The 266,461-nt window shown below is 40.2% G+C and overlaps 1 protein-coding gene across 1 annotated transcript; it reads right to left on the reverse strand.

The window, feature by feature from the left end:
• Positions 1-23,598: 23,598 nt before the first annotated feature.
• Positions 23,599-237,427, reverse strand: LOC149173684 (transcription factor GTE1-like). The gene is made up of 6 exons (XM_089427973.1): positions 237,353-237,427; positions 121,374-121,601; positions 63,641-63,733; positions 63,234-63,292; positions 23,969-24,119; positions 23,599-23,695 (listed from the first exon to the last, which is right to left on the reverse strand). The coding sequence occupies exons 2-6, from the start codon at positions 121,584-121,586 to the stop codon at positions 23,618-23,620; spliced, it is 594 nt and encodes a 197-aa protein (XP_089284099.1). The 5' UTR covers positions 121,587-121,601; positions 237,353-237,427; the 3' UTR covers positions 23,599-23,617.
• Between the last annotated feature and the right edge of the window lie 29,034 nt (positions 237,428-266,461).

The raw sequence follows: 266,461 nt of genomic DNA on the forward strand, positions 1-266,461 counted from the left end.
GATGAAGATGAGAAATAGCCAGGTCTAAAGAGGAGTCATTGTCCAGCAAATGAAGTAGTGGTGGAGTTGCTATAATCAGTCTCCAAGTGGGAGATTGTTGGGTGTGGAGCCTCATTATCTTCTGTATTCAAAGGTATCGCCACATTGGACCCCAGTTCGAAATGGGGCAGTAACGCCGCCCGTAAAATATTCGTTGCAGGGGGGGTCCAAGGGGGCAACTGCGAATTTTGGGGAGCCCCCCCCCTGGCGAGGGGTTTCAGGGGCAACGCTCCTAAAGCTAAAAATAGATGTAAAATTCCCTTGTAAAAGTATAATAATTTCTAGTCAATCTGGGCCGTTCATTAGGCGGATGATTTGACGGTAGAACTTATGTTTAGTTTAGGGTTTTTTGCCCTAGAAGGCAACCCCTCTCTTTGTATGAGGGCATTTTATTGAGTCTGCGTAATATATGTGTATTCTTCGAGCGAGAAGCAAAGAGGTGAGACTATGAGAGAAAACGGAGGATATTACAACGGATCTGCTATAGGTTGTCTCTTCATTTTGCTGGATAATAGAAAGGAAGGATTGACTATTCGGGGTGGACGTAGCCCAAACTGGGTGAACCACGTATATCTATGTCTCTCTTGTTTTATGCATTTTTTGTGTTTATATTTCTGCAATATTTTATGTGTTCCATTGCTCCGTAATATATAATTTTCTAACAATTTCTAAACAGGATAATAGAAGAAGTATACATTAAACAACCAAAGGGCTTCGAAACTCATGAGAAGAAGTATCATGTATATAGACTGAAGAAAGCCTTGTATGGGCTGAAGCAGGCACCAAGAGTATGGTATGGTCGAATAGATGGCTACTTGTAGAAGATGGGGTTTGTCAAGAGTGACGCGGATCTGAATCTCTACTATCTAGTCATAGAGAGCGAGCCACTTATCTTAGTATTATATGTGGATGATCTCTTCCTAACAGGATCATCCAGACTCATTGAAGACTGCAACAAGAATCTAGCCACAGATTTCGATATGAAGGATCTAGGACGAATGCACTATTTTCTAGGGTTGGAAGTTTGGCAATAGAAAAGAGAAATCTTCCTTGAGCAAGGAAGGTATGCTACAAAAATTCTGAAAAGGTTCAGGATGGGAGACTATAGACCTATGGCTATGCCAATGATCACCAACTAGAAGAAGATTGATGCATCAGAAGACAAGGATGTCGATCCCACCCTATACCGACAACTCATAAGGTCCCTGATGTATCTAGTCAATACCATGCCAGATATTTGCTACAGTGTCAACACCCTCAGTGAGTTCATGGTGGAACCAAAGAGGGCTCACTGGGCCGCAGCCAAGCACGTTCTCAGCTATTTACAAGGAACAATTGATTATGGGCTCTTGTACAACAAGGGGAAGGATATCAGATTGAGTGGATTTACTGATGCAGATTGGGCAGGAAGTTCAGTGGATCGGAAAAGTACCTCTGGGTACTGTTTCAACATTGGATCAGGAATAACCTCCTGGTGTAGTAGGAAACAAAAGTCCATGGCTCTGAGCTCGTTTGAGGCAAAATATATGGCAGTAAGCACAACTTCGTGTGAGGTCACATGGATTAGAAAACTACTGGTAAACCTATTTAGAAGAAATATGGAGGTGACCAGGATCATGTGTGATGATCAGAGTTACATCAAACTCTCTGAGAATCCAGTATTTCATGATAGGTCAAAGCATATTGATATCCGGTGTCACTTTGTCAGAGATTATGTCCAACGTGGAGCTGTACAGTTGAGCTACACTCCTACAGGGGAACAAGTGGCAGATATCCTCACCAAGGCCCTTGGAAAGTCAAAATTTGACTACTTCAGGTAAAAGATGGGGATGGTAAAGAACCCCTTTCAGAGGTAGTGTGTTAACAACACGAGTGAAGAGGGAGTTGCAGTGTAGATGCAGTGTTGGGAGAAAGGACCAACAAAAGCATAGATGCAGAGGGAGTTGCAGTTCCAATGCAATGTTGGGAGAAAGGATCAACAGTAGCACAGATGCAGAGGAAGGTGTAGTGCGGATGCAGTGCTAGGAGAAAGGACCAGCAACAACACGGATGCAGACGGAGTTGTTGTACAGATGCAATAGTGGCAGTGGCAGAACCATGGGCAGCAGTACACGATGCAGCAGTGTAGAGGATGTTGGGTAGGGAGGCCTAGCATCAGCACAGGTACCGATGCTGGATGATCAGAGTAATACTCAGTGAGGAGTATTGCTAGAGCACAGTCCTTGCTAAGAGGGAGTGTTGATTTGGGGTAGCATTGGATGTGCTCTAGCCATGAAATTTGGTGGAGAGGTTGGGGCACATGAGATTTCCAATACCCAAAAAGGGTTTGGGCGGATTTTAAAGAGACCAGGAGATATTAAAATAATTAATATTTTTAATGGAGTCCCTAAGTCTAAATTTAGGGAAAATAAAATATTAATGTGTATTGATATGAATCTGTGTTAGAATGGTCCAAAAAGACATGGATCAAGCCAGATCTAATCTTAGTCATTGATTAGGGACTTAATCTCGGCTGTTGAAATGTCAACGTAAAAGGTATAAGAGGAGGCTTGAGGGGCACTTGGAGAACATACTGAGGGAGACCAGTCAGTTCAATTTCTGGAGTGGGGTTTCGCTGAGAAATTGAACCAGTGGTTTGGAGAGTAGTCAGAAGCAGCAAGTACAGAACAAAGATACGGGAGATTAGCGCAGAAGAGGCAGACGCAAAGCCAGAGGAAGCCACGCAGAGGCAGCAGAGACTGCACAAAGCCAGAAGGGCCTGCGTCATCCACGCAGAGGCTGCAGGAGTGATGCAGAAGCCTAGAGAGGATGTGTAGAGCCTCAGTAGGCTGACATAGAGGGTTTCAGGTTGACACAGAGGGTTTCAGGTTGTAGCAGAGATCAGTAGGGCCTATGCTGGGTTTAGGAAAGTGCCGGAAGTTTGTCTATCTATGGGTAAGCCAGTTTGGCACCTTGTTGTACAAGAAAATCGCTGAATAATAAAATCCTCCCTTGCTGCACCGGTTTTCCCACATTGGGTTTTTTCGGGGACATTAGTCCAAAATGACTGTGTCAATATGTGCATATTTTTGTTTCTGTATTACGATGTGATATCTGCAGCAATATTTATTTTAATGTTTGTTGAAGTAATTTCATGAATAACTTATGATGAAATAAGTAGGCAAAGTAAATCAATTGCTGCAGTGATATAATTTTCACATATCCTTCTCCTACCACAATTTTACCCATTGAACAACATATCATTGTGTTATTTAAATATGTAAGAACACATCTTTGATTCCTTTTGTTTTTTAAGTTATGAGCTTGCTAACACAATAAAATGCTCTTAAAATAAATAGAAAATAACTCTTGCAGGCTAGGGCTTGTGGCCCAAAATGTAAAATGATCACATTTTCTGTTGTACTTCTTGGATTGACTATTATGACCCCAATTATGAAATGGCATAGCTTCTCTAGATCTATTCGCATTCGTTTAATTGAAATATGTGCATTCTATCAATAGATATCCAATCTACGAAACTCATGACCTTCTTGAAAAACCTTAAAAACACTTTATTTTAAATTTAATGACATCTCCAATTCCCAAACTTTGTTTTGGATGATTTTGTTTTTGAAATTGGGTATTATTTCGAGAGGAATCCAATCTCAAGTTAGATTCTCCAAATTTTGCACAGAAAGTTTCAAAAATTGATTTGAATATTGACATCCTATTTTTTTCATCCCAAAATCAGCAAAAAAGAAAAAAAAAATCCTACTTTGTTCCAAGAGCTCTAATTGTTAATTTTTCACATGTTCTATGCTGATATAATCATTTAAAATAACGTAGCATTCAATTTCATTCACCCCAATAACAATTAAGCAATTATAGATAGAACAGTAAACAATAATGCACAATAGAAGACGCCCATGCACAATGTGTGCAAATTTCATCTATTGCAGCGACTGGAAATTATTCTTCTAATTGTTAATTTAATTTAACAATCTATATGCCCATACAAACATCGAATAATTCTCTACTGCAGTTTTCACAAATAAACTGTGGAAGCAAATAGCGCTGGAAACTGAGAAAATTCTAGCACACACACATAAAAATAAGACAATTATTTTTGGACAGTTGTCCGTGGGAAAAACCCAACTTGGAAAAACCGGTGCAGCATTGAGGGTTTTAATTATTATGCAACAGTGAAATATGAGTACAATTTATGGATTCCCAACTGGCAATCCAAACAACAAGAAAATCTGCCCAAAATTATGTAAGGGAATTACCCTTCTTCCACAAGCAACCTTGGCACAACTTTCCTTCAAAAAACTCATCCTCTTGAACCTCTGCGCAATGCTTGCGCAAACCCTATGATGTCTAGCCTCTAAACTACCTTTGATGAAGTCGTTCTGCCTGTCTCCGCTGAGGAGATCACTTCTCTGTCACTCTGGAAGCTCTGTCCGGCCTCTAGAATTGAAAACAAATTTTCCTCTAGCTAAATCGCAATGTTCCACCAAGACTCTGGTGCAAGGAGATGCATAGGGGAGACGTGTGGGAGTAACCCCAAATTTTAGGGAAATTTTGGGGGTGTGGGGGGACATCGGGTAATATATATACCCCGACGTTCCCCCGTATATATATAATTCAAGTTCATATTCATTGTTCAATAATGAAAGCATAAATATTAAATAGACTAATAGTAATATGGATACCAATACATTGAAAATTGAAGTTTGATCCACACAATTTAAATTCATAATTGAATTAAATAATGACATACATTGATCCATCCTCATCATTTATTTTGATACATACATCATTCATATGACATACTCATTCATCCATACCATAAGATTCAATTAAAAAAATCAATAATGAAATATTCAAATACATTGATCCATATCATTCATCATTCATCATTCTAGAATCTAATTGAAAGCAACCATATACTATATATTAGATACTGAAGTTTTGAGGGGGGATGCCCAAACGCACCCCCTTTGGGGAGTCTCATCCCCCACACTGGGGAAACATACCCCCTTGCGTCTCCACAAGACTCCCCAAAAAGGGTGTGTGGAGAAACGCACCCCCAGTAGACTCCCTATCCTGAGTGCGTGGGGTGCAAGGGGTGCATGCACCCAACCCTGGGGGACGTGTCCCCGTGGAACACTGCAAAATTGAGTTGCTCTTCTAAAGCGACTGCATAGTCATTTGTGCTGCCTCATTGGGAATAACTTGACCTCCTTGCTGCTGCCTCTCCAGATCTAGAAAATTTCCTCCGGATCACTATCTCTGCCCCTAATTGTCTTTGCTTCGATCTCTGGCTCTCGAGCAACTGTTGCTGCTCTCTGGAAATCAATCTACCAAGGAAATAGAACCGCTCAATTCTATTTTCCATCACCAAATCGATCCCTTCTTATATCTTCTTGTTGGGACTCCAACGACCAAGATTAAATCTTAATCAATGGCTCAAATCATTTCTGGATTGTCCAATGTGAGTTTCTAGAGAATTATCTCCTTGACTTAATTAATTCTAATTAATTAACCATATTCCCTAAGTTTAGACTTAGGAAATATTTAAAAAACAACTAATAATCTCTAGGTGAAATTTCTAGAATTTTTTTTGAGTTTTGGAGATCTCATGCATTCTAGCCTCTCCACCAAATTATATGGCTAGAACACATCTGATGATACAAAAACTAACATTCATTCTTTGCGAGGATTGTGTTCTCTCTAGTGCTACACATCCCGCCACAACACCCTCTCTCTGTATCACCTCCTGTCATGCTACTAATATCTAGCCATACTGCCCACCAACCACTATGTAACTCTGATGATGCATCTGTGCTGCTACTGACACTGCCATACTGTTAGCAACCCTGCATATGCAACTGCAACTACCTCTCATCTATTGTTGCTGCAACTACAACTACTGCAATTGAGAAGCATCCAAAATATTGAATCATCTGTGTTCAATATGATGCATCTGTCTCCTAAGTCTTTGATTGCTACTAGCATTTGCATTGTCACTGAAGACTCTACGTTGCTGCTAACTCTGCATTGAGCCACCTTCTTTGTTGTTAACAATGCACTGCACTCCTCAACATCTAAGTGCTACTAGTCTGCAAGTGCCACTCCTGTACCGACTGCATCAACTGTCACTGACCCATCCTGCCACTGAATATTGTGGGCCCCCCGTAGACAGGTAATGATCCATGAGGTGTACTTCTCAAGGACCCTGCCCATCTTTGTAGCTCTCTGGGTCTATAACATAAAGTCACCCCACCTCACTCCTGGAGGTAAATATGCAAACATCGCAAAATCTTCCTCCAACCTGGAGGACAACCTATCTATCTTAGCATGTGCTGCAACCTAGTCCTGCTTGTCCTTCTTCCTAAGAGGACGTTGGGTACTGTAGTGGCCAAAGTCGCCACACTTGAAGCACTTGACCTTAGATAGGTCCTTCTTCTTCTTATGTTCCCCTTGCCCTTGACTCAGACACTTCGATGCAAGGGCCAAATTCTCCTCCTTCTTCACACTCTTTGATTTGCTGCTGCTGCTAACATTGATGGAGCTTTTTAACAAAGCTCACCTCAACTCTTCCTGCTGCAAATCAGCCCACATCCTGACCCATCTTAGGAAAGTGTCTCTGCCCAATATACTTTGGAAAAACACTTGCCAATCCTCCGAGACACTGTTTAGCACCAATCACACTAGCTATGATGGTTGAGGTATTGCCCCAACAGATGCAAGCTAATCTCGGACCTAGTGAATCCTGGTGAGGAAGGGATCTATGCCTTCTCCCTTTTGCATCCTTATGCATCTCATCTTTTCTTCGAGGAACATATTTCGATGCTCAGAAGTACCTTGATATATCGTGCAGACATCTACCCACATCTCTCTGGTTGTACCATTATTTGCCAGATGTGAGACTATATGGTCTCGGGTTCCATGCAAGATCAACTGCTTCACCCTTTCCATCTCCTTCTTGTATTATTTGAGCCAATCTACATCCTGGGGAACTGCCACCACACTATCTCTGTAGGCTTTCATGCCATATTCATCTAAAAGGAAGGGCATCCTAGCCTTCCAAATGACATAGTTGGAAGCTCCATCCAACCTATCATGATCTCTAAGCCTTGCTATGGCCATCTCTGAATCTGTGGAAAACTCCCTCTTTCCCTTTGCTTGGTTGTTTCTCTGCTACTTGCACTCCCTTGTGGAATGCACAAATCTGCTAGCTGCTACTGCCAATTTGCCTGGAAAAAATCGAAATTTTGAGATTCGAGGCTTCCTGAGAGAAATTTTCCCTGTGTGCTTTTCTCTTCCACCTAACGTTGATTCTGCTGCTGCAAAACCCTCTACGTCAAACCAAAGAATATGCTCAGCGAAAATCTGAACTATTGCTGCTCCCTTTGACTGTTGGAATCACTAACCCGGGCAACTCGACGTTTCTGCAACCCTGCAATTGAAAATCGAATCCCTGCCCCATCAATTCGGCCTGCATGTCTGAGCATTGTGCTGCTTCTAAGAATTTCGGCATGTTGCTCCCTCTAAGCAGCGAAATTCTTTCCTTCACTTTTGAACTTCTTGGCTAATCACTCATGCTTTGATACCATGCGAAAATTTCATCTATTGCAGCAACTGAAAATTATTATTCTAATTGTTAATTTAATTTAACAATTTATTTTCCCATACAAACATCTCATAATTCTCTACTGCAATTTTCACAAATAAACTGTGGAAGATAATAGTGCTGGAAACTGAGAAAATTCTAGCGCACACAAAAATATGGCAATTATTTTTGGACAATTGTCCCCGGAAAAATCCAACTTGGGAAACTTGGTGCAGTAGTGAGGGTTTTAGTTATTATGCAACAATGAAATCCGAGTACAATCTATGGATGCCCAACTGGCAATCCAAACAATAAGAAAATCTAGCCAAAATTATATAAGGGAATTATCTTTCTTCCACAAGGAATCCCGTCACAACTTTCCTTAAGAAAACTCATCCTCCTGGACCCTCTGCGTAGTGCTTGCACAAGCCCTATGACAGGTAACCTTTGAACTGCCTCTGATGAAATCGTTCTTCCTGTCTCTGTTGAGGAAATATTCCTTGTCTTTGTTGAGGAAATTGCTTCTCCAACACTCTGGAACCTCTGTTCGGCCTCTGGAACTGACAACGATTTTTTCTCCAGATAAATTGAGTTGTTCTTCTGAAGCAACTACAGTGCTCTGCGCTGCCTCACTGGGAAAAGCTCAACTTCCTTACTGTTGCCTCTCCAGATTTGGAAAACTTCCTCGAGATCACTGCCTCCGCCCCTCACTGTCTCTGCTTCGATCTCTGGCTCTTCGACAACTGTTGTTGCTCTCTAGAAATTGATCTTGCAAGGAAATCGAACTGCTCAAGTGTATTCTCCATCACCACATCAATCCCTTCTTATATCTTCTCGTTGGGACTCCAACGACCAAGATTAAATCTTAATCGATGGCTTAGATATTTTTGGATCAATCTGTGAGAGTTTCCAGAGAATTCTCTCCTTGACTTAATTAATTTTGATTAATTAACCACATTCCCTAAGTTTCGACTTAAGAAATATTTAAATCGACTAAAAATCTAAGTAAGCCATCTCTAGGTGGAATTTCCAGAAACTATTTATGGGTTTTTGAGATCTTATGCATTCTAGCCTTTCCACCAAATTTTGTGGCTAAAACACATCCGATGCTACAAAAACTAACACAATGAGACAGAGATTTTGGTCAAAGACCATGGCAAACCCAACAAGGGGGAAAACACATAATCAATTCTTCTTCTTCTTATATATTGATCAAATGTTCAGTTGAGATACAATCCAATAGTACATCCATAAATAGTCAAAGTCCACCCTTTGACTTTCCAATACAACCAAGTCAAAACAAGTCAAAAGAGAGAGAAAGAGAGTCAAATCTGGTCAACACATATGCCTGCAAAAATAGGGCAGAATTTTGGTCCGTGGAAAATCTGAAATAGGAAGGCCAAAATTCAGTCAACCTCAATTAACACAATCCTACAATTCTCGTTCAAATATGCTAGTCAAGTCCTACGGTCAACAAAAGTCAACGAACTAGAAATAGGACAAAAGTTCAGTCAAACAAGTCAGTGAGCATCTGTAACTTTTCAGCCTCCTTCAATAGTCAAGAACTCGACCAAAACACCACAATCAACAGTTCTGCAATTCTTAGTCAAAGGAGGGAGACTTGACCTGTTGTCAACCTTAGTCATTATGCTCGGAACAGAGACGATAAAGCAGTCAAACAGAGTCACAGATTCAGTCAATGCATCAAAATATTCCCAATCAAAGATTTGTTCTTCCAAGATAGTCAAACCCTCGGTCAAAGCTTTAGTCAATGCATGTAGTCAACTGTAGTCAAGAAGCTCAAAACATGGACAAAACCTCAGTCAAAGATGGCCAACATATCTTGTAATTTTTTGCCTCCTTCCATAGTGAAGATTTCAGTCAAATAGATCCATAGTAGCCCAAGTCAACGATAGTCAAAATGGAGAAGAATTTTTTATCAACGGTAGTCAAAACAGAGAAGAATTGCTAGTCAACATAGATAAGAAAAAGGTGCTTTGACTCCACAAACGTGAGAAGACTCATGCGAATTTTAGATCAGATGAGTGATGTGCCAAAATGAGGGTCAACGATGGTCGATTTATATGCATCTTAGGAGGTGACTTTTCACTTGTGGGGTTGACATGAATTTCCTTAGGCTGACTTGGTCAAGGGCCATGTTAGCACTCAGTAATTTTCCAAGGTTGCAGAAGAAAAGTAACCACAAACCAACTTTGGAAGCTGGGATCTAGCCCTGCCAGCTTCAGAGAGGGTTCTCTCTATAAGATTTAACTTTGTTTGATTGAATATTAGGCTAGTTATGAAGTTTGGGGTTTGATTTATATTTGAATGGTTGGTTGATAACTAGATTTCCATAGGGCGATGGAGTCTATTACATAAAATACAGATTAACTACAGTATATACAGATATATCTTACAGAGCAAGGTAGCTAAACTGACTGGATTCTTTAAGGTCTGTGAAATGGAAAAGAGGAACGGATTTAAGGTTCACTTTGAATATAGAGTATTGTTACCTGAATTCTATATTTAAAGATCAAAAGAACACATAAATTATTCGTAGCCGAGTGCAGAGTGTAGATTTAAACAAATTCTGCCCTTTATTTATCTATTGAATAATTCAGATCTAGAAAACAAATATGTGCTATAAAAAGAGAAATATAAACACATAAGACAGATAGATGCACTTCACCAACAACTTGACACAAGAATCCTATGAAAGAGCTTCTGTATTACTGGTAATCTGCTGATGCTTCAGAAAAATATACAATAGTGTTCTTCGTACAAAAGCAAACCCTTGATACTTTTGCATATGAAGTATTTATAACTAATTTACAAAAAATATCTTGTCATAATGACTAGGATGTATCTAAATATAATAAAGCTGAATCAATCTAACTTATTACAATAATATCAGGGAAATTTGAACTGTCTGAAGTGGTGGCACTGAAATGGTGGAATAGCTGGCTGTTAGGCACTCAAATTCTGCATGTGTTGTAATGTTGAGCTGTGCCACAGAAACTACCTGTTACTCTAGTAACTCACAGAGTTTATCCCGACGTTGTTCACTTGGGATATTCTTCTTCATTAACTTTTTGTACACTTCATCGACTTCAATATATTTGGCAAATGTCGGCCAGGTGATGAATAGATTTGGAATTACATACTGAATGTGGAGATCGTATGACAATGCTTCCAGAAAAGCCTTTCCTGTCATATTGAGTCTTCCGAATGTAACCTTTGAATTGTCTCTTGCCTTGGTCATAATCTGCTCACTATAATCTGACCACGTGCTGAGCTTGTCATTAATCACTAACAAGTTTGGAAGTCCTTTCTTGTAGAGAGGCTCCAGCTTGGCAAAGAATTTATGTATACATGTGTTCATAATTTGACCCTTCTCTTCAAGTTGTCTCATAAGATTTCTTTTAGTCAGCACTTTCCTGACTTCCAAAATTGTTTCAGTCCTGTCTTCAATTTCCAACTCTTCCAATTCCTCACTGTTCTTGGAGTTGAGAAATTTGATGAGCTCAGTGGCCTCATTGGGTTTATCTCCCAATTGCTTTCTGACCTGCTCGATGGCTTCATTTGATCGTTCAATCAGTTCCTGTTGTTCAAAAATAATTTGGATTGAAGGCCAAATATCTTCCATGTCTTCATTGATCCTCTTCCAAATATTTTCCTTTACTTGTGCCAATGTATTGCCCATGGCACAATCTTTTTCCATCTTCTACAATCTCTGGGACAATGTTTGAGACTTCTGTGTATCTGTCATGTAGGCATTTTCAAACCTTGTATTATGTCCTTGTACAATCTTTACCTCCATCTTCAGTTTCTTTAGCTCTTCTTCTTGTATAGACATGTTTTCCATAGATTGAGCTAACTTAATTGAGTCATCAACAACTGATGTGGGAAGTACGGTAGAAAATGATGTTCCTGCTGCCATGGTTGTTGTAGGGACACCTATTTGTAGTAGAGATGCAATGGGAACTGCATCAAGAGGAACAACTGCAAGTTGTGAACTCTGTTCCTTTTCTTTCATTAGTTTGTCCATTTCTGCTTCCATTGCTTTAATCTGGGTACCTTGTTCCACTAAAAGCTTCAACATCTCTTCCTTTTGTAGCTCTATCTCTCCAAGCTCCTTGGCCTGGGGGTCTTCTGTTGTTGGCAGCTTCAATTGCTTCTTTAAGGTTTCTATGTCAACATTTTTCTTTTTGATTATCTCCTCCATGGATTTCGAATTACCTGGATCAAAGCCTGCTTTGATCACCATTTCTTCCAAGTATTTGATTCTAGTATCTTTGGCAAGTGAGGACACTTTTTCCAATTTGAGCTGCGACTACACATTATTTAAAGTAAGTTGTAGTTTATAAGCAATAATGGCAGTCTGTGTAAAAGTAGAGTATACCGTCTCTCCTGCCTGCCTGTGCATATCTATTTGATCTAAAGGATGGACATTCTTTGCCCCAAATTCAAAAGTGGTTTGTTTAAAATCTACTGCTAACTCTGGTTGAGGGACCTGGGCCTGCAAGAATGCCATATGCATCCTTCCCTTCTCTGTATCATATGTTGAGATGAGTCTGTGCTGGATGGAGGAAGATTGCTTCCTGAATTGAGCGGATATACTATGATGAATGGCTTCATTTCTCTACTTAATCTCCTTGTATCTCTGAAAAATGTCCAGCTGCCTCTACTCTGTGGATGATTTTGGAGTCTGAGGTATGGTCGTTGTAATCTCTTTAGTAACCGAGGAAGATGGGGACTCTGTGGTACCACTTTCCAACTTAAAAGTCTTCAAAACTGAAAGAACAATAGTGCTTTGTGTGTCGTCCAATGATGGGAAGTCTATTTTAGAGCCCGTCTTAATCTTCTTAGTGTATATTTTGAATTCTTTGGTTGAGACTTCTGTGACTGATGGAGAATCATCCTCTCTTGGTCTCTTATCTGTCTTCTCTCTGGGTATGGGAGTCTTTGAAGCTGTCCTGGAAAGTACCTGCTCCTCGGCCTCCTGCAATGTATTTTCTACCCAAGTGTGTTGGTTCATATATTTCTCTATTTCTGGCCTCTGAGTATGCACATAGGGTGTGGCTTTTTGTTCCACTCTTAACTTGGAAATTACCCCAAAGGGGTCATAAGACCAAGTGAAACTGAGAGGGAAGTTCATTTGTTTCAGCAGGAGGTATGCTTCCTCTCCTGTTGCTCTACTGTTGTAGATGAAGGGTCCTATCTGTGTTTTGATCCAAAACTGAGATTTCTTCTTGGCTGCCACAAAATGGATGTTATCAGAATGAATTATTTGCCTGATGTACTCCAAGGCAAATATTCTCATTGGAAAATACTTAGGCAGTTTGTATGGTGGCAACTCTGAACCATATACTCTTATTTCTATGAATGACTGGTAAAGGTACCAGTCCCCTGTTTTGACATGTTCACTGAGTTGTAAAACCTTCTGAATGTCTTCACTAATCCTTGGAACCTACTGGCCACTCAACAAACAAGTTGTTGGATACACAAACTGGTCTATGAACTCTGAGAAGCTGAATTCTTGTGATTGTTTTCTGATTAAGGAAGTTTAGAAGACAAATGACTGAGGCTCTCCTTGTTGATCAAGCTTCTGCACTGCGAATGTAAACTTATCTATTTGAAAGAACATAAACATATACATGAGAATTGAAGAATATCTGAACATTCCTTCAGTTAAAAACTGAAGGAATTGTTCATGAATTACATTTGCTAAGAAGGGACCATAGTCAAAGGTGACTAACGGTCCTTCTTCTGAAGAAAGGGTAGATAAAAAGCCTAGAATAGGTTCATCTACCCAGTCATCTGAATAGTAACCAAGAATGGATGACAAGATAGAGATAATCTGTCTTGTCCTTTGAGGGAACATAGAAGATGGGTATGGAGGATTTTTCTTCGGGAGTTTTCTGGGGGTATACAGTGTTTTTGCAGTTTACTGTTATTTTCTCTCTGCTTATTTCGGTTTCGGTTTATTTAGCCCTTTTTTTTTACCGGATCTATACCTTTCATTTCTGCGTATGCTCTTTGCCCTGCGACTCTGTGTGATCTGGGCAAATCAGAAACAGAAAGGAAGGATTTTTCTCATGCGTATGCTGTTTTCCCTGCACCTTAGTGTGATCTCAGAAAATTAGAAACATTGAGAAAAATATTTAGTTTTTCGGCTAAAGCTAACTTTGAGATTTTTTTTTTTTAAATATCTAGTTTTTTGGCTAAAGCTAACTTCGAGCCGCAAGGTTCGTTTTTCTTTGCATATTCGTGTTGGGTTTTGTGTTTTGTGTTTTGTAGGGAAAAAGAGCTTTCTCAAGGCAAGCACGCAAACCAAGCCCCCCCCCTCTCTCTCTCTCAAATTTTTTGTATAGATCAATTGGTTAAAAGCTATTTTAAGAGGGTAGAGGTCTTGGGTTCAAGTCTCCATTTTGTGGGGGCGGATTTTTTCATTCCCGCACATTCGCGCACTTTGCGGGCAATTTCAACAAATTTTTTTCAAAAAGCCATAACGTCTTCATCCGGAAGCCTTTTTCAGAGCCGTTTTTTTTTAAAACAGCCTAATTTTTCGAGATCTATCCATTGGAACACTTACTTTCAGCATCTTCAGTTTCAGTTTTTTTTAAAAAATGGAAAGTCCATGCCAAGTCATTCTTGACAGCACTAACTACTTCCAATGGATAACCTACATGGAAGATTTACTTAGAAGTAAAGGTCTCTACAGAAAATCAGGATATTCCGACACATAGGATATAGTTAAATACAACTTGGTCTAGTTTAGAGTTAGGTATAGAGTTAGGTAAAGTGTGTTTCTTTACCGTTGTACATTTTGTAACTTACAATCCGACGATCACAATATGTAGTGATCCGACGGTTCATTCTCTCCTCGGTATTACCGACACTTGATCCGTGGCTTGACACCCAATTGGTCCATGAGTTCTATTTAAAGCGCATGGAGGGTCATTGTTCGAGTAATCCGTGCATGAGAGAAGCTTATGTAAATTTTCATTCTTTGATTAATAAATTGCCTGTAGTAGCCACGTTGGCGCAGGCCGTGGACTGTTTCCCTCTTTGAGGGTTTTAACCACGTCAAAAATACTGGTGTATTGATCTGTGATCTGGTTGTGAGCGGTGTCCTTTTGGTGTTCTTTCTGAGGAACTTACCCTGTAAATTCCTACATGGTATCAGAGCTATTTGAGGGCCGCGTCCGTTGGTGATCCAAATCTGAAGCTGGTAGAACTGCATGCGGCTGTCGTTTCCTAGATCTGCTGTTTCTGACTGCTTTCGGGCCGAGAGGACTGCTCTGTTGCGTTCGGAGCATCTGTTCCAGTGAGGAACCCCTTTCGTTTCACGCGAAAAGGTTTCCGGTAGCCCTAGCTGCGTCATTTTTCAGATCGGGGGTATACAGTGTTTTTGCAGTTTACTGTTATTTTCTCTCTGCTTATTTCGGTTTCGGTTTATTTAGCCCTTTTTTTTACCGGATCTATACCTTTCATTTCTGCGTATGCTCTTTGCCCTGCGACTCTGTGCGATCTGGGCAAATCAGAAACAGAAAGGAAGGATTTTTCTCATGCGTATGCTCTTTTCCCTGCACCTTAGTGTGATCTCGGAAAATCAAAAACATTGAGAAAAATATTTAGTTTTTCGGCTAAAGCTAACTTTGAGATTTTTTTTTTTTAAATATCTAGTTTTTTGGCTAAAGCTAACTTCGAGCCGCAAGGTTCGTTTTTCTTTGCATATTCGTGTTGGGTTTTGTGTTTTGTGTTTTGTAGGGAAAAGGAGTTTTCTCAAGGCAAGCACGCAAACCAAGCCCCCCCCCCTCTCTCTCTCTCTCAAATTTTTTGTATAGATCAATTGGTTCAAAGCTATTTTAAGAGAGTAGAGGTCTTGGGTTCAAGTCTCCATTTTGTGGGGGCGGATTTTTTCATTCCCGCACTTTGCCGGCAACTTCAACAAATTTTTTTCAAAAAGCCATAACTTCTTCATCCGGAAGCCTTTTTCAGAGCCGTTTTTTTTAAAACAGCCTAATTTTTCGAGATCTATCCATTGGAACACTTACTTTCAGCATCTTCAGCTTCAGTTTTTAAAAAAAAATGGAAAGTCCATGCCAAGTCATTCTTGACAGCACTAACTACTTCCAATGGATAGCCTACATGGAAGATTTACTTAGAAGTAAAGGTCTCTACAGAATAGCCACAGACCAAGAGAAGAAACCAAAAGATGAAGACAAGGCTGCAAAATGGGAAAATAGACAAGATCAAGCACGTGGTTTGATAGGGATGTCTATTTCTCCTGATCTTAGATTCCATATTGCAGAACTTGAGACTCCTCATGAAGCATTGGAAAAAATCGCTAAAGTTTTTGGGATTAAAAATGAAATTAGAGCCCATCAACTTGAAAATGAGTTGCTTACTTTGGATCCTAATAATTTTTCTTGCATTGAAGATTTCTTGTCCAAATTCAAGACCCTTAGATATCTCTTGGAAGGTGTTAAGGTTAAGAAAGAAGATGGTAACCTTATTTATTCCATCCTTACTAAGTTGGGACCAGCCTACTCTGTATTTGTTTCCACCTTCCATTCTACAAGGGAAGCTTTCATTTGTCAAGGGAAAGACTACAAGGCCCCTTCCTTTGACTCTTTTTGTGATTTTTTAATAAGAGAACAAGAAAAACTCTTACACCTTGGTCTTCTTAATCTTGGAAACTCTTCCACGAAAGCGTTAGCCGCCCAGCAGCAACCAAATTCAAAGAATCCTAAGAAGTCATATCCTCAAAAGAATGGTCCTAAACCAACTCAGCCTCAAAATGAAAGATCATTTCAGCAAAATGATAAGACCAATAAAAACAAATGGAAGAAGACTGATAGACATTGTAACTTTTGTAATCGAGATGGCCACTTAGAATCTAAATGCTTTAAGAAGATGGAAGCCTTGGAAGCCGCAATGAAGAAACATAACATCCATGTGGAGCATACTTCAACTTCAACTTCCGGAATGGCACTTTCTGCATGTCGTTGTCAATCATCTCAGTCTGGTTATGCATTAAATGTATCTTCTTCTTCTCCTTCTCATGAGTGGCTCATTGATTCTGGAGCCTCTTATCACATGGCCAAAAACCAAGCCATGTTTTCTTCTTTAAATGATTGTAACACCAAAAATATATATGTTGGTGATGATAGATCTCTTAATGTTGTAGGGACTGGAACTGTTCATCTAGACAATGGTCAGTTTAATGATGTATTATGTGTTCCAACCTTATCCTGCAACCTTCTATCTGCATATCAGATAACTCATTCAGGTGAAGGTAAAATTGTTGAATTTTCACCTCATGATGTTGTAATCAAGGATCTAAGAGATCCTAAACAGATTCTAGCTACTGGTATTGCTGATGATTCCACAAGGTTGTATAAGTTTCACAACTTTGGGTCATCAAATCTTCCCTCAGTATTTGTTGCTCATAATGATGAAGTGAGCAAACTTTGGCATGAGCGATTTGGTCACTTAAACTATCGCTCCCTTCAGCATCTATGTAAAGAAAATATGGTGACAGGTCTTCCTATGGTATCTTGCAGAGATGGTGTTTGTTCCGGATGTGTACTCGGAAAACATCATCGGGACAGTTTTGACAAACGTGCCTCTTGGCACGCCTCAGCCCCTTTACAGCTTGTGCACAGTGATTTATGTGGTCCTCTTCCTGTTGCTTCATTCTCTGGCTGCAAGTATTTCTTAACTTTCATTGATGATTTCTCCAGACGCACTTGGGTATACTTCTTAAAACTCAAGAGCGAAGTATTTAACACATTTTTGGCCTTCAAAGCCTTTGTTGAAAAACAATCTGGACATCAAATTCTTAAGCTAAGAACTGATAATGGTGGAGAATATGTTAAAAACACATTCATCAACTTTTGCACCGAAAATGGAATTCAAATGCAACATACTGTTCCATACACTCCACAACAAAATGGTGTAGCTGAAAGGAAAAATCGCACCTTAAAGGAAATGGCTAATTGTATGCTGCAATCTAAAGGACTCAGTCTTAGTTTTTGGGCCGAAGCAATTAATTGTGCAAATTATATAATCAATCGCACTCCTACTAAGGTTCTAGAGAATATCACTCCAGAAGAAGCTTGGAGTTCCATTAAACCAGATGTAAGTCACTTTCGTGTTTTTGGAAGTGAAGCATGGGCCCATATTCCAGATGAAAAGCATAAAGCTTTAGAACCTAAGAGTGAGAAATGTACTTTTGTTGGATATTCTGAAGATGTAAAAGGTTATAGACTTATTCCATTTAAGTCCAAAAATGTTATCATTAGAAGAGATGTAAAATTTGATGAAAATAAATCGGCCTGCGAGCCTAGTCCGGCGGATGTGCCACCTCTTCCTATCTTTTCTACTTTTGAAAACATTTCTTCTTCAGATGATGAAAGTGAGGATGATAATCCTCCCCCACCTTCTCAGGATCCTCAACTTCCAAGATGGGTCCGTGCTACTCGGGATGCAGCAGGTGATCTTGCTGGTGATCCTACAGATCAGCGACGTACACGTTCTCAGTTTGAAAGAGCCTCTTCTTTACTGGCTCAAGCTCCAGTAAATCATGATCCTGACACTTTTGCAGAAGCTTCAGGCCATCCACATTGGGAAGCAGCTATGAATGAAGAATATCATTCATTGTTAACAAATGATACATGGGATCTTGTTCCTCTACCAAAGGGACGCAAACTTGTTAGATGTAAATGGGTTTACAGAACCAAGTATGGACCAGATGGGAAAGTTGATAAACATAAAGCTCGTCTTGTTGCTAAGGGCTTTTCACAGGTTGAAGGCATTGACTACACTGAAACCTTCTCGCCTGTTGCCAAAATGAACTCTATCCGCCTTGTTCTTTCCCTTGCTGCCTCTTTAAAATGGGAAGTCCATCAGATGGATGTTAAATCTGCCTTCTTGCATGGGGACTTGCATGAAGAAATCTATATGGAACAACCCATTGGCTTCATCCAAACAGACTCCAGCCTTGTATGTCGACTTAAGAAATCTCTTTATGGTCTCAAGCAAGCTCCTCGGGCTTGGTATGCCAAAATGGATAGCTTTCTTTTAGAATCTGGCTTTTCTAGGTGTCATTCTGACAATACTGTCTACACCAAGAAAGTGGGCAACTCCCTTATCATCCTTGTTCTTTATGTTGATGATCTTATTCTTACTGGTAGTGATCCCAACCTTATAAACCATGTGAAGTCCAGCCTTAAAAAGAAATTTGAAATGACAGACTTAGGACACTTACACTATTTTCTCGGTCTTCAAGTCTTGCAATCCAAGGAGGGTATTTTCCTTTCCCAGTCCAAGTATGCTTGTGATATTCTTCGTCATTTTCACATGGAAGACTGTAAGCCAGCCCCTTCTCCCTTTCAGTCTGGGGTCAAACTTTCAGTCTCTTGTACTTCTCCTGAAGTTGATGCTACCTTATATCGTCAACTTGTAGGAAAACTCTTGTATTTAACCCATACTCGTCATGACCTTTCCTTTGCTATTGGCCTTGTTGCTCGTTTTATGCAAAACCCCCATGAAAGTCATTGGAAAGCAGCTAAAAGAATACTTCGTTATGTTCGAGGTACAGTACAGTTTGGGATTCATTACAGTGCCAAAGCAGCTCCTCTATTAGTTGGTTTCACTGATTCTGATTGGGCTGGTGACCCTGATGATCGGAAGTCTACTGCCGGTTATGTCTTCACTCTTGGTTCAGGACCTATTACATGGGCTTGTAAGAAACAGGCTGCCATTTCTCTTTCGTCAACAGAAGCAGAGTATCGTGGTGCCGTGGAAGCTAGTAAGGAGGCCTTGTGGCTTCGTCAGATCCTATCAGAGTTTGGCTTTGAGCAGCAGCATCCAACCACACTTTGGTGTGATAATCAAAGTGCCATTCAGCTATGCAAAGATCCAGTCCAGCATCAGCGCAGCAAACACATTGAACTACACATGCACTTCATCAGAAAGCTCATTCATGACCATGTTCTTGAAGTGCAATATTGTTCAACAGATGATCAGGTTGCAGACATCTTCACAAAGGCTCTCACAGAGGCGAAGTTCACTAAACTTCGATATATGCTTGGAGTTCAGGAAGTTGTCACTAAGGGGGGATAGGTTCTAGTGCCTCCTTCCTTCTCCTATTGTGTCATATTTGTAAATCCTTCAATCCTATCCCAAGTTGTTCTTAAGGGGGGATGTTAGGATATTCCGACACATAGGATATAGTTAAGTACAACTTGGTCTAGTTTAGAGTTAGGTAAAGTGTGTTTCTTTACCGTTGTACATTTTGTAACTTACAATCCGACGGTCACAATATGTAGTGATTCGATGGTTCATTCTCTCCTCGGTATTACCGACACTTGATCCGTGGCTTGACACCCGATTGGTCCATGAGTTCTATTTAAAGCGCATGGAGGGTCATTGTTCGGGTAATCCATGCATGAGAGAAGCTTATGTAAATTTTCATTCTTTGATTAATAAATTGCCTGTAGTAGCCACGTTGGCGCAGGCCGTGGACTGTTTCCCTCTTTGAGGGTTTTAACCACGTCAAAAATACTGGTGTATTGATCTGTGATCTGGTTGTGAGCGATGTCCTTTTGGTGTTCTTTCTGAGGAACTTACCCTGTAAATTCCTACAAAAAGCCTAGAATAGGTTCATCTACCCAATCATCTGAATAGTAACCAAGAATGGATGACAAGATAGAGATAATTTGTCTTGTCCTTTGAGGGAACATAGAAGATGGGTATGGGGGATTTTTCTTCGGGAGTTAAGAGTAGAGTCTTCAAGGAGGAAAATTTCAAAAATGGCAACTCTCTAGGGGGAGGTTAATTTATGTTAAATTTCTCTGAGACCTTCAAGGGAGAAAGGGGAGAGGGGATCACAGTGGGGAATCTACATCATTTGAATTATGCTGTCAGCTGTGATGGTGAAGAGAATTTCACCATTTGGGGAAATAATTTCCCTCTTGCTTGAAAGGTAAGAGGCTTGGCATCTTAGAAATAATTCTGGAAAATGATAGGATTGGGGGACAACAAACAAAGGAACTCTGGATTTCCAGAGGTGTATCTCATGGGATTGATCAAGAAATTTATCTTGAAACCAGCAACGTAATTCGAAGAGGTCGAATTCACACTGTGTTTTAATAATCTTGTAGTCTTTGTCGACAAGGGGAGTGAGCATAATATTTACTACAGGGGCAACTTTGGGTGCCATTGCAGTTGTAGAATGAACAGAGAAAGGGTGTACAGAAGGAATTGGCGATGTGTTCGATAGTTGGAGGGAATTGAGAGTGGCAAACCTTTGTAAATTTACCAAAGACAAGCAACAAAAATGCTGTTGTAAGATACAAACAAAACAAAGGTAAGAACAATGTTCATGAGCCAAAAAGAGAAAAGGTGCGATTGTAGGTGAGAGTTTGATTTTTATTAGCTACAAACCAGCCTTAACCATTGGATTAACAGTCTTATTAAGGCATTAATTTCTATAATGGATGCGACAAATGGAAAGAAAATTTATGGAGGGTGCAACAGTCACGGACGTGGCAGTTAAGGATTGGTGGGTGAGTGGCGCAAGACCATTGATGGGAGTGATGGGAGTAAGGGCACGTGGTGAGATGGGAGTGGGAGCTGCGACGAGATGTGGAGGCAACACATGGCGGGAACTAAGTGTTGAGGCAGGATGGCGAAATCGCTTTCGGAGGGGGGGGGGAAGGCAGTATCCAGTAAGTGGAGGGGGGGTTTGAAATCCCATGGTGGCAACACGTAAGGGGGCAGTAAACTACTTTTCAAACCCCCTTGCCATTAAATGTTATCACTTCAGGGGAGAGGGTCCGAAATCTACCGTGTGTCGTTGGATCAATGCAATGGGTGATCGGGGGGTCGTGAAAAAGGCGGGGTTTAACACCGGTTGGTCCCACCACATATTTGTGCATATATATTATAACCCAAAGTCCAATAATTTGGTGAATGAACCAATTTAGACTTATTACATCGAAACCTTTAATTTCCTATTCTAATGCATTTTTAAAGCAAACGAGGGTGCATTTAAGCGTGCAAACCCTTTCAATTTTTTCATTCTAAGAGACAAAGAATATTTATTCCAAACACTAAACTAATCTACTCAACTACAGCGATCCAGATTATGCAGTTGAATTAACTTTATTCACCTATTCTACCTATCTAATCTTAGCCAAGATTAAACTGTTTGGCTAAGTTATTCACTCTAACCTAATTAACATAAATTGAAATCAACTTGAACATGACTAAACTGCGTTTCAAGCAGAAAAAGATTGTAGCATTTTCAACACGCTGCACACAATTTCATAAATTTATTCTTTACAAATCCAGAAGGCTAGTAGTGACACTTAAGCTAGCATCACTTTCACATTTATTCATTTTTTTGTGGGGTTCATTTATCATTTCTTTTCTTTTTCATTTTTTTTTTCTATTTTTTGTATTTATACCCTCTTTTCATTTTTTATTTCCATTTTTATATTTTTTTGGAAATCATTTGCAGAAAGCAATATTATTTACAATCTGAACTACTAAAAGCAATTATTCAATGATCATTTGATCCTATAAATTATAGGACCATAACAAGTCAAAATTTGAATTTTCTCCATCATTTGTTAATGAAGAATTCTGACTTTAGCTGCCAATTTTCAACACTAATACCACTTAATTCCAAAACTTCAAAGCAATCATATATAATATAGTGCAAAACACAAGAAAAAACAAAAGAGAGATAAATCCTAACAGAGATCTCTTTGATAATATAAAATAGAGACCTATGGTCACTTGTCTCTTCGAGGGGGTGACCTCCAAGAGCAGTGCTCAAATACAATAACAATTCTTGACAAAACATTACATAGCCTTCTACTCAATATATAGATATCTATAAAGAAACTTAACTCTTTATGGATCCATTATAATGAGGGCCAACAATCCAATTTGGACTCTATTAAGAAAAATGACCCTTTTTACAATGAATGACTATTAACCAATTATATAATTGGCTTTTTTCAAGGAAGATGACCACATACATCATAAAGTATATAAGGGAGTTAGGGTAGGACCCTAACACATACATTTTTGTCCACTTTAATCCAAAACTTTATCAAATTTAATAAGAAAGCAGGTCATGTCTATGCAACTTCTGCAATGCAACTTCTGCAATTTTTTTGGCAAAGGGTAAACAGCTAGCTCAATCTGCGGGGAACTATGAACCCCAACTCTACTTTATTGTGGTTAAGTCCACTTTCACATGTGGGTTGTCAAAATTTGCATTCTCATACCGATGATAAGTGCTCTATGCTCACTAAGATTCAAAGATGGGTCACTGGCATGGCAACACCTTGTCTCGACCACTAGACCACAGCCTAACATACTAAGTACTTTTTCGTCTCACTCAGCAATTTTTACATCTTTAAAATAAATTCATAAATAAATAAATCGAGGAGATAATCTTAGGTTATAGAACCAAAACATGCCATCTACTTCCTTCTTGTTAAGCAAACACACTCACATTTATCATAAAAATATGAGTAAAAACAGCCAACTTGAAATGAATAATTCTACAAATCTGCTGTCCACTTGGAATATCAAAAAAGTTGTAATGTACTTCCCAAATTATTCTTGAAAAACACAAATATATGCAATTTAAGAGTGAAGACTCTTGAGCCAGCTTTGTACAGATGATTAAAAACACTGAGAGCTTATCTCAAACACACACCTAAATCTACAAAAGTTGGCTAAACTCCTGAACCAGTCACTAAGCCTCTTTGAACAAGAAACTATATTTGGAAATTAGATGGTTACTTTGCCAAAGCTTCAATGAGTCTCCAATGCATCCAGAAATCTTCATTACTAGAATGGTTAGCATGTCATAATTGCCGCATCAAAATGAGTAAATATATAGAGAGCTCTCCCATAACTTCACCAGAACCTTATCAAGTAATTGACATTCTAACTGTTGTCAACAGAATCGCTTGCATTTGTAACTGTCTGCAAATAGATGTACAATCTCCACAATGTTGAAGGATCCTGCAATGCTCTCAAAGCTCAATATTTGATAGCTGTCTAATTTAATTCAACTCAAATATGAAAAGATAATGACATCTACCGTATTTTTTGGCCATTATACTAACAAATATTAATACAACTTATCAGACTAATGACTTTGACAGAATCTACCCCTTGTCATACCATATAAAACAGACTTTGAAAGTTTTCTTTCCTGTGATATATTTTGGTAAGTTTTATGTTTTCTGATTAGATGAATATATTTCATTTTCATGTTTAAAGGTGGGCATTTACCTCATTGTCCAAATCAATCCTAATCTCCTCAGCCGAAACATTATATGAATGATTCCTCTGTGCAATAATCTCTACAATACGATTAAGGCCGGTAGATGGAAGGTGCTGAATTCTGTTGACCAGTTCTTTCTTTTCTGTTACTGACAATGGCCTGAAAAGTGGAAAGCAAATAGTTAATAAGCCAACAAATCTCGTGATCCATATCTGTGCACTGCTGGGATAAAAAGTGTACTGTATTCATTAAGTCAATATGAACTTGGGATTAATCTTTTGAAAAGACGAAGAGTGTTGTTAAAGGCAAACTTATGTAACCATTGAATGAATAAGTAGCCATTGGGATGAGAGGATATTTGAAGACTTTTGACATTCGTTGAGTCGTCTGTTTGAGGAGATGAGTATGGCTACCAGCACTAGAGTATAGGGATGGTTCGTTTCTATTATTGAGAATTGTTCAGCCAAAATTTTAGTCCAGTGCTTCTGATCACATGGTGAATGATTCTTTGGTTTACTTATTTTCTGTGTATTCTGCATTTTATTAGTGATATTGTCGATTGAAGCTGTGCGTAATTGTTCTCTCATATTTTAGCTTTCTGCCTTTCAAAATTGATTTGAGCCATTTCCTGAGGTAAAGTTATTGTATACGGGTCTATTGAAACCATGTTTTCTTTGTTGAGATATCTTGTTGAAGCTCTTTGGTTTAGTTCTATGATAACAGTTCGACTGTAGAATCAGGGATCCGTAGAACTAGATCCGACTCTCTTGGAAAAACGAGAGAATGTTTAAATAAAAAATTTGGTACAAGAGCTGCAAGTGAAGATGGAGACTTTGAATGTCTCATGCATTCTTGGGGCATGCCAATAGAGCATTTTCAAGGTCTCCTTTCTGTGAATGATATTGCAAACTCACTGGGTCTTGGCTTCTACGAAGGGGCCATTAAATGGAATGGAGTCTTGAAGCTTATATATCACTAATTTCTTCAGTATTTGCCACAAGGTTTGAACAGTACATAGATCCATGTGAACTCTGACTATCAAAAACTGAGAGGGATCAATGGAATATCTCGAATACAAATTTCACGGAATATTGCTTCAGAAATTTATGCTGTCAACTCAATAAACAATTTGCATAGATTGAACCATAAAATTAACGGCGAAAACTGGAAATATAATCTGCAATTGAAGAATAAACAAGATAAACATGCAGAAGAACTCAGCCTTATTTTACTAATATAAAACAACATCTACAATACTGGAAATGGCTGAGAGGATGGCCTCCCAAAAATATTTGCTACAAACTATATCAGGCCTCCAAAATAACTGAATTGATGAGTACAACTTCTGAATTTTGAATGAATTCACCAAGGGAAGAGATAGGTTCACACCCACTCTCACTGAAGCACCTAAGGGTTTTCGCCCTGAGGCTACAAAAGCAGAGAACTAGGTTTTCCAAACCACACCAAAGACATGCTCCAATCCAAGATGTCCCAAATGATATCCTCCTTCTCCTTTTAAAGACCCAATAGATAAATCTCCAATCTTCTAGAAGTAATTTATTTTATTATTTTATTATTTTATTATTATTCTAGAAGCTCCTCCTTGACTTCATCTTAAGTGACTTTTAATTTATTTAAGTCACTTTTGACTTTTTTCCCCTTAATTAATCTTTTCCCCTTTTTAATTAAGTGACTAATTAAAGTCACTTTTACCATGGGAAAATGGTAAATCGCTCACCATATTTTCTCTAGCCACTGGAAGTCACTTCTCAGCGTCTCATCATGTAAATCTTCTCATTCTGGTTCCAACAAGCTATTACACTAAGGTGTTCCATCAAATATTCCTCCCAAAATGCCACCTTAAGCGTATTAATTACGTTATGCTCAATAATAACCTTGTTTTATAGGGATTATAAAAGAGCAACGGAACCAAAAACAAGCTGTGTGGAACTGCTCTTGATGAAGAATATGCCAAGCGAATGTTGTTGGATCACATAAAAATCCCTCAAAACCCCTTTGGACTCTTGATGATGTAACCCTGCTCCTATGGCCTGGCCATCACATACCTTGAAAATCCATCCTAGCTGTACTATAGACGAAACTGAAAATGGGGACATTACAATCAAATCTATGGAAATGCAAACTGTTTTAAGGGAGTTAAACTTGAGGAAATTTTGCACCTTAATAAATTTGATCCCTCTCAGAATTTTATAGAGCCAGAGTTAAGATGGATTTATGCTAGTTAGTAATTAATTAATTCATTAGTGTATTTCCACATTATGAGATTCTTCCACTATGAATGTGATTTAAATTTAAATATAAAAAAACAAACTTATTTATCCCCGTAAATAATAGATATAGCTGAAAACTTTTAAATAGCGATAATGCTGAAGATAGACAAATTTTATACTTGTTGATGCCCTTGACACTTAGTAATCCACTTTATGTAATGTTCGATCTCAAGCTACCCAATAACTTTCACTAACTCTTCCCTTAAAATGTGAGCTTTAGAGAGGAGAGATATTTTAACTTTTGATAGATTTTCTTACTGCCAGTTAATTTTAATATATGCACATATAATTTTTTATTTAAGAGAGACATTGAAATATATTTTGTTATTAGTACTCACACACACACACACATAAAATGCCATATATTAGCTCAATGTTGAGCATGAAATTACACATCTCCCTCATATTGGGTTGTATAAAGCTCCTCTTTGCACAATGAGCATGGAATTATGCATATTTTTATGTTGAGTTGTATAAAGCAATGTTATCAAAACTGAATTGGTCGCCCCAAAACTGGGAACCAAACCATAATGGAAAAAAATAAGTTGATAAAAAAATACATAAATATTCAAATTTCAAAATTCATGTGCATCCATATGTATCCAAACCACTATACAAAAATTTGCAAAGTTTCTCATATATATAACAAGGGTACGTATAACCAAAATAGCACTGAATTCAATGCATCTCTGAACTAAAACTACATCAATAAAGAGACTCTAGATGGCCTCTAGCATCCAAACAAAATCATGCTACAACAAATACCTACATACATGAAAATCATTGTTTATTGGGATCCTCATCATCAATATCACCTTTTAAGCATTAAAATAACATAGGAAAAGCTTAACATGTAAAATGGAGATTTTATTTGAGTGATGGGTACACTATATTACTAAGGTCACGACAGAGAAGTTCAACAATCAATGCCACTAAGATCAAGGTACATTGAGGGTTTGGTGCTCTTGATTAACTGCTAGTTCCATACCCTCATACATGATAGAATCAATTTAATGGAAGCATTGCAATCCTTACAACCCTGAAATCCTAGAAATGTTAAGTTTGCTAAATTTTGAGTGGGATTCAAAATTCTATTTCCTCCATATGAAATCCAATGAGGTTGGAACCACTCTCAAACATCCTGAAACAATTAACGGTAATGTTAAAAATTTAAGTAAAAGTATAATTTTATTTCAAGAATTTAACATTACCACTAATTACATTTCAATAATAGGGCCCTAGGGTTGAATATAAAACTTCCCCACTCATATTATTGTTATATATATGTTGTGTTTGGAGGATCCTTGGTTGCATTGTACAGAACTGGCCAGTTTGGTAACAAATTTTCTACCGGCCTTTTCCGGTTTTCTGCCACTAGGCGGGCCAATTTAGGTGTCAAAATTGTCAAATCAACCAGTTCCAATATCATTGGTATAAAGAAAACCTTGATGCACTAAACATCGTTGATTATATTAATGATTATACAAGAGCACTGGGTTGTTTAAGCATGGCATGTCGCAAAAATATAGAGCCTTATGTCAGATGGGGTGATGTTAGTGTTGGAAATACTAAGAGGAGGGTGAATTCATATTTCTCTTCAATTACTAACTTTTTATTTTTTAGAGCATTAATTAGCATCAGATCAAAACATAAATCAACAACACCATTCAACTGTTGAAGTTTCTAAGTTTACTTAGTTAGAAACCCACCATGCACTTTATCTGATTTATTCCTACCTACTTGTTATTTTCCTTAACAAGTTATTTACAATGTAAATACTGAAAATAAACACTAGTGCATGCTCAACATATTAGAGATTAAAAACTAAAAGAAAAAGAAACAAACACACCATATGACACCATTATTTTTGGACTAATGTCCCTGGAAAAACCCAATGTGCGAAAACCGGTGCAGCTATCTAAGGGTTTTCTTATTAAGCAATATCAAAGTACAATCTGGGTGCTGAAACTAGCCTACCCAACAGAGAATTTCCTTGGCAGTAATACCTCTCAGTTTCTGACAAATCTCCTGCTGAAACCCCGAATAATCCTTCCAGTAGCTACTCAGCACAAATCTGCCCCAGAAACCCCAACGTCAGCCTCTCTCTAGACTGCGTCAGCCCCTCTCTGTCCCACGCTGGCCCTGCGTCACCCCGGATGGGTCTACGTCAGCCTTCTGGCCCCCTGCGTCAGTAACGCTGGCCTCTCTGAGGCTCTCTGCAGCTCCCGACTACCTCTCTGTGGCCCTGCGTGAGCCCTAGCTGGCTCTGTGTCACTCTCCTTGGCTACTGCACTGCTCTCCCGACACGATCTCTGTTTCTCTGTACTCAAATGCCCTCAGCTGCATCTCCCGATCACTAATTCTATCTCTCTTAGCAAACCCCGCTCTAGAGAATAGAATGATTGATCACTCTGGTGTATTCTCCAAGTGACCCTCAAGCCTCCTCTTATACTTTTCTCGTTGACATATCAACGACCGAGATTAAGTCTCTAATCAATGACTAAGATTAGATCTGGCTTGGTCCATGTCTTTTGGACCATTCTAACACAGATTCATATTAATACACATTAATATTTTATTTTCCCTAAGCTTAGACTTAGGGACTCCTTTAAAAATATTAATTATTTTAATATCTCCTGATCTGTTTAGAATCTGCCCAAACCCTTTTTGGGCATTGGAGATCTCATGTGCCCCAGCCTCTCCACCAAATTTCATGGCTAGAGCACATCTGATGCTACCCCAAATCAACACTCCCTCTTAGCGAGGACTATGCTCTAGCAATACTCCTCATTGAGTATTACTCTGATCATCCGGCATCGGTACCTGTGCTGATGTTAGGCCTTCCTGCCCAACATCCTCTGCACTGCTGCACCCTGTACTGTTGCCCATGGTTCTGCCACTACCACTGCTGCATCTGTAGGATAGCTCGCTCTGCATCCGAGTTGTTGCTGGTCCTTTCTCCCAGCACTGCATCCACACTGCACCTCCTCTCATCATGCTACATCGTGTTTCCACTACTGCACTGCAACTTAGTTACTTAGAAGTAAGTAACTAATCTCTCAACTGACCTCCCTGTTGGGCTAGAGACACCCACTGATGCTGAAGCTCCCTCTGCCACTGACAAGTGCTCCTTCTCTGACCTTTGCGCTGCTGCAACAACTCCTTGCATCTCGCACTGTTGCACACCTCTCTGTGTCATTCTGCACTGGTGCAACACTCCTGTGCCTCTCGCACTGTTGCAACCTGCTAGCCTTGCGCTGTCTTGGGACTCCTGCACTGTAGCTCTCTCTGCCGCTCCATCTGCATCCATCTCTACCCGACTCAGCCAGTCCTGCTACTCCTCTTCGGGGCTCCCGTAGCAAGGTCTAATCCAAGAGGCTGGGTACCTCGAGGATCTTGCCCCTCATCACCTGTAGTCCGCCTGACTATAGCTCGATGTCTCCCCACTTCTTCTCAAGTGGCACATTTGCACCATGGCACAGTCATCCTTTGTCAAAACTTCCTTCTCTACCCATGTTGGCGCGGCCTTAGTCTCGGAAGACTCTCCCTTACTCTTCTTCCTTGGACACTGGGTCGCATAATGACCCAGCTCCCATAATGGAAGCACTTGATCTTGGAGAGATCTTTCTTCTTCCGCTTCTCCGGCTTTCCCTCAGATGCTAGGGCCACATCTTCCTCCTCTTGCTTGACTTTGATCCCCTTGCTGCTGCTACCCATCTTCGACTGTCGTCTGATCTCTTCCTGGCAAAGCGCTGCCCACATCTCGTCCCAAGGTGGGAGAGTCCCTCTGCCCAGTATACTCTGGACAAATACCTCCCAGTCTTCTGAGACAACATTCAAGGCTATCCTCACCATTAGCGCCTGATCTAGTGTCGCCCCTATAGCAGTCAACTGGTCTCGGATCTCATACGACCTCATCTGATTCTCAAGTAGCATTCTTCTCTGCAAAGAAGTATGCTGGTATAGCTTCTTGAGAGCCTCCCACATCTCAAATGCCGTTTCCTTGTCGGCTATGTGTGGTACCACATGATCCTTGACCCTATCAAGGATAATTCACTTGGCCCTCGCCATCAATTCCCCATACCTGTCATCATCACTGGGGTCGACTGGGACAACTATTACCTTTAAGGTGAAGTTCTTGACATGATTCCTGTCAAGCACGAATAAGATTCTGGCCTTCCAGACTGCGAAGTTCGATGCTCCGTCCAGTCTATCCTTGTCTCTTGCCCCATGTAGTGCCATGATGCTCCTCTACTTCCCTCCTGGAAGTTCTCTGTTCGACTCCTCTGAGTCTCTACTTCCCGTCTGGAAGTTCTCTTTTGGAATCCCTCTGAGTCCTGATTTCCCTCCTGGAAATCCTTTTGCTGCTTGTTGAGATGCCCCCTACTCTGATCGTCTTGTGCAAATGTACTGTTGATTCGAGTTCCTCGACTAGAAACCCTGGGTAAAAACTCCTCTGGCCCTGCTCTGTCAAGTACTGTTCTGACTACAATACCTCACCAGCTCCAATCTGCAATATTCTTGCAGCCTTCTAGACCCCAACAACTGCCTATCTATGAACTGTGTCAGCCCCTCTCTGCCTCACGCTGGCTATGTGTCACCCTAGATGGGTCTGCTTCAGCCCTGCGATGCCCTGCGTCAGCCTTGGGATGCCCTGCGTCAGCCCTCTGGCCCTTTGCATCAACAATGTTGGCCTCTCTGAGGCTTGGCGTAGTTCCCAGCTTCCTCTGCGTGGCCTTGGCTGGCTCTACATCACACTCCTTGGCTTCTACGCTGCTAAAAACAACTTCTGTCACCTCAGGACAGATGTTTTCTGCTGCTATTGCTCCGCTCAGTTGATGTCTTTTAGTTCTCCTGTGATCTGCAATCACCCTTTGATACCATGTTGAAGTTTCTAAGTTTACTTAGTTAGAAACCCTCCATGCACTTTATCTGATTTATTCCTACCTACTTGTTATTTTCCTTAACAAGTTATTTACAATGTAGATACTGAAAATATACACTAGTGCATGCTCAACATATTACAGATCAGCAACTAAAAGAAACAAAAACAAATACACCATATGACACCATTATTTTTGGACTAATGTCCTCGGAAAAACCCAATGTGGGAAAACTGGTGCAACTATCTGAGGGTTTTCTTATTAAGCAATATCAAAGTACAATTTGGGTGCCAAAACTGGCCTACCCAATAGAGAATTTCCATGGCAGTAATACCTCTCAATTTCTGACAAATCTCCTAGCTGAAACCTCGGATAATCCTTCCTATAGCTACTTAGCACAAATCTACCCCAGAAACCCCAGTGTCAGCCTCTCTCTGGACTGTGTCAGCCCCTCTTTGTCCCATGTTGGCCCTGCATCACCCTGGATGGGTCTGTGTCAGTCCTCTGGCCCTCTGCGCCAGCAACGCTGGCCTCTCTGAGGCTCTGCGCCGCTCCCGACTGCCTCTGCGTGGCCTTGCATGAGCCCTGGCTACCTCTGCGTCACTCTCCTTGGCTACTACGCTGCTCTCCCGACACTATCTCTGCCTCTCTGTACTCAAATGCCCCTCAGCTACATCTCCCGATCACTAATTCTATCTCTCTTAGCAAACCCCTCTCTAGAGAATAGAATGACTGATCACTCGTGTATTCTCCAAGTGACCCTCAAGCCTCTTGTTTACTTTTCTCTTTGACATATCAATGGTTGAGATTAAGTCCCTAATCAACGGCTAAGATTAGATCTGGCTTGATCCATGTCTTTTGGACCATTCTAACACAGATTCATATTAATACACATTAATATTTTATTTTCCCTAAGTTTAGACTTAGGGACTCCATTAAAAATATTAATTATTTTGATATCTCCTGATCTGTTTAGAATATGCCCAAATCCTTTCTGGGCATTGGAGATCTCATGTGCCCCAGCCTCTCCACCAAATTTCGTGGCTAGAGCACATCCGATGCTACCCCAAATCAACATCAACAATGCACAATATCGGAGACAATAGACACGAGATTTTTAGGTGGAAACCCTTTCGAGAGAAAAACCACCAAACACTTCTTAATATAAGTCTTTTTAAAGATTACATCAATAGGAAGTTCCAACTCCTAAGATTCTTTAGCTACAGTTGGCAGGAGGTTCTGACCCCCTGATTTATCAGCTCCCACTGAAAGGGAACTCTAACCCCCTGGTTTACCAGCTCCAACTGGAAGGACGCTCCAACGCCCTAGTTTACCAACTCCAACTTGAAGGATGCTCCAATTGTTAAATTTCACACTGCTCTATGTTGTTTCAATTACTTTAGCCCAATTCAATTCTTCAATTAGCAATCTTTTCAATAACAATTAGTATTTCCAATCATCAACAGTGATTGAAGATAGAACAGTAAATGAAATGATAAGGGAGACAATCAACACATCAACAAGACACACTAGATTTGGTCATAGACTAGGGAAAAACCCCATAAGGAGGAAAACCCTTTGAAAACTCTTCTTCTATTAGATTGTCATAAAATGTTTAGCAGAGAGTACAATGAGCCCAATACAAAATCATCCAGCAAAGATAACCCAATAACATTTAGAAATGTGTTCCCAACAACGATCTAGATTAGAGTCAACTTGTTCTGTCTTCAATCAACTGTGGTCAACTGCCAAATTTCTGCCCTAGAGCTCAACCGCATGAAGGAAGAAGGATGCGTGCGGCTGAGAGCTTCCAACCGCACCCTTGTGCTTGCAAGCCTACTGTTACAACCAAAAATTGCCTTTGACGAGCCTACGGTTGTGACCCAGAAACCCTAGAACACGTGTGAGCTTCAGACCCTATATTTTCGGACCTATTTGAACCACTTTCCTCGACCTAGCCTCAAACTTGTGCAAACCAATCAATGAAGAAAAGAAGATGATGCTTGGTGATGTCCAAATGAGTTTGAGGTCACTTGTATCTATAGGCTTCCAAGGGTGACCAATCTCCTGTTAGGGCCAACCTGTCCAAATGTACATATGTGGGCTTTTCTTCACAAGTACACTTTCCCTTGTCCAAATTGAGCGCTTCAATAATCAAAATTGGTTCTCTTGAAAAAAGGAATCTAGTCCCATGGTTGGAATTTGTCACCGAGCTGTCAAATTAACAGTCCCTCTTAGCTAGGGAGAAATTCCAACTGCATCATGTAATAATCATGTATATCCTGTCATCATATCATGTCCCATCTCTGCTCAACTCTATCTGCTGAAACATTCTTGAATCTAAAGAAGAAGAATCATCGGGGAGCATTAGCTACCACCCTCTATAACATCGAAGAGCACATCTCAATCCGAAACAATATCAGGGAGCACATCTCAACCTGAAACTACATCGAGGAGGACATCTCAACCCAAAATCTCATGGGGGAGCTAAACATCTTCAACCACATATCGAGCAATAGGTGATATAGGGGAGAAAATCTCAACCCATCTTATTTCCCATTGATCTTCCCAACAATGACCCTCAAGAGTCGTGGTAGAACCCCTGCATCATAATCAGCTTGAGTTGTACACCCTCAAGTACACTCTCAACCCATTGGCCAAACGGAGAGTGGTAATCCCAACAAGCCTAGCTTGTGGGTATGATGCCAACTAGGGTATGCTTTGCAAAGACCAAGATAGGGGAGCAATATCTCCAACCCTATGGGTAATAGATAGGGGAGCAACATCTATGACCCTATTATCTAGAGATCCCTTAACCCCAAGAGCCCTCCTCAATTCCTCACCCTGGGATCTTAGACAGGGAGGAAGAGCTGGCTCAGTGTTCTTGATCAATGATGCCCCTTATCAGGAGGGGTCACATCCATCAGTCCAAGCTGCTCTCTGAAGACCAAGAACTTCCCTTTTGACAAAGTCTTGGTGAGAATATTTGCAGTCTACTCATCTATCGATATGTGATGGAGTCTAACGGATCCTCTCTGCACCATGTCTTGAATGAAATGATATTGAATCTCTATGGGCTTGGACTTGTCATGAAATACGAGATTCTCTGGCAAACATATCCCCCTTTTGTTGTCACAATATATCACTATAATATTTAGGACCTGCTCGAATAACTCTCCAAAGAGCCTCCTTAACCAAATTGCTTTGCAGCTAGCCATGCTAGCAACAATGTACTATGCCTTGACAATACTCAATGCTACGAACTTATGCTTCGTGCTCATCCAAGATATCATGGCAGATCCAAGGCTAAAACAACATCTAGACGTACTTTTTTCTGTCGACAACATTTCCTACCCAGACAGCATCGGTGTATCCATGAAGTCGAACATCTCCGACAGAATATCTCAGACCAAGTGTGATCTTCCCATGCAAATATCTCAAAATGTGTTTGGCAGTGATCCAATTTGCATGGAGAGGCTCGATCATGAATCGACTCAACGTGGTCACTCCATAGCATATGTCCAAACAGGGGTTCACTAAGAACATCAAAGCCCCAATCAACTATCTCTACTTGGATGGATTTGCAAAATCGGGTCTTGCAGCTTCTCCACATAACTTGTTGAAATTCATTTCCATCGGTGCAAGCAAGGACTTGCATTCTGCCATTCTGAATCTCTCCAACAACTTCACGACATATTTTCCTTGTGAAAGGAAAATCTCACCAGGCCTTTGCCACACCTCAAGGCCTAGAAAGTAATGCATGAGTCCAAGGTCCTTCATCTCGAATTCAGAGGCTAACTCACTCTTACATTCAATCATTAGGGGCTCACTACTTGTCAAAAATAGATCGTCAACATATAAAACCAATCAACGACATACCTTGGACTACCTTAAAGTAGAGGTTGGGATCAACATTACTTCTTGTGAATGCTAGCTTCACCAAATAACTATCTATGCAGGCATAACATGCTCTAGGGGCTTGCTTCAAACCAAGGTCACTTGGGAGCGGGAGCAAAAACAGGGAGCGGGAGTGGGAGCGACATTTTCAAAAGCTCCCGGTTTGGGAACGATTCCAAGAGCGTTTTTCATATAATATACATATTTTTATTTTTTTATATTTTGATGCATATATGTCAACAAAAGCATGTAGAATGATGAATTAGATATAAAAAACATAAAAAACATAAATTGAACCATATAACAACAATCATCTAGAAGTTATAATCTTCATCAACCACGCCCACAAGTTAGTAACATAATAACATTCAACCTATTGAGTCTCATGATTCATCAATATTAAAGTTTCAAGCTTTCAAAATTCAATATATAACATTTATCGTCATTGATCACCAAAGTTGTACTTGTAAGCTAAGTGTAACCATTACAACAAATAATATCTAACATGAAATGAAATGTTATAAGATGAAATGAAATGAAACAACTTTCAACTTTCATGAAGCGTCATATTCATAATTCATTATTAATGAGTTATAATTGCCAACTTCAAACTTAAAATTTATATTGTCTATATTGTTTACAAAAAATATCATAATAAATATGAAAGAGTCAATAGTTATAAAAACTACTAGAAACTAGAAAAGACAAGTAAATCTATTATCTATTGCTAATGCTTGGGCCCCTTGCCGCCACAAGAAATGTCTAATTTTTTAGTCTTGTTGGAAAATCAGGATCTTTGTCATTAATATCACCCTCTAAGCATTAATGTCCAAAGGCATCTTTGTCATTACCTCTGGATCTATATAGGGATCTTCATCATTAATATCACCCTCTAAGCATTAACATAAGATAGAAAAAGCATAGCATGTTAAGTCAAGATTTTGTTTGAGTGATGCGTACATTTTTAGGAGGGTCATGATAGAGGAGTTCGACAACCAATGTCACTAACATCAACGTACATAGAGGGATTGGTTCTCTTGATTAAATAGGAGTTCCATACCCTAATACATGACAAAATCCAACGGAAACATTGCAATCCCCCCAATCCTAAATCCTGAAAAACTGATAAGTCTGTTGGATTTTGAATGAGATCTCAAATTCTACTTTCTCCATATGAAATCCAATGAGGTCGGAACCACTCTCAAGCATCCTGAGTCATTTCATGGTAATGTTAAAAATTTAAGTCCATTCTCCTTAATCTTCATTTTCATCCTTTTATTTTAAGAATTTAAGATTACCATGAATCGCATATCAATACTAGGGCCATAGGCTTGATCATTAGGTTGCCCCACTCAAAACTTATTTGTTTCTTTGAAAAAAAATTGCATTTGGAATCTTACTGCAAATTCTTTTTTGCAAAAAAGACTAAACGCTCCCGAAAAACCAGGGAGAATTTTTTCTTGCCGGAGCATGCTCCCGAGTCGCTCCCGCCTGGAGTGCCAATTGGGAGCAGGGGCATGACGGGGGGGCGGGGGGGGGGAGGGGGGTGCGCTCCCCGGAAACCCTGCTTCAAACCATACAATGCCTTCTTTAACCTGCGAACACGTGTCTTTCAATCCTCTACTTCAAATCCCTGTGGCTGCTCAACGTACACTTCTTCCTGTAACATGCCATGAAGAAATGTAGTTTTCACGTCCATCTGATGAAGAGTCCATCCTTGACTTGTAACAAGAGAAACTATGGAACAATGGTTGTATATCGAGCCATAGATACAAATATATCGTCATAATCCTCTATGAAAATTTATGAATCTAACACATCAGAAACTCCTACTGCAACATCTGGTTTATTATCTCCTACTTGTTATTTACATTAACAAGTTATTTAATAATATAAACATCGAAATAAACACCACTGTAGCCTTCACAAACATACAAATCAATAACTGAAATAAATTGAGACAACACAAGGGGCATTGTTATTTTTGGACAGTCGTCCTCGGAAAAACGCAATGTGTGAAAACCAATTCAACAGATAGAGGGTTTTATTATTATGAAAATTTCTGAATACAACTAGGGTGCCAAAAATAGCTCACCCTTCATAGATTATCCTCGACAAAAGTACCTTTCTTCCAAAGACAGATATTCCGGCTAATCAGCAAGAAGATGATTGGCCCCACAGTAACCTCGACTGGTCCTCAGCTGGACAGCGAAAGCTGCTCCAAGCTATCTTCTGGAATTACGCCACCCTCTAGGGACTACGTCAACCTCCTACGGATCTGCGTCAGCTGATCAGCTCTCAGTCTGGCCCACGAAATCACCTCAGCGTAGCCTCTTCAGCCCAGCATCAGCTCTGTAGTCTTCTGCGTTGCCTGCATCAACCTCTGTGGTTTCTGTGTCAGCCTCTTGGCCCTCTGCGTCCTCTGCGCTGGCCTCCTCAGCCTATGCGTCAACCCTTGATGCCTCTGCGTAAACGTTCCTAGGCTCTGCACTATATCTCTAGCACTTTCTCTGCCTCTCTGATATGTATTCTCGGCCTCCTGCCGAACTGCCCCTCGCTGCAATAGATCACTAACTCGATTTCTCAGCAAACCCTGCCCCAGAAAATCGAATTGACTAATCAACTTGGTGTATCTCCAACTGACCCTCAAGCCTCCTCTTATACTTTTCCTGTTGACGATTCAACGGTCGAGATTAAGTCCCTAATCAACGACTAAGATTAGATCTGGCTTGATCCTCATTATTTAGAACTTTCTCACCCATATTATATTAATACACATTAATATTTTAATTTTCCTAAGTTTAGACTTAGGAACCACATTAAAAATATTAATTATTTTAATATCTCTCCATTCGGTTGGAATTTCCCCAAATGATTTCTAGGTCTTGGAGATCTCATGTGCCTTAGCCTCTCCACCAATTTTCATGGCTAGAGCACATCCTATGCTACAAAAAATCAACACTCCCTCTTGGCGAGGATGTGCTCTAATAATGCTTCACCATGGAAACATCACACTGATCCTCCGCATCGGTACCTGTGTTGATGCTAGGCCTACTGCCCCACATCCCTTGCACTACTGCTTCCTGTACTATTGCCCATGACACTACCACTACCACTGCTACATCTGTATTGTAGCTCCCTCTCAACATGCTGCCTATGCTACCCCTAGCACTGCCACTGCTAACTGCTGCACTGCAACTCTGTTACCAAGAAGTAAGTAACTGTCTTCTCCCAAATACTGACATCCCGATCAGTTTGGACGCCTCATGATTCTGAAGCTGCTTCTGCTACTAACCTGTGGTCCTTCTGTTGCCATTGCGCTGCTGCAACCTCTTCTGTGCCTCTCGCACTGCTGAAATCTCTATTGCGCTGCTACAGAGTTCTGCACTCTAGCTTTGCCTTGCCGCTCCACCACACTTTGCTCCATCCGACACCTGTCATCATGCTATTGTCGTTTAGGGCTCCCGTAGCCGGATGTGATCCAATAGTTTGGGTACCTCAAGGATCTTGCCCCTAGTATGTAGTCCTCCTGACTACAACTCGATGTCTCCCCACCTCTTCTCTAGAGGTGCATGAACACTTGTGGCACAATCATCTTCCGTCTCGACCTCTTTCTCCGCCTTAGCTGGAGCTACCTTTGAATCAGAAGCTTCTCCCTTACCTTTCTTCCTGGGGCACTGACATGCATAATGTCCCAGCTCCCCACAATTGAAGCACTTGACCTTGGAGATGTCCTTGTTCTTCCTCTTCCCTTGTTGTCCTGCAGATGCTAGAGCCGCATCCTCCTTCTCCTCTTTCTTGACTCGAACTCCATTACCACTACTCCCCGCCTTGGTCATCCTCCTAATCTCTTCCTGTCGAAGAGCTTCCCACATCTCCTCCCAACTGGGGAGAGTTGCTCTACCCAAGATGCTTTGGACAAATGTCTCCTAGTCCTCGAACACTACATTCAGAGGAATCCTGATCATAAACTCTCGATCTGGTGTAGACCCCACAGAAGTTAGCTGGTCCTGAATTTCTGCAACCTGAGGAGGAATGGATCTATCTTGTCTCCCTTTTGCATCTTATATGACCTCAGTTGATTCTCCAATAACATCTTTCGTTGCACTAAAGAGCCCTGGTATAAGGTGGTCAGGGTGTCCCACATCTCCTTTGCTGTATTCTTTTCAACAATATGTGCTATAACATTATCTTTGACCCTGTCTAGGATCATGCACTTTTCCCTCGCTTGAGCCTCCTCATACTTCTCATTCTCAGCTGGGTCAACTAGGATAACTACTACTTTCAAGGCATAGTCCTTGATGCGATGTCTATCCAGGACTGCCAGGATCCTAGCCTTCCAGATAACAAAATTGGAAGCTTCGTCTAATCTGTCTTGATCCCTCAATCCATTGACTGCCATCTTTGCTCCTCTTCAAGACTTCCTCTGAGTCCTGATTTCCCTCCTGGAAATCCTCTGGCTAACTGTCAAACCGCTCCTTCCCAATCCTCTTTGTGACTGCAACTCGGATTTGGATTCCTTGGACAGAAATTCATCTAGGTAGTTGTTGTCGCATAGATTGTCACGACAACGCTCAGACCGGGGGTTGTCACCCTAATCCCCGATCTCTCCGTTTAAGCCGTCTCCCGAGGCTAAGGGGGGTAGACCCTATGGGACAATGGACGACCAACTGTGGACCAGTTGGGTTGGGAGACACGGGGGCAAACAAGCACTTAATTGATTTTATTAAGTTAATAGACCAATGCCTTATGGAGTTAATGACTGAATGATTATCTATCAAATGCTTGCAGAAATATGAACTCATTAACAATCATTTACCATCAAATAACTCAAACAAAGATTAACTTTTACCAAATGCGAGATAATTGATAAATGCTCAATGGCTTAACGTGATTAAATGCTTTAAATAACCACGTAATTTTAAATGCTAACCAGTTATCACTTTCCTATAGCTAATTTTCAAATGATCATTTAAACATGTTTAACCACATAAAGAATGATAAATATTTATCCCACATCAAAATTTTAGCCTCAGCAGAAAAGATATATCGCAAACATGACAGATCCTTGAGTCAAGACTGAATCTGGCAAAATATTTTTATATTTTCAAATAAAACAAGACCAAGCTAACTAAAGTCTAAATAATTGATACTTAAATCTAAATTAAATTCTAAACTATAGAACAAAATAAAAAGGCTTAAAGATTAATTTTTATGTTTTTTGGGATTTTTTTTTTTAATTTTTATAAAGTGAAACAAAACTAACAGCGAAAAAAATGAAACTCAATTTTTTTATTTTCAAAATTTTTTATGATTTTTTATATTTTATGGTTTTTTATAAAATTTTAAGTCTAAAAACAAAACTAAGATCCTAAATAAAATCTAATCTAAACTAAAGTCTAAAAAATAAAAGAAAAACTTTTTAATCTTTTACGAATTTATATTTTTTATTTGATTTTTTTTATTTATAAAATAAAACTAAACTGAAAAAAAAAATAAAAATAAAAATAAAAAATAAAAATAAAAATAAAAAATAAAATTAAAAATAAAAAAAAATAAAAATAAAAATAAAAATAAAAATTCTAAATGTCAAAACTAAAGCTTGAATAAACAAAATTTAAATCTAAACTAAATATAACCAAACCCAAAGCTAACACCTGAAAATAAAACTAAAACTTAAGCTAAATAAATCAAAAGCTAAAACTAAAATTTAAAATCTAAACTAAAAGAAACTCTTTTCGCTTTTTTACGATTTTCTAATTTTTATGATTTAATTTTATTTTTTTTTTAACAAAATTAACTAAATTAAAAATAAAGATTAAACTAAGCTAAAAGATAAAGTAAAAACAAGGCTTAATTCTAATTCTAAATCTAATTCTAACTTTATGAAATTTAAAACTAAACAACAGAAGGGGAAATCGATTTTTTTTTTTTTGTGTATATTCAAAAAAGCATACTTCATAAAAAAAATAAAAAAGAAATACGCTATTAAAAAAAAAATCAGATGCATTCTATCTATACTAAATTAACAAAAAAAAAAAAAAAAACTAACAGTTGCTATATAATAACAATTTAAATCTAAATCTAAATAAAACTCAGACCGAGATCTATATTTACCAAAATATTTACCATACGCATCACCCTAACTTATCATAAAAAATTTCGAATCTGTTCTGTTTGCTGTTGGTGCAGGTTGACGGCAGAAGAGAAACACACAGCCGGAGAAAGACGTGAGGAGCTATGTGTTTGTCTGCAGGTGCGTGGAGTGACTGCGCGCGGATGGCAGCTTGCTGACGAATGATGCAGGTTAGAGCGTGAAAAGGAGAGGTCGATAATGGCTGAGAGATCCGCTGGTTTAATAACAATGCGTGAGCAGGGAAGTGTGGGCAGGAGTATGGTTGCATGGAAGAGCAAGGGCGTGCAGATTTCTGTGATGAGGGAAAGCCAAAACAGAGATGAGGTGGGGGCTGCGTAAGGAAAATCACAGAGGGTAAAACGACAGCAGTGAAATGCGATGTGAGGGAGCTGCTACACGCGGCTGGATGGCAGCAAGAGAAGCTGGAATAAACAGTGCGCAGGAAAGAGGGAATAAGCCTAATGAGGCTTGCGTGCAGATTTAGCAGCAAATGAAAGGATTTAAATTTTGTTTTTGCAGGCTCTGGAGCAGCGTGGAAAAAAATTGGAGCAGGCAATAGGGCTGGGGCCCTAAACAAAATTTCAAAATGCATGGCGAAATCCCACCAAGCAACCAACAATTTAAAAAAAATACTTTCCAGAGACCCTGATAAAATTATTTGAGCCACTTATCTTCAGCTTTGATGAAACCTTCTCGAAAGACTTCCAGATCTGAAAGTAACATAAGTTGAAACCCTTGGACAGCCAAACAGTGCTTCTGTAAAAACTAGTTGTGAGGCCAGATTTTACCCTCCAGGACCTAGATATGGCTTCCAATAAGAAACTCTTCTTGAAACCTGCAAAAAACAGAAAATCCAGAGGCAAAATATGCAAGGAAATAACCCAAAACTTAACTAAATAATTACAGTATTCATAGATTTTCGACTCTTAAATAGTCAAATTTGTCAATAATTCACAGTAATATTTTCAGAATTTCAGATTTACTATGAGATACTTTAGAAAACTCTCATGCATTCACAAGATAAACTTAAATGATAAACCTAGGATCGAAACTGGCTGGGCTCTACAAGAGAATGCTTTTTGGGAGTTGGCTAGTTCAGCCGAGAACTTCCCCAAATGCCCGCTAATCCTTATAATCTAGATTTTCCTGCACAGCTCACTTCAACTATCAATACAGAGGGAAAAACAGTAGTAATCCAAATTTAATGGAGATACCTGCCATTATTTTCAGAAAGTTTATTACCATTCAAACTCTAGTGAGTAAACAAGATACCTGTGTTCAACATCACTCTTCACCAAGCTATTGCTGATGGCTGAAAATAAATTTATGCAGAAAGTAAAGCAGCTTACAACATTTCAGGAGAGTAACACCAGCAAGATTTCAACCCCAAAGTCTTTTTTTATTGCACAAGAAAAAGTTTACAAGAGAGCTTTCTTCAGCACAGGACTCACAGATCGAATGATCTCAAATGACCCCTAGCACCCTATTTAAAGGAAAAAATCCCAACAGCTAGTTCGAGTGATCCATGTCAAACTAATCTTGACCGTTATTGAGGATCAAGATTTCTTTTAATCTCATCCGTCGAATTTTTAAATGCATTTTAATATATTAAAAAATTAAAATTCTACATTTATTTATTCAAAAATTTGACTTATTATTATTATTATTTTTAATTTTTATTGTTCATTTTTATTTTTTTATTTTTAATTTTTATTTATTTATTATTTTTTTAATTTTTTTAATTTTATTATTATTTTTATCTATTTTTTTTATTTTTTAATTTTTAATTTTTATTTTTGGATCCTCGAACTTAGCCTTTGGAAAAAACACCTAGGACTTAGGACTTATGAGGGGATTAAAACATTTTCTAACCCTCAAGACACTTTACATCATGACTTTTACAATTTTACATCTCAAGGGGGAAAACCCATTTGACATAGACCCTCATAGACCACCCAGTTCTGCGACCAAACATAATCTAGCAGACCAACACACTAGGATTCCCCTAAGATTCTAATGACAAAATTCATTCCGGCTTTGGGGTTAGGCTGAAGGAAAACTCTGCCAATCATGGTTCATTGAGACAAAAAACCTTCTGAAACATAGATTATCACTAGAAAATTAGGTCCAACTAGGCAATTTACATACATGACTCATAACTGCTAAAATTATTTACAATTTACACATGCAGACTGGGTTTACAACATAACACGATCAGGTTGATGATGGAAGTCGAATGGCACAGACACATCGATCAAGCGCTATCCTTTTTGCAAAAAAAAGGGGGTGTACTGTTATGGGTAGTTGACCCGTAGTGGTCAACAATAGTGATTCCCTCTACCTTGGTTCTGTCTCCTTAGACACTATTTTGCACAGACAGAAACAATGTCCCACCAGCTCCTCAAATCACAATCAGCACTACTCCCTTAGCCCCGACAATTGAAGAATCTGAGCCCTTCAGTGTTTGTGCAATCACAATGAGAGCTGGATCAGCTCCTCCTGGCCTCAGCGTCAATCCTTCCTCGTTGAGAATGATGACCAGGCACTGCGTAGGCCTGATCTGCCTCCTTCTGTCTCTGTGCTGGCCCTTCCCTAGGTTTGAAATGCTGACGCAGGCTCTGCATGAGCCTTTGCGTCACCCTCTAAGCACTATGTCACTTCTCTTGTCGCTTCAGCTCTAGAACAACGCTGTCTCTTGGGACAACTGCTTCTCTGCAGCAAATCTTCAGATTTTCCTCTACTAGTGTCTTTCATCCTCCTATGATCTGCAATTGCTCTAATACCATGTGAAATTTTTTGAATCTAACACATCAGAAACCACTATTGTAATATCTAGTTTATTATCTCCTACTTGTTAATTACATTAACAAGTTATTTAATAATATAAACATCGAAATAAACACAATTGCAGCCTTCACAAACATACAAATCAACAATTGAAATAAACTGGGACAACACAAGGGACATAGTTATTTTTGGACAATCGTCCTCGGAAAAACCCAATGCGGGAAAACCGGTGCAATAGATAGAGGGTTTTATTATTATGCAGATTTCTGAATACAACTAGGGTGCCAGAAATGGCTCACCCTTTAGAGATTATCCTCGGCAGAAGTACCTTTCTTCTGGAGACAGATATTTCGGCTAATCAGCAACCGGATGATTGGCCCCACAATAACTTCGACTGTTCCTCAGCTGGACAATGAAAGCTGCTCCAAGCTATCTTTTGGAACTGCGTCACCCTCCTATGGCTCTGCGACAGTTGATCAACTCTTAGTCTGGCCCACGAAATCACCTCAGCGTAGCCTCTTCAGCCCAATGTTATCTCTGCAGCCTTTTGTGTTGTCTACGTCAACTTCTTGGCCCTCTGCGTCCTCTATGCCAGCCTCCTCAGCCTCTGCGTCAACCTTCCTAGGCTCTGCGCTGTCTCTCTGGCACTTTCTCTGCCTCTCTGATATGTATTCTCAACCTGCTGCTGAATTGCCCCTCGCTGCAACAAATCACTAACTTGATTTCTCAGCAAACCTTGCCCCAGAAAATCGAATTGACTAATCAACTTGGTGTATCTCCAACTGACCGTCAAGCCTCCTTTTACACTTTTCCTGTTGACGATTCAATGACCGAGATTAAGTCCCTAATCAACGACTAAGATTAGATCCGGCTTGATCCTCGTTATTTAAAACTTTCTCACCCATATTATATTAATACACATTAATATTTTAATTTTCCTAAGTCTAACCCCATTAAAAATATTAATTATTTTAATATCTCTCCATCCAGGTGGAATTTCCCCAAATTATTTCTGGGTCTTGGAGATCTCATGTTCCTTAGCCTCTCCACCAATTTTCATGGCTAGAGCACATCCGACGCTACCAAAAATCAACATCTTCTCCCTCTTTCGAGGAGAATCCTGCGACCATGAACCTTGCTTTATATTTCTCAATGCTACCATCAACTCCATGTTTGATCTTGAATAGCCACATTGAAGTCACCACGGATTTTCCCTTTGCGCTCAGCACAACATCCCATACATCATTCTTCATAATCAATTCATATTCTTCGGCCATAGCATCCTTCCAAACTTGTTCTATCACGACTTCTTCAAAGGTCGAAGATTCAGCTTGAATCATAATTCTCATGGCTGCAACATATCCTTGGTACCTGCATGGCTTCTTGCTTTCTCTAAATGATCTTCAAATGGGAACTCGTCTCTCAACATCCTATAATGTGTCTCGAAGCCAAAGTGGCCTCTTCCTGGCAAGAGGATCACATGGAGGAGGATCTAAGAGATCCATGGGCTCCATGGGATCATCAACAATGTTTTTCTTGGATTTAGGCACCGAAGAACCATCCAAAATATCCATATCATCATTCTTCTTCTCAAGAGGAGGCGAAGGAAGGTCCCTTTCTTTCCTAAGGGCAACATCTTCATCAAACGTTACATCCTTGCTAATTTCAACCTTCCTTTGACCAAAAATATATTTTAAATGCCTTAGAATTTTCACATTCTTGCTTCCCATATATTAAAGTTCCCGTTAAGCCTTGGAGCCTCCTCAAATTGATTGTCTTCTATTTTAGTAGTAGAGGGAGACATATCCTTAAGAGGATTGGAGACTTTCTTCCTTAACCTCGCCATTTGTGTTTTAAAGGTCAACCTTCATGCTGTTAAGCTTTGAATGAAGGTACCTTCTCTGATACCAATTGTTGGAAGAACTAAGAGAGGGGGGGGGGGTAGGTGAATCAGTGTTTCTTTTTCCGATTATTATTTAACCAGTTAAACAATTTATACTCAAAACACAAGATGAACAACAATAATAAATGCTTTTATTAATATAACCTTTGCAATAAAATAGATACAATATATAAGTGGTTGCAACCAGTCGCCAAGCTCCAACTCGGACTTTGGTGAGGTTCCAACCTCCAGAGCACCAACTCTATTTTGCCAAGACACCAATCTTGGACTTAGGAGCACCAACTCCCAAGGACTTCAATCCTTCCATTTCCTGAGACACCAGCCCCAAGGACTCCAATCCTTCCTACTTCTGAGGCACCAACCCCAAGGACTCCTATCCTTCCTACTTCTGAGGCATCAACCCCAAGGACTCCTATCCTTCCTACTTCTGAGGCATCAACCCCAAGGACTCCAATCCTTCTTACTTTTGAGGCACCAGCCCCAAGGACTCCTATCCTTCTTTCTTCTGAGACACCAGCCCCAAGGACTCCAATCCTACTTACTTCTGAGGCACCAGCCTCAAGGGTTCTGACCCAATCTTGTCAAGGTTCATTTGATAATAATGTTCTGCTCTCAGAACTCTTCTCTACTGAGTTCTGTCTGATTATAGCTTCATTGTAGTCTCCAAGCTACAACATCAATGATAGCCAGTATTCTTATGAAGAAGTCTTTACAACTTTGCACACTGCCCACACATAGTCTCCAATAGCCTTCATGCTCTCTGATAATGTCTTCACAGCTTTAGTCAGTCTATTGTTAGCTGCACTAAGCTCTGCATAAAGAACAACTTCTTGTTCAAGCTTATGTTCTCTGCTGGCACCTTCTCCCCTTCGACTGTCTGCTGTCCTGTTGGCCCTTCAACCCTCTTTCTGTTCTGCTGGATCCTCACACTGCCTCTGTCTCCTCCAGCTTATTTTCCACAGCGTTTTAACAACCTTCAACAGCATTCACAACTAACTGTTCTCTGCTTTTCTATCTATTATTCATTCCTCATGCCTCTGTTTGTCGGTTTCCTCTCTTCGTTGGCCCTTTAGCTTCCTCAACGCTCGCTGTCATTTCCTCTGTGCTCGCTTGCTTCTTCAGCTTCCCAGCTTACGGTTTCCTCTATCTATTTGTGCTCACAAGACATGTTGATTCAATGGTGAGGACTGAATCATGCATAGAGAACACATATTCAAAAACTTGTAACAACGCTCTCCTTTTTTAATGATGGCAGGCATACACAAAGTCAGCATAGCTTAACCATTGGAACAGTTATCATAAGCCTTTCGGCCTAAAACACCCCGCGCAAGCCAAATATTTAATTACACAGAGAATATGTGAAAAACCAGTCAAAAGACTAAGGGGCAGACTTCAAGCAATATTAAACCTGCATCTAAACTGTATCGGGTCCGCAGCTTAAATCGCAATCGGTGATTCGTGACTCCCAGGGGTCCTCTATATATCACACCCATGACTTCGCCGATGGCTGACGGCCGATCCTCCACTGCTCCGATGGACCGGATGCGATATGGTATTAAACCATAGTTAATATGCCTGTCGGGTCCACAGCCTTATCGCAGTCAGTGCTTTCAATGTGGCAAGGCTTTACGGCTTGCGATATGCGACGAATGCGATCATAGATTAACTTATATTGCAATGTTGCGGCGGTCCGCATATATATGTATCACTATCGGTGATCACAAAGGGGCCGCTTAACACTGTATGACTTCCGCTCCTGAAGTCCCAATGCAATATTGTATGCTGAACCCGATACGACTTAACACTCCCATGTATAAGGTTTCAAGTCTGCTTTCCGCCTCCGGTAGTGTAAAGGCATATATACGTGAGTTTTGGCCTCCGATAGTGTATTTGCCGGGGATTCATAGTTTTGGCCGCCGATAGTGTTAAGCATATATATATATATATATATATATATATATATATATATATATATATATGGGTTTTTTTTTGGCCTCCGTTAGCTTTAAACGCATATATATAAGGTTACACATATATATAAGGTTTTCTCCTCGGATAATGCATTTGCCTATTTATATATATATTCTCCACTCCTTTAACCCTGCATGTATATATTGCTTCGTTGTTTCCTTTAACCCTATATATATATATATATATATATATATATTGCTCCTCTAATGGCTCTTTGCATCCTCTGTTTGCTCTGTCTGCTCCTCTTCTTTGGCATTTATATGGCATATATATATATATGCTCTGTTCTACTCGCTCTTTTTGCTTTTGTAGCACTGAGAATCAGTTTTGGCATCTATATATATATATATATATATATGGCTCCTCCTATAGCTCCTCTTGCTCCAATGTGGCTCCTCTGGCTTGGCAGTGTCTTTCAAATACCTCCTTGCATATATGAACACCTCTCTTGCTCTGATGTCCTGTAATATGCTTTGATATGCCTCCTTTGGTAACTCTTCCTGCTTATGGCTTCGCTATCCTGATGGCATTGCTCATGTCTCTTCATGGATCTGCTTTGCTTCCCCTTGGCTTCATATCGTCATCTAGTATCTAGAATATTGCCATATTGACATCAAAGACAACCTAGGTCAACATTTATCTTAACAAGCCATCTTACCTTGCAAAATGAAGTGTAAAAGCTTTCAAGTCTTGATTTTTGTAGAATCAGATATGTTCTAGCCACGAAATTTTGTAGAGAGGCTAGAATACATGTATTCTCCAAAACCCAGAAATCGTTTATGGAAATTCCACCTAGAGACGGCTTAATTAAAATAATTAACTTTTTTTTAATGGTTCATAAGTCTAAACTTAGGAAATTTGGTTAATCAAAGGGTACTAATTAAGTCATGGTGAGAATCTTCTAGAAGAAGATATGGATCGATTTCTAGTTAATCTAAGCCATCAATTATGTTTTAATCTTGGTCGTTGAAGTCTCAACGAGAGATTATAAGAAGAAATTCGATGGGGATTGGAGAACACACTTGGAGCCACCAAGAATTCGATATTTCTGGGAAATCGAACTCCAGAGTAGCAGTTGTGTGTTGCCAGAGGTGATTTAGTAGTTTCGAAGCAATGAGAGAGGGGCAGGGATAGTAATGCCAGAAAGAAGTTTTTCCAGTCCGATGAGTGCATAATAGAGAGACAGCGTACTCCACAGAGAGGCTGACGCAGTGCAGAGAGGCAGCGCGAAGCTTCAAAGGGAGATCTGTATTTTGCTGAGGAGAAGACGAGATTCAGTGGCAGGAGCCGAAGTGGGAGCCTGGAGGCCAGGACAATAGAGTTTCCAGAGAAGCAGTTGATCCACAGAGTGAGAGAGATGCTGGTCCGAGCAAGGTTGACAAAGATCTGTGTAGGGTGACGCAAAGGCAGTGCAGAGGCAACAAGGAGCGGCTCATCTTGAGCTAATGTTAGTGTCAGATCACCAAGGGAAGTGAGATTTTTCTCACAAGACTTCTGTCAATCATTTTATCTGTATGGAAAGCTAGAATTGAGCTTCCCTAGATTTGTACTCAGATTTAATACTACATAATAATAAAACCCTCAGCTGTTGCACCGGTTTTCCCAAGTTGGGTTTTTCCGGGGACATTGGTCCAAAAATAACAGTGTATTATTGTGTGTGTGCATCTATTCTTCCAGTGTTTTTATTTCTTCCGCAGTATTGTATTTGTGAAGGCTGCAGTGTATATGTTTCGATATTTGTTGTAGGAAACTGCAAGTAATTTGTTTGATTAATTTAACAAATAGAAGAAACATTATCAATTGTTGCAGTAGGATTTGGGGTTATCGAATTTTCACATGGTATCGAAGCACAGATAGAATAGAGCTCACTAGCAGCAGGAAGGAGGTTCGAATTTCTGCGTAGGCAGCAGTTCGAAACCCTCAAGAGGCATTGCAGTCCTTGGGCCAGGAGGGTCGAGTTTTTGAGGAAAGATCTATTTCTCCGAGAGAGTCGACAGAGAAATTAGATCTTCTAGATCAGATCTTACCAGTGATAGAGGGAGACGCAACATTTTCTCCTTGCAGAGTGTAATGATCATCTCAAATTATAAGCAAAATAGGAATATTAGCATGCATACAAGGCATGCATATGATAGCTACATATGCATGCATCGCATGCACTGCACTAGTATACATATTAACTTATTATGAAAATTGTCAAGAAAAAGATAAACGAACTAATTATTGAAAGTTCTAAGTGAATACCTAACTCGCATAAATATTAAATATATTGTGTGAGGTACTTAATGTATGTACCACCATCATAATATATATAACTATACGAAATAAAGGGGAAAGACAATGTATTGCACAAAATAAAAGGGAATATAATATATATAGTGCAAAAATAAATTAAATATAATACATATTATAGAAATAGCAAGGAAAATATAATACATAATATACAAATAAATGATAATATTTATATTAAATTTTATATAAACTAAAAGGAGAATATATAATCTACAAACTATACAAACTTAAAAGAATCCATAATATATATATTATGCAATCAAAAGGGAACATAATATAAAGTCACAAGGAGTTATAACATAAACAACAAATACAACAAGATATAAATGTTTTATTAAAAGGAGTTTGTTGTCAACTATTAGTGTAGATTGCAGATGCCTGCTTAGACTTCAGCGAAAGCTTATCACCTTATCCCTTCGCTGGAGGAACCTCGAATGAGGGGTCACTGTTTGGAGGCAGAACATGATCCTATATAAGATGGGAAAGGCATTTCAAAAGGGGGAGTTCATTTTTGGGAGTTAGAAAGAATATTGTGAAACTAGAGGAGATTTTTGGGAACTATACAGAGAGATGAGAATTTCTAACAGAGTCACCAATATTGAGCTTGATTGTTCTTGGAATTTTGGGCATGGGGGCCATAAGATTTGTCTTCTAGATCTTAGGACCGTATAGGTAAACCCAAGATAGGCTAGGAGGTAAAAAGGGCGGTTTGGTAACTGCAACAGCGGGAACAACCTCAGTCAAAAACACCTTCAACTGATTCCAGGTATTCTTTTGCAATTTAAATTTTATATTTCGATTCCTGTCTAGTTAAAATTGAACAGTCAAAGTTCTAGACAGAGTAGATCTTCAGCTGAGACGCAGATTTTGCAGCAGTTTGCTAGTGCAAAATAGTGTCAAGAGGTAGGGAGAGCACACGCTGAGGGAATTCTTTCCTCGAGGGACTTCTAGCCAAGAAGTTTGAATTTTTCTAGCAGAGCAGCAGTAGTTGTGTGCAGAGTTTCTCACTCTAGAAGGGAGTGCGAATAGTTGGGCAGCAGCTACGCAGAGGAGAAGAGGAGGAATTCGACATTTTTCAGAGATGGCATCAGCAAGGTTTAGAGATGAAGATCGGTTGGAGGGAACCTCCAACTATGTAATCTGGAAGGCTAGAATTTCCTGCCTTCTAGATGAACATGATCTCAAGACTTACATCGATAGTGTGGTAGTTGTACCCGCAAATGCAGATCCGCTTAAGAAGTACAGGAAGGAGATGGCGAAAGCAAAGAGGCTGATCCTTAATGGGGTTAGAGATCACGTGGTATCTCACATAGATGGCAAAGATATTGCCCGACAGATGTGGGAGGCACTTGCTATGCTGTACGAAAGATCTTCCGAGCAATGAAAGATGTATCTTGAGGAGAAATTGAGATGCACGAGGATGTAGAAAGGGGAGCGCATAAACCCCTTGCTTACTAGGCTTCACGATGTCCGGGACCAGCTGTGTTCAGTAGGGTCAGCGCCCCATCCTACAAAATTGGTACAATTAGCTCTGAACAACGTTTCTGAAGAATGGCAAGTTTTTGTGAAAAATTCTAACCCGAAATTCTACTACAGTAACTGATTTATTTCACCTACTTATTTCTCACAATAAGTTATTTACGAAATCCCTTCAGTAAACATTAAAATAAATTTTACTAAAGTTATCACATAATTACATAGAGAAAATAACAATGATATACAAACACAAGAACCAATCACATCAACACAGTTGTTTTTGGACAATTGTCCCCGGAAAAACCCAATGTGAGAAAACCGGTGCAACAGATGAGGGTTTATTAATCTTCAGCAACAATCGCTTTACTGTTGATTTGGGGTAGCATCAGATGTGCTCTAGCCATGAAAATTGGTGGAGAGGCTAAAGCACATGAGATCTCCAAGACCTAGAAATGGTTTGGGGAAATTCCACCCGGTTAGAGAGATATTAAAATAATTAATATTTTTAATAGAGTTCCTAAGTTCCTAAGTCTAAACGTAGGAAAATTAAAATATTAATGGGTATTAATATAAACCCAGGTGAGAATGTTCTAAAAGACATGGATCAAGCCAAATCTAATCTTAGCCATTGATTAAAGATTTAATCTCGGCCGTTGAAAACTCAACAAAAAAAGTATAAGAGGAGGTTTGAGGGTCAGTTGGAGATACACCAAGATTGATCAGTCAATTCGATTTTCTGGAGCGGCATTTGTTGAGAAAATTTGAACAAGTGATCGGAGTTGCAGCGAGAGGCAATGAGTGCATAGCAAAGAGGCAGATATAGTGCCGAAGGACCAACGCAGAGGCAGAGATAATGCCGAAGGACCAGAGCAGAGGCAGAGCAGGCTATGCAGAGCCAAAAGGAGCCACACAGAGGGCCAGAGTGACTGCGCAAAGGCTAATAGGGCCTGTGTGGGTGACGCAGAAGGACAGAGAGCCAGCGCAGAGCAGCAGAAGACTAACAAAAGGGGCTTCAGTGTGATGTAGAGGCCACCAGAGCTGGCTGAGAGCCTCAGAGAAGCGTTGGAGAGATTTTCGTGGAGCAAATTTGCTGAATATCTGCTTCCAAAGAGACGTATTACTGCCAGAAAGATTTCTCTGTTGGGTGAGCCAGTTCGACACCCTAGTTATACTCAAGAAAGGTGCTCAATAATAAAACCCTCAGAATTGCTGCATTAGTTTTCCCAAGCTGGGTTTTTCCGGGGACGATTGTCCAAAAATAACAGTGTCCCTTGTGTGTTTGTCAGTTATTTTTAGTTGATGATCTGTAGATGGTTGAGACTGCATTTGTGTTTATTTTCAGTATTTATATGGTTAAATAACTTGTTAAGAAATAGACAAGTGGGTGAAATAAACCAAATAACGCAGGAAGAATTTCTAACGTGTTAGACTTAGAAATTTCAACATGTATCAGAGCATTGTAGATCACAGGAGAAGTGAAGGCACCAGCTAAATCAGAAAATTTGCAGTAGAAACAACTATTCCAAGAGACATAGTTGTTCCTAAGTAGAAGGCAACAGAGAAGGAGTGACACAACGGGCTTGCTTCATCATTTAGAGCCAGGGATAGGGCCAGTGCAGAGGCAATGAGAGGTAGAAGAGGCTCATGAAGATCCACGTCATCCTACTCAACCAGGTAGGAGTGACACAGTTGGCCAGAGGAAAGATTTCGCCTTGCAGGGATTGCGTAGAGCTAAGAGGCTCCGTTTCTTCAGTTGTTGGGGCCTAGGGAGCTGTGGGAAAATTGTGGATTGGGAAGCTAGTGGGGTGTTGTTGCTGTCGAAGCAGAACAATACCTAACGGGATAGAACCAAGGTAGAGGGAGTCGCTACCTAGGAGGATTTCTAGCCAAGAAACCCAAATCCATGTTGCAGGTGTAAAGAGGATCGGAGAGGAGTGGTTTGACTGTTGGCAGAAGGATTTCCAAGAGGGAAATCGAGACGGAGAGAGAGTCTAGGAGAAAACTTCCAGGAAGGAAGCCGAGACTCAGAGGGAGTTGAGGAGAAGAGCGGAGATGGCAATGAACGGATTGAGGGATCAGGACAAGTTGGATGGGGCCTCCAACTTTGTCACCTAGAAGGTCAGGATCCTGTCTGTTCTGGATAGACATTGCATCAAGGGCTATCCCAGTCGTCCTAACTGATAACGAAAGGTATGAGGATGCAATGGCCAAGGCAAAGTGCATAATACTTGATGGGGTCAAGGATCATGTAGTTCAACAAATTCCTGATGAGAACACAGCAAAGGAGATGTGGGATACCTTGACGACATTATATCAAGGCACTTCGGTGCAAAGGATGATGCTACTAGAGAATCAACTGCCATCGTATCAGATGCAGAAGGGGGAGCAGATAGATCTATACCTCAGCAGGTTGCAGGAGATTCGAGACCAACTTACTTCCATAAGGGTGATGTCGGATCAAGAATTCATGGTGAGGACTACCCTGAATGCAGCCTCCAAGGATTGGGAGACATTTGTCCAAAGCATTTTGGGCAGAGCTATTCTTCTAGGATGGGAAGAAATGTGGGCAGCTCTTCACCAAGAAGAGATCAGACGGCTGACCAAGGCGAGAAGTATCAGCAAAGGAGGTCGAATTAAGAAAGAGGAGGAGGAGGATGCGGCTCTGGCATCTACGGGACAACAGGGGAAGAGGAAGAAAAAGGACATCTCCAAGATAAAGTGCTTCCATTGTGTGGAGCTGGGTCATTATGCAACCCAGTGTCCCAGGAAGAAGAATAAGGGAGAGGCTTCTGACTCCAAGGCAACTCCGACTAAGGCAGAGAAAGAAGTTGAGACGGATGACGACTGTGCCATGAATACTCATGCACCTCTAGAGAAGAAGTGGGGAGACATTGAGCTACAGTCAAGAGGACTACAGAAGATGCGGGGCAGGATCCTTGAGGTACCCAAACTCTTGGATCATATCCGGCTATGGGAGCCCCGAGAGACAGTAGCAGGATGACGAATGTTAGTGGAAGCAAGATGCCGATGGAGCAGCAAAACAGTGCTAGAGTGCAGGGATCTCTAGCAGCGTGGTGAGGGTTGCAGCAGCGCGAGAGGCACAGAGGTGGTTGCACTAGTGCAGAAAGGCACAATGGTGGTTACAATAGTGCGAGAGGCACAGAGGTGTTGCAGTAGCGCAGAGGCAGCAAAGGGAGCACAGGATAGCAGCAGAGGTAGCTTCAGCATCAGGGGGCTTCTAGCCTGACAAGGATGTCAGTAGTCGGGTAGATCAGTTACTTACATCTCAGTAACTGAGTTGCAGTGCAACAGTAGCAGTGCTAGTGCTATGGGGAGCACCATGCAACATAATGAGAGGGAGCTGCAGTGCAGATGCAATGTTGGGAGGAAGGACCAGCAGCAACACAGATGCAGAGGAAGCTGCAATACAAATGTAGCAGTGGCAGTGGTAGAGCCATGGGCAGCAGTACAAGAGGCAATAGTGCAGAGGATGTTGGGCAGCAGGCCAAGCATCAACACAGGTACCGGTGCCAAATGATCAGGGTGATGTTCAGTGGTGGAGCATTACTAGAGCACATTCCTCGCTAAGAGGGAGTGTTGATTTGGGGTAGCATCGGATGTGCTCTAGCCATGAAAATTGGTGGAGAGGCTAAAGTGCATGAGATCTCCAAGACCCATAAATGGTTTGGGGAAATTCCACCCGGTTAGAGAGATATTAAAATAATTAATATTTTTAATGGAGTTCCTAAGTCTAAACTTAGGAAAATTAAAATATTAATGGGTATTAATATAAAACTGGGTGAGGCCCACGGGGCTTTGGATTGACGGTGAATGGGTGCGCTGTTAAGGCACTCCTTGCGATAGGTCACCGGTTCAAATCCCCCGTAGGTACTTAGGTTAGTCTTAACTAGAAAAAAAAATATAAAACTGGGTGAGAATGTTCTAAAAGATATGGGTCAAGCCAATTTGAATCTTAGCCGTTGATTAAAGATTTAATCTCGGCCATTAAAGACTCAACAGAAAAAGTATAAGAGGAGGCTTGAGGGTCAGTTGGAGATACACCAAGATTGATCAATTAGTTCGATTTTCTAGAGCGGAGTTTGCTGAGAAAATTCAAACAAGTGATTAGAGTTGCAGCGAGGGGCAGTGAGTGCATAGCAAAGAGGCAGAGATAATGTTGAAGGACCAACACAAAGGCAGAGGAGGCTACGCAGAGCCAAAAGGAGCCACGCAGAGGGCTAGAGTGACTACGCAGAGGCTAGCAGGGCCTGCATGGGTGACATAGAAGGCCAGAGAGCCAGCGCAGAACAACAAAAGGCTGACGTAGGGGGCTTCAGAGTGATGCAGAGGCTAGGAAGGTTGACGCAGAGCCTCAGAGAAGCATTGGAGAGATTTTCGTGGAGCAGATTTGCTGAATATCTACTTCTGAAGAGAGGTATTACTGCCAAAAAGATTTCTCTGTTGGGTGAGCCAGTTCGACACCCTAGTTGTACTCAAGAAAGCTGCTTAATAATAAAACCCTCAGAACTATTGCACCGGTTTTGCCAAGTTGGGTTTTTACGGGGACGATTGTCCAAAAATAACGGTGTCCCTTGTGTGTTTGTTTGTTATTTTCAGTTGATGATCTGTAGATGGTTGAGACTGCATTTGTGTTTATTTTCAGTATTTATATGGTTAAATAACTTGTTAAGAAATAAACAAGTAGGTGAAATAAACCAGATAATGCAGGAAGAATTTTTGACATGTTAGACTTAGAAATTTCAACATTTACAAGGAATGATTTTACAAAGAAACTGAGAAAAAACACCTGAGGCAAGGTTCATCCTTCTCCTAGAAACTTTCTAACACCTTGGAGACCCTTCTCCCACTTTTGCCTCACTTCTACGTTATTCTGTGTGGTTCTACATCCCTCTGCATCAGCTTGCGTGACGACTGCGTCTTCCTTTGCGCTATCTCTGATACCCCCGTGTCACCTCCTCCTCAGTCACTGACTACTGTTGATACCCTCTTCTTCCTCCACCCTGCGACTCTCCCTCTAAAATCGATCTCCTTCTATTTGAGAATTGATTTTACTTGGGATACTGAGTATCTGCTGATGTGTCTCCAAATGATCCTCAAGTCTTCTCTTATACTTTTCCTGTTGAAGAATCAACGACCGAGATTAAGTCTCTAATCAACAGTTAAGATTAAAAAGACTTGATCCTCGTCTCTTAGAAGCTTCTCACCCTTATCTTTATTAATACCCATTAATATTTTTATTTTCCTAAGTTTAGACTTAGGAACCCATTAAAAATATTAATTATTTTAATAACTCCTCATCCGAGTGGAATTTCTCCAAACGATTTCTAGGTCTTGGAGATCTCATGTATTCTAGCCCCTCCACAAAATGTCGGAGATAGATCACATCCGATGCTACCCAAAATCAACAATTTTCGTCCAAAGTATCCTGGGTAGAGAAAAACTGCTAGATTGGGATCGTATGTGGGATGATCTGCAGCAGCAGGAGATGAGGCGAGATCTGGTGAAGAGCACCATCAATGGTAGCAACAACAGTAGTGGGATGAAGCAAGTAAAGGAAGAGGAAGATGTGGCCCTCACATCTAAGGGGCAGCAGGAGCAACGTAGGAGGAAGGAGGACATTTCCAAGGTCAAGTGCTTCAGGGGTGTTGAACTTGGCCACTACAACACTTAATGTCCTCTCAGAAAGAAGGACAAAGAGGAGAAGCAAGATCAGCAGACTGCATCCGCGAAGATCGACAAGTTGTCCTCCAGATTGGAGGAAGAGTTTGCCATGGTCACCGAGATACCTCCAAGGATGAGGTGGGGCGATTTGGTTTTGTAGCCCCAAAGAGCTGCAAGATGGGCAGGATTTGTGAGGAGGTCCACCTCATGAATCAATACCTTGCTACGGGAGCCCAAGACATGCAATATTAGGATGGATCAATGGCAGTTGGTATAGTCAGGTGCTAGAGTGACAAATGCAGTAGCTAGTACCAGGTCAGATACTAGGCAGTGCAATGCAGAGTTGGCAGCAGTGTAGATGGCACAGAGCAGAGTCAACAACAGCGATAAGGCTTCAGTGACAACACAGAGTCTAGCAGCAGCCAGGACTCGAGTGACAGATGCATCATACTGACCACAGTTGGTTTAGTAATTTTGGATGCTTTTCCATTGCAGTTGTTGCAATTGCAGCAGCAGATGGAGAAGGGAGTTGCAATGCAAATGCAGTGGTGGCAGTAGTTCAGCGGGGCCAGCAGCAGCATGGATGCAAAGTTTATTAGAGTTGCGCAGTAGTTGGTGGGTAGCAACAACCAAACATCAACAATGTAATAGGAGGTGGTACAAAGACAGGGTGTTGCTTCAGTGGGTTGCAACGCTAAAACACTCTCCTTGCTAAGAGGGAGTGTTGATTTTGGTAGCATCGGATGTGTTCTAACCACGAAATTTTGTGGAGAGGCTAGAATACATGTATTCTCCTAAACCTAGAAATTGTTTCTGGAAATTCTACCTAGAGATGACTTAATTAAAATATTAACTTTTTTTAATGGTTCCTAAGTCTAAACTTAGGAAATCTGGTTAATTAAAGGGTATTAATTAAGTCATGGTGAGAGTGTTCTAGAAGAATACATGGATCGATTTCTAGTTAATCTAAGCCATCGATTATGTTTTATTTTTGGTCGTTGAAGCCTCAACGAGAGATTATCAGAAGAAATTCGATGGGGGTTAGAGAACACAGTTGGAGCCACCAGAAATTCGATATTGCTGGGAAATCGAACTTCAGAGTAACAGTTGTGTGTTGTCGGAGGTGATTAAGTAGTTTCGAAGCAGTGAGAGGGGCAAGGATAGTAAGACCAAAAGGAAGTTTTTATAGTCCGGTGAGTGCATAGCATAGAGACAACATACTCCACAGAGAGGCTGATGCAATGCAAAGAGGCAGTGCAAAGCTTCAGAGGGAGATTCGTATTTTGCTGAAGAGAAGTCGAGATTTAGTGGCAGAAGCCGGAGCGGGAGCCTAGAGGCCAAGAAGATCGAGTTTCCAAGGCAGCAGTTGATCAACAGAGTGAAGAGACGCTGGTCTGAGCAAGGCTAACACACATCTGCGTAGGGTGATGTAGAGGCAGCAAGGAGCAGCTCATCTTGAGCTAAGGCCAGTGTCAGATCACTAGTGGAAGTGAGATTTTTCTCACTAAACTTCTGTCAGTCATTTTCTCTGTATGGAAAGCTAGATTTGAGCTTCCATAGATTTGTACTCAGATTTACTACTGCATAATAATAAAACCCTCAGTTGTTGCACCGATTTTCCCAAGTTGGGTTTTTTCTGAGGACATTGGTCCAAAGTATTATTGTGTGTGTGCATCTATTCTTCCAGTGTTTTTATTTCTTTCGCAGTATTGTATTTGTGAAGGCTGCAGTGTATATGTTTCGATATTTGTTGTAGGAAACTGCAAGTAATTTGTTTGATTAATTTAACAAATAGAAGAAACATTATCAGTTGCTGCAGTAGGACTTGGGGTCACCGAATTTTCACATTAAGGTCACTCTCCTTTGCCCTAAAACACAAGCGAAGTTGTCCTTGAAGCCTCCTTGACCTAGAAACAAAGTCCATTCTCATATTCTTCTTGACTCCAATCTCCCCAAAGGATTAGACACTAGTCTACCATAAGGTGATCACTTAAAGAATCATTTTTCTTCACCTCTCCTTTATTATAGGTCTAGCCACATTAGGGCTCCTCAGGCATCATTTTCTCAACAAACCACCCATAGAAAAACTTTGATTTCTTCACCTCTACTGCGCTGGTGTCTCCCCTAGGCCTCCCAATTTAAGGGAATTCCGACGGTGGGGTTGTGAGATATCCCAAACCCTAGCCTCAAGATTGGTTTTTGCCCTAAGTTTCCCTAGGCTAGTTCCTCATAGGGATCATTTTGCACCTTTACATGAAAATCAATTCTTTGATCCACTTTTCCTCCTTGTTTAAGTCAGGTTCATCATTGGTTGCTAAACTCCCTCCTCTTGACCTACCCTGGGTCCACTTGGTCCCATACCTTATCAAAGTTAATTATTCAAAAACCACTTGGGAAACCAAGTTCCGTAAGGATTTTAGGGATTGGGAAGTTCTTTTACAATTCACACCCCTTAAACCTAGCCCTTAAATCCTCACCCCCTTTTCCTAGAAAACTTTGTACTTTTCATGAGAAGCAAGCAAGTCCCATTCTTGAGTCTCACTAGGAAAGGGTCATTAAAATGACTTCATATCCATCTTGGATATACCCTTCACAAGTGATTCTCCATATATCGGGTCTCCTCCCATCGGTGAAAGTTTGTAAAGAGTAAGAAGCTTTAGTTGTGGTGATAGTGGGCATAAGCTTCATTGTTTCTCTTGACCTAGCAAGTGCCCCTTTGGGACCCCCTGCTAGTTTGAGCTATAACACTTCATACCAAAATTAATTTGTTGCAGTTGAAGCTACTCCAAAATGCCACAAAACACAAGGGAAAGATGGTTGTAGCTAGGCCAAAATTAAGAATGTCATAGTTGGGACCTCCTTGCTTTGAATCTGCTTTTGAAATCTCCTTTTCTTGCTCTTGAAACCTCCTTTTCTCACAATTGAAATCACCCTAGCTAAAACCACTACTCTCTTCCTCTTTTCTCCTTTCTAAAATCGCCCCTTTCCAAGTGAAACGACTTGCTCAATTCGTATGATGAAGGAATGAGGCTAGAGTCTTTTTATAACTTGCAAGAGACATCAAAAAACATCCACACCTTATTTTAATCACCAATTAAAATAGTTAGAATGAAAAAATAAAAATAAAAATAAAAAAATAAATCACCCTTTTTTCCAAAAACATAGTCATATGGGCCTGATACGCATTTCAAGCCACATAGGCCACGTTTTATCCTTGTGAAATGTGCTCGTATAGTTTGAAACACGTTTCAGGCCCATACCAAATGCGTTTCAACGTTTTTTTTCCGTTTCTGGGATGAACCACACCCTAGCCCAGCGTTTACTGCAACATTGTATCTATCACAAGTGAGGAATACTAGGACTCCTTCCGTCGGTGAAAATCCGTGAAGAGAAGGAGACTTAGGTTGTGGTGACAGTGGGGCTTTGTCCCAGGGTGTTGTTGTGTCCTCTAGCTTTTGCTTCTCCACAAGGTTTGCTAGTTTGTGCAACAACAAAGACTCAACTCCACACAATGTACAAGGATTCGAATATAGGAATTCTTCTATTAATTTAGGTTTTGTACAAAAGTTACGAAAGGCCTCTCCTGGCCAAATTTACATTGAATTGGCCCTTCTCAGCCTTGTGGCCATATTCGGCCTCCAAATCTTCCTATTCTCCTCTACTACTCTCCCTTTGATGGATCCCTCTCGAATGCCTTTTTGGCTTACAATTAAACAAAAGGATTATAAACTAGAATTAGTGTAGATCCAGAATATACTCAACTAATAAGCCTATCTCTAGATCCTCTAGATCCACATTTCCCTCAAAAGATCTAATGGACTCTAAAATCTCTCTAACTCACTCAACCTCCCCAGATCTCTTCATAGAAGAAGATCTGATTACACACCAATTACATCAATATCACAATTTTTAAAGAATTCCTATAAACATAGAAAATTACAAATAATTAACAATTAGGGAACCAACTCCCTTAGTAAATGAATGACCCCTACGTCTAGTCAAATGTATTTGACTTGGAGGTTGGATGCTCCTGCATCATACTCCCAAGGTGAAAAAGATTCATGGTCTCTTGACCATGTGCTTCCATAGGCTGATTGAAATTCTCCTGGATCTCAAACTTTATGTTGCAACTGTTTTTCTACCTTTCTGTAATATGCTCCTTCCTTGCCATCCCACTGCACTGTCTGCTGCACATTCTCCTTTCCAAGATCCCATTTCTTGCTTTGTTGCCTGCTTAACATTTTGCTGGTGCAATTACTCTCAGTCCATCGCAATTTATTGCTGACTATGCGTTCAACTCTATGGAAACTCCATCTGGTTGCCGCCTTCATCAATCTCCATGCTCCATCAAGTCCATTGTCAAGCTCTGTCTTCTGCTTGTATACATCAATTCTGTAATTTGTTTGCTGCTAATTTCCATATAAAATTTGTATGGCCACTGTCATTTCCATCTCTCTATACTTCTGCTCATTTTGTATCCAATGTCGCATATCCTTCAACTACAATTTCAGTTTACCTGACTGATCCAACAAATTCATATTTTGGATCTTGCTAAAATGGTAGATTTTCCATAAACAATTTATGTATTTATACAAGGTTTCCTCCATAGTTCTACTCCATTCTCCTACTGTCATTTCTTCTTTCTGAAGTTCCATGCTTGCTCCTCTGTAGTCCTGCATGGTCTCTTCCAACATTTCTTGTACTTTATCAACTGAAGTATCTACAAGCCAGCTCATTGTTCCCTGCACATTCTCATCTTCTTGACAATTTCCACTACTTGTGCTCATTGTATCTACATATCTTCCCAATGTTGTTTCCTCCACCGAAATAACAAAATTATGAATCTTTCTATCCTTACATTATTCACTACCTGCAGACATAAAGCACTCAATAGTTTCAAAATCATGAGATTTTGGAGTCCCTTTAGGTGCTTCCAGCACCCTTTCCTCATGCAACACTGGAACCTTCAAGCCATTCATCAGATCTCCATCTGCTTCCTTTATTGTAGCAACTTCTTTCTTAACATCTTCCTTTGTATGCATATGCTCAAAAGACTTATCATCCTTAGACATTTCTTCCCAAAATATGAACTTTGTTTCAGGCATCTCGTCCAAAATAAAAACTTTTCTACCTCAGGTTTCTCTTCCATATCTGCATCTACCCATTGTATATGGTCTCCACCTCGAGGCAATGGGTGGTTGGAACACAGGGGGAGATCGTTAATCAGGCCTTTGCCTGCTTCCCGTTGGCTTCTATCTCACAACCTACTCTGAACACTGTTTCTCAAAACAATTAAGGGAAAGGTTCCATTTAAACTAAGCATATAATCTAAAATTAACCAAGATCTTTGCATCACACTTGGGTCTTAGGAGTTGCATCGCATATAGGTTAGTCAATCATATAAACAGCAGTTGTCCATCCGGTGACTTGGTCACAATTTATAATAAGATAGAACTTTTGACTCCATAAGGCATTGGTCTCAATTCTAAATCTAATCGAATTTTTAATCTTCCTAAATTAAACTAAGTAGTTAGGCCACTCAACTATGTCTCCTGGGCAAGTTGGTTCCCAACTTTATTTCCATCATCTCACTACCATAGGGACTACCCTCCATAACCTGCTGTTGGAGACAGCTAGAATGGAGTGGGCGGGGATCAAAGTGACAACCCCCACCCTGAGCCGTTGTTGCGGTACCTGTACAATCTGAGCGACAACAGTCCCTTAATCTAGCTTTTTCCTTGTAGGTTAACCCCTTACGAGACTCGTTAGATTTTGAGGCAACAAGGCTATTAATTTATTTTCCCACTAAATCATATGTGAATGCAAAGGAGCCACTTTGGATTTTTTGGTGCTTGTTAGAAGTATTTATATGATAATTATCACTCTCTTGAAATGAAATATTGAAACAAAATAAGAGGAAAATGTTTCAAAAGAGAAATCACACATGAAAATCACCTGGAATTGGAAGTTGCTGCTCCAAGAAAGTCTTCCAGTTGTTGTTCAATATTATTGAGCTGCATCAAAGAATAAACATTTCAAACTATGGATGATATTAATAAAACGGAGGATGCTAACTGTAACTAGTAGGAGAATCATTTGCTTCATTTTCAGAAATTTTGTTTGTCATTGATAGCACTTTAATTCTCAAAGAAAACAATGGGTAATATTAATAAAAAGAGAATGCCAAATGTACTTAGGAGAATCATTTGCTCATTTCTCAGAAATTTGGCTCATCATTGATGGCATCTCATGTAATTATGCAAAGTTGCATTCACCTACAATGGAAGTTAATGGTTTCCCAAAGATTTGTTAGTACAACATAAATGTAAAGATTTCAGTCAAACAAACAGAACATAGCTAACCTTTTTAAAGACATCATCTGAATATTTTTGCAGAGCTTTTTCTGAATCCTGCCCGCCAATATCTATAGAACCCTGCTCCTCTCTTTTTGCTTCCTGCACCACAAGCATGAATTGATATAAACTGAATGAATGAATATCTTATGAATAAATAAAATATACTTCCAGAGTATAAAGTTCAAGACATAATATCTGGCCACATGGGGTTGGATTGATTGCTAACCCGGTGAAATTCAACAACAATAAAGTTAGCAGTAGCACCTCGCAAGGTTATAAGAGGTAAACAAATTAGGCACCACTAGAGTTCAAATAGTATGTACCTTTAATATAAACATTCAAGCGGTATGCCTACGGCTAGAATTAACATCCTGCAACAAATAAAGGCTAACAAATTCATTTCAATATGCTCCTATGCCCTAAAAATTCAAAATTCATCGAATTAATAAAGATCCCTAAACATATGGTGATCCAGCCTGGTGTGGTGTCCCAATTTCACCAACTTCTCCATGCCGAAACCAGCAAGTTGGATGGTCAGATGGATGACATGAATGCAATAAATGATCACACACGCTCAAAACCAGATATATGAGATCTCAAGGGAAAAATCACTTTCCTTAATAATATACAGCAGAGTACCTCTCTCTCTGCAGAGGAGTCCACTTTTAGGTGTCCCATATGTTACAAGATCCAAGGGAGATATCACTATTTATAGCAAAATTCAAGACAGTCCCTCACTGCCTGTTCTCACTATTCAAATTTCAGAACAGAGATGTTGGGTTCTACTGTTCTCTATATCTATGATTACTTGCAAATGAAATCACATGGTTCAGAGTTTGAGTTTGGCAAGGATGAAATCTGGTTCGAATTTGAATCAGATTTCATCCTTGGCAAACTCAAACTCAGAGCAGAACTACCTATCCTGTAATATTTAAACAATAACCTTCCAAGCACCATTGCCATCAGGAGGAAAAAGGAATACACACTGCATGGTACAATGGCACAGTTACAAACCAACCAATATCTACACATTACTATTGAGATGGAAAGGAATATATGAAATGCACACACCAAAGTTAGTAGGTCATCAAGATGTAAAGGGATGCACAAGCTAGAGCCAGCAATCCATCGCAAGGGACAGATTATGGTGATGCATGTGTTTGAGTGGTCACAGGACAAGCTAGATTGTAGGTCAGGTTTCATTTTAGGTATTCATTTTGATTTTTTATTTTAATAACAAGAAGAAACCAGAATAAAAAAGGTTTTTGCCCTTCAAACCATACTGTATGGTTCAATGGTGAAAAGTTTCATTATCTGAACTTCAATGAACTTGAGTTTTTGATCGAAGTTCACCAACAGAACTTAACCCACAAATGATAGAACTTATGGGATTTATCGAGGGACTACTCAACCATGTTGATCATTTCTTTCTTCAAGTCTATCTCATCCATTGGAGGCAATAAATGTTATGCATACACCCCCATCCATGGATAATGATAGTAGGTTTGTGAGATAGTGCAAATCATCCCATTTTGTTGTGAAATGATGGCCTGCCAACAGAAAGCCATAGAGACATACTTGCACCAAGTAGAATCAGCATGAGAATAACTCTCTATCCAAATTCAGCTATCAAGCACCCATCGGTAGATTTTTTTTCTCCTTCACTTCTGATGTTAGGATAGCTTGAACAGGTTGCACCACTCCCCACAAGATGACCCAGCTATGTCCTCTCTACCTCAATCATGCACCAAAGGACATCATCATAGTTTGCATTGGTATATTCACCGCATTTGATGATAATCGAGATAGCTTCCTCTCTACCTCTACATCTACCTCTAGTGCAAAGTATTGCCGAACTCCTATACTTTCATATAAGGATGTACTGATTTATAGCTTTTGTTACAGTCTACCACTTCCTACTTGTGTGATGTTCCTTTTCGTGGTGTTCCTTACAGCATGGTTAAGGTGGACTTTCAGGGTTGGAGGCAACCAAGTCACAGGTGCAGGTTTATGTCATCAACAGGCTTAGGGGTTTTTGGAGATGTTTTATGGGGTTTACTTACCATATTCCATCATCAGGATTGATTCCGCACAACTTGCTTCACGTTCCATTGCATTCTAATAATTATCATAAAATGGGGTTATTATTGTGCCTAACTCAATTAACTATGCTTAAGGTGGCGTTGAAGAACGTAACTAGATTGGGTATTCATAATTGTATTTGAGTCATAATGAAATGTATTTATCAAAAGAAAGAAAAAGAAATTTTTATTATTATATAATGACTTATTAAAGCACGGGTTTCATGCTTAGGTCATCATGTTTTTAGGTCATAGTACCCATTGAGGACTTCAAGGTTTTATATTGAGTCATCAAAGTCATTGTCCATTTAATGAGACCCTTCTTGGGCTTTTGAATCATGTAAAAAGAATTATTATTGAGTAAAATAAGTCATTTGTCACCTCAACACCAAGTCGGCCCTTATCTGATCAAGTCGGCCTACATGAAGCTAATTGGAACCCCAGAAAATGCTATATATACAGTGCAGATCGATTCATTTGGAGCACTCACTCAAACACAAGTTCAATATCTAAGATAAGGAGCAGAAAAAGTGCGAAGTTGTAGAAGAAGGAGAAGAAATGTTGGAAGGTCGAATTTATGGGTTCTCTCTCTCTCTCACATGTGGATTTATTGGGCTATTTACTAGGTCGAAGTTCCGCTGCTGGGAAGGTCGAAGTTCTAGATTTACTGGGTCAAAGTTTTGCTGTTGCATCTAGGTCGAAATTATAGCAGTACTTCTAGGTCGAAGTGTTGCTTCTACTAGGTCGAAGTATCTGTTGGGTTGAAGATATGTTGTTGCATCAAGGTCGAAGTTTCTATTGGCTTGAAGATATCTTGTTGCATCAAGGTCGAAGTTGTTGCTCGAAGGATATCATCTGTAGAAGAAGTGAAGGGCTGACTTGGTGATTGGAGGAAGTCTGTGTCTAGGTCAAGGAGTCTTGGATCATCTCGTGAAACTATTAAAGGAAGAGTTGTTCACTGGGTTTTCCCTAGATAGGGGTTTTGCCTTGATTGTCCACCTACATCTGGTGTCTTTGATCTTCATGTTATTATTACTGGTAATTGCTTGATGAACTAAGATAAAAGAAGAACACAAAAAGTTAATAAGAACATAAGAATATCACATGTAATTATCAACATAAAGAAAATCTTTTTGCGTTTCTAATTTTCTAATATGGTATCAGAGCTAAGGTGAAGAAGAAGGAAAGAGGCAGCCTGAAGATCTATTGAAAGGAGAACAAGGAGTTGCAAGTTTGAATAAGGGTCATCAAGGAAAAGGATCATATAAGAAGTCAAGCCAATTATCTTCAAGAACAATGTCTAACTCAATGAAGGGAGAAAATAAATTGTTAGTTTTTGTAACATCGGATGTGTTCTAGCCATGAAATTTTGTGGAGAAGCTAGAATACATGAGACCTCCAAAACCCAGAAATCGTTTCTGGAAATTCTACCTAAAAGTGTCTCAATTAGATTATTAACCGATTTTTTAAATATTTCCTAAGTCTAAACTTAGGGAATATTGTTAATTAATCGGTATTATTGAGATAAGGTGAGAATCATCTAGAAACTCACACGGAGCAATCCAGAGATGATCCTAGCCATTGATTAAGTTTTAATCTTGGCTAATGGTGCTCCAACAGAGGATTATAGGAGGAGGTCGATGTGGTGATGGAGAAATCATCCAGTCCAGCTACTCGGTTGCCTAGGTAGTTCGATTTTCTCAGAAGCAGCAGTTCAACAGAGAAGATAGAGCCAGAGAGTGAGTAGCAGGTGGAAGAAGAGGGCAGTGGCATTCCGGGAGGAAGATTTTGAGTTCTCGGAAGAGGCAAAGGAAGGAAGGCCGAAATCTCTAGAGCGCCAACGTAAGCTCCATGTAGAGGGTGATGTAGGGAGCTCAGCGCAGAGGCTGCAGAAGCAATTTCGGAGGCAGAAAATAACAATGGGGTGAGAGAAAATTCTCATGATATTTTTGCCAGTATTTTCCGCAGATTAGATAGCCAGCTAGGCATCTAAATTATTGTACTTAGAATTGTTGTTTAATATTAATAATAAAACCCTCATCTGTTGCATTGGTTTTCCCAAGTTGAATTTTCCGGGGACAATTGTCCAAAAATAATTGCGTCAAAATTATTGTGTCTGTGCTAGAATATCTCAGTTTCTAGTATTTTATTTTCTGCAGTATTTATATGGTGAAAATTGCAATTGTGATTTTATTCGTTATTTGTTGTAGCAAATAAACTGCATAATTAATTTTTTGAAGTTAGAAGAATAATTTCCAATAGTTGCAATAAATAAAATTTCACACGATATCAGAGCTTCATTAATCAGCAGGAGAGCTCAGAAGAGGAAAGAAGGAATTTCGCTGCTCAGTGTGGACAACAAGTCAAAATTCTCAAGGAGCAGCGCAGTGTCTTTGTCAGAAGGCCAAATTACTTGTGGAAGACCGATTTTTCTAAGAGGAGCAGAAAAATACAAATTTTCCTAAACAAGTGATTCTAGAGGCAGACAGAGTAGCTCAGATATTCTTGTTGAACAGATCTCTAGCTGGATGCAGAGGGCTTTTGCAGCAATTCGCTAGAGCAGAGCCAAGGTCAGGGTGGAAAAGAGGAATAACACACTAAATTCTTCAAACGAGAGGAGGCGCAGTTTCTTGGCCAAAAGGGTCAATTTCTTGAAGAAAAATTGATTTTTCAAGGAAAAATCAATTTCTTTGAGAGAGCGACAGTGAAATTGGATTTCTCTAGTGCGAGGATTACCAGAGGCAAAAGGAGCAGCCAATATTTTCCTTGTAGAGCAGATCTATAGCTGTACGCAGTATTTTGTAGCAGTTGCTAGTGCAAAATAGCGTCACGACGAAGAAAGAGCACATGCTGAGGGAAATTTTCCTCAAGGGACTTCTAGCTTCAAAGGTTCAATTTTCACTTGCAGATCATTAGTCGTTGTAAGCAGATTTACTCACTCCAGCAGGGAGTGTGTAGAGCCTAACAGCAGCTGAGTAGAAGAGAGGAGGAGGATTTCGACTTCTTTTGCTGATGTGTTGAAGTTTCTAAGTTTACTTAGTTAGAAACCCTCCATGCACTTTATCTGATTTATTCCTACCTACTTGTTATGTTTCCTTAACAAGTTATTTACAATGTAAATACTGAAAATAAACACTAGTGCATGCTCAACATATTACAGATCAGCAACTAAAGGAAACAGAAACAATCACAGCATATGACACCATTATTTTTGGACTAAGGTCCCCGGAAAAACCCAATGCGAGAAAACCAGTGCATCTATCTGAGGGTTTTCTTATTAAGCAATATTAGAGTACAATCTGGGTGCTGAAACTGGCCTACCCAATAAAAAATTTTCTTAGCAGCTATACCTCAGTTTGAGAGAAATCTCATGGCTGAAACCCCAAAAAATCCTTCCAACAGCGCTTCAGCACAAAACTGCTCCTACAACCCCAGCGTCTGCCCAATCTGGACTGTGTCGGCCCCTCTGTCTCACGCTGGCCTTGCGTCAACCTTTCTTGGCATGCATCAGCCCTAGGAGGCCCTACATCAGCTCTGGGAGCCTCTGCGTCAGCTACACTGGCCCCTCTGGTGCTCTGCGCAGCACTTGGCTGCCTCTGCGTGGCCCTGCGTGAGCCCTTGCTGGCTCTACGTCACTCTCTTTGGCTGCTGCGTTGATCTGCCGACACAATCTCTACCTTTTATGTTTCTCTATACTCAATGCACCTCGGCTGCTCTCCCGATGACTAATTCTATCTCTCTTAGCAAACCCCGCTCTAGAGAATAGAATGACTGATCACTCTAGTGTATTCTCCAAGTGACCCTCAAGCCTCCTCTTATACCTTTCTTGTTGACATCTCAACGGCCGAGATTAAGTCCTATTGTGGCCACAACCACCACCCTATTAAAACCTGCTCTAGGGGCAAATTTGAATGGGTCCCTTCAGAAGTTTGATCTTTCGTCTCTCTGAATCATAACCGTAGTTGTCAAATGGAATTATGTCCTCAAAGCTGAACGGTTCAATGGTTTATTAATTATGGTTGTAGTCCGTTTTTAATCATCAATCCCCAAAAAATCATCGCGCCCTCTTGAGATTTAGAGCCGGAAGGACTCATATAACCCCCAGTTGCAGAGTCTGTCTCTTTATGAAAGTTTTTATGAAGGTAAGGTTTGTTTTAGGCTTTTCTATCATATCTCTCATAATCATAGCTAATGTTAATTATTTCTGCAGGCGAGGACCAAGAGAAGAAAAGCGAGGTCGACGAGCTGATGCATAAGCATCAGGAATGGCTGCGGGGAAAAGATGCAAGCGAGACCTAGCCGAAACAGAGGAATTTATGACAAGCAACAGGGAAGGCATACACAGTGGGGAGCTACGCAACAGACTACAGTGATTTCTTGTTGCTTATCCTCCCTCCAGCCCTTCCACTCTTGTAACAGAGCTTTCAATTGCAACTGCTGACTTGCAAAAGGATCTTACATCCTGAAATACCTGTCCAAGAAAAGGAGGTACGGGCTCAGAGATTTGTTTCATATGTACAGTGTTCTATGGATCCTAGAAAAACGCCTTTGTCTGCTGGATCTGTGCAAGTTTGATAAGGCTCGATGGACGGAAACAACTGCACAGCACTCTACCTCGCAATCTGTCGAAGAAACGTATGAACACATCGAATCAAGTTATTATTACCTCTGGATACACCTTAAATCAAGCCAGATGTCGAAAAATGAGCGCACTATCTGCATTTGCCTTCAGGGAATAAAAAGGAATAACATTCAGTCAATACGTGTGCAAAGGGATGGCATGCAGTCATTCCTCTTTCTACCGACATCCGTTCATTTTTCTTCAGGAAATAGAATGATCCAGTAGCAATGGCTTCAACGTGTTCGTTGTTTCATTAACCGTTACATTTTGTATATTTTAATTTGAATATGGAAAGGAAGAGGGAAGGCCGAAGGTCGGGAGAAACCGACAATCAGTTCTCTTTCTTCGTAAGTATCACCTCTGGACAGAGGAAAAAGGAACTTTTTTTTGGCAGAAGAGGGGTCGATTTTATTGTGCTAATAAAGAAGACTATTTCGGTCAAGAAGAAGCCTCTTTTTTTTAGATTCATTTTCCTTTTTTTCATGTTTGGAATCAGGGTGTTGTGACTAGCATGAGGATATATATGTTTTGTTTTTGTGCACAATGATAACAGACAGCTTATGACTAGGCTTGGTTATTTGAATATAATTCGTTATCATGGTTAACTCATGAGCGGTGTTGTCGCATGGATTGGCACGACAACGCTCAGACCGGGGGCTGTCACTCTGATCCCCGATCCCTCCGTTTAAGCCTGTCTCCCGCGGCTAAGGGGGGTAGTCCCTGAGAGATGATGAGACCAACTGTCGACAGTTGGTTGGAAGGCACAAGACACGATATGAAAAGCACTAGATGGATTTAATTAATTTAGCAGACCAGTGCCTTAAGAGATTGTTATTAAAACGATTACTTGTTAGATGATTATAGAAACATAAACCGTGAACAGCAATCATTTGTCATCAGCCAAATCACAATGCTCTTAGAATGACCAAAACGATATCCAGCAACTGAAAATTTAAAAAATGAATGCTTTAAACCACCACGAATCATAAACCATTAACCAAATATCAATTTTGCATCTCGACTTGAAAATTTGGATCTCAGCATGAAAGATATGACAATTCCCGAAAATAATTGGATCTAAAAATTTCCACAATATTTTTATATTTTTTCAAATTTTTTTTTTTTTTAAATAAAAATAAAATTTAAATCTATGCTAAATTTTTTTATTTATTTATTTATTTATTCATTTATTTATTTATTTTATTTATTTTTTATTATTATTTTTATTTATTTTTTATTTTTATATTTTTTATTTTAAAATTTATAAAACTTAAAATCTAATTCTAACTAAAATCTAAAACATTAAAATCTAAAAATAAAACTAATCTAACAAAGCCTAAGAATTAAAAAAATAATCTAAAACTTAACTAAGCCAAAAAATAAATCTTTTTATTATTGATTTTTTATATTAGAAAAATCCTAAAAAAGGGAAAACGATTAAAACCTAAAAATTAAAATCTAACAAAATCTTAAATCTAAACACTAATTAAAATTCTAACCAAGCCTAAGACTATGACTACGGATCCTTTTATATGCATATATATTTTTTTTATTTTTATGAAAATTAAAAAATAAAAATAAAACTTCAAACTAAAAAATAACCTACGTCTAAATGCAAATACGTGAAACGCATCGAATGGAATATGAAAGACTGAACTGCATCAAAACGCATCAAAACAAAATCGCAAAATGGAATGGGGCACGAAAATTATATGGAAACCCTACGACGGAACCCAAATCCAAAGCCACGTAAAACCAAAACAGTAATAAATTACCTGTGCGTGAATCGATTTTACCTGCGGATTTCAGCGAGTAAAACCTGCGTGATGGGTTGTTATTTACCCGCAGAGAGAGAGAGCTGAACGCATGGTTTGAAGCTGCAGATTCGGGCGAAGGCTGTATCCCTCACGTGGTGAAATGAATCGACGGCGGTAAGATCTGGAGCTGCTGGCGTGAATGATTTACGAATACCCGATTTCATCAAATGAATCTGAGCCACCAACCGATGGTTTCGATGCCTCACAACGATCAGACGTTTTGCAGGCTCCGGCGATCACATCGATCATTACCCAAGATGTTCTACGACATGAGCTTTTTCAATGGCTGAGATAACTCGTTCATGATTCTGCTGGCTGACTGTGCTCGATGGCAGAGAGAAATCTTTTGCCGATCCACGTATTTTCTTCACCCACGCTGAAAATTCTCAATGAATATGCAGAAAGAAACTATGCTTGCAGATGGACAGCGTATTTGAATCGATTCTTTTGAAGATGCCAACTGTTTTAGACCGATGAGCTGCCTGTGGATACAAGAAAACTGAGAACCCTAATCAAAAACTGTACAAAGCAAAATCTTGAAATTTGAAACCCTAGATCAGAAAATTCTGAAACCCTAAGACAGCTGATTAATTTACAAATTTGGCCCCTTTAACAGCCAGATTTAGCAATAAGCACGGAAAACATTTTAAAGAACAGAAATTTCAGATTGTCACTGTAAAGAACTTCAGAAAATCTCTCATGCAGATCAGAAAAATAAAACTAAATGATAGACCCAGGATCAAATCCAACTGGGCTCAACAAAAAATGCTTGCGGGAGTTGGCTGGTTCAGCCGAGAACTTCCCCGAACGCCCACAAAATTCCTTCAGAAAATGCTTTCTGCACAGCTCAAAACAACCATCAGTAAAGAGGGCAAAAATGCTGCTAGATCTCAGAGAGTAATGGAGATACCTGCCATTACTTCAGAAACCCTAACAGCACCCAAACCCTAGCAAGTGAACAAGATACCTGTGCTCACAATACTCTACAAAAAGCTATTATTAACGGCTGAAAATAACATATGTAGAAAATTAAACAATCTCACAGCATTTCAAGAGAGTAACACCAGCAAGATATTGACCCCAAAGTCTTCTTTTATTAACCAGAAACAGATTTACAAGAGAGCTTCTTCAGTATCAGACTCACAGATCCAATGATCTGAAATGACCCCCTAAGACCCTATATAAAGGAAATGATCCAACGGCTAGTTCGAGTGATCCATGTAGAAATGATCTCGACCGTTGATGAGGATCAAGACATCTCTTGATCTCATCCGTCGATTTATTCACTTAAAATATTATTATTTTATTAGTTAAGGTTTTTGCTTTATTTATTTTTTATTTTTTATTATTTTTTATTTATTTCATTTTTTTTAATTTTTTATTTATTTTATTATTTTTATTCATTTTTTAATTTTTTAATTCATTTTAAAATGGATCATCGAACTAAGCCTTCGGAAACATCACCTAGGACCTAGGACTTAGGACTCATGAGGGGATTTAAAACATTTTTCGACCCTCAGGACACATTACATCATGACTTTTACAATTTACATCTCAAGGGGACAAACCCACTTAATACAGACCCTCACAAATCACCCAGTTCTGCGACACAACTATAATCTAGCAGATCAACACACTAGGATTCTCCTAAAATTCCAATGACAAAATCCATCCCGGCTTTGGGGTCAGGTTTGAAGGAAAACTCTGCCGATCCATGGATCGGTGAGACGAAAAACCTTCCGGGACGTAGATTACCACTAGAAAGTTAGGTCCACCTAGGCAATTCACATACACGACTCATATCTGCTAAGATTATTTACAATTAATACATGCAGACTGGGTTTACAATTAGATTGATCAAGCTGTTGATGACTGCTGGATGGCACGGATACGCTGATCAGGTGCTACCCCTTTCTTGCAAAGAAAAAGGGGGGGGCACTGCATGGGTAGTTGACCAGTAGAGGTCAACAAGCGGTCTCCGATTCGAAGCTACATTAAACATCAGTTGCAAGTTTTATTTGTAGAAACAGGAATGTGTATTCTTGTATGAATAATTAGATTGCAATTAAGCTTAAATACATCCTTGTTCATCGGTGAACTCAGTAATTGATTTACTTGGACTTGGAATCTATATATGATGTTTAAACTCTTTTATTATGCTCCTGCAGGATAGATTAGAATAGTTAGAACTAGCATAAGTAGGTAGAACCAGTGTAGATAGGACTTGATACATATAGGTTAGCTGTTTTTTTTGTTGATTTAATTGAAGTCTTCCTCCAAGAAGCAATCTTTCAACACCTATAACAGTTTACAGGATCCTTTAAAACCCGTTGGAACTAGCCACTCCAAACGAAAGTGGATCTAATTGGGGTCTGCCATCGGGTTGGTTCCCTTTGTTGGCACAATGAACATTCGATGTGACAACAAATTGGCGCTAGAAGGAGGGCCTAAACCGCCGTCCACAACTTTCAGGATTTCATCTATAAACGTTGCGCATGGATTTGAAAAGATTGATGTATGGATCGTAAAGGTCGAAAAGATCCTTCCGCCCATTTGGAAGAGCCTCATTTCGAAGAAGCAGAGGTCCCTCTAAGTCCCGTGTTTGGGTCACCCAAGGAAGAGAGACTGTGGGAGTATCCTGTCACTCAGGAACAACCAGTCAGAGTACTTACTCGTGCTTACGCTCGTTCCCTATCTCAGCTCCCCATCTTTCATTCTTTACCTCTGACAACTAAAAGAAAGCCAAGGATCTGTCCCATAAACGACAAGACATCTACAGCCCCTTCTCTTGAAGATATTGTGCTAGAGTCCTTGCAAAGTATCGACACTCCTTGGGAAGAAATTCCTGAGGATCCCCTCTCTAAAGATAATCCCTGGCTCAATTTGGGAAATCCTAACAAAGAACACCTGGGGGAAACCTTCAACCAGAACCTCCCCAACCATAATATGGCTAATGTTCCTCCTCCAGGTGGGAATCAACCTCCACTGCCTCCTCCAGGTGGGAATCAACCCCCACCCCCTCTGGGAGGACCCCCTCCCTGGCTTGCACAAGATGTTGTAGCAGTACCTAGGCAGCAGCATGCCTTACCCAAGAACGCAGAAAGAGTATTACCCAAATTCGACCCTGAGCGGGGAGACATAGCTGATAACCATATCCACTCTTTCTTCCTAGCCGTGCGCATGTTGGGGGTAGCCGATGAGGATGTGGTATGTCGCTTATTCCCTTTTACTCTGATTGGTGCAGCATCCACATGGTACTTTAGCTTGAGAATAGGATCGATCACTTCGTGGGATGCTTTTCAGCGGGCCTTCTTAGACAAGTTTGGCGATGATAAGACACCTGCGGCCTTGGTTTTAGAACTATCACGTTTAAAAATGGAAACCAAAGAAAAGGTCAAGGATTTTAACATCCAGTTCAACACTTTGTTCAACAGAATCCCGGCTAACGCTAGACCTACTGATGAGGTGCTCATGGAATTCTACATCACTGCTCTCCCTGTCCCTACTGCGATGTGGGTCAAAAGGAGTAATGCACAAACCTTACAGGGTGCCATTGATGAAGTAGTAAAAGTTGAGAATGAAATGATCAGTCTCACAACATGTCATCATACGACCGAAGAAAAGAAAGCCTCTCAATCATCAAAGAAGAATAATGGGAGTGATAATAAAGTGACTGAGATCAAAGAAAAGGACACCACAGATGTGGAGGGTTTGCATCGAATCATTAAGAAATTGACGAACACAGTCATCGATATGAAGATGAATTCTAGAGAGAATACAAATGGGAATTGAGGAAATAATAACAACAGAAAGTCCTTCAAACCTTTCTATCATAAAAAGACAGAAGGTGGTCATGGTCAACCTGCGTTGCCTGCTCCACCTAATGAAGGGATTTTAAATATGGAAGACCTGGCTCTTATCGGATCACTTCTTACCAAAGAGGAACCTATAGCAGATCTGGAGCAAGAACAGGAAGATGAGGAAGATTACGAGGTAGAAGAGCCCAAGGACGAGGTATCTCAAGTCAATGTACTGTGGGATTTCTATGCAAATGGGAACGATGACAACAAAGAAGATAGTATAGAAGAAATTCACACTAATGAAATCCACACACGAAGTAAAGGGCCACTTGCGGATGTGATCAAGCCTGTAGACCAGACAAAGAGAGATGTTCACCCTTCGAAGACATCCGCTCCCAAGGCTCCTATTGAGAAGAATAAACCTAGTGGTAATTCCAAGAGTACCCCAGTCGTGAGCTATCCAGAGAAGGATAATACATCACCAAATGCAACGAAGGCAATTCAAAATGGTAAATTCCCACCTAAGAGCAGCAAGACCAGTATATTTACTCTGCCCTGCCCTGTTAATAACATTTATTACAACATTGTGGATGATCTTAAGAAATCTTGGGCTAATATCACGTACTTCGATTTGTTAAAGTTAACGCAACGAAGAGATTTGCTTTTGAAAGCTATGAATGAATGAAATTGCAAATCTCCCAACAATCTGTACATCCCAAACACCATCAGCCATGGAAGCCACTCTGTCGAAAATGAATCGAACGCCCCAAGATGTCAGTGCAGCCATGATAGGAAGGAAATAAAAATCCATGACTCCACCTTTCCTTATCACATTTGAAATCTTCAACATGAACGTACACAATTGCTTGGTAGATTCCGGTGCCTCGTCCACTGTTATGCCTTACGCTGTTGCTAAAAGACTTCATGCAATGCCCGAGAAAACTGGAACTCAAATTATGCAATTGGACAGAACGAATGTAAAAGTGATTGGAGAATTGAAAGATGTACTGATTCAGATGACTACCAAACCACAATACACGCAAGTCATTGACATAGTGGTAGTCGACATACCCGAGGCATATGGAATGCTTCTTAGTAGGGACTGGTCAACAAATTTGAATGGATATTTCTCAACTGATTGGTCCCATCTCTTGTTGCCTCAGAAAGGAAAAGGTGATATGCTGAGAGTTGATCGAGAAAGATATATGAAGTATGTAGTGACAAAATTAAATGACCCCAATGAACCTGTAATGTTTACCAACTCTATCCTTGGGAATTATAGTTTCGACATTTGTGCCATGGAAACCTATTTTGGAGAATTCCATGCAGAGACAGTTGAAGAAACTGCAACGAACACACAGTTGGAAGCTCTCCCCTGTAGTCCAACTGATGAACTATCTTGTATTATAGTAGATGATAGGACTAATTCTGTAGAAAGCAATTCAATTGATGTAACATTAGATTCTATATTTTGGACACTCTACTTTGATGGCTCTAACTGCATAGAAGGCGCAGGTGTTGGGAGAATTCTCATTGACCCACAAGGGAACCAACATTTGATGGCCAGCCGGTTGGAGTTCGTGTACACCAACAACACAGCAGAGTACAAAGGCTTGCTACAGGGCCTGAAGAAAGCCATTGACATGAAGGTGAAAAATTTTAAAGTTTTTGGTGACTCACAGATAATTGTCAACTAGGTAAGGAAAAGGATACATTGCAATTCGCCACACTTCGTAAGATACCAACATGAGGTATGGAGCTTAATTGACAGTTTTGATTCTTTTAATATCACATACATACCTCAAGGGCAAAACCAAGATGTCGATTTGATGGCTGGTATGGCTTCAAAACTTTTGCCTGACCTTAGATTAAACAAGAATAAATATTATGTTGAATTGATTTTCAAACCATTTGTACCTGATAACATCTCAAATTGGCACGTATTCGAAGGTGACGAGCAAATCCTTGAGTTCCTACATTGCGAAAAGACATTCAAAAATGCACTCATTGATGAAAAAGGGCATGACAGGCTTATGAATGAGAGTGACAATGAGGAAAAAAATCAGTCCAATATAATTCCCAAGTCAGTTGTCAAGATGGAGCACTTTTATGACCTACATGATAAATTTAAAAAGCCGACTAATTGCAAAATGCATAGCTCATCCATGAAGTATGAGTCAGTCAACCTTGGAACCGAAAAAGACCCAAAAAATGTCAATTGGGCTTAGGATGCTCTCCACAAGAAAAGGTTGCATTTGTTAAGCTGTTTAAAGAGTACAATGACATCTTTGCATGGACATATGGTGACTTAAAAACCTTCGATACCGGCATCATGCAACATGTAATTCCTTTGGAAAAGGATGTTAAGCCCTACCAACAAAAGCTTCATAAGATGCATCCAAGCCTAGAACCGTTGGTGAAGAAAGAAGTGAACAAAATGTTGGACGCTAAAATCATTTTTCCAGTCAGGCACACCCACTGGGTAGCCAATCTCGTGCCAATAAGAAAAAAGAATGGAGATATCAGATTATGTATCGATTTCAGGAACTTGAACAGAGCAGTTACAAAAGGGAAGCTATTGGGTCAGCTACTGGGTCATATCCTCTCCAAGGAAGGAATTATTATCGATCCTGAAAGAATAAAGACCATCATGAGAATACAGCCTCCTGCAAATAAAAGAGCAATGCAATCTTTTTTTGGGAAGATTAATTTCGGTAGGAAATTTGTTTCAAGCTTCACGGAAATAGTGCGTCCCATTCAGTTGATGATGAAGAAAGACGCCGTGTATAAGTGGAGCGATGAAGCTAAGAGATCGTTTCAACAAATTAAGGAGGCCATCGTAAAAGCTCTTGCGTTGGTTAGCCCCAATTTTGACAAGGAATTCCTCCTGTACACTTTTGCTTCTGATGTTTCATATGCCGCAATCCTCACCCAAAAAAATGATAACGGCAACAAAGTCCCCATTTCTTATATAAGCTCTAATCTTCAGGGAACCTACAAATTAAAAACTTTACAGGGAGAAACCGAAAAACTCCCTGTTAATGGCCAACATCTTAAGAAATATTTCCAGTAGCCACCACATGGTGGTTACCTCCTGAGTAGGTTAGGATTTATTTTATTTTTGCTATTAGCGTAGTTATATTTTTCGTTTTTTTTCTCATTTTTGTTTTTATGCAAAGTCTATCTTCCTTTTGTTTTTGAACTTCAGTCCTTTTCAGCCATTTGATTTTGGTCTTTCAGTTTCGTTTTCACCTTTTGCAACTTTCTTTCGATTGCCCTCATTCGTTACCTTCAGCATTTTTGCTTCCCTCATTAACCTGCTGATGAGTCTGCAGATCCTAAATTCATTATTACCTTGCAAGTTGAATGAACCTTCGATGAGCCCATGAGAACTGGAAAATCAGCGGTAAAATTCAAATCGAAGCCACTCATTGGCATCTGTTGGGAACTAGGTAGGCTCTGTTGATAATTTGGATACCTGAAGCATGTAGGGACATCTTTATAAAACGAAAAAATGTGTAACCACGGTTGGACTGGCATGGCGGAACGCTGCATTTTTTTTTTTAAATCCCACCTAGACCTAGCCTATACTTGCCTATGAGATTTGCAGTCATTCTCCATTGGTTCCATCCACCACACTAAATTTCCAATATCTGTCATCTACAAGTAAACCTCCCTTCATGGGCTAAGCTCGCTGTCGTATATCCTGTGGCAAAATTAATTGTGCTCTAGTCCTTGTGCCCGAAACTGGAAGGACTTATTTAAAAGAAAATGAAATGTCGAGTCCTTGTGCCAATCTAGAAGGACAAGTTGTTTGGGAAGCTGGTTGGAGTAGGGACTGTTGCTGGACTCAGAGTACCGATTGACTCAACGAGCCCAACCTTGCTTAAGCGGTTTAAAAATATGGCATGGTCCATTACTGTGCCCCATTCAATCATATGAAAGTATAGCACTAAAAATTCTTACATAAAGTGTGGATAAACATATCTACATATATTCGTCAAGCTTGATGCGCAGCAAAGAGCTAAGGTACACACCTAAACAGGTATTGACAAACTGGTGATGGCCCCGAAAGGATTTTGAAAGTAGAAAACAGGTAGAGGAGGGTCAATAAATCCCATAATACGACCATTGGAGAATGCCTGTCAAAACCCTATCAGTAAGTAGAAGCTATTTGTCTTTATACCGCCTAAAGCAATTAACGCTGAAGTGGAACCCATGCATGTTCGTCTATACAGTTTGCATTTCAAGTTTATCTTAACACCCTGATGTTCTACGGATCAAAGTTTATTTGGTAACAGAGATAACTGGTTCACCTAGCGGTTCGCCATTTTGTTGTGGCCACAACCACTTTCGAGTGTTTTTGCTGTTCCCTAAAGGGAACAACACCTTTTTGGAGTGTATTTGTTGTTCCCTCAAGGGAACAACACTTTTTGAGTGTTTTTTGAGTTTTCGCAATCCCTTCTAGGGAACAACACTTTTAGAGTTTGTTGTGGCCACAACCACCACCCTATTAAAACCTGCTCTAGGGGCAAATTTGAATGGGTCCCTTCAGAAGTTTGATCTTTCGTCTCTCCGAATGATAACTGTAGTTGTCAGATGGAATTATGTCCTCAAAGCTGAATGGTTCAATGGTTTATTAATTATGGTTGCAGTCCGTTTTTAATCATCAATCCCCAAAAAATCATCGCGCCCTCCTGAGATTTAGAGCCGGAAGGACTCATATAACCCCCAGTTGCAGAGTCTATCTCTTTATGAAAGTTTTTATGAAGGTAAGGTTTGTTTTAGGCTTTTCTATCATATCTCTCATAATCATAGCTAATGTTAATTATTTCTGCATGTGAGGACTAAGAGAAGAAAAGCGAGGTCGACGAGCTGATGCATAAGCATCAGGAATGGCCATGGGGAAAAGATGCAAGCGAGACCTAGCCAAAATAGAGGAATTTATGACAAGCAACAAGGAAGGCATACACAGTGGGGAGCTACGCAACAGACTACGGTGATTTCTTGTTGCTTATCCTCCCTCTAGCCCTTCCACTCTTGTAACAGAGCTTTCAATTGCAACTGCTAACTTGCAAAAGGATCTTACATCCTGAAATACCTGTCCAAGAAAAGGAGGTATGGGCTCAGAGATTTGTTTCATATGTACAGCGTTCTGTGGATCCTAGAAAAACGCCTTCGTAGCCTGGATCTGTGCAAGTTTGATAAGGCTCGATGGATGGAAACAACTGCACAACACTCTACCTCGCAATCTGTCGAAGAAACGTATGAACACATTGAATCAAGTTATTATTACCTCCAAATACACCTTAAATCAAGCCAGATGTCGAAAAATGAGCGCATTGTCTACATTTGCCTTCAGGGAATAAAAAGGAATAGCATTCAGTCAATACGTGTGCAAAGGGATGGCATGCAATCATTCCTCTTTCTACTGACATCCGTTTATTTTTCTTCAGGAAATAGAACGATCCAGTAGCAATGGCTTCAATGTGTTCGTTGTTTCATTAATCGTTACATTTTGTATATTTTAATTTGAATATGGAAAGGAAGAGGGAAGGCCGAAGGTCGGTAGAAACCGATGGTCAGTTCTCTTTCTCCATAAGTATCACCTCTGGACAGAGGAAAAGGGGAATTTTTTTTGGTAGAAGAGGGGTCGATTTTATTGTGCTAATAAAGAAGACTATTTCGGTCAAGAAGAAGCCTTCTTTTTTAGATTGATTTCATTTTTTTTTCATGTTTGGAATCAGGGTGTTGTGACTAGCATGAGGATATATATGTTTTGTTTTTGTGCATAGCGATAACAGATAACTTATGACTAGTCTTGGTTATTTGAAATTTTGAATATAATTTGTTATCATGGTTAACTCATGAGCGGTCTTCGATTCGAAGCTACATTAAACATCAGTTGCAGGCTTTATTTGTAGAAACAAGAATGTGTATTCTTGTATGAATAATTAGATTGCAATTAAGCTTAAATATAGCCTTGTTCATCGGTGAACTCAGTAATTGATTTACTTGGACTTGGAATCTATATATGATGTTTAATCTCTTTTATTATGCTCCTGCAGGATAGATTAGAATAGTTAGAACTAGCATAAGTAGGTAGAATCAGTGTAGATAGGACTTGATACATATAGGTTAGTTGTTTCTTTTGTTGATTTAATTGAAGTCTTCCTCCAAGAAGCAATCTTTCAACACCTATAACAGTTTACGGGATCCTTTAAAACCCGTTGGAACTAGCCACTCCAAACGAAAGCGGATCTAATTGGGGTCTGCGATCGGGTTGGTTCCCTTTGTTGGCACAACGAACATTCGACGTGACAACAAGTCCCTAATCAACAGCTAAGATTAGATCTGGCTTGATCCATGTCTTTTGACCCATTCTAACACAGATTCATATTAACACACATTAATATTTTATTTTCCCTAAGTTTAGACTTAGGGACTCCATTAAAAATATTAATTATTTTAATATCTCCTAATCTGCTTAAAATCTGCCCAAACACTTTCTGGGTATTGGAGATCTCATGTGCCCCAACCTCTCCACTAAATTTCGTGGCTAGAGCACATCCAATGCTGCCCGAAATCAACACTCCCTCTTATCAAGCACTGTGCTCTAGCAATACTCCTCACTGAGTATTACTCTGATCATCCGGCATCGGTACCTGTGTTGATGCTAGGCCTTCCTGCCTAACATCCACTGCACTGTTGCCTCCTGTACTGTTGTCCATGGTTCTGCCACTGCCACTGCTGCATCTGTACGACAGCTCCCTCTGCATCCGTGTTGTTGCTGGTCCTTTCTCACAATACTGCATCTGCACTGCACCTCCTCCCATCATGCTGCATCGTGTTGCCCACTGCTACACTGCAACTCAGTTACTGAGAAGTAAGTAACTGATCTCCCAAATGACCTCCCCGTTGGGCTAGACACACCCACTGATGCTGAAGCTCCCTTTTTCGCTAACAACTGCTCCCTCTCTGACCTCTGTGCTGCTGCAACAGCTCCCTACATCTCGCACCGTTCCACACCTCTCTGTGCCTTCTTGCACTGGTGCAACACTCCTATGCCTCTCACACGGCTGCAACCTGCTAGCTCTGCGCTGTCTTGGGACTCCTGCATTGTAGCTCTCTTTGCCACTCCATCCGCATCCGTCTCTACCCACTCAGCGAGTCTTGCTACTCCTCATCGGGGCTCTCATAGCAAGGACTAATCCAAGAGGCTAGGTACCTCAAGGATCCTGCCCCTCATCGCCTGTAGTCCGCCTAGCTACAGCTCGATGTCTCCCCACTTCCGCTCAAGTGGTGCGTGTGCGCTCATGGCACAATCATCGTCTGTCAAAACTTCCTTCTCTGCCCATGTTAGCACTGCCTTAGTCTCAGAAGACTCTCCCTTACTCTTCTTCCTTAGGCACTGGGTCACATAATGACCCATCTCCCGACAGTGGAAGCACTTGATCTTGAAGAGATCTTTCTTCTTTCGCTTCTCCTGCTTTCCCTCAAATGCTAGGGCCACATCCTCCTCCTCCTCCTGCTTGACCTTGATCCCTTTGCTGCTGCTACCTGTCTTCTACTGCCGTCTGATCTCTTCCTGGCGAAGAGTTGCCCACATCTCGTCCCAAGGTAGGAGAGTCCCTCTGCCCAAGATACTCTGGACAAACAATTCCCAATCTTCTGAGACAGCATTCGAGGTTGTGCTCACCATAAGCTCTTGATCCGGCGTCGCTCCTATAGTAGTCAACTGGTCTCGAATCTCATTCAGTCCTCCAAGGAAGGTGTCAATCGATTGACCCTTCTTCATCTGATACGACCTCATCTGGTTCTCGAGCAGCATTCTTTTTTGCACAGAAGTATGCTGGTACAGGTTCTTGAGAGCCTCCCACATCTCAACTGTCGTTTCCTTCTTGGCTATATGTGGTACCACATGATCCTTGACCCCGTCAAGGATAATGCACTTGGCCTTCGCCATCGCCTCTTTGTACTTGTCGTTATCATTTGGGTCGACTAAGATAGCTATAACCTTCAAGGTGAAGCTCTTAACACAATTCCTGTCAAGCACTGATAAGATTCTAGCCTTCCAGACTGTGAAGTTCAATGCTTCGTCCAGTCTATCTTGGTCTCTTACTCAGTGTAGTGCCATGACGCTCCTCTACTTCCCCCTGGAAGTCCTCTGTTTGACTCCTCTGAGTCTCTACTTCTCGTCTGGAAGTTCTCCTCTGGACTCCCTCTGAGTCCTGATTTCCCTCCCGGAAATCCTTCTGTCGCTTGTTGAGATGCCCCCTACTCTGATCGTCTTGTGCAACTGCACTGCTGATCTAGGGTCCTCAGCTAGAAACCCTCGGTAACAATTCCTCTGGCCCTGCTTTGTCAGGTACTGTTCTGACTACAGTACCTCACCAGCTCCACTTTGCAATATTTCTGCAGCCTTCTAGACTCCAGCAACTGCCTCTCTGTGAATTGCGTCAGCCCCTCTCTGCCTCACACTGGCTCTGCATCACCCCAGATCAGTCTGCGTCAGCCCTGGGATGCCCCACATCAGCCCTCTGGCCCTCTTCGTCAGCAACACTGGCCTCTCTGAGGCTCTGCGCAATTCCCGGCGTCTTCTGCATGGCTCTGCGTCATACTTCTTGGCTTCTGTGCTGCTAGAAACAGCTTCTGTCAGCTCGGGACAACTGTTTTCTGCTGCTATTGCTCCACTCGGCCAATGTCTTTTAGTCCTGTGATCTACAATCATGCTTTAATACCATGTTGAAGTTTCTAAGTTTACTTAGTTAGAAACCCTCCATGCATTTTATCTGATTTATTCGTACCTACTTGTTATTTTTCCTTAACAAGTCATTTACAATGTAAATACTGAAAATAAACACTAGTGCATGCTCAGCATATTACAGATTAGCAACTAAAGGAAACAGAAACAATCACACCATTTGACACCATTATTTTTGGACTAATGTCCCCGGAAAAACCCAATGCGGGAAAACCGGTGCAGCAATCTGAGGGTTTTCTTATTAAGCAACATCAGAGTATAATCTAGGTGCCGAAACTGGCCTACCCAATAGAGCATTTTCTTAGCAGCTATACCTCACTGTTTGAGAGAAATCTCCTGGATGAAACCCCGGAAAATCCTTCCGGCAGCTCTTCAGCACAAAACTGCTCCTGCAACCCCAGCGTTTGTCCAATCTGGACTGCGTCAACTCCTCTTTGTCTCACACTGACCCTACATCAGCTCTAGGAGGCCCTGCGTCAGCTCTGGGAGCCTCTACGTCAGCTACGATGGCCCCTCTGGTGCTTTGCGTAGCACTTGGCTGCCTCTGCGTGGCCCTGCATGAGCCCTTGCTGGCTCTGCGTCACTCTCTTTGGCTGTTGTGCTACTCTATTGGCACAATCTCTACCTTCTGTGTTTCTCTGTACTCAATGCCCCTCAGCTGCTCTCCCGATCACTGATTCTATCTCTCTTAGCAAACCTCGCTCTAGAGAATAGAATCACTGATCACTTTGGTGTATTCTCCAATTGACCCTCAAGCCTCCTCTTATACTTTTCCTATTGACATCTCAACGGCCGAGATTAAGTCCCTAATCAATGGCTAAGATTAGATCTGGCTTGATCCATGTCTTTTGGACCATTCTAACACAAATTCATATTAATACACATTAATATTTTATTTTCCCTAAGTTTAGACTTAGGGACTCCATTAAAAATATTAATTATTTTAGTATCTCCTGATCTATTTAGAATCTGCCCAAACCCTTTTTGAGTATTGGAGATCTCCTGTGCCCCAACCTCTCCACCAAATTTCGTGGCTAGAGCACATCCGATGCTACCCGAAATCAACAATATGGCCACTGTTGGACTACAAGATTAGGACAGGTTGGACGGTGCTTCCAACTATGTCATCTAGAAGGCAAGGATTTCCTTCCTTTTGGATGAATATGGCCTGAAGCCATTCATAGATGCAGTGTTAGCTATCCTCACAGATGCAGATCAGCTGAAGGAATACTGAAAGGAGATGGCGACAACAAAGAGGTTAATTCTTGACGGTGTTCGAGATCACATTGTATCACACATAGCGAGCCAGGGAATTACCAAGGAGATGTGGGATACACTTTCCACGCTATACCAAGTCACTTCCGAGCAGCGGAAGATGTACTTAGAGGAAAAGCTGAGATGCACCAGGATGCAGAAGGGGGAACACATAGACCCCTTCCTCACCAGGATTCAGGAGATCCGAGATCAACTGTCAGTTGTTGGAGCAGCACCTCAAGCCACAAAGCTAGTACGATTGACACTCAACAATGTCTCCGAGGAGTGGCAGGTATTCGTCCAAAGCATTTTGGGCAGAGAAACCTTGCCAAAGTGGGACAGGATGTGGGTCGATTTGCAGCAGGAGGAGTTGAGGCGAGACTTAGTGAAGAGCTCCATCAATGGCAGCAACAGCGGGTTGAAGCAGGTGAAGGAGGAGGAGAATGTGGCCCTTGCATCGAAGGGTCCCAATCAAGGACAGGGGGAGCAACAAAAGAAGAAGAAGGACCTGTCAAAGGTCAAATGCTTCAGATGTGGTGAGCTTGGTCACTACAACACCCAATGTCCTCTCAGGAAGAAGGACAAGGAGGAGAAGCATGACCAGGCGACAACTCATACCAAGATTGATAGGTTGTCCTCCAGGCTGGAGGAAGACTCCGCCATGTTTGCCGACATACCCCTAGGAGTAAACTGGTGTGACTCGATATTGTAGCCTCAGAGTGCTACAGATGAGAAGGATTCTTGAGGAGGCCCACCTCTTGAATCAGAACCTTGTTACGGGAGCCCACAATATTTCAGTAGCAGGATGGATTAGTGATACTAGATGTAGTCAGATGCCAAAGTGACAGACGCAGTGTCTAGTTGCATGTCAAATGTTGGGGAGCGCAATGCAGAGTTGGTAGTAGTGCAGTTGGCACAGTACAGTGTCAGTAGCAGCGTAGATGCCTCAGTGACAGCGAAGATACTAGTAGCAACTAGAGACTCGGGAGACAAACGTATCATACTGATCACAATTGATTCAGTATTTTGGATGCTTTTCAGTTGCAGATGTTGCAGTTGCAGTAGGAGCAGATGGAGAGGGAGTTGCAGTGCAGATGCAGTGTTGGTAGCAGTTCATTCAGCAGCAGCACAGATGCAACACATATCAGAGTTGCACAGAGGTTGGTGGGCAGCAGCTGCTAGACATCAGCAGCGTGACAGGAGATGATGCAAAAATAGGATGTTGTTTCAGTGGTTTGCAGCACTAGAACACATTCCTCGCTAAGAGGGAGTGTTATTTTTTGTAGCATCGGATGTGTTCTAGCCATAAGATTTGGTGGAAAGGCTAGAATACATGTATTCTCCAATACTTAGAATTGTTTCTGGAAATTCTACCTAGAGACGACTTAATCAAATTTATTAGTCAATTTTTAATATTTAATAAGTCTAAACTTAGGAAATATGATTAATTAATCAGAATTAATTAAGTCATGGTGAGAATGTTCTAGAAAAGTACATGGATCGATTTCTAGTTAATCCTAGCCATTGATTAAGATTTAATCGTGGTCCTTGAAGTCTCAATGGAGGATTATAAGAAGAAGTCGATGCGGCTTGTAGAAGACACACCAAATCAGTTAAGCATTCGATTTTGCTGGGAAATCGATCTGCAGAGTAGCAAGATTCAGTTGCCAGAGGTGATTCAGTGAGATCGAAGCAGTGAGAGAGCGGCAGAGATAGTGAGGTTGGAGGAAGCTTTTCTAGTTTTGGCGAGTACATTGCAAATAGGCAGTGATTGTCACAGAGAGGCACTGCAGAGACAACACAGAGCCCTCTTATGGAGATTTCCGTTTTGCTGGGGGGAAGTACAAATTTTGAGCCAGAAGTTGGGAATAGGGGTTGATGAGACAGTGAGAGGAGACGCAATTCCGAGCTTGTGGGACACAGCAACTGCGTAGGCTGACGCAGTGACTGTGCAAAGGGAGCAAGGAGCAACTCAATTCAAGTTGAGGTCAGTGTTCGATCGATCACCTATGGAGTGAGAATATTTTTTCACTAGTTATTATTGCCAGTCATTTCTCTGTTTGGATTGCTAGTTTAAGCATCCATAGATTGTACTCAATTTTCACTACTGCATAATATTAAAACCCTCAGTTGCTGCACCGGTTTTCCCGAGTTGGGTTTTTCCGGGGACTTAGTCCAAAAATAATGATGTATTTTGTGTTTGTGCATCTATTTCTTCGAGCGTTTTTTTATTCCGCAGTATTTTATTTGTGAAGGTTGCAGTGTATTTAATTCGATATTTGTCGTAGCACACAAGTAAATTGTTTAATTGAATTAACAATTAGAAAAATTAACATCAATTGTTGCAATAAGATTCGGGGTTTGTTGAATGTTCACACATCAAATCCGGGTGAGGGATTAGAACATTCCAAAGACAACCTTCAGGTGTAATTATGGGCATTTCGAGTTCATGGTCATGCCTTTTGGGTTGACCAATGCCTCCTGCCACTTTTCAGTCATGCATGAACCATGTGTTCAAGGGGCAGTTGAGGAGATTTTTGTTGGTTTTCTTCAATGACATCCTCATCTACAGCAAGATGTGGGAGGAGCACTTGTAGCACCTAGAGACAGCATTGTGCATTTTAGACTAGCAACAGTTCTATGCCAAGTTGTCCAAGTGTGAGTTTGCATTGACAGAGATGGTTTACTTGGGACATATCATTGGCACAAATAGGGTCAATGTGCATGAGGAGAAGACCAAGGCCATTCGAGAGTCCAGGCCTGGACGGTGCCAAGAGATGGGACAACGCTAAGGGGGCTTTTGGGCATTTGCATGTATTACCAGAAGTTCGTCAAGGGCTTCTCATAGTTAGCGGCACCCCTCACAGATTTGACTAAAAAGGGGGCTTTTGCATGGACAGATGGAGCTCATACAACTTTCGATCACCTCAAGGAGTTGATGAGTAGTTGCCCAGTATTGGCACTCCCAGATTTCACGCAGCCATTCACGATGGAAGTGTGATGCATCAGGTAAAGGGATTGGAGCAGTTTTGTCCCAAGGTGGGCACCCCATTGCTTTCGAGAGCCGAAAGCTTCTACCACATGAGCAGTCGTATTTTATATATGACAACGAGATGCTAGCCATCATGCATGCTTTGGCCAAGTTCCAACACCAGTTTCGAGGGAACTCAGATCACAACAATCTTTGCCACTTCATGGGATAGCAGGGCAACAATGACAGGCATCAGAGGTGGGTCAGCAAGGTGCAGACCTATGATTTTGATATTGAGTATGTGCGGGGGAAGCACAATGTAATGGCTGATGCGCTATCCCAGAGACCAAGCAGGGCTTTCACTCATGAGCATTTTCCATTACTAGAAGGCGCAATTGTTAGTACGGTACTCCAAGGATCGGTGGGCATGTGAGATCTTGGAGGGCATTCACACAGGTGAGCGTTACCGAGTGATGGTTGAGATTATCTACTACAAGGGGTGCATATTCTTGGTTCCGGGCTCACTATTGAGCGAGCGGATACTACATGCAGGCCATGATTCTCTATTGTCAGCGCATCAGGGGTTTAGGAAGACGTACATGGCAGTGAGAGAGCACTTCACACGGAAGGACCTCAAAGAGGACATTTTGTGATATGTACAGGAGTGTGAGGCACGTCAAAGGAACAAGAGGGAATTGACTCATCCAGCCGGGTTGTTGCAGCCTCTCCCCATTCTAGAGGCGAAATGGGAGAGTATCTCTATGGATTTCATCACAAGGCTTCCAACAGTGTAGAGCAAGGATTGTATCTATGTGGTGGTCGACCGGTTGACCAAGTACACCCATGTCTTTGCCATTCTGACACGATACTCAGCCTCTCAGGTGGCAGAGTTGTTCTTTAGGGAGGTCTTCCGCATGCATGGACTCCTTAAGACCATAGTCAACGACAGGGACAACCAATTTATGGGAGGATTCAGGCAGAAGCTCTTCAGGCTAGTGGGTATCGAGCTCACCCCGAGCACTAGTTACCACCCACAGACAAACAGCCAGACAGAGAGGGTGAACAAGTGGCTAGAGGGCTATCTCAAGAACTATGTGACCAGGCAGCAGAGGGCATGGATTCGATGGCTACACTTAGGGGAGTATTGCTACAACACCACCCATCATATGTCCATCGGTATGTCACCTTTCCGTGCTTTATATGGTTATGATGCTATGTCTTTTGCTGACATTGTTTTTGGAGACAGTCGGGCCCCAAAGGCCAAAGATTGGATCCTAGAGAGCCAAGACATCCTCAAGGCTCTCAAGGATAATTTGCTGACGGCTTAGAATCAGCAAAACTTGTATGCTAATAGACATCGGGTTGAGAGACACTTTGAGGAGGGGGACTTGGTGTTCCTGTGATTGCAGCCATACAGGCAGTCGACATTGAAACAAAAGGGGGTCGAGAAGTTGCAACCATGCTTTTATGGGCCATATAAGGTGATCAAGAGAGTTGGAGAGGTAGTATACGAGTTGGAGCTATCACCAAGGAGCAAGATCCACAACATTTTCCATGTTTCATGCCTCAAGAGGGTGTTGGGGCAGCAGGTTACAGCAATTGTGGAGTTGCCTCCGCTTGATGATGAGGAGCTTCTGGTTTTGGAATCAAAAGCCATCCTAGAGACTAGAGACAGGAAGTTAAGGAGCATGTTGGGTTGTGTTATATTTTTTCCACGACTAGCCCACGTAATTAACCGGGGGGTTAGAAGGGGGCTAGAGCCCCCCCTTCGTTGCGCCGATTGTGTAGCGGGGGGAGTTACAAGGGGTTTGAAGGGTGCAGGTAATCCCACTCTATGGGGTCCGGGGCAGTGCCCCGGAAAATTTTGGTTTTGGACCCTATATTAGGTTGGGCGGACCTACCTATGGTTTTGTGCATGTTTTTCGCACATGGTTTTGGACATGATGGTTTTCGGTCCATGGTATTGGATGCTTCGGCATGTATAAATATGTATTGTAACATTGAAAGGAACATAATGAAAAATCAAGCTGATAGTCCCAGTTTTGGGATCCAGGAGAAAATCTCTGTATATATGTGTTTTATGTGTTATGCTCTTGCATTGTTTATTTTCAGTGTTTTAGAATTTGTATGCAGGTAATTTCTGTGGGGGGTTAATACCTACATTTGGTATCGGAGCCAGGTTTTGGCTTCAAGGAGACGCCTTTGTTGCTGAGGGGTTTCGCTCGGGCCTGTGGTAGACCCCGTTCAGTGGGAGATGCGGGATTGATCCTGGTGGTGAAAGAAGATGGCGAGCAGTGGAAAGATAGAGACTGAAAAATTTTGATGGTCAGAGTTTTGAGTTGTGGAAACTCAAGATGGAGGATTTGTTGGTGGATAAAGATCAGTGGATCGCGGTAGATCCAGGGACTAAACCAATGGGAGTGTCTGAAGAAGAATGGAAAAAGTTGGATCGGAAAGCAAAGAGCACAATACGATTGTGTGTCTCAGATTCAGTATTGCTGAATGTATCAAGGGAAGCTACGGTGAAGGCTTTGTGGGACAAGTTAGGGACTTTATACCAATCTAAGTCTCTGGTGAATAAATGTTCCTACGGAAAAAGCTGTATAGCCTGAGGATGAAAGATGAAGACTCGATGACAGAGCATCTGAACGCATTTAATACTGTGGTAAGTCAGTTATCATCTGTTGATATTAAAATTTCAGATGAAGATAAATGCATCAGTTTCTTGTGTTCTCTACCAGATTCGTGGGATAGTCTGGTTATTGCAATAGGTAGCAATGCAACTGCCTTGCAGTTTGATGAAATAGTCTCATCCTTGCTGATGGAGGAAATGAGACGGAAAAACATGGAGAGCTAGAATGGTGATGCCTTGTTTGTACGAGGACGGTCCCAGAACAGAAACTAAAATAAGTCATCGAGTGGGAGGTTTAAATCTAGAAGGAGATCTAAATCTCCAGGAAAACCTATAAAGGTGGTGTGCTGGAAATGCGGAAAGGAAGGGCACTACAAAAGGGACTGTAAATCTAAAGCTCCTGATAAAGGAAAGGGATCTGATGATGCTCCTTCTGCAGAGGTGAAAACCACCTCAGATGAAAGTGGGGATGTGTATTTGGCTTCTTCAAGTACACATGTAGATCACGAGGCATGGTTGATTGACTCAGATGCATCCTTTCACTTCACTCCCCATAGAGAGTGGTTCTGCGAGTATGAGAAATATGATGGTGGTGATGTCTTCTTGGGGGATGACAGGAAGGCTAAAATCATTGGTCGCGGAAAAGTAAAGTTGAAGTTGCAAGGTGGAAGGGTTAGAACACTTCCGGGTGTTCTGCATATTCCTACATTAACCAGAAATATGATTTCTGTAAGCAAATTGGATGATGCAGGTGTTAAAACAGTGCTCAAGAAGGATACTTGCAAGATAGTTCGGGTGACACTGGTATTGATGCGGGGAGTTCGAATTGGAACTCTGTACACGCTGCAATGTAGGACTTTTGTTGATGGGTGCAACAGTTCTGTGGTTCCTGAAAGTGGAGTAGAAAATCTAGTGGTCTCTGGAGAGAAGACCATGCTGTGGCATCAAAGGCTTGGACATATTGGAGAGAAGGGCCTTCAAATACTTCATGGTAAAGGTATGGTAGAAGGTATGAGTAATAGCTCTCTGCATTTTGATTTCTGTGAAAATTGTGTATATGGGAAGCAGAATCGGGTGAGTTTTCCCTCTCGTGGTAAGAGGGCAAAACAGATATTAGAGCTTGTGCACAGTGATGTGTTTGGACCTATGAAGGTTCCATCATTGGGTAAGTCTGTGTACTATGTATCCTTTATAGATGACTTCTCAAGGAATACATGGATATATTTCCTTAAGAAGAAATCTAAAGTTTTTGACAAGTTTAAAGAATTTAAGGCTCTAGTGGAAAACCAGACAGAGAAGAAGATAAAGGTGTTGAGGACAAATAATGGTGAAGAGTTTTGCAGTAAGGAATTTGAAGAATTCTATAAGAAGTGTGGTATAGCATGACAGAAGACTACTCCATACACACCTGAGCAAAATGGAGTTGCAGAAAGAATGAACAAGACGTTGATGGAAAGGGCAAGAAGCATGCTTAGTGGTGTCGGGTTAGGACAGGAATTTTGGGCAGAGGCAGTGGAGGCAGCATGTTACCTGGTCAACAGATCACCTTCATCAACGTTGGAGGATAAGACTCCATAAGAGGTATAGACTGGTAAGAAACCCTCTCTTTCACATCAGAGGGTATTTGGATGTGATGCATATGTACATGTTCCAAAGGAGAAACAAACCAAGTTGGATAGTAAATCTGAAAAGTGCATCTTTATTGGGTATAAGAATGGTTTAAAGGGTTATAAGCTTTGGAACCCAGTAACAAGGAAAGTTGTGTATAGTCGAAATGTGGTGTTCAGAGAGGTAAAAGATGTTATTAAACATGAAGTCCAACCAAAGGAACCTAAGAAGATAGAGTTTGAGCTAAAGGAGGAAGAATCAAACCCTACAGCAGAGGAGGAATCAGAAGATGAAGAGCCACAAACTCTAGGTGTGAGAAGATCAATTCAAGAAAGAAGGCAGCCAGAAAGGTATAGTCCATCTGTTTTTTGTTCAAATTTTGCTTTATCTATTACTGATGATGATCCCAAAACTGTGAAAGAAGCTGTGGATTCAGAGGATGGAAAACTTTGGAAAGAGGCCATGGTTGATGAAATGACATCTTTGCACAAAAATGAGGCTTGGGATCTGGTGGAGTTGCCGGCTGGAAGGAAACCCATTGGCAGCAAATGGGTGTTCAAAAAGAAGACAAATGCAGAAGGAAAGGTGGAGAAATACAAAGCTCTGTTGGTAGCAAAAAGTTATTCCCAGGTGCCAAAAATTGATTTTGGTGATATTTTTTCTCCTGTTGCCAAGGTAACTTCTATTAGATTACTTTTATCTGTTGTTGTTGCTTTTGATTTTGAAGTAGAACAGATGGATGTGAAGACAACATTTCTTCGCGGGGATATGGAAGAGGAGATCTACATGAAGCAACCTGAAGGCTTTGTGGTGAAGGGTAAGAAAGAATTGGTATGCAAGTTAAAGAAGTCTCTGTATGGGTTAAAACAGTTATCAAGGATGTGGTATCAGAAATTTGATACATTTATACAAGGACTTGGCTTCACCAGAAGCAAAGCAGATCACTGTGTGTATTTTAACTTAATTGGTGACCATGTTATTTATCTGGTCTTGTATGTGGATGATATGTTGCTGGTTGGAAATGACAAAGAAATTATCCAAGATTTAAAGACACATTTGTCCTCCAAATTCGACATGAAAAATCTTGGTGCTGCAAACTATATTTTGGGCATGGAAATTAAAAGAGATCGGACAAAGAGGAAGCTCTGGTTAAACCAGAGAAAGTATGTTGAGACAATATTGCAAAGGTTTAATATGCAGGATAGTAAACCGGTGAAGGTTCCTATTCTCGTAGGTGTAAAGTTATCTGCTGAGTAGTGTCCCAAGACACAAGAAAAGGAAGAGGACATGTCCCGTGTTCCATATGCAAGTGCAGCCAGTAGCCTGATGTATGCGATGGTCTGTACTAGACCAGACATTGCACATGTAGTGGGAGTATCGAGTAGGTTTATGTCAAAACCAAGGAAGGAGCACTGGACAACAATGAAGCGGGTTTTCAGGTATTTGCGTGGCACTAGTGATTATTGTTTATGTTACCAAGGAAGACCAGGATTGGACAAAGTGTTGGATATTCGTGGCTTTATTGATGCAGACTGGGCTAGAGATCTAGATCAGAGAAAATCTACAAGTGGGTATTTGTTTAACCTATTTGGAGGTGCGGTCAGTTGGATGAATAAGAAACAATCTGTAGTGGCACTATCAACTACAGAGGCAGAATACATGGCAGCCACTCATGCAAGCAAGGAAGCAGTTTGGTTGCAGAGATTGTGTTCAAGTATGGGGTTAGTACAGGGAGCTATAAGGATAGATTGTGACAGCCAAAGTGCAATGTTATTGGCAAAGAACCCTGCATATCATTCAAAAACAAAGCACATTGATGTTCAGTATCACTTTGTGAGGGATATGATAGAAGACAAAAAGGTGTTGTTGGTAAAGGTGGACACTTTGAAGAATACTGCAGATGCATTGACAAAATCTGTGAGCTCTAAGAAGTTCTCTTGGTGTAGAGAAACAATGGGCATTGTAGGGCTAAACAAATGACTAAGCTCTCTTGTGGCCCCCTGTGGAAAGAAAACAAGTGGGAGAATGTTGGGTTGTGTTATATTCTTTCCACGACTAGCCCACGTAGTTAACCGGGGGGTTAGAAGGGGGGCGGAGCCCCCCCTTCATTCCGCTGATTATGTAGCGGGGGGAGTCATAGGGGGTTTGAGGGGTGCAGGTAACCCCACTCTATGGGGTCCGGGGCAGCGCCCCGGAATATTTTCGTTTTGGACCCTATATTAGGTTGGGCGGACCTACCTATGGTTTTGTGCATGTTTTTCGCACATGGTTTTGGACGCAATGGTTTTCGGTCTATGGTATTGGATGCTTCGGCGTGTATAAATATGTATTGTAACATTGAAAGGAACATAATGAAAAATCAAGCTAGTAGTCTCAGTATTAGGATCCAGGGGAAAATCTCTGTGTATATGTGTTTTATGTGTTATGCTCTCGCATTGTTTATTCTCTGTGTTTTAGAATTCGTATGCAGGTAATTTCTGTACAGGGTTAAAACCTACAGAGCAAAACGATCACGTAGTACTTGGGATGAGGATGCCACTTGGGAGGGTGAGCACATATTGGAGCATCTTATGCTGAAGTTGCTTGGGGACAAGCAACATTTGGGAGGGACGGACTGTAATGTCCCTTCCTAAATTATTTTGAAATAGAATTAATTTCCCCATTTTGAGAACAATTTTGGAGGCCATGGGACCCACTCATTTTTTGGTAAAGGACTTAGGAGTTAAAGGGAGTCGAATTATATTGATAGTGGAGTGTGGGGGCCACCCACACAATGGAAAAACGGACTTCACTTAGGTTAATTTTAGGCAACAATGATATGTTCTATGTTTTAGAGCAATTTTACTTCAATTTCTTTATTAACCCAATATCAATATCTAGATTAGCAATCACATCAACATGATAGTAAAATGCAAATAGAACATAAACATAAACAGTAGAAGACAAGCCAAGACAAGAGGACACAAGATGTGGCACTAGCGAGGGACAAACCCTAATGTGGGGAAACCCTTGATCAATTCTTCTTTTAGTCTTCAATAGTTCCGCTGTCAATAGTTCCGCTGAGAGAGTACAATTTACAAATCTGATATTTTGTAATAGTAGTAAGATAGCCCTAACCATAAAAGTCAACGCTAGTCAATTGGGCAAATTTAACCCTCAACAAAATGGTTAACTTCAGTCAACTTCGGCCTCTAGACAGCAAGATGAATCTGCCCTCAAAACAACCCAAAACAGTCCAATCAAACCTGGTCAAATAGCCAACCCTGCAGCCAGCCCTAGCTGTAGTCAACGCTGGTCAAAGTCAACATTTGACCTTGATTTCTATGCCCAGAAATGCGGCCTGCCCAAACAAAAGTATCTCACACAAAAAAGCAGTCAAACAGTTCAATGTTGGTCAAAGCACTTTCTGAAGTTTGGTCAACGCTGATCAATGCCCAAAACAGAATTTCGTCCTCCTTTCCTTTGCATTTGCGAGAGAGAACGCTGCCCAGAAAAAGCGTACCCAATCAGATGAGGAGAGAGAGAAATGTGTGAGGAGTGTGTCCAAATGAGGCTAATGCATCATGTATTTATAGTAAACGTTGAGGACGAATAGACATGACTGTTGGGCGTCTAAGCCTACATGAGTTTGTTGGTCGACCTTGACAATTTGTCCATAATATAAATAAATTCATATCTTCACTTGTACATGTTAGAATCAAATGATCTTTAGATCAATCCTATACCTCTCGGAGAAAGGAATCCAAGAAAAGTATCAACTTTCATTAATAAGATGACCCATGTGGAGTTTGGCCCTTGTTGCCAATTTTAACACTCCCTCTCAACTAGGGAGAACTACACCTGCTAATCCATCTGCCAGTCTGTACTATCTTTGCCATCAATGCACTGCTCTACTTTGCTCTGTTGAATTATGAAAAAGAGGAAATGATAAAAAAGTATCATACCATTCTCTACTGACCCGAAGTCAGTCCCAAATAAAAGAGAGTGTCTCATACCACTCTTACTAATCCGAAGTCAATTCCAATCAAAAGAGAGTTTCTCATACAACTCTTACTGACCCGAAGTCAGTTCCAATTGATCCAAGATCAATATCTATCATCCTAGCATAGGGAGTACGTAGTACACGATGCGTCCATCGGTAGTGCTATGGTCCCTATCCTCATTTCCCTACTCATTGGCCACATGAGAGGTACTTCACATGAGTCCTAGACTGCTGGGTAGAATGTCTCAGCAAGAGAAGGATGAACCACTCATCTTACATACATGTCGCAAAGGGGTATCGCAGGGGAAGGCTGAACCACTCACCCTGTACACAACAAACCACTAGGGGAAGGTTGAACCACTCACCCTATGGTTGCTCATTGCTCCAAGAAGTACCCCAAGCCCCCCTGGAGCTCCCAAAGCTCGATGTCCATATCATACAGGACCCTCATAAGAGGGTCTCTCCACGACTTCAAGTCATTCTCGAAAGGCCAAGAACTTGACCTTCTCCAAGGGCTTTGTCAGAGTATCGATGACCTGCTCATCAGTCCCAATGTGATGGAGTCTTATTGCTCCTCGTTGTACCATATCCCGGAAAAAGTGGTACCTGATATCTATATGCATAGAGCGATCATCAAACATGGGATTCTCTAATAATCAGATCCCACTCTGGTTGTCGCAGAGGATCACGGTGGTATCCAACACATGTCCAAACAGCTCATTAAAGAGCTTCCTCAACTAGACAGCTTCACAGGAGGCCATACTAGCAGCTATGTATTCGACCTCAGCGGTGCTCAAGGCAACCGATTTCTGCTTTCTGCTCATCCAGGATATCGAAGCAGAACCCAAAGAAAAACAACATCTAGAAGTACTCTTGCGATCCACCACACTGCCATCCCAATCAGAATAACCATGTAGCCTTAGATCTCCGATAGTGTATCTCAGTCCATGAGTGATTGTGCCCCAAAGCTATCTCAAAAGATTCTTGGCACCAATCCAATGTATATAATGAGGCTCAACCATATATTGGCTCAACGTGTTAACTGCAAAACATATGTCTGGACGGGAGTTCACCAAGAACATCAGTGCTCCTATGAGTTGACGATACTCAAAAGCATTTCCCAATTCAGGTCCAGCAGCACTACCACATAACTTCTTAAAGTTAAGTTCCATCGGGGTAGTCACAGGCTTGCAGTCTACCATCCCAAATCTTTCCAATATCTTCACAACATATTTTCCTTGAGATAGGAAAATTTTACCCGGCTTTTGTCAGACCTCCAACCCTAAGAAGTAGTGCATCGGTCCAAGGTCCTCCATCTCAAATTCAGAAGCCAACTCCCTCTTACATTTGTGAATGAGAGGGTTTACACCTGTCAGAAAGAGGTCGTCCACATAAAGTATCAGAATGAGAGGTTTATCATTTTCAACCTTAAAGTAAAGGTTCGGATCGGCTTCACTTCTAGTGAATCTCAGCTTCATTAGATAGCTATCGATCCTCTCATACCAAGCCCGGGGTGCTTGCTTCAAACCATAGAGAGCTTTCTTCAACCTACATACATGAGATTCCCACTCATGAACCTCAAACCCCTCGGGTTGTTCCACATAGATGTTTATTTGGGGTAGCATCGGATGTGCTCTAGCCTTGAAATTTGGTGGAGAGGCTAAAGCACATGAGATCTCCAAGACCCAGAAATCGTTTTGGAAAATTCCATCCAAATAAAGGGTTATTAAAACAATTAATATCTTAATGAGTTCCTAAGTATAAACTTAAGAAAATAAAAATATTAATGGGTATTAATAAAGATAAGGATGAGAAGCTTCTAAGAGACAAAGATCAAGTCTATTTTAATCTTAGCTATTGATTACGGACTTAATCTCGGTCGTTGATTCATCAACAAGAAAAGTATAAGAGAATGCTTGAGAGTCAGTTAGAGATATACTGAGGGAGACCAGTCAGTTCGATTTTTGGAGTGGGGCTTGCTGAGAAATTCGAACTAGAGGTCTAGATTGCAGCAAGAGGTAGCGAGTACGTAACAGGATGGCAAGGACAGTGTCGGAGGATCAGCGTAGAGTTCAGAGAGGCAAACGCAGAGGCAGTTGGACTGCGCAGTCACTGGAGGGCCTGCATGGGTGACATAGAGAGGCCAAGTGCTGACACAATGAGGCAGATGTTGACATAGAGGGTATAGGAGCTGCACGGAGGCTAGCTAGACAGACACTGAGCCTAGGGGAGGCACCGAAGGATTTATCTCTATTGGGTGAGCCAGTTTGGTACCCTAGTTGTATTCGAGAAAAGCTTAATAATAAAATCCTCCTCTGTTGCACCAGTTTTCCCGCATTGGGTTTTTCTAGGGACAATTGTCCAAAATTATCTGTGTTGATTCTTGTGCATGTATTTGTTTCTGTGTCATGGTGTGATATCTACATCAGAATTTATTTTAATTTTACTGAAGGGATTTCGTAGATAACTTATTGGAAAATAAGTAGGTAAAATAAATCAGTTGTTGCAGTGATAGAGCTTTTCACATGGTATCAGAGCAAGTAATCAGAGACAGGAAGGGAAAATCAATTATGGGTCGAGATCACAATGGAGAGGCATCTACGTTAGGAGGCTCACGCAGATTTTCAACAAATTGCACAAGAGATAGTAATTTCAATTTCTCTGTTGGTACCATCCTATGACCTCCTTTTTCCTCCTAAAACATATCATTTGCCTACTTCTTTTCATCATATATCTCTTAGATTCCTTGAAAATTGATTAGTTAATGGTTCTATAGTTATTAAAATGCATTGAAATTGATTTAGGAGTTTTATGTTAAAGAATTAGAAGTTTTTGGTAAAATGGTTACAGGAAGTTCCAACATCCTGTAATTGGCTCATTGTTTGACATGTGGCACAACAGCTAGGCTAGAGCGAAAGGTATGGATGAAAAGTAGAATGTCCAAGCATGGACGAATACCTATCCTACAGCAGAATCGACCCTCCTACATGCGCGGTCAACACAGGTCAAAGCATGGCATACTGGCGACAAAGGCAGCAACAGCAGAGCATTCTAAAATTGATTTAGTTTTTGTTCTTTTTTTGAAATCAGTTTAGATGGAAACATTTCAAAAATCTCGACATAGTAAAAGCGGCAACAGCCATATCATGTATGTACATTCGTTTTTGAAATGTGTTGTAAAAAGACATATGTAAATACAGTCCGGTGTAATGAACGATGGTTAATCATTGTATCATTTGAAACAGTCTTTTGAACTTAATATCAAGAATCCAGTTACAGTCACGACCCTTGTCTTGTTGCATTGATTTGATAACCGGTTGAACACGTATACCTCTGGAACGCGGACGGGCCCTGCGTTAAACTGGTATACTGTCCTTTTCGTTTTATACGCACTTAGGGTATTACATGGTTTGCACAGTAGTTAAGATTGGTTTCCGATTTCAATAGTTCAAATTGGTTGTTGATTTCAATCGAATGCACATGGTTTGTGTTTGTGATAATACTTGAACAGTCATCACTGAGATCGTGAAGCGCGTCCTGTAAGGGATTCGATCCCTGTGTTGTCTTTTAAAGCAATGTCATGAACTTCGTTTTCATTTCAAAATCTGTTTATGATCTCTGTATATTTTTATCTTGTAGGAATATTAGTGGATGCTGGGTATTTGCTAAACAAGGGTTTTATGTATAATGTCTCTGTAAGGAGATTGAAATCTCAGTTTGCAGTGATACACAGTGTTTAATTTCAGTGTTTAATTTGGTGAATGAATTTAATGACAGTGTTGTAATCATGTATATTAGCAGAGTGATCTGAGTGTTTGGATGATAGGTAACATACCCCAATCTTCCGTAAAGAAGTTTTGTGACCTACATCATAACCACTTAGCTAATAATCCTTTATGTCTATATACTTTAGACGCATGCCTCTAAGCTTACGCATCCTGGTCGATAATAAATATGGTTTAGTCTAGTACCCTAGATAGAACACTACATTTTGGCGCTGTTGCCGGGGAGGCGTACTTAAAGGATTTAAAAAAAAAAATTCAATACACAAAAATAAACAAAAAAAAAAAAACACAGTTAGAAATCATGTTCATTTATGCCTAGATTTAGAGACAGTCAAGGTAGATTTGTAAAAACCCCCCACCATCTAAAAACTAACCCATCATCATCAGGAGCAGACTCTCTAGGGAATACAACACCAGCTGAGGAAGTTATCCAAGCATTAGAAGAAAAACAAAAGTCAGGACAGAGACTTACTCTTATTGAAAGACAAACTTTATTCACACATAAATCGCAGAAGAAGCACTTTCCTAGACCTTCCACACAAGGAGAAAGTAGCACAGTGACCGAACAATCTTTCTTTAATCTCCTTTTTCAAACAAGTGACACTGACACAGAGAGACCTATTAGAATGGTTGAGGAAGGATCTGGATCAGTACCACGTCAAGGAGATGAAGAGAAGTCAACTTTTAAGTTTCCTATACATGAACCACAGGAGGATGATGAGATCAAAATGAAAAACATACCCCCATCTGTGCTACCAAACTTCTATGGTATGGCTTCGGAGGATCCAGACTCATTCTTGTTCGAGTTTGACATTGTATGTCGAACGTATGGCTATACAGATGATGCCCATAGGCTTAGATTATTCCCAGCGACATTAAAGGCATCAGCCTTAAGATGGTTCATGAGGCTAGGTGAGCATGCTATAGTTGATTGGGATGGCATGAGGAGAATATTTCTAAGGAAATATCAGCCTTATTGCAGATCCAAAGACTCTAAAGATGATATCTTTAGAATGAGCCAGCAAGAGGATGAAACCTTAGAGGAATATTTAGAACAGTTTGTCTACAACTTCCAAAAATCTAAACACCGAACTATGCCTCTTGATCTGATCCGCACAATATTCTTGAAAGGTATCCGAGAGGAATACATGGATGATCTCAACTTGATGGGCAAAGGTGACATTTCTGCCTTACCCTTTGAAGAAATCGCTGAGTTGTGCGAAAAGTATTCAAGGAGTAAAGCTAAAATAGGGAATCTTTTAGAAGAGTTTAAAACAGATCTGTTAAGCACCCTAGGGAACCAAATTGACACTTTAAAAGCCAAGAAGAAACAAGAAGATGAAGATCAGATAATGGCTATCTTCTGCCCAAAATGTCGGAAGAAACATGCATTAAAAGACTGCCCTCTGGAAAACATCCAAGTTTGTGCTTTCTGTACTGAACATCATGATATGTTTAACTGTCCTAAAGTTAAGGTTTTGCAGAACTGTAATATGCAGCCAATGCAGAGATGGAAAACGTGTATTACATGGGCGCAAAGAGACCATGGCAGCCAAGGCCAGCACCTCAAGGTATGTTTCTAAATCAAAATTTGCAATTTCCTATGAATGATCAAATGTATGCACAAAACTCATGGAATGTACCCATGCCATGGCAGCACCAAAACCAATCACAACATCAATGGAGACCGTCTCAACAGTACTCCCAATCTTATCATACATATCCTCAATCATACCCACCATACTCACAACCATATCAACAATACCAACAGCTGTATCCATCACATTCTCAACCATATCAGCAGTATCCTCAGCAAGTTGTTTATCAGCCCCAACCTCCTCAACAAGCACTACCTGCTCCTCCACCAATAAATCCACCACAACTGCAATTTCCAGCTAACTCACAACCTCCCAGACCCACTCAAATTCCTGCTCAAACTGTCCCAAATCCAAATAATAGAGCAGAGAGGCCAGCCTACAATGTAGAAGAGGGAACCTCATATTCCACACTGCCTTTGCAAAATATTAACTTGAGGTCTGGTAGGGTACTCCACAAAGATTCTCCAATAACAGATAAGCAAGAAGAAAACACAAAAAATGAAAATGAAATGACAAATCAAAGAAAACCAAACAATGATACCAAAGATAAACAGATGCAACCACTGCATCCACCTTTTCCAAACCGATTGGTCCAAATAAAACCTCCACTGTCTATACCACAGTTTGATGTCTTAGATGAACTCAAGAATGTCTACATAAAAATTCCACTGCTGCAAGCTATAAAAGACATTCCTATCTATACCAAAGCCATCAAAGACACGTGCCTCAAGAAGCCTGCTAGAAAAAGGATTGATCCTCAAACCATTCATGTTTTAGGAAATTTAGCAGGCCTTATGACCAATACCATCTCCATGGAGAAGTATGTTGATCCTGGCCTCCCCAGAGTGACCACCATCATTAACAACATACGGATTCCAAACACTTTGATAGATCTCGGGGCCGCAATCAATGTCATGACTCTTGAAACCATGAGAACACTCCAGCTCATAAATTTGCAACATACAACGATTGTTCTAGAACTAGCTGATAGGTCTAAAGTGATTCCTGAAGGGATTTTGGAGGACATCATTGTCTCATTGGACTCTTGGGAGTATCCAGTGGATTTCTTAGTTCTTCAACCCAAATCCAATTTAGGAGGACACCCTATCATCCTTGGTAGACCATGGTTAGCGACTGTTGATGCATTTATAGGATGTCGATCGGGCAACATGATCATTTCAAGAGGGACCGAAAGAAAACAACTCACCCTTTATCCATCGGCACAATCACCAGCAGTAACACACAATTTGTGGCTTGATGATAAATTTAATGATAAAGAAGAAGTACAATCTGTTTTTAGCATTGACCAAATCTATGATTTCCAAGAACAAGACAATAATGATTTGGTAGAATTATTCCTTTCTCAACCTGATATGTCCGAAAATCTGAGAAATGAACAATATCATGCTGCAGATGTACTTTTGGCCCAAAACTTTTAGGAAACATGCACCATCCAATCTTTGCAAACCACATTTCACGACATTTTTCCAGTTCAATCCATCACCAACACACAGAGTCAGATCATAGAGATTAGTCCAGGGAAAACTCTGAACATAGGCAATCACCTAGACTCATCTCAGCAAGAGAAATTGATTCGACTCTTGAGAAAATACCAAAAAGCCTTTGCTTGGGACTACACCGATATGCATGGGATTCACCCCGACACATGCACTCACCATATCTATACAGATAGCACCATTAAACCAGTGAGACAACCACAGAGAAAAATGAACCCCATGCTCCAAGATATTGTCAGGGAGGAATTGCAAAAACTTTTGAAAGTTAATTTTATATATCCTATTTCTGACAGTCAGTGGGTATCCCCATTAGTTATAGTGCCCAAGAAAAATGGTAAGTGGCGCATTTGTGTTGATTACAGACAGCTGAACAAAGCAACGCTCAAAGATTATTTCCCACTACCATTTATTGACCAAGTGTTAGACACCCTAGCTGGCAAATCATCATTTTCTTTTCTTGATGGTTTCAGTGGCTACAACCAGATCAGGATCGCCTCAGAAGACCAGGACAAAACCACATTCACCTGTCCTTGGGGCACTTATGCTTACAATGTTTTGCCATTTGGACTTTGCAACGCTCCAGCTACATTTCAGAGAGCTGTGTTAGCTATTTTCGCTGATTTAATTCATGATTGTGTTGAAGTTTACATGGATGATTTTTCAGTATATGGCAATTCATTTGAACATGCATTAGAAAACCTTGAGAGAGTTTTGAAAAGATGTATTGAAGCTAACCTGTCCCTCAGCAATGAAAAGTGCTTTATGATGTTAAACGAAGGGATAGTGTTAGGCCACTATATTTCTTTTCAAGGCATCAAGGTTGACCCAGCAAAGATCCAGATCATTGCTGATTTGCCAATTCCACAGAATCAGAGAGAGGTAAGAAGTTTCCTTGGGTATGCAAGCTATTACAGAAGATTCATTGAACATTTTAGTAAAATAGCTTTACCTTTGTTTAAACTTCTAACCAAAGATGTACTTTTCAACTGGAATGAGAACTGTCAACAAGCATTTGAACTACTCAAAAAGAAGTTATCAACCGCACCAGTCTTGAGAGGGCCTAATTGGAGCCTACCATTTCATATCTTCACGGATGCATCTGACACTGCAGTGGGTGCATCATTAGGCCAAAAAGAGGAATCTTGTACTTATGCCATTTATTTCATTAGCAAAAATCTAACACCTGCAGAATTAAACTACACAGTTACAGAAAAGGAAACACTTGCCATCATTTATGCTGTGAATAAATTCCGACATTATATAACTGGTTATGAGGTCTTTGTACATACTGATCATTCTGCCATTAGACATTTAATGAATAAACCAATAACTAGTGGCAGAGTTACCAGATGGTTATTATTGTTACATGAATTTAACATCACAGTGTTAGATAGACCAGGCAAAGAGAACCAGGTGGCAGATTTTCTTTCTAGACTACAAAATCCAGGTGAGGTTGTTCCAATTGAAGATTCTTGTCCAGATGAAAACTTATTTGCAATTTCCATAGTAACTCCTTGGTATGCTGATTTGGCCAATTATTTGTCTACAGGAAGGACAACTCCACACTTTACTGCAAAGGAAAGGAAGAGACTAGTCAAACAAAGTGCTAGATATTCATGGCTTAATGGCGATTTATTTTACACTGGTTATGATATGATCATTAGAAGATGTGTAAGAAATGATGAAGTAATTGATATTTTAAAATCTTGCCATGATGAACCGTGTGGTGGGCATTTTGCAGCTAAGCGGACAGCATTCAAAGTTCTTACTCTTGGATACTACTGGCCATCCATTTTCAAGGATGCCAAGAAGTATGTAAAGAGTTGTGATAGCTGCCAAAGAATGGGCAGGCCAACAGCTACCGATGAGATGCCCCTTCAGCCCCAAGTTCACTTAGAGCCATTTGACAAATGGGCTCTAGACTTTATAGGACCCATTAACCCAACCTCCAATGGTAAGAAGTACATCTTAGTATGTACTAATTACGTCACAAAGTGGGTTGAAGCAAAAGCACTGGTTAGAGCCACCGAACACACAGTAGTAAATTTCCTTTTTGAAGAGATTTTTGTGAGGTATGGAGTACCAAGGGAAATTGTGACTGATCAAGGTACTCAATTCACCTCAAAGCTAGTAAAGGACATCACAGACAAATACCAAATCAAGCATAGGAAAAGTACCCCTTACCATCCACAGGCCAATGGGCAGGTGGAATCCACAAACAAAACTTTGGAAGAGATCATTACTAAAACTGTGGCAATGAACAGGAAGAATTGGGAAGAGAAGCTCAAAGATGCACTCTGGGCTTACAGAATTACGTGGAAAGATACTACCGGATTTACACCATATCAATTGGTGTACGGCAAAGAGGTAATGCTTCCTATTGAGTTTCAAATACATACTTTTAAACTGGCTGCAGATTTGCAAATTGACTTGAACCAAGCACAAAAAGAAAGAATTCAGCAGTTAAACCAGCGGGATGAAATGAGGCAGCAAGTAGAGGAAACCACAATCCTCATGCAAAAACAAAGGAAGCAGTGGCATGATGCACATATTAAGAAGAAGCAGTTCAAGGAAGGTAACTGGGCTTTACTTTTTGACTCTAAATTCAGAGATCATAAAGCCAAGTTCACCACCCATTGGATGGGCCCATACGAAATTGTTCAGGCTTACGACAATGGTTCAATCAAGCTCAAAACTATTGATGGAGAAGGTCATTCCTTTACTTTCAATGGTCATCGCCTGAAACTATACACCAAGCCCATCAACAAGCAAGATTTTCTCCATACAGTATCTCAGCAAAGAGAGGTTGAGATATTGCAGCCCTCAGCTGCAGTATCACTGCCTTAGTTCATTTCCTTTCAATTTCAGAGTCAAAAAGAAATTAAAAAATAAAAAATAAAAAAAATAAAACAAAAACTAAAAAGTATATATAAAAAATTTAAAAAAATATATATAAAAAATAATGGGTTAGATGTGAAAACCAGCCTCTGGCACACTCTAACCCCGAATTCCTACTTGAAAACCAATTCGTTGGCGGGTATGAATTCTCTTTCTTTTGTTCACTGTTTGATTTATCAACTGAATCATGACTTGAGGACAAGTCAAAATTTTAGTCGGGGAGAGAGGCATCAGCATTTTGTTCTTTTATCTCTCCATTGTAAATTCTTAAAGATTTCTTATCCTATCTCTTCACTGTAAATTTCCAAAGCAGCGTGTTCCAGCATTCCAGACTTCAATAAATAAGCTGTTTTGTCATTATTTTATCTCAGAGGGACCTGGTTATAAACATTATGCAGGGGGACCTGTTCTGTCCAGACGACTATGCTACCAACATCAGCAGTAATGGGACCTGTTTAAGACACCTAGAAGGGACCTGTTAAAGAGATTGACACCCAGGGCTACTTCAACAAAGTTTCATCAAGTTTCTACAAGGATTTGGGCACCTAGATTCCATCAAATGCCCAAGCTCAATGAACCTGTATACATATAAGGAGCTGCATGAACATCTTCAAATTTTTCTCAAGGGACCTGTTGCATTCAATCTTTCTCAGGGGACCTGTTACAACAAGCAAAAGAACAGTCAAAAGGGACTAGTCCTACTCAGTATGTCAATACAACAACAACCAACAAAAGAGTAATATGTTTCTTATTCTTAACATTTAATTTCTTAGATTAATTTTTAATGTAAATTTGATGACTGTGACTGTTATGATCGATTTCAAGGACATCTACATTTTCCATCATCCCTTATCCCACCGATTCTTATCATTTTTCATTCTTCAACCTATTCATACCTCTAAACCCATTACCAACACATCAACCTTGTCATGCTAAATGCATCCTACAGCCATACCAACATCTTCCATTTGACCGAATGCCAACCGAAACAGGACACGTGGTGGATTGTGTTTTTAAATAAAAGGGAAAGAAACAAATGTAAAGCGGCCTATTCATTGTATTCCACACGGCCAAATTATGACTCCACCACCCGACGTAGCCAAATGATTCAAGGGACTCCCCGAAATCATACCCAGCATTGCATATACGCCTTCAACACTCTTATGGTGACATCTATACAAGCGGTACAGCACTCCTCTGTTCTAAAAAATGAATACGCTATGAAGTAAGTACAGCTGGGTATCCCACCATCATTCTTGGTTATCTTACGCTGGCATTTGATTTCCCGTGACTTCCACAGTAAGAATCAGAAGCAGTGAGCGCCGAAGGAAATATTACCATTTGGGTTCGACTTACACAGTGAGGATTGGAAGCAGTGAGCGCCACAAAAAGGGAAACATAACCACTCGGTTTCGACTCCCACCAAAGTCATAAGACAGTCGACCGACCGAGCATCATATTGAAGATTAAGGGAGCGACACACCAGGTAACAAATTGAAATTTCTTTGTTAAAATTGCAAGACATAAACAGAGAAGGGTTAGAGCACGACCCTCTGCCACTATGACTAATAGGGTCGAGCCAAGTGTGTTCGACAGTTCTCAATATCATGAAGATTGCATTGCAATTCTTAGAGAGATACAGTGGTTACCACTTTTAGAAAAATTTCATGGAAGTAATGAAGAGGTTACCAAACAATTTGCTTTCACCTTCAATGGAGAAAAAGCCCTGATAGGTAACTTCTCATTCAGGGTTTCAGAGGATACTATAGCCCAGTCAATAGGGATTAGTCCAGAAGGGGAGAAGTACTTTAAAACAAAGCAATTTAAAGAGAAATCGTGGACGCAGTTTATGTCTAGATCCAGAGTCTCATCAGTTAACTGGAAGAAAGGTGTTCCAAGAAGTTGGTTGATGCATCCCTGGGATGAGATGGTCTATATCCTTCAAAAATTCATAACCTGCGAAGGCCGTTACAGTATTGTCTATCTATACCATATTAAGTTACTGCTACACTTGAAGAAACAATGCGTTATCAGCCTACCATATTTTCTATTACAAAGCTTAACCAAGATGTCCAAGACCATCCAGAAGCAGAAGGGAAATGAAGACAAGAGCCTATATCACTTTGGCTTAATTAAAATTCTTATTGAGCATGAATTGCAAAGACGAGGGAAACCGTGGAAAGATTTCTTAGCTGCTAACCAAATTAGAGATGAGGAAGACAAAGAAGAATTGCAGGAGGACTCAGGGTTCATGAAGGATATTGATGAAGAAATCCCAGTATCCAAAGCCAGCAAGGCACCTCTACCTGTGGGCAGCATAAGGACTAGGAACATGAGAAAGGAAGATGCTAAGAGGGCAGAACAAGATAAAATTTTCACCACTTACTCACGAAGAACAAGGAGGACACCAAAAGCCCAGTTACAAGAAGACCAGCTTGAATCCAATGCACCTATACAAATGGATGTTGAGAGTGGTGACCACTCACTACCAGGGCCAAGAGTTGATATAGAGGTAGAAAGCAATAACAAGCAGGAAAAATGTTCACCACCTCCCATTAAGAGACAGAAGAAATTGGAGAAACAAATTGAAGAATTAAAGGAAGAGCTCATGGAGGCTAATATGCTAGAAAAAGTTATCAAGAAAGAAAATGAAATGCTCCGAGCGCAGAGTAAAGAAACTCAAAAGAAGAATGAAAAGTTAAGGGAGAGAATCAGTGAACTGGAGGCTGAGCAAACGAAGATTTGTAACTGGGCCACTAAGTGGTACAATCAGAAGAAGACCCTCAAAGAAAAATACAAAAGATTAAAGCAGGAGCTCAAGGGTCAGAAAGATACCCAAGTGAAAAAGAATGTGGACACATTGCTAAAGGCAGCAGAGATCCAGGCAGGGACAGAGTTCAAGGGAAGCACTTCGGGGTTAGCATGAGGACATGCTAATTCCTTAAGTCGGGGAGAGATGTTGGTACCATCCTATGACCTCCTTTTTCCTCCTAAAACATATCATTTGCCTACTTCTTTTCATCATATATCTCTTAGATTCCTTGAAAATTGATTAGTTAATTGTTCTATAGTTATTAAAATGCATTGAAATTGATTTAGGAGTTTTATGTTAAAGAATTAGAAGTTTTTGGTAAAATGGTTACAGGAAGTTCCAACATCCTGTAATTGGCTCATTGTTTGACATGTGGCACAACAGCTAGGCTAGAGCGAAAGGTATGGACGAAAAGTAGAATGTCCAAGCATGGACGAATACCTATCCTACAGCAGAATCGACCCTCCTACATGCGCGGTCAACACAGGTCAAAGCATGGCATACTGGCGACAAAGGCAGCAACAGTAGAGCATTCTAAAATTGATTTAGTTTTTGTTCTTTTTTTGAAATCAGTTTAGATGGAAACATTTCAAAAATCTCGACATAGTAAAAGCGGCAATAGCCATATCATGTATGTACATTCGTTTTTGAAATGTGTTGTAAAAAGACATGTAAATACAGCCTGGTGTAATGAACGATGGTTAATCATTGTATCATTTGAAACAGTGTTTTGAACTTAATATCAAGAATCCAGTTACAGTCACGACCCTTGTCTTGTTGCATTGATTTGATAACCGGTTGAACACGTATACCTCTGGAACGCGGACGGACCCTGCGTTAAACTGGTATACTGTCCTTTTCATTTTATACGCACTTAGGGTATTACATGGTTTGCACAGTAGTTAAGATTGGTTTCTGATTTCAATAGTTCAAATTGGTTGTTGATTTCAATCGAATGCACATGGTTTGTGTTTGTGATACTACTTGAACAGTCATCACTGAGATCGTGAAGCGCGTCCTGTAAGGGATTCGATCCCTGTGTTGTCTTTTAAAGCAATGTCATGAACTTCGTTTTCATTTCAAAATCTGTTTATGATCTCTGTATATTTTTATCTTGTAGGAATATTAGTGGATGTTGGGTATTTGCTAAACAAGGGTTTTATGTATAATGTCTCTGTAAGGAGATTGAAATCTCAGTTTGCAGTGATACACAGTGTTTAATTTCAGTGTTTAATTTGGTGAATGAATTTAATGACAGTGTTGTAATCAGGTATATTAGCAGAGTGATTTGAGTGTTTGGATGATAGGTAACATACCCCAATCTTCCGTAAAAAAGTTCTGTGACCTACATCATAACCACTTAGCTAATAATCCTTTATGTCTATATACTTTAGACGCATGCCTCTAAGCTTACGCATCCTGGTCGATAATAAATATGGTTTAGTCTAGTACCCTAGATAGAACACTACATTCTCTATGCTAGCTTCCAAATTGGAAGAAGTTGCTTGTGTGACAAGCTCTGCATCATCAGAGGTATGGTATATAAACAATGGAGCCTCCTGGCATTAGAAAGGAATTCGGGAATGTTCCTTAGATTATCAGAAAAAAAAAAGGATGAATTTTCAGATCATCACGGGGAATAAGGCAAAGTGTACTGCGGTAGGGAAGGGTACCATAGTTTTTCAAACGAATACAGGAAAGCGGTTCCATGCTACCAATGAGATGCATGTGCCAAGACTGGGGATGAACTTACTTTCCATATCGCAACCTCAAGGCAAGGGCTATGACGTTTTCTTCATTAAGAAAAAAGTACATGTCAAACACCCGAGCTGGAAAAAGAAAATGTAGATCGGAATCAAAAGTAACAGGTTGTACAGGTTACAACTAGAATCACCAATGGCATAGATAAGCAATAATGGAGACAAGGATTTGAATGAACTATGGCACAGAAAAATGGGACATTTGCACCATGGGGCTCTGAGAATTCTCAGGAAAACTGTAACAGGAGTTCCAGATCTCAATATAGAAAGAGATGATGTATGCAGAGGATGTGCTCTAGGCAAGTATGCCAAAGCAACATTTCCTAGAAGTAAAAATAGGGCCAAGAGTGTACTAGGATTGATATACTCAGATATCTATGAACCAATGTCCACTAAAGCTCTTAGTGGTGCCAAATACTTCGTCACCTTCATTGATGACCACTCTAGGAAAACTTGGATTTATTTTCTAAAAACCAAGGACGAGGTTTTCTATTGATTCAAAGAGTTCAAGGCTCTGGTGGAGAATCTGACAGGGAAGAAAATAAAAGTTTTGCACTCAGATAATGGTGGAGAATATGTCGATAAGGACTTCACTGATTTTTGCACTAAGGAGGGTATTAAAAGAGAGTGGACAACCCCTTACAATCCGGAGCAGAATGGAGTAGTAGAAAGGAAGAACAGGACTATCGTGGAAGCAGCTAGGGCCATGATGTATGATCAGGATATGCCAAAATTCTTGTGGGCAGAAGCATGCAACACGACAGTCTATGTCCAGAATAGAACTCCTCATAGGGCATTGGGCAAGATTACTCTAGAGAAAGTCTTCACTGGGAAGACTCCTGAAGTCAACCATTTCAGGATATTTGGGAGTTTAGCATATTGTCGTATACCCGAGGAGAAAAGGAAGAAGTTAGATCAAACTGCAGAGAAAGGATATCTAGTGGGATATAGCAAGAACGCTAAGGCATATAGAATCTATCTTCTAGGGAGCGGGAAGGTAGTAGTTCGACGAGATATGAAGTTCATGGAAGATAGGGCCTTCAGAAAATCTCGAGAAATGCATTCCAAGGAGCAGTCAAAAGATGAGTCGTTGGTCAAGCCACTTCAACCAACGAAAGCCAAGAATTCTTCCTTGGAACAAGAAGAATCACAAGAAGAGGAGGAGCTAACAGAGGCATCTGCTACCAGAGGAAGAATGAGCTAAGAACTTCGACAATTCTGTGAGATGCAGAAGATTTCATCGGTGCACCAAGAAACAATAAAAGGGAGCAAAAACAGCCATATACATATCAGGCATTAGTAGCTCAGAATAGGGAGCCTTCCAGTTTTCAGAAGGTTGCTCAACATCAAGTTTGGATGGATGCGATGGTAGAGGAATACAACTCTATAATGGTGAACGATGTTTGGGAAGTAGTGCCTAGGCCTCAAGACAGATCAATGGTAGGTTCGAGATGGATCTACAAGATTAAATACGCTGCAAACGGCAGTGTGGAAAAATACAAAGCCAGGTTTGTGGCTAAGGGGTATGCTCAGAAGGAAGGAATTGACTATGAAGAGACCTTCGCCCCAGTAGCCAGGTATACATCTATTAGAACCGTGATATCTCTTGCAGCTCAGATGGGATGGGAGATTCATCAGATGGATGTCAAAATGACATTCTTGAACGGGGTAATAGAAGAGGAAGTATACATTGAACAACCAGAAGGCTTTGAGACACATGAGAAGAAGTCTCATGTATGCAGATTGAAGAAAGCCTTGTATGGGCTCAAACAGGCACCTAGAGCATGGTATGGTCGAATTGACGGCTACTTGCAGAAAATGGGATTTGTCAAGAGTGATGTTGATCCCAATCTCTACTATCTGGTTGTAGAAGGTGAGCCTCTAATACTAGTACCATATGTGGATGATCTCCTTTTGACAGGTTCATCAAGGGTCATCGAGGATTGCATGAAGAATCTAGCGACAGAGTTTGACATGAAGGATTTGGGACAGATGCATTATTTCCTAGGGTTGGAACTTTGGCAGCAGAAGGATAAGATCTTCCTTAGACAAGGGAGATATGCTACAGAGATCCTGAAGAGATTCAGGATGCAGGACTACAGGCCGATGGCTACTCCAATGATCACCAACTGGAAGAAAATTGATGCATCAGAAGACAAAGATGTTGATCCCACCTTATACAGGCAGCTCATAGGGTCCCTGATGTATCTGGTCAATACCAGGCCAGACATTTGTTACGCTATCAACACCCTCAATCAGTTCATGGTGGAACCCAAGAGGGTTCATTGGGCAGCAACCAAAAATGTTCTTAGATATTTACAGGGAACAGTCGATTATGGACTCTTGTATACCACAAGTAAGGATATCAAATTGAGTGGGTTTACTGATGCAGATTGGGCTGGAAGTTCAGTGGATCAAAAAAGTACCTTTGCATATTGTTTCAACATTGGATCGAGAATGATCTCCTGGTGCAGTAGGAAACAGAAATCCGTAACTCTGAGCTTAGCTAAAGCAGAATATATGGTCGCTAGCACAGCTTCGTGTGAAGCCATATGGCTTAGAAAACTACTTAAGAGCCTATTTAGAAGAAGGATGGAAGTGACCATGATCATGTGCGATAATTAGAGTTGCATCAAGCTCTCTGAGAATCCAGTATTTCATGATCAGTCAAAGCATATTGATATTCGGTGTCACTTTGTCAGAGACTATGTCCAACGAGGAGCTGTACAATTGAGCTACACTCCTACAGGAGAACAGGTGGAAGACATCCTTACCAAGGCCCTTGGAAGAACAAAGTTTGATTATTTCAGGGAGAAGATGGGGATGATAAATAATCCATTTCAGTAGCAGAAATGGGTATGATGTTGCAGTACAGATGCAGTGTTCGGAGGAAAGATCAGCATCAGCACGGATGTAGAGGGAGTTGTAATGCAGATGCAGTGTTAGGTGGAAGGACCAGCAACAGCACGGATGCAGAGGGAGCTACAATACAAATGTAGCAGTGGCAGTGGTAGAGCCATGGGCAGCAGTATAGGATGCAATAGTATAGAGGATGTTCGGCAGGGAGGCCAAACATCAGCATAGGTACCAGTGTCGGATGATCAAGGTAATGCTTAGTTGTGTAGTATTACTAGAGCACATTCCTCGCTAAGAGGGAGTGTTGATTTGGGGTAGCATCGAATGTGCTCTAGCCTTGAAATTTGGTGGAGTGGCTAAAGCACATGAGATCTTCAAGACCCAGAAATCGTTTTGGAAAATTCCATCAGAATGAAGAGTTATTAAAATAATTAATATTTTTAATGAGTTCCTAAGTCTAAACTTAGGAAAATAAAAATATTAATGGGTATTAATAAAGATAAGGATGAGAAGCTTCAAGTCTATTTTAATCTTATTCATCGATTAGGGACTTAATCTCGGTCGTTGATTCATCAACAAGAAAAGTATAAGAGAAGGCTTGAGGATCAGTTGGAGATATACTGAGGGAGACTAGTCAGTTCAATTTCTGGAGCGGGGCTTGCTGAGAAATTCGAACTAGAGGTCTGGATTGCAGCAAGAGGTAGCAAGTACGTAACAGAGAGGTAGGGACAGTGCCGGAGGATCAGCGCAGAGTTTAGAGAGGCAGATGCAGAGCTACTTAGGAAGACGTAGAGGCAACTGGACTGCGCACTCACTGGAGGGCCTACATGGGTGACGCATTGAGGCAGACACTGACGTAGAGGGTCTAGGAGCTGCGCAAAGGCTAGCTAGACAGATGCTGAGCCTAGGGGAGGCACCGAAGGATTTATCTCTGTTGGGTGAGCCAGTTTGGCACCCTAGTTGTACTCGAGAAAAGCTTAATAATAAAATCCTCCTCAGCTGCACCGGTTTTCCAGCATTGGGTTTTTCCAGGGACAATTGTCCAAAATTATCTGTGTTGATTCTTGTGCATGTATTTGTTTCTGTGTTATGGTGTGATATCTGCAGTAGAATTTATTTTAATATTTACTGAAGGGATTTCGTAGATAACTTATTGGAAAATAAGTAGATAAAATAAATCAGTTGCTGCAGTAATAGAATTTTTCACAATAGACTTCCTCTTTGAACGAACCATGCAAGAAAGCGGTCTTGACATCTATTTGATGTAGGTTCCATCCTTGCGAGGCAGCAAGGGCTATAATCGAGTGGATGGTGGTGTATCGGGCAACAGGTGCAATTATTTCATCGTAATCTACACGTTCCTTTTGAGAGAAGCCTCGAGCAACAGAGCGAGCCTTGAACTTTTCTGCACTTCGATCAGCTCCATGCTTGATTTTGTAGAACCACTTAGAGGTGACAACCGATTTGTCCTGGGGTCTAGGGACCACATCCCAGACATCATTCTTCATAATTGATTAGTATTCTTCATTCATAGCATCCTTCCATACTTGTTGCTTCACAGCTTCTTCAAATGATGAAGGTTCATTCTGAATGATAGTGCTCATGACGGTCAAGTATCCTTGATACCTGTTTGGCTTCTTGCTTTCACGGAAAGTCCCCCTTGATCAATATGTCTCTCGGCATCTGAAAATATATGGGGCTTCCGAAAATTCTAAAATGAGAGACATTGGGTTTCTTACAAGTGAACATTTCTTCGGGAGTCTTGGGATCCAATTCTTGATGAGGGCATCAGTTTTGAACATACACGGGGGTATTTGCAGCTTCAGCCCATAGGAACTTCGGAAGCCCTTGATCATGAAGCATGGCACGAACAAATTCTACAATAGTGTGATTCTTCCTTTCAGCACACAATTTTGCTCGGGAGTGTATGGCAATGTAGTCTCCCTCTTAATGCCAACTTCTCTACAATAATCTTGGAATTCATTGGATTCGTACTCGGTCCCATTATCAGTCTTCAATGTATTGATTTTCTTCTTGGATTGGTTTTCGATCAAGGCTTTCAAGTGTCGGAACTCGGTGAACACTTCATCCTTCTTCTTCAAGAAGTAGATCCAGGTCTTGCGAGAATAATCATCCACAAAGGTGACATAATATAAGTATCCTCCCAAAGAGTTTACTGGCATCATACCAGATATGTCGGAGTGGATCAATTGCAAAATATTTGTGGTCTTGTTATTACTTGAGGGGAATGGTCCCCTTGTAAGTTTTCCTTCAGCACATCCTAGACATACACCTTCATGCTCTACATTGAACTCGGGCATACCTGTCACCATCTGTCTCACATCGGGTAGGGCCTTATAATGAAGATGGGCAAACCTCCGGTGCCATTGTTCAGATTGTAGAGATGTGTCACAAGACATGGCTCTCAATGGACTTCCTCCAACTTGATACAAAGTGTCAACGCTGAACCCAAGAGTAAAAGCATCTTTAAAATTTCTTTTCCAAACACGTACCTTTCCATCGATAAATGCCACCTTGAATCCTTTGTCTTCCATTGCCGAAATAGACACCAAGTTCTTCTTGAGATCAAGTACATAGAGTACTTCTTGTATATGAATAGTGTTACCTTGATTCAATTGAAAGGTAACATTGCCTACTCCCTTCACGGGATAGGTGGCATCGTCTCCAAGGATGATCTCCAAGTTTTTCTCCTTTTCTATCAGATTAGAGAGAGCTTCCTTGTATCCGATGAAGTGCCTTGAGGCACCACTATCAATTAGTCAATTCCCCAAAGTGTCCAGTGGAGAGGCAGTGGAGAGGGCAGATATAAGATAGTACTCCTTTTTCTTACGGTTAACAACATTTGATTCTTCATACCTAGAGTTCCTTGCTTTCTTGGAGGGTCGACCATTTCCTTGATGTCCCGCATTCCTTTTTCCCTCGCCATTGGACTTGCCATTCCTTTCATCGTTGTTGTTGAAGTTTCCCTTGGAATGATTGTGATCATCATCATGCGATGTGTCCCTTGTATTTGGACACTCCCTTGCATAGTGGCCAAACTTATTGCAAACAAAGAACCTGCCCTTCCTTCCTCCCTTAGATCCAAGCTTTCCATGGAAATGACCTTTAGACCTTGCATTATTTCTCCTTTTGGCACGAGCAGAGAATGCAGTGGGGTTGCTTCTATTAGAAGGCATTTCTTGCTCCACCATTCTTGTTTCTTCTTGAATGCATCTCAACATCGATTCTTCAGACATTGGAATTTGATCATTGTTGAATATAATGGTTCTAAATACATACCATTCAGGTGGGAGTCCTCCAAGGGTGGTGAGAGTAAGTTCCCTGTCAGGAATGACTTCTCCAATCGAAAGTAGATCATTCTTGATCTCAGTGATCCTTAAGAAGTAGGATTGAATATCCTCGTCCTTGCCCTTCTTAATATCCTTCAACTTATTTTTGAGAAATAGAATTTGATTAGCATTACTAACCTTGAACATGTTGATCAACCTGTCATAGATCTCCTTGGAGGTCTTCAATTCGGAGATGTAGGCCACCAGACGCTTGTCAATGGAATCTCTGATAATCTTCTTTGCTTTGACTTCAGCCCTATTGTACTTGGTCTTCGCAGCAACCGGTGCATTTGAAGGAGGCTTGGGGATTTTACCCTTCACATAATCCATCACTTCTTGTTCTTCCAAGGTCAAATCAAGAGACATCTTCCATCCATGATAGTCAGATTTATCATGGAGCTTGTCTTCAGCCGGGAAGTGGGATGAGGAACCCATTGAGCCTTTTGTCCTTGTCCAACTGTCTTTGGTGATGGCTCTTTCACTCTTGCTTGGGCTTTGTTTTCACCTCACCTCTGATACCATGTTAATTTTAGGCAACAATGGTATGCTCTAAGCTTTAGAGCAATTTTACTTCAATTTCTTTATTAGCCCAATATCAATATCTAGATTAGAAATCACATCAACATGATAGTAAAACGCAAATAGAATATAAAGATAAACAGTAGAAGACAAGCCAAGACAAGAGGACACAAGATGTGGCACCAGCCAGGGACACACCCCAATGTGGGGAAAACCTTGATCAATTCTTCCTTTAGTCTTCAATAGTTCAGCAGAGAGAGATAGTACAATTTACAAATCTGATATTTTGTAACAGCAGTAAAATAGCCCTAACCATAAAAGTCAACGCTGGCCAACAGGCCAGATTTGACCCTCAACAAAATGGTCAACTTCAATCAACTTCAGCCTCCAGACAGTAAGATGAATCAGTCCTCACAACAACCCAAAACAGGGCAGTCAAACCTGGTGAAATAGCCAACCCTGCAGTCAACCCTAGTTGCAATCAACGCTAGTCAAAGTCAACGTTTGACCTCGATTTCTTGCCCAGAAACGCGGCCTGCCCAAACAAAAGTATCTCACCCAAAAGCACAGTCAAGCAGGTCAACGTTAGTCAAAACACTTCCTGAAATTTGGTCAACATTGGTCAACGCCCAAAACAGAATTTGATCCTCCTTTCCTTCGCACATGTGAGAGAAAAAGCTGCCCAAAAATGTGTACCCAATCAAATGAGGAGAGAGAAAGATGTGTGAGGATGAGTGTGTCCAAATGAGGCTAATGCATCATGTATTTATAGCAAACTTTGAGGACGAATAGACGTGATTGTTGGGCTTCTGAGCCTACATGAGTTTGCTGGCCGACCTTGACAATTTGTCCATAATATAAATAAATCCATATCTTCATTTGTACAAGTAAGTATGTAGAGTTTGGCCCTAGTTGCCAACTTTAACAACTTAGCCTATAGTTTGAACGCATAGGAGGGAATTCGTATTACTTGATGGAGGGGCCCACGTGGGAAGGAAGGCCCATGAAATTATAAAAGGAGGGAGCTCAACTTCATTTGCATCTTTTGGCATATCAAAAACTTAACTCAGTTGCTCAAGCTGCTTAGCCGAGTCACTTGTTATTCAGCACGAGTTTTCCAAGTGGAGAACTCACCCTTTCTTCGGGGGACTTCGATTGCCACCCTAGAGAGGTTCTTTCACATCTCTTTCACACCTATCCGTTGGAGACTCACAGTGAATTTTCCAGCATTTGCATTCAGGTTTGCCAGGCAGTGCATATTTCTGGAGGATGCGGGAGAGGCTCTTGAGTGAGTCATTTCAGTGCTCTTTTGGGGAGCATTTGCCGAAGGAAATTAGGAGAAGGGATCTCTAGTACTTTGCAGGGTTTTTTGGGGAGTTTAGGAGCTGGAAGGGACAGCTATCTTCTGGAGTGAGTTTGCTGCTCCTGAGCCTGCGCAGATGGGTGTCACTGGGCACACATGGGAGTGAGGTGCTTTTTCATTGAGCCTAGGACTTGCCGGGAGAAATAAGGATAACATTTGTGGAATTGATTGCAGCCTTTTTGGAGGGTTTTTGGGGAGGTTTGCTGGTGCATTGACAAGCAATGTATATCAGTAGCCAGTGGAGAGCGTAGGGCCTTTGGAGGTCGATTTTCAGAGGTCGAAATTAGGCCAAACTCTTTCTGGGTTTTAGTGGGTTTTTCTTGGGGAGCCTGGAGGTAATTTTGCAGAATTTTTTGAGCACTTGAGTCGGGGTTTCCAACTATATCTTTGCAGCAGACAGTGCAGATTTGTTGGGGCAACGCATAGCAGTACTTGGGCAGCTGATAGCAGCATCCAGGCTTCATAGTTATTCACCTTGGCATTGATCCACTTGCCTTTGAGGCAAGTCCAAGCGCATTCCTTCTATATATTCGTACTCTTGCTCCAATTTATAATAAAATGGCTCAGTTGCTTCTACATTCCTGGTTTTTCATGGGTGCATGCTAAAGTTTGAAATTTTCTGTGGTGTAATTTATTGTTTGCTTTGCATACCACTGCTTTTCCTATTTAGGAACATTACATTTCCACAACTTTTATTTTTATTTGTGAAGAAATTGCAGTGTGATTAATTCGATATTAATCAAAAATTAATAAACAGCAAGAATCAGTTAGGAGAATTAATTTCCAGTTGCTGCATTTCAAGGAATTTACACAGAATTTATGCATTGCACAAACACTGGACACAGAAAAACTTAGTGATCAAAATAGATTGATGTACATTAGGATACTAATAAATGCGCTCAACAAACAACCAGGAATGAGTTCGCATAGAATATATACATTGCACCAACACTGGACATAGAGGATGACATAGATATGAAAATAGATTGATGTACATTAGGATACTGATAAATGCACTATAGGTAGGTATATAAAGGTTGAGCATGTATAGCATTTCTAACAGAAACTAAATTCGTCGATATCTTAACATGAGGACTGTAAATGTTTGGGAAAGGTCAAGGACAGTAAAAACAAACAAGGCACCTTGAAAAGCAAGGTGCAACTGGCTGAACACTGAGATCATGTAATCAGAGGGATTCCTGCTTTAGAGACCAACAAAAAATGGTCAATGAGTCAGGAATCAGCAATATTAACAATGCAAAACAAGCAGAACCAAGTGTAGGAAAGGGAGGAAAAAAACTTTTCGTGTCTGTGGAGAATGATGCAAAGCCACTAGAAGCAAGAAACATCTGAAGTTTGCTGTCCATGACTCCATTGGCTCACTTCATTATGATGAAAGATCAAGGATCAAAGGTCCAACTTTCTTGGAATTTCCCCTCCACATGGAACATTTTAAGTAAAAAAGAGATGATAGAATTACATTGTCCTGTAGAGATATGATCAAAAAGAAGTTAATGGGACTGGAAAATGGCAAAGACATCACATACAGTCAAGGGTCACCCATATCCATTAATAAATTGTAGGACAAAAGATACACGTAAAGAAATAGCATCTCAGAACTGGTGCCAAGGCAAAGATGGTTTAGAAAAAAGGTTTTATATAAGAAAGCAGAAATAAAAACATCGAGGGTGAGATCCATATTTTGGACCGTCTAAATGAATAAAGTTTAAAGAGACCGAACAAAAGACTACCAGTTCAATTAGTTTTGGTTCCAAAATACTTCTCCACTTTTCTTCAAACTTCTCCAAGAGAGCTTTCGCCATCATGTACACTTCTGTCCCTGGCTTATTGTATGTCATGGCATTCCTGAAAACAAGCCTCACATCTTCATATATCTCACGAACATTACTGTAACCTGAACCATCATTTAACTCCATCCGATCTCTAATGCTTCCCAGATCCATAGGCCTTTTTATCACCTGCACAGCAAAGTACAGGCGCAACCTCAATGTGCTGATTACCATTCAATAACCAAACAAACTCTTCTTTAGTAGCTTCAGCAGGAGACTGAAACCAATAAAACTAGGTCTATGAAAGTATATCAAGAAATTTTCAAGCCATCTCCAATAAAAATTAACGATGCTGGAAATTAAGATAAAAAATAAGCCAATGTAATCAGTTTTATATTACAACTAAGTCCTTTAAAGGCTGTAGCCTTGACACTAATATATAGGGTTCACATTCTAAACAATGGACAGCCATTTCTGTGACAAGCACAGTGCATTTCACCTTATACTGATCTTCATTGTGTTAGGAAAATATAACTAGGTTTGGTCTTCATAATTATTATTAGACTTTTATCATTGTATATTTCATGTAAAAAGCAAAAGAAAGAAAAAGAATTTTTAATTTTAGTAATAGAGTCAAAATAGACCAAGTTGGCCTGCCCAAGGGACGTGACCCTTCGGATGGACAGACAACTATATATTGGCGTGAATTCTCCACCAAAATAGAGCAAAAAATTCGTTGTGAGAAAGAATGTGAGTTTCTTCTGATATAGAGGACTGTAACTTGTGCGTATTTTCTGAGAAGGCAGGCATCCAAATTATGTATTTGAGGCATCTAAGCTGTGCTCTGTGGAAAGCATCCAAACTGTGCTCCTGTGGAAGGCATCCGAACTGTGCTCTGAGGAAGGCATCCGAAATATGCTCCAGTGGAAGGCATTCGAGCTATGCCTCATATCTCCGGTGTAAGCCATATTCTATACAAGTTCTGTTTCTGTTGAAGATCATTCGAAGTGCTGGTTCTTCTCCTGATATCCTAGGTCTGTTATTGCTACAATGGAAGATTTGATATCTGAGTTTTGCCTCCGAGAGAAGGTACCGAGCTTCTGTACTGTGATATGTTTATCATATTGGAGAAGGCTAAAGTATGTTACTATGGAAAAACTGAAGTGTGCTACCAAAGAATACAGCTGGAAGGAAAATGAAGAAGGTAGGGCTGACTTGGTCTTGGTCTCAGTCTTAATCTTGGATATCTCACTTTGATCTGATCTATAATGATGTTTCTGGGTTTTCCCCCTCGTGGGGTTTAACCCTGGCTTGGAGCCTACATCTTGTGTCTCTTGTCCACGTTTTTGCATTTTGGTAATTGCTTGATGAATGGAAGAATACTAACAAATAAAATTAAGCCAATTGTAAATTCACAAGTAATTATCAAGCTAGAGAAATCACTCTAATTCACTAGCCTATTGATTTCTCAACACGATTTCAGAGTTATGGTGGCAAGAAGAAGATCACTCTTGTTGGCATATTCGTTCTTCTCTGATAAGTTTCTGAGACACACATGAATTCCCTAATGTGAGTTTCCTGTTACAATTGATGCAACTTTTCTGTGGAATATACTTTTATGATGATACGAATATGTTGAGGTTAAGCTATATATACTCTAAGAACAGTTCGTGCCTTCCTATAGATAATGCAAGTTCTGTGTACAAGTTCTGTGACTTACACTTCTGAGTTAGTATGAGATATCTCCTCTTACAATAATACAAGACTCTTTCAGTAAATCACCTGAAGTTTCTCCTTCAAGTGTCAGCAATCTGAGTTCTATACCCAGTGATCCGAGTCTTTATCCGACAGAGATCCGATTGATGTGAGATGAACTGTAATGAAAGATCCGAAGGCTACCTCAACAGTAATACATGGCAAAAGTAGTGCGAGTTCTCAACAGAGTGAAGAATAAACAATGACAGCTATGAAAATTCTCCTCCTCTCCATAACTGCAATGCAAGATGACAAGAATACTGGGCATATAACATACTCTATAATGATGGCATCCAAATTACACTCATCAAAGGCAATGTGACATTAATGTATGGTTCATCCTAACAGTAATATATCCTAAATATATGACTTGACGAGATTGTTACTGTAAGACCCTAAATTTATGTTATTTTTAGGTATGTTCCATGCTAGAGCAATTTATTTTAATTTTCCAATATCTTTTCCAGATTAGCAATCACATTAGCATTAAAATAAACTGCAGATAGAACATAAATATAAATCACAGAAGACAAGCGAAGACAAGAGGACACAAGATGTGGCGATAGCCAGGGACAAACCCCACAATGTGGGGAAACCCTTGATCAATTCTTCTTTTATGTTCTTCAAAGTTCAGCAGAGAAAGTGAGAGAGATAATACATTTACAATAGAAGTCAACACTTTGACTTTTGATATCTGCAGAGATCAGTTGAAGACATATTGCTTCAACTGATTCTCTAAGGTGACTCCTTCACCTATCATAGAGCTGCCTCTCGATCATTTGCCACACCCTGCCGTGTAGCACCTTGCTGTACCATCACAGTGTGTTGAACCTTGATGACTGAGCTGCTCCTGAACTCATCATCATGCTGCCCTGCTAATGTGCCCATCATGCTGCTGTTATAACTTCTCGTTGCTTCATCATGCTGCAACACTCTCCTTGATGCTTCATTATACAGCTATATGTGTATTAGCCTTAGCTGCTTGCTATGGCTTGCAGCCTAGCAAAGCAGCTAGGCTATAGTGCAGTCTCAAACTACACAATATCTACAGTGAGGATATACATATACCTTGACTGCTGTGAGATAGATCCATCGGGATTGTTCTCACCAGAATTGTGACAATGCCGAGAATGTTGTTATCTGAAGTTTATAATGCTTCATCCATCTGAGATAGGTACATCATTTAAATGCCGAGACTTACTGGTCCTTTTGAGACTTTGATCTTAACCGAGACTGTTGTGACAAAAGTACCTTGCTATTTCAGACCTCTGAGAAAGACATCAAATTCTGCACCTATACGAAATACTATGCCTGCACCTTATCACAGATATCTTGTGTCCATCCGAAACTTGTATACGCCTTCCAGTAGTGCGGATCTCTGCCCTCATACTCATCCGAAGTTCCTTCTGCGTTTTCCAGCCAAGATCTAGCTTGACTGAACCATAAACCCACGAGGTGCAATCAAGATCTTCACCGAAAATGCCTGCAGCTTCCTCATGACTTGACTGTAGTTTTGTTACCCTTATTTTGGCTCCATTATCATGAATGTGGCTCTCAGCATTCCTCATAGTGGCTAGAACAGCTTTTAAGGTGTTTCCATATCTACGTATAACATATTACAGTCTTCATGAACAGCATATAAAGGCCTCTTTATTAACTGTGTTTTGTTGCGGCTTATTGTGGCTCAGCTTCCACCTTAGACTGTGGTTGTTCCTTTTGTGACTGCGGCTGAGGTTAGGGCATTATGCTATGTGTGTAATCCATGTATAAGGTCTCAGCGTATAGAGTTTATTGTTGTGCGTATAGGTGCTTCATGCTGTGACTTAGGGCATCACTGTTTCCATTGCTGTGAGTATAGATTCACTGCGGCTAGGGCATCGTGCTATGTCTTCATACTAGGCCAGCGTACTCTTTAATGTTTCTCCTTCTCCAAAAACCCAAGACGTGGAGAGGAGATCACATAAAGAGTGTGTGTGAAATGACTTCAAGTCCTTACATATTTATACTAAAACGTAGAGGTTGAATAGACATGTCTAGTGGGCTTCTGAGCCTACTCAAGTTGCTGGTCGGCTTGATAATAATTTCATAATCAAAATAAATTCATATCTCCATAAATACTTATCAGAATCGGATGATCTTTAGATCAATCCTACACCTCTCGACGAGAGGGATCCAATAAAAATATCAACTGCCATAAATAAGCTGACCCACATGGAGTTTGGCCCTAGTTGCCAATTTAACACTCCCTCTCATCGAGGGAGAACTCCATTTGCTGATCCATATGTCCGATTGTACTATTTCTACCATCAGTGCCCTGCATTGATCTGCTCTACTCTGCTCAGCTCTGTTGGCTCTGCTCTACTCTGCTGGCTCTGCTCAGCTCAGCTCTGCCCTGCTCAGCTCAACTCAACTCAGCTCTGCTGGTTTTGCTCAGCTCTGTTGGCTCTGATCTGCTCTACTCAGCTTTGTTGGCTTTGCTCTGCTCTGCTGGCTCTACTCAGCTCTGTTGGCTCTGCTCTGCTCTGCTGGCTCTGCGCAGCTTTGCTGGCTTTTCTATGCTCTACTTAGCTCTGCTAAACCATGAAGAAGAAGAATTGATCGAGAATGTTTCATACCATTCTCCACTGGCATGAAGTCAGTCTCAGAGTGCGTACCACTGGTCCCAGACCAGTCTCAACCGACCCAAAGTCAGCGTCATAGTGGGTACCACTCCTACCACTGGTCCAAAACCAGTATCGCAGTCTCAAAGAGTGTACCACTGGTCCCAAACCAGTGTTAACCGATCCCAAGTCAACGTCACAGTATGTACCACTCTCACTGGTCCCAGACCAGTCCCGCATTGACCCGAGGTCAGTCTCAGAGTATGTACCACTGGTCCCAAACCAATCTCAACCGACCTGAAGTCAGCGTCATAGTAGGTACAACTCCTACCACTGGTCCCAGACTAGTCCACTGACTCAAAGTCAGTCTTAGAGTATGTACCACTGGTCCCAAACCAATCTCAACCGACTTGAAGTCAACATCATAGTAGGTACAACTCCTACCACTAATCCCAGACCAGTCCACTAACTCAAAGTTAGTTTCAGAGTATGTACCACTAGTCCCAGCCCAGTCTCAACCGACCCGAAGTCAGCGTCATAGCAGGGACAACTCCTACCACTGGTCCTAGACCAGTATCCTTGATCCCAAATCAATGAAAGTCATCCTAGCGTAGGGAGTACGGTAGATACAGCGATGCGTCCATCAGTACTACTATGGTCCCTATATTGATTTCCCTGCTCATTGATCAGATGAGAGGTACTTCCCATGAGTCCTATTGACCACTACATGTCAACTTCCCATAGCAGTACACCCCCTTTTCTTTGCAAAAGGGATAGCGCTTGATTGACGTGTCCGTGCCATTCGACAGTGATCGTCGACTTGATCAATTTATGTTGTAAACCCAGTCTGCATGTGTGAATTGTAAATAATCTTAGCAGAGCTGAGTCATGTATGTAAATTGCCTAGGTGGACCTAATTTTCTAGTGATAATCTACATTCCGGAAGGTTTTTTATCTCACCGATCCATGATCGGCAAAGTTTTCCTTCAACCTAACCCCAAAGCCGGAATGAATTTTGTCATTAGAATCTTAGAGGAATCCTAGTGTGTTGATCTGCTAGATTATATTTGGTCGCAGAACTGGGTGGTCTATGTGGGTCTATGTCAAATGGGTTTTCCCCCCTTGAGATGTAAAATTGTAAAAGTCATGATGTAAAGTGTCTTGAGGGTTAGGAAATGTTTTAATCCCCTCATAGGTCCTAAGTCCTAAGTCCTAGGTGATTTTTCCAAAGGCTAAGTTCGAGGATCCATTTAAAAATAAAAATTAAAAATTAAAAAAATAAACAATAAATATAAAATAAAAGATACAAATAATGAAAAAATTAAAAAATATATAAAAATAAATAAAAATAATTAAAAAATAAAATAAAATAAAAATTTTAGAAAATAATAATAAATCAAATTTTTGAGTAAATAAATGCAGAATTTTAATTGTTTAATATATTAAAATGCATTTAAAAATTCGACGGATGAGATTAAAAGAAATCTTGATCCTCATCGACGGTTGAGATTAGTTTGACATGGATCACTCGAACTAGCCGTTGGGAATTTTCCCTTTAAATAGGGTGCTAGGGGTCATTTGAGATCAGATTTGATCTGAGAGTCTGGTGCTAAAGAAAGCTCTCTTGTAGTCATTTTTGTGCAATAAAGAAAGACTTTGGGGTTAAAAATCTTGCTGGTGTTACTTTTCTGGAAATGTTGTAAGATTGTTTTATTTTTCTGCATAATTTTACTTTCAGCCATTGATGATAGCTTAATGAAGATTCATCTAGGCACAGGTATCTTGTCTGATCTTTGGGGTTTGAATGATAGTTTAGATTCTGAAATATAATGGCAGGTATCTCCATTTGATCTGGGTTTCACTATTGTTTCTCCCTCTATGTTAATGGTTGATTTTAAACTGTGCAGGAAATCTTAGTTTTGAGTTTACCGGGCGTTAGGGGAAGTTCTCGGCTGAACCAACCAACTCCTGGATTGTGTTTTCTAAAAGAGCCCAGCCAGTTTTAATCCCGGGCTTATCATCTGAATTTTTTTATGAATGCATGCAGGGTTGCTTGAAGTATCTAACATTAAAATTAAATTCTGATAATATTACTGTGATTATTGACAAATTTGGCTGCTTAAGAGTCAAAAATCTGTAAATGTTGTAATTATTTAGCTGATTTAGGGTTTCAGTTTTGTTTCTAGCACATTTTACTTCTGGGTTTTCTGTTTCTTTTTTCCATTATAGGTTGTAGGTACAGGTTTTGAGAAAAAATTCAGAGCTTCCATCAGACAAATCTGAATGCAGTGTGATTTAAAATTTACTGGAGAATTTGAAGGGTTTTATGATCCATATTTCCGCAGCTGCCAATCCAATTTGCAAATCAAATCTTCGGCCAAAACCACGCTTCTCCAAATTACGCAGCTCCAACCTGCATTTTCCAGCCAACTCCACCTACGTGAGATCTCCTGTGTCCTCTCTGCTGCCATCAGAACCTACAAACGCTTCAACGCATTTGATTTTGCTGTCATATATTTGGCCAGCGTGAGGGGTTTTGAGGGACGTGATAGCCTTCTCCATCTGTGCAGTCTTCAGATCCACGTTGCACGCCTGCATCCTTCCCAAGCTGCAATCTATTTTCCCAAGCGGCTGTCCTGAGTCTCATGAGGTCGATCCTGCCATTCTCCCTGCGCATTTCCTTTCCACACTGTTTCTCCACGTCGTCCATCCTCAGCAATCTCCTTCGCTGCCATCAAGTCCCTCATACGCTGCTTCTTCCTGCTCATTTTTTTCTGCCGTCCAAAGCCTGCATACCCAGCAAACAAAACTCAAAGCGTTTTTCAAATTTTTTTTATTCATGTTTGGATCACATGCTTAAGGTTAGCGTAAATATTTGGTTCACGTTTGAAATTTTTTTTAGAATAGCGTATTTCAATTTTATGAAGTGTACAATAAAATAAAATTACTAACTTTCGATTTCTTTTTTTAGGTTTTTTTTTTATTTAAATTTTAGCATTAAACTTAGATTTAAGGTTAGACTTTCCTTTTTTACTTTTGATCTCATAGGTTTTAGTTTTAAAATCGAAAAAAAAAAATAAAAAAATTATAAATTATAAAATAAAAATAAAAATAATAATAATAATAATAGTTGTTTCTCCTTGTTTATGATTAGGGTTAGTATAAATGTTTTGGTCTTGTTTATTTTTTTTTATGTTAGTTCATTTTAACTCAGATATTCATTTCGATTATTTTTGGTTAGGTACTAGTTTTAGATTTTAGATTAATTTGAATTTAGTTCATTTCATTTTGACATTTAAAAAAAAAATAATAATAATTTAAAAAATCTTTCCTTCAGGTTTCATTTTTCTAGTTTTGTTTACTTTTCATTTCATTTAGATTTAAATTTTTTTAACTTAAAAAAAAAAAAAGGGTTATAAAAAGGACATAAAAAGTTTTTCTTCTTTTTACTTTAGATTTTGATTTTTAGTTAAATTACATTTTAGTTTTGACTTAAAACCATTGTGATATATGCATTGTGTTAGTTTAGTTTTTTTTTTTGAATTAGATTTTAAATTTAAATTTTGAATTAGATGTGTGTATACTATATATTTATTTTTTATTTTAAGTTTCATTTAGATTTAGAGTTTTATTTAGTTAGGATTTGAATTTTATAAATTTTCATTTTTATATGTAGATTAGGTGTTAGTTTTTATTTTGATCTTTAGCTTTCGCTTAGTTTAGTTTAATCTTTATTTTTAATTTAGTTTTGCTTTTGTTTCAAAATCATAAAAATATAAAAATATAAAAATGTAAATAAAAACTTCTTCTTTTTTATGCAGAAAAGTTGAAGTTTAGATTTTAATTCAGATTTTATTTTTCCTATAGTTTAATTTAGTTTCATTTGTCAAAAACCAAATAAAAAATAAAATAAAATAATAAAAGGTTTCTTTTAATTTAGTTTAGATTTTAATATTATTTAGATTTTTGATTTAAAAATTTCATTTTGTTTTAAATTTTGTTTTATCTGAAAAATATAAAAATATTTTAAAAGTTAAAAAAAAATATTTTGAAAAAACTTTACAAAAAATTGAAAATTTCATTTTTGGTGTCTCTATGTTCCATTTCTCTATAGTTAAACACACTTAATGTTTATCTTGAAGTTAGCTATGTGAAAGTGGTAACTGATCAGCATCTAAATTTTATGATCATTTAAAGCATTTAATTTTTCTTTAAGTTTAATTGCTGGATCACCGTTAAGGCGTTGTGCATTGTTGACCCCTAATCCTCAACAGATGGGTGAACTGGAACGTGAACAGTCATCAAGAAGATGAATTGTTCTGTCTCCTTCTTGTATATAATCAATAGTTCTCTAATGAAATTTGATATCAGTTTTTCTTCCGCTCATTTTGGAGTCACCCTGGCCTGACATGGTATCAGAGCACAAGTCCCAGAATCCTTGTAACTCCTCTGGCCATAATGCCTCTGCTTGAACGTTTGCCATAATGCCTCTGTCCTGCGCTGCTCTGCCTCTGTCTGATATTCCTCTGACAGATATCTCTGCGCTCCCTGAACGAGCACCGACGAGACAGCGCATTTCCTTCTGCGAGGAGGTATAACGTGTCCCCAGCCTGCCGGAACCTATCCCTCGACGCCTTACAGCTGGTAATGGAGGTATTTTCCTTCTCTTCACGCGTCTTATCGTTGGTATCGTGCTTCCGCTCTTGAGCGAGTAGCTCGAGGCATAATGATTTTCACGTGACCTGACACAACAGTCAAGTGCTGTGTAACATCTTGGAAAACTCATGGCTAGAATTGCCTCCCTGTTATCTGCCCGGAAGCTAGAAGGTCGAGAAGTTCGTGTCTGCATTTCCATTTGAACCGAAGCTGGAAGCCTCAGTTTGATTTGGTCCTCCGTCTAATATTGTTCCTGGCTATTCAAGGATAAACTGCAAGTTCCTGACATGGTATGGCGGAGATCGAAGCCGAAGTCCTGGTTTCATCGGCCTGAATTACTGTGACGAGGCCCAGTTTCCCATTGAAGGAGGTCCTCAGCAAATTGACTCAAGTCCTCGTCGAGTCTTTTGACATGACTGTCAATCAGATCGTATGCTTGTTGTGCGAGCAAGACTTTCTCGATGCAGAGGCTCAACGTGGTCTCCTGTCGTAAATCATCCAGCGATTTTCAGTTGATCGCATCCCGTTGCAAGGCAAGACAGTATGGAAAAAAAAATCCCGAACAAAAGGTCTTCATGAAAATGTGTATCCTTCAAACCGTTGAACAGTAAGTTCTGAGGGTGTTTGCGCTTTCTGCTGTAAAAATAGTGGGATTTAGGCTTGTTTTTGGAGCCAACGACCTATGCTCAATGAAATTGTATGTATATGCCTTGATTGACCAGCATACATATTGACCAGCTGCTTCAATGCGTTGTTTCAATCAGTTTTTCAATAAGTTTTTGAATGCGCTGCTTGAATAAGTTATTTGGACGCTGTTTTGGAAGCTGTTTGAATAGTTTAAGGAGGATATGGTATAGTTTTAGTCGCTTGAGAGATAAACCATGCTCCTTTTTGTTGATAAACCGTGCTCCTGGCAGTTCGAGAAAGATAAAGCCCGTGCTCTTGGGTAATCATTGAGGTATCGAGTTTAGCAAAAAAAAAATATATATTTCACTATTGAATCCTGTATATATATATATATATATATATATATATATATATATATATATATATATTTGTGCGCTGTGGTTATATTAACCAGTATATATATATACTATGGTCTTCAAACTGAGTTTGTAGATATGAAATACAGTGGATACAGTATCCTCGGAGGGTTTTGAAGAAACAGGATATCTGTTGCCTTTTTTGAATACCACTTCACTGTATATCAGCAAAAGTTTTTTTTTACCAACAGAAGTTTTTTTTATCAGTAGAGACATTTTTTTTTACAGAATGTATTCAATCATTTCTATGGTCGGAATAGTTCTCACTGGCAAGGAGAACTATTCTGAATGGTCTCAGATGGTAAAACACACCCTCATCTACAATGAGTTGTGGAAAGGAGTGTGTGTCGGAGAAGAAGACAAAGACCCTGTGCAGCCTACATCAGATAAAGAACTTGTCATTTGGGAAAACAAGAACAGCAAAGCCTATGCATTGATCGCAGCATCTGTAAATGAAGAAGTAAGTCGTCATATTTCATCCTATTCCACTGCCTTTGAAGCTTTACAAAAGCTGAAAGAACTCTATGATTCACATTCTGCACTTGAAGTTGTTCAGCTCATGATTAAACTCTTCACTCTTGAACTGAAAAATAATGATCCCCTTGCTCTTGCATCTGAAATAAAGTCTATAATGCATGATATTAAATCCACTAAGGTTGAGCTGGATATCTCTCTTATTGCCTTTCTCAAAGCACTCTATCCTACCTACTCCAATTATCTTGAGTCTTTACAAGCAAATGGAAATCTTAAAGACATAACCTTTGAGTCTCTTGTTAAAAAGTTTGCTGAAAGAGAGAAAGCCTTTGGAAAGAAAACAGTCCCTGAATCTTCTGAAGAGACTGTTTGCCTTGCTCATAAAGAAAAGCATCCTGCTCAAGATTCTACAAGAGGAAGAGGTGGACGAAGAGGAAGAGGAAGATACTTCAGAGGCAGGGGGGGCAGACATTCTCAAGCAGAAAAGGCAGATCTGCATTGCATTCGCTACAAACGAAATGGATCACATGATGCTTCTACATGCAAGCTACCATGGGACAAAATTGAGCAGAGAAGAAACCAGCAGAAAGGTAAAACTGATGACACAGACAAAGGTAAAGCACCTGAATCCGCTCACTATATTGAGGCACAATGTAACATTGGAGTAAATGAAGATTTGTTTAATGCTTCACTTGCTTCTTCGAAAAATGATTGGTTGCTTGATTCAGGAGCGACCTGTCATATGACTCATAGGAAAGATTTTTTTGAAGATTTCACTGACAATGTTGATGGAGCAGTATACTTTGCAGATCAGTCAAAAATCAAGCCATCAGGGCTTGGCACAATCAGGCTTAAACTGCCTAGTCTTCCAGACTTTCTTCTGGATCATGTTCTATATCTCCCACAGCTCAAGAGAAACTTGCTGTCCCTGGTCCACATCCGCTAGCAAGGTCACTCCATTCACATGTTTGATGGAAAGCTTGAGGTAAGAAAGGCATCTGACCACTCACTTGTCATGAGGGGTATAGAAGAAGAAAGACTTCTTAAACTGCAAGGAACCTCTGCTCATGCACAACATTTCTCATCTGTTTCTCATCATGAAGAAGGTACACTTCCGTCAAGTTTATTATGACATGCTAGATTTGGACATTTAAACTATGATAGTCTCCGCTTGTTGAAGAAAAATGGTGTCGCTGGTTTGCCTACAATTCCTAGAAAGCATAAGCATTGTGATGCTTGCATTCTAGGAAAGCATAGCAAACAGTATTTTCATGATTCACATTCAAGAGCACATAGGAAGCTTGAACTCATTCATTCAGATTTATGTGGTCCAATGCCTGTTCCTTATGCAAATGGAAATAAATATATCATGACATTTATTGATGATTACACAAGAATGTGCTGGGTTTATTTATTGAAGAACAAATCTGATGCTTTTCAAACATTCAAGAATTTTCATAAGTGGATTGAAAATGATGCACAATCTCATATTGGGTCTATTCGCACTGATAATGGAAAAGAATATACATCAAATGAATTTGAACACTATCTTCGCCAACATGGGATTAAACATCAAACAACTGTGCCTTATAATCCTCAACAGAATGGTGTAGCTGAAAGAATGAACAGAACAATTTTGAATATGGTACGATCCATGCTTTTCTTCAAAAATGTAAAGATAATGTTTTGTGCTGACGCTGTTCTATGTGCTGCATATATAAAGAATAGATGTCCATCTAGTGCTATAAGAAACAAGACTCCTTATGAATTGTGGTATGGACATGTTCCTTCGGTAAAACATCTCAGGATCTTTGGTTCCACCTGTTATGCTTTAATACCAAAGGTACATAGAAACAAACTTGGTGCTAGAAGTCGTAAGTGTATCTTCCTGGGGTATTCAAACACATCTAAAGCATACCGTCTCTATGATGAAGTAAATAAAAAGTTTTTTGTATCTAGAGATGTCATTTTTCTTGAATCATCCAAATCTGACAGTGTTGTTGAGCGGTAACTTGATCGCTTGGATAGATTCACAAAACCGAAATCATTTCAAGAGTTTGATAATCAGATTCCACATCTTGAAGGGGGGATTCCTATACTAGAACAACATGTGGAATCTTCTTCTGAAGAACAATCTCCCCTGCATGAAACTCCAACAACGGATAATGCTTTAAGTGATGTAATTGATAGAATTGGGAGACTCAATCTTGATTCAGTCCCAACTCAATCAACAGAGCAGCCTGGACCATCTCAGAAAGGTCCCCCAAAGTGGCTGACGAAGACACTTGAAAGTGTTCATCCTGATGAAATTGGAAAAACAGGAACCAAAAATACAAACCGACAAGATGGAGGTGATGTAGATAACTCTAATTCACCTGTTGATATGGATGTTACTTATGATTGTGAATTGAACTTGTCTACAGATTTTGAACCAACTTCCTTCAAAGAAGCTGCTTCTCATGATGAATGGAAAGAAGCGATGCAGAAGGAGTATGATGCCCTCATAAAGAATGGCACTTGGAAGCTGGTTGATCCTCCATTTGGAACCAAACCAATTGGCTGCAAGTGGGTCTACGACAACAAGTACAAAGCTGATGGCTCACTTGACAAGCACAAAGCTAGGCTTGTGGCAAAAGGTTTTGCACAGAAGGAAGGGGTCGATTATGAGGAAACTTTTGCCCCCACAGCAAAATGGGCCACCATCCGGACACTCTTTGCACTAGCTGCTCAGAACGGTTGGAAAGTCCATCAAATGGATGTAAAAACTGCATTCTTGAATGGAGATCTAAAAGAGAATGTTTTTATGTCCCAGCCTGAAGGATTTGCTGTGAAAGGACATGAACACAAAGTATGCAAACTTGTGAAGTCCTTGTATGGTCTCAAACAAGCACCACGAGCCTGGTATGAAAAACTAACTGAGCATCTTCTAAAACTCAACTTCAAACATTTTGATCTTGATGATGCAACTTTATTTGTCAAGAAAGTTGGCAAAACAGTTGTATATCTTGTGGTATATGTAGATGATTTTTTAATGACAGGGAACAATGAAAGCTATATTGCATCCATAAAGAAAGAATTAGGAAAAAGTTTTGAAATGACTGATTTGGGCTATGTTCATTACTATCTTGGCATTGAAGTAACCCAACATCCAAAATCCATATTTCTTTCTCAAAAGAAATACATTGGAGATTTGTTAAACAGATTTGGCATGACAGAGTGCAATCCTCTTTCTACTCCAATGGAACAAAACTTGAAGCTCACATCTATTGAAGGAAAGGAATTTGAGGATGCAACAAAATATAGACAGCTTGTAGGAAGTCTCATCTACCTCACTACTACCAGACCAGACGTTTTCATTTGCTGTTGGAATCATCTCCATGTTTATGCAAAAGCCTTGTGAGGGACATTGGTCTGCTGCAAAAAGAGTTCTAAGGTACTTGAAGGGAACTCAAGACCTTGGAATCAAGTATACACAGGTGGACGACTTCAACTTGATTGGATAATCTGATTCAGACTTCGATGGAGACAAAGAAACTGGGGTATCTACTTCAGGATATGCTATGAGTCTTGGATCAGGAGCTGTCTCCTGGAGATCACGCAAACAATCAGTACCAGCAGATTCCACAACAGAAGCAGAATACGTGGCAGCAGCTGAAGCAACGAAAGAAATTGTGTGGCTCAGGAAAATTCTTGAAGATTTGCAGGTAAAACAAATACAATCAACTCCACTCATGATTGATAACACCTCTGCAATAAAGTTGGCCAAGAACCCAAAGTTCCATGATCGTACTAAGCACATCAATACTAAATATCATCTGATCTGACATCATGTTGAGGCCAAAACAATCCATCTCCGTCATTGTTCCACAAACGAGCAAATTGCAGACATCTTCACCAAAGCGCTTGGAAGAGAAAAGCTTGAAAGATTCAGAACGATGCTTGGACTCACCAACATCCCTTCAGATTAAGGGGGGGAATGTTGACACCTAATCCTCAACGGATGGGTGAACTGGAACGTGAATAGTCATCAAGAAGATGAATTGTTCTGTCTCCTTCTTGTATATAATCAATAGTTCTATAATGAAATTTGATATCAGTTTTTCTTCCGCTCATTCTGGAGTTACCCTGGCCTGACATGCATTTGTTGAAAATCTTACATCGCTTGGGATATTTGATGATAAATGATTGTTCTACATGGTTTATATTTCTGAAATATTCAATAAATAATCATTTAATCATCAACTCCTTAAGGCACTGGCCTATTAACTTAATAAAATCAATTAAGTGCTTGTTTCCCTCGTGTCTCCCAACCCAATTGGTCCACAGTTGGTCTTCATTCATCCTATAGGGTCTACCCCCCTTAGCCGCGGGAGACGGCTTAAACGGAGAAATCGGGGATCAGGGTGACAGCCCCCGGTCTGAGCGTTGTCGTGATAATCTGTGCGACAACATTTTTTGGCGCTGTTGCCGGGGATACTTTATTCTCGATGTTTTCAACGACTTTTCATCATTCATCTTCTCATTTCTCATCATTCTTTCATCTTTCTCATCTCTCATTTGAGCTAGCAGATTCAACATTTTTTGGCATCATTTGGATCTTTTCATCACTTTATCTTTCATCATATCAGCAACTACTCTTCAGTTCGTTTCTTGTTTGGGTGGCGACTCCATTTCATTTATTTTTTCCCAGACAAGAAGCCTCCCTCATATCTGCTTGTTGGTTTCTTTTGGATCCTAGAATTAGATTCATTGTTCAAGTGGCGACTCCACTTCTTTCATTTATTACTTTTCTTGAGCAGATATCTCTTTCTATCATCCATTTGGTCCCTCATTATTCATCATGGATTATTCGTTTAAACCATGTCATTTTACTGATGATCTCCATGATATTCCAGAAGTGGCCATTTCTAAATTACCTTTGTTCTCAAGTGGTGATTCAGTCGCTGTTAAAAGACATCTAGGCTTGTTTACTCGTATAATGATCATATATTGTAGACCCCCTCAGTATAATCATGAAGATGTCAAAATGCGTCTTTTTGTCCTTTCTTTAGAGGGTGATGCTTTGAATTGGTTTAACAATTGTCCTGAGGATTCTTTCACTTCTTTACAAGACATTGTCAATGCTTTTAAAGATAGATATGGTAATCCGGATAGCTCGCCTTGTGCCCCTAAAATTGTGCAACAGAATGAAAGTAATCTTATGAAAGGTTCAGCTATCGATGAAAGATTCCAAGACAATTCTTCATATCAGAATGTGCCATCCACCTGTACCATTGCAGATCAAATCCATGATAGTGGAAAAGCAGGGACAAATGACAATGAAAAAGAAGATCAAAAGCAAATTATACAAGAACTAATGCTGCTGGTAAAAAATATGGAGATAAATCAAACTAATTATGCCAATGATGTGACAACTTTATGCACACACCTGAAAAAATGTAATAGGGAGATGGAGATCATGCAAAATCAACATGCTAAGGAAATTGAGGCCATGAAGATTAATCATGACACAGAAATTAGTTTTATGCAAAGCAAGTTATCAGGCTTAGAGGAAAATATGACGACCATGAAAGCTAATCATGATCGGGAAATTAATTCTATGCAAAACAAGTTATTAACTATGGATGAAGAAATGACTATCATGACGTTCGATCATAATAATCAGTCGGCTACCATGCAAGCAAATCATAAGGAAGAGATGAACTCTATGCAGCATTGCTTGATGACCATAAAGGAAAAAGACGATAAAATAATAAAAGATATGGAAGCTAATCAGATATGTCTTCAGAAAAAGTTATTGACCATGGAAGAAGACCATGCCAGGGAAACCAGTGCTATAGAGGTTGAACACTCTAGTCCGATAGATGCCATTAAAATACAGGTTCAGAAATTTCAACAATGGTTAGAGGATGAAAGAAACAAGGGAACGTCAATAGATCAGGAGCCTCCTTATCTGTTACAGCAAGCTCCATCATACTATGAGGTCCTTTGTTCCATTGAAAAGTGGATAATTGAAGGGCAGATGCAGAATGAAGAAAGACATCTCACGCATATCTAACATACTTCATCTGAAAGCTTTGAAGCAGAAAGTTCCACGTCATCAGTAATACAGCCTACCAGGAAGAAAAAGCACAAGAGGAAGAAAATGAGAAGAAGATTTGATGCATCAGACAGTCGCGAGAAGCTTGATTTTCGGATAGGAAAAAGTCCTACCATCTGCAGAATTGGACATGGCACATCCGACAAGCAGCCAACAGATTTGCCTGAAAGCAGGCAAATGCTCAGTATACACTATATTGAACACATCTGATGCCATGGGGCATCATTTGTATTGTATTTCTAACCTTACTTCTTGTCATTTCAGTGTTTCATTTCTGTTTTAGGATTAGATTTACTTTTCCAGATAGTTAATAAATGAAGAGCTTATATCTTTCATGTGCTTAATGTTATATGATGATTTTTGGATGGACGCTACTTATGTTTTATTGTGTATTGCGTGGATGCAGATTCTGGATTCTCACATTCCTGCAGTGCAGCAACGTGTCCCCAAGTGGAGCCAGATGTTGACCACTACATGTCAACTTCCCATAGCAGTACACCCCCTTTTCTTCGCAAAAGGGATAGCGCTTGATTGACGTGTCTGTGCCATTCGACAGTCATCGTCGACTTGATCAATTTATGTTGTAAACTCAGTCTGCATGTGTGAATTGTAAATAATCTTAGCAGAGTTGAGTCATGTATGTAAATTGCCTAGGTGGACCTAATTTTCTAGTGATAATCTACGTTCCGGAAGGTTTTTTGTCTCACCGATCCATGATCGGCAAAGTTTTCCTTCAGCCTAACCCCAAAGCCGGAATGAATTTTGTCATTAGAATCTTAGAGGAATCCTAGTGTGTTGATCTGCTAGATTATATTTGGTCGCAGAACTGGGTGGTCTATGAGGGTCTATGTCAAATGGGTTTTCCCCCCTTGAGATGTAAAATTGTAAAATTCATGACGTAAAGTGTCTTGAGAGTTAGGAAATGTTTTAATCCCCTCATAGGTCCTAAGATAAAAGTCCTAAGTCCTAGGTGATTTTTCCAAAGGCTAAGTTCGAGGATCCATTTAAAAATAAAAATTAAAAATTAAAAAAATAAAAAATTAAAGATATAAATAATTAAAAAATATATAAATAATAAATTAAAAAATAAATAAAAATAATAATAAAATTTAAAAATTAAAAAATAAAATAAAATAAAAATTTTAGAAAATAATAATAAATCAAATTTTTGAGTAAATAAATGCAGAATTTTAATTGTTTAATATATTAAAATGCATTTAAAAATTCGACTGATGAGATTAAAAGAAATCTCGATCCTCATCGATGGTCGAGATTAGTTTGACATGGATCACTCGAACTAGCCGTTGGGAATTTTTCCTTTAAATAGGGTGTTAGGGGTCATTTGAGATCAGATTTGATCTGAGAGTCTGGTGCTAAAGAAAGCTCTCTTGTAGTCATTTTTGTGCAATAAAGAAAGACTTTGAGGTTAAAAATCTTGCTGGTGTTACTCTTCTGGAAATGCTGTAAGATTGTTTTATTTTTCTGCATAATTTTATTTTTAGCCATTGATGATAGCTTAATGAAGATTGATTTAGGCACAGGTATCTTGTCTGATCTCTGGGGTTTAAATGATAGTTTAGATTCTGAAATATAATGGCAGGTATCTCCATTTGATCTGGGTTTCACTATTGTTTCTCCCCCTATGTTAATGGTTGATTTTAAACTGTGCAGGAAATCTTAGTTTTGAATTTACCGGGCGTTAGGGGAAGTTCTCGGCTGAACCAACCAACTCCCGGATTGTGTTTTCTAAAAGAGCCCAGCCAGTTTTAATCCCGGGCTTATCATCTAAAATTTTTTATGAATGCATGCAGGGTTGCTTTAAGTATCTCACATTAAAATTAAATTCTGATAATATTACTGTGATTATTGACAAATCTGGCTGCTTAAGAGTCGAAAATCTGTAAATGTTGTAATTATTTAGTTGATTTAGGGTTTCAGTTTTGTTTCTGGCACATTTTACTTCTGGGTTTTCTGTTTCTTTTTTCCATTACAGGTTGTAGGTACAGGTTTTGAGAAAAAATTCAGAGCTTCCATCAGACAAATCTGAATGCAGGGTGATTTAAAATTTACTGGAGAATCTGGAGGGTTTTCTGATCCATATTTTCGCAGCTGCCAATCCAATTTGCAAATCAAATCTTCAGCCAAAACCACGCTTCTCCAAATTACGCAGCTCCAACCTGCATTTTCCAGCCAACTCCACCTGCGTGAGATCCCCTGCGTCCTCTCTGCTGCCATCAGAACCTACAAACGCTTCAACGCATTTGATTTTGCTGTCATATATTTGGCCAGCGTGAGGGGTTTTGAGGGACGTGATAGCCTTCTCCATCTGTGCAGTCTTCAGATCCACGTTGCACCCCTGCATCCTTCCCAAGCTGCAATCTATTTTCCCAAGCGGCCGTCCTGAGTCTCGTGAGGTCGATCCTGCCATTCTCCCTGCGCATTTCCTTTCCACACTGTTTCTCCACGTCGTCCATCCTCAGCAATCTCCTCCGCTGCCATCAAGTCCCTCATACGCTGCTTCTTCCTGCGCGTTTTTTTCTGCCGTCCAAAGCCTGCATACCCAGCAAACAAAACTCAAATAGTGTTTTTCAATTATTTTTATTCATGTTTGGATCACATGCTTAAGGTTAGCGTAAATATTTGGTTCACGTTTGAAATTTTTTTTAGAATAGCGTATTTCAATTTTATTAAGTGTACAATAAAATAACATTACTAACTTTCGATTTCTTTTTTTTAGGTTTTTTTTTTTTTTTAATTTTAGCATTAAACTTAGATTTAAAGTTAGATTTTCTTTTTTTACTTTTGATCTCATAGGTTTTAGTTTTAAAATCGAAAAAAATAAAAATAAAAATAAAAATAAATAATAGTTGTTTCTCCTTGTTTATGATTAGGGTTAGTATACATGTTTTGGTCTTGTTTATTTTTTTTACGTTAGTTCATTTTAATTCAGATTTTCATTTCGATTATTTTTGGTTAGGTATTAGTTTTAGATTTTAGATTAATTTGAATTTAGTTCATTTCATTTTGACCTTTAAAAAAAAAAAAAAAAATTTAAAAATCTTTCCTTCAGGTTTCATTTTTCTAGTTTTGTGTACTCTTCATTTCATTTAGATTTAAATTTTTTTAACTTAAAATATATATAATAATAATAATAATTAATTAATTAATTAAAATTAAAAAAGGTTATAAAAAAGACATAAAAAGTTTTTCTTCTTTTTACTTTAGATTTTGATCAATTTTATGAAGTGTACAATAAAATAACATTACTAACTTTCGATTTCTTTTTTTTTTTTTAATTTTAGCATTAAACTTAGATTTAAAGTTAGACTTTCTTTTTTTACTTTTGATCTCATAGGTTTTAGTTTTAAAATCGAAAAAAATAAAAATAAAAATAAAAATAAAAAATAATAGTTGTTTCTCCTTGTTTATGATTAGGGTTAGTATAAATGTTTTGGTCTTGTTTATTTTTTTTTACGTGAGTTCATTTTAATTCAGATTTTCGTTTCGATTATTTTTGGTTAGGCATTAGTTTTAGATTTTAAATTAATTTGAATTTAGTTCATTTCATTTTGACCTTTAAAAAAAAATAATAATTTAAAAAATCTTTCCTTCAGGTTTCATTTTTCTAGTTTTGTTTACTTTTCATTTCATTTAGATTTAAATTTTTTTAACTTAAAATATATATATATATATATAATAGTAATAATTAATTAATTAAAATTAAAAAAGGTTATAAAAAAGACAAAATGTTTTTCTTCTTTTTACTTTAGATTTTGATTTTTAGTTAAATTAGATTTTAGTTTTGACTTAAAACCATTGTGATATATGCATTGTGTTAGTTTAGTTTTTCTTTTTGAATTAGATTTTAAATTTCATTGTTGTATATATTTATTTTTTATTTTAAGTTTCATTTAGATTTAGAGTTTTATTTAGTTAGGATTTGAATTTTATAAATTTTCATTTTTATATATAGATTAGGTGTTAGTTTTTTATTCTGATCTTTAGCTTTTGCTTAGTTTAGTTTAATCTTTATTTTTAATTTGGTTTTGGTTTTGTTTCAAAATCATAAAAATATAAAAATGTAAATAAAAATAAAAATTTCAAATTTCTTTTTTTTATGCAGAAAAGTTGAAGTTTAGATTTTAATTCAGATTTTATTTTTCCTATAGTTTAATTTAGTTTTATTTGTCAAAAACCAAATAAAAAATAAAAAAATCATAAAAAATAAAATAATAAAAGGTTTCTTTTAATTTAGTTTAGATATTTAGATTTTTGATTTAAAAGTTTCATTTAGTTTTAAAATTTGTTTTATCTGAAAAATATAAAAATATTTCAAAATTTAAAAAAATATTTTGAAAAAGCTTTACAAAAAATTGAAAATTTCATTTTTGGTGTCTCTATGTTCCATTTCTCTATAGTTAAACACACTTAATGTTTATCTTGAAGTTAGCTATGTGAAAGTGGTAACTGATCAGTATCTAAATTTTATGATCATTTAAAGCATTTAATTTTTCTTTAAGTTTAATTCCTGGATCACCGTTAAGGCGTTGTTCATTTGTTGAAAATCTTATATCGCTTGGGATATTTGATGATAAATGATTGTTCTACATGGTTTATATTTCTGCAATATTCAATAAATAATAATTTAATCATCAGCTCCTTAAGGCACTGGTCTATTAACTTAATAAAATCAATTAAGTGTTTGTTTCCCTCATGTCTCCCAACCCAATTGGTACACAATTGGTCTTCATTCATCCTATAGGGTCTAACCCCCTTAGCCGCGGGAGACGGCTTAAACGGAGAGATCAGGGATCAGGGTGACAGCCCCCGATCTGAGCGTTGTCGTGATAATCTGTGCGACAACAAGTCCTTGACTGCATGGGTAGGATGCCTCGACAGGAGAACTTAATCAATCCTGTCCTCACAGGAGAACTAATCATCCTGCTACACAGGAGAGCAAATCATCATGTCCCACAAGAGAGCGAATCATCCTGTTCCAGTGCACACCACCAGGGGAGGGTGAGTCACCCTGTGGCCGAATGTTGTTCCAGTAAGAATCGCAAGCCCCCAGAGCTCCTAGAGCTCAATGTATGCAACATGCAGGACCATTTTACAAGGGTCTCTCGACGACTCCAAGTCGTACGGGAAAATCACAGATTTGATCTTTCCCCGGGGCTTTGTCAAAATGTCAGCAACCTGTACATCGGTCTCAATGCGATGGAGCCTCCTTGCTCATCGACTTACCATCTCCCAGATAAGGCAGCATCTAATGTTTATCTGCTGGAGCAATCATCGAATACGAGATTCCTCTATAATCGAATCCCATCTCTGGTTGTCATAGAGAATCACAGTGTTATTCATCATGTGTACAAACAGCTCACTGAAGAGCTTCCACAACCAGACTGCCTCTCGAGTCTCAGGTAGCCATGCTAGCAGCAATATACTCTGCCTCGGCGGTGCTCAAAGCCACCAACTTCTGCTTCCTGCTCAACCAGGATATCGAAGCAGATCCCAAGGAGAACCAGCACTAAGAAGTGCTCTAGTGATCCTCCACACTACCTGCCCACTCAGCATTTGAAATATTTCGACAGTGTATCTCAATCCATGAGAGATTGTGCCCTGAAGATATCTCAGAAGATTCTAAGCACCTCCAATGAAGTTCAACCAAATATGAGCTCACCATATTAAATGCAAAACATATGTCCGGACAGAGGTTCACCAAGAACATCAACGCGAATGAGTTTATGAAACTCAGAGGCATTTCCTAAATTTGGTCCAGCATCACTACCATATAACTTTTGAAATTTAAGATCCTCGAGCTAGTCACAGGGTTGCAGTTTATCTTTCCACATTCGGAATCCAACTCCCTCTATCTTCTACAAATGATAGGGTCTGCACCTGTCAGACATAGGTGTCGGTATGAGAGGTCTGTCATCCACAACCTTCAGATGGTTTGGATCGATTTCACTCCTAGTGAATCTCAGCTTCATCAGACAGTTGTTGATCCTCTCATACTATGCCCGAGGTGTTTTGCTTCAAGCCATAGAGGGCTTTCTACCACCTGCATACATGAGATTCCCGATCATGAATCTCAAACTCCTCGGGTTGTTCCAAACTTGTGGACCTGTGGCATGAGGGGAATGGTCCCCTTTTAAGATTTTTCTTCAGTACATCTCAGACATGTACCTTCATGCTCTTTCTGAATTCAGGCATCCTTGTCACCATCTGACTCATAGACCTTCAGTGCTTTCCATCTGTTGACCACTACGTGTCAACTTTGCATTGCAGTACACCCCCTTTTCTTCGCAAAAGGGATAGCGCTTGATTGACGTGTCCATGCCATTCAACAGTCATCGTTGACTTGATCAATTTATGTTGTAAACCTAGTCTGCATGTGTGAATTGTAAATAATCTTAGCAGAGTTGAGTCATGTATGTAAATTGCCTAGGTGGACCTAATTTTCTAGTGATAATCTACGTTCCAGAAGGTTTTTTGTCTCACCGATTCATGATCGGCAGAGTTTTCCTTCAGCCTAACCCCAAAGCCGGAATGAATTTTGTCATTAGAATCTTAAAGGAATCCTAGTGTGTTGATCTGCTAGATTATATTTGGTCGCAGAACTGGGTGGTCTATGAGGGTCTATGTCAAATGGGTTTTCCCCTTTGAGATGTAAAATTGTAAAAGTCATGATGTAAAGTGTCTTGAGGGTTAGAAAATGTTTTAAAACCCTCATAAGTCCTAAGTCCTAGGTCCTAGGTGATTTTTCCAAAGGTTAAGTTCGAGGATCCAAAAATAAAAATTAATTAATTAAAAAATATATAAAAATAATAATAAAATAATAATAAATTTAAAAAATTTAAAAAATAATTAAAAAATAAAAAATAAAATAAAATAAAATTTAAAAAATAAATTAAAAAATAATAAAATAATAATAAGTCAAATTTTTGAGTAAATAAATGCAGAATTTTAATTTTTTAATATATTAAAATGCATTTAAAAATTCAACGGATGAGATTAAAAGAAATCTTGATCCTCATCGACGGTCGAGATTAGTTTGACATGGATCACTCGGACTAGCTGTTGGGAATTTTTCCTTTAAATAGGGTGCTAGAGGTCATTTGAGATCGGATTGGATCTGAGAGTCTGGTGCTAAAGAAAGCTCTCTTGTACTCATTTTTGTGCAATAAAGAAAGGCTTTGGGGTTGAAATCTTGTTGATGTTACTCTTCTGAAAGTTCTGTAAGATGATTTATTTTTCTGCAAAATTTTATTTTCAGCCATTGATAATAGTTTGATGAAGATTGATTTAGGCATAGGTATCTTGTCTGATCTTTGGGGTTTGAATGATAGTTTAGATTTTTGAGATAGAATAGCAGGTATCTCCATTTGATCTAGATTTCACTACTGTTTTCTCCCTCTATGTTAATGGTTGATTTTAAGCTGTGCAGGAAATCTTAGTTTTTAGTTTACTAGGCATTAGGGGAAGTTCCCGGCTGAACCAGCCAACTCCCGGATTGCGTTTTCTGAAAGAGCCTAGATAGTTTTAATCCCGGGCTTATCATCTGAAATTTTTTTTGAATGCATGCAGGGTTTTCTGAAGTATCTCACATTAAAATTAAATTCTGATAATATTATTGTGATTATTGACAAATCTGGCTATTTCAGAGCCTGCAACCTGTAAATATTGTAATTGTTTAACTGGTTTTAGTGTCTTAGTTTTGTTTCTTGCATATTTCATTTTTGGGTTTTCAGTTGTTTGTTATTGCAGGCTGCAGATCGGAAGAAAACATTTTGTCTGAAGCCAGATCTAGGCCCTGGAGGGTAAGATCTGGCCTCAGGATCAAATATCGCAGGAGTATTTATTTCAGGTCTGGAGAATTTCTTGTGGGGTTTTCATTCGGCAAATCTGAAGCAAAAGGATCTGAAATTTTTATTCAGTTTTTCTGGAGAATTTTGTCATCTGTCTGCTGCTACCTGGGGTTTCATTTTCATTTTGGTTGCAGAGAAATTTCGAATTTTTTTTTTTTAGGGCCTGCAGATTTTTCGCTGCTGCCATACATCTGTGCTTTCTTTTCCGGTGGGTTCATTCTCTGCGTTTTCCTCTTTCCTCGCTACCCTGGACCTACATAAAACCTCATCAACGCAGGTCCAACTCTGCCATTTCTCTCTTTCCCTGCGTCCTCAGCGCTTTTCTCCACTCTTCTCATCATTCTCTTTTGCATTTCTCTATATCGTTGCTCCCCTTCCACGCACATCTGCAGCCAGCACTCCCACGGCTATCCTTTCTCTATGTGTAGCCCTCTTTCCGCTGTCTTTGCATCCATCTCCGCATTGTTCCATTCGCTGCACCCCCACACAGCTCCACTTATCGAACCCGCAACTCATCCTTCTCTGTTGCGTCCTGTGTTTCCTCCATTAACTCACAGCCTCTTCAATGTCCATGCATCCCTTCCTGCGATCATTGCAACCCTTGAGACCTCCAAAGTCCTGCGACATCCATCCTTCTTGCTCATCCGCGGACCCACAGCTGCATACATCTGATTACTCTTGTACATACGCATAAGTTATTTTAATTTTGCTATGAATGCATATTAGGGTTAACGTAGGTCCCTTTTTCAATTTGTTTTAGCTTTATAAAAATTAAAATAAAAATTTGATTTGCTTTTAGATTTTTAGATTTTGATTTTTTTTTAAGTTTTTAGTTTAGTATAGATTAATTTAGTTAGCATATGTTTTTTTTTTTTAATGAAGTATGTAAATATATAAAAATAAATAAATAAATTCGACTTTCGGAGCTAGTTTTATTTTTAGATATTTTTAGGTTTGTTTTATTCATAAAAAATAAAAATCATTAAAAATAAAAAATAAAAAATAAAATAAAATTCATAAAAGGATTTTAGTTTTTTTTGGTTTGATCTTAGTTTAGCTTAATCAAAATCTAAAAAAATAAAAAAATAAAAAGTTAAAAAGGGTTAGTTTTTAGGTTATATTTAATTTAGATTTAAGTTTAGATTAGATTTTAATTTTATTAGGATTTTAGTTTTGTTTTATTTTTTAAACATAAAATTTTATAAAAATATATAAAAATCATAAAAAAGTTGTTTTTCATGAAATATTTTTGTGTCTTAGCGTATTTTGCCACGTTTTCCAAATTTTGATGTATTTCGCTAAGGCTAACAGATTTCTGATGTGGGATTAAAATTTATCATTTTCATGTGGTTAAACATGCTTAAATGTTCATTTGAAGATTAGCTATATGAAAGTGATCACTGATTAGCATTTAAAAATTGAGTGGTTATTTTAAGCATATAATCCTTTGAAGTTTAATTGTTGGATCATTGTTAAGGCGTTGTGCATTTATCGAATATCTTGCATTGCTTGGGTTTGATGATAAATGATTGTTTTACAAAGTTCATATCTTCTGCAACATCTAATAAATAATCATTTAATCATTAACTCCATAAGGCACTGGTCCATTAACTTAATAAAATCAATTAAGTGCTTGTTTCCCCTCGTGTCTCCCAACCCAACTGGTCCACAGTTGGTCATCCATTGTCCCATAGGGTCTACCCTCCTTAGCCGCGGGAGACAGGCTTAAACGGAGAGATCGGGGATCAGGGTGACAACCCCCGGTCTGAGCGTTGTCGTGACAATCTGTGCGACAACACCATCGATGAGTGCCACTCTGAAACCTTTGACTTCCATTTCCGAGATGGACCCCAGGTTCTTCTTGCGATTAGGTACACAAAAGTGATTCTGGGGTTCCTTGCTTTCTTTGAAGAGTCGACCATTTCCTTGATGACCTGCATTACCAGTCATTCCTTTGATCCCTGGAAAGAGATGTGTCTCTGCCATTCGGACACTCCTTCGCATAATGGCCGAACTTATTGCAACCAAGGCATCTGCCTTTCCTTCCACACTTAGATCCAAACTTCCCAGTGAAGTGATCTTTAGATGGGCCATCAGAAACTTCCGCTGTGCCATTCTGATAACATTCTCTGCTTCGACTTCACCCTGGGTGAATTATGACGAATACATTGATCCTTCTGTCTTGTCCCAACTGTTTTTGGTGATTGCTCCTTCACTCTTGCTTGGACATTGTCTTAACCTCAGCTCTAATACCATGTTAGTTTTAGGTATGTTCCATGCTAGAGCAATTTATTTTAATTTTCCAATATCTTTTCCAGATTAGCAATCACGTTAGCATTAAAGTAAACTGCAGATAGAACATAAATATTAATCGCAGAAGACAAGCCAAGATAAGAGGACACAAGATGTGGTGCTAGCCAGGGACAAACCCCACAATGTGGGGAAACCCTTGATCAATTCTTCCTTTATGTTCTTCAAAGTTCAGCAGAGAAAGTGAGAGAGATAATACATTTACAATAGAAGTCAACACTTTGACTTTTGATAGCTGTAGAGATTAGTTGAAGACATATTGCTTCAACCGATTCTCTAGGGTGACTCCTTCACCTGTCATAGAGTTGCCTCTCGATCATTCGTCGCACCCTGCCGTGTAGCACTTTCTTGTACCATCACAGTGTGTTGAACCTTGATGACTGAGCTACTCCTGAACTCATCATCATGATGCCCTGCTAATGTGCCCATCACGCTGCTATTATAACTTCTCGTTGCTTCATCATGCTGCAACACTCTCCTTCTGTGGCTTCATTATACAACAATATGTGTATTAGCCTTCGCTGCTTGTTATGGCTTGCAGCCTAGCAAAGCAGCTAGGTTATAGTGCAGTCTCAAACTAAATATCTACAATGAGGATATACATATACCTTGACTGCTATGAGATAGATCCATCAGGATTGTTCTCACCAGAATTGTGACTATGCCGAGAATGTTGTTATCTGAAGTTTATAATGCTTCATCCATCTAAGATAGGTACATCATTTAAATGCCGAGACTTACTGGTCCTTTTGAGACTTTGATCTTAACCGAGATTGTTGTGACAGAAGTACCTTGTTGTTTCAGACCTCTGAGAAAGACATCAAAGTCTGCACCTATACGAAATACTACGCCTGCACCTTATCACGGATATCTTGTGTCCATCCGAAACCTGTATACGCCTTCCAGCAGTGCGGATCTCTGCCCTCATACTCATCCAAAGTTCCTTCTGCGTTTTCCAGCCAAGATCTAGCTTGACTGTACCATAAACCCATGAGGTGCAGTCAAGATCTTCACCGAAAATGCCTGCGGCTTCCTCATGACTTGACTGTAGTTTCGTTACCCTTATTTTGGCTCCATTATCATGACTGCGACTCTCAGCATTCCTCATAGTGGCTACAACAGCTTTTAAGGTGTTTCCATATCTGCGTATAACGTATTACAGTCTTCATGAACAGCATATAAAGGCCTCTTTATTAACTGTGTTTTGCTGCGGCTTATTGCGGCTCATCTTCCACCTTAGACTGCGGTTGTTCCTTTTGTGACTGCGGCTGAGGTTAGGGCATTATGCTATGCGTGTAATCCATGTATAATGTCTCAGCGTATAGAGTTTATTGTTGTGCATATAGGTGCTTCATGCTGCGGCTTAGGGCATCACTATTTCCATTGCTGTGAGTATAGATTCATTGCAGCTAGGGCATCGTGCTATGTCTTCATACTAGGCCAATGTACTCTTTAATGTTTCTCCTTCTCCAAAAACCCAAGATGTGGAGAGGAAATCACATAAAGAGTGTGTGAAATGACTTCAAGTCATTACATATTTATACTAAAACGTAGAGGTTGAATAGACATGTCTAGTGGGCTTCTGAGCCTACTCAAGTTGCTGGTCGGCTTGATAATAATTTCATAATCAAAATAAATTCATATCTCCATAAATACTTATCGGATTCGAATGATCTTTAGATCAATCTTACACCTATCAACGAGAGGGATCCAATAAAAATATCAGTTGCCATAAATAAGTTGACCCACATGGAGTTTGGCCCTAGTTGCCAATTTAGCAATTTACATAGTATATACCTAAAAATTTTAATAAACTCAAACAGTTACTGTTACCAAAATATGAAATCTATCTTAACAAATATGCCAAAATCCATAATTTGCCCTAAATTTATCATTAACCAAACATTGAATTTGAAAATAAAGTGCAGAAGAATACCTGGAAATTAGTTTGAAGATGTTTCCCAATTTGCTCCTATTACCAAAAGACCAAAACCTCCCAGCCAAACTGGGCACAATCTTGGTACCCAGCTCCCAAAATACTTTAAATTCAAAGTAATTTGGCCCCTATGCCCAAAAGCTTCAAGAATAATTGTTCAAATCTCCAGTTTTGAATTCCAATCCTTCAACTTCGAATTCAGATCTTCAGTTCAGAATTTCAGTGTTTTGTTCCCCCTTCCCCCTCCCTCCAGTTCTCCACGTACATGCATAAATAGTTTTTCCAGGCGGTCAATGCCTTCTTCCATCGCTCTTAATAGATTAGATTTAGGGAGTCATAATACTATGTGTTGCTGGAAGTGTACGAACAATTAATTGTTAAACACACATGGGCAACAAGAGAAATATGAAGGATAAATCATGAGAGTACAATTTTTATTAACAAGAGATATACATTTATAGTACATTATGTAACCGTTGGGTTCCACATCCCAAGGTCTCTTGGACTGCTTTTTCTATTTAGCTTCCACACTAACCCATTGAGGATTAGGTGTTCAACATTCCCCCCTTAATCCAAAGGGTTATGTATGAGTCCAAGAAGAGCTGTAATACAAAATGTGCAAAAATGCATGGCAGCACTACGCTGAATGTGCTCTCTGAAATGTTGGTATAAAGGGCGGTGGTTTAAGGATGACCACCAACACTGGAACGCTTAGAGAAGTTCTCGGAACTCTTCCAAAACTGGCAAGAAGCTGAAGTCTTCTTCTAGAGGAAGTGCTCCTATTGTTTTGAAGAGGGAAACCTTCAACCATGAAAGGGAGGTCTCACCTCGCATAAAAGGGAGAACTTCAACCTGAAAAGGGAAGTCGCAACCTGTGATGGTTTAAGGATGACCAACAACTCTGGAATGCTTAATGCAATTCCTAGAACTCTTCCAAAACTGGCAAGACGCTGGAGTCTTCTGCTAGAGGAAGTGTCCCAAATTTTGTTCCTGGAATTCTTCCGAAAACTGACAAGAAGTTGAAGTCTTCTGCTAGAGGAAGTGTCCCAGATTACCAACTGAAGGCATGTTCACAGGCATCTTTGTCTCTGGCTACAACTCTGAAACTGATGTGGCAGGTTGTGGCTCAGGCTCGCTTGATGTGACTTTGAAGATTGTAGATGACCATCATTTCCCCCCCTGTCAGATACAAGGTGAGACGATGGAGAAAACTCAACTGCAAGATTGTTCAATACTCTGGAACAAGTTCTGACATGCGTTTGGAATATCTTCTTGGCTGTTGATGCCCATTGCCAAGAAGCGATCCATCCAAAATGAATCTTTGTTCTTGCAGGACGTTTATTTCTGAAGCATCTGTGTGAAGAATGACTGGTTTTATGATAGTGCTTACATGGATGAAGATCAAAACAGTGATCTTTCAAATGGCCAACTCGGTCACAATGTTGGCATTTTACAAACTGTTGTTGTTGTTGTTGCTGCGGAAGAGGGGTAGAATCTGGAACAGTTGAAGGTGAACTGTCATGAGGAGCAGGTGAACTGTCATGAATGAATCCAGCGCTCTGAAATTGAATGGGCTTTGAGTAGTCTGGAATATGAAAGGACAAGTCCTTGTCATATCCAAGACCAGTTTTGTGCTTGTTGTGGACAAGCTGTTCCCAAGGTTTGATGATGGACTTGGGAAGTGCAGACTGAGTTTCTACATCTGCATGCAAATCTGTTGTTGTATTAGGCACTGAATTTGCAACATTAATGTCTTGCTGTTTATGGGACTCTGTTTCAATTTTCTGAACAGAAACAGGTTCAGAATGATGACTCCACTGTTGTAATTCTTCTTGCTAGAATTGAGATTCAAGCTGTAAAAAATCAATCTTTTCATGTACATCTTGTAAACAACTATGAATATCGGTGAGAAAATCTTTGCTGATTTTGACTGTATTATCTATAGTAGAGAGTATTAGATTGTCCAATAACTCTAATATTTCATTAATTGGAACCATTTTTGTTCAGCAAAATTTTACTCCCTTTTGCGAAATGACTTTCTTGTCCAACAAATATCTTTGCCCAAATATGCTCCTTGTAGAGCTTTCAAAACCTTTAAAAGAATTCTAGCTCTGCTCCTTGATTGAGCTCTAAAAGCCGAACTCTGACCAAAAGGAGATGGAGTGCTTCCAAATGTTGTGCTGCTCCCAAATGTTGGAGTAGATGCAGCACCAAATGCTGGAATCGATTGACCAAAAGCAGTAGTGCTCCCAAAACCAAAGGAAGGAGTAGTGGAAGCCCTAAAAACTAGAGTACTGGAAGCCCCAAAGGCAAGTATAGTTGTTGACCCAAATGTACACGTTGAAGTAGATCCAACTGTAGGTGTTGAAGTAGATCCAAATGCAGGTGTGCTAGTTGAACCAAAAGCAGGTTGACTGCTTGCACCAAAAAGTTGACTCCCAAAAGCTGGCTGCGTTTGTCCAAAAGTGCTTCCAAAAGGACTTGATTGAGCGGGACTTGGTGATCCAAATCCTCCAAATGCAAGCTTTTGTTCAAATGCAGATGTTCCACCAAATGGAGTAGATGTCGTAGAACCAAATGCGGGTGTCGAAGTTGCACCAAAAGCTGGTGTCGAAGAGGTGCCAAACGCTGGAGAAGAGGTGCCAAACGCTGGAGCAGAAGAAGCCAGTGGCGAGGGACATATGGACGCAGAGTGAAGTGGTATTTAAACACACATAAGAGCAGCCTTCACAAGCATTTAGACAGTGGACAATGGTATATAACCTGAAACCAGCCAAATTCAAGTCATTGACAGAGGCTCTGCTAGAGAACTCACAGTCTTTGCATGATCATGGGTTGTACAGAGCTGTCAACATTTATCTGAAGGCACATCCTTGGCTGCTGGAGAGTGAAAAGGAGCAACTATGCCAAATAATTAGCTGTCAGAAGCTCTCACTAAACGCATATACTCATGCAGCTGAAAATGAACGCTTACCACTGAGAACCATCATTCGAGTTTTGTTCTTTCAATAGTTGAACTTACGGACAACCATCGAAAGATCGTTGCGTCTTGAGGGGAGTGATAAAATCATAACCAATTCTCATGTAAGCTTACCTACTCATGACACTCAAGTTGATCCAAGCCATGTTTCATTTCGTTTCACTTTGAAAGCAATGAAGCAGAGGGTTTTAGATCAATGGGTTTACAATCAGCTGCTGGAGGTTTGCCAACACCAGCAGTCATTCGGTCCACACAACAGTTATTGACTCAGCACGCTGGAGCTTCACTTGATCAACTTTCCACGCAGAAGCAACTATAAATATAATTCGCGAGGATGATACCCAGCATGATAACTCTTCGGCATTATCTGCAGTTGCTCTTGCTGCTGCATCTAGAAGTGCTTTGCGAGCTCCCTCATTACATAATCTTTTAGAATCTATACCTAGCCCAGCAGCTGCTCCTCTCACTCGTTCTTCGGGAGGCGAGTCTGAAGGGAAAAGCAAATCTGACAAAAACTCAAGGAGCTGGAAATTGAAGCATGGAGTAATTGAGGCTATTAATGAACTGATTGAAGATATTGATAACAGCCACTCTCAGATTGCAGAGCAGGCATTGGAACATATTCATCAGAACGAGGTGAATACGGAGTATTTTCTCATGTCCTCCAGTGAGTAAAAGGCTTGCGCTCTCAGAAAAAGCACATGCTCGAACAATGTGCTTGTGCACAAAACAGTGCAACTCATCTCCTGTCAACGCATCCCATAGATGCTGCACGTAAAGCACGATTATCAAGACAACAACACACTCAACAGCGGCACTCTCAACAGCACACTCAGGCGCGCATTCTTGAGGGATATGGGAAACACTTCGATTGGTCTCTGAAGGCAAAGTAATAGAAGCCAAAAAAATAACCAGAGAAATCTTGTTTATTTAAGAGCAGCAGGGCTCCAATACAGAGATGGGTTCGGATTTTTTTTTTTTGACACTCACAGCAAGACAGGGATTAGGATTCTTCTGTCTGCCTCCAACGATTACGACTGACAATTCCTCCAACGCCTCTGGCAACGTCCAGAAGGTATTATGCAAGGAAGATATTATAGCAGAGCAGCGCAGCGTGAAAAAGGTCGGTCAGAGAAGAGGGCGCAGAAAATTATTATGGCAGAGAGCCCAGGGTGCAGAAAATTATGCACAGAAGACACGCAGAGAGGCAGCGTTTGCAGCAGGTCTCTTGACAGAGGGCGCAGGCTTGACAGAGGGCGCAAACAATATCAAAAACGTATATGACACTGCCTGGGGCAGGCTATAATAAGGTGCAGCAGTAGGTGAATGATTAATAGCAAGATTTAGTGGGGCAGAGAGCCCAATTTAGGTCCTGCATTCTAACAGTTGCAGATTTCAGAGAGTCTAGATAACGCTGAGGTTTAAAAACAAACTCACAGAAAATGACCACAAAAATTAGTGGCTTAAATTGGAGAAGGACTAGCAATCGCCCGCTCTGATACCATGTTAAACACACATGGGCAACAAGAGAAGTATGAAGGATAAATCATGAGAGTACAATTTTTATTAACAAGAAATATACATTTATATTACATTATGTGACCGTTGGGTTCCACATCCCAAGGTCTCTTGGACTGCTTTGTCTATTCAGCTTCCACACTAACCCATTGAGGATTAGGTGTCCAACATTAATAACCGTAGATATTATTTTTATGTTTGATTTTTACTTTTGAATTTTAATTATAGGTTCATTTACAATTTACATTAATATGTTTATAATGTTTATTATCTAAAATTAACTTTATAAACTTTAATTATAATATTTGAATAAAATAAAATTTATATATATTTTATAATTATTAACTTATAATTTTAATATTATTATGGTGGAGAATATTAATTTTATTCATTAATCTTATACTTATGAAATATTTATTAAGCATATTCTAAGTGTCAATTTTTTGGTATTATCTCCTTTCTTAATTATTTTAGGTACTCAAACATTTTATTATTTAATTAAACATTTTTCATAATTATTTAATAAGTATATTAGTGCAAGGTATGCAATGTATGCATATGTAGCTATTATATGCATACATCGCATACATGCTAATACATTTTTTGCCTATAAATCAAAAATGGGTCATTACATACTTCCTTCGGAAAACTTCATCCCGAAGTTAGGGTTTATATGATATATCAATAATTTCTTTAGTGATTAGGGTGATTATGTAAGGATTGTGTTTCAAGATTGATTATTTCATTAAACCATTTAAAGTAAGGGCGCTTAAAATTTGTGTTCTAACATTTACAATTTTATAACTATAATAGTCATGCCCTGCCCCTGCTGGGTTCCCAAGTTATTCTAGAATCACCCTATTCTTCCTAATCTCTTCCACTCCCATCCTATCTGTCCTCTATTAAATATCTGAGTTCATTAAAAAATTTAGGTATATATTATGTAAATTTAGAGTCTTACAGTTACCCACCACCATTGGGTGACCCCCATAGGAGAAATTTTGTTTTTTCTAGATTTGTCTTCAGCCTGCAGCTGGCAACCCCTTGCAGCCACCAAATAGCTCAATGTGCCATCATTCTCCGCCACCTGAGCCAGCCATTATGTGCCATCACCCATTTATAATGACCCTATGTTTGAAGGTGGGCCTTTCAACCCTGAAGGTATGGTTTTTCATTACGTAATTGGATGTTTATGCTTGCTTTTCTTGGACACATTTGGATATGGATTTGTGGGGGGATCCGGAGAAATAATGGACTTGGATTGTAACCTTTTTCCCTTGTCCCAACTTGATGGTTAATCTTGTATCCTAATCCCGTGGGATCTCCTTTATGGGCTGCCAGCTTTAGGAGTGGCACTACATGGGAAACCCCAATTTTGGTTGCATGGTCCTGCTTCTTGACACCATATAGCTTACTCCCTTATGCTCATTATAACCCCTTTTCACACTTTTCCCATCCAAATCCACATTTATCCATTGGGTCCACAAGGGGCTAGCCTCCCCCTTCCCTTGTCCACACTTTGGGTCGGGCCTGGAACGATGCCTTGGAGGTTGACACAGCTAAAAAGAAAGATAAAAGCATGATTTGGTCACTTACAATAGGAAATGTACCACAAAATCCAAAAGATGGCCATGACATAAAAATTTAGTGCGTGGGAAAAAGCCAAACATGAGCTCGACCCCCTATCATTATGGCCATCACCCTGGTTCCTAGGGCCCCTATGAGTGTCCCATACATCATTAAGGAACCCATGATTTTCCCTACCCATGGTGGGCAATGAACTACCCAACCTTGAGGGAGTAATCATTAATTCATCATACACATCATGCTCTCATCCCCTGGAGCCCCGAACAATAAAAGAAAGAAAAATCAATAAAAGGAAAGAGGCATATGAAGAAGGGTGGAAAAAAAGGTCAGGGTCAATGTTGAACGATCCCCCCCCCCAAGGATCCAGAGGCGGAATTGCGTCCCGTATGGATCTGCCATTGATCTTTCGATGAAACCGCAAATCTGAAAATCGGATCCACGGTTCCGCGTTTTTTTGGCAATTCCTCGAAAATTGGATCCATGGGGACCCAATCCGCGGTTCCAGCTACTCGATCTACGGATCCAAAAAGGATCGGGTGCAGATTTGTGGAGGTTCAAGCATGTATCCACCGCGGATCGCGAGCGGATCGAAGAGAAGGTGGAAGGTTCACACATTTCCACAATGCTGTTTTTGTTTTTGTTTTTTGGAAATTTTGAACTGTTATGTGAGGAACTACACTTTTTGAATACTCCCAAGGTGCCCCTTAATGCTCACTAGTCACTTCCTAGATGCTCCCTAATGGTAATGTTAATTCCTTAAAGTAAAAGTGACATTCTCCTTTATCTTTCATTTCCACCTTTTTACTTAAATTTTTAACATTACCATGAAATGACTCAGGATGTTTGAGAGTGGTTCCAACCTCATCAGACTTCATATGGAGAAAATAGAATTTCATATCCCATTCAAAATTCAGCAGACTTAACAGTTTTCAGAATCAATGGGATTGTGGTGTTTCATTGGATTATATCATGTATGAGGGCATGTGATTGACATTTAACCAAGAGCATCAATCCCTATATGTACCCCAGTGTTGGTGTTGTTGATTGTTGAACTCCTTTGTCATGGCCTTAGCAAAAATCTACCCTTCACTCAAGTCAAAATCATTGATCAAGTATGTTAAGCTTTCTCTGCCATATTATAAGGCTTGGATTAGGCTGTTTGATCAAAATTGGGCAATGTTGACTAATATCCCTAGAGAATCGAAGTAGAGGAAAGTTTAGACAATAGAAGAGAAATCTAGATTCTAGATAGTTGATGCTGGAATAATTAATAATTGATGTATAATGGATGCCATATTTATCTTGATTTATGTAAAAATATGCATGCTTTCATGTCTTCTACAACTAATTTGGTATTTTGGATGTTCCTTTTAATATAAATGCAATATATATATATATATATAGTAGATGCTTTCGAGACGATTTGCTTCCTAGATTTTTGGGAAATGATGCTTCCGCATCCCTACTTCCAAAAAACGTCTCCACTTTGTGCAACATTGGTCAGGGTAACTCATAGTCAGGGTGAGTTGTCGCTCACTTGGGTGTTGAGGCATCCATTCCGCTGACTGCTAATAAAACCAGGGCATTGGGGCGTCCTTCCAGTGGGCGCTGGAGAAGAATGCTTTTCTAGAATTCTAGGAAGTTGTAAATTTCATTTCAGTTGGGGCTGGAGATTAAAGAATTTATTAGAAAAGAGTTCGGTAGTTTTTGACCCGGAAAGGGTTTTCCACCTAAAATTCTTGTGCCTATTGTGTTCTATTGTTTACTGTTTTTACTGGATAAACATTAATCATAATTGAAGATTAACTAATGCTCTGAAAGATTTAAAAAGTGCTAATTGCTAAGAAACATTGATTCACTCCCTGTTAAAATTGGAAACTAGGGCCAAACTCCATGTCGGTCATCTTATTAATGACAGCTGATATTTTTCTTGGACTCCTCTCATCGAGAGGTGTAGGATTGATCTAAAGATCATCCGATTCCGATAAGTATTCATGGAGATATGATTTTATTTGTGTTATGGGACAATTCGTCAAGGTCGGCCAGCAACTAATTTGCCCCCTCTTGTGCTCCACGTTTTACTATAAAAGGAGGAGGTCTTCAAGTCATTTAAACACTCACTTCTCCTAAGATCTCTCTCCACTCGTTTGGGTTTAGTGGCTAGAGAGGTCAAGAGGGAGAAGCCCTAGACGCAGTGAAGAAAGGGTTCTATGTGCCCTAGACGCAGTTGAAGAACGCAGCCCTAGCCGCAGTCAAAGGGAGCTCAAATACGTAGCCAAAAGGAGCCCTAACAGCTGTCTAAAGGAGGCCCTAATACACATCCAAAAGGAGCCCTAACAGCTGTCTAAAGGAGGCCTTAATACGCAGCCAAGTGGAGGCCCTAATCTGCAGATCTAAGGAGCCATATATGCAGCCAAGTGGAGGCCCTAATCGCAACAAAGAAGGGAGATCTACCCACTGTTTAGGGGAACTTCTACATGCAGCAAGGCAGCCCTAATCCGCAGACACGAGGAAGCCTTAAAGGAGCCTTAGCTGCATATCTAAGGAAGGGTTAAACGTGCCCTAGACGTAGTCTATACATCGTTGAACGCATGCCTAAACGCAATCACCTTAACACGATTCTAGGCTGCATCTATGGAGGGTTTCATGTGCCCTTACACTGTTGTGAGAAGGGATCTGAATGGTTCCTTATATGCAGTCTCATGACTGCCCTAGCCACAGGAAAAGATAATGTTATAGCAGTTCATTAGTGGGACGATTTGGGAGGTCTACTATATCAAGGAGGATTGTTATGATGCAGCATGGAGGGCAGCAACTCATTGGAGGACAACCAAGTCATTAAGAGCAATTCTAGGCCAGCTTAGATGAGTTGTTAGGGACTGTGGTCAGTACCCTAATCAGTCCCTGAATTGCAGCATTATAGCATGTTCAAGAGTTGACATTTCTATACACTAAATGTTGTTGCGTTAATAATGATTGGACACTCTCTGTGATACATGTGTTGCTACGTGCTAGGCCGCAGGCCATAGCACCATAGTAAGAGTTGTTATGGGCTGTGTATCAGGGTGTGCAGCACAAGTGTATCAAGGTGCAACATAAATGTATCAAGATGCAGCACAAGGGGATGCAGCGTGACAGGCACAGTAAGGTACAGTTTGAAGATGTAGCACAACGAGGTGCAGCATGATGATATGTTGCAACAGCATGATGTGTGCAGCATGAAGATGAAGAGCAGCAAGATGGGTACAACATGATGAGGTACAGCTTAGCAGTGATGTAGCATGGTGCGGCTCTGTCATGATGGGCATGGTATAATGGTGTAGTATGGTGCAACACTATGATAGGGTGATGGAATCACATGAGTCCATATCAGTTACCTCATGAGACATCTTCTTAGAGAAGATCTATGTTCTTATCTTGTAAGTCAAAGTGTTGACTTCTGATGTATATGTACTATCTCTCTCTCTCTGCTGAACTATTGAAGAACATATAAGAAGAAAAGATCAAGGGTTTTCCCACATTAGGGTTTATCCCTGGCTAGCGCCACATCTTGTGTCCTCTTGTCTTGGTTTGTCTTCTGCAATTTATGTTTATGTTCTATCCACAGTTTACTTTAATGCTGATGTGATTGCTAATCTGGAAAAGATATTGAGCTAACTGTGAAAATTGAAATAAATTGCTCTAAGCATAGAACATACCTAAAACTTAACATGGTTTCAGAGTTGAGGTGAAGACAAAGCCCAAGCAAGAGTGAAAGAGCAATCACCAAAGACAGTTGGGAAAGAACAAAAGGATCAATGGATTCCTCATCCCTCTTCAAATTCACCGAGGGTGAAGTTGAAGCAGAGAATATTATCAGAATGGCACAGCGGAACATGGCCTACCTAAAGATCACTTCACTGGGAAGATCAGATCTTAGGGTGGAAGGAAAGGCAGATGCCTTGGTTCAAATAAGTTTGGCCATTATGCAAACGAGTGTCCGACTAGCAAGGACACATCACTTGATGATGATAACAATCATTCCAGGGACATCTTCAATGATCGGAGGAATGATAGGAACCCCAAGTATGAAGAATCAAATGTTGTTTCTGATAAGATAAAGAAGTGTTATCTTGTATTGGCTCTCTCCTTCAGATTCTTTAGGAATCTGGCTTATTGATTGTAGTGCTTCAAGGCACTCCATCGGATAGAAGGGTGCTCTCTCTCTAATTTGGTGGAGATGGAAACATTCGTGGGATTATACTTGGAGCCGATGCCACCTATCCCGGAAAGGGTGTTACCCCTCAATTGAATGAGGGTAACTCGATTCATTTACAGAATCTCTTTTATGTACCTGATCGCAAGAAGAACTTGGTGTCCATTTCGGCAATGGAAGTCAAAGGTTTCAGGGTGGCATTCATCAATGGAAAGGTACGTGTTTGAAAATGAAATTTTCAAAGATGCTTTTACTCATGGGTTCAGAGTTGGAAATTTGTGTCAAGTTGCAGGATGGTCCATTAGGGATCATGACATATCTCATCTATAACACCTAAAATCTACTTTATGAGGCCCTAACCGATGTGAGTCAGATGGTGACTCGGAAACTTGAATTTAAGAAGAGCATGAAGGTACATGTCTGAGATGTACCAAAGGAAAATCTTACAAGGGGACCATTCCCCTCATGTAGCAGGTCCACAGGTTTGAAACAACCCGAGGGGATTGAGATTCATGATTGGGCATCTCATGTATACTGTTGATTTGGGGTAGCATCGGATGTCCTCTAGCCACGAAATTTGGTCGAGAGGTTGGGGCACATGAGATCTCCAATACCCAGAAAGGGTTTGGGCAGATTTTAAACAGATCAGGAGATATTAAAATAATTAATATTTTTAATGGAGTCCCTAAGTCTAAACTTAGGGAAAATAACATATTAATGTGTATTAATATGAATATGTATTAGAATGGTCCAAAAGACATGGATCAAGCCAAACCTAATCTTAGCCGTTGATTAGGGACTTAATCTCGGCCGTTGAGATGTCAACAGAAAAAGTATAAGAGGAGGCTTGAGGGTCACTTGGAGAACACACCAAAGTGATCAATCATTCTATTCTCTAGAGCAAGGTTTGCTAAGAGAGATAGAATTAGTGATCGGCAGAGCAGCTGAGTGGCATTGAGTACAGAGAAACAGAGAGGCAGAGATAGTGCCGAGATAGCAATAGAGCAGTCAGAGAGAGACGCAGGAGCAACCAGTGCTCACGCAGAGGCAGCTAAGTGTTGCGCAAAGCACCAGAGGGGTCAGCGTAGCAGACGCAGAGGCTCAAAGAGTTGACGCATGGCCTCCTAGGGCTAACGCAGGCCAAGATAGGCTGACACAAGGCCAGCGCTGGGCTAGGAGAGGCTGACACGGTCCAAATTAGGCAGATGCTAGGGTTTCTGGGGCATATTGGTGCTGAGGAGCTGCCGGAAGGATTATTTGGGGTTTTAGCCAGGAGATTTGTCTCAAACTGAGAGGTATTACTGCCAAGGAAATTCTCTGTTGGGTAGGCCAGTTTTGGCACCCAGATTGTACTCTGATATTGCTTAATAAGAAAACCCTCAGGTAGCTGCACCAGTTTTCCCACATTGAGTTTTTCAGGGGACATTAGTCCAAAAACAATGGTGTCATATGGTGTGATTGTTTCTGTTTCTTTCAGTTGTTGATTTGTAATCTATTGAGCATGCACTAGTGTTTATTTTCAGTATTTACATTGTAAATAACTTGTTAAGTAATGGAACAAGTAGGTAGGAATAAATCAGATAAAGTGCATGGAGGGTTTCTAACTAAGTAGACTTAGAAACTTCAACATGGTATCAGAGCATGATTGCAAATCACAGGTGGACTAAGGACATCAACCGAGCGGAGCAATAGCAGCAGAAAACAGTTGTCCCGAGGTGACAAAAGTTGTTTCTAGCAGAGCAGCAACAAGGGAAGGGTGGCGCAGTGCCTGCGTAATCAAGGGTGAGCTGAGAAGAGGCAGCACAGAAGCTAAGGATGCAAAGGAAGCCTCACGCAAAGCCACGCAGTCGCTGGGAGGGATGACGCAGTTGGCTAAGGAGGCTGGGTTGCTGGTGTCGAGATTGCGCAGAGCCTGGGAGCTCTCACCTTTAGGTTGTTGGGGTCTAGAAGGCTGTGGGAATATTGCAGAGTGAAGCCGGTAAGGTACTGTAGTCAGAACAGTACCTGACAGAGCAAGGCTAGAGGCACTGCTACAGAGGGTTTCTAGCTGAGGAACTCGGATCAGTGATGCAATTGCACAAGACGATCAGAGTAGGGGGCATCTCGACAGCGGCAGAAGGATTTCCAGGAGGGAAATCAGAACTCAGAGCGAGTCCAGAAGAGAACTTCTAGATGGGAAGTAAAGACTCAGAGGAGTCGAACAGAGAACTTCTAGGAGGGAAGTAAAGGAGCATCATGGCACTACATGGAGTAAGAGACCATGATAAACTGGACAGAGGGTCAAACTTCGCAGCCTGGAAGGCCAGAATCTTATCCGTACTTGACAAGAATTGTGTCAAGAACTTCGCCTTGAAGGTAATAGCTATCCCAGTTGACCCCAATGATAATGACAAGTACAAGGAGGCAATGGCGAGGGCCAAGAGCATCATCCTTGACGGGGTCAAGGATCATGTAGTACCACACATAGCCGAGAAGGAAACAACATTTGAGATGTGGGAGGCTCTCAAGAAGTTGTACCAGCATACTTCTATGCAGAGGAGAACGCTGCTTGAGAATCAGTTAAGGTCATATAAGATGAAGAAGGGTGAACCGATTGACACCTTCCTCAGAGGACTGAATGAGATCTGAGATCAGTTGACTGCTAAAGAGGCGACACCGGATCAGGAGCTGATGGTGAGGACAGCCCTAAATGTTGTCTCAGAAGACTGGGAGGTATTTGTCCAGAGTACACTGGGTAGGGGGACTCTCCCACCTTGGGACGAGATGTGGGCAGCTCTTCGCCAAGAAGAGATCAAACGATAATCGAAGACGGATAGCAGCAGGAAGGGAATCAAAGTCAAGCAGAAGGAGGAAGATGTGGCCCTAGCTACTTCCACTGTGGGGAGCTGGGTCATTATGTGACCCAATGTCCAAGGAAGAAGAGTAAGGGAGAGTCTTCCGAGACTAAGGTAACGCCAGCGCGGGCAGAGAAGGAAGTTTTGACAGGCGATGATTATGCCATGAGTGCACACGCACCACTTGAGCGGAAGTGGGGAGACATCGAGTTGTAGTCAAATGGACTACAAGCGATGAGGGGCAAGATCCTCGAGGTACCCAGCCTCTTGGATTAGACCTTGCTACGGGAGCCCCGACGAGGAGTAGCAGGACTGGCTGATGTGGGTAGAGACAGATGCGGATGGAGCGGCAGAGAGAGCTACAATGCAGGAGTCCTGAGACAGCACAGACCTAGCAGTGCGAGAGGCACAGGAGTGTTGCACCAGTGCAAGAAGGCACAGAGAGGTGTGCAACGGTGCAAGATGCAGGGAGTTGTTGCAGCAGCGCAGAGGTTAGAGAGGGAGCACTTGTCAGCGGCAGAGGGAGCTTCAGCATCAGTGGGCGTCTCTAGCCCAACAGGGAGGTCAGTTGGGAGATCAGTTACTTACTTCTCAGTAATTGAGTTGCAGTGCAGCAGTAGGCAGCACGATGCACCATGATGAGAGGAGGTGTAGTACGGATGCAATGCTGGGAGAAAGGACCAACAACAACACAGATGCAGAGGGAGTTGTCATACAGATGCAGTAGTGGAAGTGGCAGAACCATGGGCAAAAGTACAGGAGGCAGCAGTGCAGAGGATGTTGGGCAGGAAGGCCTAGCACAACACAGGTACCGATGCCGGATGATCAGAGTAATACTCTGTGAGGAGTATTGCTAGAGCACAGTCCTCGGTAAGAGGGAGTGTTGATTTGGGGTAGCATCGAATGTGCTCTAGCCACGAGATTTGGTGGAGAGGTTGGGGCACATGATATCTCCAATACCCAGAAAGGGTTTGGGCAGATTCTAAACAGATCAGGAGATATTAAAATAATTAATATTTTTAATGGAGTCCCTAAGTCTAAACTTAGGGAAAATAAAATATTAATGTGTATTAATATGAATATGTGTTAGAATGGTCCAAAAGATATGGATCAAGCCAGATCTAATCTTAGCTGTTGATTAGGGACTTAATCTCAGCCGTTGAGATGTCAACATGAAAAGTATAAGAGGAGGCCTGAGGGTCACTTTGAGAACAATCCAGAGTGATCAATCATTCTATTCTCTAGAGCAGGGTCTGCTAAGAGAGATAGAATTAGTGATCGGGAGGGCAGCTGAGGGGCATTGAGTACAGAGAGACAAAGAGGCAGAGATAGTGTCGGGATAGCAGTAGAGCAGCCAGGGAGAGACGCAGGAGCAGCCAGTGCTCACGCAGGGCCGCACAGAGGCAGCTAAGTGTTGCGTAGAGCACAAGAGGGGTCGGCGTAGCTGTCGCAGAGGCTCAGAGAGATGAAGCAGGGCCTCCTAGGGCTGATGCAGGGCAAGATAGGCTAACGCAAGGCCATCACTGAGCTAGGAGAGGCTGACGCAGTCCTAATTGGGCAGACGTTGGGGTTTCTGGGGCAGATTGGTGCTGAGGAACTGCCGGAAGGATTATTCGGGGTTTCAGCCAAGAGATTTGTCTCAAACTAAGAGGTATTACTGCCAAGGAAATTCTCTATTGGTAGGCTAGTTTCGGCACCTAGATTGTACTCTGATATTGCTTAATAAGAAAACCCTCAAATAGTTGCACCGATTTTCCCACATTGGGTTTTTCCGGGGACATTGGTCCAAAAAAAATGGTGTCATATGGTGTGATTGTTTCTGTTTCTTTCAGTTGTTGATTTGTAATATGTTGAGCATGCACTAGTGTTTATTTTCAGTATTTACATTGTAAATAACTTGTTAAGTAACGGAACAAGTAGGTAGGAACAAATCAGATAAAGTGCATGGAGGTTTCTAACTAAGTAGACTTAGAAACTTCAACATATACAGGTGGAAGAAAGCCCTCTATGGCTTGAAGTAAAACACCCTAGACCTAATACGAGAGGATTGATAGTTGTTTGCTGAAGCTGAGATTCACTAAAAGTGAAGCCGATCCAAACCATTGTTTGAAGGTTGTGGATGATAGACCTCTCCTACGGCACCTTCTGAGAAGCGACCTATTTCTGATAGGTGCAGACCCTCTCACTTGCAGAAGTAAGAGGGAGTTGGATTCCATATATGGAATGGTAAACTACAAGCCTGTGACTACCTCGAGGATCTTAGCTTTCAGAAGTTATATGGTGGTGATGTCGGACCAAATTTGGGAAATAACTTTGAGTTTCATAAACTCATTTGCGTTGATGTTCTTGGTGAACTTCTGTCTGTATATATGCTTTGCAGTTAGCATGGTGAGCTCATATTTGGTTGAGCCTCACTAGATTGGTGCCAAGAATCTTCTGAGATATCTTCAGGGAACAATCTCTCATGGATTGAGATACACTGCCGGAAATATGAAGCTGCATGATTATTCGAATGCTGACTAGGCAGGCAGTGTGGAGGATCACTAGAGCACTTCTCTGTGTTGGTTCTCTCTGGATTCTGCTTCGATATCATGGATGAGCAGGAAGCAGAAGTCAGTTGCTATAAGCACCGCCGAGACCGAATACATAGCTACGAGTATGATCTCGTGTGAAGCTGCCTAGTTGTGGAAGCTCATCAGTGAGCTATTTGTATACATGATGAATACCACTGATTCTTTGTGACAACCAGGGGGGATTCGATTATTGAGGAATCGCGTAACCGATGATTGCGCCAACAAATAGACATCAGATACCACCTTATCTGTGTTGATTTGGGCTAGCATCGGATGTGCTCTAGCCATGAAATTTGGTGGAGAGGTTGGGGCACATGAGATCTCCAATACCCAGAAAGGGTTTGGGCAGATTCTAAACAAATCAGGAGATATTAAAATAATTAATATTTTTAATGGAGTCCCTAACTCTAAACTTAGAGAAAATAGAATATTAATGTTTATTAATATGAATCTGTGTTAGAATGGTCCAAAAGTCATGCATCAAGCCAGATCTAATCTTAGCCGTTGATTAGGGACTTAATCTCGGTCGTTGAGATGTCAACAGGAAAAGTATAAGAGGCTTGAGGGTCACTTGGAGAACACACCAGATGATCAGTCATTCTATTCTCTAGAGCGGGTTTTGCTAAGAGAGATAGAATCAGTGATCGGGAGAGCAGTTGAGGGGCATTGAGTACATAGAAACAGAGAAGGCAAAGATTGTGTTGGGAGAGCAGGCAGAGCCAGCAAGGGCTCACGTAGGGCCACGCAAAGGCAGCCAAGTGTTGCGCAGAGCACCAGAGAGGCCAGCGTGTCTGACATAGAGGCCCAGAAAGCTGACGTAGGGCCAGCGTGAGACAGAGAGGGGCTGACGCAATCCAGATTGGGCAGACGCTGGGGTTGCAGAGCAGTTTTGCGCTGAGGAGCTGCCGGAAGGATTTTTCGGGGTTTCAGCCAGGAGATTTCTCTCAAACTGTGAGGTATAGATGCTAAGGAAATTCTCTGTTGGGTAGGCCAGTTACAACACCCAGATTGTACTCTGATATTGCTTAATAAGAAAACCCTCAGATAGCTGCACCGGTTTTCCCGCATTGTGTTTTTCTAGGGACATTGGTCCAAAAAATAATGGTGTCATGTGGTGTGTTTGTTCTTGTTTCTTTTAGTTGTTGATCTGTAATATGTTGAGCATGCATTGGTGTTTATTTTCAGTATTTACTTTGTAAATATCTTGTTAAAGAAAAATAACAAGTAGGTAGGAATAAATCAAAAAAAGTGCATGAAGGGTTTCTAAACTAAGTAAATTTAGAAACTTGAACATGGTATCAGAGCATGATTGCAAATCATAGGAGGACTAAGAGACATCAGCCAAGCGGAGCAATAGCAGCAGAAAATAGTTGTCCCAAGGTGATAGATGTTGTTTCTAGCAAAGCAGAAACCAGGAAGTGTGACGCAGAGCCAGCCAGAGCCACGCAGACGAAGCCGGGGACTACGCAGAGCCTCAGAGAGGCCAGCAGTGCTGACGTGGAGGGCTAGAGGGCTGATGCAAGGCATCCCAGGGTTGACGCAGACCCATCCGGGGTGATGCAGAGCCAGTGTGGGGCGGAGAAGGGCTGACGCAGTTCACAGAGAGGCAATTGCTAGAGTCTAGAAGGCTGCAAGAATATTGCAGAGTGGAGCTAGTGAGGTACTGTAGTCAGAACAGTACCCAGAGCAAGGCCAGAGGAGTTGTTACCGAGGGTTTCTAGCCGAGGAACCCAGATCAGCAGTGCAGTTGCACAAGACGATCAGAGTAGGGGGCATCTCGACAAGTGGCAGAAGGATTTCCAAGAGGGAAATCATGACTCCGAGGGAGTCCAGAAGAAAACTTCCAAACGGGAAGTAGAGACTCAGAGGAATCAAACAAAGAACTTCCAGGAGGGAAGTAGAGGAGCGTCATGGCACTACACGAAGTAAGAGACCAAGATAGACTAGACGGAGCATCAAACTTCGCAGTCTGGAAGGCCGGAATCTTATCAATGCTTGACAGGAATCGTGTCAAGAACATCGCCTTGAAGGTAGTAGCTATCCCAGTCGACCCCAATGATAATGACATGTACGAATAGGCGATGGCGAGGGCCAAGTGCATTATCCTTAATGGGGTCAAGGATCATGTGGTACCACATATAGACGAGAAGGAAACGGCAGTTGAGATGTGGGAGGCTCTCAAGAACCTGTACCAGCATACTTCTGTGCAGAGAAGAATGTTGCTCGAGAACCAGATGAGGTCGTATCAGATTAAGAAGGGTCAAATGATTAACTCCTTCCTTGGAGGACTGAATGAGATCCAAGATCAGTTGACTGCGATAGCAACGACACCGGATCAGGAGCTTATGGTGAGGACAGTCCTGAATGTTGTCTCAGAAGAGTGGGAAGTGTTTGTCCAGAGCATCCTGGGCAGAGGGACTCTCCTACCTTGGGATGAGATGTGGGCAACTCTTCGCCAGGAAGAGATCAGACGGCAGTCGAAGACAGGTAGCAGCAGCAAAGGGATGAAGGTCAAGCAGGAGGAGGAGGATGTGGCCCTAGCATCTGAGGGGATGCAGGAGAAGCGGAAGAAAAAATATCTCTCCAAGATCAAGTGCTTCCACTGTGGGGAGATGGGTCATTATGCGACCAGTGCCCAAGGAAGAAGAGTAACGGAGAGTCTTCCGAGACTAAAACAGCGCCAGCACGGGCAAAGAAGGAAGTTTTGACGGATGATGACTGTGCCATGAGTGCACACGCACCACTTGAGCAGAAGTGGAAAGACATGGAGTTGTAGTCATGCTGACTACAATCGATGAGGGGTAGGATCCTCGAGGTACCCAGCCTCTTGGATTAGACCTTGCTACGGGAGCCCCGACGAGGAGTAACAGGACTGGCTGAGGCGATTAGAGACGGATGCGGATGGAGCGACAGAGAGAGCTACAGTGCAAGAGTCCCGAGATAGCGCGAAGCTAGCAGGCTGCAGCAGAGCGAGAGGCACAAGAGTGTTGCACCAGTGCAAGACGACACAGAGAGGTGTGCAACAGTGCGAGATGCAGGAGAGTTGTTGCAACAGCACAAAAGTCAGAGACGGAGCACTTGTCAGCAGCAGAGGGAGCTTCAGCATCAGTGGGTGTCTTTAGCCCATCAGAGAGGTTAGTTGGAGGATCAGTTACTTACTTCTCAATAACTGAGTTGCAGTGTGGCAGTGGGCAGCATGATGCAACATGATGAGAGGAGGTGAAGTGCGGATGCAGTGCTGAGAGAAAGGACCCGCAGCAGCACGGATGCAGAGGGAGTTGTCGTACCGATGCAACAGTGGTAGTGGCAGAAGCATGGGCAGCAGTACAGCATGCAGCAGTGCAAAGGATGTTGGGCAGGAAGGCCTAGCATCGACACAGGTACAGATGCCGAATGATCAGAGTAATACTCAATGAGGAGTATTGCTAGAGCACAGTCCTCGCTAAGAGGGAGTGTTGATTTGGGGTAGCATCGGATGTGCTCTAGCCATAAAATTTGGTGGAGAGGTTGGGGCACATGAGATCTCCAATACCTAGAAAGGGTTTAGGCAGATTCTAAACAAATCAGGAGATATTAAAATAATTAATATTTTTAATGGAGTCCCTAAGTCTAAGCTTAGGGAGAATAAAATATTAATGTGTATTGATATGAATGTGTTAGAATGGTCCAAAAGACATGGATCAAGCCAGATCTAATCTTAGCCGTTGATTAGGGACTTAATCTTGGCCGTTGAGATGTCAACAGGAAAAGTATAAGAGGAGGCTTGAGGGTCACTTGAAGAACACACCAGATGATCAGTCATTCTATTCTCTAGAACGTGTTTTGCAAAGAGAGATAGAATCAATGAACGGGAGAGCAACTGAGGGGCATTGATTACAAAGAAAAAGAGAAGGCAGAGATTGTGCCGGGAGAGCAGCGCAATAGCCAGGGAGAGTGACGCAAAGCGAGCAAGGGCTCACGCAGAGGCAGCGAAGTGCTACGCAGAGCACCAAAGAGGCCACTATGCCTGACGCAGAGGCCCAGAAAGCTGACGTAGGGCCAGTGTGAGACAGAGAGGGGCAGACACAGTCCAGATTGGATAGACGCTGGGGTTGCAGAGCAGTTTTGTGCTGAGGAGTTGCCGGAAGAATTTTTTGGGGTTTCAGCCAGGAGATTTCTCTCAAACTGTGAGATATAGCTGCTAAGGAAATTCTCTATTGGGTAGGCTAGTTATGGCACCCAGATTGTACTCTGATATTGCTTAATAAGAAAACCCTCAGATAGCTACACCGATTTTCCCGCATTAGGTTTTTCCGGGGACATTGGTTCAAAAATAATGGTGTCATGTGGTGTGTTTGTTCTTGTTTCTTTTAGTTATTGACCTGTAATATGTTGAGCATGCACTGGTGTTTATTTTCAGTATTTAGTTTGTAAATAACTTGTTAAAGAAAAATAACAAGTAGGTAGGAATAAATCAGAAAAAGTGCACGAAGGGTTTCTAAACTAAGTAAATTTAGAAACTTCAACAATTTGGGATATGGTAAGTCAATGAGCGAGGAGGCTCCATTGCATTGAGACTAATGTATAGGTCGCAGACACGTTGTCAAAGCCCCGAGGAAAGGTCAAATCTGTGATTTTCCCAAACGACTTGGAGTCGTTGAGAGACCTTCGTATAAGGGAACTACATGTTGCATGCATTGAACACTGGGAGCTCTAGGGCACTTGGAGTACTTATTGGAGCGACATACGACCACAAGGCGACTCACCCTCCCCTGGTGGTGCGCTATGTACAAGATGACAAGTTCAACCTTTCCCTGTGATACCTCCTGGCAACTATGGAACAGGATGATTAGTTCTCCTGTGGGCTCGGATGATTAGTTCTCCTGTGGCAACTGTGAAACAAGATGATTAGTTCTCCTGTGGGTCGAGATGATTAGTTCTCCCGTGGCGACTTTGGGACAGGATGGTTAGTTCTCCTGTGAGACAGGATGATTAGTTCTCTTGTCGAGGCATCCTACCCAGACAGTCTGGGACTCATGGGAGTACCTCTCATCTGATCAATGAGCAGGGAAATGGGGTTAGGGACCATAGTAGTATTATCGATGGACGCATCGTTGTATCTACCGTACTCCCTATGCTAGGATGACCTCCATTGGTCCAGGATCAATGAAACTGATATGGGATCAGTATGAGTGGTTTGAGACACCGTCTTGTGATATTGATCTGGGATCAATAAAACTAACTTCGGGTTAGTAAGAGTGATATGACACACTCTCTTCAGTTGAAACTGACTTTGGGTCAGCAGAGAATGGTATGAGATATTCTCAATCAATTCTTCTTCTTCATGGTTCAACAGAGTAGAGCAGAATAGAGCTCAGCAAAACAGAGCAGTGCAGGGCACTGATGGCAGAGATAGTACAATCAGACATATGGATCAGCGGATGGAGTTCTCCCTAGTTGAGAGGGAGTGTTAAAACTGGCAACTAGGGCCAAACTCCATGTGGGTCATCTTATTAATGACAGCTGATATATTTCTTAGATTCCTCTCATCGAGAAGATCTATGTTCTTATCTTATCAAGTCAAAGTGTTGACTTCTGAGGTATATGTACTATCTCTCTCTCTCTGTTGAACTATTGAAGAACATATAAGAAGAATTGATCAAGGGTCTCCCAATATTGGAGTTTGTCCATGGCTAGCGCCACATCTTGTGTCCTCTTGTCTTGGCTTGTCTTCTGTGATTTATGTTTATGTTTTATCTACACTTTACTTAAATGCTGATGTGATTGCTAATCTGGAAAAGATATTGAGATAACTGTGAAAATTGAAATAAATTGCTTTAAGCATAGAACATACCTAAAACTTAACACCCCCCCTCTCAGTGTTTCCAACACTTCCTTGTAGGGCATTAGCCATCGATCACTTTCCTCCTTGGTTCGTCATGTCATTCCTTTCTTCATGGGAAGTGGCTTTCTTGGCACATATCTAGAACCTTCTTTATATGGCTACTTCTTTCTCATCATGCTTCTTTCAGGAATTTCCATTCACCACATGAATGTTAGTTGTAGTTGCGCTTACAACTCTTGTTCCAGTAGCCCTACATGAACTCATTCAGATATATTGATTTGAGGTAGCATCGGATGTACTCTAGCCATGAAATTTGGTGGAGAGGTTGGGACACATGAGATCTCCAATACCCAGAAAGGGTTTGGGCAAATTCCAAACAGATTGAGAAATACTAACATAATTAATATTTTTAATGGAGTCCCTAAGTCTAAACTTACGAAAATTAAAATATTAATGTGGATTAATATAAAACTGTGTTAGAATGGTCCAAAAGACATGGATCAAGCCAGATCTAATCTTAGTCGTTGTTTCAGGACTTAATCTCGGTCGTTGATAAGTCAACGAGAAAAGTATAAGAGGAGGCTTGAGGGTCACTTGGAGAATACACCAGATGATCAGTTATTCTATTCTCTAGAGCAGGGTTTATTAAGAGAGATAGAATCAGTGATCGGAGTTGCAGCTGAGGGGCAGTGAGTACAGAGAGATACAGAGGCAGAGATAGTGCCGGGAGATCAGCGCAGAAACCAGAGAGTGACGCAGTCGCAGCCAGGGCTCACGTAGAGCCACGCAGAGGCAGCCAGGGCTCACGTAGAGCCACGTAGAGGCAGCCAGGAGTTGCGCAGTGCTTTAGAGAGGCCAGCGTAGCTGACGCAGAGGGCCAAAAGGCTGATGACTCCTGAGGCTGATGCAAGCCTATTCAGGGTGACGCAAGGCCAACGTTGGGCAGGGAGACGCTGACGTAGTCCACAGAGGCAGACGCTGGGGTTTCTGGGGCAGATTGGAGCTGAGGAGCTGCCGTAGGGTTTATCCGGGGTTTCAGCAGGGATATTTGTCTCAAACTGAGAGGCACTACTACCAAGGGCGTTCTCTGTTGGGTAAGCCAGATTTGTCACCTAGATTGTACTCTGAAATTGCTTAATAAGAAAACCCTCAAATAGTTGCACCAGTTTTCTCGCATTGGGTTTTTCCAGGGACATTAGTCCAAAAATAACGGTATCATTTTGTGTGCTTGTTTCTGTTTCTTTCAATTGATGATTTGTAATATGTTGAGCATGCACTAGTGTTTATTTTCAGTATTTACATTGTAAATAACTTGTTAAGTAACGGAACAAGTAGGTAGGAATAAATCAGTAAAGTGCATGGAGGGTTTCTAACTGGTAGACTTAAAAACTTCAACAAGATATTATTCAAGAAATCAAAACATCACATCAAATCAAATAGTACCTTACGAAATGGCTCTTCATCATGACCTATAGGTATCAGCATCCTACATACATGATGACACATCTCCCAAAGATATCCATTGTCAAGGGTCTCCATCTTTTTATTAGTCTTCATATCTTTCCAAGAAATTTCCTAGTCAAATCTTCTCAGTCTTTTGGATGTTGATAGCCTTCATCATGGTTTCATATCTCACGATCTCTTCCTTTCTTTCTTCATACATTTTTTTCCCAGGAGCTTCCAATAAAAGTTCCTTAATTGTAGTCAACCACCTCATACTTCATATTGTTGAAGAAAGTGTAACTAGGTTCGGTCTTCATGACATTGTAATTATGATTTTTGTTAACAATAAAATGAATTTGTTATTATGTCTTGTTGCATGGGTTTCATGAGCAAGAAATTTATTTTATAGATGGCTCCCATTGACAGCCTTAGGATTTATATTTAAAGGTCAAAGAGTCAAAGTCATGAATAAAGAGCTCTTCATGAGCACATGTGTATTGTATTCAATGTGGAAATTTCTAAGTCTGACACATTAGAAATCCCTACTGCATTATTTGGTTTATTATCTCTTACTTGTTCTTTCCACTAATAGGATATTTATTAATATAAATACCAAAATAAACACAAATGCGGCCTTCACACATATACAGATCAGCGACTGAAATAACTGAGACAATCACACAAGGGACATTGTTATTTTTGGAAATAACTGAGACAATCACACAAGGGACATCATTATTTTTGGACAACCATCCCCGAAAAAACCCAATGCGGAAAAACCAATGCAACAAATATGAGGGTTTTATTATTATGCAGTTTCTGAATACAACTAGGGTGCTAGAATGGCTCACCCTTCAGAGATTTTCCTCAGTAGAAGTACCTTTCCTTGGAGACAGATATTCCGGCTGATCAACAACCAGGTGATTAATCCCACAGCAACTTCGACAGTGCCTTAGCTGGACAGCGAAAGTTGTTCCAAGCTTCTTTCTGGAACAACGTCACCCTCTACGGCTCTGCGTCTATCTCTCATCTCTCAGTCTGCCCAACGAAAATTCCTTAGCGCTGCCTCTTCAACCCAGTGTCAGCTCTGCTAGCCTTTATTGCCTCTACGTCAACCTCTTGGCCCTCTACGCCTTCTACGCTGGCCCCCTCAGCCTCTACATCAGTCCTGGTTGCCTCTGCGTCATCCTTCCTAGGCTCTGCGCTGTTTCTCCGACACTATCTTTGCCTCTCTGATATGTATTCTTCGCCTTCTGCCGAACTGCCCCTCGCTGCAACAGATCACTAACTCGATTTCTCAGCAAACACTGCCCCATAAAATCGAATTCTTGATCAACTTGGTGTATTTCCAACTAACCCTCAAGCCTCCTTTTATACTTTTCCTGTTGACGATTCAACGGTCGAGATTAAGTCCCTAATCAACGACTAAGATTAGATTTGGCTTGATCCTCGTTATTTAGAACTTTCTCATCCATATTATATTAATACACATTAATATTTTAATTTTCCTAAGTTTAGACTTAAGGTCACATTAAAAATATTAATTATTTTAATATCTCCTCATCTGGGCAGAATTTCCCCAAACGATTTCTGGGTCTTGGAGATCTTATGTGCCTTAGCCTCTCCACCAATTTTCATGGCTAAAGCACCTTCGATGCTATGAAAAAATCAACACTCCCTCAAAGCGAGGAATGTGCTCTAATAATGCTTCACCACAGAAACATCACACTAATCCTCCACATCGGTACCTGTGCGGATGCTTGGCCTGCTGCCTCACATCCTCTGCACTGTTGCTTCCTATACTACTGTCCATGACACTGCCACTGTCACTGCTACATTTGTACTGCAGCGCCCTCTCAAAAATGCTACCTCATGTTGCCACTGCTAAATGTTGCACTGCAACTCAGTTACCGAGAAGTAAGTAACTGACTTCTCCCAAATACTAACATCCTGGTTAGTCTGGAAGCCTCATGATGTTGAAGCTACCTCAGCTGCTATCCTGTGCCCCTTATGTTGCATATACACTGCTGCAAACACTTTTGTGCCTCTCGCACTGCGACAACCTCCACTGCGCTGCCTCAAATTTCTGCACTCTAGCCCTGCCTTGCTACTCCATCACACTTTGCTCCACCCGACATCTGTCATCATGCTACTGTCGTTAAGGGCTCCTGTAGCCTGATGTGATCTAAGAGTTTGGGAACCTTAAGTATCCTACCCTTAGTATGTAGTCCTCTTGACAACAACTTGATGTCTCCCCACCTCTTCTCTAGAGGTGCATGAGCACTCATGGCACAATCGTCATCAGTCTCGACCTCTTTCTCTGCCTTAGCTGAAGCTGCCTTTGGATCGGAAGCCTCTCCCTTTTCTTCCCGGGACAATGGGATGCGTGATGTCCCAGCTCCCCACAATGGAAGCACTTAAACTTGGAGATGTCTTTCTTCTTCCTCTTCCCTTGTTGTCCTGCAGATGCTAGAGCCGCATCCTCCTCCTCCTCTTTCTTGACTCGAGCTCCCTTACCACTACTCCCTGCCTTGGTCATCCTCCTGATCTCTTCCTATTGAAGAGCTGCCCACATTTCTTCCCAACCGAGAAGAGTAGCCCTACCCAAAATACTTTGGAAAAATGTCTCCCACTCCTTGGAGACTACATTCAGGTCAATCCTGACCATAAACTCTAGATCTCGGGTAGACCCCACGGAAGTAAGTTGGTCGCGAATCTCCTGCATCCTGAGGAGGAATGGATCTATTTGCTCTCCCTTCTGCATCTGATATGACCGCAACTGATTCTCCAATAACATCTTCCACTGCACAGAAGAGCCCTGGTATAAGGTGCTCATGGTGTCCCACATCTCCTTTGTTGTGTTCTTCTCAGCAATATGTGGTATGACATGATCTTTGACCCCGTCTAGGATTGTGCACTTCGTCCTTGCCATTGCATCCTCATACTTATCGTTCTCAGTTGGGTCAACTGGGATAACCACGGTTTTCAAGGCATAGTCCTTGATGCGATGTCGATCCAGGATCCTGGCCTTCCAGATGACAAAGTTGGAAGCCACATCCAACCTATCCTAATCCCTTTTTCCGTTCACTGCCATTTCAGCTCCTCTTCTGGACTCCCTCTGACTCTCGAATGCCCTCCTAGAAATCTCCCTCTAAGCCCTGATTTCCCTCCTGGAAATCCTTTGGCCAACTGTCGAACTGCTCCTCTCGAATCCTCCTTGCAACTGCAACTCAGATTTGGACTCCTTAGCTATAAATCCGTCGAGGTAGTGACTCCCTCCACCTTGGTTCCGTCTTGTTACACATTGTCCTATATCGACAGAAACAGCGTCCCACCAGCTCCTCAAATCACAATCTTCCCACAGCTTCCCAAGCCGAGGCAACTAAAGAAACTGAGCCTTTTAGGCTTTGCGCCATCCCGGCAAAGGTTGAATCTGCTCCTCCTGGCCACAGTGTCGATCCTTCCTGGCTGAAAAAGATGATCGGGCACTACGTAGGTTTGATCTGCCCCTCTCATCCTCTGCATTGACCCTCCTCGTTCGAATGCTGACGCAGGCTCTGCGTCACTTCTTCTCTAGTTGATTCTGCACTGGAACAATGTTGTCTCTCAGGACAACTGCTACTATTGCAGATTTAATATTTTTGTTGGTGCCTTCAGTCCTCTTGTGATCTGCAACCCCTCTGATACCATGTGGAAATTTCTAAGTCTGACACATTAGAAATCCCTACTGCATTATCTGCTTTATTATCTCCTACTTGTTCTTTCCATTAACAAGTTATTTATTAATATAAATACTGAAATAAACACAAATGAAGCGTTCACACATATACAGATCAACAACTGAAATAACTAAGACAATCACACAAGCGACACCGTTACTTTTGGACAATCATCCCCGGAAAAAGCCAATGCGGGAAAACCGTTACAACAGATATGAGGGTTTTATTATTATGTAGTTTCTGAATACAACTAGGGTGCCAGAAATGGCTCACCCTTCAGAGATTTTCCTTGGCAGAAGTACCTCTCCTCAGAGACAGATATTTCGGCTGATCAACAACCGGATGATTGATCCCACAACAACTTCGACAGTTCCTTAGCTGGACAACAAAAGCTACTCCAAGCTTCTTTCTGAAACTGCATCACCCCCTACGACTCTACGTCTGCCTCTCAATTCCCAGTCTGCCCCACAAAAATTCCTCAGTGTTGCCTCTTCAACCCAGGGTCAGCGCTGCTAGCCTCTGCTGCCTCTACGTCAGCCTCTTCACCTTCTGTGTCAACCTCTTAGCCCTCTGTGTCTTCTGCGTTGGCCCCCTCAGCCTCTGCGTCAGCCTTCCTAAGCTCTGATTTGTCTCTCTGGCACTATCTCTGCCTCTCTGCTATGCATTCTTGGCCTTCTGTCGAACTTCCCCTCGCTGCAACAGATCACTAACTCGATTTCTCAGCAAACCCTACCCCAGGAAATCGAATTCTTGATCAACTTGGTGTATCTCCAACTAACCATCAAGACTCCTCTTATACGTTTCCTGTTGACAATTCAACGGTCGAGATTAAGTCCCTAATCAACGGCTAAGATTAGATTTGGCCTGATCCTCATTATTTAGAACTTTCTCACCCATATTATATTAATACACATTAATATTTTAATTTTCCCAAGTTTAGACTTAGGGTCACATTAAAAATATTAATTATTTAACATCTCTTCATCCAGGTGGAATTTCCGTAAACGATTTCTGGGTCTTGGAGATCTTATGTGCCTTGGCCTCTCCACCAATTTTCATGGCTAGAGCACATCCGATGCTACCAAAAATCAACATTCAAGTCGATAGAAAAGTCTAAATGCCCTCCAAAGACAAGCATCGTCACTCTTGATGAAGTCAGCCTCCAAACAAGATAAATCACAGTCATGTCGGCTCAAAAGGAAGTCACATCGATTCCCTCACTTATGTCGGATTATATACAAGACTAACTACTATATATAGGCATGGAAAGTATCCACATTACAGGCAGACATAATCTCGGATGTCTCTGAAGTTTCGGTGGTGATTACAGTGAGTAATCACAATCTCAAGATCTCGCAAATCTCTGAAATCTTTGTTCTTCGGATGGGTACTATCAAGATGAATGTTCTTGGTCTCCTCACTGTCTTAAGGAATATAATCTCGGCCTCCTCCCTGTCTCAATGATCACAGAAGAAGCACTATAGTCTCGGCATATTTGAAAAGAGGAGGATCATGAAGTGACACTCTCTTGGCCTACTCTCTAGATACAGTTACAGTCTCGGCATATTTGAAAAGAGGAGAATCATGAAGTGACACTCTCTCGGCTTACTCTCTAGATGAAGTTACAGTCTCGGCAGAATTATGATGAGAAGGTTTCATAGTAACACACTCTGTCTCGAAGGTGCAGTCATGATCTTAGCATAGATATGGTCTCAATCTTAATGGAGACACAATCACACGGTTATGATCTCAGTGAAGGTGCAACAATAGTGTTGCAGCAGTAATGAAGATCTCGGTGGTGCAGTAATGGCCTCAGTGTTATCTCAGTAGTAAGAAGAGGATTGATGTCTTGGTCTTGGAGTGGCATAATAGGTCAAGGGTCATGATCTTGGTATTCGTCAATTGGAATCTCTATAAGAAGAATTTTGTGTGGGTTTTCCTCTCCAAGAGGGAGAGGTTTTGGCCCTGGCAGAAAGCCAACATCGTGTGTTCTTGTCTCTTTGTTTTTGGTAGCTATTTGATGAACTAAGAAGACACTCTCTAATAATAATAAGTGAAGATTATGCTAAGAAGTAAAGTTAAATAACTCACAAATAGTTATCATGCAAGAAGAATCTCATTAACTCTAACTACCCTAGATTCTTCAACATGGTATCAGAGGTAAGGTGTTGAAGTCAAAGGAAGGGCAGCAAAAAGAGACATTCAAGGATCAACTTCAAGAAGGGCATCAAAGCAAGTTAAAGGGCCTTGTCAAAGTTGAAGGATCAGTCTACAACAGCAAGGGTTTTTGTCTATATAATCAAGGAGACAGTCTAACTTTTGACTCCATAGTCATCATCAAAAGGCCACCAAGACTCTCATCAAGATGTCTACAAAGCAATGAAGCTCAAAGGACCTCAAAATCGAAGATCACATCATCTTGAAAAAGGTTGAAACCCTAGAAGTAGTCTTGATCTACACTACAAAAGAAGGCAAAGCATATTGAAGGCAATAAGGCATGGACATCTTCAAAAGATCATCTCCTTGCCCTAGAAGAAGATCATCCGAGGAAGCAGCAAATCATCCTCATCAAAAGGAGCAACCTTTTCTATTGAAAGGCTCTCTCATTTGAAAGAAGATCATCCAAGAAGAAGCTCTAATATATCTTCTTCAACCATCATCAAAGCAATTAAGGTGAAGATTTCATCTTCACATGTCAAGTAAGTATCTTTTCATTCTATAATCAAGTTTGGTTAAATGACTTCGTGTTTGCAAGGAGATCTATAAATCGGTTGGGTCATCAAGATTCCTTGCATAAGAAAGGAGGATAGATATAGTCCCCGGAAGAGAAGTCATATGAAATCAGTCCTAGGTCCTCTCATCCCTATGTAGTAGGAGAGGTGACATAAAAGAGAGATATGAAATGCTAGAAGATATACTCTTTGAAATACAATGAAGAAGGTCATATCACTTAGACCTGATTGAAGGTATCAAAGAATGAAGGAATATCTTCATAAGATCTCAATTGGGAAATGAAGATAATCATCATTGTTCTAACTGATAGGCAAGGTAACAAATGTCCATGAACAAGAGGGTTACCTCATTCAACAATTTGTGGTCTCTATGCTAGATAGAGCAAAGTTGATGTCAAAAGTATTGAAGATTAAAGGACTCAAACATGTGCAGAAAGGAAAGGGAAGTTTGATCCTCAAATAGTATAGCTAAGATTCAATGCTATGGAAAGATTATGGAAAGAAAACTCATATTGCCGGAAGGATGGAGGAAGCTGAAGAAAAGGACAAAGGAAAGAGGGAGTAACAAATCTCTACTATGATTGAGATGATATCCCTCACAAAAGGATCCTATCATAAGCTCCTAAATCTTTTGTTACAGATATGACCATGATAATAAGATGTATCGTGGCATCATGGACGCATTAGAAACAAGAGCTCGTGACATCACCATGGGAATCGTGAAGGACAAAATCCATGACAATCAAACATGAAGGATATAGCTCTGGGAACCTCATTGGACATTAAAGGAAAGGAAGAAGCCATCCAAGACAAGGCTCATCATACATCAAGTCAAAAAGGAAACATCTACTAGATGGGGATATGCAAGATCCTCAAGATTCTCTGATGGAATCCTTGACAAAGGGTTCACTAATCTAGAAAGGAAGCAAGTGTTTCATCAAGAAATCCAACTTATGGAATTGATGAGACGATGGTATGATGACATGAGAAATGAAGCAGATCAAGGGATTGAAGATCTTTTCAATCAAGGAAGTTGTTGGAAGTAGCCTAGATGACCTAAAGGTAAAATGAGTGTATTTAATATTATAAAGTCATGTCGTATGCTTGCAAGTAACATGGATCACTACTTCTATCTTGAGAAGCATGATCAAAAGAAAAAGGATCTCCTCCTCCGAAAGGATGCAAGAAGGAATAAATCACACCAAATGAAATCAACATAATATGTCCTCATATGAAGTATGAGGTGGTTGACTACAATCAAGAAACTCTGATTGAAAGCTCTTGGGAATGGAATGTGTGAGGAAGGAAGAGATCGTGAGATATGTAACCATGATGAAGGCAATCAACATCCAAAAGACCAAGAAGATTTGACTAGGAAATCTCACAGAAAGATACGAAGACTCTGATGGAAGTCTGAAAAAGATGAAGACCCTTGACAACAGATATTTTTGGGAGATGTGTCAACATGTATGCAGGATGTTGATACCTACAGGAAGATGTCATGATGAAGAGCCATCTCGTAAGGTACTATTTGATTTAATGTTATGTTTTGATTTCTTGAATAATATCTGGATGAGTTCATGCAGGGCTACTGGAACAAGAGTTGTAAGTACAAGTACAACTAGCATTCATGTGGTGGATGGAAATCCCTGAAAGAAACATGATGAGGAAGAAGTAGCCATATGACGAAGGTTCCAAATATGTATCAAGAAGGCCACTTTCCATGAAGAAAGGAATGACATGACGAACCAAGAAGGAAAGTGATGGATGGCTAATGCCCTACAAGGAAGAAGCTCAACTGAATTTCATGACATCAAGGAAAGAAATTGATCAAGCAGTTGAAGGACCCACGAAGAAGAAGTTGTTGATGAAAAGGAGAATCCTTAGTTAAGAGGGAGGTCTGACAAATCCCTAATTAAGAGGGAGGTTGGACAAGTTCCTGGTCAAAGGGAACTTAGGTAAAATTCCTTTACAGGAATGGGCATATCCTCCCTAATTAGAGGGAGAGATAGACACAACATTCTTGTCTTTGTCTGGGAAGAAAGAATGGAGGATTGGGTAATCATCTGGCATCCGATGCTCTTTGAGGATGTGTAGGGTATCCAAGATAAGAGTAGGCAAGAGGACCGATATTCTTTGAGGGTTGGGAACCCAAGATAAGAATAGTCCTAGAAGGTCATACTGAGTGAACACCTGAGTGGGTATGTACCTTGAGAGACAATGATGAAGGTGTGTGTAATCATTGGTCTCGCCAACATTGTGCTCTGATCTAATGAGAGATAGAGTTGTCGGTCAAGGCCTTGCTATGGAAACAATGTTGGTTACTATGATGCTATATAGATGCGTTACCAATCCGATTCTTCTTATGAGAAATTCTTTAGATTGAGAATGACCAAGTACCATCATGAATACCTCCCTAGTTAAGAGGGAGTGTTGAAGAAAGTGTAACTAGCTTCGGTCTTCATGACATTGTAATTATGATTTTTGTAAACAAGAAAATGAATTTGTTATTATGCCTTGTTGCATGGGTTTCATGAGCAAGAGGTTTATTTTATAGATGGCACCCATCAAGAGCCTTAGGATTTATATTTAAAGGTCAAAGAGTCAAAGTCATGAATAAAGAGCTCTTCTTGAGCACATGTGTATTGTATTCAAGTCTATAGAAAAGTCTAAATGCCCTCCAAAGACAAGCATCATCAATCTTGATAAAGTCGGCCTCCAAACAAGATAAATCACAGTCATATCGGCTCAAAAGGAAGTCAGGTCGATTCCCTCACTTATGTCTTCGTAGTTCTTATACACAAGACTAACTACTATATGTAGGCGTGGAAAGTATCCACATTACAGGCAAACAGAATCTCAGATGTCTCTGAATTTTCGATGGTGATTACAGTGAGTAATCACATTCTTAAGATCTCGCAAATCTCTGAAATCTCTGTTCTTCAGATGGGTACTATCAAGATGAATGTACTCGGTCTCCTCACTATCTTAAGGAATATAATCTCGACCTCCTCCCTGTCTCAGTGATCACAGAAGTAGCACTACAATATCGGCATATTTGAAAAGAGGAGGATCATGGAGTGACACTCTCTCAGCCTACTCTCTAGATACAGTTACAGTCTCGGCATGTTTGAAAAGGGGAAAATCATGACGTGACACTCTCTTGGCTTACTCTCTAGTTGAAGTTACAGTCTCGGTAGAATGATGATGAGAAGGTTTCATAGTAATGCACTCTATCTCGACCATGCAGTCATGATCTTAGCATAGATATGGTCTCAATCTTAATGGGGACACAGTCGCACGGCTAAGATCTTAGTGAAGGTGCAGCAATAGTGTTGCAGCAATAATGAAGACCTCGGTGGTGCAGTAATGGCCTCAATGTTATCTCAGCAGTAAGAAGAGGATTGATGTCTTGGTCTTGGAGTGGCATAATAGGTCAAGGGTCATGGTCTTGGTATTCGTCAATTGGAATCTCTATAAGAAGAATTTTGTGTGGGTTTTCCTCTCCAAGAGGGAGAGGTTTTGGCCCTGGAAGAAAGCCAACATCATGTGTTCTTGTCTCTTTGTTTTTGGTAGCTATTTGATGAACTAAGAAGACACTCTCTAATAATAATAACAAGTGAAGATTGTGCTAAGAAGTAAAGTTAAATAACTCACAAATAGTTATCATGCAAGAAGAATCTCATTAACTCTAACTGCCCTAGATTCTTCAACACATATGAGGACATATTATGTTGATTTCATCTAGTGTGATTCATGCCTTTCAGCAACCTATTATAGGAGGATATCCCTTTTTCCTTCGATCATGCTTCTCAAGATAGAAGTAGTGATCCATGTTACCTGCAACCATACGACATTACATTATAATATTAAATACAAGCATACATACTTCATTTTACCTTTAGGTCATCTATGCTTCTTCCAGTAGCTTTCTTAATTGAAGCGTCTTCAACCCCTTGATCTGCTTCATCTCTTATGCCATCATACCATCATCCAAGAATTCCACAAGTTGGAGTTCCTGATGAAACACTTGCTTCCTCTCTAGATTAGTGAACCCTCCGATGAGGATTCCATCAAAGAATCCTGAGGATCTTGCATATCCCCATTTGGTAGATGTTTCCTTTTTGACTTGATGTATGATGAGCCTTGTCCTGGATGACTTCTTCCTTTTCTTCAATGTCTAATGAGGTTCCCAAGAGCTATATCCTTCATGTTTGACTGCCATGGATTTTGATCCTTTTGTCCTTCATGATTCCCCATGGTGATATCACGAGCTCTTGCTTCCAATGCTTTCATGATGTCGTAATGCATCTTATTATTTATCATGGTCATATCCATAACAAAAGATTTAGGAGCTTATGATAAGACCCTTTTGTGAAGGAGACCATCTCAAACATAGTAGAGATCTGTTACTCCCTCTTTCCTTGGTCCTTTTCAGCTACCTCCATCTTTTCGGTGATATGAGCTTTCTTTCCATAATCTTTCCATAGCATTGAATCTTAGCTATATTGTTCTGTCTTGCTTGAGGACGAAACTTCCCTTTCCTTTCTACAAATGTTTGAGTCCTTTAGCCTTTAACACTTTTTCCCACAACTTGTCCTTTTTCTATCTTGCATAGATACCACAAGTTGTTAAATGAGGTAACTTTCTTGTCCCAAGGACACTTGTTACCTTGCTTATCAGTTAGTGTATTTAAGAACAATGATGATTATCTTCTTATCATCTCCCCTAGATCTCCCAATTGAGATCTTGTGAAGATATCCCTTCATTCTTTGATACCTTTACTTTTGTGTAGATCAGGTCTAAAAGATATGACCTTCTTTTCTGCATTTCCAGAGAATATATCTTCTAGCATTTCATATATCTCTTTGATGTCTCCTCTCCTACTACATAGGGATGAGAGGACCTTTGACTGATTTCATCAAAATCCTATGAGTCCCTTGATGCATTCAAACAATGCTTGACCTTCAGAGACTTTTCCATAGATATCGATGACTTTTCTATGGGGGACTATATCTATCCTCCTTTCTCATGCAAGGAATTTCAATGACCCAACCAGTTTATAGATCTCCTTGCAAACACAAAGCCATTTAACGAAACTTGATTATAGAATGAAAAGTACTTACTTGGCAAGTGAAGATGACATCTTCACCTTGATCATGTTGAAGATGCACTGATGCTTCCTCCGAGTGATCTTTGAGTTGATGTGATTTTGTTTCTCTATGCATTGTAGATCCTTGTGGTCTTGTTATAAAGTTTAATCCTTCTTGCTGGTATAGAATCCTAGATACTTTGATTTGTAGATCCTTGAGGCATATTACTGTGGCATTATTTGTACCATTATGCACTGAACCGAGATTACTTGTGCCCTTATGCTTGACTAAGATAGCATCGAGACTCTTACCAGGATTCCATCGAGATTGTATCACCAAAATGTAGGATCAAGAACATGTGACTATGATGATATTGATGTCCTTTCTGTGTTGATAACTTCAGCATTGAACCATACTCTAATATGTCACTGAAACTTTGTTTTATTATCCTTACTGTAATCCGCTTTTGTGCACTGTGATTTAGCATCGAAACTTTGTCCAAGTTCTGTGTACTGTAATCTAGGTTGAACCAATCACTGTTTGGCACATCTGTGGTATGTCATCCAATTATAAAGGTATGTATTGCAGAGCCTTCGAACTACTGCATAGAGTGACACTGTAATCACTGCAATTTTGCCCAACAAAAACTGAGTTGCCTATCTGAGATTTACTGAGATCCTCCTACCTGTGATTGTGCCGAGACATTAATGTTGTGATCTGAGCTTGATGTCACTGTTACCTTGACTTTGATGCCCTTCTTTTCCTTAGACTGTAACCATAGCTCTGATACCATGTTGAGAATTAGGTAGGGCAACGTTTAATTCATATTCTCTTTCATTGAATACTACTTGTGTACTTCTTAACATTATCTTTATTCCTTATTATTATTCATGTTCGATACATCAAAATAGCAATCAAACCAATAAAACAGTGACATAATAATTAGGCTCTAAGACAGGGCTAAAACCCCTCCTCTTGAGGGGAAAACTCGTAAATCTCTTCTTATAGATTCTTCACAAGATGAGTACAAAGACCATGACAAAACCTTGACCTAAACTGCCTCTCCTAGACCAAGACACAATCACCCTTCTTTCTTGCTCATTTTGCACCATGTAGCACTGATAACTTGACTTCTCCTTAGCTCTGAGGATATCTTTGTGACTACTCATCTTCCACTGAACCGAGTCATCTATTCACGATCTATCTCTACATCTGAAATTGATTCATTGTCTTGACACCGGAACTAGCAGAGACATCTGATCCACAATCTGTCTCTCCATCCGAAACTGATCCATTGTCTTGACACCCAAACTGACAGAGACATCTGCACCTATCGTGGCATCCGAACTATCTTCGTTGTCCCTTCACTTCCTCGCTATCCCTTCTGTTAGCACTTGAAATTTCACCTCAGGCTGAGAAAGGTAAACCTCAAGGCTACATCAAACCATTCAGCCTCGTAGCTAGCCCTACGGGGCAGGAGAAGGCTCTCTCCGGTCAATCTCGGTAGATCTTCAATGGGATGAGATGACCAACAAGGTAACACTGATATTAGGCTAGTAAACTGATTAAAAAGGTTGATTTGGGGTTTTTTGGGTTTTTGGTGGCAAATTGAGGAATTGCAATTTTGGGTGCGGGGATTGGACACAGTTTCTGTAGGGGGTTCCTTGGGGCAAGGTAGGAAACAGTATTGATGCCTTAAAGTGAGATGGATGATCAGGAATGAAAGATGAGGAGCTAAAGAGAGCAAACAATGACTTTGAATTCCCTTTAGACAGTAGAAAACATTGAAATTAAACAAATTTAAAAGCAGAGCATGGCTAGCATGAATTCATACTTTAACACTTCATTTGTTTAATGTGCAACAGTAAAGAAAGGAAATGAATCACATAACAAAGCTTACAAGAACACTGAGAAACACACCATCAACACATGAGTCTACAAGAATCCCAAAGATGACTGCAAAACCCTGGTCTTCCTTAGCCAAAAATTGTAGAGATACAGTGAAAATATACAATGATAGCTTCTCCCTCAAGAGTCCAACCACGAAAATGAGCAAGAAAGTACATAATATAGATGATCTAACCTCTTTCCCTGCCTCCATGGGTCGAGCTCACTATCCTAGGAGTTGTTTGAACCACTTCTAAACTAAGCACTACAAAATAGGCAGTCAAAACAACTTGCCTCTATAAACTTGGAAACCAGTTCATACATTCAATTTTTACCCTTTACATAAATGAATCTTCTAAAAGTGTTAAACAAGAGTAAAAGTATCTAAAAAGTGTCACAATTACATCCAAGAGGACCATCATTAACCTCAAAAAGTCAAAAAGAGTCAAATCTGCGTTTTATGGGCTGAACAAGTCAATTCTGGTAAAATCTGCTCAACGGGTCGTGCCCCCCTGCTCAACGGGTCGCGCACATTGGGAGCTCTGTTTGAGGCACTTACAGGTGTCAGAATTGGGTGCAGGATAGCTCGTTGGAAAGGTTTGTGAGTCTACTTTCCAACCCAACTAGAATTTTTGGATTTGGAGGTCATTTGCCCTATCAAAACTTAATTCTCCCAAGACTGGTTTCTGCAACTCAAAAAAGGGGCAGAAAGTCAAATTTTGCATGTATTTTGACCTTTTGGAAGCCAAAAACTCCATAAAAACTCAAGTCCATCCATAGGCATATGTAACTTTGCATGACAAATCTAGAAATACTGAGTTTTTGCAAAAAGGAGCTGCCATGACAAAGGGTCTCACCAGGGGTGAGACCCGTTGAGGAGCCAAAACCTGTAAATTTCCAAAAATTGCCAAAATTACCCAAAATTTTCAGAATTTTTTGGGATTTGAGCTGTGGCTAGGCTAATGAGTGCCATGATCCTTGAGTGAAGCCCCAGTCAAGATATGGAGGGGATCGGGCCTCTTTCTCCTTTTTTGTGCCTTGGCCAACCGCCTTGGATCCGGCGATTGTAATTTTGACATTTCTCTAAAACCATGACACCTGTGCAAAAAGTGAAGGAGGTTTTTCTTCTTTGGCATGTTGTGGACAAAAACCTCTCTCAGTTTTCCAAAATTCATCTTTTATTGCTCTGGAACATCATTTGAGTGCGACTTGTCCCGATGTGTGAAACAAGGAATTTTGTCGAAATGGAGCGAAATGAAGGGGATAGGAGGCTTCTAAATTCTTGGGGAAATTTTGGGGAGTAGGGAGGGATGTTAGGAAGTAGGGGAAAGTGGAATCTCAGAGATTGAGTGAGGGGAAGGGGTCCAAAAGAGAAAAACACAAGCCCAACCTAGAAAATTGCCAGGTTGTAGCTAGAAATTAGGGTTTGTGCAAAAATGAGGATTTTGGGGGATCTCAGTGATGGGAAGCATTTGATAAGGTACTTTAAGGATAGGGGAAGGTGTATGAACATCAGGATACAAGTTTCGCTAATGATTTGACCATCCAAGAGAAATTGGCTTTCAAAACCCTAGGAGAGGGAAATGACCTTGCCTAGGTGCAACTGAAGCATGAATAAGATGTAAAATGACTCATTCAACACTGACATGATAATGACAACCCTCTGAATGATGATAGGCTCAGCTGAATGATGACATGGACTGACATTTGGGCAAACCCTAGACCTAATGCTTAGTGACCAAATTTTGCTTGAAGATTCACTGAAATGACAAAATTTGACCTTGACACTTCAAAATCACTTTGTAAGAGCACATTTGATCACTGGAGGAAGGCTGGAAAGACTGACACTAACATTGGCTCCAATGGGGATGGTAGCTCCTTGGAGGTGCCAAGAACCTCAGACCTCTGGGAGAGCAGACCAGTGCTTGCAACCATTGGGCGATGGAGTCATTATTTCGGCAAACGACACAAGACTTTGACTCATTTATTGAATGAAAACTTGACTGAAAACTGACTAAAGCTTAACTGAAGCTTAACTCAAACCGACTCGATGGCAAGCTGAAATAACTTGAAAAAACTCACTCAATAGACCAAACACAAATGACTCATGACTGACTTAACTAAAACAAGAACTTACAAAGCTTATTGAAGGGCAGCAGTCCATCAAGATTTAAAATCATGATGACAACCACCTGTGTTTCTTACAAGACAATATACATCAAACTATATCAAAATGCCAATGCAACCAATCAAGCAGATGCCTTCTTGACTGATTCTCCCAATCAGATCTCATGATCAACAATAGATACTGATAACTGGGCATCCAAAAACATAGCTGACCATGATCTCCTTCATCACTGAACATCGCAATAAACACTATCACTGCTGACTGTAACAAATCTGCCATTGGATCCTGGAAAACATGAAGACTTGACATTACCACCTCCTGCTGAAAGAACAAGGTTTCCTTTGTTTCAAATTCTGATCTGCCTTCATCATGTGCTTCAGAAAGAGTATGTTCCTGGTCCTCAAAAAATTCTGAACAAGTAGATGAGCAGATCTCCTCTTGAAATAACATTTCAAAACATGAGACATATGAGGAAGAATCTGAAATGGAATCCTGAATGCTATGATCTTCGGTAGTCTGACAATATGGTAGGTCATCTTCAAATGATATGACAGCCGGATTATCATCTTTGTGAAGGAAAACATTATCTATTTGCTGATCTACAAGACAATCATCTTCTTCAACAGAGGAAGAAGTTTCCCCAACACTTTCCTGACTATGTATGCATTGCAAATCTGCTGTAGCTTGGGATGTAACAAGACCTTTCAAAAGCTGATCTATCTCCTCTTCAGACAAAGGAGACAATGCCTTTTGGTTTCTTTTGCTTAAACAATAATTATCTTCATATGACAAGGCATTCAAACTATCATTTATTACTGAGTTATTGAAAGGAGATTCATCACTTACTTGCACAAAGATCTCACCTTGTTGTTCATGAACATCTGAATCCAAAACTCTGTCTATGATCTCAACAGTAGAGCTCTCTTTGATGGGCTTCAGCACAAGATATTCCTAGTCATCATAATCTAAATGTTGTTCTGAAGTAGTTGTCCTAACATTATCACATTCTGCAATCAACATTGGACTTACTTGCATGCTGTTGTCTTTTGTGGGCAGATCTGAAACAACATTTGCTCTTTCCTCATTTTCAACCATATTGAAATCTTCAGCCTGCTGATCTTGGCAAGTATCCTCTAAGATTTCGGTGTGCTGCTGAAATGGATTCTCATACAGAGCCTCCATAATCTCAACATCCATAAAATTGTCATCTTCATAATACTTCTCAAGGCTTTCAATAAAATTATGTACATGGCTACAACAGTTCTGAACTAGAATCAAAGATGGATATGATTCTTTATACTTTTCAAAGAACACGGTATGAAAATCCCTTAAACAATAAATTGAAGCAGATGGCAAACTTTCATACCAGGATCGGGCTTCATCTTCCAGAGGAGCCATAAACATTTTCATCAAACAGTCCTCAGGAAAATTGATCTTTAACTTGCGAATATGCATATGAAATCTAATCAGATGTAAAGCAGCATCCTTCTTACCATCAGCGTTAAATGTGGGAAGATTCCTTGACCAATCTACCTTGGGCATCTTATTCGGAAAACCTAGAATGTGATCTCGGCTCAAGGGAGCATATCTTCTTGCAATCTGATCCATCTTGAGAAATCTCAAAGCTACTGATCTCTCTGCGGTGAAGTCACCATGAAGCACAGGTTGCTGGATTCTTCAGTGAAAGGAGTCGCCAGTGAATGATTTCAGCCTTTCAAGTGTCTGATCGTTGTTCACCATCAACAATCAGATCTGAACTTAATACATGTACTGGGGTAAAATGCAAATGAAGTGATGTATTCACAAGCTCACTAGATTGACTGAAGCAGCGTTTATCTACTAACGCTGATGTAAAACAAGAGCGTTTTCGAAGGCTACCTGGCGTAACTTCAGGCTCCGTCTAAGACTTGTGAAATAACACGTCAATGAGCAAACGATTAATTTGTTCTCCCCAGTATGGTCGCCAGTATGTTAGCGCTTGAAATTTCACCTCAGGCTGAGAAAGGTAAACCTCAAGGCTACATCAAACCATTCAGCCTCGTAGCTAGCCTTACGGGGCAGGAGAAGGCTCTCTCCGGTCAATCTCGGTAGATCTTCAATGGGATGAGATGACCAACAAGGTAACACTGATATTAGGCTAGTAAACTGATTAAAAAGGTTGATTTGGGGTTTTTTGGGTTTTTGGTGGCAAATTGAGGAATTGCAATTTTGGGTGCGGGGATTGGACACAGTTTCTGCAGGGGGTTCCTTGGGGCAAGGTAGGAAACAGTATTGATGCCTTAAAGTGAGATGGATGATCAAGAATGAAAGATGAGGAGCTAAAGAGAGCAAACAATGACTTTGAATTCCCTTTAGACAGTAGAAAACATTGAAATTAAACAAATTTAAAAGCAGAGCATGGCTAGCATGAATTCATACTTTAACACTTCATTTGTTTAATGTGCAGCAGTAAAGAAAAGAAATGAATCACATAACAAAGCTTACAAGAACATTGAGAAACACACCATCAACACATGAGTCCACAAGAATCCCAAAGATGACTGCAAAACCCTGGTCTTCCTTAGCCAAAAATCGCAGAGATACAGTGAAAATATACAATGATAGCTTCTCCCTCAAGAGTCCAACCATGAAAATGAGCAAGAAAGTACATAATATAGATGATCTAACCTCTTTCCCTGCCTCCATGGGTCGAGTTCACTATCCTAAGAGCTGTTTGAACCACTTCTAAACTAAGCACTACAAAATAGGCAGTCAAAACAACTTGCCTCTATAAACTTGGAAACCAGTTCATACATTCAATTTTTACCCTTTACATAAATGAATCTTCTAGAAGTGTTAAACAAGAGTAAAAGTATCTAAAAAGTGTCACAATTACATCCAAGAGGACCATCATTAACCTCAAAAAGTCAAAAAGAGTCAAATCTGCGTTTTCTGGGCTGAACAAGTCAATTCTGGCAAAATCTGCTCAACGGGTCGCGCCCCCCTGCTCAACGGGTCGCGCACATTGGGAGCTCTGTTTGAGGCACTTTCAGGTGTCAGAATTGGGTGCAGGATAGCTCGTTGGAAAGGTCTGTGAGTCTACTTTCCAACCCAACTAGAATTTTTGGATTTGGAGGTCATTTGCCCTGTCAAAACTTAATTTTCCCAAGACTGGTTTCTGCAACTCAAAAAAGGGGCAGAAAGTCAAATTTTGCATGTATTTTGACCTTTTGGAGACCAAAAACTCCATAAAAACTCAGGTCCATCCATAGGCGTATGTAACTTTGCATGACAAATCTAGAAATGCTGAGTTTTTGCAAAAAGGAGCTGCCATGACAAAGGGTCTCACCGGGGGTGAGACCCGTTGAGGAGCCAAAACCTGTAAATTTCCAAAAATTGCCAAAATTACCCAAAATTTTCAGAATTTTTTGGGATTTGAGCTGTGGCTAGGCTAATGAGTGCCATGATCCTTGAGTGAAGCCTCAGCCAAGATATGGAGGGGATCGGGCCTCTTTCTCCTTTTTTGTGCCTTGGCCAACCGCCTTGGATCCAGCGATTGTAATTTTGACATTTCTCTAAAACCATGACACCTGTGCAAAAAGTGAAGGAGGTTTTTCTTCTTTGGCATGTTGTGGACAAAAACCTCTCTCAGTTTTCCAAAATTCATCTTTTATTGCTCTGGAACATCATTTGAGTGCGACTTGTCCCGATGTGTGAAACAAGGAATTTTGTCGAAATGGAGCGAAATGAAGGGGATAGGGGGCTTCTAAATTCTTGGGGAAATTTTGGGGAGTAGGGAGGGATGTTAGGAAGTAGGGGAAAGTGGAATCTCAGAGATTGAGTGAGGGGAAGGGGTCCAAAAGGGCAAAACACAGGCCCAACCTAGAAAATTGCCAGGTTGTAGCTAGAAACTAGGGTTTGTGCAAAAATGAGGATTTTGGGGGATCTTAGTGATGGGAAGCATTTGATAAGGTACTTTAAGGATAGGGGAAGGTGTATGAACATCAGGGTACAAGTTTCGCTAATGATTTGACCATCCAAGAGAAATTGGCTTTCAAAACCCTAGGAGAGGGAAATGACCTTGCCTAGGTGCAACTGAAGCATGAATAAGATGTAAAATGACTCATTCGACACTGACATGATAATGACAACCCTCTGAATGATGATAGGCTCAGCTGAATGATGACATGGACTGACATTTGGGCAAACCCTAGACCTAATGCTTAGTGACCAAATTTTGCTTGAAGACTCACTGAAATGACAAAATTTGACCTTGACACTTCAAAATCACTTTGTAAGAGCACATTTGATCACTGGAGGAAGGCTGGAAATACTGACACTAACACCTTCCTTCACTTGTTGACCCTTTCACATGTACTATTCGAAGCCTCAGTCTTCATGTACCATACCTCCAAAAATCTCAAAGAAGTTGTCCGAGTTCTGTGTTCTATGGAAGTGATTTGCATTGCCTTTATATAGTTGTTGGTGCCTATATTCGCGCCGACATGAATCAGTGAACCGATGTGTCTTTTATTCTGAGCCGACATGAGCTTTTTTTTTATATATATATATATATATATTGATTGAGGTCAGTATTTATCAAAGGTTGTGTCTCTATTTGAAGCCGACGTGAAGTCTCCATCATATATATATTGAAGCCGACATAGGATGACTATGCTTGTCTATTTTGGAGGACTCTTACAAGTGTAAAAACACTTCATATACATAACTCTGAATTATACATTTATTACAAGATGACAACTTCACATCAAGAAGAAGTCTTTGACCTATAATAAAAACTCCTTGCTCATGAAACCTGTTAGCGCTCAAATCTGCCTCAAGCTGAGGAAGGCAAAACTCGAGGCAACATTATACCACGCTCAGCCTCGTAGCTAGCCCTACGAGGACAGGAGAGGGCTCTCTCCGGGTCTATCTCGGCAAAAGGTTTTCAAAGGGGCTGAGATGACCAATAAGAAATACTGATCTTAGGCTAGATATTAAGTGCAGAGGTTTAAAGGTGATTTTTTGGGATTTTTGTTGAATCAAAGGGAAAAGCAATTTTGGGTGCGGGGATGAGACACAGTTTCTGCAGAGGTCTGATTGGAGCAAGGTAGGCAATTGTTTTGATGCTTTTAAAGTGATGAGGTGAATAGATCAGACAGGTGAGGAGCTAAGGAGAGCAAGGAAGTCTCAAGGATTCTCCTTAAACTGAAGAAAACATGGAAAATTAAACAAACTTAAAGGCAGAGCATAGCAAATTTACGGATTCTACCTTAACACTTTATTTGTTTAATGGCAGAAGATTAAATAAGGAAAGTGGTACACATACACAACTTACAAGTACTGAGAGAAACACACCATCAAGACATAAAGCCACAAGAATTCCAAATAGTGCTGCAAATCCCTGGTCTTCCCTTTGCCAAAATGCTGAAGTAAAATGTACAATAAAGTCTCAAAGCTTCTTCCCAAAGAGTTCAACCATGAAAATGACTAAGAAAATACATAATATAGGCAAGCTAACACATTCCCTTGCCTCTAGGGGTCGAGCTCATCATCCTAGGAGCTGTTTCAACCAATTCTAAACAAAGCACTATAATTTAGGCAGTCAAAACAACTTGCCTCTATAAGCTAGGAAACCAATTCATTCATTAAATGTTTGCTATTTTATGAATGAATCATCTAGAATAGGTAAATAAGTGTCAAGTCAACATAAAATTACATCAATTACATCAAGGAGGGTGAAAAATCCCATCACAAGTCAAAACTAGTCAAAGCTGGGCGAATTCCTGAGCTGGAAGGTGCAAAATGTGTAAAAAATCCTGATGCGTAGCGCGCCTGAGCCCTACGTGTAGCACGCCTTTCCACCTGATTTTGGGGCACTTCCCGGCATCCAAATTGAGCTCACGATAGCTCGTTGGAAAGGTCTTTGAGTCTACTTTCCAACCCAAGTGGAATTTTCCAATTTGGTGTCCATTTGCCCCTCCAAAAGTTCATTCTCCCAAGGCTGCTACCTGTGTGTCCAAAAAGGGGCAGTGAGGTCAATTTTTGCATGTTTTTTGACCTTTTGGGGACCCAAAACTTGATGAAATGCCTTGGCAGTGGCTGAGCAGATGTATTTCATCATGACAAATCCAAAAATGCAAACCTTTCTTGAATTGGACCTCCCCATCTTCAGGGTAGCGCGCGGCGCGCTACGCATTGAAGGCAAAAACCTGTTTTTAATACAAAAATTTCAAAATTGACAAAAACTTCTCCAAATTTTTTGAAATTTGGGCTGGGAGTCCCCAATCAAGTACTATGCTCAATCAAAGAGGCTTCGGCCAAAATCCGAAGACGATCAAGCTCCTTTTGTCATTTTTGCTTCTTGACCCTTTTCCTCAATTTTGCCTTAAGACTCCTAATTCGTGCCTTGCAAACCAAGTTCCGGACCTTGTAATGCATAACCATGTGTTTCAATAACGCATGATCTCTATCGGCCCTTTTCAGCCGTTCCTCCCCTACATTTGGTATCCCAGTGGCCTGAGCAATAGTCTCTGGCAGTGTTGATAATATCGGTATCGGGAAAATATCGGCGAGGGTCCAGAAAATATCTTATCGGCAATATCGGCGAAAATATCGACAAAATATCGGCAAATATCGGCAAGCATAAAAAATGCATAATATATTCATTTTTTTCAGATTTTTAAACATATAAAGCAATAACAACATGAAATAAACACATTGGCACATAAATATGAAGAAAACACTGATATATATGATGTCAAATAGAAATGATAAGTATGTGATAACACTGAAAACTTTTTACGGTGCTTCTTACATCCAGTATGTCTTGTGTTGACCCCTTTTATTGGACTGCCATTAACTTCAAGAGAGTCTGCTATTGTGATCAGGTTTTCTTTGGGGTCTTTATGATGAGTCTTTGACCAAGTTCCTCAATATTAAACTGGCATAACAATAACAGCACTTTTATCATGTAATGGATGTACAACTTGTTATACATGAAGATACATGAATTCATAATCTGTTTACTAACTTGGTAACTCAGATCTGGACATAAGCTGTGCCTTCTTTTGCATATATTACCAGTAGATACTCGGCATATCCTTTCATTTATTGGAGGTATATCAATGGAAATGATTTAAGTATCCTTGTTTTTCCCTTTTCATTTAATGTCGCTTTCCTCATAAGGATCAATGTCTACCCATATCTACAGGCACTAAGTTATATCCAATAACAATTAATATTCATGACTCCGTTACTTTACTGTTAACCTATGTAGCAATGCATTTTAGTATTTACTATTTACCGATGATATCTTGCGAACTATATCTTTGTCTCGACTCATGACATATGTTTTAAAAATTTAAAGTTTAAACTGTCATTTTATGCAAACAGCTTTCTTGTTATATGCGGCGTTGGTTGTATCAGCGACTATAGTTATCATTTTCCATTTTGTTCCATATTATGGTCCCACTCATATTATGGTATACATCGGTGTTTGTTCGCTTATGGGATCTCTCTCAGTATGTCTTGAATCTCGGAATTTTTTATGATGAAAAACGTGTTTATAACTTTATCCCATAAACGAGAACTTTCAATGGTCAAGCAGCGGTGGAGATACTAAACAACTACGAGGGAATAAAGTTGAAACTATATTACTTAATACTTATATGGTTTCTGTCTACAGTTCAGCTTCAAAAAACGAAATGTAACACTTGTCACTGGCAACGCAGACAGATAATGGACGTGCGGGCAGCCAAATAATGGACGGGCAGACAGATAATGGACGTGCGGGTTGGTGTCGGATTCAAACCTGTTCGTGGCAGCCAAACCCTCCTTCGCAGCCAAACCCTCCTTCGCAGCGTCTCCAGCTCTCACAAAAACGAAATAAACGAAATGACGTGAAACAATGAAATGAAAAACCAATTTAAACAGGCCGCCGGCGATATTTTCTATCGTCTCGCGATATTTTAGAAAATATCGCCGAAATATCGCCAATCTCGCGAGAAATTGAAAACAGGCAAATATCGCGATTTTTCGGGGGCGATATTTCGGCTCGCCGAAAATATCGCGATATTTGCGAATATCGCCGATATTTCGGCGATATTATCAACACTGGTCTCGGGTGACAAGGTGAAATTCACTCCGGCAAGGTTTGCATGACCATCCTGTAAATGTAGAACAAACAAGCGAGCTAATTCACGATGATGATGAATTTGTGAAATCCGCTCACAGTATTCAAAACATGATTGATACCGAAAACAGTCCATTGCAAGTGGACAAGCTTGCAATTGAGCCAAAGAAGTAGGCTCCTCCCTGACATGCCGACCACCTTTGCCACCTTTGTGATACCTCCTTGGCACACTTACCTCTGGTGTAGAATCACTATCATAATCCTGCTCATAATCTGACTCGGTCTCTGACATGTTCTTTAAAAACAAGGTGGCTCGAATATATATATGCTGATATACAACTGTGTGCAAAATTGACTGTAGGCTTTTTCTTTTTCTCAAAATGTTGTGACCAAGGGGACACAAATATACAAGGGAACTGTTAGGAAAGGGGAAACATTAGGGAAATGGGGACAATGGAAATAAAACAAGGAATTTAGGGAAGGGAAGGGACATGAAAATTTTCAAATTTTAGGGTTTAGGATGAGGTAGGGTAGGAAAAATATGTTTGTAGTAGAAGGGAGGGGTTTAGGATTGGAGGGAGAATAATATAGGGTTTTAGGAGGAATTATTGGGGAAAATGTTGGTGAATATGGGAGGGGTAGGAAACACAAAAGTAGGAAAACCTTGGCAGCATGTAATTTTGAAACCCTAGCAAAGTAGGTCTTTGAATCCACACAGCAACTTTAGGGTTTTTACATTTAATTTTCATGGCACATCTATCATAATTTTTTCTCATTAATCTTGCAAAACCAAGAACCAGCCATGGAAATGAAGCCTACCTGTGGTTTGCTTGAGTTAGGAGAGGAGTTGAATACTTGCTGGCGAATTTCTGGGCAGAATTCCCAACGCGTAGCGCGCCTCACCCAACGCATAGCGCGCCCCTGGTGTGTAGCGCACGAGTAAATTTACACTGAGAAAAGTGTGCTGATGCATAGCGCGCCCACCCTGATGCGTAGCGCGCACCCAGCTACATAGTGCATTTTGCAGGAGGCTTTTGGAGGCCTTCCCGGTGTCGAAATCGAGCGCAGGATAGCTCGTTGGAAGGTCTTTGAGTCTACTTTCCAACACAACTGGAATTTTTCAATTTGGAGTTCATTTGCCTTGTCAAAAATCAAATCTCCCAAGACTGGTCAAAATGTGCCAAATGAGGCTGCCTCAAGGCAGAGTGCTATTGCAGTCAACTTTTGAATGCCTTCCTCAACTCCAAATTGAGCTCATGATAGCTCATTGGAAAGATATTTATGTCTAGTTATCATTTGACTCATCAAGAAATTCATTTGACCAACCAGGCTAGGAGAAAATTTGATTTTCCCAAGGTCACTCCAGAGGTGCATTCGATTCTCCTGAGGCAACGATATTTTTGACATTTCTCTAAAACCATGACACCTGTGTAAAAAGTGAAGGAGGTTTTTCTTCTTTGGCATGTTGTGGACAAAAACCTCTCTCAGTTTTCCAAAATTCATCTTTGATTGCTCTGAAACATCTTTTGAGTGAAACTTATCCCGATGTGTGAAACAAGGAATTTTGTGGAAATGAAGCGAAATGAAGGGGATAAGGGGCTTCTAAATTCTTGGGGAAATTTTTGGAAGTAGGGAGGGATGTTAGGAAGTAGGGAAAGTGGAATTGCGGAGATTGAGTGAGGGGAAGGGGTCCAAACGGGCAAAACACAGGCCCAACCTAGAAAATTGCCAAGTTGTAGCAAGAAACTAGGGTTTGTGCGAAAATGAGGAATTTGCGGGATCTCAGAGATGGGAAGTGTTTGATAAGGTACATGAAGGATAGGGGAAGGTGTATGAACATCTGGATACAAGTTTTGCTAATGATTTGACCATCCAAGAGAAATTGCCTTCAAAACCCTAGGAGAGGGAAATGAACCTTGCCTAGGCGCAACTGAAGCATGAACAAGGTGTAAAATGACCCAATGGAACATGACATGATGAGGAAAACCCTATGAATGATGATAGGCTCAGCTGAATGATGACATGGACCGACATTTGGGCAATTTTGAAAGGAGTGAAAGCAAACCCTAGACCTAATGCCTAGTGACCAAATTTTGCTTGAAGACTCACTGAAATGACAAAATTTGACCTTGACACTCTGAGACCACTTTGTAAGAGCATATTTGATCACTGGAGGAAGGCTGGAAAGACTGACACTAACAAAACCCATGATGCAAGTATTACAAAATTCATTTTATTATTTGTCTTCTTCATTACATAAATTCATAGTTACAAGTCATTATGAAGACCGAACCTAGTTACATTCTACAACAATGATGACAAGATGGCATGATGATGGCAGGTGGAATCTCCCTAGTTGAGAGGGAGTGTTAAAATTGGCAACTAGGGCCAAATTCCACCTTAGCACAGCTCATATGATGGAGATGATTATTGCATTGGATTCCTCTTTTCGAGCAGTCCAATTTTGGTATAAATATCATCTCATTCTAACAAGCAGAAATGGAATTTTGAATTTATTCTCTCTCATGCACAAATTGTCAAGGTCGGCCTCAGTCAAATGTAGGCTCAAAAGCCCAATAGATGTGTCTCCTCACCCTCAATGAAGTGTATAAATAGGAGTGACCTATCTCCTCATTTGGATGTCACTCATCACATCATACATCTCTCTCCTCTCTTGATTGGTTCGTACAACTTGGAGGCAACTTCTCTCTACTTCGCACATGTGGCAGGAGGCCGAATTTCTGGGATTGTTTGCTGGCTGAATTTCAGGAAAACATACCAGCGTTGACCAGGGCTCTTTTGACTAGCGTTGACTTCATTTTTTAGGGCAGAAATTAGATCTTTGAAGGTTGCATTTATTGGCACAGGGATCGAGGTGATTGGGACAGTTTTGACCAGGGGTGACTTCAGCGTTGATTTCAGATTTTCCTGTAGAACTTACAGCAATGTTTTCTCTCTCCTTTGACTGGGTTGACTGAACTGTTTTGGGCTGACTTTGACACTCTTGGAAGGCCGAATTGATCTGCTATTGACCGAGCTGCTTGGAGGACAGTTTGGTGCTGCTTTGACCAATGTTGACTTTCTAGTAAGCTCTACTGTTGACTGTTGTTTTGACAGGGTTTTTTTGACTATATATTGGGCAAGTGAATTTGATATTTGTACTCACTCTCTCTCTGTTGAACAATTGAATAATAATAAGAAGATTTGATCAAAGGGTTTTCCCCACATTGGGGTTTTTTCCCTGGCATCAGCCAAATCTTGTGTCCTCTTGTATTCTGCACATGATTTTATGTTCTATCTGCATTTACTATCAATGTGTTAAAGTTAATGTGATTACTACTACAAATAATTGGAAATTGTCATTGGGTTGATAAGGAACATTGACGTCCATTGTTATCTAAAATTAGCATCAATCCCCTAGTTTGCTTGAAGGCAACAACATTCCTCCTTTAACTAGGGCTGCTGCAAAAAGGGGAAAGCAAACTCCATCACTTGTTGGAACCTCCCTTTTCCCTGAATTTGAGAAGGTCAGTGATACATCTCCAAAGCACCAACTCCGAAAGGGATCAGCCCAAGATGACCAAGAGTGAAAGACAATTGGTTAGTGTCTTTGCCCCTTTGAAATTGAGTAATGATCCTAAACCATTACCTGAAAAATTTAACCAATGGTTGCCCAAATTCAAAGGGGATGCTACTTGGACTGCCCATGGTTTTATTGAAGAATTCTACTACTAGATGTCCCCTAGAATGATATTTGATGAAGATAGGATCATGATGATTTTTGCCTTATCACTTGAGGGACAAGCAAGACATGTTGAAATTTCTAAGTCTGACACGTTAGAAATCCCTACTGCATTATCTGGTTTAATTTCTCCTACTTGTTCATTCCATTAACAAGTTATTTACAAATATAAATACTGAAATAAACACAAATGCATCCTTAACTCATATAAGATCAACGACTGAAATAACTGAGACAAACACACAAGGGACACTGTTATTTTTGGACAATCATCCCCGGAAAAACCCAATGCAGGAAAATCGATGCAGCAGATGTGAGGGGTTTTCTTATTATGTCGTTTCTGAATACAACTAGGGTGCCAGAAATGGTTCACCCAACAGAGAATATCCTCGGCAATAATACCTCTCCTCGGAGACAGATATTTCGATTGATCAATCATCGGATAACGATCCCACAACAACTATGGCAGCTCCTTAGCAAGACAGCGAAAGCTACTCCAAGCTTCTCCTCTGCTCTACATCACTCTAATAGGGACTGCGTCACCCTCTCAGCTCATCAACACTCAGTCTGCCCCACGAAAATCTCCCAGTGCTGCCTCTTGGACCTACGTCAACTCTGCTAGCCTCTACGCAACTACTAAGCCATTGCGTCAGCCCTCTGGCCCTCTGTGTCACCCACGCTAGCCTCTTCAACCTCTGCGTAAGTCCTAGTTGCCTCTACGTCAACCTCTCCAGGCTCTGCGCTGTCTCTCTGGCACTATCTCTGCCTCTCTATTATGTATTCTCAGCCTCGTGTCGAACTGCCCCTCGCTACAACAGATCACTAGCTCGATTCTCTCAGCAAAACCCCGCTCCAGAAAATTGAACTGACTGATCAATTTGGTGCATCTCCAACTGACCCTCAAGCTTCCTCTTATACCTTTCATCTTGAGTCTTCAACGGCCGAGATTAAGTTCCTAATCAACCGCTAAGATTAGATTTGGCTTGATCCATGTCATTTAGAACATTCTCACCCAGTTTTATATTAATACCCATTAATATTTTAATTTTCCTAAGTTTAGACTTAGGAACCCCATTAAAAATATTAATTATTTTAATATCTCTCCAACTGGGTGGAATTTCCCCAAACCATTTTTGGGTCTTGCAGATCTTATGTGCCTTGGCCTCTCCACCAATTTTCATGGCTAAAGCACATCTGATGCTACCACAAATCAACACTACCACTTAGCGAGGAATGTGCTCCAGTAATGTTTCACTGTGGAAACATCACACTAATCCTCTGCACCGGTACTTGTGTCGATGCTTCGCCTGCTGCCTCACATTATCTGCACTATTGCTTCATGTATTGCTGCCCATAACACTGCCACTGTAGCTCCCTCTCAATATGCTGCCCATGCTACCCCTAGCACTACCACCGCTAACTGTTGCACTGCAACTCAGTTACCGAGAGGTAGGTAACTGGCTTCTCCCAAATACTGACATCCCAGTGAGTTTGGAAGCCTCGTGAAACCGAAGCTTCCTTTGCTGCTATTCTGTGCTCCCTCTGATGCTACTGCACTACTGCATACACATTTGTTGCTCTTGCACTACTGCAACCTCCACTGCGTTGCCTCAAATTTCTGCACCCAAGCACTGCTCTGCTGCTCCACTACACTTTGCTCCACCCGACCTCTGTCATCCTGCTACTGTCAATAAGGGCTCCCGTAGCTGGGTATGATCCAAGAGTTTGGGCACCTCAAAGATCCTACCCATAGTATGTTGTCCTCCTGACTACAACTCGATGTCTCCACACCTCTTCTCTAGATGTGCATTAACGCCCATGGCACAATCGTCATCAGTCTCGACCTCTTTCTCTACCTTAGCTAGAGCTGCCTTTGAATCGGAAGCCTCTCCCTTATTTTTCTCCCTGGGACACGGGGATGCATAATGTCCCAGCTCCCCACAATGGAAGCACTTCACCTTGGAGATATCCTCCTCCTTCCTCTTCCCTTCCTGTCCCGTAGATGTTAGAGTTGCATCCTCCTCCTCTTTCTTGATTCAACTTCCCTTGCCACTACTCCCCGCCTTGGTCAACCTCCTGATATCTTCTTGGAGAAAAGTTGCCCACATCTCCTCCCAACTTGGAAGAGTAGCCCTGCCCCAAAATACTTTGGACAAATGTCTCCCACTCCTCAGAGACTGCATTTAGGGCAGTGCTAACCATAAATTTTGGATCTGGTGTAGACCCCACAGAAGTAAGCTGGTCGTGAATCTCCTACAACTTGAGAACGAATAGATCTATCTGCTCTCCCTTTTGCATCTGGTATGACCGCAACTGATTTTCCAATAGCATCTTCCACTGTGTTGAAGTGCCCTGACACAAGGTCATCAAAGTATCCCACATCGCCTTTGCTGTGTTCTTTTCAGCAATATGTGGTATGACATGATCTTTGACCCCGTCTAGGATCATGCACTTCGCCCTCGCCATTACATCCTCATACTTCTCATTCTCAGTTGGGTCGACCGGGATAGCCACGGCTCTTAAGACAAAGTCCTTGATGCGATATCGATCCAGGACAGCCAAGATCCTGGCCTTCCAGATGACAAAGTTGGAAGCCCCGTCCAACCTGTCTTGATCCCTCAATCCGTTCACTGCCATTTCAACTCCTCTTTTGGACTCCTTCTGAGATTCGAATTCCCTCCTGGAAATCTCCCTCTAAGTCCTGATTTCCCTCCTGGAAATCCTTTGGCCAGCTGTCGAGCCGCTCCTCTCCAACCCTCCTTACAAATACAACTCGGATCTGGATTTCTGGGCTAGAAATCCGTCAAGGTAGTAACTCCCTCTACCTTGGTTTCATCTCCTTAGGTACTATTCTATTCTAACAGAACTAGCACCCTGTTGACCACTACGTGTCAACTTCCCATAGCAGTACACCCCCTTTTTTCGCAAAAGGGATAGCGCTTAATCGACATGTCCGTGCCATTTGATAGTCATCGTCGACTTGATCAATTTATGTTGTAAACCCAGTCTGCATGTGTGAATTGTAAATAATCTTAGCAGAGTTGAGTCATGTATGTAAATTGCCTAGGTGGACCTAATTTTCTAGTGATAATCTACGTTCCGGAAGGTTTTTTGTCTCACCGATCCATGATCGGCAGAGTTTTCCTTCAACATAACCCCAAAGCCCGAATGAATTTTGTCATTAGAATCTTAGACGAATCCTAGTGTGTTGATCTACTAGATTATAGTTGGTCGCAGAACTGGGTGGTCTATGAGGGTCTATGTCAAATGGGTTTTCCCCTTTGAGATGTAAAATTGTTAAAGTCATGATGTAAAGTGTCTTGAGGGTTAGGAAATGTTTTAATCCCCTCATAAGTCCTAAGTCCTAGGTCCTAGGGAATTTTTTCCAAAGGCTAAGTTCGAGGATCCATTTAAAAATAAATTAAAAATTAAAAAATTAAAAAAAATTGAAAAAATAAAAAACAATAAATAAATAAAAAATAATAATAAAAATAAAATAAAATAAATAAATAAAATAATAATAAAAACTTAAAAATAATAAAATAATAATATTTTGAGTAAATAAATGCAGAATTTCAATTTTTTAATGCATTAAAAATTTGACGGATGAGATTAAGAGATATCATGATCCTCATCGATGGTCGAGATAAGTTTGACATGGATCACTTTAAATAGGGTGCTAGGGGTCATTTGAGATCAGATTAGATCTGAGAGTCTGATGCTAAAGAAAGCTCTCTTGTAGTCATTTTTTGTGCAATAAAGAAAGACTTTGGGGTTAAAAATCTTGTTGGTGTTACTCTTCTGGAAATGTTGTAATATTGTTTTATTTTTCTGCATAATTTTATTTTCAGCCATTGAGGATAGCTTAATGAAGATTGATCTAGGCACAGGTATCTTGTCTAATCTTTGGGGTTTGAATGATAGTTTAGATTCTGAAATATAGTGGCAGGTATCTCCATTTGATCTGGGTTTCACTGTTGTTTTCTCCCTCTATGTTAATGGCTGATTTTAAGCTGTGCAGGAAATCCTTTTTTCAGATTACCGAGCATTAGGGGAAGTTCTCGGCTGAACCAGCCAACTCCCGGATTGTGTTTTCTGAAAGAGCCCAGCCAGTTCTTGATCCCGAGCTTATTATTTGAAATTATTTATTAATTCATGCAGGGTTTTCTGAAGCACCTCACATTAAGTTTGAAATTCTGAAAATATAACTGTGGATTATTGACAAATATGGCTACTAAAGAGCCTTAGATCTGTAAATATTGTAAATTCATAGCTGGTTTGTAGGGTTTTATTTTTAATCCTTATATATATTTTCTGGGTTTTTTGTTTTCCAATTGCAGGTTGCAAGTTTGGGAAGAAATCTAGTTTTTTGCAGAGTCTCTGTTTTGGCTGTCCAAGGGTTTTAAATTCTGTTACTTTCAGATCTGGAAATCTTTTGAGAGGGTTTCATCTCCAGAACCTGAAAACAAGTGGCTGCCTCCTGCAAACACCAGATCACAGCGGCATTTTATCCACGCATGTTTTCTCTCCGCAGCTCTTCATTTGCTGCAAACTCCTGTACGCTGCCAAAGTCTGCAAAATTATTACGCTGCCAGAACCATTACGCAGCTCATCAGCAACTGTTGCCCAGGCATTCTGCGTCCACTTCCCTCTCCTCATCAATCCGATCCTTCTGACCGGCGTCCATCACCTCTACGCATACCGTGATCATCCGCCTCCCCTTCCAAATCATTTGCTGCCCTTCAAAGCCGTTTTCCCCTCCTCTATGCCAAACAGAAATCAGCGCCATATCTTTTCTGCACCGCAATCCTCCTCTTCCTTGTGGTTTTCTCATGCAGCAAGATGCTCCACGTCCTTGCTTCCTCATCGATCCTCTCCCTGAAATGCACTATCAATCCGCTGCTATTATTGAGCCAATCCCTTGATTTTTCTGCTGCCCGTTGAGCAGATCCTCTGCTGTCGTCGTGAATCTAAATTTCATCCCCGTGTCTGCACAGTTTTCTCCCATGCAGCTCCCTGCCCATCCTCCGTCCAAATCCTCATTCCGAGCATCCCCTTCTGCCTCCTGATCCGCTGCCTTGAGTAGCTGCTCCCTGCGCGTTTTCTTCATGCCGTCCAAAACTGGTTTATGCAGCACGTAAAAGCTCAAGTATTTCGATTTTTTTTAGTTAGTGTTTCATGATTCAACATAAGGTTGGCTTTTTGGCTTTTGTTTTAGATTTTAGAGTTAAAATTTTATCCTAAGCAAGCACTTTCGACTTTATTTCTTTTTAGTTAGAGGTTAATTCAGATCTGAGTTCATTAAAGTTGGCATTAGATTGTAGTTTAAATTCTTAGGTTAGGATTTATTTGGTTTCATTTAGTTTAATTTTATATTAAATTTAAAAAACTCAAAAATAAAAAATACAAAAAATAAAGTTACAAAATTTCCGTTTCTTTCTTTTTATTTATTTATTTAGTTTTAAATTTTATAAAGTTAGCTTTAGAGTAGACTAGGTCTCTTAGGTTTTATTTTATAAATTTTTTTTTTATTTAATTTTATGGTAGCAATTTTGTATTTAGAAAATATAAAACAAAAAAAATAATAAAATATAAAAATCATAAAAAAGATAATAAAAAGTCCCAAAAACATAAAAAGTTTTAATCCTTAGTTTTTACTTTTGATTTTATTTAGTGTAAGTCTTAGTTTTAGAATTATTTTTTTAGAAAGGTTAGTTTAGATTTCATTAAATAGATTTAATTTTGTTAGATTTTAATAATAAAAAATTCATAAAATATAAAAATATAAAAAAGCAGTTTTGGGTTATTTTTTAAATTTAGATTTATAGTTTAGTTTAGTTTTATTTTAAAAATATCAAAAAAAATAATAATAATAATAATAATTTTTAGGCCTTTTTTATTTTCGTTCTATAGTTTAGATTCTAGATTCAAGGTTTCATTTATTTAGACTTTAGTTAGCCTAGTCTTGTTTTATTTGAAAACATAAAAATATCTTGGAAATATTTTGCCAGTCTTGGCTCAGGGATTTATTACGTTTCATCTTTTCTGCTGAGGCTAAAATTTTGATGTGGGAATTAATGTTTAACATGCTTTAATGTTCATCTGAAGATTAACTACATGAATGTGATCTCTGGTTAGCATTTTACGTGGTTGTGTAATCGAACTTTATCTTTCGAAATTTAAATTGCTGGAGTATCATTAAGTCATTATCTCGCATTTGGTAAAAGTTAATCTTTGTTTGAATTGTTTGATGGTAAACGATTGTGAATGAGTTCATATCTTTGCAGTATTTGATAAATAATCGTTTAATCAGGCACTGATCTATTAACTTACTAAAATCAATTTAGTGCTTGTTTCCTCGTGTCTCCCAACCCAACTGTTTCACAGTTGGTCATTCATTTTCCCATAGGGTCTACCCCCCTTAGCTGCGGGAGACAGGCTTAAACGGAGAGATCGGGGATCAGGGTGACAGCCCCCGGTCTGAGCGTTGTCGTGACAATCTGTGCGACAACATTTTTTGGTGCCGTTGCCGGGGACATTTTATTCTCGGCGTTTCAACGACAATCATCCTTCTCATTTCTTATCTTTTCATCTGGCCCGGCAACGCCAACATTTTTTGGCGTCGTTGCCGGGGACAGAGTTTTTTCTGTCCCTGGTTTATTCGACATTCATCATTATTTCTTCTTTCTTATTTTTCATTTGAGCTGGCAGAGTTAAAAAAATTTAGCTTCATCTCATCTTTTACGCCATTCATTAGCCTGTCAAACAGCCAACATTCTTTGGCGTCTTTTGATCTTTTCATCACCTTATCTTTCGTCATATCAGCAACTTCCCTTCGATTTGTTTCTTGTTTGGGTGGCGACTCCATTTTCTTATTTTTCCCAGACAAGAAGCCTCTATCATATCAGCTTGTTGGTTACTTTTTGGATCCTAGAATTTGACTCATTGTTCAAGTGGCGACTCCACTGGTTTCATTTATTAATTTTCTTGAGCAGAGATCTCTTTCTGTCATCCATTTGATCCCTTATTATTCATCATGGATTATTCGTTTAAACCATGTCATTTTACTAATGTTCACCATGATATTCCGGAGGTGGCCATTTCTAAATTACCTGTGTTCTCGGGTGGTGATTCAATCGCTGTTAAAAAGCATCTAGGCTGGTTTACTCGTATAATGATCATGTATTGTAGATCTCCTCAGTATAATCATGAAGATGTCAAAATGCGTCTATTTGTCCTTTCTTTAGAAGATGATGCTTTGAATTGGTTTAATAGTTGTCCTGAAGATTCCTTCACTTCTTTGCAAGACATTGTCGATGCTTTTAAAGATAGATATGGTGATCCAGATAGCTCGCCTTGTGCCCCTAAAATTGTGCAACAGAATGAAAATAATTTTATAAAAGGTCCAGCTGTCGATGAAAGATTTCAAGACAATGCTTCATATCAGAATTTGCCATCCACATGTACCATTGCAGATCATAGTGGAAAAGTAGGAACAAATTGTAAAAACAGTGTTGACAATGAAAAGGAAGATCATAAGCAAATTATACAAGAACTAATGCTACTGGTAAGAAATATGGAGATAAATCAAACTAATTACGCCAATGATGTGAGAACTTTATGCACCCACCTGGAAAAGCGTAATAGGGAGATGGAGATCATGCAAAATCAACATAGTAAGGAAATTGAAGCCATGAAGATTAATCATGACACAAAAATTAGTTTTATGCAAAGCAAGTTATCAGGCTTAGAGGAAAATATGATGACCATGCAAGCAAATCATAAGGAAGAGATAAACTCTATGCAGCATTGCTTAATGACCATAAAGGAAAAAGATGATAAAGTAATAAAAGATATGGAAGCTAATCAGATATGTCTTCAGAAAAAGTTATTGACCATGGAAGAAGATCATGCCAGGGAAATCAATGCTATGAAAGTTGAACATTCTAGCCAGATAAATGCCATTACAATACAGGTACATAAATTTCAACAGCGGATTAAGGATGAGAGAAACCAGGAAACATCAATAGATCAGGAGCCTTCTCATTTGCTGCAACAAGCTCCATCTTATTATGAGGTCATTGGTTCGATTGAAAGGTGGTTAATTGAAGGTGATCCAGATAAACTTAAAAACAATAAAGATCAGATGCAAGATGAAGAAAGACATGTCACACATATCTTACATACTTCATCTAAGAGCTTTGAAACAGAAAGTTCCACGTCATCAGTAATACAGCCTGCCACAAAGAAAAAGCGCAAGAGAAAGAAAATGAGAAGAAGATTTGATGCATCAGACGGCCGCGAGCAGCTTGATTTTCGGATAGGAAAAAGTCCTACCATATGCAGAATTGGACATGGCACATCCGACAAGCAGCCGACAGATTTGCTTGAAAGCAGGCAAATGCTCAGTATACACTATATTGAACACATCTGATGCCATGGGGCATCCTTTGTATTGTATTTCTAACCTTACTCCTTGTCTTTTCAGCATTTTCATTTCTGTTTTAGGATTAGATTTACTTTTCATGTTACTAGATAGTTAATAAATGAAGAGCTTATATCTTTCATGTGCTTAACGTTATATGATGGTCTTTGGATGGACGCTACTTATGTTTTGTTGTGTGTTGCGTGGATGCAGATTCTGGATTCTCACGTTCCTACAGTGTAGCAACGTGTCCCCAAGTGGAGCCAGATGTTGACCACTACGTGTCAACTTCCCATAGCAGTACACCCCCTTTTTTCGCAAAAGGGATAGCGCTTAATCGACATGTCCGTGCCATTTGATAGTCATCGTTGACTTGATCAATTTATGTTGTAAACCCAGTCTGCATGTATGAATTGTAAATAATCTTAGCAGAGTTGAGTCATGTATGTAAATTGCCTAGGTGGACCTAATTTTCTAGTGATAATCTATGTTCCGGAAGGTTTTTTGTCTCACCGATCCATGATCGGCAGAGTTTTCCTTCAACCTAACCCCAAAGCCGGAATGAATTTTGTCATTAGAATCTTAGAGGAATCCTAGTGTGTTGATCTGCTAGATTATAGTTGGTCGCAGAACTGGGTGGTCTATGAGGGTCTATGTCAAATGGGTTTTCCCCTTTGAGATGTAAAATTGTTAAAGTCATGATGTAAAGTGTCTTGAGGGTTAGGAAATGTTTTAATCCCTTCATAAGTTCTAAGTCCTAGGTCCTAGGGAATTTTTTCCAAAGGCTAAGTTCGAGGATCCATTTAAAAATAAATTAAAAAATTAAAAAAATTGAAAAGATAAAAAACAATAAATAAATAAAAAATAATAATAAAAATAAAATAAAATAAATAAATAAAATAATAAAAACTTAAAAATAATAAAATAATAATATTTTGAGTAAATAAATGCAGAATTTCAATTTTTTAATGCATTAAAAATTCGACGGATGAGATTAAGAGATATCTTGATCCTCATCGATGGTCGAGATAAGTTTGACATGGATCACTCAAACTAGCTGTTGGCGATTTTTTCCTTTAAATAGGGTGCTAGGGGTCATTTGAGATCAGATTAGATCTGAGAGTCTGGTGCTAAAGAAAGCTCTCTTGTAGTCATTTTTTGTGCAATAAAGAAAGACTTTGGGGTTAAAAATCTTGCTAGTGTTACTCTTCTGGAAATGTTGTAAGATTGTTTTATTTTTCTGCATAATTTTATTTTCAGCCATTAAGGATAGCTTAATGAAGATTGATTTAGGCACAGGTATCTTGTCTGATCTTTGGGGTTTGAATAATAGTTTAGATTCTGAAATATAGTGGCAGGTATCTCCATTTGATCTGGGTTTCACTGTTGTTTTCTCCCTCTATGTTAATGGTTGATTTTAAGCTGTGCAGGAAATCCTTTTTTCAGATTATCGGGCGTTAGGGGAAGTTCTCGGCTGAACTAGCCAACTCCCCAATTGTGTTTTCTGAAAGAACCCAGCTAGTTCTTGATCCCGAGATTATTATTTGAAATTTTTTATTAATGCATGCAGGGTTTTCTGAAGCACCTCACATTAAGTTTGAAATTCTGAAAATATAACTGTGGATTATTGACAAATCTGGCTGCTAAAGAGCCTTAGATCTGTAAATATTGTAAATTCATAGCTGGTTTGTAGGGTTTTATTTTTAATCCTTGCATATATTTTCTGGGTTTTTTGTTTTCCATTTGCAGGTTGCAGGTCTGGGAAGAAATCTAGTTTTTGCAGAGTCTCTGTTTTGGCTGTCCAAGGGTTTTAAATTCTGTTACTTTCAGATCTGGAAATCTTTTGAGAGGGTTTCATCTCCAGAACCTGAAAACAAGTGGCTGCCTCCTGCAAACACCAGATCACAGCGGCATTTTATCCACGCATGTTTTCTCTCCGCAGCTCTTCATTTGCTGCAAACTCCTATACGCTGCCAAAGTCTGCAAAATTATTATGCTGCCAGAACTATTACGCAGCTCATCAGCAACTGTTGCCCAGGCATTCTGCATCCACTTCCCTCTCCTCATCAATCCGGTCCTTCTGACTAGCGTCCATCACCTCTACGCATACCGTGATCATCCGCCTCCCCTTCCAAATCATTTGCTGCCCTTCAAAGCCATTTTCCCCTCCTCTATGCCAAACAGAAATCAGCGCCATATCTTTTCTCCACCGCAATCCTCCTCTTCCTTATGGTTTTCTCATACAGCAGGATGCTCCACGTCCTTGCTTCCTCATCGATCCTCTCCCTGAAATGCACTATCAATCCGTTGCTGTCATTGAGCCAATCCCTTGATTTTTCTGCTGCCCGTTGAGCAGATCCTCTGCTGTCGTCGTGAATCTAACTTTCATCCCCGCGTCTGCGCAGTTTTCTCCCATGCAGCTCCCTCAAACCTAGGCCATACCCATGCCCATCCTCCGTCCAAATCCTCATTCCGAGCATCCCCTTCTCCCTCCTGATCCGCTGCCTTGAGTAGCTGTTCCCTGCACGTTTTCTTCATGCCGTCCAGAACTGGTTTATGCAGCACGTAAAAGCTCAAGTATTTCGATTTTTTTTTAGTTAGTGTTTCATGATTCAACGTAAGGTTGGCTTTTTGGCTTTTGTTTTAGATTTTAGAGTTAAAATTTTATCCTAAGTAAGCACTTTCGCCTTTATTTCTTTTTAGTTAGAGGTTAATTCAAATCTGAGTTCATTAAAGTTGGCATTAGATTGTAGTTTAAATTCTTAGGTTATGATTTATTTGGTTTCATTTAGTTTAATTTTATATTAAATATAAAAAACTCAAAAATAAAAAATACAAAAAATAAAGTTACAAAATTTCCATTTCTTTCTTTTTATTTATTTATTTAGTTTTAAATTTTATAAAGTTAGCTTTAGAGTAGACTACGTCTCTTAGGTTTTATTTTATAATTTTTTTTTATTTAATTTTATGGTAGCAATTTTGTATTTAGAAAATATAAAAAAAAAACAAAAAACAAAAAACAAAAAAAATAATAAAATATAAAAATCATAAAATAATAAAAAGTCCCAAAAACATAAAAAGTTTTAATCCTTAGTTTTTACTTTTGATTTTATTTAGTGTAAGTCTTAGTTTTAGAATTATTTTTTTAGAAAGGTTAGTTTAGATTTCGTTAAATAGATTTAATTTTGTTAGATTTTAATAATAAAAAAATTCATAAAATATAAAAATATAAAAAAGCAGTTTTGGGTTATTTTTTTAATTTAGATTTATAGTTTAGTTTAGTTTTATTTTAAAAATATCAAAAAAAAATAATAATAATAATAATAATTTTTAGGCCTTTTTTATTTTCGTTCAATAGTTTAGATTCTAGATTCAAGGTTTCATTTATTTAGACTTTAGTTAGCCTAGTCTTGTTTTATTTGAAAACATAAAAATATCTTGGAAATATTTTGCCAGTCTTGGCTGCTGAGGCTAAAATTTTGATGTGGAAATTAATGTTTAACACGCTTTAATGTTCATCTGAAGATTAACTACATGAATGTGATCTCTGGTTAGCATTTTACGTGGTTATGTAATCGAACTTTATCTTTCGAAATTTAAATTGTTGGAGTATCATTAAGTCATTATCTCGCATTTGGTAAAAGTTAATCTTTGTTTGAACTGTTTGATGGTAAACGATTGTGAATGAGTTCATATCTTTGCAATATTTGATAAATAATCGTTTAATCAGGCACTGATCTATTAACTTACTAAAATCAATTTAGTGCTTGTTTCCTCGTGTCTCCCAACCCAACTGTTTCACAGTTGGTCATTTATTTTCCCATAGGGTCTACCCCCCTTAGCTGCGGGAGACAGGCTTAAACGGAGAGATCGGGGATCAGGATGACAGCCCCCGGTTTGAGCGTTGTCGTGACAATCTGTGCGACAACACACCCCACCAGCTTCTCAATCACAATCTGCCCACAGCTCTCCAAGCCCCGGCAACTGAAGAAACTGAGCCTTTCAGGATCTACGCAATCACAGCAACGACAAAATCTGCTCCTCCTCGCCACAGCGTCAATCCTTCTTGGCTGAGAAAGATGACTGGGCACTGCGTAGGTCTGATCTTCCCCTCTTTGCCTCTGTGTTGACCCTCCTCCTAGCTCGAAATGATGACGCAAGCCCTCTACGTCACTTCTTCTCTATTGCTTCTTCTTTGTTGCTTCTTATCTGGAACAACGTTGTCTCTCAGGATAGCTGCTACTGCTACAAATTCTTCAGACTACTGTTGGTGCCTTCTATCCTCCTGTGATCTGCAATGCTCTGATACCATGTTGAAATTTCTAAGTCTGACACGTTAGAAATCCCTCCTGGATTATCTGGTTTAATTTCTCCTGCTTGTTCATTCCATTAACAAGTTATTTGTAAATATAAATACTAAAATAAACACAAATGCAACCTTAACTCATATATAGATCAGCAACTGAAATAATTGAGACAAACACATAAGGGACACTGTTATTCTTGGACAATCGTCCCCGGAAAAACCCAATGCGGGAAAAGCGATGTAGCAGATATGAGGATTTTATTATTATGCAGTTTCTAAATACAACTAGGGTGCTAGAAATGGCTCGCCCAACAGAGAATGTCCTCAGCAGTAATACCTCTCCTCGGAGACAGATATTTCCGTTGATCAATCATCGGATGAACGATCCCACAGCAACTATCGCAGCTCCTTAGCTAGACAACGAATGCTACTACAAGCTTCTCCTTTGCTCTACGTCACTCTGATAGGGACTGCGTCACCCTCTCAGCGCACCAGCAATCAATCTGCCCCACGAAAATCTCTTAGCGCTTCCTCTTGGCCCTGCGTCAGCTCTGCTAGCCTCTGCACAGCTACTGAAGCCACTGCGTCAACCACTTGGCTCTCTGCGTAAACCCTCTGGCCCTCTACGTCACCCACGCTGGCCTCTTCAACCTCTACATAAGTCCTAGCTACCTATGCGTCAATCTCTCCAGGTCTCTGCTGTCTCTCTGGCACTATCTTTGCCTCTCTGCTATGTATTCTCGGCCTCGTGCCGAACTGCCCCTCACTGTGACAGATCACTATCTCAATTCTCTCATCAAAACCCCGCTCCAGAAAATCAAACTGACTGGTCAATTTGGTGCATCTCCAATTGACCCTCAAGCCTCCTCTTATACTTTTCCTGTTGAGTCTTCAATGGTTAAGATTAAGTGCCTAATCAACGACAAAGATTAGATTTGGCTTGATCCATGTCATTTAGAACATTCTCACCCAGTTTTATATTAATACCTATTAATATTACTTAGGAACCCCATTAAAAATATTAATTGTTTTAATATCTCTCCAACCGGGTGGAATTTCCCCAAACCATTTTTGGGTCTTGGAGATCTTATGTGCCTTAGCCTCTCCACCAATTTTCATGGCTAGAGCATGTTGCTTTGGGGTAGCATCGGATGTGCTCTAGCCACGAAAATTGGTGGAGAGGCTAAGGCACATGAGATCTCCAATACCCAAAAAGGGTTTGAGCAAATTCTAAACAGTTTGGGAGATATTAAAATAATTAATATTTTTAAATGAGTGTGTGGTTTTAATTCCAAACCTGTGGAAGTTGAAAGCATCATCAAAGACCTTAAGGATTCTTTAGGTAGGAATCCCGATATATCCCTCCTCAAGGATGTTATTGCTATTGATATTCCTTACATGTGGGGGATGTTGTTATCCCGGAAATAGGGAGCTACTATTGGGGGCATGTTCAATTGGACATATCATACGCAACCATCCCTCAATCCGATGGCACCCCTTTTATCCTTTATAGGGAGTCTTCCTATTTACCGCATGTGATCAAGCTTGGAACATACTATGAGACGTGAGGTCAAGGAACCTTCCCATATACTCCCTACCTGGGAAATCTGAATCCTCGAGCGGCCAATCTCTCAAACAAGCAAAAAGTGGAAGCCTAAAAAAGAATATAAGGTTGGGGACTGAGTCTTGGTAGATAAGGATCTCGTTCCTATCACGATTCATGGAAGGGTTGGGGATGAATATTACTACATTGCTAAACTTAACGATGAACTTTGGCCCGAGCCAGTCATATTAAGTCATATCACTTCCTTCCTTGAGACTTGACATTGTATCATATGCATGGTAGAGTAGGATGCATCGCATACTTGATTTCTGCATTAGAATTAACATCATATGATTCCCTCATGGTAGATAGATGCATATTTGCATATTTTGTTTTCTGTTGATTTTATGGCCTAACATATTAGCATGTGCGATCATGAGACGTCACAAAAGCATGTTGCCCCGTGTTTTTCCATTTATTATATGTGCAAGAGATAGGTCTATGGTAGCCAAGAGATTGTTAGAGTTCTCATGACCTCCCGTTGGATTAGCTTTGACCACTTCTTCGAGAGATCATGTCCCAGTTGGATCCAGATGTTACCCACCATTTTGTGGGAGATATCCCTAGGAGAAAAAAATTTTGCCAAGATGATCCTCAGTCAGCAGCCAATAGCCCCTTGCAGCCACCAACTAGTTCCTTGTGCCATCTTCTCCGCCACCTAAGCCAGCCATGTGGTTCCTTGCCCATCTACCATGATCATATGTTTGAAGGTGGGCCTGTCGAATCTAAAGGTATGCCTTGTCATTTGGAAATTGAGTATTGTAGTTTTCTTATCATGGACACTTCTGGGTATGGATTAATGGGGGGATTTGGTGGAACGAATACGCTAGGTCTGTGCTTCTGTCCCCTAGACCCCTTTTAGGAATTAACCTTGGATTCAAGTCACATAGGACCTCTTATACTGACCATTTGGTTCTAGGGATGGTATTTCACGAGAAACCCTGATTTGGTCGCGTTGTCCCGCTCCCTTATCCGCTTATATTACCCTCTTTCCATAATTTTACCCCATCCATCATTTTTCCCGCCTGGGTCCACATTCCTCCATTGGGTCCACATAGGGTTAGCTTGCCCCTTCCCCTTGCCCACACCTTGGGTGATGGCCTAGAATGAAGCCCAGAGGTTGATGCAACTGAAAAGAAAGTTAATATCATATATGGACACATTCAACAGGAAAAGTACCACAAAATGCAAAGGATGGTCAGAACAAAAACATTTAGCAAGTGGGCAAAAGCCAATACATGAGCTCTACCCCATCATCATGGCCATCACCTTGGTTCCTACAGGTTCTATGAGCCTTCTTCATCATATAGGAACCCATGATTGTCCCAACCCCTGGTGGGCGATGAACCACCCCACCTTAAAAGGGGGATTTCATTGTTATATCTTACACATCATGATCTAACCCCTTGAGCCCCGAGCAGTCAATCAAAGAAAATCATAAAAAGGCAAAAGGCATAAAATAAGGGTGGAAAAATCAAGGCCTAGGCACCTCATGTACCACGATTTCTCCCTCCTATGCATTATAAACCCAAGTGTGGGCTTCCCTCTTATTAGCTACTTGCACCCGAACATGTGACCGAGGGATGCCCCTTCCCATCTCCTACTTCATTCACCATATTTGTCACATGCCACCACCTTTTGAAGAGTGTACCTTGAATATTATCCTCTTTAGAAATAGAAACCACCTAATAGGGTAATTGGTTAACCCCATTTGGAGTTTAGAAGACATTGACACATCTTGAAGCCCATTATGGAAGGGCGGGCCATTATGAAGTCCCCACCTGTGGTCCATGATTAGGTAAACTCATTTACTCGATTTCTCTAATGACTTGTTGTACTGGAAGGCTAGGGGACGCAGTGGGTATTATGCAAGATTGCAAATGGTTTCCATTTGTGGTTTGGTCTCCCTATACAAGGTCCTAATCCTCAAGAGGGCTACATTGGCACATGTATGGTGAGCGTTGAGATCCATGGGCCTCCACAGCAGCAAATTGCACTCCATGGATCCCCACAACCATTCAAAGGTTGCTCGTGGTTCACTTATTGGAAGAGGATGATGCACCTGATCCATCACGCCCATCCGGCCCCATATCTACACCATACAATTGGCAGATGATCTAGGACTTGCACGATAATGTGGCATCACCTACACCATCATCCTAGCCCTTGCAAGCGATCTACATGCATCTTTGATTTGTTTGGGGACCCATGAGGACACTTGTGTGCCCCCACGTCTTTTGGAGCACCATAGGTTATTACAAGGGGCCAACCCCTTGTCCACTGCTTTTGAGGGTCCTATTCTTCATTGTGGCACCCAGGGACCTCATTAGGCCTCTTAGAGGACCCTACGACATGCATAGATTATTATTTGACCTCTTGAGAGGTTTTCTTTTTCCTTTATGAGCTAGTTTGGTGGGCTTGTTACCAAAAGTCGTATTATTAGAACATTATTTTATTTTTGGGGCTTATGTAGGCCAAGGAGGCTAATCCGAACTGCTAGGTTGTGTATAAATACAAGTGAGATGAGTTCATTTCTCATCATCACTTTGATTTGGATCTCTTATCTCTATTGAGATTTTTGCACTTTTTCTAGAGGATGAATTGGAGCTTTATGGATGAGTTTTGATGTGTGGATATTGGTCTATCTTCCCTTGGAGCTTCTTTATTGTCAATTGTGAATGGTTGGTGTTGTCGCGCAGATTGACACGACAACGCTCAGACCGGGGGCTGTCACTCTGATCCCCGATCCCTCCGTTTAAGCCTGTCTCCCGCGGCTAAGGGGGGTAGACCCTGTGAGATAATGAAGACCAACTGCCAAACAGTTGGGTGGGAGACACGATACGATATGATAAGCACTAAAAGGATTTGATTAATTTAGCAGACCAGTGCCTTAAGAGATTATTGTTAAAACGATTACTTGTTAGATGATATAGAAACATAAACCGTGAACAGCAATCATTTGTCATCACAAGATATCAACTAAATCACAATGCTTTTAGAATGACCAAAACGATATCCAGCAACTGAGAATTTTGAAAAGATGAATGCTTTAAATCACCACGAGAATCATAAATCATTAACCAGATATCATATTCGTATCTCGACTTGAAAATTCAGATCTCAGCATGAAAGATATAACATGATAATTCACTGAGGAAAACAACTGAATCTGGCAAAAAATTCCACAATTTTTTTTTTTTTTTTTTTTTAAGAAAATGAAACTAAAAAATCTAAATCTGTGCTTAAAATTAAATTTTTTTTTTTTTTTTTTTAAATCTAAAGCTAAATAAAGAAAATAAATCTTATCAAATCTATTCTAAAACTTAAGCTAAGAAAAAAAAAAAGAATTAAATCTAAAAAATAAAAATAAAAAGAATTTTTTAATGTCTTTTTATACTTTATATTGAAATAAAGAAAAAACAAAATACATAAATCCTAAGTCTAACGTAACTAATAAACAAAAGCTGAAAGCCTAAATACAATACATGATTTTCAAATTTTCTTATTCAAATAAATGTAAAATTCAAAGCGTAATTTAAAAACTAAATCAAATAACATATATGAAAACCTAAGCTTAACCTACGCTTATGGAATCAAGACTTACGTTCTAATCTGAATGAACTCGCCCGACTGCAAAAAATGAAACCTCTTACGATGAAACGAACAAGCAGACCCACGCGATGTCAACAAGGAAATCAAATGCGCGTTTAATCAAATGATATACTGGAACGATAATCATAACCCTTGTCGAATGCTCCAGACTTCACTCACGTTAAAGACCCAATACGAATACGCAGGCAGCAAAAAAAAAAAATTCGCATAACAGTTGACCCAAAATTACTTGAGCGTGATCATGCCGAAGACCGCTTCAAATCTTACCTGGCCCGAAAAGACTGAGCATACGCAGAGAAACAGTTTGACGAAGGATGGCAGAAAGAAACAACGTGAATCGATTTTACCTGAAGAAGACTTCGACTGGGCTCGGATATCACAGGGACCCTAGCCGTCAACCGTGCGAAATGCTGAGCAAATTGAACTGAGTGTCGTTTCACCTCACGCTGATCCTGACGTTGATCATATTTACCATGAAACCGAAAGGAAATTCTGCGCAGAACAGTCGTAATTTGTGTATTGACGCCCACGCTGAAACCGCTGGTTGTCTGCGTAAATGAAGAGATTTCTCAGACGAGCTTTAATGTCTCAGCAGCTTGCCGTGTCTTTATATGTTTATACAGTGTGCTTTGTTTGTACGCAGGTCAACCGGAGAGCAGCGTGGAGACGTATATTGTTTTTCAACGATTGAAACGCACAGTGTTTGCACAGTGTTTGAATGCTTTTCCGCACAGCACACACAATGCCCAGCACGTAACCTTGTGTCCACGGATTGGCGTTTATCATTACAGGTGCAGTGGGCGAGAAGATTGACGGCGGTCCTGCAATTGCAAAGAGACAAAACCCTAATGAAAAATCTGTGTAAAGCAAAAATTTGAAACCCTAGATCGGCTGATTAATTTACAGATTTTGGCCCCTTTAACAGCCAGATTCGGCAATAAGCACAGAAATATTTTAAAGAATAAAAACTTCAGGTTTTCACTGTGAAGAACTACAGAAAATCTCTCATGCAAATTAGAAAAATAAACTGAATGATAGACCCAGGATCAAATCCAACTAGGCTCAGCAAAAAAAATGCTTGCGGGAGTTGGCTGGTTCAGCCGAGAACTTCCCCAAACGCCCACCAATCTTCTTCAGCAAGGGTTTTCTGCACAGCACAGAACAACCATCAATAAAGATGGCAAAAATGCTGCTAGATCTCAAAAAGTAATGGAGATACCTGCCATTACTTCAGAAACTCTAACAACACTCAAACCCTAGCAAGTGAACAAGATACCTGTGCTCACAATACTCTACAATAAGCTATTATTAATGGCTGAAACATAGAATATGCAGAAACTAAATTAGCTCACAGCACTTCCAGAGAGTAACACCAGCGAGATTTGGACCCCAAAGTCTTCTTTTATTAACCAGAAACAGATTTACAAGAGAGCTTCTTCAGTACCAGACTCACAGATCTCCTGATCTGAAATGACCCTTAGCACCCTATTTAAAGGAAATGATCCCAACGGCTAGTTCGAGTGATCCATGTCGAAATGATCTCGACCGTCGATGAGGATCAAGACATCTCTTAATCTCATCCGTCGAAATTGCTAATTTATTAAAAAATAATATTTTGCATGCATTCACTTAAAATATTATTATTTTATTATTTAGGGTTTTTGCTTTATTTTATAATTTTTTTATTATTTTTTATTTATTTCATTTTTTAATTTTTTTTAATTTTTTAATTTTTATTTATTTTATTATTTTATTTATTTTCTTAAATGGATCATCGAACTAACCCTTTGGAAACATCACCTAGGACCTAGGACTTAGGACTCATGAGGGGATTAAAACATTTTCTAACCCTCAAGACACATTACATCATGACTTTTATAATTTACATCTCAAGGGGACAAACCCACTTAATATAGACCCTCATAAACCCCCCAGTTCTGCGACACAACTATAATCTAGCAGATTAACACACTAGGATTCTCCTAAAGTTCTAATGACAAAATGCATCCCGGCTTTGGGGTCAGGTTGAAGGAAAACTCTGTCGATCATGGATCGGTGAGACGAAAAACCTTCCGGGACGTAGATTACCACTAGAAAGTTAGGTCCACCTAGGCAATATTACATACACGACTCATATCTACTAAGATTATTTACAATTTATACATGCAGACTGGGTTTACAATCAAAATGACTAAGTTGCTGATGATGGCAGGATGGCACGAACACGTCGATCAGGTGCTGCCCCATTTTTGCAAAGAAAAGGGGGTGTACTGCATGGGTAGTTGACCGGTAGTGGTCAACATCTGGCTCTACTTGGAGACACGTCGCTGCACTGTAGGAATGTGAGAATCCAGAATCTGCATCCACGCAATACACAATAAAATATAAGTAGCGTCCATCCCAAAAAATCATCATATACATTAAGCACAGGAAAGATAAAAGCTCTTCCTTTATTAACTAATCTAGAAAAGCAAATCTAATCCTAAAACAGAAATGAAAATGCGGAAATGACAAGTAGGGTTAGATATACAATACAAAGGATGCCCCATGGCATCAGAGGTGTTCAATATAGTGTATACTGAGCATTTGCCTGCTTTCAGGCAAATCTGTCGGCTGCTTGTCGGATGTGCCATGTCCAATTCTGCATAAGGTAGGACTTTTTCCTATCCGAAAATCAAGCTGCTCGCGGCCGTCTGATGCATCAAATCTTCTTCTCATTTTCTTTCTCTTGCGATTTTTCTTTGTGGCAGGTTGTATTACTGATGACATGCAACTTTCTGTTTCAAAGCTATCAGATGAAGTATGTAAGATATGCGTGACATGTCTTTCTTTATCCTGCATCTGATCTTTATCATTTTTAAGTCTATCTGGATCACCTTCAATTAACCATCTTTCAATCGAACCAAAGATCTCCTCATAATAAGATCGAACTTGTTGCAACAAATGAGAAGGCTCATGATCTGTTGATGTCCCCTGGTTTCTCTCATTCTCTGACCATTGTTGAAACTTTTGAACCTGTATTTTAATGGCATCCATCTGACTAGAGTGTTCAACCTTTATAGCATTGATTTGCCTGACATGGTCTTCTTCCATATCTTTTATTACTTTATCGGTCTTTTCCTTTATATTCATCAAGCAATGCTGCATGGAGTTTATTTCTTCTTTATGATTTGCTTGCATGGTGGCCAACTGATTATTATGATCAAACGTCATGATAGTCATTTCTTCATCCATAATTAATAACTTGTTTTGCATAGAATTAATTTCCCTATCATGATCAGCTTTCATGGTCTCCATATTTTCCTCTAAGTTTGACATTTTGCTTTGCATGAAACTAATTACTGTGTCATGATTAGTCTTCATGGCCTCAATTTCTTTAGCATGTTGCTTTTGCGTGATCTCCATCTCCCTATTACGTTTTTCCAGGTGGGTGCATAAAGTTCTCACATCATTAACATAATTAGTTTGATTAGCCTCCATATCTTTTACCAGCATCATTAGTTCTTGTATAATTTGCTTTTGCTCTTCCTTTTCATTGTCATTTGTCCCTGATTTTCCACTATCATGGACTTGATCTGCAATAGTACTGGTGGATGACACATTCTGATCTTGAAATCTTTCTTCAACAGCTGGACCTTTAATAGGATTACTTTCATTTTGTTGCATAATTTTAGGGGCACGAGGCAAGCTATCTGGATCACCATATCTATCTTTAAAAGCATTGAAAGGAATCTTCAGGAAGACTATTAAACCAGTTCAAAGCATCACCCTTTAAAGAATGGACAAATAGACGCATCTTGAAATCTTCATGATTATATTGAGGAAGTCTACAATATATGATCATTACACAAGTAAACCTGTTTAAATGTTGTCTAACAGCGACCGAATCACCACCCGAGAACTTAAATAATTTAGAAATGGCCTCTTTCGGAAGATCATGGAGATTATCAGTAAAATGACAAGGTTTAAATGAATAATCGATGATGAATAATAAGGGATCAAATGGATGATAGAAAGAGACTTCTGCTCAAGAAAATCAAGAGATGAAAGAAGTGGAGTCGCCACTTGAACAATGAATCTGATTCTAGGATCCAAAAAGTAACCACAAGCAGATATGAGGAAAGCTTCTTGTCTGGGAAAAATGAGAAAATGGAGTCGCCACCCAAACAAGAAACAAACCGAAGAGATGCTACTGATATGGCGAAAAATAAGGCAATAAAAGATCCAAATGATAACCCCAAAGGTTGAATCTGCCAGCTCAAAATGAGAGATGAGAAAGATGAGAAAATGAATGTCGATGAAACTCCAGGAACAGAAAAACTTTGTCCCAGGCAACGGCGCCAAAAAATGTTGGCGTTGCCGGCTCAAACGAATGATAGAAAGATGAACGATGAATGATGAAAAGTCGTTGAAACGCCGAGAACAAAATGTCCCCGGCAACGGCGCTAAAAAATGTTGTCGCGCAGATTGACACGACAACGCTCAGACCGAGGGCTGTCACTCTGATCCCCGATCCCTCTGTTTAAGCCTGTCTCCCGCGGCTAAGGGGGGTAGACCCTGTGAGATAATGAAGACCAACTGCCAAACAGTTGGGTGGGAGACACGATACGATATGATAAGCACTAAAAGGATTTGATTAATTTAGCAGACCAGTGCCTTAAGAGATTATTGTTAAAACGATTACTTGTTAGATGATATAGAAACATAAACCGTGAACAGCAATCATTTGTCATCACAAGATATCAGCTAAATCACAATGCTCTTAGAATGACCAAAACGATATCTAGCAACTGAGAATTTTGAAAAGATGAATGCTTTAAACCACCACGAGAATCATAAATCATTAACGAGATATCATATTTGTATCTCCACTTGAAAATTTAGATCTTAGCATGAAAGATATAACATGATAATTCACTGAGGAAAACAACTGAATCTGGCAAAAAGTTCCACGAAATTTTTTTATTTTTTTTTTTTTAAGAAAATGAAACTAAAAAATCTAAATCTGTGCTTAAAATTAATTTTTTTTTTTTTTTTTAAATCTAAAGCTAAATAAAGAAAATAAATCTTATCAAATCTATTCTAAAACTTAAGCTAAGAAAAAAAAAAGAATTAAATCTAAAAAATAAAAATAAAAAGAATTTTTTAATGTCTTTTTATACTTTATATTGAAATAAAGAAAAAACAAAATACATAAATCCTAAGTCTAACGTAACTAATAAACAAAAGCTGAAAGCCTAAATACAATACAGGATTTCCAAATTTTCTTATTCAAATAAATATAAAATTCAAAGCGTAATTTAAAAACTAAATCAAACAACATATACGAAAACCTAAGCTTAACCTACGCTTATGGAATCAAGACTTACGTTCTAATCTGAATGAACTCGCCCGACTGCAAAAAATGAAACCTCTTACGATGAAATGAACAAGCAAACCCACGCGATGTCAACAAGGAAATCAAATGCGCGTTTAATCAAATGATATACTGGAACGATAATCATAACCCTTGCCGAATGCATCCAGACTTCTCTCACATTAAAGACCCAATACGAATACGCAGGCAGCAAAAAAAAAAAATTTGCATAACAGTTGACCCAAAATTACTTGAGCGTGATCATGCCAAAGACCGCTTCAAATCTTACCTGGCCCGAAAAGACTGACCATACGCAGAGAAACAGTTTGACGAAGGATGGCAGAAAGAAATAACGTGAATCGATTTTCCCTGAAGAAGACTTCGACTGGGCTCGGATATTACAGGGACCCTAGCCATCAACCGTACGAAATGCTGAGCAAATTGAACTGAGTGTCGTTTCACCTCACGCTGATCCTGACGCTGATCATATTTACCATGAAACCGAAAGGAAATTCTGTGCAGAACAATCGTAATTTGTGTATTGACGCCCACGTTGAAACCGCTGGTTGTCTGCGTAAACGAAGAGATTTCTCGGACGAGCTTTAATGTCTCAGCAGCTTGCCACGTCTTTATATGTTTATACAGTGTGCTTTGTTTGTACGCAGGTCAACCGGAGAGCAGCGTGGAGACGTATATTGTTTTTCAACGATTGAAACGCACAGAAACGCACAGTGTTTGAATGCTTTTCCGCACAGCACACACAATGCCCAGCACGTAACCTTGTGTCCACGGATTGGCGTTTATCATTACAGGTGCAGTGGGCGAGAAGATTGACGGTGGTCCTGCAATTGCATAGAGACAAAACCCTAATGAAAAATCTATGTAAAGCAAAAATTTGAAACCCTAGATCACCTGATTAATTTACATATTTTGGCCCCTTTAACAGCCAGATTCGGCAATAAGCACAGAAATATTTTAAATAATAAAAACTTCAGGTTTTCACTGTGAAGAATTTCAGGAAAATCTCTCATGCAAATTAGAAAAATAAACTGAATGATAGACCCAGGATCAAATCCAACTGGGCTCAGCGAAAAAAATGCTTGCGGGAGTTGGTTGGTTCAGCCAAGAACTTCCCCAAACGCCCACCAATCTTCTTCAGCAAGGGTTTTCTACACAGCTCAGAACAACCATCAGTAAAGAGGGCAAAAATGCTGCTAGATCTCAAAAAGTAATGGAGATACCTGCCATTACTTCAGAAACTCTAACAACACTCAAACCCTAGCAAGTGAACAAGATACCTGTGCTCACAATACTCTACAATAAGCTATTATTAATGGCTGAAACATAAAATATGCAGAAACTAAATTAGCTCACAGCACTTCCAGAGAGTAACACCAGCAAGATTTGGACCCCAAAGTCTTCTTTTATTAACCAGAAACAGATTTACAAGAGAGCTTCTTCAGTACCAGACTCACAGATCTCCTGATCTGAAATGACCCCTAGCACCCTATTTAAAGGAAATGATCCCAACGGCTAGTTCGAGTGATCCATATCGAAATGATCTCGACCGTCGATGAGGATCAAGACATCTCTTAATCTCATCCGTCGAAATTGCTAATTTATTAAAAAATAATATTTTGCATGCATTCACTTAAAATATTATTATTTTATTATTTAGGGTTTTTGCTTTATTTTATAATTTTTTTATTATTTTTTATTTATTTCATTTTTTAATTTTTTTTAATTTTTTAATTTTTATTTATTTTATTATTTTATTTATTTTCTTAAATGGATCATCGAACTAACCCTTTGGAAACATCACCTAGGACCTAGGACTTAGGACTCATGAGGGGATTAAAACATTTTCTAACCCTCAAGACACATTACATCATGACTTTTACAATTTACATCTCAAGGGGACAAACCCACTTAATATAGACTCTCATAAACCCCCCAGTTCTGCGACACAACTATAATCTAGCAGATTAACACACTAGGATTCTCCTAAAGTTCTAATGACAAAATGCATCCCGGCTTTGGGGTCAGGTTGAAGGAAAACTCTGCCGATCATGGATCGGTGAGACGAAAAACCTTCCGGGACGTAGATTACCACTAGAAAGTTAGGTCCACCTAGGCAATATTACATACACGACTCATATCTGCTAATATTATTTACAATTTATACATGCCGACTGGGTTTACAATCAAAATGACTAAGCTGCTGATGATGGCAGGATGGCACGGACACGTCGATCAGGTGCTACCCCTTTTTTGCAAAGAAAAGGGGGTATACTGCATGGTAGTTGACCGGTAGTGGTCAACAGTTGGATATACTCTATTACATGTAAGTACATTCCTTTTGATGTTATTCTTGTTTACCTTTGTCATATATGTTGGATTGGGATTTTCATTGTTCTAGGGCTAATTGCTACATGCATTTATTGCTTAAAATTGTGGAATTTGTCTCTATTATAGCATCTCTCAATGTATGGGCATGTAATAGGAGAGAAATCTCCTAGGGTAATCCTATCAACAAAAATGACCTTGACAAGCCATTCCTCTTGCACATCAAAGTATAACAGCTGCAAAGTTGCTTCTTCATGACCTAGAAGGCAAAACGAAGTGATCTTGCGGCCTCCTTAACTGGGAACCAAGAAATCCTACTCATACTCAACATAGACTCCATTCTCCCAAGAATTAAGGCATTAATCTACCAAGGGTGGTCACTAAAACTCATATTCTCACATCCTTCAAAGACTAGCCACATTAGGGTACCTAGGACATCAATTTCCTGACAAGCAGGACATCAAAAAAATTTGATCTCCTAGGGTCTCCTGCATTGGCCTTTCCTCTAGCTCTCCTCCAATTTTGAAGACATTCCGATGGTGGAGTTGGGAGAAAAGCCAAGCCCTAGCTTCGGATCAATACTTGCCTTATGTTAAAATTGGCAACTAAGGCCAAACTCCATGTGGATCACCTTATTTATGGCTTCTGATATTTTTCCTCGATTCCTCTCATCGAGAGGTGTAGGATTGATCTAAAGATCATCCGATTCAGATAAGTATTTATGGAGATATGAATTTATTTTGATTATGGACAAATTGTCAAGGTCGGCCAGCAAACATATGTAGGCTCAGAAGCCCAACAGTCACATCTATTCATCCTCAACGTTTGCATATAAATACAAGGAGCATTCTCCTCATTTGGATAATTCATTCACTCATCTTCTCTCTCTCCCCCCTACGCATAAAAGGAGCCTCTCTCTCTCTCACACATGTGGATGAAAGGAAGACATCCTAGGGCAAGGAAGACTCAGAAAGAAGGACGCTAGGGAAGCAAGTCATCTCTTTGACTAGCGTTGACCATCCAGAAGTGCGGAATGGATGTGGTTGCCTCTACTAGGCAAGCCGCAATTTTTGGCATGAAAACCGAGGTGATCTGACCTCTGGTTTGACCGGTGTTGCCTGCCCTAGTTTAGGGCTGCAAGTTGACTTCAGAAATCTGCATATTGACTGTACTTTTGGGGCTGTTCAAGGGCTGTTTCTTCAGGCTGTTCAAGGACAAGTTGACCAGAAATTGACCAAGCATTTTAGAGGTCAATTTCAGCTAGTTTGACCAAGTTTGACTTTGCTGATCTAGGGTTTGCTGCCGCTGATATAAAATTACAGAATTCAGATTTTGTACTATTTCTCTTTGCTAAACTATTGAAGATAAAAAAGGATTTGATCAAAGCGTTTCCTCGCATTGGGGTTTGTCCCTGGCTAGCCGCCACATCTTGTGTCTCTTGTCTTGGCTTGTTTTCTGTTGATCATTTAATGTTCTCTCTGAACTTTACTTAATGTATATGTGATTGCTAATCTATGGGTAATAAGAAGAAAAATAAGTAAACTGCTCTAAGCATAGAACATACCATAATTTAACATGGAATCGGAGCTGAGGTGAAGACAAAGCCCAAGCAAGAGCAAGAGCAAGAGCAATCACCGAAGAGAAGGTTGGCAAGGCTATCTTAAAGAAATCATGGGGTCCTCAACACACTTCCCTACTGAAGACAAACTCCGTGAGAAGTCTGACTATCACGGATGGAAGATGTCTCTCGATCTAACATTAGAAGAACAGGAAGTGTTGGACCATGTGAGAGGCGGAATTGTTGAGCCTCCATCAAATGCATCTGCTGCTGCTAGGAACAAATGGACCAAGGGAGAAGTCAAAGCAAGGAAGATCATTCGGGACTCTATTGACAAGCGCTTGGTGGCCTATGTTTCCGAGCTGAACACCTCCAAGGAAATCTACGATAGACTGGTGAGTTTATTTAAAGTTAATGATGAAAATCAAGTCTTGTTTCTTAGAAATAAGCTGAAGTTAAGAAGGGCAAAGATGAGAGTATGCAAGCATATTTCTTAAGGATCACCGAGATCAAGAACGATCTCCTATCTATTGGGGAAGCAATTCCTGACAGGGAAATGACACTCACAACTCTTGGAGCACTGTCATCTGAATGGTATATATTCAGGACTACTCTTCTCAACAATAACGTAATTCCTAGATTTGAGGAATTAATGGCCAGATGCATTCAAGAAGAAACGAGGATGGAAGACCAAGAAATGCCCATACTTAAAGGTCATCCCTCTACCTTTTCTTCTCATACTAAAAGAAGAAACAATTCCAGGGCTAAATTCAAAGGAAAGGCTGGACCAAAGGGTGGAAGAAAAAGACGATGTTACAATTGCAATAAAATGGGTCACTATGCAAGGGAGTGCCCTGATAAAAGGAACTCACACGGGACAATGATCAAAATCCCTCCCAAGGCAATCAAAGGAATGGCAGGTCAAATGGCAGAGGTAAAAGAAATGTCAGAAATCAAGGAAGAGGACAACCATTCAAGAAGGCAAGAAATTCCAGGTATGAATCTAACACTATTAACAATAAGCAAGATGAATATTATCTACCAACAGCTCTATCTACTATTGCTCCCCCGGACTTGCTAGGAAATTGGCTTATTGATAGTGGTGCCTCAAGGCACTTCACTGGTTACAAAGAAGTGCTCTATAATCTGATAGAAAAGGAAACCAACCTGGAAATTGTTCTTAGAGATAATTCAAAATATCCCGTGAAAGGCGTAGGAAATGTCACTCTTCAATTGAATCAGGGAAATACCATCCACTTACAAGATGTATTATATGTACCTGATCTCAAAAAGAACCCGGTGTCCATTTCGGCAATGGAAGACAAAGGCTACAAGGTGGCCTTCAACGATGGCAAGGTACGTGTATGGAAAAGGAACTTTAAAGATGCTTTTACTCTTGGGTTTCGAGTTGATTCATTATATCAGGTCAGAGGAAGTCCACTGGGTGTCATGTCTTGTGACACATCTCTTCAGTCCGAACTATGGCATCGGAGGTTTGTTCACCTTCATTATAAAGCTCTACCCGATGTAAGAAAAATGGTGATCGGAATGCCCGAGTTCAGATTAAAGCAAAAAGGTGTATGTCCAGGATGTGCCGAAGGAAAGCTCAAAAGGGGACCATTCCCCTCAAGCCAAAGCAAGACCTCCGATATATTGCAATTGGTTCACTCAAACATATCCGGTATGATGCCTATGAACTCCTTGGGAGGATATCTATATTACCTCACTTTTACAGATGATTATTCTCGCAAGACTTGGATATACTTCTTGAAAAAGAAGAATGAAGTGTTCTCCTGGTTTCGACACTTCAAAGCCTTGATCGAGAATCAAACTGAAAAGAAGATCAAGACTTTAAGGACTGATAATGGGACTGAATATGAATCCAATGAGTTTCATGACTTTTGCAAAGACGCTGGCATTAAGAGAGAGACTACTACACCATATACTCCTGAGCAGAATGGTGTGGCGGAAAGGAATAATCATACAATTGTGGAAGTTGTCCGTGCTATGCTCCATGATCAAAGACTTCTGAAGTTTCTATGGACCGAAGCTGCAAATACCGGCGTATATGTACAAAACCGATGCCCTCATCAAGCATTGGGTTCCAAGACTCCCGAAGAAATGTTCACTAGTAAGAAACCTGACGTATCTCATTTTAGAATTTTGGAAGTCCTGTATATTTTCATGTGCCTAAAGAGAAAAGGAATAAATTGGGTGCATCTGGAAAGAAAGGAATCTTCGTGGGCTATAGCGAAAATACTAAGGGCTATAGAATCTATGTAGCTGGTCAAAGGGAAGTCGAGATTAGTCATGATGTCACCTTTGACGAAGATATGGCTCTTAGCAAAGTAGACAATCTTCCTACTTTAAGGGGATCTAAAGAAGCTGACACCAGGGAACCGAAGGAAAAGGAAGATGAGATGATGCCCAACGTGGAAGAACCTATGGATCCTATTGATCCTCCTCTGCAAGAGCCTTCCTCTTCTAGGAAGAGGCCTTCATGGCTTAGGGGGACACTTGATGATGCTGAAGGACACATTGCACCCAGAGGAACCTTCCGTGAAAGTAAGAAGCCAAACAGGTATCAGGGATACCTGACCATCATGAGCACGATCATCCAAAATGAGCCTTCATCATTCACAGATGCTGTCAAGCATCAAGTATGGAAGGATGCTATGACTGAGGAATATGAGTCCATTATGAAAAACGATGTTTGGGATGTGGTCCCCAGACCCCAGGACAAAGCAGTTGTCACTTCAAAATTGCTTTACAAAATAAAGCATGCAGTTGATGGAAGTACGGAAAAGTATAAGGCTCATTTTGTTGCTCATGGCTTCTCCCAGAAGGAAGGTATAGACTATGACGAAATATTTGCGCTTGTTGCCCAACATACCACCATCTGCTCGATCTTAGCCCTTGCTGCTTCGCAAGGATGGAACCTACATCAGATGGATGTCAAGACTGCATTCTTACATGGTTCAATCAAAGAGGAGGTCTATGTGGAGCAACCCAAAGGATTTGAGATTTATGATCGAGAATCTCATGTGTGCAGGTTGAAGAAGACCCTCTATGGGCTAAAGCAAGCACCCCGAGCATGGTATGAGAGGATCGATAGCTACTTGATGAAGCTAGGATTCACTAGGAGTGAAGTCGACCCTAACCTTTACTTTAAGGTTATAGATGACAAGCCTCTCATACTGCTGCTATATGTTGACGACCTCTTTCTAACAGGTGCAGACCCTCTCCTTCACAAATGTAAGAGGGAGCTGGCTTCTAAGTTCGAGATGAAAGACCTAGCACTTAGGCACTATTTCCTAGGACTGGAAGTCTGGCAAAAATCAAGGGAGATTTTCCTATCTCAAGGAAAATATGGTGAAGATATTGGAGAGATTCGGCATGGTGGACTGCAAGCCCATAACTACCCCGATGGAGCTTGACTTCAAGAAGTTAAGCGGTAGTGCTGCTGGACTTGTTTTACGAAATGCTACCGAGTATTGTCAACTCGTCGAAGCATTAATGTTCTTGGTGAACTCCCATCTGGATATATGCTTTGCAGTCAACACATTGAGTCAACATATGGTTGAGCCTCACCACTCACATTAGATTGGTGCCAAGAATCTGTTGAGATATCTTCGTGGCACAACCACTCATGGGTTGAGATACACTGTCGGAGATGTGAGACTACTTGGGTATACTGATGCTACTTGGGCAGGCAGTGTGGTGGACTAAAAGAGCACTTCCGAGTGCTGTTTCTCTTTGGGATCTGCCTCGATATCCTGGATGAGCAGGAAGCAGAAGTCGGTGGCTTTGAGCACCGCCGAGGCAGAGTAGATTGCTGCTAGCATGGCCTCCTATGAGGCAGTCTGGTTGCGAAAGCTCTTTAGTGAGTTGTTTGGATTTACATTGGATACCACCGTGATCCTGTGTGACAACCAGAGCGGGATCAGTTTATCAGAGAATCCCATATTTCATGATCGCTCCAAGCATATCGATATCAGATACCACTATATTTGAGATATGGTGCAGCGAGGAGCAATAAGGCTCCAACATATCGGTACAGATGAACAGGTCACCGACATTTTGACAAAGCCCCTAGGAAAGGTCAAATTCCTGACTTTCCGAGAACGACTTGGTGTCATTTAGAGACCCTCTTATGAGGGTCGAGTATGATGTATTGAGCTCTGGGAGCTCTAGGGGGGCACGAGGTACTTCTTGGAGCGACATGTGACCACAGGGTGACTCACCATCCCCTGGTGGTGCACTATGTACAGGGTAAAGGTTCAACCTTCCCCTGTGACACCCCGTGGCGACTATGGAACAGGATGATTAGTTCTCCTGTGGGCCAAGATGATTCGTTCTCCGTGGCGACTGTGGAACAGGATGATTAGTTCTCCTGTAGGCCAGGATGATTAGTTCTCTGTGGCATCCACTGGACAGGATGATTCATTCTCCTATGGACAAGATGATTAGTTCTCATGTCGAAGCATCCTACCCATGCAGTCTAGGACTCATGGGAAGTACCTCTCATCTGATCAATAAGCAGGGAAATGAGGATAAGGACCATAGTAGTACTATCGATGGACGCATCGTTGTATCTACCATACTCCCTATGTTAGGATGACCTCCGTTGATCTGGGATCAATCATACTGATCTGGGACCAATGAGAGTGGTTCACACTCTGTGACTGACTTCAGGTCAGTGGAGGATGGTATGATACATCCTCGATCATCTCTTCTTCTTCACAGTTTGAGCAGAGCAGAACAGAGCAAAGCAGATCAGAGTGGGATCAAGTTGTACAAGACAAGTGCATTTGATGGATGGATAGCAGCGATGGTCTGACGGATTGCAAATGAAGTTCTCCCTAGTTGAGAGGCAGTGTTAAAATTGGAAACTAGGGCCAAACTCCATGTGGATCAACTTATTTATGGCTTCTGATAGTTTTCCTATATTCCTCTCATCGAGAGATGTAGGATTGATCTAAAGATCATCCGATTTCGATAAGTATTTATGGAGATATGAATTTATTTTGATTATGGACAAATTGTCAAGGTTGGCCAGCAAACTTATGTAGGCTCAGAAGCCCAACAGTCACATCTATTCATCCTCAACGTTTGCATATAAATACAAGGAGCATTCTCCTCATTTGGATAATTCATTCACTCATCTTCTCTCTCTCTCTCCTACACATAAAAGGAGCCTCTCTCTCTCTCACGTGTGGCTGAAAGGAAGACATCCTAGGGCAAGGAAGACGCAGAAAGAAGGACGCTAGGGCAGCAGGTCATCTCTTTGACCAGCGTTGACCATCCAAAAGTGCGGATTGGGTGTGGTTGCCTCTACTAGGCAAGCTGCAATTTTTGGCATGAAAACCGAGGTGATCTGACCTCTGGTTTGACTAGTGTTGACTGCCTTAGTTTAGGGCTGCAAGTTGACTTCAGAAATCTGCATATTGACTGTACTTTTGGGGCTGTTCAAGGGCTGTTTCTTCAGGCTTTTCAAGGACAAGTTGCCCGGAAATTGACCAAGCATTTTAGATGTCAATTTCAGCTAGTTTGACCAAGTTTGACTTTGCTGATTTAGGGTTTGCTGCTGCTGATATAAAATTACAGAATTCAGATTTTGCACTATTTCTCTCCGCTAAACTATTGAAGATAAGAGAAGATTTGATCAAAGGGTTTCCCCGCATTGGGGTTTGTCCCTGGCTAGCCACCTCATCTTGTGTCTCTTGTCTTGGCTTGTTTTCTGTTGATCATTTAATGTTCTATCTGCACTTTACTTAATGTATATGTGATTGCTAATCTGTGGGTAATAAGAAGAAAAATAAGTACATTGCTCTAAGCATAGAACATACCATAATTTAACACCCTGTCATCCCCAAGGCTAGTACCTCATAGGGTCAAAACAACATCTTTCATTGAAAATACTTTCTTTGATCCTTTCCCCACTTTGTCTAGGGTAAGAATATCATTGGTTGCTACATACTTTCCTCATACCCTAGACCGGGTCCGCTTGGCCCCATGTGGTCCCACTCCTTTAAAAGATCATTCTTGAAGAACCATCCAGGATACCAATTCTAACAAGGATTTTAGGGATTGGGGAACTCCTTCACAGGTCTTATCCCAGAAACCTAACCCTCAAAATCCTCTCTTCCTTTCCTTAGAATACATAGTACCTCTGCTTAGAAAGCAAGCAAGCTCCATCCTTCAAAATTTTCTAGGAAAGGGTTTGTTTGGGTCACTCATATCCATTGACTTATCATTCATTAGTGACTCCATATATATCAGGTCTCCTCCCATTCGTGAAAGTCCGTAAAATAGAAGGGAGCCTTAGTTGAGGTGACAATGGGTTAAGTCTCCATTTGTTGTCCTTGGCCTAGCATTTTCCCCTTAGGGATCCCCCTTAGGTCCCCTGCTAGTTTGAGCAGTAACAAAGACAAAACTCTTCACCTTTGTGAATAGTCAATGCAAATAAGTATACCATCACAAGACTCGTTGTAAAACTCCCATTCATCCTTTATCAATTATATATTAGTTATCATATATGAATTTCAACTCCTTGTCCTTCTTATCCTAGATATTCCTATAAATGAACTATTGCTTGTTGATTGGAATAAAGCAGCAAGGGTTCTACTTACCTAAGTGCCAAGAGGGACCCAGAAGACAACTACTTAGCAGATTATTAATTTAATTTACTATTTCCTAATGTTGGACATAGGAAACATTAAAAGCCAAAAGTCAACAAATGATTATATCTCAACCCTTCATCATGAATTAAACTCAGCCATTGAAGATCATGGTGGCGCCCAGGTCGACTTATTACGAGGAATAGGGCGTGGAAGTGGCCAGTTCGATTTGGCATAAAGGTGTGTGTGTTAGCTCAGCGAATGAAATTAGAGTTTCAGTAACAAGTTCAGCAACCAAGTGAGAGGAAGAGAGGGTCACATGACCTCTATTTCAGCTCAGCATCAACATGGTCATATAGCATGCAGAAGGGTGCAGGAGGGTCGTACCACACGGTCGTACAACATGCAAAAGTGTGTAGGAGACTATATTGCGTAAGCCATACAGGCCAAGTCACTTTTAGGGGGTAAATTGATTTGCTTGGGAGTTGTTCAGAGGGGTTTTCGCAGTAAAATGGAAGTGTTCCCTTTGCTGTAATAATTTCTGAAGATAAATTTGTTAAAGCTAATAGAGGAAAACAAACAAATTGTAGGTTTTCCTCAAAGTTGGGATTTCTTGGGTATATCCAGTGTTTTATGTGTTGCATGTGTTTGTCTTTAGTCTTATTTCCTTCCATTGTGCATGCTATGGTTAGAAAACTCAATAGTATTTGTGATTTAAGTTTCAAAACAACAGTTTAGTTGTATTTTTGGTTGCATGCTTAGAAAATCATAAATCAGTAACTGGGTTTTAAGGAAATCTATCTTGGTATCAACGCATAGCCTCTGATTGACGGCCAAGAATAGTGTTTTACCTTCTGTTGATTTCGGGTAGCATCGGATGTGCTCTAGCCATGAAAATTGGTGGGGAGGCTAAAGCACATGAGATCTCCAAGACCCAGAAATGATTTGGGGAAATTCCACCTAGTTAGAGAGATATTAAAATAATTAATATTTTTAATGGGTTCCTAAGTCTAAACTTAAGAAAATAAAAATATAAATGGGTATTAATATAAAACTGGGTGAGAAGGTTCTAAATGACATGGATCAAGCCAAATCTAATCTTAGCCGTTGATTAGAGATGTAATCTCTGTCGTTGAAGACTCAACAGAAAAAGTATAAGAGGAGACTTGAGGGTCAGTTGGAGATACACCAAGTTGATCAATCAGTTCGATTTTCTGGAGCGGGGTTTGCTGAGAGAAATCGAACCAGTGATCAGAGTTGCAACGAAGGGCAGTGAGTGCATAGCAAAGAGGTAGAGATAGTGTCGGAAGACCAGAGCAAAGGCAGAGAAGGCTACGTAGAGCCAGCAAGAGCCACGCAAAGGGTCAAAGTGACTGCGCATAGGGCTAAAGGGCCTGCGTGAGTGACGCAGAGGGCCAGCGCAGAGCATCTGTAGGCTGACGCAGAGGGTTCTAGGCTGACGCAGAGGCCAGGAGGGCTGACGCAGAGCCTCAGAGAGGCATTGGAGAGATTTTCGTGGAGCAGACTTGCCGAATATATGCTTCCAAAGAGAGGTATTACTGCCAGATTGATTTCTCTGTAGGGTGAGCCAGTTTGGCACCCAGTTGTACTCAAGAAAAGTTGTTTAATAATAAAACCCTCAACAGTGCTGCACCGGTTTTCCCAAGTTGGGTTTTGCTGGGGACGATTGTCCAAAAATAACAGTGTCCCTTGTGTGTTTGTCTATTTCTTTCAGTTGATGATCTGTAGATGGTTGAGACTGCATTTGTGTTTATTTCAATGTTTATATGGTTAAATAACTTGTTCAGTAATTAAACAAGTAGGTGAAATAAACCATAGTGCAGGAAAATTTCTAACAGGTTAGACTTAGAAATTTCAACATCTTCAAAAGTAGGTTTAGCATTCAAAGGGAGCAAATTCACCAATTCGACTTGGCCGCTAGGTTTTATGAGCAGTTTGACTTGGAAAAATGTCATACCAGGGTCTCAGATTTGAGGAGAGGTTGGACGGAACATCCAACTTCTGCTCAGGGCATGAGAGGATTGTCATGGTGTTGGAGGAACAAGGGGTAATGGGAGTTTGTGGAAAATGTCCCAGTTGCCCCCAATGACCCTCAACGGTTGGCTCAACATAACAGGAGAGATGCCAAGGTGAGAAGAATCACCTTGGAAGGACTCAAAGACCACATTATTCCTCACTTGACCGGAAAGAAGACAGTCAAAGTTATGTGGACGGACATTATTGGCCTCTATCAAGGTCTGAGCAAGGCTAGAAAGCTAGTGTTGAAGGGGCCGTATAGGCTGAGTCGCTTGCAGGAGATAAATTGATTTGCTTGGGAGTTGTTCAGAGGGATTTTTGCTGTAAAAGGGAAGCGTTCCCCTGCTGTAATAATTTCTGAAAATAGATTTGCTGAAGTTAATAGAGAAACACACATAGATTGCAGGTTTTCCCCAGAGTTAGGGTTTCTTGGGTATATCCGGTGTTTTATGTGTTACATGTGTCTGACTTCAGTTTTATTTACTTCCATTGTGCATGCTATGGTTAGAAAAATCAGTAGTATTTGTGATTTAAGTTTCAGAACAGCAGTTTAGTTGTGTTTCTGGTTGCATGCTTAGAAAATCATAAATCAGTTATTGGGTTTTAGAGAAATCTAACATTGTTCATTAAAAATACATGAATCAAGCTAAACAAAACGTTATACATGCCACATAGAGCTTGCAAGTGAACATCTTTGTAACAATGAAATTGGATTTATAGCAATGACCGTTTAGATAAATCTTCACCACAGAGGGGCAATGATAGTAGACATTTTCGAATTTCAAGCCATAACCACTAAAAGCCAGAAATGAAGCTATGTGTGCATTTAATTATATGGACAGTGGAACACTAAATGAAATGTGCAATATCTTGATAAATCTTGCCCTTAACTGCAAATGCCATGTTAGTGTTCTTGCCTTTTGTTCATATAAATAGAAGGGTGAGATGGGCATAGAGAGAAGAATACATCATAGTAGTCACGTAAACTCAAGCCCGCAACATCAACAGGTCGAGTAAACGGCCAGCACCATTTATGTTGCGTGATCTGAAAAAAGGTGCCACAAATCACTCCAATAGACAAGAAAACAGTTTCCTTTATTTTTCTCCAATGCAACAAACTGGCAGCTATGCTTCAAAAAGTGGAAATTGAATATTATTTTATCTGATCACCATTACGTTTAACTAATATAAAGTTATAAACTAGAAGAGCTTATGAACTAAAATATATGCAATGAAATATTTATTTAAAATTTTGAAGAACGGAATATCAAGTTTCAACTGATAGGTACCTTAAACTTTAACGATCTAAGCATATAGTGAATGAACAATGAAACAAATAGGAATAGCATCACTAAACATGTACTTTCTACCATAACACACCCATGCTTACATTTGGACCCTAAGTGACTAATATAAGAAACAGTTTTAACGACCTTACAGCTTTCAAATGGCAGATAAGATAAGATATTTATATTAATGTCTAACAAATGACTAAAAATATAGGTCAATGGGACCAGGAAGTACAAACAGCGGTACTAAACCGTACTAGTGCACACTAGGCTACTTCGAAAGCATAAAATAAAAGGAATACATGAATTAAATAAGAGTCAAGACATCAAAGAAAGAAAAGAAAGAGTGCGAGTAAGATATGCTTGATGTTTATAAAGAGCAAGGAATGGAATTATATTAATGTCCACAATAACCAAAATAGATAAGTGGGGCTAGAGAGTACATGTCATATTGGCAACATGGGAGCGCTGAAGGCATCTCCCAGATGCAGAATAAGTAGGTATAAAATAAAGAGTAGAAAAGGGGCAAACTCAAGAGGTAAGCACTAGACAAGAAAGCAGGAGGAGATGCATTAAGAAAACATGGTAGCCTATCAAAAAAAATGATCCATATTGATGATTTGCGCATACAAATTTACAATTGAAAAGAATAATTAAATACAATTTAGAACTTAGAAGAAAACTAAGCTCACATGCAACTTTCTTTTGAACATTAATCTTCTACCGTCCAATTAATCATTCTTTGGACCAAAGTTTGTGAACATTTTTTTGCTTTGGATAAAAGAAACTTATAGTGCATCAAACATGCACCAAAGTTGCAACAGATAGACTTAAGAGTCACAAGAAGATCCTATTCCTATGAAAAATAGGAAGGCTAATATATAATCCTGTGTCCCAAGGGGCAAGAAGCCCACGTGCTTCCAAAACATATTAACTTTAGCTTTGACATGAATTGCCAGGTCATTTTTCAATGTTCTCAATCTCCCAGCAGTCCCATTTGTAGATGAAAATTTCTTTTCCAAAGTACAATAGTTGAGAGTCGCATGTATGCCATATCTCTCTATAGTAATCATTGATCGTCCAAGTGTTACTTAAGAGGATACATTGCAAATTAACAGGGTGGTGAACTAGTAGTCAAATCTTTCTTGTAACCATGCCCAAAAGGTATTGGCACTTTGAAAACTCCACTGGCGTGCCCCACTAATTCATATTTTCAACATTACAAAAACAAAACAAAAAAGCCATCAGAGATGCTTGCTTTATTGAGACCTGTTTTCACTACGAGGCCCTGATGGAGCATCAAAATGTTAGCTTCCAGTAAAGTGAAGGATATAGAGGTTTTAAAACCAAAACATTTGAAGTGGGGCCTGTGATGCCTTAATCATCATTTAATGCATTTCTATAACAAATTGGTTTCAGAGAGCACTTTCCAAAACATTGGATGACAAGCATCTCCACCCAATCTATAAATGAGAGAAGAAGAATTCACTAGCAATGGTATTATACACTAAATAGAAGCCGTAAAAATAGATGTAGAATACTATTTAATGAGTCAATATGACACATTAAATGCCCACTGTACCTCTGGCTAATTCAAGGAAAAGACATTCCTTAAATGGAGACCATAGCATCTGTATATGTAGGCTGCACTCCTCTCTAAATGTGGACCATATTACAATCTAGTTGCAAGTTGTATTTCAATGGTCATAGCAGGCCTACATGCATTAATTGTAGGTAGCCACCCTACATACATTTACGGGCCCAACATGGAAAAGAAAAAGCATACAGGAGTATAAAATGGAAATAAGGTGGCCATTGTCACTGCTATCAACCAAATTAGTAATCTTCTTAAGATCCGAAAAAATGCTAGAGCAGCACCACACAAGACAAGTGCCCACTATCACCACGGCACGAGTCCCACTCTTTAGGCTGTAACAAACAATCCCTGTTTGTATGTGTGTAGACAATATATTTGTAACTGTAAAAATGCATTGATATATAAATAATCGATAGAATGAATAAAAATGATGATAGATATTACGATGACAGCCCCCATTATAAATACCTAGGTGGAATCACCTTTTGTACTAAAATACATTTCTTTTTTATAAGATGCATCTTATAATTAATTATTTAACTGAACATTATTTCTTGTACTATTAGACCTGCTGCAGGCAGGATATACTGTGTTCAGTTTTTGGGTTGACTGCCTATTACTTTGATTTGACTAAAAAAATTTGCATCCTTTTCCAAAGTTAAACTTTAGAAATTCAATTTTATTATTTTTTAATAATGTTTAAATCTATTTATTTTCAATATGATTGGTTGCACTCTTATTGTGAATGGTTACATTGTACACTCAAATATTTATGAAAACCATCATTGTTATTTCTTTATTTTTACAAATCCCACTGTTGTTTGCTTGTCCCTTCCGTAATCTTTTTAAACTTGTTGCTGCACATGGGAATAAAGCATCGAAGTGACTCTCATGCTCTATGACATAATCTATGACTAACCGGTAACTTCGTGCTTTCGTTTGGTGATTTTTGTAGTTCTTGTGGTGCTTCGATTTGGCGTATTCATCGTACAGCGACGTACTCAGAGCCTCAGCCTTTTGGTTTGTCTCAATTCGTAGATGGAATTTACACTCCATCTCTTGATCATATTGAATCGAATTGGGCAGCTATGCTCTCACCTCAACAGACAAAATAATACAAAAGCAGATAATATAAAGCCATGTTATAATAGCCAAATAAAGTAGTGGTTTAACATGCCTATGGAACAACTTAAAGAAAAACAAATTTATGCATTAATATGTTGATGTTCCAAACTTAAACAAAGAATATCACATATTTATTATTTATTATTATGTGGTATTTTATTCAATTTTATTTAATTCTATTACTTTTAATTAAAATGTTTATCTATTTAATCTATTTTCCTTCAAAACGAATTTAATGTTAAATTTTGAATACTACCCAGATGTATTTTCTCAAAGCAGTTTATTTTATCCCCAACAATTTATGTATTTACTCAAATAAACACTACATTACCGAAAAATAAAATCACCAGTATCTTTAACTTCTAGAAATAAATATGACGCAGAATTTAAATCAAAGAGATCAATCACATATTGCAAAAATAATTCACCCACAAAGTGAATTCAGCCCAATGAATTCGGCCTCTAGAAAATCAGCCTTGATAAGAAATCACCCCAGAGAAATCAGCCAGAATATTCAACCAACAAAATTGACTTGCACGCACCTTCATGCCACTACTACACACTAGGGAAAACTCGGCCCTCTAGCAATTCAGCTTCCTCCCTATCAAATCGATCTCCCTCCAACAACTCGACCCTACAATCTCCTTCACTCGGCCTCCTAGATTCACCCTAAATCCACTCGCACTTCTCCTTCTATGTGTTGATTTGGGGTAGCATCAAAGGTGCTTTAGCCACGAAAATTGGTGGAGAGACTATAGCACATGAAATCTCCAAGACCTAGAAATGGTTTGGGCAAAATCTAACCAGTTTGGGAGATATTAAAATAATTAATATTTTTAATGGAGTTCCTAAATCTAAACTTAGGAAAAATAAAATATTAATGTGAATTAATATAAAACTGAGTTAGAATGGTCCAAAAGTCATGGATCAAGCCAAATGTAATCTTAGCCGTTGATTAGAGATTTAGTCTCGGTCGTTGATAGACCAACGAGAAAAGTATAAGAGGAGGATAGAGGGTCAGTTGGAGAACACACGGAGAGAGATCAAGAACTCGATTTTCTAGGGTAGGGTTTGCTAAGGAAATTGAGTTGCAGCTGAGGGGCAGTAAATACATAGCAGAGAGGTAGAGTTAGTACCGGAAGCATCAGCGCAGAAGCAAGGAGAGGGTTGATGCAGAGCCAGGTAGAGGCCATGCAAAGGCAGTCAGAGGCCACGCAGAGGCAGCCAGGAGCTGCGCAGAGCCTGAGGAGGGCCAGCGTGTGAGACGTAGACGCTCCAGAGGCTGACACAGAGCCCTAAGAGGCTGACGCTAGGCTAGATACGCTGACGCTGGGCTGACGTTGGGCCAGAGAGGCTGACGCAGACCCTAGAGGCAGCGCTGGGAGATTTCATGGGACAGATTGGAGCTGGAGAGCTAGATAGGGTAACGCAGTCCCTATGAGGGTGACGCAAAGCAGCAGAAGCTGCATTGTTGCTGTGGAATCGTTCATCCGGTGATTTAGTCAGAATATCCGTCTCCGACTGAGTGGTGTTAAAATTTGGATACCAGAGGACAAGTGGTTCCCTAAGGCTTTGATCTTTGGCCTAGGAAAAAGTGTCCAAATTTATTTGTACTTTTCTCCTAAAGTGACTTTATAAGTGGTAAAGTTACATTCTAATTTAAAGGTGACTTTATTAAAGCCAATGAAGATTTAGAAAGTGAAAAAGTGACTATGGAAATAAAAGGTTAAGTGGGTCTTTATTTAAGTGGGTGAGTTAAAAAATAGAAAGTGAGAATTAAATGCACATTTATTCTCATCCCTAGATCTAAATGAATCTCTACCATTAGATCTTAGGGTAACCCAAAAGGTCATTTAGAGAATAAAAGGAGAAGAGAAGAGGAAAAGATCAATTCATTCTTTCATGAGCGTTTGCGAGAAAGAGAAGAGAGAGCAAGTAGAAAATTTCTGAGCAGTGAGAAAGTGAAGGAGACAGCAAGAAGACATTTCAGCAAATCTGGGCAACAACATTTATTGGCATGCATCCCAAGGCAAAATCGTACAGCAGGAGAAAGGCATAGATATCGAGGAAGGGAGACAGCACAGAAATCGAGGAAGAGGGACAGCAGCAAGGGTACAAATTTCAAGGCAGATTTGGGCACGAATTTCGATGCAGTTGTACTACTGAAATCCATATGGCCCATACAATCTGTACAAGTTTTTGGCACATTTTTCGAGGCAAGCCATACAACATTTAATGCTATTTTATTGCTGTAAAAGTTTCTGTTTTGGTTGTTAGCTGGTTGGCATGATTTTCGAGGTGGAATTCAAGCACGGAAATCGAGATAAGTTGTAATTTGTGGTTGCTAGAATTTTTACTGTGTATTTCAGTTTTTCTGTAAAAGCATTTTTAGAAATAAATAAGAGCTCTCAAACTGGTTTTCCCCAAGAGTTTAGGGGGTTTTTCCATGGTCACATTGACAAAAAATCACTGTGTTATTTTCTATGTGTCGCTGTCATAATTTTGTTGTGTTTTATTTCTGCAATTTCAGCAGTACTGAAATCTCTAAATTTGTGTTTTCAAAAAATTATTGTCATTTCCAGATTTTAGAAATTTTATCATGCTTGGATTTAAAACTAAATGGATGGAGTGAAGGAAAACTGATAAACGGAGTGGGGGTTGAAATTTCTTCAAGTGGTACTACTGTCGAGGGCATTCTCTGTTGGGTGAGCCATTTCTGGCACCCTGGTTGTATTTTGAAACTGCATAATAATAAAACACTCTGAATCGCTGCACCTGTTTTCCCGCATTGGGTTTTTCTAGGGACATTAGTCCAAAAACAACGGTGTCACTTGTGTGCTTGTTTCTTTCAGTTTATGATCTGTATGTGTTGATATTATACTTGTATTTATTTTCAATATTTACATGGTTAATAACTTGTTAAGTAACTGAACAAGTAGGAAGAAATAAATCAGATAGTACAGGAAGAATTTCTAACGGATAGACTTAGAAATTCCAACACTATGCGCTCCTGGTCCACTGAACCGCTCGCACTTGGAGAAAATCGCTCTCTCTTCATGATGACTTGCTCACTTGAGTTTTGCATGTCTTCGCCTCTTCGCTAGGCTTCCTTTATAATCTTCAATAAGCCCATATCCCTAACCCTAATCTCCCTTCTAGAATCTCTTGGAGATCAAAAATTGAGATTATTTCTAAATCACTTAGACAATTAAATTATTTATCCTTAGAAAATGACTTCATAGTCCACAATAATTAATTGACTTTCATTATTGTACTATTCCTACGTTAGATTTAGGAAAGAAGACATAAATCACCTACACCACCAAGCAAGCACCTAGAAGAGGCAAATAATTTTCTTCCACATGCTAAGACACCAAGCCTATCCAGAAGACCTTTTGAATCTGCCATTTGCATCAACACTCCCTCCTAACAAGGATGGGATTCTCTTGTTGATTTCTGGTAGCATCGGATGTGCTCTAAGTCTCAAATTTTGCAGGGAGGCTTAGACACATGTATTCTCCAATACCCAGAAGTCGTTTTGGGAAATTCTACCCGGAGATAGTTTTATTAAAATAATTATTTATTTTTAATGGGAACCTAAGTCTAAACTTAGGAAATTAAAATAATTAAAGGGTATTAATATAAACTGTGGGTGAAACTTCTAGAAGAAGGCAAGATCAATTCAATATGATCCTAGGCATTGATTAGAATCTAATTTGGGTCGTTGATTGATCAACGAGAGGATTATAAAAGAAGGCTTGATGGGCACTTGGAGAACAGACACAGAAAGAGATCAGAAGTTCGAATTTCTGAAGCAGAGCAGCTGCCGGAGAGATTTTCGATAGTGATCTTTCGCAGTGAGGGGTCGAGATAGTATTCGGAAGAGGGAAGCTTTCCTGGGCCGAAGAGTACAAGGCAGAGAGGGCAAAACAACGTCCATAGAGAGGCTGACAGTGGCCCACATAGAGCTGACGCGATGGTAGCGCAGAGCCTAGAGGAAGATCGAATTCCTGCTGAAGAAATCGAGTTTCAGAAGCCGAGAGACAGGGTGTGAGACCAGGAGGCTGGAAATCGAAGTTTCTAGGCAGCAAAGGATCTGTAGGAAGAGCAGCGCAGTCCCCAGCTAAGGTGAGGCAGAGACTATGTAGGATTGACGCAGATCTGCGCAGAGGCTGACGCAGAGGGGATGCAGAGCCTCCTTCCAGCAAGATCAGAGTCAGCTTTTGCCAGTGACAGGGTGAGATCATCTCACTATTTGTTTTGTCTAGTTTCTCTCTATATCAGATGGCCAGTTGGGCTTCCAACAAATTGTACTCAAATTTACTATTGCATAATAATAAAACCCTCAAAGTTGTTGCACCGGTTTTCCCGCATTGGGTTTTTCGGTGGAAATTTGTCCAAAAACAACTGTGTCACTTGTGTTGTATATTTTTCCTGTTCAGTTTCTTGTTTCGGCATGTTATTTTAAATAGTGAATGTTGCAGTTGTATTTACTTTGATATTTACCATAGAACACAATAAATAACTTGTATGGATTAACAAATGAGAAAAGTAACATCAGTTTGTTGCAGTAGGGATTCCGGACTTAGGAATTTTCACATGGTATCAAAGTTGCAGGTGAAGCAAGAAGAACGGAGCCAGAAGACCCAGCGCTAAAGGAAGAAGGGAATTCGAAATTCCTGCAGAGGCAGCAATTCCAATCCCTAGAGGGTTTGCGAAGTTCACGCCAAGAGGGCTAGATTTTCGAAGGAGGTCTCCCTCTGAGTGAGTCGACTAAGAGGCAAGATTTCTAGATCGAAATCTGTCAGCAGCAGAGGGAGCAGCGCAGAAGAAGCTTCAGCGAAGAGGGGTTTTCCTAGTGGGACACAGTTTTCTTCAAGCAATTGTTGGGCAGCAAGTGGTCAGGGGGAAGAGAGAGACATGGTAGAGAGAATTCTTCCTCAAAAGACTTCCAGCCAAGGAGTTTGAATTCTTACTAGCTGAGAAGCAGCGGAGAGGGGCAAATCTACAAGCTACAGAAGGGAGTGCGTAGGCCAGTCTAGTGCTGCACAGAGGAGAGAGAAGGCTATTTGACATTTTTTATTTGGCAGAGATGGCATCCGGTGGACTGAGAAATCAGGACAGGCTGGATGGGGCATCCAACTATGTGATCTGGAAGGCAAGGATGCCATGCCTTCTGGATGAGCATTTTCTCAAAGTCTACGTCGCAGTGTGGTAGTTGAGCCCACAAGTCCAAATCAGCTCAAGAATTACAAGGGATAAATGGCGAAGACAAAAAGAATGATCCTCGACAGAGTGAAGGATCATATAATCTGTCACATAGCTGGCAGATTCACTACCAAGGAGATGTGGGATGCATTTTCGACATTATATCAAGGATCTTCTGAGCAGTGGAAGATGTATTAAAGCAGAAGATGAGATCTACGCAGGTGCAGAAAAGGGAACACATTGATCCGTTCCTCACAAAGCTTCAGGAGACTCGAGATGAATTAGCAGCTGTGGGGTCAACACCTCAAGGTTCCGAGATGGTTAGACTGGCCCTCAACTTAGTCTCAGAGGATTGGCAAGTCTTTGTCTAGAGCATCCTGGGCAGGCGACTTTGCCAAACTGGGATGAGATGTGGGCAGCTCTTAAGCAAGAGGAGGTGAGGAGGGACTTGGTCAAGTGTAAACTTGACAGAAGCAGTAGCAGTGGGTCGAAGCAGAAGGAGGAGGAAGAGAATGCACTCCTCGCATCCAAGGGGCAGCAGGAGCAACAGAGGCGGAAGGAGGACATTTCAAAGATCAAATGCTTCAGCTTTGGTGAACTCGGTCACTACACAACACAGTGTCCTCTCAGGAAGAAGGACAAAGATGAGAAGCATGATCCAAAGGTTGTAGCCGCGAAGATCGAGGAGCATGAGTTGGCCATGACAGTCGAGATACCTCTAAGAGGGAGGTGGGCTGATTTAGAGTTGTATTTCGAAAGAGCTACAGATGGGTAGGATCCTTAAGGAGCCCACCTCTCAGATCAATTCCTTGCTATAGGAACCCAGAACAGAGGTAGCAGGATGGACCGAGCCAGTGGATGCAGAGAAGTGTAGGAGTGACAATTCCAGTGGCTAGAAGCGCCAGAGACTGAGCAGCGCAGAGCAGAGTTGGCTGCAGTGCAGATGGCACAAAGCAAAGGTCAGCAGCAGTGCAGAAGCTTCAGAGGGTCAGCGGAGAGACTAGCAGCAGTCAAACTCTAGCAGCGAGATGCATCATATTGAACACCAGTTCAGTAATTTGGGATGCTTTCCGTTGTTGATGCAGTAGCAGCGGCAGTTGGAGAAGGTTGCAGTGCAGATGCAGTTGGCAGTGGCAGTGCCAGCAACAGCACAGATGCATAATTGAGAGGGAGTTGCAGTACAAACGCAGTGTTGACAATGGCAGGGTCAACAGCAGAACATATGCAACATTTGCGCAGTAGTTGGTGGACAGGATGCCAGACATCAACAGCGCAGAAGGAGATGTTACAGAACAGAGTGATGCTTCAGCAAGTTGCATTGCTAAAGCACATTCCACGCTAAGAGGTAGTGTTGATTTTTGGTAGCATCATATGTGCTCTAAGTCTCAAATTTTGCAGGCAGGCTTAGACACATGTATTCTCCAATACCCAAAAATCGTTTTGGTAAATTCCACCCGGAGACAGTTTTATTAAAGTAATTAATTATTTTTAATTAGACCCTAAGTCTAAACTTAGGAAATAAAAATAATTGAGGAGTACTAATATACACTGTGGGTGAAACTTCTAGAAGAAGGTGAATATCAAGTCAATATGATCCTAGCCATTGATTAGAATCTAATATGGGTCGTTGAATGATCAATGAGAGGATTATAACAGAAAACTTGATGGACACTTGGAAAACACACACACACACAGATCAGAAGTTCGATTTTCTGAAGCAAAGCAGCTGCCAGAGAGATTTTCGATAGTGATCTTTTGCAGTGAGGGGCAAAGATAGTATCTGTAAGAGGGAAGTTTTCCTGGGCAGGGGAGTACAAGGCAAAGAGAGCAAAACGATGTCTAGAGAGAGGTTGACGCTAGCCCACGTAGAGTTGACGCAGTGGCAGCGCAAACCCTAGAGGAAGGTCGAATTCTTGCTGAGGAAATCAAGTTTCAGAAGCCGAGAGCCCTAGTGTGAGACCGGGAAGCTGGAAATCGAAGTTTTTGGGCAGCAAAGGATCCGGAGGAAGAGAAACGCAGTCCCCAGCTGAGGTGATGCAGAGACAAATAGGATTGACGCAGAGGCTAACGCAGAAGGGACGTAGAGTCTCCTTCCGATAAGATCAAGGTCAAATTCTTCCAGTGACATGGTGAGATCATCTCACTATTTGTTTTGTCCAGTTTCTCTCTATATCAGATAGCCAGTTAGGCTTCCAACGAATTGTAATCAGATTTACCACTGCATAATAATAAAACCCTCAGAGCTCCAGCATTGATTTTCCCGCATTGGGTTTTTCCGGGGACATTTGTCCAAAAACAACTGTCACTTGTGTTGTATCTTTTTCCTATTCAGTTTCTTGTTTCAGCATATTATTTTAAATAGTGAATGCTGCAATTGTATTTACTTCGATATTTACTGTAGAACACAGTAAATAACTTGTATGGATTAACAAGTAGGAGAAGTAATATCAGTTTGTTGCAGTAGGGATTCCGGGTTTAGTAACTTTCACATCTGCACCACTCGCAGCTTATCTCATTACTTCACAAACTTCCCTTTCACTATAGGCTTAGTGAGAACATTTGCCACTTGCTCCTCTGTAGAAATGTACTACAATCTCACAACACTTCTCTAGACCCTGTCTCTAATGAAGTGATATCCAATCTTGATGTGCTTGGACCAATCAAGAAACACAAGATTCCCATAGAGCTTAATGCAACTCTAAATATCACAGTGGATCAACATCGGCGTCATCTGTAGCTCAAATAATCCTGCAAGCATCTTGTGAAGCCACACTACCTCACAACTCGCCATACCTGCATCCATGTACTCTGCCTCCGCTAAACTAAGTGCCACTGACAGCTACTTCTCGCTAAACCATGAGATCATGGTTGATCCTAATTTGAAACAACATCCAGATGTGGACTTTCTATCCCCTACACTTCATGCCCAATCAAAAGCTGGGTACCCTGGCATCTCCAGTCCTCTAGCTTTAACATATCTTATTCCAAAGTCCATTGTACCTCACAGGTACCTCAGCACATGCTTTGTTGCCACCCAATGAACCTGTCTTAGCTCCACCATGAAATGGATGAGTTTGTTCACAACAAAATATATATCCATCCCGTTGTTGACCAGATACATCAGGGAACCTATCAGCTTCCTATTAAGTGTGGGATCCACTAATTCACCTTCAGAAGCACTCGGCTTCTTCAAGTTAGTGATCATCATTGTAGACATATGCCTACAATCCTCCATACTAAACCTCCTCAATATCTCAAGTGCATACTTGCCCTATCAAAGGTAAATATCTCCTAGCTACTATTGAAGAATTGGGTAGCTATGGTCACTATTTACACTGGCAAATTGATGGAGAAACTTCAAATCTTGGAGTTTGATCAAGTCGGCTTTGTTGCTGCACAAACTAGCAGGCTTAGTTTTTAGGCTGAAGCTAGAAGGTACAACAACAATTTTGGACAAGGCCCGCAGTCATCACAGCCTATTTCCCCTTCTCTTCTCGGATTTTCACCAACAGGAGAAGTCTCAGTAACCCTCACTTTTGATTAGTACGTTTATACTAGGGTTTGAAGTGAGGCAAGGATGGCTCCTTCAATGGAAAGATTCAATTAAAGTGAGAGCTTTGGGAGGACATTGGATGACTTTCCACGAAAACCCCTTGAGAGAGATACTATGCAAGACTTAGGGTTGAGAGATATTTGAGATAAAGGCTCATCCAAGGTCAAGATAGCTAAGAGAAAAGGTTTTGAATGATAAGCTATAACTTGCAAACCTTCAAGAAATCCCCAAGTCAAAGCAGCTTCAAGGGTTCCCACTTGGTACGAAGGCTAGGGCATCAATTATCTCGAGATTCAACTGTGAGAATGACCCCAAAATCCAAGGAGAGCTAGAGGACACCAGTGCAAAAGCTTGTCCAATTAGTTTTGCAAGATCTCACTCCTAAAGGATTTCGCACCAAGCCCTAGAGAGGCTACCAATCCTTGAAGGGACGTGAAAAAGGTGAAAATAATGATGTCTCGTTGAGTTATTGTGATCACCAAGGATCTAGGACCAGTGCCTAGCTATTGGGAAGATTGGAGTCAAAATGATCAAGATTCGGGAAACTTCACTATCCAAGGAAGCCTAAAGAAGCAACTTTGCTCTCTACGGATGCAACTACATGGCAACTTTAGACTTTTATACTTAGATGGCAATTATTATGGAGTTTCAAAGATCCACATGCAAACAATCCTCTAGGAACATTCGTTCATTCTTTGTCCAATGAGTAACACATGCAAAAATCTTTAATAGTTTAAATGATTCCACTAATTAGCATTAATTAGGGCACATTATTTCACCATAGGAAGATAATTCCATGCATTAGACATCCATTAAAACAAAAAAATAGCATTATATTGCACATACAAGACAAAGAAGAGTATATCCATCCACAATCTTGCCAACAAGAAGCTCCAAGAGAGATAGCGAAATATTTCCACACATCAAAATGCATTTATTTATCCAAATCATTCCATAAATTGCAAGCTGAAAACCTCTAATGAGGGGGCCAAAAATCCTAAGTGTGATGATCAACTACAAATGAGTTCTCTTTAACTTATATGAGCCTCTCACAAGTTTGAATGGTCTAATTAACTTAAGTAAATCCCCTAATAATATTTTAATGTGCAAATATCAACCTTTTGTTGAGAATTCAATAGGGATGTTAATTCTCTTAACTTGATAACTGTTTGTGTTACCATTTTACTTATTAGCTTTGATCTTTCTTATTCCAATGTGCAATACATCAAACAGCTACCAAAACAACAAGAACAATGACACAATATATAGGCTGCAAGCTAGGGCCAAAACCTCTCCTCTTGAGGGGAAAACCCATAAAATCTCTTCTTATCTTTTAGATCTTTCAATTGACGAATACCATGACCTAGACTCAGACAAATACCCTCCAAGATCAAGTCTTCCTTGGCCTCTTGCTGAAATATCTTTGACCTCCCAGTAGATTTGTAATTCTGCTCCCCAGCAACTACTGCAACCGTTGTTGCTTCTTTAGGAGACTCTGATCTCCCTCTAACTGCCTTCCCCTTGACCTCACTTGCTTTGAATTGAGTCCTAGGGCTAGTAAGATGCCCTACAAGACCTTTTCTTGCCTTCCTTCTCTCTTGCTTCCAAAATCGAACCTCAAACTAGCCCAGCACAAAAACCCTAACTTCGCACTTCCAGAAGAATGGAGAGAGACCCAAACACTTTGACTTTTTCGTCCTTCTCTTCTTTGACTTTCTTCTCCTGCCTTCTTCACATAAGAGATGAGTGAATGAATGTTTCAAGTGGAGGTCGAGTTCCTCTTATGTATAGGCTTCTTCAAGGGTGGACATGGCTCTTCATGTAGGATGACTTAACAACTCATTAGGCCGACTTGATCTTGGAGGTGTTTGACACTTTCAAGCTAAAATAAATTTTCTTTTATAATTTACAATGTGCCCATAGAGTCTTCCATATATGACAATGACTCTTATACCTAGGACAAATCTTAGAATCACTCAGTGGGTGCTTGACCTATAAAATAAAATAACTTGAGCATGAAACCCATGCTCCAATAATAATAAATATTTCCTTTCATTTATATATATACAAGAATAAATTTCATACTAATGAAGACCGAACCTAGTTACACATTTTTCAACGCTCCTTCTTAACTAGGGAGGTATTCATAAGAGGTACATGGTCATTCTCAATCTGAAGAGATCTCTTAAGACGAGTCGATCAGTAACCCATTTGTCTAGCATCATAATAACCAGCATTGTCACATAGCAAGGCCTTGACTAACAGCGCTATCTCTCCACAAGATCAAAGCACAATGTTGGTGGGACCAATGATGTATAAACACCATCATCATTGTCTCTCCAACGTACATACCCCACCCGGGTGTTCACAGAGTATGACCTCCCATTGGACTATTCTTATCTTGGGTAGCTAATCCTCAAAGAATATCGGTCCACGACTACTCTTATCTTGAATGCCTTACCACATTCTCATAGAGTATCAAATGTCGGATGGTTACCAATCCTCCATTCTTTCTTCCCAAGTGAAGACAAGAATGTTGTGTCTATCTCTCACTTTCAATTAGGGAGGACAAATCCACCAAACCAAGCTTGTCCCTTAAGTATACAAGCTTCTTGTTTGGAAGTGATTTCGTCAATATGTCAACTACCTGCTCATCAATGGAGATATGTCGTAGCTGCACCACACCATTTTATACTAACTCTCGTATATAGTGATACTTGTTGTTGATATGCTTGTCTTCCCTGTTGAAGTTTCTAAAGTTTACTTAGTTAGAAACCCTCCATGCACTTTATCTGATTTATTCCTACCTACTTGTTATTTTTCCTTGACAAGTTATTTACAATGTAAATACTGAAAATAAACACTAGTGCATGATCAACATATTATAGATTAGCAACTAAAAGAAACAAGAACAAACACACTATATGACACCATTATTTTTGGACTAATGTCCCCAGAAAAACCCAATGTGGGAAAACCGGTGCAGCTATCTAAGGGTTTTCTTATTAAGCAATATCAAAATACAATCTGGGTGGCGAAACTGGCCTACCCAACTGAGATTTCCTTGGTAGTAATGCCTCTCAGTTTCTGACAAATCTACTGGCTGAAACCCCGAATAATTCTTCCAGCAGCTACTCAGCACCAATCTGCCCCAGAAACCCCAGTGTCTGTCCAATTTGGACTGCGTCAGCCTCTCCTGGCCTAGCGCTGGCCCTGTGTCAGCCTCTCCTAGCCTAGCGCTAGCCTTGCGTCAACCCTAGGAGGTCGTGGGTCAGCTCTCTGAGCCTCTGCGTCAGCTATGCTAGCCCCTCTGGTGCTCTACGCAGCACTTAGCTACCTCTGCATGGCCCTGCGTGAGCACTGGATGCTCCTGCGTCTCTCTCTGTGGCTGCTTTGCTGCTCTCCCGGCACTATCTCTGCCTCTCTGTCTCTCGGTACTCCATACCCCTCAACTGCTCTGCCGATCACTGATTCTATCTATCTTAGCGAACCCCGCTCTAGAGAATAGAATGACTGATCACTCTTGTGTACTCTCCAAGTGACCCTCAAGCCTCCTCTTATACTTTTCCTGTTGACATATCAACGGCCGAGATTAAGTTCATAATCAACGGCTAAGATTAGATCTGGCTTGATCCATGTCTTTTGGACCATTCTAACACATATTTACATTAATACACATTAATATTTTATTTTCCCTAAGTTTAGACTTAGGGACTCCATTAAAAATATTAATTATTTTAATATCTCCCAAACTAGTTAGATTCTGTCCAAACAATTTCTGGGTCTTGGAGATCTCATGTGCTATAGCCTCTCCACCAATTTTCGTGGCTAGATCACATCCGATGCTACCTCAAATCAACACTCCCTCTTAGCAAGGATTGTGCTCTAGTAATACTCCTCACTTAGTATCACTCTGATCATCCAACATCAGTCCTTGTGCTGATGATAGGCCTCCCCGCCCAACATCCTCTGCACTGCTGCATCCTATACTGCTGCCCATGGTTCTACCACTGCCATTGTTGCATCTGTACGACAACTCCCTCTGCATCTGTGCTGTCGCTGGTCCTTTCTCTTAGCACTGCATCCACACTGCACCTCCTCTCATCATGTTGCATCGTGTTGCCTACTGCTGCACTGCAACTCAGTTACTGAGAAGTAAGTAACTGATCTCCCAACTGACCTCCCTGTTGGGCTAGAGACACCACTGATGCTGAAGCTCCCTCTGCCGCTGACAAGTGCTCCCTCTCTGACCTCTGCGCTACTGCAACAACTCCCTACATCTCGCACCGTTGCACACCTCTCTGTGCCTTCCTGCACTGGTGCAACACTCCTGTGCCTCTCGCACTGCTGCACCCTGCTAGCTCTGCGTTGTCTCGGGACTCCTACACTATAGCTCTCTTTGTCGCTCCATCCACATCCGTCTCTACTCGCCCAGCCAATCCTGCTACTCCTCGCCGAGGCTCTCGTAGCAAGGTCTAATCTAAGAGGCTGGGTACCTCGAGGATCCTGCCCCTCATCGCCTGTAGTCCGCCTGACTACAGCTCGATGTCTCCCCACTTTCGCTCAAGTGGTGCGTGTGCACTCATGGCACAGTGATCGTTTGTCAAAACTTCCTTCTCTGCCCGTGTTGGCGCTGCCTTAGTCTCGAAAGACTCTCCCTTACTCTTCTTCCTTGGACACTGGGTCGCATAATGACCCAGCTCCCCACAGTGGAAGCACTTGATCTTGGAGAGATCTTTCTTCTTCCGCTTCTCCTGCTTTCCCTCAGATGCTAGGGCCACATCCTCCTCCTCCTGCTTGACCTTGATCCCTTTGTTGCTGCTACCTGTCTTCGAATACCATCTGATCTCTTCCTGGAAAAGAGTTGCCCACATCTCGTCCCAAGGTGGGAGAGTCCCTCTCCCCAAGATACTTTGGACAAATACTACCCAATCTTTTGAGATAGCATTCAGGGTTGTCCTCACCATAAGCTCCTGATCCGGTGTTGCTCCTATAGCAGTCAATTGGTCTTGGATCTCCTTCAGTCCTCCGAAGAAGGTGTCAATCGATTGACCCTTCTTCATCTGATACAACCTCATCTGGTTCTCGAGCAGCATTCTTCTCTGCACAGAAGTATGCTGGTACAGTTACTTGAGAGCCTCCCACATCTCAAATGTCGTTTCCTTCTCGGTTATATGTGGTACCACATGATCCTTGACCCCGTCAAGGATAATGCACTTGGCCCTCGCCATCGCCTCTTCATACATGTCATTATCATTGGGATCGACTGGGACAGCTATTACCTTCAAGGCGAAGTTCTTGACACGATTCCTGTCGAGCACTAATAAGATTCTAGCCTTCCAGACTGCGAAATTCGATGCTTCGTCCAGTCTATCCTGGTCTCTTACCCCGTGTAGTGCCATGACGCTCCTCTACTTCCCTCCTAGAAGTTCTCTGTTGGACTCCTCTGACTCTCTACTTCCTGTCTAGAAGTTCTCTTCTGGACTCCCTCTAAGTCCTGATTTCCCTCCTGGAAATCCTTCTGTCGCTTCTCAAGATGCCCCCTACTCTGATCGTCTTGTGCAACCACACTGTTGATCCGGGTTCCTCGGCTAGAAATCCTTGGTAACAACTCCTCTAGCCCTGCTCTGTCAGGTACTATTCTTACTACAATACCTCACCAGCTCCACTCTGCAATATTCTTGCAGCGTTCTAGACCCCAGCAACTGCCTCTTTGTGAACTGCATCAACCACTCTCTGCCTCATGCTGGCTTTGTGTCACCCTGGATGGGTTTGCGTCAGCCTGGGATGCCCTGAATCAGCCCTCTGTCCCTCTACGTCAGCAGCCTCTCTGAGGCTCTGCGCAGTGCCCAACTTCCTCTGCGTGGCTCTCGCTGGCTCTACATCACACTCCTTGGCTTCTGCGCTGCTAGAAACAGCTTTTGTCAACTCGGGATAGTTTTTTTTTTGCTGCTATTGCTCTGCTCGGCTGATGTCTCTTAGTCCTCCTATGATCTGCAATAACACTCCGATACCATGTTAAAGTTTTTAAGTTTACATAGTTAGAAACCCTCCATGCACTTTATCTGATTTATTCCTACCTACTTGTTATTTTTCTTTAACAAGTTATTTACAATGCAAATACTGAAAATAAACACTAGTAAATGCTCAACATATTACAGATTAGCAACTAAAAGAAACAAGAACAAACACACCATATGACACCATTATTTTTGGACTAATGTCCCCGGAAAACCTAATGTGGGAAAACCGATGCAGCTATCTGAGTGTTTTCTTATTAAGCAATATCAAAGTACAATCTGGGTGCCGAAACTAGTCTACCCAACAAAAATTTCCTTGCATAATGCCTCTCAGTTTCTGACAAATCTACTAGCTGAAACCCCGGATAATCCTTCCGATAGCTACTCAACACCAATCTGCCCCAGAAAACCCCAGCGTCTACCCAATCTGGACTGCGTCAGCCTCTCCTGGCCCAGCGTTGGCCTTGCATCAGCCTCTCCTGGCCTGCGTCAACCCCAGGAGGCCCTACGTCAGCTCTCTGAGCCTCTACGTCAACTACGCTGGCCCCTCTGGTGCTCTATGCAGTGCTTAACTGCCTCTACGTGGCCCAGCGCAAGCACTGGCTGCTCTTGTGTCTCTCTCTGGCTGCTCTGCTACTCTCTCAGCACTATCTCTGCCTCTCTATCTCTTTGTACTCAGTGCCCCTCAGCGGCTCTCTTGATCACTGATTCTATCTCTCTTAGCAAACCCCACTCTAGATAATAGAATGACTGATCACTCTAGTGTACTCTCCAAGTGACCTGTTGACCACTGGAGTGGCACCTGATGATTATATGAAGACTCCATGTCTAAGGATGATCCAGAGGACACTTGTACCATCAGATATCATCAGTCAACGGAGTTTTTTAACTCTAATTCTATTTTCTTATCATCTTTCTTGTACCTAGATTCCACACGCTACAGAGAATTGTAATAAGTGATACTAGTAATGATGAGTTTTGAATCTTTAACAAGCCTAGGATATTGGGACTCGATCAGCAAACGAGTACACCTTGGAGTGTTTTTTTTATCTGGTTAATTATCCCTTCTTTTTCAGAGGCGGATAATTTTCTAGGTTTCTTCACTCACATTTTACCCCAAAGTCGGGGTGACGGTTTGAAGGTTGAGCCCCTGACACATCTTAGTGTCTAGAATCGATGTATATTACCATACTAGATCAGACAAAAAAATTTGTGGAATTTGATTAGGTCTAGGTAGTCATTTTTAATTTTTTTAGATTTCCCGCAGGTCAAAAATTACAAATAAAATTGTATTTAAATTGTAATAAGTGTAGTCTAGAGAAGTTGTATGGGGTATAAGTAATCAAATTTACACCTCTCACCCTTAACTATCTACTATGACACACTTTGAGGGGTTAATACTGTGTTTTGGACCCTCAAAACCCACTTTTCCTAAGTTTAGTGGGAAATCTGGCAATTAATTAAGCCAGAAATTAAATAAATGGAGAAAAATAAATATCCACACATGCTAAATGTTGTGGAAATGAGGTGGAAAATTATGGGGAGTTAAAGTGAAGTCCCAAGGTGATGTGGACTCCTAAAATTAAGAAAAGGACATGTGCTCAAATAAAATCGAATTTCTGGCATTAAATGGAAAATTTGCTTGGAAATTCGAATTTGTGAAGTTAATGCACATTTGGGAGGATTTTGGAAAATATTTGGTGGATATTTTTGTGGGAAATTGTCCCCACATGGGTTACCACCCATATACACTTGTCATTCCACCATAAAATTCGAATTTGGCACATAAGGGAAGAAGAAAATGATGTCCACTTGCCAGAATTCGATTTTTACACTTGGCATTGGAGCTCCATTCAACAAATTCGAATTTCTCTTTGGATTGTCACCTCATGCCACTTGTTTAATCACTTCTACATTGGGATTGACTCCAATGTCATTTATTTTATTATCATTCTTCATTGGGATTTGCTCCCAACTCTCTATATAATAGAGCCATGGGCTCTCACATTGCAGAATATTGTTACTAGCTATTGTGCTTGCAAAAGTGCTACTGCCTTATACACTTTCAGAAATACCAATAAAGACTGGAGTTTCATTCATGAGGTGTTCCTCCTTTTTGAGCGTGATGAATTGTTGAGCATTGGTATAATTCTTTTTACTCATGCTTTGATCTAATATGTTTCCATATGCTCTTGTAGATTTGTTAATGTAGAGCTATCTTGCATTGACATTTGATTTAGAACTATGCTCTAGGTATAGAACGCTCTAGTTAGTTTTAAATATATCTCTAGAGTTTTTTATCATTGTTTATCGCTAAATTTATATGGAACTAATTCTTGATTGAAGTTTTGTAGAGGGAACATCTTGTTGGGATTACAGAATCAAGCATGAGGAGAAGTCTTTGAGAGACCAACCCACTCTTGATACATTCTTAAAAGAACTCTCATTTGTTCTTTGAACCTTGATAGTCTTATTTTACAAAGTGGTTTTGCAAGGATTTCGGCACATAGCTCGTACACAAGCCGAGAACTTCTAAATTTAAATCTCTTTTAAAAAAACATCGTACTTCATTTCTTTCATTTGCTATCTAAGAGTTTGAAGATGGCTAAGCAAAGACGAGAGTTTACTCTCACTTTTTAGCTTAACCTTTTGTAAATTATAATTGTACATATACATTTTATCTTGCTGATTTTTCCATTAATACTTAACTTATTTTGCAGCCATTGTTTGGATTGTTTGCTAACTCTTGTGTGGCAGATTTTGAAGAGCAACTTCCCGTAACATCCAACAAGTGTTTGCAGAACCTTTGGCAAGTGTTGGGGGTTCGATTTCCAAGGATGTTGTGAGCCCTTTTGAGGCTTATTTTGGCCAAATCGAGTTCGCTAGAGGGCTGCCCATTTTCCTCTCTAAGTCGTGGGCATTTGGAGGAAACTCACACCTTGTTTCCCTTGCATAAGTTTTGTGAGATCTTGTCACTACTTTCTCAAAAAAAGAGGTCTAGTGTCCAAGTTCCAAGCAATTATTGTGAGGAATCTCCTTGAAGTATAGTTGAGAACTTTGAAGGGCCCTCTTCTCATTGTAATATTAATAAAAGATCTAACTTGCTTGTGGGAGCTTGGGATTTCTCCCATGGTATCCTATCTCCCCATTTAGAGGGAGGCTTCTCTTGGGTGGATTGACATTTGCATGGTTTAAGCTTTCATACTTCATTCACTTACATGCATGCTTTAATTGGGAATTAACACAACCTCACTATCACATTTCATTAAGTTAAAGTTTGTTACAATTTCATTTGAGCTTTGCATTTTCTTTCTCATTGCTGCTTGGAGCTACAAGCTTACACTTTACTTTGGGCAATCCATCCTTTACATGCAAGCATTTTATATTCGTAACAAACTTTGATTCGTTTCCATTTACCTTGGTAAATTGTTTCATGAGCACTTGAATACATGCTTCAATTGTATGCTACATTGTTATCTTGAATATTGGAGCAATTTATTGTCATTGTCTATTTGAAACAAATTTTACTTTCAAGCAAATTACTTGTATCATTTTAATTCATTGATGAAACCAGTGTTGATAATATCGGTATCGGGAAAATATCGGTGAGGGTCCAGAAAATATCTTATCGGCAATATCGGCGAAAATATCGGCAAGCATAAAAAATGCATAATATGTTCATTTTATTCAGATTTTAAACATATAAAGCAATAACAACGTGAAATAAACACATTGGCACATAAATATGAAGAAAACACTAATATATAAATGATGTCAAATAGAAATGATACATCAAAGGTGATACCAAATCCTGCTGATCCCTCATAATTGTCCATTCAAGGACTCAAATGTGGAGAACCAATACAAAATAACATCACATATATAAAAGTATCTCATCATCATGAGTTATATATGTAGCGTAACAAATAAAACTAGCAACTATCAATCTGAAATCACTGCCCTCTCCCCCTTTTACGGGAAAACATGATGGGCTGTTTGCCAGGCCTGCCCTAGTAATAGAAGGCCCTGACCCTACCTCTGCACCTAATGTCAAATAATGAGTGCTAGGTATGGGCTATGCTCTCCTATATCTATAGCAGATGTGTGTGATGCTAATGCTCCCGTAGTGTCCTCCTCCTCCTCCTCTAAGTGTTGTTGCTCCTCCAACTCCAAGTCCTCCTCTTGCTGCCCCTGCTCTAATGGATCATCTGCCACTGGCTCTAACCATGAAGGTGACTCCTCCAAGATGGGCTCCTCAGACCCCACCCTCCACAGAGACAATACATCAATATTGTCTAAGGAAATGGCATCTCTGGATCCATTGTGATTCTATTTGCCTCACTCGAAGCGAATGTTGTAATGCACATACACCAAATCGTTGAGGCGTGCGAACTCCAACCTGTAAGAGTGTCAAAAAAAGTAATGAGTCTTGACTCTTGACTCTTGACACTTGAAGGTCATAAATTAAAAATTAAAAATTACAATAAGTGTAATTGCTCAACTAAAGGCTTGAGCTCAAAGTTATACTTGTTGAGCTTTTGGCGTGTATTTTCTCAAATACACTCCAATTGCGCTCACACCCCGAAGAGCTACATGTTTGACTCAAGATTCGTATGGCCCAATTTCTGCAAATTTGGTGCCCTTGCACCATAGCTTCGCCGCCAAATATCTACAACAAAATAATAAAATTAAAAAATCAAAAACTTAAAACATAATTAAAGTTTCAAATAAAAGTTACATAATTGAATTTTAAAAAAATAGAATTATAAATTTATAAGTAAGGAAATCTAAATTGAAAATTCTAATTTCTAAGAGTGATGACTTGTCACTTACGTGGCATGAAGAGGTCAATTCCCTAATAGCATCATCAAAGCCAAATAGGCCAACACAATCCCAATAAGACTGTATCTCGCGATTGATTTTGCTACGAAGCTCAGGATCAGGTACCATCCTCTGAATACAAGAATGGATCCCTTCCATCACCTCGCCATCGAAATCAAATTGCATTTGTATGAAAATGCGGGATTGAGGAAGAGTGTTGCTGCATGAATGGGTCAATGAAGCATCCCTGTCCACCGATTATCAATCACATCCCATAACATCATCTGCCTATCAAGGCCAACAGAACTCTTATCTGCATAATAGGAACGAATGGCCTCCTTGGCCCTATCCATGCTGCCTCATACAAATAAGCCATTGCAAGCTTCTCCCCATCCACCAATCTAAAAACCTTACTATAGGTTCCACTAACTGCACATTCTTCTTCTACTCCATGCCAAAATGTCTCAGATCACACCATTTTTGCAATGGCTTTCCCATCATGTCTCCTGTTGTATCTATAATTATGCCAATCATCAAACACAAACATTTGCTTCAACTCGAACTAACATCGAAGCAAAGACTGAAGAGTAATAAAGGTTGTGGCAAAACGCGTGATGGCAGGACGCTGCAACTCCCTGTTTCTAGTGAACCTCCTCCTGAGGCTAAGAACAAAAGCATGGTTATAAATAAACTTGGGGATGCTCCTAGCCCCATATCAACCGCCTCCTTGATGAAGGAGAGTTTCCCCAATCCTTCAAGCAACAAATCGAGACAATGTGCTGCACACGGAGTCTAAACAATGTGGGATGCCTCTCCATAAGCATTTTGCCGGCAGACACATAATTAGCTGCATGTCTATTATGACTTGCACCACATTCTGCACACCAATCTCCCGAATGAACCCATCTAACAACTCACATACATGCTGCATCTTTGATATGTTCTGATGCATCCAACGATTTAATAAACATGTACCTTTAGGACAATGTACCAAGAAATTTAGAGGGTTCTACCCTTCCTATCTGTCCAACCATCAGACATCACTGTGCATCCAGTAACTTTCCATGTCTTTTTCAACTCCGCCAATCTAGAAATGATGTCCTGCTTTTCTGCGTGAAGAATTGGCCCCCGCAACTCCTCATATGTGGCACTTTTGTACCCTGGACCCACAACAGCAATAGCATCACACATTGGCTGCCAAAATGGATTGGTTTTGGTGATGCTGAGAGGTAAGTCGCTCCAGAAAATACACCTCCCCATGACTCTATCTGCTTCTTGCTCTCCTTCTTTTTAACAAGTGATTTTATTCCAGGTTGTGCTCCAGGTCCTGTTCGTGAACAAAAAATGATGACCTCCGCAGTCGCACTAGCAGTAGCATGTGATGGTGTGTGAGCTGTGGAGCCCCTCCCACTAGGGCCACTACCCAAAACATCAAAATCAGGAGAAGATATCCCGAAAGATATACCTGCACGTCAGCTTTGTTTATTCTGGCCTCTTCCTTCTTTTGTCCTTTTCATCAATTGCCTTAAGAGCTTTTTGTATAAGCTCCCGACTAGAAACTGTACAAACCCCAACATCATGTCCACTGAGTCTAGCAATGGTATTTCAGTCGTGTAACCCCACCTGTCATCCTGGTCCCACACATTTGCATGTAAGATATGCACGATTTGTCCCACCATCAGGGTTCCCATACTCCCCAAAATGGGTCCAAGGCTTTTGGCATATTTGTATTTTGTAGTGGGCTAACTCAAACCTAGGGCACCAAAAAAAATTGGAATTAGTAACTTAATAAGTAATACTAATAACCACATCATTTTACAAAACAATTTTTTTGCTACATTATTGCAAATTTGCAATTTTACAATGTGAATTGAAAATTGAAAATTCATAAATTCATTTGAAATTTCATAAATTCATACATAGAATTTACTTTTAGAAATAGGCAAACGGTAAACCTACCTCACTGTTCACAACTTCACATTGCACAATAAGAAACTAATTTCTAAGGTGAAGAAATTTTATAGAGATGAAGCCCTAATATATAATAAAATTAATAAATAGCCCCTGCAGTTATGAACTCAAAAAAAATGGAGTTTGCTCTCCAAATATGGAGAAACACTTGAAAACTTAAAAACTTAAAACCCTTGCATTTGCTCATGGGCATGAAAATCTTTTCAAATGGAAAAAAAATCAAACAAAATGATTTTAGGCAAATAGGCAAGCAAGAACAATCCTAAAACTAACAAAAAATTCATTAAATAGGGGTTTATTTGAACATACCTGTTAATGGAAGAAATGAAATTGTGTCACACTGTTCTTGAAGCTAGATCAATGAAATCTTTGTTGTTGGTGGCGATAATAGCTATGAATGCTCAAACCCTCCTTGGCAGCAACCACATAAGCTCTCCCCTCCTTCTCTAGCGATCAGAAATGAAAATGAATGAAAAAAAACCAAAATAGGACTTGTATAAACCGCGCGGAAATTTTTTACTGTCGCTGGGCAATATTTTCAATCGTCGCGTGATATTTTCCGAAATATCGGCGATATTTCGGAAATATCACGATAATATTCAGGAGCCGAAAATATCGCGATATTTACGAATATCGCCGATATTTCGGCGATATTATCAACACTGGATGAAACACATGCAACACTTGTAAGCTAATTTTATTCCTCCAATTGAAGTTATAATTGCAACTTATGTTGAACACTATTTCAATTTCAGGCATTGCAAATCAATCTCTTTGAAGCATTTGCATGTATCATTATTTTATAATTGGGGAATTAACACAATTTGCATTTCATCTAGGCATTTTAGTGTAGGAAGGACTCAGGCCTCATTAAAATTTACCTCCAACATAAGTTGGTTGAAGTAACATCTTAGGATCCTCTACTCTTTTATTGACTCCTCACTATGAGATCCATATCATTGGGCGAGGTGAGGTATGATGATTGAAGAGTTAAATGTAATCTTGTCATAGAGCTAATTAATAAAATTAACCAAGAGCACTTTCTATTACATTTACTTGTGTTTTGATGGTTTGAGTTTTCATATGCAAAGTCTATTCCAAAGCAAGTATTGTAATCATTTCAAACAAGTGTTTTCTTTCATGTTTCAAGTCTAATTGCATATTGATGTCTTGGTTTAACACTTCCTTTCTTTTACATTTCAAGTTAATTACTAATTTTTGGGTTTTTGGCAAGATATGTTTCACATGTTTTTGATTTATAAAGTTGATTATCTCAAAAGCATTTTGTATCTTAACATATCTTGTGCTAACATTCTTATTTACATTTCAGGGTTACTTTGTTTCTCTTTGAGAGCATTGCATTTTTACTTTGAGCAATAATATCTTTAAATCAGTATTTGATAAATATCGCCGAAATAATCAGTGATATTTCGTAAATATCGCGATATTTTCGGCGAGCCAAAATATCGCCGAGAAAATATCGCGATATAATTCGGCTCCTGAAAATATCGCGATATTTCGGCAAAATATCGCGCAACGACCTAATTTATCGCCGGGAGACAATAGAAAAAAATCGCCGCGCGGATATAAAATTCGGATTTTTGGTTTTTTATTAATCATTTCATTTCCGATTGCTAGAGAAGGAAGGAGAGAGCTATGTGCTTGCTGCCAAGGAGGGTTTGAGCGTTCCATAGCTATTATCGCCACCAACAACAAAGGTTACATTGATCTAAGCATCAAGAACAGTGAGACAATTTCATTCTTCCCATTAACAGGTATGTTCAATAAACCCCTATTTTAATGAATTTTTTGTTAGTTTTAGGATTGTTCTTGCTTGCCTATTTGCCTACAATCATTTTGCTTGATTTTTTTTCCATTTGAAAAGATTTTCATGCCCATGAGCAAATGCAAGGGTTTTAAGTTTTAAGTTTTCAATTTTTCTCCATATTGGAAGCAAACTCCATTTTTTTTTAGTTCATAGCTGGCAGAGGCTATTTATTAATTTTATTATATATTAGGGGTTCATATCTATAAAATTTCTTCACCTTAGAAATTAGTTCTTATTGAGCAATGTGAAGTTGTGAACAGTGAGGCAGGTTTACCGTTTGCCTATTTCTAAAAGTAAATTCTATGTATGAATTTATGAAATTTCAAAAGAATATATAGAATTTCAATTTTCAATTCACATTGCATAATTGCAAATATGTAACAAAAAAAAAGTTTTGTAAATGATGTGGTATTAGATACTTATAAGTTACTAATTCCAATTTTTTTTGGTGCCCTAGGTTGAGTTAGCCCACTACAAAATACAAATAAGCCAAAAGCCATGGACCCATTTTGGGAGTATGGAACCCTGATGGTGGGACAAATCGTGCAAATTTCTTACATGCAAATTGTGTGGAACCAGGATGATAGGTGGGGTTACACGACTGAAATACCATCTTGCTAGACTCAGTGGACATGATGTTGGAATTTGTATAGTTTCTAGTCCGGAGCTTATACAAAAAGCTCTTGAGGCAATTGATGAAAAAGACAGAAAGAAGGAAGAGGCAGAAAGAAACAAAGTTGAACATGCAATAGATCTTTCAGGATATCTTCTCCTAATTTATGATGATGAGGGTAGTGGGAGGGGCTCCACAGTTGGCACATCATCACCTGCTACTACTAAGCGACTGCGAGGTCATCATTTTTTTGTTCCACGAACAGGACCTGGAGCCACAACTTGCATAAAATCACTTGTATAAAAAAAAGAGCAAGAAGCAGATAGAGTCATGGGAATGCGTATTTTCTGGAGGCGACATACCTCTCAGCATCACCAAAACCAATCCATTTTGGGCAGCCAATGTTGATGCTATTGTTTGTTGTGGGCCCAGGTACAAAAGTGCCACATATGAGGAGTTGCGGGGCCAATTCTTCAAGCAGAAAAGCAGGACATCAACTCTACATTGGCGGAGTTGAAAAAAACATGGGAAGTTACTGGATGCATAGTGATATCTAATGGTTGGACAGATAGGAAGGGTAGAACCCTCTAAATTTCTTGGTACATTGTCCTAAAGGTACCATGTTTATTAAATCGTTGGATGCATCAGAACATATCAAAGATGCAGCAACGATATGTGAGTTGTTAGATGGTTCATTCGGGAGATTGGTGAGCGCAGAATGTGGTGCAAGTCATAACAGACAATGCAGCTAATTATGTGTCTGCCGGCAAGATGCTTATGGAGAGGCATCCCACATTGTTCTAGACTCCATGTGCAGCACATTGTCTCGATTTGTTGCTTGAGGATATGGGGAAACTCTCCATCAAGGAGGCGGTTGATATGGGGCTAGAGCATCCCCAAGTTTATTTATAACCATGCTATTGTTCTTAGCCTCAGGAGGAGGTTCACTAGAAACAGGGAGTTGCAGCGTCCTGCCATCACGCGTTTTTCCACAACCTTTATTACTCTTCAGTCTTTGCTTCGATGTCAGTTCGAGTTGAAGCAAATGTTTGTGTCTGATGATTGGCGTAATTGTAGATACAACAAGAGACAGGACGGAAAGCCATTGCAAAAATGGTGTACTCTGAAACATTTTGGCGTGGAGTAGAAGAAGCATGCGCAGTTAATGAACCTATAATAAAGGTTCTCAGATTGGTGGATGGGAGAAGCCTGCAATGGCTTAATTTGTATGAGGGCATGGATAGGGCCAAGGAGGCCATTCGTTCTTATTATGCAACAAGGGTTCTATGGCCTTGATAGGCAAATGATGTTATGGGATGTGATTGATAGTTGGTGGATAGGGAAGCTTCATCGACCCATTCATGTAGCAACACTCTTCCTCAACCCCGCATTTTCATACAAATGCGGCTTGATTTTGACGGCGAGGTGATGGAATGGCTCCATTCCTGTATTCAGAGGATGGTACCTGATCCTGAGCTTCGTAGCAAAATCAATTGCGAGATACAGTCTTATCGGGATTGTGTTGGCCTATTTGGCTTTGATGATGCAATTAGGAAAGAACATCCTTCATGCCACGTAAGTGACAAGTCATCACTCATTAGAAATTAGAGTTTTCATTTAGAATTATCCTTACTTCTAATTCTATTTTTTTTAAGTTCAATTATGTAACTTTTATTTAAAAGTTTTAATTATGTTTTAAGTTTTGAATTTTTTATTTCATATATTTTGTTATAGATAATTGGTGGCGAAGCTATGGTGCAAGGGCATCAAATTTGCAGAAATTGGCCATACGAATCTTGAGTCAAACATGTAGCTCTTCAGGGTGTGAGCGCAATTGGAGTGTATTTGAGAAAATAAACGCAAAAAAACGCAACAGGTAAAACTTTGAGCTCCAGCCTTCAGTTGAGCAATAACACTTATTGTAATTTTAAATTTTTAATTTATGACTTTCAAGTGTCAAGAGTCAAGACTCATTACTTTTTTTGACACTCTTACAGGTTGGAGTTCGCACGCCTCAACGATTTGGTGTATGTGCATTACAACATCCAACT

This window comes from Pinus tabuliformis, chromosome 4_2 (assembly GCF_031772625.1).
Source record: "Pinus tabuliformis cultivar Carrire ecotype Pingquan chromosome 4_2, CPIR1, whole genome shotgun sequence".
Taxonomy (NCBI): domain Eukaryota; kingdom Viridiplantae; phylum Streptophyta; class Pinopsida; order Pinales; family Pinaceae; genus Pinus; species Pinus tabuliformis.

Coding starts and splice junctions, on each gene's coding strand:
- LOC149173684 (XM_089427973.1), bottom strand. CDS start 121,586: ATGGATCTGGGAAGCATTAGAGATCGGATGGAGTTAAATGATGGTTCA. Junction 63,293..63,640: donor CAGATGATGTCTTTAAAAAG/GTTAGCTATGTT, acceptor TCTTTGATGCAG/CTCAATAATATTGAACAACA. Junction 24,120..63,233: donor GCAGCAACTTCCAATTCCAG/GTGATTTTCATG, acceptor TCCACTTTTCAG/GCCATTGTCAGTAACAGAAA.